Source organism: Phacochoerus africanus, chromosome 7, assembly GCF_016906955.1.
Source record: "Phacochoerus africanus isolate WHEZ1 chromosome 7, ROS_Pafr_v1, whole genome shotgun sequence".
Taxonomy (NCBI): domain Eukaryota; kingdom Metazoa; phylum Chordata; class Mammalia; order Artiodactyla; family Suidae; genus Phacochoerus; species Phacochoerus africanus.
In genome coordinates this window covers 54,922,326-55,171,961 of record NC_062550.1, presented here as the reverse complement: position 1 = coordinate 55,171,961, position 249,636 = coordinate 54,922,326, and the positions used below count along the sequence as shown (strand labels likewise).

The 249,636-nt window shown below is 39.0% G+C and overlaps 1 protein-coding gene across 2 annotated transcripts; it reads right to left on the bottom strand.

Annotated features, from left to right (window-relative positions):
• Window positions 1-33,866: 33,866 nt before the first annotated feature.
• ST8SIA1 (ST8 alpha-N-acetyl-neuraminide alpha-2,8-sialyltransferase 1) lies at window positions 33,867-196,973 on the bottom strand. 2 transcript variants are annotated; one of them, XM_047787414.1, is made up of 5 exons: window positions 196,270-196,973; window positions 146,609-146,753; window positions 115,885-115,994; window positions 107,360-107,452; window positions 33,867-34,998 (listed from the first exon to the last, which is right to left on the bottom strand). In XM_047787414.1, the coding sequence occupies exons 1-5, from the start codon at window positions 196,503-196,505 to the stop codon at window positions 34,524-34,526; spliced, it is 1,059 nt and encodes a 352-aa protein (XP_047643370.1). In that variant the 5' UTR covers window positions 196,506-196,973; the 3' UTR covers window positions 33,867-34,523. The 2 variants fall into 2 exon arrangements, with proteins under 2 accessions (XP_047643370.1, XP_047643372.1); XM_047787416.1 differs by lacking the exon at window positions 33,867-34,998 and adding an exon at window positions 97,198-98,621.
• Between the last annotated feature and the right edge of the window lie 52,663 nt (window positions 196,974-249,636).

Sequence of the window (249,636 nt, the reverse complement as noted above, 5' to 3'; positions counted from 1 at the left end):
TTCTTAAAAGTCTACTGTCTACCTACTGTGTACCCTACATGGGGCACACACGTATTTTATCCTTCTGAGGTATCAACAACAGATCTTACAGCCACATCCTTGACTTAATCTTTACCCCAAGACCATGCTTTGTTGATAGTTCTCAGGATGGGATCTTTTTTTCTGAAGTCATTTCTCATGTTGAGAACTATTTGCTAGCTAGAAACACTGTCATGGATTTACTTCATAAATTCTAGTTAAAAAAAAGAGAGAGAGAGAAAAAAGAACAGTTCCTTCTTTAATCCAACTCTCTCGTCAGTTTTTATTACAGTCAGTAGAAGAAGCCAGTTATCACTTTCAACATTCTGCCTGGAAGTTTCCTTTAGCAAAGCCGCATGGTTGCTAAGAACTCCTATTTTCCATACTGACTCAAGGGGTAGTGTTGCTAATTTTTCTGCCATACATAACTCACACCCTCTCTCATCCTGACTCCAGTGATAACTTCCCCATCATCCTTCAAAAGTTTGATAACAGTTTTCTCATGTGCTGTCAAGTTTCTTTTCACTGCCCAGTCCCCAAATCAATTTAGGCTTTCATGGCAAAACACATACAGGTATAAATTTCTGTTTCATTATATATTTGCTGAATAACAAACACCTCCCAAGATGTAGCATTCTAAAGCCACAGTGTATTATCTCTCATGGTTTCATGATTTTTCTGGGCCTAGCTGGACAGTTCTCATTTGGAGTATTTCATGGCAGCTGGAACCAGAGTCTGAGCTGGTCATGCAAAATGCCTCCCTTACATGGATTAGAACTGATGCTATTGGCTCACCTGAGGCTGTTGATCAGATAACCAGCCTTCCTTTTTCCTCTTGCCTTCCTACTCTTGCCCCTCTCTCTCTTTTTTCTCACTCTCTCTCTCTTTCTCTTCTTTCTCCTGCCTCTCTTTTCTCTTTCATTCTCCCTTCTTTCTTTCTTGCTCCTTCCTTCCTTTCCTCTCTCCATCCCTTCTTTCTTTCTTTCCTTCCTTCCTTCTTTCCTTTTTCCCCCTTCCTCTTTCCTCCTCCTTTCTTTCCCTTTGTCACTTTAAGACTTTAGTCTTTGCAGTGAGGAAACTCAGGAGGCCTCATTCCAGTGTCTTGACCAGGGTCAGCAAATTGTCAGCAGGTGTGTTTCTGGTCCACAGGAACAGAGCTGCTGCACCTCCCAGCACTGCCGGGTTTGTACCACATGGGGTCCCCAACAGCTTGGTTTGAGCCCCAAAAGTGTAAAACCATGAGTAAGTGACTGATAATTACAATCCATCAGCCAGCAGCCAGAAAGAAGAATAATAACAGAACTCCCAAACCTGGAAGAAGTTCATGAATTAGACTTGCTGAAAAAGATAAATGACAACTTAAATTTAGAAAAATGCATAATAAGAACATTTAGGAAGATTCTATCAAAACCTTTTTAAAAGACTTTAAAAATGATTTAGAATTGCAAAAGTCAACAGTGAATCAAAGCAGAGATTGGTTCTTGATAAATACCCAATATGTAGCCTTTATGAACCACTCAAAGAAAAATCATAAAACACAGAGCTGGAGTTCCCATTGTGGTGCAGTGGTTAACAAATCTGACTAGGAACCATGAGGTTGCAAGATCGATCCCTGACCTTGCTCAGTGCCTTGCTGTGAGCTGTGGTGCAGGTCGCAGACGCAGCTCGGATCCCGTGTTGCTGTGGCTCTGGTGTAGGCCGGTGGCTACAGCTCTGACTTGACCCCTAGCCTGGGAACCTCCATATGCCGCGGGAGCAGCCCTAGAAAAGGCAAAAACACCAAAAAAAAAATCATAAACACAGAGCAAACATTAAAAGAAAGTAAAAATAATATAAATGGAGGACAGATCCAAGAGGCTTAACATTTTACTGCAAAACAAAAAAGAGTAAATAGACATATATGTTTAGATAGAAAATAAATATTTAATGGGAAAAGAGATCATAGATTAAAAGATAAATTAAGGTTGTGAAAAATATGTCCAAACACTATGGCAGATAGTGTTTTTATCTATAATGAAAAAGATTTAAAATTAAATAAAGAAAAATTAAAAATATGGGACAGGAGTTCCCATTGTGGCTCAGCAGTAACGAACAAGACTAGTATTCATGAAGATGTGGGTTTGATCCCTGGCCTCACTCAGTGGGTTAAGGATCTGGTGTTGCTGTGAGCTGTGGTGTAGGTCACAGACATGGCTCAGATCCCACCTTGCTGTGGCTGTGGTGTAGACCAGCAGCTACAGCTCCAATTGGACCCCTAGCCTGGGAACCTCTATATGCCACAGGTGCAGCCGTGAAAAGCAAAAAGCAAGCAAGCAAGCAAGCAAGCAAGAAAGCAAGAAAGAAAGAAAAAGAAGAAGAAGGAAGGAAGGAAGGAAAGAAAGAAAAAAGAGAGAGACAAACTGCAGATTCGAATCAAAGTAAATATATAATAGAAGCCTTACTTCCATCAATAAAGTAATGGTTGTATAAATTTGGATACAGTCATACTGTGAAATATTATGTTACCATTAAAGGTACATTGCAGATATAGGCAGCATAAAATTTACAGAACATGATCTCATTTTTGTAAATCAAGCAGTCTCCTCAAAACCTCACCCTTCTATACATGTATGTATGTATTTCTATACACCTGTGTATTTGTCTGTATGATAATATGACCCAGAGAAAGATACAAAAATTTATGACATGGGTATTGTGACTATGTAAGAAGAAAGAAAGAAGGAGGAGTAATTTTTTAGAAAAGAACAAGAAGATTGCTTCTGAGAAAAATAGCAAACATGATAAGATATAAATTATGATAAATTATATATGCATATGATATATGTGTGCTATATGCCTAAACAGGTATATGAAAGGAAAGGCATTAAATTTTAATGGTAGTTATCTCAGACTGGAGGAATTTTCAAGTATGAGTTTCTTATATATATGTTAACCATTGCTTGAAATTTTTTTTAGAGACAACATCCTCACCTCCTCAAAAATGAGTAGGTGAATGCTAGATAAATTTTGAATGAACTCATCTTGAGACAGAAAAGGGTTGAAAGGATGCCTGGTTGACCATCAGCAAGAAATGTGTTTGGATGCAGCACTGGGTCGTCCTGCAAGAGAGCCTTGAATGTCAAGAACTGAAAGTTGGCGAAAATAGCTCTAATTGTATGGAAGGGAGAACCCCTTCCAGCATCGTTCTCAGAGGAATGCTTTCCTCTTACCTGAGAGAGGGTTGGTGACCCTTGTGGGTGTGATGACTAAGCCAACAGCAGTGTTGGAAAGGCAGAGGGAGGGAAGGGCATCAGTGCGAGTGACAGTGGGGATCGAGAAGTGACAACAACACATGTGCGAACCCTCAACGCTTCCCACACTCCCTCTCCTCTTCCCCATCATTCTTTGAGCCAAGAAGAAGCAGACTCTTTGTAAGGAGACCCTTAAAGAAGACCCTAACCTGGAGGGCCTCGTTAGGAAGGTAAAGATGCTAGGCTAAAAAAGGGGCGCGGTGGGGGGACGGAGGCTGCTGATGGAGGAGAAAATATTAAGGAAAAGTTTGTCTTCTTTTGCAGTGATAATCTGGTTCACTAGGATATGTCTTACTGCATAATTCTGTTTTCCGTGAAGAATGTGGGACACGATCTTTCATTTGCTTTCTTTTGTAAGGTTGCTAATTCACCTTTCCTACCTCTAAGAGCACTGAGGTCAAGTTTGTGTGCTTGGAAAGTCAAAAGAGGAAAGTATAGCAATTGTTTAAAACGTATGACCCCTGTCACAATGAGTACCATTTACAGTGTACGTATTATACACCAGGCATCGTGCTGTGCTCCAGTTATATATCCTTACACCAACATTCTAAAAGAAATATTATGATTCTTTTATTTTAATGAAAAGAAACAGACTCAATGGGATTAAGTAACTTACTTAAGAATATGCTTAGAATAGCACAGTAGTAAATATGATTAACTTGAAAGCACACACTCCTAATCACTGTGTGATAGTCCTACTAGACTTATTCATGCAAGTGTGTGTGTGTGTGTGTGTGTGTGTGTGTGTGTACTCATGGATGAGAGAAATGTCCTGAGTAATCTTTAGATATCTGAAATTTTTATCTGCTATTACTTTCCTAAATAAATTCTCTTCATTCTCTCCATTTCTAAAAAACAAGACTTGCATCTTTGGGGCCTTCCAGAAGCCTAGACATACTCCCCACTGGGGAACTAAAACCTAGAGCAGATCCAGGCTCCATAAGTGAGAGAGAAACACGGTGCTTTGGCACCCGAGTGGAGGGAAAGTGCAGCTGATGGACAGTCACTCTTAGAGAGGGTGGCCTTTGACCAGGGACTCAAAGATGGGAAGATTTTCACAGACAAAGTGTAGGTGGGCTCGGATTTCGGAAAGGAGGTGGGATTTAGGGGGTAGGATGGGGACACAGAGAAATCTCTCTGTAGGAGAGAGATCATGGTGAGAAGTTCAGCTGCAACAAGTTGGGTTGGAGATAGAATAGGAGCAGCAGAAGATGAGGTTAAACGTCAGACTGGGTGTCTCCCTGGTCAGCCCTGGATGCTCCAGTGAGGAGTCTATTCTCAGTCTGGGATATAACAGAATAGGCTCACAAATTCTCACGCCTGGAGAGGCCAGGTAGGTAACATTAGTGGGTGAGAGGACCGAGATAATACATATTTATATTAATTTATATTGAACACTTAGAAATTATCATCACTTCCCTAAGCAAAATAGGTTGGCATTCAATCGTAATTTAAATTTATAGCTTCCCAGGCTAGCTTTCATTTTCTTATATTTGAAAGAGAGATGAGGATAGATAAATATTTATCCACGTTAAGAAAAGCGATAGCACAAGGATAACCATGAAAATTAAACTTGGTCTCAGCATCGGGAATATAATAGGGAGAGTCAGGATCTCTGGCAAAATGGAGAGTATGTGCTTTGTCTTCAGGAGATATTTAATACTCAGCTTTTTACTGCCTCATGAGAGCCTGCGCTCAGTAGTTGCAGATCTTTTAAATTTTCATGAAAGATCAGAAATTCTGATTTTGATAAAAAAATCCTTTGGTTACTTAACAATGGCTAAAAAATTTGTTTTTAAAAACTAAGTCAAACAAACAAAACATATGTTCCATTTAATTAGAACCATGGGCTCTTCATTTGCACCCTTGCATAGGAAGTCATTAATATTTTTTGAGTAGAAGAATAACACATTTAGAATTTACTTTAGGGATATAATGTGGAGGCCATATATGAAATGAACTTAATGAAGCAAAGGGGGAGCTCAGAAGCAGATAGGTCACTTAAGGCATCTTTCAAAAAGCTTGGCTTGAACTAAGCAGGAAGCTGAGGAAAAGGAAAAATGTTTTTAAACAGAGGAGTGTGAAGAGAATAGGTCTGGGATTTGCTAGCAGGATGTGAGGAGAAAAAAAAAAATCCCAAAACTAAAACCACAAAACCAAAACACAACATGAAGTGCAGAGGTTGTTTACAATAACAATAAACTCAAGCAAAAAAGTTTTTGTTTTTGTTTTCTTTCTCCCATGAAAAGGAGAAAGAAGGTATGACCCGGGGAAGGTATGACAGTGACCTTAAGTGTCAGGATAAAAGACCCCAGATCAGGAACTGCAAAGGAAGAGGAAGAGTGACTGGCAGTAAGAAATCAAACAAGAAAGGGATTTCAGGAAATGGTCACAGGTAGTACAAGTAACAAAGTCACAAGGAGTGTGGACGGCAGTGACGGTGGACCGACCTTGTGATACTAATTATTTTTATGTTTCCTTTTACTTTAGAACACTTTGCTTGAAAGCAACAATTGCTCCAAGGCCAGCATCGGAAAATACTCTTCTGACATATTTTAGCAAGTACTTCTAATGCACCGGACATGAGTCTGGCTCCAGGAAACAGACTCTGAATATGATTGTATAGTATATGCTTCCCTAGAGAGAATTCTAATTCAGGAGACAGATAATTCCTTTAAAAACAGACAATGAGAAAATACTAAGTTATGATAAGTAAAGTGCAAGTCACAAAACCACTATGATGCAATGTAGAATAACTAGAGGCTAATTTAGATGGTCAGTAAAGGTTTCTTTACAAGAAGTTGGGGTCCTCATCTAGCGTCTAAACATGTTCTCCTGTATGAATAAGTGAAAAGAAAGTTACCTTGGGCTGAGGAATACAGAGCCTGAGGAATTTGCTGAGAGAGCCCTGACCCTGTTAAATTGTCCTCACTAGGAGGGCAAGTTCTCAGCTGATCACTGACACAGCCATTATTAAACTGCTGTATTGGCACATAAAAATTTATTTTTAATTTGTCTACTTCACTGTTTTGTTCTTATCATGGAGCGTTTTCTTGCCTTTAATATAAATTGAGGGGACTTCTGGCAAAGAGGGAGTAACCAGGATCTGGCTTACTTTCCATCTTGAAACAACTGAAAAACACCAAACTCAAAAACCAAAAGAACAAAATGTAAGAAGATCTATGTGATGGTTTTCAAGACATTGGACAGCAATGGTTTATCCTGCCCATTGTGCCATAACCTTCTTATTAAATGACTAAAATTAAATGACTAGATTTAATTGACTGAAATTAAAAGGATTACCTATACCAAGTTTTGGTGAGAATGTCAAAGAACTAGAACTCTTATAAACTTTAGTGGGAATGTAAAATGCTTACTACCACATGCAGTTTATTGTATACCAATTGTACCTCAATGAAGCTGTTAAAATTATTGAGGAAAATATTTCAATATCCAGAACCTGACAGTCAAAGATTACTGCAATGTCCATCAATAGATGGATGGATAAAGATTTCTTTATGTATATACCTATTATATAATATATATATATATATAATGTATATAATATATGGATATTATATAATGCATAATGACATATAGATAGATATAGTGGAAATATAATTTATTTATTATATATATTATATATAATGGAGTGCTATATATAATAAATAAATGGAGTATTATTCAGTCATAAAAAAGGATGAAATAAAGCCATTTGCAGCAATGGATGGCATACAGCTTATCATACTGAGCAAGGTAAGTCAGACAAAAACAAATATCACATGATATAGCTTATATGTGGAATCTAGAAAAATGATATGAATGAACTTACTTACAAAACAGAATAGACCCATAAACAAAGAAAAACTTACAGTTACCAAATGGGAAGGGGAGAAGGGATAAATTAAGAGTTTGGGATTAAGACATACAGACTACTATATATAAAATAGACAACCAGCAAAGGACTTACTGTATAGCACAGGGAAATATACTCAATATTTTGTAATAACTGCTAAGGGAAAAGAATCGGAAAAAGTGTGTATGTGTGTGTGTGTGTATATATATATATATGTAAAAAACTGAATCATGGTGCTGTACACCTGAAACACTACAAAAACATTGTTAAATCAACTATACTTTAATTTTTTTTAAAGTGAGTGAGAAAAACAAAAACCTATAAAAATTGCTGCAAATTTTTGCTGTTTAATGTGTGGGTGTGTTTGTTCAACATGAGGTGGGTCTTTTTTTTTTTTTTCGTCTTTTTTTTTTGCCATTTCTTGGGCCACTGCCTCAGCATATGGAGGTTCCCAGGCTAGAGGTCTAATCGGAGCTGTAGCCACTGGCCTATGCCAGAGCCACAGCAACTCGGGGTCCGAGCCACATCTGTGACCTACACCACAGCTCACAGCAACACTGGATCCTTAACCCACTGAGCAGGGCCAGGGATCGAAGCCGCAACCTCATGGTTCCTAGTCAGATTCATTAACCACTGAGCCACGACGGGAACTCCTGAGGTGGGTCTTGATCAATGCCACTGAAATTATCTGAAAAAAAAAATCGCTTTTCTTTATAAATTGGTTAGAAGACTTTGTTGTTTAGCAATTTGGTGAGCAGTTTCAAAATTAATAATGTCAAACTATTGGAAATACTATGTAATTACATTGGTGTCTTTCTTGCTAAAGTTATTTATTTTTTATGTTTGCCTTTTCAGTGGCTAAATATGCCCTTATTTTCTCCAACCTCTTGGTCTGTCACTCTCCCCTCCTCTTCATGTCCTTTCAGTATGTCATTTCCTATCAACCAAAAAGAAAATGTAGGGGAGTTCCCATCGTGACGCAGTGGTTAACGAATCCAACTAGGAACCATGAGGTTGCCGGTTCGGTCCCTGCCCTTGCTCAGTGGGTTGACGATCCAGCGTTGCCGTGAGCTGTGGTGTAGGTTGCAGACGTGGCTCGGATCCCAAGTTGCTGTGGCTGTGGTGTAGGCCGGCAGCTTACAGCTCCGATTTGATCCCCTTGCCTGGGAACCTCCATATGCCCATCGCGGCCCTAGAAAAGGCAAAAAGACAAAAATAAATTTAAAAAAAAAAGCCAAAAAAAATTAAAGAAAATGTACCGTATCAAAAGGCAAATGAACCATAGCATCACTGACTTTAAATATCAGGGCTTTACCTCCTCATTTAACTGTTGAATCAGAGATATTCTTTATGCAGATTAAATTCAGTTTTGGAAAGTGTTTTATATGAGAACAGTGCATATTTCTCTCTAGCACAGATTAATTGCTTTTCTTCTTTTGAATCTCTCACATGTATTGATTCATCACTACCAAGAAGCTTAGCTATGAGTACAAGCATTGTAGGCATTGATTTGTGAGGGGGTTATTAGGTGTTTCAACCAAATGGATCTTCCTTTACAGCATCAGTTCTGTTTGTACACCATGATCACATAAAGACTCTCAAAGGCTGCTAAAAGCCGCCCTACTACCTAGTGAAATTAGTGCTAAACAAAGTATCAAAGATGCAAAGTTTCTTTTTTTTCTCCTAAACCTTGGAGGAGACACCTTTGACACAGTGAAAAGTTAAGATGTTATGGGATCAGCTCTTTAATAAAATCATGGGTTCAGTGTACCCCCTGACAAATCAAGAACCCAGAAAGAAAAGACAATTTAATAAATGAGAGCATTTATCACCCCCCTTCCATATAACCTTTACAACAACTGTTCAGAATGCATTTATTTGGAAAGGTAGAATTAAACCTTCTACTCAGAGTCCTTTTCTTCTTAAAAACTAAACTTTGATCCCAATATACCTTCCCAAAGGAGAAAGAAGTTTTCTCAGAAATGATGAGTAGTTTCTTTGGAAGATACAGAATCCTTGTCATGGAAGGTTTACAAAAAGTTATTTGACAGTAAGGATAGAACTCATAAAAATGATGTCTATCAAATAATGTCTAATGAGATTCCTACCGATGCTATAATTCTGCCACTCTTTGGGACTTAGTACACTGGCATAGTAAAAAAAAAAAAAAAAAAACAGAGTTAAAAATTCAGAATAAAGAGTGTATTCTATTTAAAATTAGAGGAATTCAGTTCTATTTATAATCTACCCATATTCAGTTTACCCAGTTTGAATTGGATCATATTAAAAATGTAAAAATCTCACTTTCTTCGTCTAATCTACCGTAGGTATATCACTAGTATTTTCCTCCTTCCAGACACAAATGTATACATGCTGTGCAATTCCATTTGTGTGAAATTCTAGAGTACAAAACCTAAGTATAATGTCAGAAAGTAAATAGTGGTTTTCTGGAGCCCAGATTTACTGAAAAGGAGAATGAGAAACTTGGGTAATGGATATACTCTCTACTTTACATCCTTGGTCAAAGTTCATTACCCAATGAACTTAAAATATATTTATGTTATTGTTTTTAAAACAATAAATTTATATTTATATTTGTTATTGTTTTTAAAACAATAAATTTATATTTATATTTATGTTATTGTTTTTAAAACAATAAATTTATATTTATATTTATGTTATTGTTTTTAAAACAATAAATTTATATTTATGTTATTGTTTTTAAAACAATAATTTTTTTTTTGTCTTTTTGCCATTTCTGGGGCCGCTCCCGCGGCATATGGAGGTTCCCAGGCTAGGGGTCGAATCGGAGCTGTAGCCACCGGCCTACGCCAGAGCCACAGCAACGCGGGATCTGAGCTGCGTCTGCAACCTACACCATGGCTCACGGCAACACCGGATCCTTAACCCATTGAGCAAGGGCAGGGATCGAACCCTCAACCTCCTGGTTCCTAGTCGGATTCGTTAACCACCAAGCCACGACAGGAACTCCGAACAATAAACATTTTTTTTTTTATTTAAACAATTAAAAATGGTAAATTTCATCTACTTCTATAGAGTTTTTATAAAATACATTAAGATACCATTTTTCACCTATCACATTGGCAATAAATACACAATCTTGACAACACACTTTGTTGGTGAGCTTTGGGGTAATAAACATTATTATACAGCTTGGGGAAGAAAAAGTGTTTCAAGCCATAAGGAGGGGAATCATATGCCTCTTGACATAATAGTCTCAGAATACGTAGCATTCCTGCCAAAGAATCTAATCATGTGGCGACATCAGACATGCCCAAGTTCAGAGACATTTAATTGATCTAAATTCTTAAAAATTTTCAATGTTAAAGACCAAGGAATAGTTCCAGATTGAAAGAGGCTAAAGAGATGTGACCACTAAATGCAGTATGTGATCCTAGATTGGATCTTGGAACAGGGAAAAACAAAAATTATAAAGATCACTAATGGGACAATTGATAAAATATGGATAGAAACTTATGTTAGATAATACTATTATATCAACATTAAGTTTCTGAAATTATTTCTATACTATGGTTATGTAGGAAAATGTCCTCATTACAAGACATACACTGAAGGGTTGGGGATTAAAAGGGTACGATGTCTGCAATTTACTCTCAAGTGTTTCATCAATAATAATAGTAACAATGACTAGAGAGATAAATAAAGCAAATATGAGCAAAATCTTGATGACTGTTTCCTCTGAGTAAAGGTTATATGGGAATATGACTTTTATAACTTTAGGTTTGATGGTTCTTTTAAATTAGGATTTTAAAATAAATAACTAAAATGAATCTGCAAATATCTGTTTCACAATTAAGAAGGAAAGCCAAAATGAGAAAGCAGAGATTTTTTTTTTTTTTTGCCTTGGGATCCTAAAATTAAGTGGACCTCTTAGATTCCTGAAAAATACTTCAAAATGTCCCAAAGTCTGTACCTTTGGGTGATCTAGGCATTCAGAATGTAAGGTCAGAATATAGCCTGGGTAGGAAGTGGGCAAAAATGTATTTGCATGATGGTCAAGGAAGGTCAGTATTTCTGTAGCCCTATTTCTGCTCTTGCTTTGCCAATTTGTTTCTCTAATTCAGAGGGCTATAAACATTTCATGGCAATGTTGGCAACATTGGAAAATGCACACACGATGATATAAATAAGAAGTGTTTATGGCCACAGGAATTTCCTGGGGAGAAAAACACATTCCAGAATTTACCTTGGAACTAGGGTGGGCAACTTCTTTAGTCCACAAGGGGGCCCTCAAGATTACGACTATACATTTCCACGTCACTACAGTTTGGAATACCCCAAGAAAAAAGGCAAAGAAAGAAGGGATGTCTGTGAAGAAATGGGAAGAAGGGAAAGACAAAATAAGCATGTGCTGCCAGCACTACCTCAGCTGCCCCTTGAAAGCTCTAGCAAGAGGTGGCTGGGTCTGCTCTTAGCCCTCACACAAACCCCAGTGAGGAGAAGCCCTTTATATACAGGGCCTGGCCACTGCATTAGGGGGTTTATACTCTGGTTTTTGTTTTTGTTTTTGTTTTGGTCTTTTTGGGGCTACACCTGTGGCAAATGGAAGTTCCCAGGCTAGGGGTCAAACTGGAGCTGCAGCTGCTGGTTTGGGTCACAGCCACAGCAACACCAGATCCTTAACCCACTGAGAGAGGCCAGGGATCAAACCCTCATCCTCATGGATACCAGTCGAGTTTGTTACCCCTGAGCTACAACAAGAAGCCCCAGTTTACACCTTTTTTCCAAGTCAAAGTAACTTAAATTGGGCCAGGGTTTACTACTCCTGTGACTTTTTAATAAATCTTTGTTCTAGTGTTCCAACACTTGTCTCATGCCTCCCTTCATTTTAATTTTTAAAAAATTTTTTATTATTGCTGATTTACAATGTTCTATCAATTTCTGCCGTACAGCAAACTGACCCAGTGAGATATATTCATTTTCTAATATTATCTTCTATCATGTTCCATCACAAGTGATTGGATATAGTTCCCTGTGCTATATATACAGCAGGACATTTTAATATTTATACATGTTTTATATCCCTTGCCAAATTGTAAATCTCCTGCAAGCTGAGGATAGAACATTGAAATCTATACATTCCTCAAAAAGTTCGGTATAATGCCTAACAACTCATACTCTATAAATAGTTATTGAGAGAATGACATTTTTAAAGAAAATCTATTTTCTTGATGTGTTGTTGTGTGCTAGAGCCCCCTAGTGTGCAAAAAGAGCTGTGTGAGGAACCCAGATTAACAGGAATTTTTCAAGGGCCCCATCTCCTTTAATTCAAGGTCCTTTTCTTTTCCTGTCTCTCCGATATATTGTTCAAGGGACAAGACCAGTTTTAGGATGTTAGAACTCATTAATTCTCCACAATGGCAGCACTGAACCTGCTTCAGCCTCCTTCCAAAATGCCTTTCCTTTCATCCAATGAAGGAAGAAGCAGCATGTCATTGATGCTCAGAAACACTTTTTCACACTTTGACTTTTCTGAAGTCAAATAACATGTTATAACTGGTGCCTCTCATGACTGCTTTCAGTGAAGGAGTTACCGTGATGTAGTTGTCATTGCCTATACGGGTGCACACTAGGTTAGGGCACATCTCACATTCTCACAGCTTCACATTGGGGATGAGCATTGTTTGTACCATGCTTGTTAAATTTAACTGTTATTTGAATACTCTTAAAAAGATCCAAGTGAAGATACAGTTAAAATTGCATAGCTACATCTATCTATATATACATAGAGAGGGCTACAGCCATATTTGGGATTAAAACACGAAGCTATTGTGTGTGCAAAAAAGGCAGGGAAATTGTATAGTGGGATATAAATTGATGTTAAAGTGGATTATATTTCTGGAAGAGTTTCACATTGTGCTGCAAAACAACAATGAAGCTTTCTATAAGGCCTAGGAAGGGAAGGTACCAAGAAATCAATAGAGCCATGTACTATTATTGAGCTGCATGCAGAAAGATGGCTTGTGCCAAGTAGTACAACCAGAGGCAGGAAAATTTGCAACTCTCTCTCTGAATAGGTAAAAGAAACTTCAAAGTAATGAGCGACTGGTGTGATCTATTTGTGCATTGTGCAAGACTATCAATAAGGTGTTAATTTGTCTGCACCTTCCTGACTTTATGGAATAGAAGCTGTTCACTTGTAATGACACATGATTCATTGGAGCTTAGACTAGAAATGATAATGGCAAATTGAAAATCCTAGTGAATCTCTAAGGTAGAAACATTTCTCAATATATACTGACAATGTTAAAAATGTTAAAGAGATCAAGATAGTGGGCACAAGAAATAAAAATCAGCATATCTACCGCCACTATGGAAAATAGTATGGAGGATTCTCAAAAAATTAAAAATAGAACTACCATATGATCCAGCAATTCCACTCCTGGACATAAATCAAAAGGTAACAAAAGCACTAACGTGAAAAGATATCTGCACCCCTGTGTTCATAACAGTATTATTTACAATAGCCAAGACATGGAAACAATCTAAAAGTACATCAATGCATAAATGGATAAAGAAAGTTGTGGTATATGTATATAATGGGATGCTATTCGGACATTTTTAAAAAAAGAAAGAGAAATCCTATCATTTGCAACAGCATGGATGGACCTTGAAGGCCTTACGCTAAGTGAAATGCGTCAGACAGAGAAAAAAAAAATACTATATGATCTCACTCGTACGTGGAGTCTTAAAAAAAAAAAAAAAGACCTAAACTCATGGCAAAAGAGATCAGATTTATGGTTACCAGAGGTGGAAGCGGAATTGAAGGGAGGTGATCAAAAGGTAAAAACATCCCATTGTAAGAGAAATATGTACTAGGGATGTAACTTACAACATGATGGCTATAGCTAACACCACAGTATGCTAGATAGGAAAATTATTAAGAGAGTAAATCCTAAGTGTTCTCACCACAAGGAGAAAAATCTTTTTTCCTTTTTTCTTTTCTTCTTTCTTTTCTTTTAATTGTATCTGTATGGGAAGATGGATATTAGCTGAGCCTACTGTGGTAATTTATTATTTCACAAGGTATGTAAATCAAACCATCATACTATATGCCATACACTTACACAAATTATTTCTCAATAATAACTGGAAAAAAATCAGCATATCCCTATGATAATATGCTTAATTACTGATGACTGGACAATTATCTCCATATATTTAATTTTAAGCCATGCATTATGTACAAATGGCAAAATTATTGGAAGTGTAATGGATGACTTAATGGTGGACTGGGACTGGCTGAAAGTCACTAAGAGTTGGTGTTAAACAGCTTCAAATAACTCACACAATGTTTTGATTTTTGATGCATTTCATGCTCATGTATCTTAATGGTTGAAGGAGAAGCTCATTGAAAACTATAGTAACTTGGGGCATTTTAGCTATTCTTCATTCTTTCCTTTTACATATAAATTAAAAGTTAAACAAGAAACTCCCTGGGTCTAGATCAATTTTAGAGCAATGATATATTTAAGATATTGACTCCTCTGTTCCTAAAACAGTGCATCTCTCAATTAATGTAGATCTTCCTTACTGGCTTTTGATAAATTTTATATAATTACTCTGTAAAAGTACTATGACTATTTTGTTGTGCTTATTGTGTACTGACATTTCATTATTTTTGTTGCTATGAAGTAAAATAATTTTATTTTTCAAATTGTACTTTCTAGTTATTACAAATACTAGTGATATAAAATAAAACTGACCGACTTCCATGTGCTGATCTTACGTCTAGTAACCTTGCTAAATTTGTGTATTAATTTTACAATATTTGTCAAATATTGTAAGTGATTGGTGATGGGGGGGTGATTTCCTACTATTTTCTTAAGAGTTTTTTTCCCTTCAAACTATTTTATTTTTATTTATTTTTTATTTTACCATCTAGATTCCTAAGGACAGTGTTGAATAATATGAACTCCTATAGTTGCACTTTATTTTTATTTTATTTTATTTATTTATTTTTTATTTTCCCACTGTACAGCAAGGGGGTCAGGTTATCCTTACATGTATACATTACAATTACATTTTTCCCCCACCCTTTCTTCTGTTGCAACATGAGTATCTACACAAAGTTCTCAATGCTATTCAGCAGGATCTCCTTGTAAATCTATTCTAAGTTGTGTCTGATAAGCCCAAGCACACTTGTGGTGTTTCACTACTAACAATTATTTCTGCTGTATCTTTGTGTGTGTGTGTGATTTTTAGGGCTGCACCCACAGAATATGGAAGTTCCCAGGCCAGGGGTCTAATAGGAGCTGCAGCTGCTGGCCCACGCCACAGCCACAGCAACGCAGGATCTGAGCCATGTCTACAATCTACACTACAGCCCACGGCAATGCCAGATTCCCAACCCACTGAGCGAGGCCAGGGATCAAACCTGCATCCTCATGGATACTAATCGGATTCTTTTCTGCTGTGCCACAGCAGGAACACCTGATACAGGTTTTTTAAGGAGCCACCATTATAAAGTTAAAATTATCTTCTATTCTTTTTTTTTTTTTTTGGTCTTTTTGCCATTTCTTGGGCTGCTCCTGAGGCACATGGAGGTTTCCAGGCTAGGGGCTGAATCAGAGCTGTAGTCACCAGCCTACACCAGAGCCACAGCAATACGGAATCTGAGCCGCATCTGCAAACTACACCACAGCTCATGGCAACGCCAGATCCTTAACCCACTGAGTGACGCCAGGGATCAAACCCGCAACTCCATGGTTCCTAGTCAGATTCGTTAACCACTGAGCCATGACAGGAACTCCAAATTATCTTCTATTCTTAATGACAAGGTTGTTTTTTAAAAATCAGGAATAATTGTTCATTTTTTTCTCATGATTTTCTTAAACTTTTGGTAGAATAATGACATTTTTTTTGATCTGGTTAATTTGATTAATTATATTAATTTATTCTTTTATTTTGAAGCTTCCTTGTAATCTAAAGTAAACTCAACCTATTCAATCAGCAGGAAGATATAACAATTCTAAAACTGGACTTAATAGCATAACTTCAACATATGTTAAACGTACACAAACTCCAATCTGACAAACCCAACAAAATATGGGACATTTGTCTTCCAACTGCAGACTTTATTACATTTAAATTAACTGTTATTGCTGATGTATTTGGTCTCTCTCTATTCTACAATATGGGCTACCCATTATTTCCTATGTATTCTGCACTTGCCTGCCTTTCTTTGTGTTATTCCCTCTTCATAGAATGTCTTTCCTTATCATCCCTTTTCCCTCTTACATCTCCACACAATCACAATTTATTGCTTTTAAGATCCAGCTTTGAGTTCTACCTTTTCCTCAAAGAACTCCCTGATGCACAAATGAGAAGTAATCATTATTTAAACGTCTACAGCACGTTATCTCTCCAGGAACAAAACACATTGAAAGAAAGCAGAGGGAAAGAAAGAAGAGTCAGAGCAGAGATAAATGAAATGACATTTTTAAAAAAGGGATTTATAAAGTCAAAAGTTGCTTTTTTGCAAAGAGAAAAACAATTGCCAAGTTTTAGCTAGGCCGATCATGAAGAAAAACAGACATAAACTATACATTCATAAATAAAAATGAAGATAACACTGCAGACCTTAGAGAAATTAAAAAGATAATAACAGAATATCTTTAATAGTTTTATGCCAAGAATTAGACAAATTATACAAATTGACAAAATAGATATGAAAATTCTGAATAAATCTCTATTAAGGAAAGAAATTTGAATGAGTAGTCAAAATCCTTCCCATAAAGGCCTAAATGGTTTTCTAATGGATTCCATAAACAATTTAGTGAATAAATAATATAAACACTAGATAGTCTCTTTCAGAAAGCAAAGGAGGAGGGAGGGAGTGACTATTGTGGCTCAATGGGTTAAGAACACGATTTCTCTCTGAGGAAGGTGGTTTGATCCCTGGCCTCACAAGGTGGGTTAAGGATCAGGCATTGCTCCAATCTGTGGTGTAGATTGCAAATGTGGCTCAGATCCCATGTGGCTCTGGCTGTGGCTGTGGTGTAGACCAGCAGCCGCAGCTCCGACTCCGCCCCTAGCCTAGGAATTTCCATATGCCACAGGTGCAGCTCTAGAAAGGAAAGAAAAAAGATCCGAAGTGAGGCAAAGATGTCCATTCTCAGCATTCCTATTCAATGTTGTGCTTGTGGTTCTAGCCAGTTCAATAAGGTAAGAATAAAATTAAAGCCATACTGGGAGTACCCTTCATGGCTCAGTGGTAACGAACCTGACTAGTATCTATGAGGACATGGGTTCAACCCCTGGCCTCGCTCAGTGGTCTGGGGATCAGGCATTGCTGTGAGCTGTGGTGTAGGCTGGCAGCTACAGCTCTGATTGGAGTCCCTAGCCTGGGAACTTCCATGTGCCTTGGGTGTGGCCCTAAGAAAAAAAAAAGACAGAAAAAAATTAAAGGCCTATTTATTGAAAAAAAAAAAGAAACATATGTGTCTTTATTTGCAGATGACATCAAAAGCACTATCTTTATGGAAAAACATAAACTGAACTTCATTAAAATGAAAATGTTCTGATTTTTAAGAGACCATTTCAAGACACAATTAAGAAAATGAAACATCTCATAGGGAAATACTTGTAAATATTATATCTGAAAAAAGATGTGCATGCAACATATATATTTTTTAAATCTAAGAACTAATAAGAGGAAACACACCCCCCCTCAAAATATGCAATGCAAAAGATTTTAATAGACATTTCACCAAAGTAGATACATAAATGGCTAATAAGAACCAAAAAAATACTCAGCTAGTCATTAAGAAAATTAAAATTAAAACTCCAAAGAGATGTCATTACACACTCTCCAAGACAGATATATATATATTTTTTTTTTTTCCTGTCTTTTTGCCATTTCTTGGGCTGCTCCCGTGGCATATGGAGGTTCCCAGGCTAGGGGTTGAATTGGAGCTGTAGCCGCCGGCCTACACCAGAACCACAGCAATGACAGATCCGAGCCGCGTCTGCAACCTACACCACAGCTGACGATAATGCCAGATCCTTGACCCACTGAGCAAGGCCAGAGATCAAACCTGCAACCTCATGGTTCCTAGTTGGATTCGTTAACCACTGAGCCACCTCGGGAACTCCCAAGATGGATGTTTTTAAAAGACCAACAAGCCAATTGTTTTTGAGCATGTGAAGAAATAGTTATACATTTATGATTGATGGGTGTGTAAAGTGGCATGGCTACTTTTCAAAACAGTTTTATTAGTTTCTTAAAACGAAAATCTTACCATGTGAGCTAGCAACCTGAACACAAACATTTATAGCAGCGTTATTCAAAATAGCCAAAGTCTTAAACCAATTCATATGTTCGTCCACTGTTGAATTAATAAGCTAAATGTGTTAAATGCATGCAGTGGAATGCTATTTAGCAATAAAAAGGAGCAAACTACTGATACGGGCAATGACAATGATGTATCTCAAAAATATTTTACTAAATGAAGACAGACACAAATGATGGCAGATTTTATTATTCCGTTTATGTAAAGTTTCCAGAAAAGGCAAAGCTAAAACTATATAGACTAAAAGGAGATCCATGTTTGTCTGGGGTTAGGGCTGAGAGTTGACTACTGAAATAGGAAAATTTGGGGGATGATAGAAATATTACAACGCTAGACGGTGGTAATGGTTTCACAACTATACATTTTACCGAAAAAAAATCATCAAACTGTACATTTACAATGGATAAACTGTATGGTGCAAAAAGTACCCCTAAATAAAGTTGTTAAAATGTATTAGCAACTCAACCTAATTCTTTTTTTCAATATAGTTGATTTACAATGTTGTGCCAATTTCTGATTACAGCAAAATGACTAATAAACGTATTTTTTCCTTTTTTAAATATTATTTTCCGTCCTGGTCTATTCCAGGAGATTGGATATATTTCCCTGTTTACACAGTAGGACCTTATTGTCTATCCATTGTAAATGTAATATTTTGCATCTATTAATGGCAAATTCCCAGTTCACAGCCCACTCTCTCTCCCATCCTTCTTGACAACCACGAGTCTGTTTTCCAGGTCTGAGACTCTGTTCCTGTTTTGTAGATGAGTTCATTTGCGCCACATTTTAGATTCCATATATAAATGATATCATATGTATTTGTCCTTCTCTTTCTGACTTACTTCACTTAGGATGAGAATTTCTAGTTGAAGCAACCCAATTCTTTTTTAACTAAAATGTAGCTTGTCTGTTAAATAATAATAATAATAATAATAATGATAATAATAGCAAGCCAATATTATTGGCAATGATAATTACCAATAAGGTGCTGGCCATTGGAGCAGATGGGACTGGAGAAATCCTCAGGAGTAACAACAATTTACTTAGCTGGACATCTTCCTCCCTACTAAACCAACCACAATGATTTTAATGCAAAAAGTTTAGTTAAGCTGGGCCTGAAAAAAACACAAGAACTCACATAGTTTTGCACATTCTGGTGATACCTAGAACCGAGGATTCTGCTGCTACTAAATCCAAAGGTAACAACCTCTGTCAAAATGCTGAAACCCAAAGATAAAACAAATTCTAAAAGAAGTTAGTGAAAAAGAAGCTAACATCACATACACTATGAAAATAATTTTAGCAAAATCTTCATCCATCACAGGGCAAGCCAGAAGACAATGGAATGACATATTTAAAATGTTAAAATAAAAGCTGTCAAGCTCTATTCTACACCCAGTAAAACATGTTTCAAAAATGAAGATGAACTATAGACATTTTCAGAGAAACAAAAGCTGAAAGAATTTTACTGCCAGTCCTACTTTAAAAGCTAAAGGGATTTCAGGCTGTTGAGAAATGATATCAGTTCTATAGGAAGTATTATAAAGCATGAAATTACATGGGGGTAAATATGCAAAGTATATTTTAATATCTCAATTTCTTTGAAAGACTCTCAAGTATTCAAAGCAAAAACAACAACATTATATTGTGGAGTTTAGAAAATACATGGTAGTAATATACATTTTGTCTTCATGTCATTTTGAGCAGCTATAACAAAGTACCATAGACTGAGGGGCTTATAAAAATTTATTTTTTGGAGTTCCCATCATGGCACAACAGAAACGAATCCGACTAGTATCCGTGAGGATGCAAGTTTGATCCCTGGCCTTGCTGAGTGTGTCAGGGATCTGGTGTTGCCGAAAGCTGTGATGTAGGTCACACGTGGCTCGGATCCTGCTGTAGCTGAGGCTGTGGTGTAGGCTCGCAGCTGTAGCTCTGATTCGACCCCTAGCCTGGGAAACTCCACGTGCTGCAGGTGTGGCACTAAAAAGCAAAAAAAAAAAAAAAAAGAAAGAAAGAAAGAAAGAAAGAAAGAAAAAAGAAAAAAAGAAAAAATTATTTTTCACATTTCTGTCAGGCTAGAAGTCTGAGATCAGAGTGCCAGGCTGGTCAAGTTCTAGAGAGGCCTCTCTTGCCAGTTGCAAATATCTGATTCTGATTTCTTGTTGTGTCTTCACATGGTAGAGAGCAGGAAGAGGAAACAAGCTCTCTGGTGGCTCTTATAAGTGTACTAATCCCATTCATGAGGGCTCCACCCTCATGACTTCATCCAATCCTAATTACTCTCAAAAGCCCTACCTCCTAATACCATCACATTTTGGGGTAGTTTCAATGAATGAATTTTAGGAGGATGTAAACATTTAGTTCATAACACATGATAATAGGTAAAAAAGGACAGAAGGGAGAGAGTAAAGTGACTTAAACTTTTTATATATGAGGTGGTATAATAATAATTCAGGTTACACTGTGACTAAAGGTACATTTTATAATTTCTGGAGCAACAACTAAAATAAAAGCACAGATTAAAAGCCAATAGGGGAGACAAATAAGACACTAAGGAAATACATTATTAATCTAAAAGAAAGCAAGAAAGCAGCATGGAAGGAAAAAAGGAACAGAGCAAACCAATAGAAAACAAATAGCAAGATGGCAGGCTTAAACTCAGCCATATCAACAACTGTTTTAAGTATAAAGGGGTTAAACATTTCAATTAAAGCATAGAGATTGTCAAAATAGATACAAAGCTAAACAAGACCCACCTATACAAAAGATGCATTTTAAAAATAAATACAATAGGCTAAAGTAAAAAGATGGAAAAACATATACCATGAAAATATTAATCATAAGAAACCTTGTCTTTAGTAATGTCAAAGTAGATTTCAAAACAAGGTTTATTACCAGATGTAAAGAAAAAAATTAATATATTTATCTTGATATTTATTTATAGTATAATATTTACATAGTTATAAATATTAATATAGGTGTCTCCCACTTTTCAAAAGTTTGTTTTACACCACCTTACTTCTACAAAAGACCTGGTTACTATTTGTTTTTGCTAATGGAAAGAATTCTGAAGAAGATTTTAGCTTTTACCAAAAAAGGCAAAAAGCAAAAGTAGCATTCAGCTTTTGTTTTGCAGTGAGCTGTTATAGAGTCTGCATACATCCTAGACAGTGAGAGTGGCACCACCAAGTTCCTTCCCCAGGAACTACTCTCAGCATGTCAGCATTAAGCTCCATAGCTTTGAATGGTATCTGGGAGCATCTGAGATTTCTCTCGATTTATTTCTTGCATCTGTTTTCAAGATATCTCCTAAGGTAATTGCTTCTTCACTTTATGCCCTTTCTGATTATAGAAGCTTTCGTAGGAATGCTCTACTTTTGTATAACAGGGGAAAGCTGTGAAAAATGGTCAATTCATGAAGCAACTATAACAGTTTTAAAAAGTTTTTCAAGATCAGCTGTCGAGGTTTTCAGTTAGGACAATGAGCCAGTTTGAAAGTAACAAGCAAGCCTCTACTCACTGTGAACCTGCAAACAAGAGGCAAAACCAACAACCAGTTCCTAAGGGTTTCATTTTTCCTCATGGAATTGGCACTGAACGGGAGTCAGATGGATGCAGTGCAGATGGGGAACTCCTCTTCCTGCCCTAAACAAAAGAGTTCTGCCTCTTTACCTGTGGTCCAGGAGAAAGGAGAGAGAGAAGGGCCAGCAGTGGAAAGGTACTGAGTTAAAGTGGAGAAAAGCGCCTCAGCCTAGTCTCCTGATGAGGAGAATATGCACTGGGCTAGGAAGGCCGACAGGCCTCTGAGAACGGCTGTATTAGGAGGTCCTAAGCCCTTGACTGCAATTCACTCCAGAAAACGAACACATTGGCTCTGTACAAATCTGATATGGACAGAATAGCTTCTCCCTAGAAGGCCTGCCAAAGCCTTATAATTACCTATGGTCAGGCATAAAGGATCAGACAGTTGTTTGGCCCAGAGTCAGACTCCTCACAGTATGTGGTTTATAACAGAATTGCAAAATACATAAAGCTAAAATTTATAGAACTAAAAAAGAAATGGGCATCTACTTGGAGACTTGAACACTTCCTTTTCTGCAATTGATGGAGCAAATAGATAAAATGCCAGTAAGGATAAACTTGGCCTAATAAATATTTTTAGTATACTTTCGCCAACAACTGTGCTCATAGAAGCTTGGTCATAAAGCAAGACTCAATAAATTTCAAAAAACTTAAATCATACCTAGCATATTTTCTGAGATAACAAAAACATACTAGTAAACTCTTCACAGGTTTTGAAATTAAAATACATATTTTTAAAACTGCATGGATTAAAGAAGAATCACAAGATAATTAGAAAACATTTTGAATTAAGTAGTAATAAAAACACAACATAATCGCAATTTGTGGGGGTCTCTCCTAGTTTCATTCTTTGGTCCCCAGATCCAAATATTCTAAATATGATGCAAATGTCTAAATATGGGAGAAATTGGCCACTGTCCAAAACACACACCACATTGTGTAAGATCATACCACAATTTCCTAAGACATTGTCTCTCAAATGATCCTTCAAGTGAATCTCTATTGGCTGCCAACTTTTCTTAAGGCAATTGCTTTTTGGTCAGTGTTTCCGTTTTTGTTTTTTTTTTTTCCATTATCTCCCCACCCTCATTCCAAGGAAATTTTAAAGATTTTTTTCCCCCTTGATCATTGTAATATCTAAGATTTTTTGCACATTAGAACAATCTTGTGCCTTTTGTGGAGGCAATATCACTCCCACTAAGAATGAATATTCTCCATAATACAGTAAAAAGGAATACTCGCTAATTCCATAGGCATAAACTCCTTCCTACACTTCTTTTGCTTTTAAGTACGTCCTTTGTCAAAAGAATATCATGTGTTGTATATACCAATATGGTATGTAAGTCATTCTGTAAGATCACAGGTGGTGGTGATGGCAGAAGCATTGAGGATAGGAAAGACAAATCTAGAATAAATGTCTATTTCAGTGAGAAGAAATGGCTGCATCTCCATGACGGAAAGCACTGACAACCACATTTGACCTCTCAAGGCATTAACTGCTGTGTCTTAGTCTTAACTTTATAAGACAAAACTGTGTTTTGAATAGATAGCAGTTCATCTCTTTTCTCAATTACCACTACTTTCTTGGTCGCTTTATCCAGAGTTGTTTTTGTAGCAAGTATGGAGGCTAAGCATGGAATCAATAATCTGGCTTCCATCACTGCTGAGTGCCCAACCATTAATAGCACAGAGTAAGGCTGAACCGGACATTTCCCAAGAGATGAGCAATCCACTTGGTGGGCTGTTGATTACAGTGGACCCACCACCAAATGAATACTCATACTCCATTCTTTTTTTTTTTTTTTTTGGTCTTTTTAGGGCTGCATCTGAGGTATATGGAGGTTCCCAGCCTAGGGGGAGAATTGGAGCTGGGGCTGCTGGCCTACACCACAGCCACAGCAACGCCAAATCTGAGCTGAGTCTGCCACCTACACCACAGCTTATGGCAATGGTGGATGCTTAACCACTTAGACCAGGTATGGAAACTTCACTCTCATGGATGCTAGTCAGATTCACTTCCACTGAGCCATACTCCATTCTAAATGTCCCCTCTTTCTCCACACACAAAGGAATCTTCTTGATTGAAGTCTGTCTTGAAACCAATAAACCACTGATTGCCTTGTAATGTAACTTTGATCACATTGTTTATAATGAAAAAGTTCCCAAACTTTGAGGCTGATTTTTTTTAAATTCATGCCTGGAAATCATGACTCTTGTGGAGGAAAGAAATGTCTCATTTTATCTATGTAAAACAAGTAACAAAGGGCTTGTTTTCCCCACATTTTCAGAAACTAGATGATATGTCACAGAATTACAAATGTTAAGAATAATAAGATGTGGTCTCAATTTAATCCCATGGTTTCCTGACCCCTCACAATGAACCTCACAAGATTCAATTCAATCATCCTACATCTTTAGTCCTTCATGTCATCAAGGATCTAACTGTATATCCAAATAATAAGTTTTCAAGTAAAACTATAGTCTGGGACTTGTAATTACCCTCCTTTTAGTTTAGGAACTCTCGAGTAATTAATGCCTTTGGATTTTTAATATCTGTTTTTGAATGCTTAAATCAAAACAAAGTGGAACAGCAGGCCTTGGTAATATCTAGATTATTTTACTTAATGATAGTTGGTGAAAACAAGTGAAATCTATTTTCCTTGTGTGATCTGAGACTAGGTTAGAGCAACTCACATTTATGCTGGAGTTCCGCCCTTTTCCCCACAATGATTCAGCTAAACACCATGAAGATTTAGCATTAGGTAATAGAATGTCCTTTCCAAAAATAGCTGTAGTCCCAAAAGCGGTTATGTGAGAGCCAAGTCAGAGAATTAATAAGGAGATCTAGACAAAGCACCTTGATCAATTTCTAAGGAGAAATGCAGGGTAAAGGGTGGACCAAGGTCACTCTTCCTGACATCTCTCCCACTGAGGAAGTGGCAGAACGAGGCCACCAGATCTCAAGGGAAACGGGACTCTGAAGCAATTATCTAAGTAATTCAAACAAGAAGGCACACTCGGGCTTGTCAAAGTCATTCATAAGAGCACAGGGGAATCTAAATATTTTGAATCTTGTTAGAAATTTAGTAAAGTATCTCTAGTACATGCATATCGGTATTGACTCGTGCCGAGACCAGCTCAGCAGGTGAGGGCTGAAAAATAGGTGCTGTGAAACTTAAGATTAACATAAAACAAAATACAGAGATATTTATTTTAATCAAAGGTGAGAACCGGGAGACTCAAGGTCTCAGGGACCAAGAGCACCGCCTCAAAACCACACTGCTTTTATTGTGCTCTTTAGGATTATGTCAAATGAGGAGGGGGCTGTAGGTGCAGGATATAGTTTTTTTATTATTTCAAAAATCACACAGCTGGTAGCTACTTAAGCTTTTCCTCTGACCTTTTAGGCATGAAACAGTCATTAGCATTGAGGAAGCCTGGTGTCAGCTGTCCATGCATAGTATCTAGACAATCATCATTGTGTGCCCATCTGTGGCAACCCAGTGAGCCTAGGTTTGTACCTCATTCTCCTTGCTGATGCATATCCTGCTAACGGCCCCTCATAAACCCCCTGCAGCCTTGAGGCTCCTCTTCCTCTTATTTTAACAGGGCATATCATGCTGTGCAAATGGCATGCCTATCTGCACAGGTCCAGCATGCCTAGACCAACACATTATGTCCTCATTCAGCTGACCACATGAATAACTTATGCCTTTAGGTCTTTGTTCTTAAGTTATTTACCAGCACTGCGACTGTTTTTCAAACAGGAATATAGAGTAAAGCAGGACAAGATGGAGTTTTCAGCATAGAAAATAGAAGCAGAGAGGCTAAGAAAAGATTGTAGAAACATGTCTCCCAACAGACTTAGGACATGAAGAAAAATTTTGTCACTGGAAAAAATAGTCTCCTCCAAGTATACCACAGTAAATAAATCGTTCAATTTTCTTTCTACTTTATTTTGCCTAATAGATAGTGACTTTCACCTGCCTAATAGGTTCAAATAGTGTCGTTATATTCTATTAATATCACTTATAATTTTATATTTCTAAAATAATTTTCTCATTAAATAGCATGAAAAAAAATCAGTATAGCTGATGTGATTACAAAATAAATGAAGACTAGACAAGGAAATAGAATTACCCCATATGCTTCAGGGAAATAAAAAAGACTTCACAAGCTATTAAAAAAATCATTTTATTCACAGGGTATATTTCCAAAATTTCTCCAAGTAAGGGAGGTAGAGAAATTGAGACTTATTGAACCTTCTCAGTACCAGCCATAATTACAATGAACACAGAAAAGAAAAAGACATGTTTTTACAGCAAACCTCTTCTTATGACATTGCGTTTAGACTCTGTGGAAAGAACAGCTCAGCAGAACCAGCAGAGATACTGTTTTCTCAAGTCACTATAAAAAGTACCACTTAAAGTTTTTTCTTACCTGCTACGTTTTATACAGAACTGAAAAAAAGAAGAAATGAAGAACACTGATATTTCCCCTTACCTATTACCAGTGGAATTTGGCTTCATTAGGAAGAAATAATTCCAGGTACACTTTCAAAATGATTTCAATTTTATAGTCTAATCTAAAATCTTTTCCAGAATTATTGCATCCACAGACTCTTAGTCAGACAATAAATACTGTATGAGAAAAAAAAAAGTGAATTTCTCTACATACTTCTTAGCTCCAGTCTCTGCAAATTTGCTTTCGAAAAACAGCTTACATGCAAAAGGTGCAATAATCAAGTTAAAGCGAAATTTTCTTTTTTAAAGCTTTTCAGACTAAATATGTCGTATGGTACCTAGAGTTCTAGTAAGGCTCCAAACTTTTAAAAAATTAGACAAACTTGTCCATGGTGATCTCCCTGTCTGTTCTTGCCCCTTCCTTTTGCGTCTCTGACTGTGATGTCCCCAATGGCCATTCATCATCACAAATTGTGAATCCTATGTGTTATGAAAGAGAAGTCTCTACTCACCTACCACTAGAAAGCCCAAAGTATTTATTGGTGCTTAAGAAGAATGAGAAACAAACAAACAAAAAAATTGCATGCCTCCTATATAATTCAAGCATTTGTTGGAAAGACAAGCAATTCAAATGTTTGTAGGAAAGACAAATATTTTTAGTCTATGTGTTCTCCTGTGGCTGTCACCTAAGGCGTTCCCTACGAGAAGGTTCTATTACATCAACAAAGAATATTTACATACTATTATCAGACATCTCCAAGGCCTATATACTATTGTGCATTTATATAAAATAGTCACATTCACTACACTTATAAGAGTTCTTGCTGATGATCAAGATACAACTTGGAACAAACATGGTTACACCTCTAAAGTGACAAGGGAACATAAAGGAAATACATAAGGAAGTGGGAGTGAAGCCAGAAAAAGTTAAGGCACCCTCTGCCACCCCCACCAGGTCAGCCATCTTTCTCTTTTCGATGAGCATAAATAATGCAAAAGGTGTGTGTGTGTGTGTGTGCGCCCGCGCGGGCTCATTTACACTAGAAAGTAGGGGAGAAGACAATCGGTGTCTGCCTAATTAATAACAAATACAGAAGCCTTTTATTGAGGTAATGGCAGGAGTAGAGGACTAAAGCCAACACGATACATAGCATATAATGACCAAGTTTCAAAGGGTCAAGTTCAAGGTGATACTTCCTACTATCGCTGCCTCATCATGACAGGGGATCTAACTAATAATCTTCATGCGGGAGTATGTGTCCAAGTGGAGATGGAAGAAGGGTATGAGAATGACAGTGTTTGCATATCCAGACCAGCCCAACTTGGAGAGAGCAGGAAGTGGGGAAGCTTTTAGACAGTGAGGTTCCAAGTAGGTAAATAGGTACCACTTCTGCTTTCTTCCCCTAGGGTCTCAAACTCTGGCTCACAGGCTGCTTCCTCTAGTGTCTTTCCATCATTAGCCACAATGACTGCACAACAATATATTTCTTTTAACACGTTTTGCAAAGGTTCTATTCTTGGGACTTATGCAAGGACAGCAAACCTCTGTGGTGTCTGCTTCACTACACGCTAAGATCCCTCCCTGATTTTTATCTTTTTTGTTAAACTTCTTTTTAAAAAAACAATTTTCCATTTCTCTTACTGTGTAGAGAAAAGCAAACATGTCTATCTCCTGATTTTTCTTTGTTGGGATTAAAAAGCACACATCTTAGATATTTAATGGTATCATGGAAAAGAAAAGCTTTTAAAATGACAAATACCTGGAGAAAATCAAATTATATAGAAACAGAAAGCGACTGGATCAATACATTTAGATATTATTTTATAAAACTCCCAGATAGCTTCGCATCATTGATTATATCCCACAGCCTCAATAGGAAAGCAAATCAGAAAGGATTTTAGCACAACATAGAGATCAGTACCAACACAGGAGGTAGGTAAATGAGTGACCATGACCAAAATATAATTCCATTTTTGTGCTTTAAAAAAATTACAGTTATGGGCTATGGCCCATACAATTGCTCACAAGTATTGTAAGTCAATTTATAATAAGTTATTTACTCCTTATTGGTTAGCAATGCAAGAAATCAGAAATGCTGGCACCAGAAAATCAGAAGAAGGAAACAGAAACATATATTTTTCCTTATTGCAATGACAAGAAGAGGTTTTGTGTCATGTTTAAATGAGTCTTCCATTCATGTATTTATTCCAATCTCTCACCTCTAGGATGCAGTTAAAAAATTCAAAGACGAGCCAAGGCTGGGGGTAAAGCCAGTAGTGCCCATTTTCTTATGATGGGAAGAAAAATGGCTATAGCAATTGTAGATTCTCATCAATCTCCTTTCATTTACAAAATGGGAAATTTAGAGTGCTCAATCTAAATACTGGGGCTTTCTATCCAGGAGTTTATAAACAGTCTAGGCTTCAGCTTGCCTTTAGGATAATCTCAGGGCTTTCAAAGAGGCTATATGTGAACTGGTAGAATATTTGCTATCTTCCCAGCTTTAAGAACTTAGAAGATGCATCTGAGTGGGGAAAAAAAGCTCCATTTTTTTTTCTTTTCTTTTTTTTCTGTCTTTTTGCCTTTTCTAGGGCCGAACCCGAGGCATATGGAGGTTCCCAGGCTAGGGGTTGAATCAGAGCTGTAGCCACAGGCCGACCCCAGAGCCACAGCAACACCAGATCCAAGCTGCATCTGCGATCTACACCACAGCTCACGGCAACGCCGGATCCTCAACCCACTGAGCAAGGGCAGGGGTCGAACCCATGGTTCCCAGTCAGATTCATTAACCACTGAGCCACAACGGGAACTCCTCCATTTTTAATAAACACTGGCAGGGCCTTAATTTGGTCAGGATGACCAGAATTCTGTCACCAGATACCAATTTAGAAAGTACAAGTTTAAGCTCCCCACCATCCTACCCTCCCCCAAATGTTTAAGGCAATGTAAAATTTTAAGCTTCTCAGTGAATTTCCATATCAACTCTCTAAACACAAGGATACTAGCTCGACTGCAGAACTAGGCCAGCTTTCCTGGTAGTGGACAGAGCTTGTGCTGGAAAGCCAAGGCCAAGAGCAGAGACTTCTCTGACCCTTTGTATGCTGAAAGCTTGGGGGCTGGCTTTTTTCCCCTTCCACTTGCCTCTTCCTCGCCCCGGCACACAGTTCGCTGAAGTTGCCAAAACTGCGACTCATGTTTACGTGCAGTTACAGCTCACTTTGTAAGAGGCTTGACTTAAGGTGTAGGTGCCCTGCAACTGTCTGCTCACTTCTCCTTCTTGATGTGTCCCCACTAAAAGCAGATCACCTCAGAATCAACCTGTATACTGGGACGATGTAGAAATAAAAGAGCATAGTGTTGTTTTCAAGTCTTCTTCCACATGCTTGTCCTCAATTTCCCACCAAAGTCCTTACAGCTGTTGATCTTTGGAACTCTCCAGAGAGCAGCTATTGCCTGGTTTTGGTGGGAATGTTTTTATAAACACAATAAGCACTCTCTCAAGTTTTCAGTGGACTATGACATCTTTTGCTCTTTGGTCCCTCCTAGCAAGGATTTCTCCTTTAAAAATTTTGAGTCAGTACTTTCATTTAAAAATTTTTTTTAAATAAATGGAAAGAATATTTTTTTTTCCCTTTTTTTGGCCGCACCCAAGGAATGTGGAAGTTCCAGGGCTAGGGATCGAAACGGAGCCACAGCAGTGACAATGCCAGATCCTTAACCTGCTGAGTCATAAGAGAATTCCTCCAAGGCAGTACTTTTAAACATAAAAATTAAAACTATGGATGGCTAATTTTCCAAACAAATTAGAGGTAATATGTAATAAAATCACAACCTCACCATATTGCTACCCAGAAGAAATATTATTGATAGTTTCTATTTGAAATCATCTAGAATACCCCTGTAAAGCTTTTGACTAATGTCAGACTGTTTTTCCAAATTCAGAATCCTAGGATTTTCCCAGTTATTTTCCATGTAGATTTTTAAGCCACATTGCCCATTGTTTCAGGTACAAATCATGTTTAACCTCAGCAATGATTTTTAGCCAAGTAAAGGGCATAAGATATCACAAAGCCAAACGGAGCCCTATTTGAACATCTGTCACTTTGGATCATTTGGATCATTTTGGATCATTTGCCCTTGTTAAAACAACTAAAAGTGGACTTTGTGGAAACAAAACCCAGGAAGCTCTCCTTAACTTCTTGTGTTACTTGCAGTTGAGATGTGCAATGTTGTATAAACCTTTTGTCAAATATTCTATATAAAGCATGTATGTCCAGTGTCTTCCTTCATATTAAAATCTTTCATGTAAAGAATTACTTTTCTTTCTTATGGAATGACTTAATCCTTCAATTATCTTAATTTTACTGAAGTCTAGTTAAAATCAAACAGAAGTCATCCTTACTCACGATCCTTGGCATCCATGCAATTCATAATTGAAGTTACTAACAATTAAAATTCACATTGAGCATTCATTTTCAGTCTCTTCACCTCCTCTTTGATTCCTCTGAAGCAACCTATTTTTTGCCACTAAAAAGCAATTTAAAAATTAGACTGATGTTATTTAGAGGGTGACAACTTCTCTTGGCAGATGCCTCAAAAATGATGAAATATTTCCTTATTGAAGGTGTCTACCATAACCTGCATCTTTTCTGAGCTGAATCTTAAGGTCAGAAATAATAAAATGTCATCAACCAAATATGGCAAAGAATGAGGCTCAATACTGACAGTCTCACTTTCAAATAAGCAAAATAAAATAATGGAGTTTAGAACTCAACTTCTTACTAGTAATAGAGTACACCAGGGTACTCTGCAAAATAAATCTAGGAAGGTCTTCACTTAGAAATACAGATATTTCAATAAGGATAGATACAAATAACTTTATGCTACACCCACGCATGCACACACACAAGCACAGATACTCATACTCGTGGGTTTAGGTACATCTATCTAACCACAGAAAAGGGAAGACATATGGCATACCTATGAATTGTCACTTTAAAATAATGCCAAACTAGAATCTGCTTAAAGAAAACACTATCATTAACTTGTAGTCCTGCTTTAAATGACTTGAGCATGTACATGTACCCTTAAATGCAGACAATATGGAACAATCAAAATGTCCTTTTGGTCTAATCCAGGATTTCTCAGCCTGGGCCCTATTGGCATTTTTGAGTGGGTAATTCTTTGTAGTGAGGGGCTGACCTGTGCTTTGTGGGGTGTTTAGCAGGATTCCTGGGTTCTGGCCACTAGATGCGTGGTAGCACCCTCCAAACCAGACAGTTAAAAATGTCTCCAGACATTGCCAAGTGTCACCGGATTGTCGGGGGTGGGGGTGGGGGGATGGAAATCACCTCAGTTAAGAAGCCCTGATCTAATTACACATTATCAGTTTGGGCCATTTCTGTTTTGCCTTTCAGAAGCTCCAAATTTATAGACCAACCATTGTACAAATCTAGTGCATGAATCTATCTCAGGAATCACAAGATACCAAAATTCCAGAAGGGATCTTCAATGACACTGGGATGCTTGGGCTTTATGGAGCTTGTTAATTACATTTTATCAAAGGGCTAATTCGATATGTGTTTTATGAAGTTTTATGCGTTTTTTGTTAGCCCTTTTACATTTTGATGAAACGTAGAGGTAAAAATGAATTCTTTTTTAAGGTAATTACTAAATAATAATAGCTCAAAGGAGAAAATATATTCAGGGTTGCACATGTAGTGAATATTTAATGCAACTCACTCATAATACGTTCTCATATTTTTTTTTCTGCCAAATAGGATCAAAAGAGCAATATAATCAAAACTCTTATATTCTTAACTTTTTTTTTCTCTTTTCTTTTTGCCACAACAATGGCATGTGGAAATTCCTGGGCCAGGGATCAAACCCATACCAGAGCAGTGACCCAAACCACTGCAGTGATAATGCCGGATCCTTAACTCCCTGTGCCACAGGAGAACTCCAACTTTCTAGGTACCAATATAATCTCCCAACATTAGTTTATGAAGACAATATAATCTGTGTTATGTCAACCAGTCATATTTTAACTGTTGATCTCTAAATAACCTCAATATTCGATCTTATTTAGAAATTACTTATTCCAACAATGTAGCAACAGTTGGACTTCCCATGTGGCTCACAACATAACTACTCAGTGTTGCTACTACAGTGGCTGTGGCTTGACCCCTGGCTTGGGAACTTCCAGTGGTGTAGAATTTTTCCAAGGGCTTTGTTATCTTGATATCTTTTAAATTAACCCACTCAAAACTGCCACCTGTTTTAGTCTATAATGTATACTGAATCTCTACCATTAAAAATGGAGCAGAACTTTTGGGTACAGTTTACCTATATTTTGTGACACTTAAAAGAGTAAAGTTAGTGATTTCTACTGTCTCCTTTTGGATTAAGGCATCGCAAAGCCCAAAAAACACGTGAGGTTTCCTTTACCTTCCTCTTACATTTAAACCCATATGGCTGCTTGTAATCCAGTTGAGTTTGTTTGCAGGTATCAAAGCTTTGGTAACAAGCTTTCTGAGCAGTACTACTTGCTACTAAGGGAATAAACAGCTACTAATTCACATCCCTTCATGGATGTGAACCATGCCTTGCCAAACCCTACTCAACCACAACCATACTCAACACAGGATCCACTCATGAGATGTTGGAGAGAGTCAGAAGGAGTAAAACAATTCTGCTCATTCAGGGTGATTTGGGGGCCAGGCTTGCATCTCATGCTATTTTGAGCCTTATGAGCAGCAACCAGTAAGCTGGCTTGTCTCACATCAAGGTATAGTAGTAGTACATAATGAATTTAGAGCTCTTCAACACTGCTTACAGATTTTTGCCACTCCAGGTGATGTGAGTTCAGCTTTCATAGTTGCATGGGAATGAGCTTTGTTGTGCATGTGTGCAAGTATATGTGAGTGTACGTGAATATATGCCTCCTTTTGTGTGTGCCAGCATATGCTCTATGTTGGAGGGAACCTACCCTGGTAGATAGAAAAAGGATATGCCTTCCAATCTGTCTTCCAGAGACTAAGCTTTATCCCATTGTGCTTTACTTCATCTCCCAACATTAGTTTATGAAGACAATTATGCAAATTTAGGAATAAATAACACACTGACATTTGTAGGTTTTGCTTTGTTTTGTTTTGCACTAAAATAATACTAATAATGCAAACAGGGTTACATATGTGGACCTAAAATGGAGTTTATGCCCTAAATTCTGAGGAGGGAAAGTGGATCATCCTGATTATGAATCAATAGAGTCTGAATTCAACAATGCTTCACATTGTCTAAGTAGACTTGGCAAAAGGAGACGAAGTAATTTTTATTTAACATTTTTTAAACGGAAGGGAAAGGAACTATAGTTAACAGAGACTTGGTTCAACAAATCACAATAATCGGCCGTAGTGGTTTGTATCCATATTACTCAGTAAGGGATTTTTAAAATCTACCCCATTACCTACTCACTGCCCTTAAATAGGGCAAAAATAAATAATAATTTTTTAAAAACCTATAGTTCTAATGTTAGTCTTAATAAGATAGTTTTTTTTATTATTATTATTAAGTCAGTCTGTGTTGATAATCACTAACACTTTCACCCTGGCATTTCATTTATGCTACCTTGACTAATTCCTTCAACAAGTAAAGTTTTGTCTTGTTTGTGAACGGCACCTTCTTGATTCGAACCATATAAATGTGCTTTACCAACATCATTTCATCGGCATGTTACTAGTTGCAAATCCACCATGTGCTATAAGATACTTCCTAGGACGTTTCACTTTGGTTTTTGTCCTCCAAGCCAATAGTGAAAGCAGAGTTTCCCTTGGGTTGTTGTAGTTGTTTTTTTTTCCAAGGGGCCCATGCAAATCCATGAAACGACCTGGCCATTTCCTTTTGGAGTCATGTAGAAAACCTAACAAAAATACCCTGGCTCAGTCCTTTCTTTTTCCATGGTCTCTAGGAAGTGGGCTAGAGTGAGCTGTCCTTGCACGGGTCTAACTGCATTCTCAGTGCACCAATTTTATGAAGATACCAGAGTTGGAGAAATTCCTCCGGCATAGCATGGAAGCCAGAAAAGGGCAAGACATTATCATAGTAGTGGTGGCTTATAGGCTGTTCATGCATATTCACAGAGAAAGGCCAGAAGCCATAGATGGCCACCTCTTCACAGAGGCCCAGGGCTGCGCTCACCAGAAAGAGTCCTGTGGACAGGCGCTTGGCATGAATTCCCCTACTCTTCCAGAACTTCCCAATGCTACGCAGAAAGTTGGGGTTGGCAAAGAGCACTGTTTGATTGGCACCAACATCTGACAGTGTATAATAAACTCGGAGGGATGGCTCTGTCCCCGTCTTCATAGAAAAGGCAGGCATGTAGATGTAACTGTGGTTATAGATTTTCATGTTGTCCACAAACGTCTTTCTGGACCACAGCAGGTTCTGAAACCTATTAAAGAGAAGAGGCTTAATTAAACCGGAAGAAAAGAAACTCATCAAAACCCATTTTACCAGTCTTCTGATGGCCCTAAGAGCTAACATCATCTCAGGAAAAAACATGAAAAACACTTCTTTTGTATTTAAAATCCACTTTGAACTTACCAATTATCACTCATCAAGCAGCCTAGGTTTTTCCCATCCCAATCTTTAAACTTAGGTTAAGATTCCTTAATGAGATTCCTTCTGAACTAAAACGCATTGTATATTTTGTTCCCTTCCAGAATTTACTTGCCTGGAATGTAAAAATAATTTAATACTCATGAATTCACAAAAGTTGTTGGCTGTTGGATAGGCTTTTTAAAAAAGCTCCCTGTGTGGTAGACATAAGCACAGGATTAGTTTCCTTATCTACGAATCAAAAGAACCACTTTTAAGATACTTCTTCCATTGAAATTCTATGACTGTAAAAGTAATGCAGATTAATCAATGAATGCTCTATTAGAGCTATAATAGTCCATAGAAAAAGAAAGACTTGTTACTATTACAAAATAATGCTGAGTTGACCATATTGCCTGCTTCAAAGAACTCTACTTTCTTATATTCTTTCAGTTTAGATTGCTTAAAGAGAGTGTCCCTGATTCAAATGTATTCAACTAAAATTGATGGTACACATCCTATGTGTCAGCCATGGAGGATTTAAAATTTTAATGACCCAATTTTTGATCTCAAGAAATTCAATTCCAGTTGTGGAAACAAAAATGTAAGTGAGTACAATATAAGGTTCTAAGTGCAACTGTTTTATATCTGAATAAACTACTATGGAATACAGATGAAAAAAAAGAATTCTGCATTGAGAGAGGAAGTTGGGTCCAAGAAAGCTGCAGAGAGGGGATGACATTTAAAGACCTCTTCTTAAGGGAACAACAAGAACAACCACTAAAACTATACAGGACACTTTGGTCATAGGCAAGGGTACAAAGGATTCAGTGTCCCCAGAATGAATAAGGCAGGGGTGGTGGAGGCAGTGGTTGAAGACGAGGCATGTTCATCTTGTGTATCTCTACCCGCGTGTATCTCTAATTTGTTTGGACTTCACTACGTGGTAATGAGAAGCCTTCACAGAAGTGAAAAGAATCTGAAAAAGAATGGACGTGTATATATGTAAAATTGAATCACTCTGTTGTACAGCAGAAATGACCACAACATGGTACATCAACTACACTTCAATAAAACTTTAAAAAATGAAAAAACAAAAATAAAATGACACATCATAAAAAAGAAGTGAGTAGCACTTACTATCTGGATTACTAATGCTTCATTATTTGTTTAGTTTCAGTCTATATATATATTAAAAAAGTAATTCTAGTGATCAGGGGAAGGAAGAGGCTGGTGGTCTGGAGATCAATTAAGAGGTTGCTAATGTAGTTCAAGTAAAAAAAGACAGAAAGACATGAGCAAGAAGAGGGCCTTGCAACTTCTTTTTCTGTCACACAAGAGATTTACCTGTCTCAGATAATGCAGGTGAAGAAACAGCATCTAAGAATGGATTTGAGCCACAACCAGCAGAGGGAATTCTGGCCTGACATGTTGGCAGGGCTCATCCTAAATATGCGAAACTGAAATCCTAAATACACACATCCACAGGATTTTATGTCGCAATCAGTGTTATTAACTCTGCCTGCCAAGAAACGGGTATTTCTCAAGCCCAAAGAAAGGGAAATTGCTCAAGTTTTCTTCATGTACTTGATTTAGCAGTCTGCCTTAGCAATTTTTCCCAGGACTTGACAAATAGAGATGTGATAACAGGGTTTTTAGGTGGAATCTATCCTATATAAGAAGCCATGGAAAGCACATTGATCTGTATTCTGGAGCTGGGCCAGCCTCTCCAACACAAACTGCTCTCCCCAACTTCAACAGGCTCTGCCTAGGAATTCTTTCATTCTCTCATCCAATTCTTTCACTGCCCACCCATACCTGTTGCTCTCTTCCTTTCTGCTCACTAATGCTCTTCCTGATCATGTAGATACACCCTGAAGATAACCTACCTTTTTGTTTAAGCTATGGTTCTCAAACTTTAGTTAGAATAACCTGTATTGGAGATTCCAGGATTCTGATAAGAGTGATATGTGGGTTGAATTTTTATTCCACACTCTTTGCTGATTCTGATGCAGTTGGGCTATTCTTAGGATCAATGTCATCAATGTAAGCTGTCTAGCTTTCTGCATCTGTCCCTCAACATTTCTTCCTTTATATCTTTTAATTTTATCCTTGCTACATTTCTAAGAGGAAGAAGTGCCCCCTCTTCCCCTCTGTGTCTTAGGACATGCTATCTCACAATTTGCAAAGAACTCATGCTGTAAATTGGGTCCTTCCTTTTAAAGACATTCAACTTCTCCAATCTCTACTGAATTATTCCCTTCTTTTAAATATGATTTATGGCCTGCCAAAACTGAATCAAGAAGAAATAGATCAACTGAATAGAACAATCACTAGAAATGAAATTGAATATGTCATTAAAAACACTCCCTACAAATAAAAGTCCAGGACAAGATGGCTTCACAGGTGAATTCTACCAAACATACAAAGAGGAACTTATACCTATCCTCCTTAAACTTTTTCAAAAGGTTGAAGAAGAAGAAACACTCCCAAAGACATTCTGTGATGCCACCATCACCATAATTCCAAAACCAGACAAAGATACCACCAAAAAAGAAAACTATAGGCCAATATCTTTGATGAATATAGATGCAAAAATTCTCAACAAAATTTTAGCCAGCCAAATCCAACATATAAAATGATCATACACCATGACCAGGTGGGATTCATCCCAGGTGCAAAAGGATGGTTCGACATGTGCACATCAATCAATGTCATACACCACATTCACAAAAGAAAAGTAAAAAACCACATGATCATCTCAAATAGATGCAGAGAAAGAATTTGACAAAGTTCAACATCCATTCATGATAAAAACTCTTACCAAAGTGTATATAGAGGGAACATATCTTAACAAAATAAAACATTTATGACAAACCCACAGCCAATATAATACTCAATGGAGAAAAGCTGAAATCCTTTCCACGAAAATCTGGAACAAGACAAGGATGCCCACTCTCACCACTGTTATTCAACATAGTACTGGAAGTCCTAGCCACACCAATCAGACAAACAAAAGAAATAAAAGACAACCAAATAGGAAGAGAAGAGGTAAAATTGTCACTATGTGCAGATGACATGATACTATATATAGAAAACCCTAAGGACTCAACCCAAAAAACTACTTGAACTGATCGATGAATTCAGCAAAGTAGCAGGATATAAGATTAACATTCAGAAATCAGTCACGTTCCTGTATACTAACAATGAAATATTAGAAAAGGAATACAAAAATACCTTTTAAAATTGCACCCCAAAAAATAATACCTGGGTATACACCTGACCAAGGAGGTAAAAGACATATGCTGTGAACTATAAAACATTAATCAAGGAAATTAAAGAGGATGAAAAGAAATGGAAAGATATTCCATGCTCCTGGGTTGGAAAAATTAATATTGTAAAAATGGCCATACTACCCAAAGCAATCTACAGTTTCAATGCAATCCCTATCAAATTACCCATGACATTTTCCACAGAACTAGAACACAAAAATTTATATGGAACCACAAAAGACTCAGGATGCAAAAGCAATTCTGAGGAACAAAAACCAAGCAGGAAGCATAGCTCTCCCAGACTTCAAGCAATATTACAAAGCCACAGTCATCAAGACAGTGTGGTACTGGTACCAACACAGACAGACAGACCAATGGAACAAAATAGAGAACCCAGAAATAAACCCAGACACCTATGGTCACTTAATCTTTGACAAAGGAGGCAAGAACACAAAACAGGCAAAGGACAGTCTTTTCTGGAAGTGGTGCTGGGAAAACTGGACAGTCGCATGCAAATCAATGAAACCGGAACACATCCTCACACCATGCATGAAAATAAACTCAAAATGGCTTAAAGGCTTAAATGTTAGACAGGACACCATCAAACTCCTAGAAGAGAACATAGGCAAAACATTCTCTGACATCAACCTTACAAATGTTTACTCAGGACAGACTCCCAAGGCAACAGAAATTAAAGCAAAAATAAACCAATCGGACCTAATCACACTGACAAGCTTTTGCACAGCAAAGGAAACCAAAAAGAAAACAAAAAGACAACTTAAAGAATGGGAGAAAATAGTTTCAAATGATGTAACTGACAAGGGCTTAATCTCTAAAATATGCAAACAACTTATACAACTCAACAGCAAAAAAGCCAACAACTCAATTGAAAAATGGCAAAAGACCTGAATAGACATTTCTCCAAGGAAGATATATATATATATATATATATAGACGGCCAACAGGCATATGAAAAAATGTTCAACATCCCTGATTATTAGAGAAATGAAAATCAAAACTACCATGAGATACCACCTCACACCAGTCAGAATGGCCATCATTAGTAAGTCCACAAATAACAAATGCTGGCAAGGGTATAGAGAAAAGGGAACCCTCCTGAACTGTTGGTGGGAATAGAAGCTGGTACAACCACTATGGAGAACAGTATGGAGGTACCCTAGAAAACTATACATAGAACTACTATATGATCCAGCAACCCCACTCTTGGGCATGTATCCAGAGGAGACTTTCCTTGAAAAAGATACATGCACCCACATGTTCATTGCAGCACTATTCACAATAGCCAAGACACGGAAACAACCCAAATGTCCATGGACAGATGATTGGATTAGGAAGATGTGGTATATGTACACAATGGAATACTGCTCAGCTATAAAAAGAACAAAATAGTGTCATTTGCAGCAACATGGATGGAACTAGAGACTCTCATACTGAGTGAAGTAAGTCAGAAAGAGAAAGACAAATACCATATGATATCACTTATATCTAGAATCTAATATATGGCACAAATGAACCTTTCCATAGAGAAGAAAATCATGGAGTTGCTGAATAGACTTGTGGTTGCCAAGGGGGAGGGGAGGGAGTGATATGGATTGGGAGCTTGGGGTTAATAGATGCAAACTACTGCTTTTGGAATGGATTAGCAATGAGATCCTGCTGTGTAGCACTGAGCACCATGTCTAGTCACTTATGATGGAGCATGATCATGGGAAAAAAATGAATGCATACATGTATATGTAACTGTGTCACCATGCTGTACGGTAGTAAAAAACTGTATTGGGAAATAACAATTAAAATTTTTTCAAAAATAAAAAAATAGAAAAATAAATAAATAAATAAATGATTATAAATTAATACGGGGAAATTCATTGTATGCCCATTCTGTTCCCAGAGCTATCCTCTGGTTCTCCCATTCACCATCAGCATTACAAAGCAGTTAATAGACTTCTATTTGTTCTCTTTCTTGCTTCTGAAATTCCCTCCGTATTGCTGTGCAGAAGGGTTCCTATTCCACTGGGCCCTGCTGGCTAATGAAACTTATCCCTGTTTTGTAGTGCACTACATAAAAATGAGAATTACAGGCAGCTCCAATAAAATCAGGGCAATTGATTTTGTGTTCCCCGTCTTAAAGCTGAGTGATTATTCTTGAATAAGGGAGTCTTCCTTCCTTGAGCTTTAACTTTGAAAAGGAACACACATCTTGGATTTACAGTTCTCCTAATTTTATTGGACATGGTTTAAAACCCAGCCTATATATTATATTTTATTACTTTGTATGTACTTCATTCTTCAGAATAGCTCATAACAGTTGTATACTATATGAATGGAAAACTATTAAATAATAACTGAAAAAGAAAAAAACAAACTAATCAGACAATAAATTATCAAAATAGAAATGAGTAACATATAATGCATATGGGTATGCAATAGAAAAATATAACACAAGGCACAGAAATATGGTAAATTTGACAAATGAATTTTATATGTGATAATAGAAAACTGATACAATTTTTAAAAATTAGTTTACATTGTTAAGCTAACTAGTTAACAATTTGGAAAATTGAGAGGGAATAGATTCATACTTGAAAAGAAAATTATTTAAAAATTTCAAGATAGATAAAATAAATATTTAAAGTCTACTTTAAGGAAAACAGGAAAAACTAAAGGAAACAATTGTGAACTTACCAGACATTTACAAAATATATTCAATGAAGGAAAATATTCACAAAATTAAGATGTAAAATTCCATTACCATGAAAAGTAAGATAACTGCTCTAAAAAATATTTTCAGTCAACATGACAAAAATGTTAATACTGATAACATTATAGTCTAAATATATTGGTATATTGAAATGAAAATGGACTAAAGTATAGACAATGAAAAGGAACTACAGTAAATAAAAAAGTTAAAATGTTTAGTTTCAGGTTGCCATTCAAGTTGCAAACTAAATAGACTCAGGAAAAGTAAGGGTCCGGCTTTCCCCTCCTACAAAATATTTCTATAAATGAAAGAAAAGATGTGTTTTAAAAATATATATATTTATCCTGAAAAAAGAAAAGAAGGAAAATCTTCAGTGAATCCCCAAATCTGGAATACCTCTGAAAAAAGTTTACAGAAGGAAAGCAGAACATAAACTAAGTTGCCAAGCATTGCTCTAAAAGGTAGCTGTGCTTTTTGCCTTAGGTAGGTAATACTGGAAAAGGTGGGTGTCTTAGAACAATCAATAAGGTAATTGTTGAGATTATGGGGCAGCAAGGACATCGAGGTAGGTTGAACCCTAAAATCCTGCACAGGCCAATTATCACTGTGTGCAGGGAGGAGAGTGTCGTGCTCTATGGAGGAACAGTGGCTGTGTGCCCAGATGGCTGTCCCAGTCCACAGCAAACTGGAGATTCTTTTTAACTCACTCAATGCTGGCAGCGAGGCTTATACCAGGCTTGACACTGATGGGCCAGGAGAGAGTCCTGTGGATAATGACACGTGGGAGTCACCCAAGAAAAAGCCACCTTGCTTCCTTCTCTTAATTGAGAGTGAAGCCCACATGTTGACAAATCCAGTCTCTGCACAGAGCTTCCAGTCATCAAACAAGAACAGTCAGGACAGAAGACATTGAAGGGAAGGCTCCAACACGAGAGTCAGAGAATAAAGTGGAAGAACAAGAAGAACTTAGAAAAAACCAGACTCATTAAAAGAGGAATAAGGAAACTTTTAAATGTCTATAATTAGTTTGCTCAGAAATATTAACTGTTATTGCATCCATGAACTAAGACTGGGATGATAAAAAGAAAATGAACCAATAAGAAAGAATTATTGGTAATTAAAACATATAACAACATATAACTCTGGTAAAGGAAAGCTCCAGGAAGACAGCTACGCAGTAGGTCGAGAAAATCATCTATTAGATTCTAGTGAGAGAAAAAGACAGTTTCTAAAAGGATGTCTCAACAACAACAAAAAAGCGCTCTAATAGACTAGCTGTTGGCAATAATGAAAGAAGATTTGTAGCTCTAATGGGAGCCTGGAGATGAATTAGTGACTGTTGCATAGAAAGCCTTTATTTACTCTGGGGAAAAATTAAAAGTTGAACTGGATATTAAATACTTGTAATAGACTTTTTGTCTCAGATGTGAACAGTACTTAGGTAGAAACTGAAATAAGCATTGACTATCGATCTGACTATGATCCATCTGGTTTGAGAGGTCAGGAAAATGTGTATATGGGGGAGAGGTGCCATGAAGAGCACTTTAAAAAAGAAAAATCTTATTTTTTCCATAAAAAATCAATAGATAAATGGAAAACATTTTAATTGCAATTAAGCATGCTGCTTTAAAATGTAACAAGAGAAAAATCAACTAGAGAAGTTGAAGGTCATGGAACAATTCTTCTGGGAGTGTAAGACAGGAGATTGTTGCTGTCCATTTTAAGATCTATCATATTTTTTAAATTTTAGATCTACGTACATATATATTATTTTGGTAAAAATAGAAAGTAAAAAAATTCTAAACCATAAAAATGTACAGCAATGTATATTGATCCAATAAACACCACCACCCAAAAAATAACTGTCAAGAAACTTTTTAATATATGGCACAAATGAACCTATCTACAGAAAAGAAACAAACTCATGGACATGGAGAACAGACTTGTGGTTGCCAAGGGGGAGGAGGGAGGGAGTGGGATGGACTGGGAGTTTGGGGTTAGTAGATGCAAACTATTGCATTTGGAGTGGATAAGCAATGAGGTCCTGCTGTATAACACAGGGAACTACATCTAGTCACATGATGGAGGATAATGTGAGAAAAAGAATGTATATATATATATGTGTGTATATATATATATATATATATGTTATCATTGAGTCACTTTTCTGTACAGCAAAAATTGACAGAACATTGTAAATCAACTATAATAAAAATAATTTTTTTTTTGTCTTTTTGCCATTTCTTGGGCTACTCCCATGGCATATGGAAGTTCCCAGGCTAGGGGTCGAATCGGAGCTATAGCTGCCGGCCCATGCCAGAGCCACAGCAACATGGGATTCGAGCCATGCCTGCAACCCACACCACAGCTCACAGCAATGTCGGATCCTTAACTCACTGATCAAGGCCAGAGATCAAACTCGCAACCTCATGGTTCCTAGTCGGATTCATTAACCACTGAGCCACAATGGGAACTCCAATAATAAAAATAAATTAAAAAAAAAAACTTTATGTACCCAAAGGAATAGTTTCAAAGCATATATAGCAAAACTGATTATAATTCAGATAGACATATATTCACAAGTCCACAATCATAATTAAGTTTTCAGTTTTAAAAGGGCTGTTATTTTTAATGACCACATATTATCTCACAAAAGAATGCATAGTATGACATATACCTACATAAATATATTAAAACAATAATCATCATAAAGTCCATATCTGATAAAAAATGTAATAAAATGAAAAGTCAACAACATAAAGATACACATATTTCACTGGAAAACTTTACAAAAACATTTTATAAGGGGAAGTCTGTCAATATTTATAGAAGATATAAGCACCTATCTAAAATATATAAGAGAACCAATTGAAAAATTATTTACTGAACTCAGTAAGGGCTTAGACAAGATCAACTTTTAAAAAACCATAGTTAAACTAGGATAGAGGAGAATTTCCTCAGCTTGAAAAAGAATATCTACAAAAAACCTACACCTAACATCATAATTTGTGATGAGAAATTTGAAGCTCAGGATCAGAAACAAGCTGAGGATATTCCCAAGTCAGGGATCTCAACAACTGGAAGCCATTACTAATGCAATAAGATAAGAAAGGGAAATAAAAGGTATACAGTGTGAGAAGAAATAAATACAACTGTCTTTGCAGACGACACATGTAAAAAATCTGAAAGAATTGAAAATACTCCTGGAACTAATAAGCGATTATAACAAGGTTGCAGGATACAAGGTTAATATACAAAAATCGATTGCTTTCCCATATACCAGCAATAACAAGTGAAATTTGAATTAAAAAACACAATACAATTTACACTAGCAACTCCAAAAATGAAATGCTTAGGCATAAATCTAGCAAAATATGTACAAGATCTATGTGAGGAAACTACAAAACTCTAATGAATGAAATGAAAATCAAGGGACTAAATACTCTAATAAATAAATGGAGAAAAAAACTACCTGAACTGATCAGCAACTTCAGCAAAGTAGCAGGATATAAGATTAACATTCAAAAATAAGTCATACTCCTATATACTAACAATGAAATATTAGAAAAGAAATATAAAAATACAACACCTGGAGTTCCCGTCGTAGTGCAGTGGTTAACGAATCCGACTAGGAACCATGAGGTTGTGGGTTCGATCCCTGCCCTTGCTCAGTGGGTTAACGATCCGGCATTGCCCTGAGCTGTGGTGTAGGTTGCAGACGCGGCTCGGATCCCGCGTTGCTGTGGCTCTGGCGTAGGCCGGTGGCTACAGCTCCGATTCGACCCCTAGCCTGGGAACCTCCATGTGCCGCGGGAGCGGCCCAAGAAATAGCAACAACAACAACAACAGTAACAACAACAACAAAAAGACAAAAAAAAATACAACACCTTTTAAAATCACACCCCCAAATATTAAATACCTAGGAATAAACCTGACCAAGGAAGTCAAAGATTTATATACTGAGAACTATAAAACATTAATCAAGGAAATTAAAGAGGATGAAAAGAAATGGAAAGATATTCCATGCTCCTGGGTTGGAAAAATTAATATTGTAAAAATGGCCATACTACCCAAAGCAATCTACAGTTTCAATGCAATCCCTATCAAATTACCCATGACATTTTCCACAGAACTAGAACACAAAAATTTATATGGAACCACAAAAGATTCAGGATGCAAAAGCAATTCTGAGGAACAAAAACCAAGCAGGAAGCATAGCTCTCCCAGACTTCAAGCAATATTACAAAGCCACAGTCATCAAGACAGTGTGGTACTGGTACCAACACAGACAGGCAGACCAATGGAACAAAATAGAGAACCCAAAAATAAACCCAGACACCTATGGTCACTTAATCTTTGACAAAGGAGGCAAGAACACAAAACAGGCAAAGGACAGTCTTTTCTGGAAGTGGTGCTGGGAAAACTGGACAGTCGCATGCAAATCAATGAAACCGGAACACATCCTCACACCATGCATGAAAATAAACTCAAAATGGCTTAAAGGCTTAAATGTTAGACAGGACACCATCAAACTCCTAGAAGAGAACATAGGCAAAACATTCTCTGACATCAACCTTACAAATGTTTACTCAGGACAGACTCCCAAGGCAACAGAAATTAAAGCAAAAATAAACCAATCGGACCTAATCACACTGACAAGCTTTTGCACAGCAAAGGAAACCATAAAAAAGACAACCTACATAATGGGAGAAAATAGTTTCAAATGATGCAACTGACAAGGGCTTAATATCTAAAATAAACAAACAACTTACACAACTCAACAGCAGAAAAGCCAAAAACCCAGTGGACAAATGGGCAAAAGACCTCAATAGACATTTTCCCAAAGAAGATAACACAGATGACCAAAAGGCACATGAAAAAATTCTCAACATCCTTGATTATTAGGATCAAGTGGATTTAAATCAAATCCACTATGAGGTATCACCTCACACCAGTCAGAATGGCCATCATTAGTAAGTCCACAAATAACAAATGCTGGCAAGGGTATAGAGAAAAGGGAACCCTCCTGCACTGTTGGGAATATAAATTGGTACAACCACTATGGAAAACAGTATGGAGGTACATTAGGAAACTAAATATAGAAGTACCATATGATCCAGCAATCCCACTCTTGGGCATGTATCCAGAGGAGACTTTCCTTGAAAAAGATACATGCACCCACATGTTCATTGCAGCACTATTCACAATAGCCAAGACATGGAAACAACCCAAATGTCCATGGACAGATGATTGGATTAGGAAGATGTGGTACATATACACAATGGAATACTGCTCAGCTATAAAAAGAACAAAATAGTGTCATTTGCAGCAACATGGATGGAACTAGAGACTCTCATACTAAGTGAAGTAAATCAGAAAGAGAAAGACAAATCTATTTCGCAAAGAGAAATCTGCAAAGCTACATACTGTACGATTTCAACTACATGACATCCTGGAAAAAGCAAAAATACACTATAAGAATCACTGGTTGGAGTTCATGATGCAGCAGAAACGAATCCGACTAGGAACCACGAGTTTGCAGGTTCGATCCCTGGCCTTGCTCAGTGGGTTAAGGATCTGGTGTTGCCATGAGCTGTGGTGTAGGTTGCAGATACGGTTCGGATCCTGCGTTGCTGTGGCTGTGGCGTAGGCTGGCACGTGTAGCTCTGATTGGACCCCTAGCCTAGGAACCTCCATATGCTCCATATGCTGCGGGTTCAGCCCTAAAACGAAAAAAAAAAAAAAGAAAAAAGAGAAAGATCAGTGGTTGTCAGGTGTTGAATGGAAAGAGGGATGAACAACTGAAGCATAGAGGATTTTTAGGGTAGTGAAAATACTCTGTATGATACTATAATGATGGATACATGTCATCATACATTTGTCCAAATCTATAGAATGTACAACACGAAGAGTGAACTGTATAGTGAACTACAGACTGCGGATAATTATAACATACTGCTTTAGGTTCATCAGTTTTAATAAACATATAACTCTAGTGGGAGATATCGATAATGGAGGAGGCTATGCATGTGTGAGGATTGGGGGTATATGGGAAATCTTTTATTTTCCTCTCAATCTTGCTGCAAACCTAAAACTGCTCTGAAAAAAATAACATCTTTAAAATAACCATAGCTTTCCTATAATAGAGCAAGCACATATTAAAAATATAGAGTATTAAAGATTTTATTTGTAATAGCAACAATGGCCCCCAAAACCTTGAAATAAGCCTAAAAATAAATATACAACAGTTTTATGGAAACAATAATGACTATTGAAAGATGTCTCCTCAAATAAATGTGTAGGTTCAATGCAATCTCAACCAAAATTCCAATATGATTTAAAAACAAAATTCTATACAATGAATATAAAATTCATATGAAAGACAAATCAAGTATACACACTTAAGGCAATTTTAAATAAAAGAATAACAGAGAGGATTTAACTTACCAAATATCAAAACTGATTATAAAACTACAGTAATAAAAATACAACAGAACCTATGAAAGAACAGACAATATATAAAGAGTCTAGAAATAGAACCAGGCCTACTTAGGATTTCCTGTATGATAAAAGTGACATTTCAAACCAATTCATAAAATATTGACTATTCCCTAAATTGTACTGGGACCACTGGCAACCCAAATAATAGAAACTAAGATGAATTCCTCCCTCACAGTGTTCAGAAAATTAAGTTCCAGATGGAATAAGATACATTCCAACATTAGAAGAAAATATAAGAAAATATTTTTAAGGCCTTGGGATACACAGGGCCTTGTTAAATATGGCACTAAAAGCAATATCCATAAAGAAAAAGATTGATAAACATGAATGCTTCAAAACTAAAGACTTCTACCAGACAAAGGTTATGTAATTAAAGAGACAAGCAACAGATTGAGGAGAAAACATTTACAAAATGCGAAACCAACAATTAGTAGACGGAACAAACAATAACAATGAATAACATACAAATAATAAAAGAGACAAATGGACAATAAACCATCAAGTCTGAGATGAGGAAATTCAAAGGGCCAACACGCACATGAACATAACCTCACTAGCATTCAAATTATATGTTTATACCAATTTTTTAAACTTATAACAATTTAAAAACTATAGAAAAATAACAGTTTTCTACATATTCAATTGTTAAAAGTTAAGGAACATGATAACGAGTATTAAAAAGAGTGTGAGGGAGCTCCCTTGTGGTGCAGTGGGTAGAGGATCCAGGGCTGTCACTGCAGTGGATCGGGTCGTTGCTATGGCTCGGGCTGGATTCCTGGCCCATGAATTTCCACATGCCACGGGTGTGTCAAAAGAAAAGAGAGTGTACAATGGGTACTTTATGCTTTAAATGGAAATATGAATTGTTAGAGTTTAGAAGGCAATTCGGCATTTTCAGCATGCTCACCTACTGACCCAGCACTTCCATGTCTCAGGAGCTGCCTCTCATATTTATAGAGCAACCCCCTTTACTTCTCTTAAATATTGGCTCAATTGAAAGCACCTCAAAGCCTTTCCTGACCACCCCCATCTGTCACATTTGTTGCATTTCTTCATTATACCTACCACTACATGGCATTTTACTATATATGTATGTCTTTATTTATTGTTTGTGTCCTCTTGAAGTATACTATAGAGGGGACTTCATTTTGTTTACCGCTAAATCTACAGCACTAAGAAGGATGCTTGGCACATGGCACTAATATTCATGAATGTTTGCTAATGTATGTGGAAAATCAGAGACAACTAAGTGTCCTTCACAAAGAGGATGGCAAAACAAGTAGTGTTATGTCCATTCTTTGAATCCAAGGCAAATCTTTAATAAACATCTCTATTTGTATAGAAATGAAATACATCCAAGACAAAATGTTACATGAAAAACAGAGAAGATGCAGAATTACTAGAGCAATTTGTATAGTGGGTTATCATACAGGATGCAGATATATATTTTCTATAGTTACATATATGTATGTAAATGCATGGGGAAATATTGGAAGAATACACACTAAACTGGAAACAATGATTAACACTGGGGAGAATAGTGGGCATGGAGATGCAGGTGGAGGGTCAAGTGAAACCTTAGCCTTATTTGGAATGATTCTATTCTTCAGACAGTGAATATATTTATGTGTTATTTGTGTTATTAACTATTTCCTTTTGAAAAGACACCTTAGCAATCATATAAATGCAAAATAAAACAATTGTTGAGTTTTTAGTTTACTCTTTTCAACACACAAATAAATTAGGACTATGGTTATAATTGCATTCTTTTTAAGTTTTTTTTTAATATCATTATAATGTTGTACATACCATACAAAGCACATTTACCGAAAAAAGTCACAAATGTTCAGGTTAATTTATCTAAGCATATTTCAGTTTTAAAAGTTCACTTCTTTTATACTGAATCTTTGTTCTAATTTTCTTCTCTATAATTTTTTCCTTTTTTCTTTTTTTAGGGCCGCACCTGCAGCCTGTGGAAGTTCCTAGGCTAGGGCTCCAATCAGCTGCAGCTGCTAGTCTACACCACAGCCATGACAACACCAGATCTGAACCGTGTCTATGGCCTACACTGCAGCTCATGGCAACACCGGATCCTTAACCCACTGAGCTGGGTCAGAAATCGAACTCGCATCCTCATGCATACTAGTTGGGTTCATTTCCTCTGAGCCACAACAGGAACTCTCTCTATAACTTTTATTTGAAGTCTTGCCTTATTATTTACTTCCTGCACAAATATTTCAGCAGTTTTCCAGTAGGTTAACTCATTTCCTCATGTTTACTTGCTTTCTTAATATCTTGGACCATTTGCCATGTTCACGGTTGCTGTCATTTTTCTCTTTGTGCAGCTGTTTGCTTACCCAGCTGTTGCTTCCTTTTCCTCTTTCAATGAACACTGATTTTTGTGTTGATTTATAATACTTCTCTCCTCTGCACCTTCTTATCATTTGGGGGCATCTCTTCCACAAGAAAATGTTTTACCAAATTGCATAAAGCACATACCAAGCTCTTCCATTCATATATAGTACCTATTAAAATATGCCCTAGGAATGCAAAGTTTTAAAATATTTGCAGAGTGAAAGGTCCAAACCTAAACTGGGAATATTGCTAAGAGGAGAGAAATTTAGGACAGGCCTTTCAGAGATAGATATATCTGAACTGAATTTTGAAGACTGGGCAGAAGTTAGCTTTGTAAACAGAGTTGAAGAGAAAGAGCATGTTTGGCTAAGACAGCAAGGAGGGCAAAGGCACAAAGAGGAGAGAAGGGGGTTCTGAGAAGTGCAAAGAATTTAATAGGGTAAAACTTTAGTGCCTTGGGAGTAGCTAGGTATGAGGCTAGCCTGGTGCACAGGGTACCATAAAACACTGACCTACGGCCCATCAAGGTGGAGATTTTACCCACAAGGAGAAGTGGAAACTAATTAGCATGTGTCAGCCTGTGAGGGAGATGATGAGGATGTTACCACAGGACCTGTAGGGGAGGAAGGAGAAGCTGACTTGGGTGACTGGGAAAAACAGGGCTCATCTTCACTGGAAAGCAGCAGTGAGGTCTATGGGGCAGCGTCCATGCTGACTTAGTGTGAGTTCTGCTCCAGTTGATAGAGCTGTGTCTCTCCTAAGCATGAGGGTGAGTAAAGTTCCGGAGGCTCCTCTCCATATGACATGTAACACAATAGGAGAGGGTGGCTTGAGGAGAAAGATCATTACCTAGTTATGGACATGTTGAGTTAGGGACACAAGATGGCCCAGAAAAGCAATGGACCAACATACAAAACACTGACAAATTACCTCATCGAAATGGTGGGCAAAGGTGGTCGAGTCACACAAAAGGTAGGTGGGCAGTGAGGTGAGTGGAAACGAGGAAAGGGTTCCATAACAGAAGAGGAAAGAGTTTCAGAAGTTTGTCAACAGTGGTAGATGCCAGGGAGAGAGCAGGTAAAATGCAGACAGAAAATGCCACCTGAAGATTCAGCAACATGTCCATTTTCAGTGGCATCAGCTGTTTCAGTAAAAATCAATCTAGATCAGGGGTTGAAAACTCAAGTGTATCCAGGAGCCAAGCTGAATGGGAAAATATGTGAAGGGGCCAAGGATAGGACTAGAGGGAGTAGATCTGAAAATGGAATGCACATGTCCCAGCTAAAGGATTTCAAATTAAAAAAAAAAAAGTAATAGTTAAGTGAAACAGTCACGCAGACCAGGTCTGGCCCATTGGCAACAAGCCTAAGGTCAACCCTCAAAATTTATTCAAAATTCCAAATGCTAATGAGACTACATAACCACAAAATCTCTTTGAAGCACATGAAAAAACTAGTGTAGTATATATGATCTCTTTTTTTGGGGGAAGGATCTGGAGCATTTTCTTCTTTTTATTTTCTTTTTTATTATGGTTGATTTACAATGTTCTATCAATTTCTGCTTTACAGCAAAATGACCCAGTTATACACACACACACACACTCTTTTTCTCACATTATCCTCCATCATGTTCCATCACAAGTGATTAGATATAGTTCCTTGTGCAGGATATCATTGCTTAACCACTCCAAATGATATGATCTGTTTATGACATTACTGATAGTACGAGATAAGAACCAGAAGAACTATAATCAAATTACAGAAATAAACCACAAATTATTTTATAAGATCCTGCTTAACACCTGTTATCTTATTTAAGCCCTGTTGTCACTGGAGAGGGCATCATCCCTTTTCTGCTGTGGAAGAAATTGAGGATCAGAGCAGTTAAAAATTTTAGCAAAGTTTCATGGCTAGAATGTATGCAGTAGATTTCAGATTCCAACTCCAGCTTAATCTGACTCTTGATTCAATGCTCTTTCAATTAGACCGTGGTGCTTTTCCCCAGAGGGAAGATACATTCCTCCTGCCCTGTGTGAATTCGTTCACCTACTATCTGAGATATAGTCCTTCTGTCCTTCTCAAGGATATGGTCCCTGTTATCCTCTTTATCGCCTTCATTTTCATCTATTCCCTTTCACTGGTCCATTTTCTCCACATGAGCTCTTCTTGTCCAACACCCCTAGCTGAAAACAAACCGAGGTAGCAGAGAGCTGGGCCCCAGGTTGAGCAGCTGTGGTCAGTCTCCTGATGACATCTTAAGACCACATGCAGGAGCATCAGACCCTGGTTAGGAAAAGACAAAGTGACCACAATTTCCTCTCACCCTGCTTTAATTGAGAGGGATTTTCCAGCCTGACACATGTGCAGAGAAGGTCCTCAAGTCAAGGAAGGTAGCCTAAGGAGACAGGGGTTGCCAACCCATAATATGTGCCGCCAACCCCGCAGAAATCTTTACATTGGAATCCACTTGGCTAAAAGATGCACATGCCTACCAGGAAGGACCCTGACTCAGACAAAATGTGGGAACGAACAAGATAACTGGCTAGAGACAACTACCTCCCCAATGAACATGAGAGTGCCTATATATCTTCAAATTATAGTTTTGTTGGGATAGATGCCCAGGAGTGGGATTGCTGGATCATATGGTAGTTCTATTTTTATTTTATTTTTCTTGAGAAACCTTCATAGTATTTTCCATAGTGGTTGTGCCAATCTGCATTCCCACTAACAATGTAGGAGGGTTCCCTTTTCTCCATATCCTTTCCAGCATTTATTACTTGTAGACTTTTTGATGATGGCTACACTGACATGTGTGAGGTGACACCTCGTTGTAGTTTTGATTTGCATTTTTCTAATAATTAGCAATGCTGAGCATTTCTTCATGTATTTTTTGTCCATCTGTATGTCTTTAGGGAAATGTCTATTAGCTCTTCTGCCCATTTTTTGATTGGGTTGTTTGTTTGATCTGAGCTGCATGAGTTTGTATATTTTGCAGATTACTCCCTTGTCAGTCGGTTCATTTGCAAATATTTTCTCCCATTCTGGGGGTTGTATTTTTGTTTTATGGTTTCCTCTGTTGTGCAAAAGCCCTTAAGTTTATTTATTTATAAACCCACTGGTTTATTTTTGTTTTTATTTTCATTACTCTAGGAAGTGGATCCAAAAAGATATTGCTGCGATTTATGCCAAAGAGTGTTCTGCCTATGTTTTCTTGTAAGAGTTTTATAATATCCCATCTTAGATTTAGGTCTTTAATCCACTTTGAATTTATTTTGTGTATAGCATTAGAAAGTGTGCTAATTTTGTTATTTTATATGCAACTGTCCAGTTTTCCTGGCACCACTTATTGAACTGGTAATTTCATCTCTGTTGCATCTTCTTGCCTCCTTTGTCAGATCAGTTGCCCATAGGTGTTTATTCTTGGGCTTTCTATCCTGTTCTACTCATCTATATTTTTAATTTTGTGCAAGCACCATCCTATTTTAATGATTCTAGCTTTGTAGAATAGATAGAAGTTAGTGAGCCTGATTCCCCAGCTCCATTTTTTTCTTTCTCGGGATTGCTTTGGTTATACGGGGTCTTTAGTGTTTCCGTATAAATCTTTTGTTCTAGTTCTGTGAAAAATTCCATTTGTAATTTGATAGGGATTGGACTGAATCTGTAGACTGCCTTGGGAAGTATGGTCATTTTGAGAACATTGATTCGTCCATTTCAAGAATATGGTATATCTTTCCATCTATTTGTGCCATCTTCAATTTCTTTCATCAGCATCTTATAGTTTTCAGAGTACAGGTCTTCCGCCTCCTTAGGTAGGTTTATTCCCATATATTTTATTCTTTTTGTAGTGATGGTATATGGATTGTTTCCTAATTTCTCTTTCTGATCTTTTGTTGTTAGTGTATAGAAATGCAAGAGATTCCTGTATATTAATTTTGTATCCTGTGACTTTACTGAATTCACCGTTGAGCTTTAGTAGTTTTCTGATAGCATCTCTTTTTTGTTTTATAATGATTTTTATTTTTTCCATTATAGCTGGTTTACAGTGTTCTGTCAATTTTCTACTGCACAGCAAGGTGACCCAGTCACACAGACATATATACATTCTTTTTCTCACATTATCATGCTCCATCATAAGTGACTAGATATAGTTCCCAGTGCTATACAGAAAGATCTCACTGATTATCCATTCCAAAGACAATAGTTTGCATCTATTAAACCCAAGCTCCCAATCCATCTCACTCCCTCCCCTCCCCCTTGGCAACCACAAGTCTATTCTCCAAGTCCATGAGTTTCTTTTCTATGGAAAGGTTCATTTGTGCCATATATTAGATTCTAGATATAAGTGATATCATATGGCATTGGTCTTTCTCTTTCTGACTTACTTCACTTAGTATGAGTCTCTAGTTCCATCCATGTTGCTGCAAATGGCATTATTTCATTCTTCTTTATGGCTGAGTAGTATTCCATTGTGTATATACCATATATTCTTAATCCACTCATCTGTCCATGGACATTTGGGTTGTTTCCGTGTCTTGGCTATTGTGAACAGTGCTGCAATGAACATTTGGGTGCATGTGTCTTTTTCAAGGAAAGTTTTGTCCAGATATATGCCCAAAAGTGGGATTGCTGGGTCATATGGTAGTTCTCTATTTAGTTTTTTGACATACCTCCATACTGTTTTCTATAGTGGTTGTACCAATTTACATTCCCACCAACAGTGAAGGAGGGTTCCCTTTTCTCCACAGCTCCTCCAGTATTTATTATTTGTGGACTCATTAATGTTAGCCATTCTGACTGGTGTGAGGTGGTATGTCGTGGCAGTTTTGATTTACATTTCTCTAGTAATCAGTGACTATGAGAATTTTTTCATGTGCCTGTTGGCCATCTGTACATCTTTTTTGGAGAAATGTATATTCAGGTCTTTTGCCCATTTGTCCATTGGGTTGTTGGCTTTTCTGCTGTTGAGGTGTATAAGTTGTTTGCGTATTTTAGAGATTAAGCCCTTGTCAGTTACTTCGTTTGAAACTATTTACTCCTATTCTGTAAGCTGTCTTCTTGTTTTTGTTTTTTGTTTTTATGGTTTCCTTTGCTGTGCAAAAGCTTGTCAGTGTGATTAGGTCCCATTGGTTTATTTTTGCTTTTATTTCTGTTGCCTTGGGAGATTGTCCTGAGAAAATATTCATAAGGGTGATGTCAGAGAATGTTTTGCCTATGTTCTCTTCTAGGAGTTTGATGGTGTCTTGTCTTTTAAGTCTTTAAGCCATTTTGAGTTTATTATTGTGCATAGTGTGAGGGTGTGTTCCAGTTTCATCGATTTACATTTTGATAGGATCTTTAGGATTTTCTATGTATAGTATCAAGTCATCTGTAAATAGCAATGATTTTACTACTTCTTTTCCAATTCGGATTACATTTATTTCTTTTTCTTCTCTGATTGCAGTGGCTAGAACTTCCAAAACTATGTTGAATAAAAGTGGTGAGAGCAGACATCCTTTTCTTTTTCCTAATCTTAGTGGAAATTCTTTGTTTCTCACCATTGAGAATGATGCTACCTGTGTGCCGGTCATATATGGCCTTTACTATGTTGAGGTAGGTTTCCTCTAAGTCCTCTTTCTGTAGGTGAGCATAAATGGGTGTTGGATCTTGTCAAAAGCTTTTTTTCACAATCATTGAAGTGATCATATTTGTTGTTGTTAGTTTTTTGTCTTTTGTCTTTTTAGGGCTGCACCTGTAGTATATGGAGGTTCCCAGGCTAGGGGTCGAATCAGAGCTGTTATTGCCGGCCTATGCCACAGCCACAACAATGCCAGATGTGAGCCACATATGCCACCTACACCACAGCTGATGACACTGCCAGGTCCTTAACCCACTGAGCGAGGCCAGGGATCGAACCCACAACCTCATGGTTCCTAGTTGGATTCGTTTCCACTGCACCACAATAGGAACTCCCAAATGGTTTTTGTTTTTGTTTTTGTTGTTGTTGTTGTTGCTATTTCTTGGGCCGCTCCCGCGGCATATGGAGGTTCCCAGGCTAGGGGTTGAATCGGAGCTGTAGCCACCGGCCTACACCAGAGCCACAGCAACGCAGGATCCGAGCCGCGTCTGCAACCTACACCACAGCTCACGGCAACGCCGGATCGTCAACCCACTGAGCAAGGGCAGGGACCGAACCCGCAACCTCATGGTTCCTAGTCGGATTCGTTAACCACTGCGCCACGACGGGAACTCCCCAAATGGTTTTTTATTTCGATTTGTTAATGTGATATAATATATTACACTGATCAATTTTTGGATATTGAAGAACACTGGCATCCCTGGAATAAATCCCACTTGATCATGGAATATGATCCTTTTAATGTTTTATGTATTGTTCTATTTGGTTTGCTAGTATTTTGTTGAGGGTTTTGCATCTACGTTCATTGGCCTATAATTTTCTTTTTCACTATTTTTTTAAGGGCTCTACCTGGGGCACATGGAAGTTCCCAGACTAGGGGTTGAATCAGAGCTGCAGTTGCCAGCCTATGCTACAGCCACCAGCCTATGCTACAGCCACTGCAATGCAAGATCTGAACCACACTGGTGACCCACATCACAGCTCATGGCAATGCAGGATCCTGAACCTCTTTACCCATTGCGTGAGGCCAGAGATCAAACCCACATCCTCTTGAATACTAGTTAGGTTTATTACTGCTGAGCCACAATGGGAACTCTCTAATTTTGTTTTTTTGTTGTATCTTTGGTTTTGGTATCAGGGCCATGGTGGCCTCATAGAATGAGATTGGGAGTATTCCTTCCCCTGCAATATTTTGGAATAGTTTCAGAAGGATATGTGTTAGCTCTTCTCTAAATGTTTCATATAGTTCATCTGTGAAGTCATCTGCCCTGGACTTTTGTTTGTTGTAATTTTTTTTTGTAAGTTTTTAAATCACAGCTTCAATTTTAGTACTTGGGAGTGGTCTGTTCATATTTTCTATTTCTTCCTTGGGCAGTTTTGGAAGATTGCACCTTTCTATGAATTTGTTCATTTCTTCTAAGTTCTTCATTTTATTGGCATATTGTTGCTTGTAGCAGTCTCCTATGATCCTTTGTATTTCCATGGTGTCAGCTGTAACTTCTCCTTTTCTGTTTCTAATTTTCTTAATTTGAGCCCTCTCATATTCTTTTTTCTTAATGAGTCTGGCTAAGGGTTTATCAATTTTGTTGATCTTTTCAAAGAACCAGCTTTTAGTTTCATTGATCTTTTCAATTGTTTTCTTCAACTCTATTTCATTTATTTCTGCTCTGATCATTATGATTTCTTTCCTTCTGCTCACTTTGGAGTTTATTTGTTCTTTCTCTAGTTGTTTTAGGTATGAGATTAAGTTGTTTGATATTTTTCTTGTTTCTTGAGGTAAGCTTGTATTACTATAAACTTCCCTCTTAGAACTGCTTTTGCTGCATCCCATAGGTTTTGGATCATGGTGTTTTCATTTTCATTTGTCTCTAGGTATTTTTTGATTACCTCTTTGATTTCTTCAGTGACCCACTGGCTGTTTACTACCATATTGTTTAGCCTCCACATGTTTGTGTTTTTGCAGCCTTTTCTTTGTAACTGATTTCTAATCTTAGAGACTGTGGTCTGAAAAGATGATTTCAATTTTCTTAAATTTACTGAGGCTTGATTTGCGGCCCAGAATGTGATCTATCCTGGAGAACCTTCCATGGGGGCCTGAGAAGAATATGGATTCTTCTGCTTTCAGATGGAATGTTCTATAGACATCAGTTGAGTCCATCTAATCCTTATGGTCTGTGTTTCCTTACTGATTTTCTGCCTGGACAATCTGTCCATTGCTGAAAGTGGGGTGTTCAAGTCTCCCACCATTACTGTTATTGTCTATTTTTCATTTATATGGCGTTAGCAGTTGCCTTGTATGCCGAGGTGCTCTTATGTTGGGTGCATATATATTTAAACTATTATATTTTCTTTTTGGATTAATCCTTTGATCATTATATAGTGTCCTTCTTTTTCCCTTCTAACATTCTTTATTTTAAAGTCTGTTTTGTCTAATATGAGTATTGCTACTCCAGATTTCTTTTGATTTCTGTTTGCATGGAATATCTTCTTCCATCCTCAAATATATTATCTGGCCCCTTCTCTCCTTCTGCACCCCCCCATAATGCAAATGTTGGTGCATTTAATGTAGTCCCAGAAGTCCCTTAGATTTTTCTCATTTCCTTTCATTCTCTTTTCTTTATTCTGTTCCACATCAGTGATTTCCACCAATCTGTCTTCCATCTTATTTGTTCTTCTGCTATCTCATTAATTCCTTTTAGTGTATTTTTCATTACTGTTATTGTATTGTATTGTTCATCTCTGTTCTTTCAATCTTCTATTTTTTGGTTAAGAATTTCTTGTAATTTCTTGATCTCTGCCTCCATGTTTTTCCCAAGATCTTGGATCATCCTTATTATCATTACACTGATTTTTTTTCTTTTTTTTTTTTTAATGTAGTCTATCTCCACTTCACTTTAGTTGTTCTTCTGGGGTTTTGTCTTGTTCCTTTGTCTGGAATGTTTTTATCTACTGCTTCATTTTGTCTAGCTTCCTGTGTTTGTGGTCTCCTTCCTGCAGTCTGAAGGGTTGTAGCACCTCTTGCTTCTGGTGTCTGTACCTTGGTAGAAGAAGTTGATCCAGGGGCTTGCACAGGCTTCCTGCTGGGAGGGACTGGGGTCTGCCCAGTGATGGGTGGAGCTAGGTCTTTTCCTTCTGGTGGGCAGGACTGTATCGAGAAGTGTGATTAGAGGAGGCTGTGTGCCTAGGACAATTTTAGGCAGCCTGTCTGCCAGTGCTTGGGGCTGTGTTTCCACCTTGTTAATTGTTTAGCCTGGTGCTTCTCAGCACTGGTGCCTGTAGGCTACTGGGTGAGGTGAGATCATTCCAAAAAGGCATGCCCATGATTACTCCCTGGGGCCTCTGCCTCCAATGTCCTGTCCCCATAGTGAGCTATAGCTTATTCCTGCTTTACCAGGAGTCACTCCAAGAACCACAGTAGGTCTGCCCCGGATGCTTATGGAGTCCTTGCTTTGCCCTGGGAACCAGTGAATGTGAAACCTTGTGTACACCCTTCAATCGTGGAGTCTCTGTTTCCTCCATTCCTGTGGTGCTCCTGCTCTCAAGCCCTGATAGCATTCATTGCCAAGTGCTCTGGGGGCTCCTCTTCCCAATGCCAGATCGCCAGGCTGGGGAACCTGACGTGGGGTTCAGAACTCTTACTCCTATGGGAGATACTCTGTGATATAGTTATTTTCCATTTGTGGATCACCCACTCAGCCAGTATGGGATTGCTTACATTGTGAAAGCACCTCTCCATCTTGATGTGGCTTCTTCTTTGTATTTGGGTATAGAATATCTTTTTTTTTTTTTGGTAGTTTCCAATCTTTTTTGTTGATGGTTGTTCAGCAGTTAGTTGTGATTCTGGTGTTTTTGAGGGAGGAGGTGAGCCCAAGTCCTTCTACTCCACCATCTTATCCCTAATCCTCTCAGTTAAATCATTTTAAGAACAGAAATCTCAGGTGTTCTATTTTGATATTCTTTGCTTGATAGTTTTTCAGTGTCTCCACTCTCCTAACTTAAACTTTCTAAAAATTTTATTACATATACATAAGGCATTAGGGGATAGTTTTCTGGAATATTTAAGAAAGCTTTAATATATGTCTGCCCTGATGTAAAATAGGAAGGAAGGAAAAGACACAGGAGGTGAGATGAGGAGACAAATAAACTGAAGGTAATTAAAAGTAATGGGTAATTGGAATCAATAATGATCATGCAAATTCAAGCTTATGGAAATTCTGAAAATATTGGAGAGAGCATTGAACTCTCTGGCAGATACAGGATGAAGTTCCAAAGCAATGTGAAAAATTTTCAAGGGATAGGTTGACCTCTATTCACACCTAAATTCTTACTGATGACTTCATAATTTCTGGCTCCAGGAATTACAGGGCATAAATGCATAATTATAACAAGTATAAACATACATTTAAATCTCATTTTTAACTAACATTGTGGGCTTGGTCACTTTTCTACATATCTTAAGCTGTATGTACTTCAGTTTCTTTATCTGTAAAGTAGAGATATTAGTTGTATCTAGCTTATAGGAATGCTTTATTACATTAATTAATACTTGCAAAGTATTTAGAATAGTATCTATCCCATTGTCACATTCCACAACTATTATTATTTATTATTATAACCAACAGACTGCTGGCCATTTCCATTTTGATTCATTTAGGCACTCAACAATTATTGGGTATCAGTTATGTACCAGGCATTTTTCTATGCATTACTGGATAAAGCAGTGAACAATATAAACAAAGTCTCTTCCCCCTAGAAAAGACAACCAATAAACAAAAAATGAACTCTATGTGGGCAGGGCACAAAGAAAATCAAGTAGGATAATAGGAAAAGAGAGAGTGAGGATGTTGCTATTTTATTTAGAGTGACATTTTAGCAGATGTGTAAAGAAAAGGAGGCAGAAAGCCCTGTGGAGATCTGTGGGAAACATCTCAAACCCTGCCTCTTCCCTCTGTTATCTTTTGAAACAACCATATTCCTTATCTGAACAAATGGTAGAACCATCCACCAATGACTCAACCCAGCCATAAAACATACATTCTTCCTCCTTTCACAGCCTCTACCCAACTGGTCACTAAACCCCCCCCCCTTTTTTTTAACAACTCTTGAGATTACTTCCTTGTCTCTTCTATTACTTTCAGGTTGAGCCACATGAAATGGACATTCCACAGGTCGAAGACAGTTGGGTAGCAGCCTGTGTTCACTAAACCCATTTTGTTTTCCTCCAAAGCAATAGAGGCTACTTCTCAGAATTCCTTGTGCCTAGGTAGAGCCGTGTAATGTATTCTGGACAGAAATGCTGTGTGACACTTTAGCCTGGATCCTAAAATCTCTCCCCAATATTCAATATCTGCTCTAGTCCTTCCTCTGTCAGTAACACAGAATAAAGCAGACATAGTCAAGGATCCTATGGCCCTAGGGGAATGGCAGAAGCACTGGATAGAAGTTTAGGTTCATAAATGACAACATAGAATAGAACACTTCCCTCTCCTCACGTGTTCTCAAATTATATGTGACTAAGAAAGGATATTTTATTGTATTAAGCTGGGATGGTATGGAGCTTTTTGTTACAGCAATAAGCCCACCCTAACTAAAGCAATTTTATTTCAGATCATCATCAAGCCTCCTCTATATCATAGCAATTACATCCAAACTGATCATCCAGTCTCTAATACATACTTTTCAAGGCAACCCAAGTCATTGTACCAAGCCCCGATTTCACCACGTCACTCTCCTTTAAGGGCTTGTCCTCAATGGCTTGTCCTTAACTTGACCAAGTGATCTGGCTATTCAAAACCTTCCATGATGTAATCCCTACCTAACTCTAGCCTCTCTTTTTGCTATTACTCATCAGTACCCTTTATCCTTGCTCAGCCCAATTTCCTTATATTCCTTAAATGAGCCATGCCCATTTGTGTCTCCAAGCCAATGCACATGCTACTCCTTCCATCTGAACTGAACACACCCATTTCCCTGTTAATGTCTATTAGTCTTTTAGGACTCAACTTAGGGCATCTGCTATAGGAGTTTTCTATGACCCTAAGCTTGGATTAGAGAGCTAACTGTCCTTTTTGAGCACTTTAGCTTTATTATCAAGATACTTATCACCTTGTCATGTAATTCTCTTTTTAATTTTTATGGCTCCTTTACTGAATTCCTTCAGAAAAGAGTAATGTTCTTTATCTTTGTGTTCCCTAGGTCAAGAACAGTGCTTGACACAGTGCAGGCATTCACTGTGAATAAATGCATACAGGACCTGTAGAATGTCCCTTTCATGTGGCTCAACCTGCAAGTAATAGAGAATGAGGGAATTTCTAAGCATTGTTGCATCTTTTCACAGAATGCATTTAATTCATTCCAAAATATGCTACAGGAAAAAAATGCAAGAGGCTTTTGGGGGGGGGGTTCAGGAATACGAAGAAAATATGAGATACTTTGGATTGCCTTCACATTTGTTAAGCAACAGTTTCTTTCACTGGTTTTTATGCAAACTATTCCTTTGCCTTATACCAGAAAATAGGTAATTAGAAACCAAATAGCACCCTTAAATACAACTCTTTCATTAGAAGTTAGTTCATTTTCTTGTAAACAGAATATGGTAATTTTGACAAACAAACTCTCTAAGAATCATAAAACCATTTTTCAATCTCAGGAACCACTTACAAAAATTTCATTATTTTCCAGGACAGATGAAACTGTGCTTGCTTTTTTTTTGAGCAGAGGTGTTCTTTTGTGGTTTCTCCCTTTTGTAGTTCTCAGAATAGCAATTATATTTGTTTCCCTAAATTTCCATGTGAATTTAAAGCCACATTAAACTCTGAAAACAGATATTGATTCATTTTAAGACATATAAAATTAAATGAGGAATAGTTTAATCTGTGGGATGTCACCATTTAAGTAAAAAAATATGGTTATGTTGGCATGAAGCAATAATCTTGCATTTAAAAAAATAGATTCCATCTTAGAAGGCAACAAATTTTACCATATTTATATATTACAAAGATTTTTAGTATATATGATAATCTCAATGTGGTTTCTAATTATAGAGAGTGTACTTTGAGAAGACTGCACATTCAGCCTCTTCCACAGGCAAACTGCAATGGTAAGCAAGTTACTTCATTTCTCTCTCTTGCTCTCTTTTTGCATTGCCATACCTCCAGCATATGTAAGTTCCCTGGCTAGAGGTTGGATCGGAGCTGCAGCTGAGGCTTACACCATAGCCACAGAAACATCAGAACTGTGAGGAGCCACATCTGCAACCTATACCACAGCTTGTGGCAACACCAGATCCTTAAATCAATGAGTGAGACCAGGGATTGAACCCACATCCTCACAGAGACAATGCCCGGTATTTAACCTGCTGAGCCACAACAGGAACTCCTATTTCCTCTCTTTGAGCCTCATTTTTTTTTTCTCTTCTGAAAATAAATGGAGATTAAAAAAGCACCTAGTTATAAGGCTACTGTGAGTTCATGTGTGCAATGTACTTAGAATAGTGTGTGGTGCATAGGAATTCTTATAATTTTTGCTGTATTATCATAATAATCATCACCATCATGATAATTAGCAGCAGCAGCATCACCATTATCATCTCACCATAATCATCATTCATCCTGTCCTCTCTGCAAGAACAAGTGAAAAGAAAACAATTCTCTCTCTCTTCTTTTTTTTTTTTTTTTTTTTTGGCCATGTCCATAGCATGCGAAGTTCTCAGGCCACAGATTGAACTGGCACCACAGCAGTGATCTGAGCCACAGCAGTCATAATGCTGGATCCTTAACTGCTAGGCCACCAGAGAACTCTGAGAAATCCATTCTTAAAGAACTCTACAGAAGTAAACATTATCTCCAAGGAAACACATTACAAATTAACAGAAAAAACAGTTCCTAGGCAGGATATGGCTGGCATGTGTTTATACGGGCATTACTAGAATGTTGAGATGAGGGTAACTATACATTTATCATCGGTCATTCTTTTGTGGAAGAAAAAAGTGAAGTATGTGACTGATATTCCAAACTGTCAATGAACACTTAGAAATAAAAAGGAGGTGCTCCTGTCATGACTCAGGGGAAACGAATCTGACAAGCATCCATGAGGACACAGGTTTAATCCCTGGCCTCGCTCAGGGGGTTAAGGACCCAGTGTTGCCAGCAGCTACAGTTCCTATTCCAACTCTAGCCTGGGAACCTCCATGTGCCACAGGTGTGGCTCTAAAAAGACCCCAAAGAAAAAAGAAAAAAGAAACAAAATAAGGGCCAGTGAAAATGGAGGGACCTCCATACTCTTTTCCATAATAGCTGCACCAACTTACATTCGCACCAGTGGTGCAAAAGAACACCCATCGCATTTGGTGTGGTCATTACAGAGAGAGGTCTTTGTTTCAAAAAAGCAATCCACTACCAGACTTGATTTTCACTGAACCTTTTTCATCCATTCTTGGATATGATCCTTTGAGCACTAGGGTATCAAGCTACTTGGTAATCTCACTCTGATTCTGAAGATCAAAACAGAATGCTGGGTTGTATATAATCAAATGTGATAGGTCTGAACTTGTGAAAGAAAAGGTCTGCATGGAAATTAAGCTCTATATAAACTCTGCAAAATGATTCCTGAGACGCTTGGAATATATACTTAATGAACTTCAAAAGCATATACCCAGAAACAGAAGAATTCACTCCAAGGCCTGGTTTACAACTCACACGGTGGGACATGGATCATTCAAATACCATAATGAGGAGCTCCCATCATGGCTCAGCAGGTTAAGAATCTGACTAATATGTGTGAGGACGTGGGTTCGATCCCTGACCTCGCTCAGTGAGTTAAGGATCCAGTGTTGCTTTGGCTGTGGGGTAGGCTGGCAGCTGCAGCTCTGATTTGATCCCTAGCCTGGGAACTTCCATATGCCATAGGAGTAGCCCTAAAAAGACAAAAAACAAAAAACAAACAAACAAAAAACACACACAATGAGTGGATTGAATAGATATATTTTCTTTAAATAGCATTGAACTATGCTTTCCTCCTTACAAGAGCAAAACATAGAAATTGTATGATTGTGAAGAAATTAAGAAAGATAAGTGCAAAGAATCATGTTCGGCATAAAGTAAATATTCAGTAAATATATGTTGGATGATAAAAAGAAAAATAAAACAATTATTCCACCATTCAGAGTTGACCTCTATTAACATACTGATTTCCCCCTTTCAAAACACACACCCCTAAAAGAAGGATTGAAATTTGCACACAACTCAGAGATGCCTAGGTCCTTTTCCTCCCTATAGTTGCCTTCATCTTGTTCTGGTGTCGCATTCTTGCTAATGGCAGGAGAAAATTTTTTTTCCTTTTAACAATTTTTTATTATAGTTGATTTATATTATTCTGTCAATTTCTGCTGTACAGCAAAGTGACCCAGACACATGTATATACACTCTTTTTCTCATATTATCTTTCATCATGTTATATCAAAGGGATTGGATATAGTTCCCTGTGCTATACAGCAGGACCTTACTGCTTATCCACTGGCAGGAGAAAATCTTACATTTGTCACTTAAAAGTAATTCAGTGTTTTTTGAAATAAAAACAGTCTTTGGGAGCATGATAATGTGAGAAAAAAGAATGTATACATGCATGTGCGACTGGGTCACCTTGCTGTACAGTAGAAAGTTTGCAGAACACTGTAAACCAGCTATAATGGAAAAAAAATAAAAATCATTATTAAAAAAAAGCAAAACAGGAGTTCCCGTCGTGGCGCAGTGGTTAACGAATCCGACTAGGAACCATGAGGTTGCGGGTCGGTCCCTGTCCCTGCTCAGTGGGTTAACGATCCGGCGTTGCCGTGAGCTGTGGTGTAGGTTGCAGACTCGGCTCGGATCCAGAGTTGCTGTGGCTCTGGCGTAGGCTGGTGGCTACAGCTCCAATTGGACCCCTAGCTTGGGAACCTCCATATGCCACAGGAGCGGCCCAAGAAATAGCAAAAAGACAAAAAAAAAAAGCAAAACAAAAACAGTCATGAATTTTAAATGCAAAATTCCTTCAGAGCTATTTTTCCTCTTTCGGGAGGTCTCTCCCCCTCCTCTCCCTCCTGGATTCTTCTAGGAATGGTGGATCCTTTGGCTATCCCTAATGTGGTGTGGTTGATGTTGTCTGGTCCATGGAGTTCATCTCTGGTGTCTCCGGGTTGTGGCTAGTACCTCTGGATTTTTTTGGACACTGAGCTGGCTAGCAATACTAGAGTCTGTGGTCCTCCCTACTGTCCCAGTAATTCATGGCTGCCTTTACCCAACCTTGGACCTCTCCTTCTCCATCAGTACTTCTAATGTCTTTGTATCTTCCTATTGGAGATATGGAGATGTCAAGAGTCCCCACATATTACATGCAGGCTCTAAAGACCTGGAGATAGCTCAAGCCCACCCCTGGACACTCTCTTCAGCCAGTTCTAATTTACCTCCCAGCACCACGGTGACTCTACTTGGATGCCAGACTTTTGGACAGGCACACAGTTCTTTCAGACACACACTTTACTCATCCCCATGCTATTAATACCCTAACTCTCCAATTTATACCATAACCTGGAAAAAAGAAGAGAAGGCGTGAGGACTGATGGGGAAGAAAGATAAGAGAGACAGAGAACAAAAGAATAGGAAACCAAGAGGAAAAGAAGGGGAATAAAAAAATACTGCCAGTAGAGGACAAGATGGCGGAGGAGTAGAGGGACACGCTCGCCCTCTCCCACAAACACAACAAAAAAAAGCACATCTACAGAATAAATGACTCGCACAGAACAGCAATCAATCGCTGGCAGAAGAACCTAAACTCCAATAACGGCAAGAAGTTCGTGACATTACAGGGCAGAATGGGAGAAAAGAGGAGAGTGAGAGAAGGAGAATCCGAGCGGGACGGGCGCTCCCGAAAGGGAACTGCGGAGGAGAAAGGGATCCCGCACCCTGGAAAGTCACCCACACGGGGGAAAGATCAAACGAACCAGAGGAATCTCCAGATGCAGAGAAGAGTGTAGCAGTGAGTTGGAGTACGGAAAAGCCGATCAAGAACCGAACGGACCATCTGAACTATGGGCACAGTCACCAAAAATTGAGACGCCTGGGTGGGGGCTGGGCACCGAGTCCTCGGCTCCAGAGGTTAGTCCCAGGGAAAGGGCCGGGGGATGCCTGGGTGGGGGCTGGACACCGAGACCTCGCCTCCAAGGGTTGGTCGCCGAGAAAGGGCCAGGGGACACCTGGGTGGGGGCTGGGCACCGAGACCTAGGCTCCAGAGGATAGTCCCTGGGCTGGGGGGGCGGGGCGGATCGGAAACTGCTTGGGAGGTCTAGAAACCATTTGACGGGGCAGAGACTGCCTGGGAGACTAGAAAACAAAGCTGTCGCAGAGGAAGGGAGCAATACTCTAGGGGCGGGGAAGTGGAAAGCCGCATCAGAGGGAACCTGGGAAAAGAGCCTGGTCTGCGCCCGTGCTGGGGAGGGGAGAGAAGAAGGGGTGGGTCCCCATAGAATACCCCCCACGCCCCAGCAAGCTTACAGGTCCGCTAGCTAGCTGAAAGCTGTGCTTCCCAGTGCATCCCCTCCCCCCACCCCCGCCACCCCCTACGCTCTCACCGAACCTGGGGCTGCCTGCCATCCAGGAGGGCTGGCCTCAACAATTGCCTGAAGCCTACCACCGCAGGGGCTGTCCCTGCACAGGCCTGCTTGCCCTTTGGAGGGGCTACACTTCCGCTGAGTAGCACCAAACACCACCAGCCCCCGAGAAAAGGCCTGCAGCTCAGAAAAGCTACAACAAGCCTAGCCAGGCCGTGAATAGATCTGCCTAATTTCTGGATGGTTTTTCTGAGTCGGGCTGCCCCGGGGAGGAGCCTCTTGGGTTTCCAACGGCCCTGCTACCCGCCCAAGCCCCCAGGGGGTGCCCTAGTGGATCAGCTGCATAGGACTGCCAGCTCCAGGCAGGACCCCCTACAGCCCAGAAAAGCTGTAACAAGCCTGGCCGAGTCGGGAAAAGATCTCAGACGGTCTTTCTGAGTCGGGCTGCCCCGGGGAGGAGCCTCTTGGGTTTCCAGCGGCCCTGCTACCCGCCCAAGCCCCTAGGGGGTGCCCCACTCCCGTGGAATAGCTGCTCAGCACCACCAGCCCCCTAGAAGAGTCCCTGCAGCCCAGAAAAGCTGCAACAAGCTTGGCCAGACTGTGAAAAGATCTGCCTACATTCTCAGGCCATCCTTCTGAGTTGGGCTGCCCTAGGGAAGAGCCTCTTAGGTTCTCAGTGACCCAGATAGCTGCTCCAGCCCCCAGGGGGTGCTGCACTCCTGAGGAACAGCTGCCCAACACCGCCAACCCCCTGCAAGAACCCCACAGCCTAAAAACACCGGAGCAAGATCTGCATGACCAAGTGAAATCTGCTACCATCGTGGTGTGGACCTCCCAGTCCTGTCTGCCCTCAGGAAGTCCTCCTTTGCTTCAAAGAAACACTGTTAGCCCCATCAACACTCCAGAAAAGCCACACTGCCTCAAAAAAGATTGACCAACAATGCCAGCCCTCAGGAAATATTCCATGGCAGTGACAAGGCAAACACTGCCTGATAACGGAGAGTACAACTCCCTCAGGAGAAAGAAAACAACAAGCAAGATGAAGAAGCAGAGAAACCACCCCCAGTCAAACCAACAGGAGAACTCACCTAAAACAGTCAACAATGAAACAGATCTCGGCAGTCTGACAGACCTGGAGTTCAAAAGAGAAATAGTGAAAATACTGAAGGAATTAAGAGAAGATATGAACAGTGATGCAGATACCCTCAGAAAGGAACTAGAAAATATAAGGAGGAGCCAAGAAAAACTAGAACATTCATTTGCAGAGATGCAAACTGAACTAAGGGCAGTAAAAACCAGAATGAATAATGCAGAAGAACGAATCAGTGATATGGAAGATAGAATAATGGAAATCACTCAATCCGGTCAACAGACAGAAAACCGAATCAAAAAACTGGAAAGCAATATAAGAGACCTATGGGATAATATAAAGCAGGCCAATCTACGCATAATAGGAATTCCAGAAGGAGTAGAAAAAGATAAGGGGATGGAAAATATATTTGAAGAAATTATCGCTGGAAACCTCCCAAATCGAAAGGATACTGGGTTCAAGATACAAGAAGCACAGAGGGCCCCAAACAAACTGAACCCAAATAGACCCACAGCAAGACACATCATAATAAAAATGGAAAAAGTTAGTGATAAAGAGAGGATCCTAAAGGCAGCAAGAGAAAAACAGAATGTTACCTACAAGGGAACCCCCATAAGAATATCAGCTGACTTCTCTACAGAAACACTACAGGCCAGGAGGGAATGGCAAGAGATATTTAAAGTGCTAAAAGGAAAAAATATGCAACCTAGCATACTCTATCCAGCAAGAATATCATTTAAAATAGAAGGGGAAATAAAAATTTTTTCCAACAAACAAAAACTTAAAGAATACTGCAACACAAAACCCAGGTTAAAGGAAATATTGAAAGGGCTTCTCTAAACCAAAAAGAAAGGAAGGAAAGGGAAGAAAAAAGAAAGGGAAAAAAAAAAAGAAGAGGAAGAACTAGGACTGAGAAAACCTCAATCAGAGAGCAGTCACTCAAATAAGCCAGCATACAGATTTAATCATGAACATGCTTCAAACAAAATAAAATTAAAAAGAAAAAAATAAAAAAGAGTCATCAAAACCATAAAATGTGGGCAAGGGATGTTAGGAAGTAAATAACCCTTTTTGTTAGTTTGTATGTTTCTCTTCTTAATTTTAATGTAGTAATGAAGTGTTTGAACTTACAGGACCATCAGGCTAAAACACACAATTATGGGAAGGGGTTAGCATACTTAAAAAACAGGGAAACCACAAGCCAAAACCAAATATTGCATTTGCAAAAAATGGAAAAAAAAATACACTCAAGCAGATAATAACAGGAGACCATCCAACCAAAAAAAAAAAAAAAGAAAGGAAGAATGGAGAACCATAGAATCAACTGGAACACGAGGTTCAAATGGCAATAAATAATCATCTATCAATTATCACCTTAAATGTCAATGGACTGAATGCCCCAATCAAAAGACACAGAGTGGCTGAGTGGATAAAAAGGCAAAAACCTTCAATATGCTGCCTACAAGAAACTCACCTTAGGACAAAAGATACATATAGATTGAAAGTGAAAGGGTGGGGAAAAATATTTCACGCCAATAGACATGACAGAAAAGCAGGAGTCGCAACGCTCATATCAGACAAAATAGACTTTAAAACAAAAGACATAAAGAAAGACAAAGAAGGACACTACTTAATGATTAAGGGATCCATCCATGGAGAGGATGTTACTATCGTCAACATATATGCCCCAAATACAGGAGCACCCAGATACATACAACAAATATTAACAGACATAAAGGGAGATATTGATGAGAATACAATCATAGTAGGAGACCTTAATACCCCCCTCACGTCAATGGACAGATCCTCTAGACAGAAAACCAATAAAGCAACAGAGATCCTAAAGGAAACAATAGAAAAGTTAGACTTCATTGATATCTTCAGGACACTACATCCAAAAAAAGCAGAATACACATTCTTCTCAAATGCTCATGGAACATTCTCAAGAATCGACCACATATTGGGACACAAAGCTAATCTCAATAAATTTAGGAGCATAGAAATTATCTCAAGTATCTTCTCTGACCATAATGCCATGAAATTAGAAATCAACCATGGGAAAAGGAAAGAGAAAAAACCTACTACATGGAGACTAAACAACATGCTACTAAAAAACCAATGGGTCAATGAGGAAATCAAGAAGGAAATTAAAAACTACCTTGAAACAAATGATAATGAAGACACAACTGCTCAAAATCTCTGGGATGCTGCGAAAGCAGTGCTCAGAGGGAAATTTATAGCAATACAGGCCTTTCTCAAAAAAGAAGAAAGATCCCAAATGGAGAACTTAACCCTCCACCTAAAGGAATTAGAAAAAGAAGAACCAAAAAGTCCTAAAGTCAGCAGAAGGAAGGAAATTATAAAGATCAAAGAAGAAATCAATAAAATAGAGACTCAAAAAACAATAGAGAAAATTAATAAAACCAAGAGCTGGTTCTTTGAGAAGGTGAACAAAATTGACAAACCCCTGGCCAGACTCACTAAAAAGAGGAGAGAAAGAACCCAAATAACCAAAATTAGAAATGAAAAAGGAGAACTCTCAATGGATACAGCAGAAATACAAAAAACCATAAGAGAATACTATGAACAACTATATGGCAACAAGTTTGACAATCTGGAAGAAATGGACAATTTTCTAGAATCTTACAGCCTGCCAAAACTGAATCAAGAGGAAACAGACCAACTGAACAGACCCATCACTAGAAATGAAATTGAAGAGGTCATAAAATCACTCCCTACAAATAAAAGTCCAGGACCAGATGGCTTCACAGGTGAATTCTATCAAACATATAAAGAGGAATTGGTGCCCATCCTCCTTAAACTCTTTCAAAAGGTTGAAGAAGAAGGAATACTCCCAAAGACATTCTATGATGCCACCATCACCCTCATTCCAAAACCAGACAGAGATACCACCAAAAAAGAAAACTATCGCCCAATATCACTGATGAATATAGATGCAAAAATTCTCAACAAAATCTTAGCCAACCGAATCCAAAAACATATCAAAAAAATTATACACCATGACCAGGTTGGGTTCATCCCAGGTTCACAAGGATGGTTCAACATATGCAATTCAATCAGCATCATACACCACATTAACAAAAAAAAAAGTCAAAAATCATATGATCATCTCAATAGACGCAGAAAAAGCATTTGACAAAGTCCAACATCCATTCATGATCAAGACCCTCACCAAAGTGGGTATAGAGGGAACATTCCTGAATATAATCAAAGCCATTTATGAGAAACCCACAGCAAATATAATCCTCAATGGGGAAAAACTGAAAGCCTTCTCACTCCAATCTGGAACAAGACATGGATGCCCACTCTCACCACTGCTCTTCAACATAGTTTTGGAAGTCCTAGCCACAGCAATTCGACAAACAAAAGAAATAACAGGCATCCATATAGGAAGAGAAGAGATCAAACTGTCACTGTATGCAGATGACATGATACTATACATAGAAAACCCTAAGGACTCAACCCCAAAACTACTTGAACTGATTAATAAATTCAGCAAAGTAGCAGGATATAAGATTAACATTCAGAAGTCAGTGGCATTTCTGTATACCAGCAATGAACTATTAGAAAAGGAATACAAAAATATAATACCTTTTAAAATTGCACATCACAAAATCAAATACCTCGGAATACACCTGACCAAGGAGGTAAAGGACCTATATGCTGAGAACTATAAAACTTTAATCAAAGAAATCAAAGAAGATGTAAAGAAATGGAAAGATATTCCATGTTCCTGGATTGGGAAAATCAAAATTGTAAAAATGGCTATACTACCCAAAGCAATCTACAGATTCAATGCAATCCCTATCAAATTACCCATGACATTTTTCACAGAACTGGAACAAACAATCCAAACATTTATATGGAACCACAAAAGACCCAGAATCGCCAAAGCAATCCTGAGAAACAAAAACCAAGCAGGAGGCATAACTCTCCCAGACTTCAAGAAACACTACAAAGCCACAGTCATCGAAACAGTGTGGTACTGGTACCAAAACAGACAGACAGACCAATGGAACAGAATAGAGAATCCGGAAATGAACCCTGACACCTGTGGTCAATTAATCTTTGACAAGGGAGGCAAGAACATCAAATGGGAAAAAGAAAGTCTATTCAGCAAGCATTGCTGGGAAACCTGGACAGCTGCATGCAAAGCAATGAAACTAGAACACACCCTCACACCATGCACAAAAATAAACTCAAAAGGGCTGAAAGACTTCAATATACGACAGGACACCATCCAACTCCTAGAAGAAAACATAGGCAAAACACTCTCTGACATCGACACCATCAAACTCCTAGAAGAAAACATAGGCAAAACACTCTCTGACATCAACATCATGAATATTTTCTCAGGTCAGTCTCCCAAAGCAAGAGAAATTAGAGCAAAAATAAACCCATGGGACCTCATCAAACTGAAAAGCTTTTGCACAGCAAAGGAAACCCAAAAGAAAACAAAAAGACAACTTTCAGAATGGGAGAAAATAGTTTCAAATGATGCAACCGACAAGGGTTTAATCTCTAGAATATATAAACAACTTATACAACCCAGCAGCAAAAAAGCCAATCAATCAATGGAAAAATGGGCAAAAGACCTGAATAGACATTTCTCCAAAGAAGATATACAGATGGCCAACAAACACATGAAAAAATGCTCAACATCGCTGATTATAAGAGAAATGCAAATCAAAACTACCATGAGATATCACCTCACACTAGTCAGAATGGCCATCATTCATAAATCCACAAATAACAAGTGCTGGAGGGGCTGTGGAGAAAAGGGAACCCTCCTGCACTGTTGGTGGGAATGTCAACTGGTACAGCCACTATGGAGAACAGTTTGGAGATACCTTAGAAATCTATACATAGAACTTCCATATGACCCCGCAATCCCACTCCTGGGCATCTATCCGGACAACACTCTACTTAAAAGAGACACGTGCACCCGCATGTTCATTGCAGCACTATTCACAATAGCCAGGACATGGAAACAACCCAAATGTCCATCGACAGATGATTGGATTCGGAAGATGTGGTGTATATACACAATGGAATGCTACTCAGCCATAAAAAAGAATGACATAATGCCATTTGCAGCAACATGGATGGAACTAGAGACTCTCATACTGAGTGAAATGAGCCAGAAAGACAAAGACAAATACCATATGATATCACTTATAACTGGATTCTAATATCCAGCACAAATGAACATCTCCTCAGAAAAGAAAATCATGGACTTGGAGAAGAGACTTGTGGCTGCCTGATGGGAGGGGGAGGGAGTGGGAGGGATTGGGAGCATGGGCTTATCAGACACAACTTAGAATAGATTTACAAGGAGATCCTTCTGAATAGCATTGAGAACTTTGTCTAGATACTCCTGTTGCAACAGAAGAAAGGCTGGGGGAAAAATGTAATTGTAATGTATACATGTAAGGATAACCTGACCCCCTTGCTGTACAGTGGGAAAAAAAAATAAAAGAAAAAAAAAACTTGAAAAAAAGAAAAATAAAATAAAATAAAAAAATAAAAAAATACTGCCGAAAACAAATGGCAAGATAAAATCCTGCAATCAAAAGCTTGAGTTTTGAAACAAAGAAACAAAAGGAACAAAAATTACTTCCTGCCCTATCACTGACCCTATTTTTTATCTGGCACATTGAACAAAGATGGAGCGGGAAACAGCAAAAGGAAGAAAATAACAAAGAAGAGGAGGTGAGAAGGTGTGTCTCACTTGCTCTCTTCAACTTCAAGGACTAATTATACACTCAATTCATCTCACCTCCAATTCTCTCAAATCAAGAACTGCAAATAGCCCCAAACAAACCTCAGGACTGTGAAACAGTTGATTCCGTAGCTAGGTAAAAACAGAGACTAAGAGTTAATTATATTACAGTTGTTGAAAACTGAACATCTATTTTCATTTCATATTGTGATTCGAGTGCTGGTGGATTACATCAGCTTTTAAAGTAAACTGTCTTCCCCACTTACACCTACATCAGATGCGGAACAAACAGCAATTTATTCCATGTCTATCTGTCCTCACTCACTGCCTGCCTATGTGAGAAAGTATTTTGATAAAAAATTGTATGTTATACAGGCATAAGGGTCATTTTCCTAGCTCTCTAAAATATGTATGGTTAATACCAACATTCTTCCCTTACTGTTCAAAAATGGAAAAGAAAATAAATAACAACAACCTAAAAAGTACCCAGCAACCAACAGAACAACATATATACTGGAATCTTCTTAATGCTGTGTCCTATAATCACAGTGTGTTAGGATAACAGACCAAATATATTTATATTAAGGATGAATTTGGGAAAGGTTAATTTATTATATCTGTTATTGGGTTCATTTTATTTTTAACATGTTAATCTAGATCTTTTAGCATCATCCTGTAAGGATTTCGTGTAATGAGGTAGGGTGGTTAAGCTGCTCTTCAGAATCTCTAAGTCATATGCTAGGTCATATGTTAAGTTGGAGAAGCATGGTCCAGACAGATGTTCAGCAAGAGAAGAGAACAGGAAGAAGTCATAGGAAACAAAAACAAACAAACAAAAAAAAACCTCTGTTTTACTCTACTTGAGAAATTTTATTTCAGGAACTGATTTGATTTACATGAGAAAACCCCTAATTTTCCCTAAAGAAAACCTCTAATACCTAACGAAGATACTGAAGAATTTGCTTTTGTCACAGTTATTAAAAATTATTCATTCAAAATACCAAAGGAATTTTAGTTAAAAGTAGCCCTCTAGAGAGTGCTTTCATAGATGAAAGCAAAGCAAGTAATATTCTTCTCAATTAAGTATGAAAAGTCCATATACATAGTGTATTTCTAAGTTTTATTTTTCTTCATAAACAATTATTGCAGCTCTTTGATTTATTTATTACTGATAAATAAAATTAGCTTCTTTATATATTAATGGTAAATAAGAGTCTGCATAGTTGTGACTCTTATTAACCAAAATTAATGGTTAATTTTGTGTGTCAACATGACTGGGTCATGGAGTGCCCAGATATCTGATTAAATATTATTTCTAGGTGTTTCTAGGTGTGTCTGTCTATTTCTAATAATAGAAATATTCTTTCTAGGTGTCTCCTCTGGTGTGTCCAGAGGAGATTACCATTTGAATCCTAGACTGGGTAAAACAGATAGCTCTCCCCACCATCTGATGCACTGAGGGCCTAAATCAGACAAAAAGTCTGAGGACAGGAGAATTCATCCTCTGTTTTGACTCCCTAAGCTGGAGCCTGGCCTTCTGCTTTTAGACTCACACCATTGATTTTCAGGCCTTTAGACATGAACTAGAACTTACACCATGTACTCCTGGTTCTAATCCTTCAGACTTGAATTGGAACTAAATCACCAGCTTTCTAGTCACCAAACTTGGAAGGGAGCAGGTGAGGGGACTTCCTAGCCTCTACAGTTGTATGAATCATTTCTGTATAACAAGTATCTATCTATCTATCTATCTATCTATCTATCTATCTATCTATCTATCTATCTATCCTATTGGTTCTGTTTCTTTGGAGAATCCTAATTGACATATACTTTAACACGAATACCATATATATTTTTATATTTTACCCAAGACACACACACACCTAAGTTTATATCTAAATGGCTAAACTGTGCTACCCATACTATTATATCAAACAGACACAACTCTTGGCTGTTCTGAAAAAGTTAAGTTTAGAGGGAAATTAAAAAGCTCTGTCTTATTTCTTTAAATCTTAGAACAGGCAAAACAAAAAGAAATAGATATTTATGTTCTGTTCATTCATGTAATCCATGCCAGCATTTATTGAACAAATGTTTGTTTGCTTGTTTTGATCAGGAAAGAGGATTATAAGATTAATTTATAGTCATGGTAGAAAAAGTAAAAGATCTACTTAAGAAAAAGAAATCCCCAAAGTCTCATACAAGTGTTGAATGCATTAGCGTATTTCTGCAGAGTGTTTTGTCCCCTATATATTATTCATAGAGTTGAGATATTACATATATCTTCTGTTCCATGCTTTTAAAATACGTTAAATCAAAAGTACTTCCAAAATGGAGTTCCCGTCGTGGCGCAGTGGTTAACAAATCCAACTAGGAACCATAGGTTGTAGGTTCGGTCCCTGACCTTACTCAGTGGGTTAAGGATCTGGCGTTGCCATGAGCTGTGGTGTAGGTTGCAGACACAGCCATGAGCTGTGGTGTAGGTTGCAGACACGGCTTGGATCCCGTGTTGCTGTGGCTCTAGTGTAGGCCAGTGGCTACAGCTCCAATTCGACCCCTGGCCTGGGAATCTCCATATGCCGCGGGAGCGGCCCTAGAAAAAGGCAAAAAGACAAAAAAAAAGGTATTTCCAAAATCATTTAAAGCTACTATAGGCATTTCTTACATTTTGGATGTTTTGGATGTTTAGGGCAAACATCTAGACCGATTTACATGGTATCCACTCCAACCTCCCTCCTTCTGTGCCTTCTGCTCAGAAGCCAAAACACTTAAAAACTGCAATTTCTCAGACTTCTTTAGAGCTCAGTTTCTAGCTGTGCTGTACAGTCAGCCAATGAGATGCACCTATGTGTCCTGAATTCTGAACTGAGTTAAAGGAAATTTTTTTTGAAATTTTTGTTACAAAACATTTAATGTTAACCTACAATGCAATGTAAACTTTTACCAAAAAAAAAAAAAAATTAAGCAGACTAGATTTCTTCAGTAAATTATCACATAACTACTCAGGTGCAGGGCAAGTCATGGTACTGCATCCTTTGTGGCTGGACTTCCTGCTGCTGTGTCCCTCACAAGTCCTAAAAAAAAATCCCACTTGTAAAGTGGAGTTCCTTGCTCATGCACCAGATAATGCTCCCCTGATTTTGCATTCTGGAGGTTATCACTCCTTCTCACAGTCATTTTCTGTAACCTTTTCCTTGGACGTGGCACCATTAGCAATTTCCATAATGACTGCTCAGTTGAACATTCGGGTTTTTTTTTTAAGCCTGTTAAGTTTTGTTTTTGTTTTTGTTTTTTAAGAGATAAGTATTCTCTACGGGCCATCTTTTACGCAAATATCATAGTGGAGGCAAGCAAGGAGAAAGAAGAATTTGCTGCAGGCAATTCTGCTGAAGTGGAAGATGAGACCAGAAGGACTGCATGGAGGCTGCAGAAACTCAACTGACTCCAAGTGGGTGTCTTTGCTTGGTCATTTCCTGTGGGAATTAAGCCGAATCTACAACTTCAGCCTTGAGAATGCAGAACAAAACCAGAAACAAATGCTTTTGTTTTAAAGACAGATTCTAACTAAAGAAGCATGCCTTTGGAGCTAGCAGCTCACATGGTGGCTTCTCATTACGGCAGGTGACTTCTGGCTCTGCAGCCTACTGATTACAGCAAGCTATTTCTTTAAGTCCTAGAACAGCAGGATTGTGGTGTGTGGAGTGTGGTTTTGGAACTTTCTGCTTCCTCAATGTTTCATCAGCCTTCTAACAATGTTAAAATCCATTTAACTAAATCCTTTTATGTTTAAACCAGCTAGAACAGATTACATTCTACAATAAATCTTCAACAATAGAGTTTCTAATTGTTTAAGATAATACTTAACTCTCTGATCTTTTTGTTTTTATTTTTATTTTTTGCTTTCTACTTTATGTTTTACAGATTTCAAGATTACCACCATACGATTGACTTTCAGAAGTGTTATTACTAATTCAAAAGGTAGGAACATTTTTAAGGTTCTTGATCCATGTCAATTCTTTGGTTTTTCTAGAGGAAAAGATTGCACTAATTTATTCCCCCATTATTCTCCCATGAGAAGGTACATCATCATCGTTATCTTTTTATTTTTGCTACTTCAATGTTTAAAAATAGAGCACTTGCTGCTATTTTAATGTAATTGTACTTATTAATATTGTTGAATACTTACTCATTTCATGAGCCATCTGTATTTACCCGTTTGGGACTTTTCCACTTCTATATCCAATTATCTCCAGGGCTGTAATATTTTTCATATCTATTTCCACACTATCTTTATCTATGAAAGAAATTTACCCTTTGTCTTCTCACACATGATGCAATTTCCTCCATATTATTGCTGGATTTTCAATTTTATTCATGTTTTTGGCAAGAAGAAATAAAAAATTATAGGAGTCAAATAATTATTCTCCTGTGATTTCTTCTGGCAGAAAGTATTCCATCCTCAGAACAAAAAAATATTCGCATTGATGCTTTTTTTTTTTTTTGGCATGTGTGGTTGGTTTCTTACATTTTATGTGTTCATCCTTACTGAGTTGACTCATGTCCCTTCCATATCCACCCAGAAACTCTGAATCCAACCTTATTTGGAAATAGGGTCTTTGCGATGTCATCAGTTATCTTGAAATTAGGTCACAGAAGATTAAAATGGGCCCTAATCTGTGACTAATATCCTCATAAGAAGAGAAAACAGAGACACAGCCACAAAGAAACATACTGGGAGAATGGTGAGCGATGATGAAGGCAGAGATGAGGTTGGTGAGTCTACAAGCCAAGGAACACCAAAGGTTGCTGCCAGCACTGGAAGCTGGGATGAGGCAAGGAAGGACACTCCCCTAGAGACAGAAAGAGCGTGTACCCTCGCCCAGACCTAGACTTCAGACTGCCAGCCTCTAGAGCTGTGAAAGGGTCAATTTATGTTGATGTAAGTCACCCCAACTAATACAAGGAGTATACAATTGATTTGGGGATATGGTATGAAATAAAATGTTAAAAAATCTTTTTCTCAAATTCTGAACTAACTGGTCCAAGCTGAAGCCAGCTCCTAAAGGCGGCATGTGAGAGTCAAGTGGACTCATTTCTTCTCAACTCCACACTGATAGTCACACTGGTAGCTTGAAATCAGCCACAGGCGCTATTCTTATACCGTGAAAGTCAGCAAATTCTACCAGTCTGGTAGTTCCCCTTCATCCCCAGTGCTGGTTTTAAAACACTGACCAGTACACCCCTGTTGAGTCCCTGCATGCTTAATAGCGTTTGAATTTTCCTAATAGTATCTTATACTGCAAATTTCACATTCTTAAGTATTTGGCTTTTAACTGTAGTACATATATATGCAGAACATATTACAAATTCAAGCAATTCAAGAAGGGTTTTGAGAATTTGAGCCCATGAATTATATATGAATAGATAACTTGGTTGAAGGAAGAATTCTGCTCTTTAAATTGCTGTATATGTTGTGACATTTCTCCTGAGATTCAATAATTTGGAGAAGTCTAAAGCCAACTTGATTCTTACTCCTTTATTAAGTAAGCCACTTTTTTTGACTTGATGCTTGTAGAATTTTTCTCTTTATCCTTGAAATACAAAAAAATGTTGTCACTGTTTATCAAATGTGGGTCTTTTCCTATTAATTTGACCTGGGAATGTGATAAATGCCTTTAATCTGTGTACAAGGTCCTGTTTTAGAAAAGTTTTTTTTAGCATTTTCCAATTGGGTATGATGATTGCTTTTTAAAAATTATTTCTTGAGTCTTCTTCAGAAAACCTGTAACCCACATGGATCTCCTTTCTTTTTACTCTATTTTTTAATCTCATTTTTAAAATTTTATATTTTTTTGACATATAGTTGATTTACAATGTTGTGTTAGTTTCTGGCATACAGTAAATTGATTCAGATATATGTATGCACACACACACACACACATATATTCTTTTACGGATTCTTTTCTATTATAGTTTATCATAAGATACTGAATATATTTCCTGGGCTATACAGTAGGACCTTGATGTTTATTTTATATATAGTAGTTTGTATATGCTAATCCCAAACTCCTAATTTATCCCTCCAACCCATATCCCTTTGGGTAATCATAAGTTTGTCTTCTCTGTTTTTAAGTCTGTTTCTTTTTTGTAAATAAGTTCATTTGCATCATTTTTTAGATTCCACATATGATATTTGTCTTTCTCTGTTTGACTTACTTCACTTAGTATGATAACCTTAAGGTCCATTCATGTTGCTGCAAATGGCATTATTTTGTTCCTTTATTTGGCTGAGTAATATATATACACCACATCTTTATCTATTCATCTGTCAATGGAAATTTAGATTGCTTCCATGTCTTGGCTATTGTAAAATGTGCTGCAGCGAACGCTGGGGTGTCCTCAATTTTATATCTTGTCATGTATATTTGGATTGGGTTTTTTTGTTTGTTTGTTTTTACAGCCATACCTGCAGCATATGAAAGTTCCTAGGCTAACAGTCAAATTGGAGCTGCAGCTGCTAGCCTACACCACAGCCACAGCCACAGAAATACCAAACCTGAGCCTTTTCTGTGACCTACACCACAGCAACGCCAGGTCCTTAACCCACTGAGCAAGGTCAGGGATCAAACCTGCATCTTCATGGATGCTAGTCAGGTTCATTACCACTGAGTCACAATGGGAACTCCATCTCTGGGTTTTTTCCCTCTATATTCTTTACATTTAAATATTGTACACTATACTTTCTGCACTTGAACTCTGCTTTGTGCTGCATTCAGTGTGAAATGTGTTGCTTTCTTTGCAATTCTACATGCTCTGAGCTATCTCCATTTTCATCTCCACTTTCAGCCAATTCCCTGATCTCCTAAATATTCCTTATACCCAGTGGGCCAATTCCTATTAAGTACATAGAGCTAAGGCTTTGAGAGTTTTTTTTTTTTTTTTTCCTATCTCCCCTGGAAAAAAATTTTTGTGTTTTTCTTCTGAGCCTTTAAGTTGCTTTCCCATGCATTGCAGAATGTTTGGGGGGCTCTACACCAAATATTTTAAAATTATTTTCCATAAACAGTAAATACACACACATGCGTGCACACCCTCTCACAACCACTAACCCGATCCAGAACGATATTTGGCTACAGAATGGGTGCGTGATGTCCTCTTTTCCACACATCACTTTGGTGTTTGTACGTTGTCTTTTTTTGGATCTAGACCTAGAAAGAATGCTGAGTGCTGAGCCCTTAGCCTGGTTTCCACTGTCTTAAAAGCATTCATCTCCTGTTTTTGCTGAACTGAGGGAGGATGTTCTACTCCAACTGGCCAGGTGGCTGACTGCTAGGGAGTCATGTGCAGGCTTCAGTTCTTCTTCAGTTGGTGATAGAAGTAAAAGTTGTACTTTGAGCTGCCCTATTCTTAGGGCTCCTCCTCTCATCTTCATCTCTCTGTTTAAACATTTTCCTAAAGCTTTTACACATCTCAGCCTGCAAAGTGCTACTGCCTCTACCGGTCACTTTCTACCCATGGGGCAGCAAAAGTATTGCTAAGTATGGTTTCCAAGTGGATGAAAAAGAAAACTGATGGGGAAAAGGAAGAGCTTGACACTATCAGGCTAAAAAGAGTTCACATGGGTTTGGAATTTTTCTGTTTCTTGGCCAGTGGATATAGCAGGGATTGAGTCACAATCTTCCCCCTCTTCATCCCAATATCTGTGCTATTCTGGTTCAGCAGGCTTAGTTTAGGATTGTGAGTCTTAACTCAACTTTCTCTTTGCTACAGTTGGTGGAAATTTCCTGAAGAATCTAGTATTTGGTTTCTTCCGTTGAAAGTTCCCAGCCTAGGGGTTGAAAAGCTGCAGATGCTGCCTACACCACAGCCACAGCAACAGCAACATGGGATGCAAGCCGCATCTGTGACCTACACCACAGCTCACAGCAGTGCTGGATCCTTAACCCACTGAGCAAGGCCAGGGATCAAACCAACGTCCTCATGGATACTAGTCAGGTTCGTTACCACTGAGCCATGATGGGAACTCCTCTTGTAGACTTTTTAGTCCATTTATTTATTTATGGTGATTCGATTTAAAAATTAGAATAAAGTATTTCACCAAAATGACACAAATGACCCCATTTACTTGCTGGAGATTCACTCTATGTGTGTCAAATACACTGGAAAGAGGAAAGAGACAGAGTCCAGCCTTTCAAGAGCTAAGCCTTGTGAGGGACGAGGAGGAGGACAATTTAGGCAGAGGGCAGTGCATATGTGTACATACTGGTGAGCATAGTTTTTGGAGAGTGATGGGTGATGTCAGAGTCGGAGGCAAATGAAAGATCTGGCGAGGGATGATGAGCTGAAGCTTCCTTTAGAAGGTGATAGGGAGCCAGTCAAGATGTTTTATTTTGGATTTCAGAAGACATAGCTATACTGTAGGGGAAAATGGATTGAAGGGAGATCTTAGGACATTATTTGAATTCTGGAGGGGGATGTTATCATTTGGATAAGGGCGATGGCAGTGGAAATAATGAGACAGTACAAAGTTAATGAATACTGTGAAAGTAATATTTGGCAGGGCTTTGCAGCTAGATGATGAAGCCAGGAGGCGTAAGAGTGACTTAAAGGTTAGTCACCTGGCTGGGATGGGGCTAATAATTGTGATAGGGATACAGGGACAAGGAAGATGTGATGGGAAAGATAATTAATTCACTTCGGTGACATACTGAAGTGAGATGCCTGCAGACTTCTAAACAAAGGCAGCCAGTAGACACACAGCTGTCTAAAGCACAGAAGAGAATCAAGGTCTACACTAGCACTGGTTACGGCCGAGGGGGATGGCCATGGATATTTTTCCCAAGAGAAGGCAAGTCCAGTGAGAAAAAAAAAGAGCTGAGAAGCAATAGTGGGGAGCACCAGCATTAAGGTGGGGAGGGAGATAAATGAAAGAAAAAACAGGAAAGGAAGCTCACAAAAAAACAGGAGAAAGAGATGTGTTGGGACTCAAGGGACAAAAGAATTTTAAGGGGGGGAGGGATAAATTAGGAACTCGGGATTAACATACACACACTAGTATATATAAAATAAATAACCAACAAAGACCTACTGTCTAGCACAGGGAACTATACCCAGTATTTTGGAATAACCCATAAGGGAAAAGAATCTGAAAAAGAATATATGTAACTGAATATATATTATTATATATATTCATATATATGTATAACTGAATCACTGTGCTGTGTACCTGAAACTAACGCAATATTGTAAATCAATTATACTTCAATTAAAAAAAAGAATTTCGAGGAAGGAGAAAAACAAATGTCCAAACAGATAATAACTGAAAGCTCTTGCACAGTAACACAAATACTTCTAATCAGAAAATTTTTCCATCTAGTGAGAATTTGTGTTAGGAAGCCTCTGCCTTCTATGTTTTTAGCGATATTGGGCACAGGTTCTTATGGAGCAAATATTTGAAAAATGCAGCCTTTCTCTTCCACCAAATTTGTTGCAGGGATGAGCTGAGATGTAACCCGAGAAGGAGAGAGCCTTCCAAGAGCCTCTGGTCTTAGGAGACAGCAGTAGATTTTGAACCCTGCCCTTCCTGTGCTACAGAAAAGTAGAGTCTGTTTCCCATTAGTTCTCCAAATGCCATCATTAATCTTGCGGCAGCAGGGTCAGCTCTAGGAATGACCAGCCATATAAACGGCATGACATAAACAACACTCAAGATTCCTTTCCAATTCTCCTAAAACACTTCCCCAGCTCCCAAGCCCAAGATAGCCATTGTGGCTGCAATTCCTCTAGTTAGAGAACTAGTCTAATTTGCTAAAGCACTGAGATACCTCCAGGTGGTTCCACTGAGAGGAGGAAGTTCCTGTTGTGGCTCAGCAGAAACGAATCCGACTAGTATCCATGAGGACGCAGGTTCAATCCCTGGCCTCACTCAGTGGGTCAGGGATTTGGTGTTGCTGTGCCTGTGGCCTAGGTCAGCAGCTGTAGCTCCAATTCGACCCCTAGCCTGGGAACTTCCACATGCCATGAGTGTGGCCCTAAAAGGCAAAAAACAAACCAAAAAACTGATAGTACAACATTAACACATCATTGGACATTAATACGTCCGCAAGTGTGTTCATCAAATGATGTCATCACTTTTAGGAATAAAAGAATAGGGACTGGGTGTTAAGAAGATCTGAATCATAAGGCATTGTCTCTGGGACAGGATTCTTGTAAAGAAGAAGCATCAAGTCACTAGGAATAGGAGGCAGGATGCCAAAATAAGGGAAAGGGACAATGGAAAGGAGAATTTCTCAGACATCTTTTAACCGCATTTTTTTCTTTAATAAACATTAAGATCTCTTGTGTCTTTGTCCCTTCAGATTCTGATGTTCTTCTCAAGATAGCCATGACCTCTCCTAAGAATCACAAATCCCAAACAACTGAAAAAAAAATGTAGCTGAACTTGATTTCCTGTCATTTGAATGGGGAAAATAATGACATTTCTTACATTTCCCAAATATAAGTCGTTAAATACTATGTTTATACCGGCAAACTTATATACATATATCTTATATATATATAGCATATATATATATACTTTCCAAATATAAGTATTTAAATACTATGTTTATACTGCAAACTTATATATATATTTATAACACGCATTTTTAAACTTTTTATTGAATTCTTTAAATTCTATAATGCTTTACAAGTTTCAAAAGGTTCACACACATGATTTCATATAACCCCACAGTAACCATTTTTTCTCCTACCTGTATATTGCCCCTCCCCCTTCCCTCTCCCCCCACGGGTAATCGCTATTTGTTCTCAATATCTGTGAGTCTACTATGTTTTTCCAAAGGCCCAGGCCCTGCTAGAGATCCAGTCTTGACAAACCATCTCTCTACCATAACCACCCACTTTCGAACTCCTTCACTCCAAAAGAGGTAAGAGGCAAGCAACTGATCAAATTAACTAATATCACCCATTTTTCCTCTGAGCTGAAAAGCATCATAGAAAATAACTGTTATAGGCTATAGCAAAAATTTAAAGCAGAAGAACCAGCCCATGTGGGAAGAAAATACCTTAAAAGAGAATAAGGAAACATAAGAATTTGGGATGGCCAAATATAGACTAATTCTTCTACGTAGGTGCTAATGCAATAGGCTTTATTGCATAAATTAGGTTGATGTGGTTTTAAAATGCCAAATTACTACGGGACAAGAATAAGAGTTGCTTATCTGTGTGCTGACTGGTTTAAAAGTGTTGGGAAAAACTGCCAATTGGATTCAGCTACTGCTCTGGAAAGGAACTCTTGCTAGAGTAAGGCTGTGAGAACCATAAGGAAACAGGAAATCCAAGGATGCAGAAGGGAGACCCACATGATGCCAGCTAGGAAGGAGAACATGCCTCTCCCTCTTCCTCTAGTCTTTGTCTAGTGCCTCCTATTGGAAAGCCTCACAGGGAACCAGCTAGCAAAGGAAAAATGTTATCTGTAGAGTCCTTGTTCCAACATCACAAAACCCTGTATAGGAAAGTGTGTTTGTAGCTGAGAGACAATAACCTAAGGCACAAGTGGTAAGAGTGAAAGCAAAAAACAAAAAACAAAAAAAAACAAAAAAACACGTGTTGGGAGACTACTGCAATAATTCAGCAAAGAGATGGATTATGGCTTGGACCAGGGAGTAGCCATGGAGAAGGTGAGAAATAGTTATAAGGTTTGAGAGTAGGTTCATCATAATTGTCAGTAATTTTAATCATAGGTGAGATATGAAAGAAGGGGATAAGCCAAGAAAGACTCCAAGATCTTTGAAATAAACAGCTGAAAAAAATTGAGTTTCCATTTTTTGAGATGGGGAAGATGGCAGAAACCATGGGCTTAAAGGGGGAAAATAGAGGTTCTTTACAGATTATTTTAAATTTGATATTCATATTAGAAATTCAAATAGAGGAGTTCCCATCGTGGTGCTGGAGTTCCCGTCGTGACACAGTGGTTAATGAATCCGACTAGGAACCATGAGGTTGTGGGTTCGATCCCTGCCCTTGCTCAGTGAGTTAAGGATCCAGTGTTGCCATGAGCTGTGGTGTAGGTTGCAGATGCGGCTTGGATTCCGCGTTGCTGTGGCTCTGGTGTAGGCCAGCAGCTACAGCTCCGATTAGACCCCTATCCTGGGAATCTCCATATGCCGTGGAAGCAGCCCAAGAAATGGCAAAAAGACAAAAAAACAAACAAACAAAAAGAAATTCAAATAGATTTTAGCCAAGCTAGGAGTTGGGTATATGGTTTTGGAAATAAAGAATTAGGTCCTAGATGTAGTCCAGATTTAGGAGTATACATAGTATTTAAATCCATGAGACCAGAATAAATTCTGTAGGAGAATTAATAAACAGAGAAAAAGAAAAGTTAGAGGATAAATCCCTGAACCATTCCAATATGTATAGATTTAGGAGAAGAGAAACCAGTAAAAGCTACTAAGAAGCAGTGACTTTCGGAGTTCCTGTCGTGGCGCAGCAGAAACAAATCCAACTAGGAACCATGATGAGGTTGCGGGTTCGATCCCTGGCCTCACTCAGTGGGTTAAGGATCCGTGTTGTGAGCTGTGGTGTAGGTTGCAGACGTAGCTAGGATCTGGTGTTGCTGTGGCTGTGGTGTAGACCGGCAGCTGTAGCTTGATTTGCCCCCTAGCCTGGTAACCTCCAAATGATGCAGGTGCAGCCCTAAAAAGACAGAAAACAAAAGAAAAAGAAATAGTGACTTTTGAAAGAGCAGGAGAACCAAAAAAGTGTGAACTTGGAAGCTAAGTGAAAAAAGTGCATTAAGAGGGAGAAGTATTAAATGTGTCACAGAGTATTAATATGTCAAGTAAGATAAGAACTGACAATTAACAACATGGAGTTAAAAAATAACTCAAAATTCCCAAAGTGGGAGGACATGAGCTTGCAGATGAAAAAGGTCCACTGAATTCTAACACAATAAATGAAAGTAGGCTGATAATAAGATATATCATTGTGAAATTTCAAAATACTGGGGGTGCAGGAAAAAGAGGAGGTAAAGAATAAGACCAGTTTGGAATGCAGAGGGAAACAGAAGCTCAGGCCATATGAAAAAGATCAAGAATGAGAATGACATCAGCTTTCTTAAAAGCAACCCTGGAATCTAATAAACAGTGGAGGAATGTGTTCAAAATGCCATAAGAAAAGTATTTTCAAACAAGAAGACAAATCCTAACAAAAACATCAGTCAAGTATGAGAGTAGAATAAAGAGGTCTCAAAACCTTTAATTCCCTTGTACCTTTTCTCAGGAAGTTGGTCGAGAATGTGCACCATTAAAATGAAAAAATAATCCAAGAAAGAAGATGATAGAGGTTATGTGATTTCAGAGATCAATACACGTAAAATGTGAAGGGAATCCCTAGGATGATGGTGAGGGAAGATTCCAAGTCTCCTTTAAAACTTACATTGGATAGTGGTACATATAATGGGAATATTACTCAGCCACAAAAAAGAATGAAAAGTGCCATTTACAACAACATGGATGGACCTAGAAATTCTTATACTAAGTCAAGTTAGTCAAACAGTGAAAGCAACCATCATATGGTATCACTTATATGTAGAATCTAAAAAAGGATGCAAATGAACTTATTTGCAGAACAGAAACAGAGTCATAGAGTTTGAAAACAAACTTATGGTTACCAAAGGGTACAGGTGGCAGGGAGGACGGATGGATTGGGGGTTTGGGGTTTGGGATTGGCACATGCACACTGAGGTATATGGAATGATTGGCCAAGAGGGACCTGCTGTATAGCACAGGAAACTCTACCCAATATTCTGTGATAATCTATATGGGAAAAGAATCTGAAAGAGAATGATGTGAGCACATGTATGACTAAATCACTTTGTGGTACAGCAGAACTTATCACAACTTTGTAAGTCAACTATACTTCCATAAAACTTTTTTTTTTTCTCTTTAGGGCCACACCCACAGCATATGGAGGTTCCCAGGCTAGGGATCGAATCAGAGCTACAGCTGCCGGCCTACACCATAGCCACAGCAACCCAGGATCCAATCCACATCTACACCCTACACCACAGCCACAGCAATGAGGGATCAAAGCCATGTCTGTGACCTATACCACAGCCCATGGCAACGCCAGCTCCTTAACCCACTGAGCAAGGCCAGGGATTGAACCTACAACCTCATGGTTACTAGTCGGGTTCGTTAACCACTGAGCCACGACGGGAACTCCTTCAATAAAACTTTAAAAATGAGAAAAAAAACTTACATTGGATACGCGGCATGAAATGGAAGATTGATGATGCAGTTTGAAGGAAAGCAATTTAAAGTAATTTAAAGAAGTCTCACAGTTAAAATATCACAAGATAACCTGGCTGTGAGAACTGATTGTAAAAAAGGTGGACGGTAACAGAAGCAGAGTAAGGAGTAATTACAATTTATCCTGAAAATAGTAATCAATTACCTTTTATCCAGATGGGAAATATTTAGGCATTAGTTTAAAGCTACCACAGCAATTATTTTGGGATATGATACTCCCGTTTTAAGCAGCTCCAAAAATACGTGGAAATAGGAGGTATTGTGAATTAAATTTAATGAATGGTTTCCTATATTCACTTGCAGTGGCTTGCGTCTTTTTCCTGCTGACTCTTCATGTTTGAGTAGTAATCCTGTGGCTTCCAGTGTTGTTTTGTTTTGTTTTGTTTTTTGTTTTTTGGTTTTTTTTTTTGTCTTTTTGCTATTTCTTTGGGCCGCTCCCTCGGCATATGGAGGTTCCCAGGCTAGGGGTCGAATCGGAGCTGTAGCCACCGGCCTACGCCAGAGCCACAGCAACGCGGGATCCGAGCCGTGTCTGCAACCTACACCACAGCTCACGGCAACGCCGGATCGTTAACCCACTGAGCAAGGGCAGGGACCGAACCCGCAACCTCATGGTTCCTAGTCGGATTCGTTAACCACTGCGCCACGACGGGAACTCCCTGTTTTGTTTTCTTTAAGGCTGCATCCGTGCAAGTTCCCAGGCTAGGCACTGAAACAGCTGCAGATGCTGCCCTACACCACAACCACAGAAACTCCAGATCTGATGCCTGTTTGGGATCTACACCGCAGCTTGTGGCAACACTGGATCCTTAACCCACTGAGCCAGGCCAGGGATCAAACCTGCAGCCTCAAAGACACTATTTCAGGCTCTTAACCTGCTGAGCCATGATAGGAACTCCTGGGGCTTTTTTTGGTGGGTTTTCTGTTTGTTTCTTTTTTAAAAAAACATTTATCGAACTTGTGCTCTTTCTCTCCTCATCTCCTGTTGCTGTCAGAATCTTTCGAATACAGTACTACAAAGTCATAAGTCAATTTTTTGTCTCCTCGGGAGTTTCACCCAATTGTCTCTTAATAAAAAAATTCTCCCTTTCCCTTTTATTTATTTATTAGGGCAGCACTTGTGGCATATGGAAGTTCTCAGGCTAGGGGTATAAGTGGATTTGCAGCTGCAGCCTATGTCCCAGCCACACCAAAGCTGGATCCTTAACCCTACCGAGTGAGGCCAGGATTGAACCCACATCCTCACAGAGACAATATCAACTCCTTAACCTGCTGAATCACAACAGGACTCCTTATTTGAACTCTGGGAGTATTCTCTCCTCTCTCAGTAATACCAACTAAACATAAGCTGTGACAGCAACTCTAAGCCCCCCGGGGGTATTTCTCTAACTACCTCCCAGGAAAAGAAAGAGAGTCCAGAGTCCTAGGTTTCAAGCCAATTGTGACATTTAATAGCTGATTGAAGCAAATCACTTGACTTGTGTGTCACAAACGCTTTACTGAGAAATCGGGATAATACTCCCACCTGCGTGTGTCAGTCCTGTGTTACGCCGTGCTTACTGTTTTCTTTCCTTCATGGTTACTCTTCTTTCCAAACATTTATTCTTTTCTTCTACCTCATCATTTTTATTTCCAAATAGTTGGCAGGTATTGTTTAGTTAAAGGAAATTACATTTCATCAAATCTGTTATCCTATTATTTATCAGTAATACAGAAAAAAAAAAGAATACTGCCAATGACACAATGACTCAGTGTTTTTACAATAGTGCTATGGATAGTCCTGCACTAGCCTCTTCTTGCTTTGACATGTCTCTCATCCATTCTAAGGAACTGAGCAATTTTTTCTTACTTTCACTTGCATTGTTTGACATTAGATATAGAGACAATCATTTTGCACTTATTTGAGTAACTATTTATAACACAGCTTCATATACACGTGGGCACTTTCTTTCTTTCTTTTTATTTTGCTGTCTTACAATAAAATATAGAATTGCTTCCATCATTTCTCTGAAATAATGGTTATGCGTATAAATCAAATTGGCACCCATCGCTGTTCCCATGTCTTTCTTTATACGCAATAGACATTCCATCATTTTGGTCATATTTTGAATGTCAGGCAAACTTAACATATGCAGTACCCACAATGCACAAACCCTGCTCAGGCAGTGGCAACTACAACTCAGCTTCTAAGTCACCAGAGGCTATAAAAGGCAGCTCAGTCTCATAAATGCTGTAATATGAAACTGCACTCCCCTGATCAATAGACTATGTTATTTTATCTGATGGGTATCTCTTTCTTCTGCCTTTCCCTTCCTTAGTACTTACAATGGTATTTATCAAATATGTTATCTGTCCCACCAATTTATATTCGGCCCATGTCAATAACTTATATCATGACTCTAGTCTTTAAGATGCCTCTCCTCTTGGGTTGTTGTTTTATATGGAGGTGTGTGTCATATAGAGATCCAAATATGAGAGCTAACAGTGGAAACTCAAGTTAAAATGCATATCATGATTTGTAGATCCAATCAAACAGTAAAGCTCTTATTTAAGAAAAAAAAAATGTTCCAGTAAACAAATTAAAGGAATGTAATAATAGAAACTAAAGAGACATAGTCTCATATTTCATCATGTTGCAAGTCAATATAAATCCTATGTAAAAATTCTTAACCTCATACCCTTTCTGGGTCAACCCCTTAATGTTTTATGCCCTGGGGTGCATATTCTCAGTGGAACTGCATGAAAGTATCATGAGAATTTAAGCTATTCCAATACATTTTTTTAAAGAGGCAGAGTTTGTGAAATTTATTTATTTTTAGAATGATTTTTATTTTTTCCATTATAGTTGGTTTACAGTGTTCTGTCAATTTCCACTGTATAGCAAAGTGACCCAGTCACACACACATATATATACATTCTTTTTCTCACATTATCCTCCATCATGTTCCATCATAAGTGACTAGATATAGTTCCCTATACTATACAGCAGGCTCTCATTGCTTATCCATTCCAAATGCAATAGTTTGCATATTCCAATATTTATTTACCGATTATGTACTAATTATTCTTTTAAAGTAAGATTTGATCTGGAGTTCCTGTTGTGGCTCAGCAGAAATGAACCTAACTAGAATCTATAAGGATATAAGGTAGATCCCCGGCCTCGCTCAGTGGGTTAAGGATCTGGCATTGCTGCAAACTGCAGCATAGGTCACACATGCAGCTCAGATCTGTTGCTGTGGCTGTGGTATAGGCTGGCAGCTGAAGCTCTGATTTGACCCCTGGTCTGAGAACTTCCATATACCCAATTCATTGCCCTAAAAAAAGCAGGGGCGGGGGAGAGTAAGATTTGATTTGACCTGCTACTTAATGCTGAGGATTAGAACTTCACAAAGGGAAAGGGAAGACACTGATGTGATAATGGCTTCATGTCAGGAGTTGGGGTTTTTTTTTGTATTTCCCCAATACATTATTTTTCTTTTCTACTGTACAGCATGGTGACCCAGTTACACATACATGTATACATTCTGTTTTTTCCCATGATCATGCTCCATCATAAGTGAGTAGACATAGTTTCCAGTGCTACACAGTAGGATCTTACTGCTAATTAATTCCAAAGGCAATAATCTGAATCTATTAACCCCAAGTTCCCAATACACCCCACTCCCTCCCCCTCCCCCTTGGCAAGCACAAGTCTATTCTCCAGGTCCACAATTTTCTTTTCTGTGGAAGGGTTCATTTGTGCCATATATTAGATTCCAGATATAACTGACATCATATGGTATATGTCTTTCTCTTTTTGGCTTACTTCACTCAGGATGAGAGTCTCTAGTTCCATCCATGTTGCTGCAAATGGTATTATTTTGTTCTTTTTTATGGCTGAGTAGTATTCCATTGTATATATATACATCTTCCTAATCCATTCATCTGTCCATGGACATTTGGGTTGTTTCCATGCCTTGGCTATTGTGAATAGTGCTGCAATGAACATGTGGGTGCATGTGTCTTTTTCAAGGAAAGTTTATCCAGATATATGTCCAAGAGTGGGACTGCTGGGTCATATTGTAGTTCTATGTATAGTTTTCTAAGGTACTGCCATACTGACAGTGCAGGAGGGTTCCCTTTTCTCCACACCCCCTCCAGTATTTGTTATTTGTGGACTTATTAATAATGGCCATTCTGGCTGGTGTGAGGTGGCATCTCCTGGTAGTTTTGATTTGCATTTCTCTAATAATCAGTGATGTTGAGCATTGTTTCATGTGCTTGTTGGCCATCTATATATCTTCCTTGGAGAAATGTCTATTCAGGTATTTTGCCCATTTTTCAATTGGGTTGTCGGCTTTTTTGCTGTTGAGTTGTGTAAGTTGTTTGCATATTTTAGAGATTAAGCCCATGTCAGTTGCATCATTTGAAATTATTTTCTCCCATTCTGTAAGTTGTCTTTTTGTTTTCTTTTTAGTTTCTTTTGCTGTGCAAAAGCTTGTCAATTTGATTAGGTCCCATTGGTTTATTTTTGCTTTTATTCATATTTAGGAGTTTTACTTACATTTAGGAGTTGGCTTCTTATTGCCAGGCTCACCTCCACTGCTCCCAGAACAATGTTTCTGAAAAGATGTGCATAATGTTCTGACTTTCTGAATTCATTACCTAAAATATGGGGCCCAAGCCAATCTCACTTAGATCTGCAAAGGCAGGAACACACACACACACACAAATTAAGGCTTCATTCTAGTGTCTGCTATCCTAACTTGCAGAGCTAAAAATTAATACAATAATACAATACAATAATTTTGTATTGTCAAAATTAGCTCATATCAGGAGAAAATATAAAATAAAAAAGTTTGCCTTTTAATGATTTTTCCTAGTATAAAACTCTACAGCAAATTTGGAAAATGTTGCTTTATTTCCTTAGAGATTTTTCTATGCATACAATTTTCTATAGTTGAAGTATACACATTTATAGACTTCTTTTTTCATTTAATATGTATTTTACTATTTATTAAAATTACTCATGAACATTACTCCATAATATCACTGCATAATATTCTATCAATATGGAAATAAGTTACAAAACCATTGATATATTTTATGTCAAAAAAAGTGCAAGTGTTTTCAAATTATTCACCTGATAAGTGTATTTGTACACTATGGGGGTTTTCCTTTGTTTTTAGAATAAGTTTGTAGAAAAACTATAAAAGGTCTAGTTTAAGTAATTTTTATTTATCAACTTTTCAAAGAATCAGCTTCAACTTTATGGATCCCTTCTGTTGTACTTTTGTTTTCAGGTTATTCTTTTCCAGGTTTCTGTTGTCGTTGCTGTTCCTACTTTCAACTCTGAAGAGCTTGGAATTTTAAGTTGATGCTGCGAGGGAATAATGTCTTGGGGGTCTTCAGGGAGGGGCTAAGTTTATTTTAAATGGCCGAGGGACATGAATTATTGCAACCCGTGGCAGACAGTGGTTTATTATATTTTCCAAAGATGACCACAATAACATCTCCTCTCATACACATTCTTTTAACAATGTGACTCTGACACTTCTCCTAATAAGGATCTGTGTCAGGACTCTTCTGCCTCAAACGCAGGCCTCTATGATTGCCTCCAATTATAGAGTATGATGGAACTGACTTCTATCTCACTTCCCATGGGAGGTCCTAAATGCTATGAATTCTGCTTTGTTCTCTCTGGACACTGGCAGGCTGTGAGGGACCCCAGAGGAGCCCATAGGGAGAGACCACATGGAGATCCCTGAGGTTGTAGGTAGAAAGAGCAACCCTTCATCCCTTTTCTTTTCTTTCTTTCTTTCTTTTTTTTTTTCTTTCTTTTTTTTTTTTTTTTATTTTTAGGGCCACACCTGCAGCATATGGAGGTTCCCAGGCTAGTTGATTCAGAGCTACAGTTGCTGGCCTACACCACAGCCACAGCAATGCAGGATCCAAGCTGCATCTGCAACCTACTCCACAGCTCACAGCAATGCCAGATCCTTAACCCCACCGAGTGAGGCCAGGGATCAGACCTGCAACCTCATGGTTACTAGCTGGACTCATTTCTGCTGCAGCACAAACAAGAGCTCCCACCTTTCACCATTTCAACTCCAGCCACAGGATGAAGGGATCAGGGGCCAGATCTCCTCAGCCTGGTCCTTCCTGAATTCCTAACCCACAGAAACACTCAAAGACATTAAAGGGATGATGTTTAAGCTACAGAGAGTAATTTTCTATTGAGCAATACATAGCTGAAATAAGAGCTTTAAAACACAATTCCAGTCTCTCCCTCCAAATTAATGTAATGTTATTTCCCAGTACAGTTGACCCTTGGTATCTGCAGGGACTGGTTCCAGGACCCAGTTTACGGATGCTCCTGATTCCCTACAGTAGGCCCTCTGTATTTAAGGATCCCACAGAAGGCAGCAGTACACTACAAACCACATGTAAAGATAATGTATAAGTGTTATTTAATACTGGTGAGGTTTGTTTAGATTTATTTATAGATTTACCAATTTCTTGCATCTCAGATTTTCCTTCTGAAGTAACATTCTTTTTTCCCTAAGTTATATTCTTAAGAATTTCTTTCTGTGAAGGTCTGCTGGTGGTGAATAATGTGTTCTTCAGAAAATGGTTTTTATTATTCGGAAAACAATTTGCACACACTCCTATGTTGATAGGTTCTCCTTTCAGCACTTTCAAGATATTTTTCCCTCTAATTTCTGATTTCAATTTTTACTGTTGGAGGAAGTCTGCTTTTAGTCTAATGATCATTCTTTTGCCAGTAACATCTTTTTTCTTCCTCTGGTCACTTTTAAAAGTTTCTTATAATCATTAGTTCAGTTTTACTAAAATGGTCTAGGTTTGCATTTTTTAAATTTAATTGATGTTTGATATTTTATTTTCTGTATTTATGGATTACACTATTCTTTAGTTCTGAAGAAGTTTCAACCTATACCTCTATTTTATAATTCTACAATTCCATTTAAAGAAAGAATGGAAGGTAGTCCTTCTCATTCCATCCTCTATGTTCTTTGTCTTGTCTTTATATTTTCTATATCCTAGTATCTAGAAAAGCATTTGCTTGACCTTCCAGTTCACTGATTCTCTCTTCAGTTATGTCTAATCTGATGTCTGTCCATTTCAACAGTTATATTTTCAGTCCTAGAATTCCAATTTGGTTCTTTTTCAAAGCTATCTAGGTAATTTTGATATTTTCATACTGATGTTTGTTCATATTTTTTCTAAAAGGACTTTATACTTAGTTATACATTTTTATTTTTTAATTTTTTTGGCCAGGCCTGCTGCATGCAGAATTTCCCAGGCCAGGGATTGAACTCCTGCCATAGCAGCAACCCAAGTCACAACATTGACAGTGCCAGATCCTTAACCCACTGAGCCACCAGGGAACTCCTCATACTTATATATTGCATCTGACAATCCAATAAGTTTCAGGCATATCTGCCCACAATTTTTTGTTTACTTTTTATCTCTGAGGACTCTTAATATTATGAATTTCACTGTTTTCTTATGAGCTTATATCTGTTTGAAAGTGATAATGGGGTATTCTGAGAGCTTTCCTCTGGAAGAAATTTGTGTTTGCTTCTGTTGGAAGCCAGGCACTGCTAATTTGACCTGGGACCACATTAACTCCCTTATAAAGATTTAATATGGGTCATACATTAACATGGTCAATCCAGGGCTTAGTCTCCTGTTAGTTTTGAGATCAGAATTTTATAGTTCACAATGCTTGGTCTAGTTTTGGGTCCACGATTTTCTGTTTTCTCTTTTTGTTTGTTTGGGGGAAAAGTATGCAGATATTCTTGGAGAGTCTCTCAATTTGATGACCCAATAGTACATTTAAAAATATGTTTTAGCCAAGACTAAAGTGTGTTACAACAAGAGTCCTCCTGAGTACCTATTCTGGATATTAGTCAGAATAGCTTCTGCCAGCCACAGCAACATTATTTCATTTACATCTCTCCACAGTCCTCAAGGTAAATAATTTTATCCTTAATTGACAGATGAGAGGTTAAGTAACTAACTTTGCATAGCTAGTAAGTACGAAGCATTTACTAGCAGTGGTACTAGAATTTGAACACAAATCTACTTGAAGCCAAAACTTGTGATCTTCACCACTCTAAGTACTGCATCCAGACACAAACTCCATATAGACAGGTAACCCTTTAGAGGCATCTCCTCTATCTTCTCCTTGCTCTTTCTAGTTCCAGTTTTAGCATCTGTCTTTTAATTCCCCTATATCATGACAGATGTTAGAGAGGATGGCTATCAATAACTGCCAGCCCTTGATGCAAACACTGATAAGCTACTCTAAGTTTGGAGAGAAAAAAAAAAAAAAAAGAAGTCAGCCGGCAGAAGAGATGGGAAAGTTTTAGGAACACCATCTGAGATATGAATCATAACATTTTAAAGAGAAGTTGCTATCATCTTCTTTGGACCCAAGTCATTTTCCCCATAGCTCAAATTCTTTTTTAAAAAATAAATCCATAAAATAAACAACTGTTCTCTCAGACAATATCTCCACATTCCTCAATGGCCTTTAGTGAAATTAGAGGTGATAACCATTGGATAGTCTCTTCCACTTGTATGAAAAGAGATTACCCAAGTTCTCCTTGATGCTAGAAACCTCAAAATAAGTATTAAAGTCTCATATTGAGTCTTCCCAGTGAACTAAAAGCTATGCCATTACAAATTTTATTTTATTATTATTTTTTTATTTTTTATTTTTTAATAATTTTTATTTTCCCACTGTACAGCAAGGGGGTCAGGTTATCCTTACATGTATACATTACAATTACATTTTTTCCCCCACCCTTTCTTCTGTTGCAACATGAGTTCTCAATGCTATTCAGCAGGATCTCCTTGTAAATCTATTCTAAGTTGTGTCTGATAAGCCCAAGCTCCCGATCCGGGAGCCATTACGAATTTTAAAAGCTTAACTCCGCCATGATTTATTCTCTGTTTGTTCTCAAAGCTTTTTGGTTCCTTAATTCATGTCAACTTTTTAAAAAAAGAGGGACCAAGTTCTCCTAGCTACGCCTTCCATTAATAGTGTTTCGAAATATCTGTTACTAAAAAAATTCATCTCCTTAATTTAAGAGCATAAAAACATTTTAACTGATACCAAAAATTCATTAAATTTCCTTTTATGAGACAATTAAACCAGAAATTCACTTTGAAAGAGATTTTAAAATATATTTATTCATTTATTCATTCATTCCCTAAACATTTATTGGGCATGTCCTACATGCTGAGATCTTAAGGGCACAGATAAAAGGTTCTTGACCCCAAGCTGCTCACAGCAATACCAGGGCCTCTAATATGCCTACATGGAAACACACACTCGGCACACTGCTGCTCTTTTCAAGTGGTTGCAAATAATAATCATTTCCCAGGCCAGAGCCTTGAAACTCAAAAATGAATCCTTAATTTCATAATAGGACAATCTATTAAGTTACAGTTTTTATCTTTTAACCATGATTTGCCCAAATATGTACTGAACTCCTGTTATGGGCCAAATGACTGAGTGTTCAGTTCTTTTGAAAAACTGAGAAACAAGTTTTGAGATATCTCATCTCTACTTTTATGTCATGTTACGGTAGAATGACTCAGCCAAGGCCAGTGACTCAAATCTATTGTGAGTAATGGAAGCCTTCAGAAATCTGATACAAATACCTAATGCACATACATAAAAAGATTTCATAAGCTTCAGAAGGGGTGCAGGAAGGTTTAGCTCCTCCACAGACCCCAAGACCAAAGACTGTCTGCTGACTTGGGGCCATTTTAGAGTGTGAGTTGTGTCTCCTTCAAGTTTGTATTCCCTGGCCCAAAGAAGATTTCAAAAAGATATTTGCTGAATGAGCACCTCTGCAACTGTGTTCTGAAGCATGCAGAAGCTCCAGGGCCAGGGATTGAACCCCCGCCACAGCAGTAACCAGAGCCATACCAGTGACAACATCCAATCCTTAACCTGCTAAGCCACCTGGGAATTCTTGCAACTTATTCTTGTGAAGCTCCCATTTTAATCTGCCTCTTCCCCCCATGGACTTCCATAGCTTTAACCTCCACATATGCACTTTCCTAAAACATATGCTCCAGACAACCCAAACTATATTCCAAATATTTTCCAAACTCTACTTTCATAATTTTCCCTTTCTCACTTCATGAAAGAAAAGCATACCTCCTATTACCCCAAATATTGCAACGATGCATTGCCCCAGAGTGTAAAAACCATCAGGACCACCAATGAAACATTTGACGGTAGGTAGCTTCTGAAGGAGTGTCCCCCCTGAGAAAAAGCAAAAAAGATCTTTATAAGAAATAGAAAGAGGCTTTGCCTTATTCTATCTAAGGGACAAGCTCTTAGCAACTCCTATACCTTATTTATAGGTTGAATAATTAGAACTCAGAAGTTATTAAATGAGGTTGCATTTTAACATTTACTTGAATAAAATACAGCTTTTTTTTCTGACAGAATGTCAACTCAATTAATTTGACAAAGAGCACTGGCTTGCTCTGAGGACATGGAACATCCCCAAAGCTAAACCTGCACTTCAGAGATTTGGATAATATCTACCTAAAGTATCTGCACAATGTGGGGGTTCCTGCTGGTGCAATGGGATGGGCAGCATCTTGGGAGTGTTGGGTTGCAGGTTCGATCATCAGCCCAGCTCAGTGGGTTGGGGATACCATGTTGCTAGGGCTGTGGCTTGGGTCATGACTACATCTCGAATCTGATCCCTGGCCCAGAACTCCATATACTGTGGGGCAGCCAAAAAAAAGAAAGTACATGCACAATGTGGAACACACTAAAAGCACATACTTGGCAACAATTTAACTTTATGCCAAAAATATTAAGTAACTTAAAAAGATCAAGGAAATAATAATGGATTTAAAAAATTCCTTTAAAGGGTATTTGAACAAAAATATCTGCAGACCAATGGGGTCAGAGCTGGTATGATAATGAAGGGCAACCTTGTGAACAGGTACTTGCTGCCTCCACCTGCAAAACCCAGCAAAGGAAAGGGAGCGACAAAAGCAATGGGTTTGAAGATCCAACAGAATCTGCTGCCACATTAGAACAACTTCTCTTCTCTAGCCCATAAAACATGCAATCAGAGGGTGAATGAGACAGCAAAGCCCTTTCTAATCTGTGTCCCAGGCACCCCAAAAAGATTAGTATCTTTTGGTTCTGGGCACCGTCAGAAAGAGTTCACTTTACACCCACTCAACAACAATTTGTTAAGAGAGTCGATATCATGTGTAACAGCACACAAAGAAATTTTTGGAGGTGATGATATGTTTATTACCTTGATGATCATGACAGTATTATAGGTGTATGCATATGCCCAACTTCATCAAGTTGTATACATTAGGAATTCCCATTGTAGCCCAGTGGGTTAAGAATCCAACTAGTATCCATGAGGATGTGGATTTGATCTCTGACCTCACTCAGTGGGTTAAAGGATCCGGCAGAGCTGTGAGCTATGGTGTAGGTCACAGACACAGCTCAGATCTTGCATTGCTGTGGCTGTGGTGTAGGCCAGCAGCTGTATCTCTGATTCAACCCCTAGCGTAGGAACTTCCATATGCTGTGGTTACAGCCCTGAAAAGAGAAAAAATAAATAAAAAATAAATTGTGTACACTAAATGTGCAGTTTTCTGGCATATCAATTAAACCACAATAAAGCTGTTTGTGAAAAAATGAGAATGTACTCCTAACAAAGGCTACAGCAGAGCTCCTGCTTACTGAGAATTTCTGTTAACCTTATTTTTGCTACAAAGCAGAATGATCCTCTATAATGTATGAATCATCATCATGTGTGCCTCTCATAGATATTGGATTTTCTCAAACCTGTTTTATCTTGATACTGATCTTTTTAAAGAGAATTTTGTAGTGAACACTCATAGTGCTTGTAACTCTTGTGGAAGATTTTGAAAAGAATCGAGGCTCTGGAAGACAGCTATGAAAATCAGTGGTACTTAAGCATTTACACTGCACATCTTTGCCTGGTGAACTTAATTTATAGTCACATGAAAGTCCAAGACACTGCCAACATCTTGGGTTTGTACAGCCTTGAGAGAAGACTACAAGATCGAAATAAAAACTTCCCAAATCCAACACTCTCCTCCCCTGAGGAGGAACCACTTCTTGTTCCTCTGATTTGCTACATATGTGTCCCTAAACCATACTATTAGTTTTATTTTTAACTTTATATGGAAATCCTACTGTATTTCTTATGACTCACTTTTTCTCAATATCAGGTTTGTGGCATTCACTCACTTTATCGTGGGTCATCATAGCTCATGGCGGCAAAGCATTCCATGTCCCCATTCGTTTATTCATCCCACTGTGGATGCACAATCAACTAGTTTATTTTACTTTGTCTTTTTAGGGCTACACCTGCGGCATATGGAAGTTCCTAGGCTAGGAGTTGAATTGGAGGTGCAGTTGCTGGCCTAAGCCACAGTCACAGCAACACAGGATTCTTAACCCACTGAACGAGGCCAGGGATCGAGCCCATGTCCTCATGGATACTATTCAGCTCTGTCACCACTGTGCCATGACATGAACTCCCAAAATCAACTATTTTAATTTTTAGTTATTTTTACTATACAAATTTTATACCTTTGTCTCTTATAAATACTGCTATAAAAGTTATTACACATTTCTTTTTTATAAATACTATTTTTCTTTATTATAAAATTATTATACCATATGATTATCACTGGAATCTAATATATGGCCAGTGTTAGGATCTGGAACCTAATATACAACCCAAATGAATCTTTCCATAGAAAAGAAAATCATGGACCTGGAGAACAGACTTGTGGTTGCCAAGGGGGAGGGGGAGGGAGTGGGATGGAGTGGGAGCTTGGGATTAATAAATGCAGACTACTACCTTTGGAATGAATAAGCAATGAGATCCTGATGTGTAACACTGGGAACCATGTCTAGTCACTTGTGATGGAGCATGATAATGTGAGAAAACAGAGTGTATACATGTATGTGTAACTGGGTCACCATGCTGTGTAGTGGAGAATTGACAGAACACTGTAAACCAGTTATAATGGAAAAAAATAAAAATCATTATATAAAAATAAATAAATAAAAATAATTAAAATTTAAAAATTATTATACATTTCTTTCTTATGAATATTGTTTTCTCTAGGAGTGGGACTGCTAAGGCATGGACCATGTACACCTTCAGTGTTACCACATAATGTCAAAACACATTCCAGAGAGGCTGTAACTATACTCCCTCCCATATTCCCAATTTCTTATATAGCACAAGCATAGATGATACTTTCAATTGCTCCACATCCTCACTAACAGTTGGAATAACGTTTGCCAACCTGATGGATATGTAATGACATCTCCTGGGAATTTTTTATTCATAATTTTTCTGATTGCTAAAGAGGTAGAGCATACATTCACTTATTGGCTATTTAGGTCTATGAAGTCTGGTTCAACTCTTTGACTTATTTCCCTATTGGGTTTTCTGCTTTTCACATAAAATAAATTTCTTTCTAAATTAAATATAAAAGAGTTATTCATATATTCTGAGTTCAAGTCTTTTGCTAGCTGTCCTCCTCTGCAGTGTGGTTGTATTTGCCTTACTTTTACCAGGGCTTTTTATGAATAAAAGTTCCTAATTTTCATAAGTCAAACTTTTCTGTTTTTTCCCTTCCATTTAATGCTACTTGACTCTTCTTACATGATAAATCACAAAACCTGCGTTATTTTCTGAAAACTTTCTTGTTTTGCTCTTCAAATTTGGGCCTTAACCTTTTGGAAATGATATTTGGTATGAGGTAGAGGTACAATTTCATAGACATCTGTCTCAACACCATTTTGAAAAATTTGTCCTTTTCTCACTGATCTCCAATATTACCTCTGTTATGTATTATGGGTCTTTATATATGTGAATCGTGTAACTACAGGAGGAGAAAGTGCCAAAAATTAAATGTGAAAGAGAAAAAGTAAACCTGCTAAGACAAGTTCAACATAAAGAATAAATGCAAAGTAAGCAAGAATCATCATGATTAATATTAATCAACTTTTAGTCAATTTGTCCAAGATGTCCCTCGGTAAAATTCCACAAATTTTCTGTAGAGAGTTTGCTTTTTTGTCTAATTCTTAAGAATATCATATTATTTGATGCTATTGTAAGTGGTATATTTCTCCCTATTTCACAAAATAGAATTGCTGTATGCCTTTTGCTTTTGTATTCAAAAACCTTACAATACCGCGTATACTTGTTAAGTGAAAAAAACCTTCATTCCCTTTTCCAAAATGGCTTATCACTTGTGAAAAACACAACTGTCTCGTACAACCCATGGATCATCTGGAAAGATGGCATGTGTGCTGGTCACTGATTAAGAGCATGGGAGTTGGGTTGAGACATGCCTGGGTGAAGTCCCAGACTGAATACTAGCAGCTGTGAATATGAGCAGATGACTAAACTTAACATCATGCTTCTTTCTCTGTAAAAACACACATTAAAATATTTCCTATTAGGATTATTCTGAGGATTAAATGAGGCAATGCATATAAAGAGCACAGAATCTCTGACTAAATGGGTTGACCCAGAATTATATCATAAGGATTCTTGCTTGCCTTACATTAATTCCTTACATTAAACTTAAGTCTTCATCAACAGGTTTATTTTTCCTCTTGAACATTTAATATTTGACCTTTTGCTTTCTCTTTCTGTAGTTATAATTTTTCTCAAAATCATAGTCTCTGTATCTCTAATCTCTCACTTTAACTTTTGTTCTAATTAAATACTCTTTTCCACATGCCTTTAAAAATCTTACCACCAACACCACATATTTAGAAAAATAGATTGCTTTGCCCTTCAATGTAACATACTGAATGTTTCATTCTCCTCCACAAGAACACTTTTTAAAAGTGTTCCTTTTTAAAACTTATTTTATTCCCAACTCAAGACAACAGTTGAAGTATTATACTATGGTTATTCAAGGTGTTATCATTGGGTTAACTGGATGAAACTGGATGAGGAGCAGAAAGGACCTTCCTGTGCTTTTTTTTTTTTTTTTTTGATAACTCTTTGTGAATCTGAAATTATCTAAAAATTTTAAATTTTAAATAATCAAAGAAAACTATTTCTGTAAGTATTCTTTTGACCTTCGGCTCATTCTCGTCAATCTGAGCTATGCCTTACCCAATTTAAAAATTGCATATTCTTTTTTAAATGTGCAGGATTCTCAGAATCCCAACCCATTTAATTGAATTAAAGAGACAGCATCATCATTGGTGATTTTTTGACATCTTCCTGATTCGCTCCCACCCCCAACCTGGTCAAAACAAACAAACAAAGAAACAAACAGACAAAAAAACAGGATTGAGTAAAAGTCAATAACTAAAATAGAAAAGACCAATGTTTTCTTTTCTCATTCTTCCGAACTCCTTGCTATGCTACATTAATTATATCAATAAACAAATCACAATGAAAATGAAATATAAAGCACTAATTTGGGGTCATTCATTTAAGTTACTAACTCACAAATTTGCCTGGCATTTTTAATTTTCAGTGACATTTCTAAAACCAGTTATTTATTATGAAAGTAACATACCTATATTCACTGACAGCAAAAAGGCTTATCATACAAAAATGAATAAAAACTAAAATACAAATTTTAGAAAAAGTCAAATCATATGGGTAAGCATCAAATCCAAAAAATAAGGAATAGTCTGGAATATAGAAATAACAAAAACACAAAACTTGTAAGTCCATTTATGGTCTTCATGAAACCTAAGAGGACATTATAGCCATTAAAAAAAAAAGAATGTGGTACTATGAAAAAATAATCTGGCTCACAAAAAATAAAAATACAATTTAAAAAATGGAATTGGAAGATTACATGGCAGAATGGACACAACTAAAATGTGATTTACTGAACTGAAAGAGGTTATTCTTGGAATATAACACACGCACAAGGCTACATAGTACAAAGAAAGAGTTAAAAGTATTTAGGTAATAGATCTGTAAGTTCCAATGTCTATATAATAGGAAAACTAGAGTGAGCAAATACAATGGAAAGAAGAAATAATCAGGCATATAAAAGAGGATTCAAAACATTGAAAAAATCATTCAAAGGGTAGCTAACATTTATATATACATTATATATAACATTTCAAACATTACATATAATTAAAACATACATAGATGTATATACACACATATTCCGCACATATATACATATGTATGTCACTTTATACATTACAATATATCCATTGCATAAGCATTATTATCCCTGCTTTACAGATGAGGAAACTGAAGGAGGAAGTGTTAAGTAACTTAGTCAAGCTCACACAGCTGTGAGTGGGTGAGCTGAGAGTAAAAACCCAATCATCTTACTTTAAAGCACAGACTCATAACCACTACACCCCTACGTGGAAGATTACAAGGACCTCTCATTAAGGTGCCAAACAACATTAGAGAAAACAGACCCACTGCAATATATACCTCGGTAAACTTTCTGGATTTAAATGATAAAAAAGAAATTTTTCTATAAAGTTTTAGTAGAGGAAGTGAAGCTTTTATGAAGCTTTAGCAGAGGAAAGAAAGATTTCCCTCAAACCAAAAAAATGAATAAATTTCCATTACATTTCTGGTTAGAAACTCTAGGTGACAGAAGATAATGAAACAGTATTTTTAAAGTTCTGATGAATATAGGAAATATCTGAAAAAAAGTTTATCTCACTAATTATAGTTATTTACAAAGAGTGAGGTTTGGGCTGATTTTGTTGTTGTTGTTGTTGTTACCTTCTTCTTTGCACTTTTTTTTTTATCTTTTTCTTTTTATGGCCATACTTGTGACATATGTAAGTTCCCAGGCTAAGGGTCGAATCAGAGCTGCAGCTGAGGCCTATGCCACAGCCATAGCAACACCAGGTCCGAGATGCATCTGCAACCTACACTGCAGCTTGTGACAATGCTGGATCCTTAACCCACTGGGTGAGGCCAGGGATTGGACCTGCATCCTCAAGGACACTATGCCAGGTCCTTAACCTGCTGAGCCACAATGGGAACACCTCTTTTGATTTAATTTCTTATAATGAACACAGTTGTTCGTGGAAAAACATTAGGATCGTTGTTATAAAAATAAAGACATTCACAATGGGTTAAATTTCTTAAATATGATGAAACTATAAATGTACTGGAAAAATACAGGATATTATTTTCTCATTGGAGGGGATATGGGTGAGGAAGACTGTCCAAAAAAAGATTTAAAAAAAAAAAAAGGGAGTTCCCATGGTGGCTCAGTGGTAACAAACCCAACTAGAATCCAAGAGGACATGGATTCAATCCCTGGCCTTGCTCAGTGGGTTAAGGATCCAGCTTGCTGTGAGCTGTGGTGTATGTTGTAGACATGGCTCAGATCCTGAGTTGCTGTGGCTGTGGTGTAGGCTGACAGCTGCAGCAGCTCTGACTCAGCTCCTAGACTGGGGAATTCCAAGTGACTCCGGTGTGGCCTTAAAAAAGAAAAAAAAAAAAAAAAAGAGGAAGAAGTCATAGGTAGGAGGTCTTTCTTCCCTCCCCCACCAGCTGGGCCCCTCCCCAGACTACCCTTGGCCTCGAGGCCTGGGAGTGGCTGGGATGGGGTCCCTGGGTCTTCCTTACCTCTCTCTTTCTTTCTGTTCTTTGTCACTCAAGAAGAAGAAGAAGTCATAAAGGAAAAAACTAACAAATTTCATTGTACAAAAAATGTTGCAGTCTAAAAGGACTTAAACAATATATGACAGACTAGAAGAAAATATTTGCCATATATACAGCAAAGAATTAATATCTATAGTAGAAACAGTTCTGATAAATCAACAGGAAAATAGTTTTTAAAAAGAAAAAAAGCACAAAGTGAGCAAAAAATACAAACAGGCAATTCACAGAAGAAAAATACTAATAGTCAAGACCCATTCAGTCCTTCTTGTGTTCAGGAAAAAAAAAAACAAAAACTCATATTAGGTAAAAAAATAATGGATCATTTTTCAACAAACTGACAAAAATGTAAAAGATGAATAACACATAATGTTTTCAGTATTGGGAAACAGGCGATCTTATCCATTACCACAGAGGAAGTAAATGGTACATTTTGGAAGTGTAATTTCACAGTATCTGTCAAATTAAAAGGTGTCTGGTGGTGTGTCTGGACATCTATTTTATGGGAATACTTATGAATCAAAACAAAGCAGCATTGTTCATAAAGTGACATACCAGTGCTATTCACTTGGATAGAACTTCCTTAGGTGACAAATGCTTGATCCCAGAGTGTCTATTTTTCACTCCTAAATGCTAGTGTACACAGGAGAGCATAAAGGCAATATTTAACTCTTTTCACAGAAACTGCAGAGTCATTCTCTACAATGAACAGTCCTTGGAGAAACAGCTCACAGCTTACTGATGGGCTTCATCACCTAGAGACTGACCCCAGACGCTCCTGCAACAGCTGCCAAGATTTCTGGAACCGACACTAGAGCAAGAATTTTCAACGCACTTTCCCAAATCCGACTGAGTATCATGTAATTATAATATCATATAATCATGCATTCTTGTACATTCCCACAATATTGCTATTTTCATGCATGCACATGCAGCAAAGTGGTCATTTCTTTGTTTTTATTTTGTAGTTAAACTGATATGACTTCAGTTCACCAATCAATGCCAGTCAAAGAATTGGAACTGAAGCCAACAAATTGGAAAGTAGCAGTAATGAGTAAGCAGGATATTACGTTGCTACTTTGAGCAAAACACTGGATTCACATGTTATTTTTGCCATCTCTAAAGGCAAGAAACAGAATCCCAGGGGAAGCACGAAATAGTGTTTGGATTCCCATAATCCTGCCTAGTTTATTTACAATTCCCCCCTTCGTCCTTCCTGCCTGTCCAGATGGTTTTCTTCTTTGTTTCCCAAACTGAATTAGTGCTCACTGCCTTTAAGATTTTAAATACTTCCAAAGCCTTCCTTTTTAGTTCCTCACAAACAGAAATCATAAACTCTTACCTTTGCCGAATTATGCTGGGGTTAGCCGTCACCAAATGACTTTTGGACCCAACATCCTTAGTATATTCACTTGACAAAGGAGGCAGATTGCATCTAGAGAAACAAGAACAAGCACTTCAGAAAGATTTACATACTTTTAAATCAAGTCAATTATCATGGCAAATAGGAATTTTACTAAGTCTAGCTCAATTCACAAATTACAGTTATCACCTATCCCTTTTAATGGGCATACTATGGCTAACTATTAGCATCTTTCAAATGCTGCCATAAAAACTATTTCTGTTTTAGAAGAAAGAAAATGTCAGCTGGAGAAGTAAGGGATTTATGAAAGGAAAGAAATACAACTGGAATGAATTTATCTCACTCAAAATATATTTTCTTTATTTTTTATTTTTACAAGAAGTTCCCCTTGTGGCTCAGCGGGTTATGAACTCAACCAGTATCCATGAGGATGTGGGTTTGATCCCTGGCTTCACTCAGTGGCTTAAGTAGGATCCAGCATTGCTGTGAGCTGTGGTGTAGGCTGGCACTGCAGCTCCAATTTGACTCCTAGCCTGGGAATTTCCACATGCCGCAGGTGTGTTCCTTACTAAAAAGAAAAAAAAAAAAAAGGGAAAAAGAAAAAAAATTCCTTTTTACAGCCGTACCTGCGGCATATGAAAGTTTCTGGGTTAGGGGTCAAATCAGAGCTGCAGCTGAGGCCTAGCCACAGCCAGGGCAACAGTGAATCCAAGCCGCATCTGTGACTTATGCTGCAGCTTGCAGCAACACTGGATCCTTAACCCAGTGGGTGAGTCCAGGGATAGAACTTGCATCCTCACAGAGACTATGTCAGGTCCTTAACACTCTGAGCCACAATGGGAACTCCTCCCACTCAAAATATTTTTGAGGTGATAGGACAGAGTGTATTAGACTTGAAATTAGCACTCAGGAGGGTGTGGTCCACTAGAGGACACAGGATCTACAGTGCTCTCTGTGGGTGCCCACAAACCTCAAGAGAAAAGGAAGAATTGTCTTTGCTTGTGTTTTTATTTCTTTTCCCAAATTCTAAATTATAATAATACATTCAGGAGTTCCCATTGTGGCTCGGTGGGTTACAAACCCAACTAGTATCCATGAGGATGTGGGTTTGATCCCTGGCCTTGCTCAGTGGGTTAAGAATCTGGCTTTGCCATGAGCTGTGGTGTGGCTGCAGATGCAGCTCAGATCCTGAGTTGCTGTGGCTATGGTGTAGGCTGGCAGCTGTAGCTCCGATTTGACCCCTAGCCTGGGAACTTCCATGTGCCACAGGTGAGGCACCAAAAAGCAATAATAATAATAATAATAATAATAATAGTACATTCAGGGCAAACTCTGCCACCTAAATCAATGCATGGGCAACTTCTATGTTGTGACCAACGTGTATGGTTAACTATGGGTGAAGACACAAAATGATTTGCCATCTAAAGAAATGCAGTGATTCTCCACCATCCCAGTCTAGGCAAGGAAAAGAGTGCAGGGGACAGAAACAGCTCCCATTTTCCTTACACCCACACCAGCCAGCCTGGGTGCCGTCCTTGACCACAGTGTCCTATGACTGTTTATAATGGAAAATATTGCAGCTTCAAAGCCAAATCCCATGGCTTTTTGCCAGTGGGACATCAATGAAGTTAAGTCCTCTGCCTCAGTTTCCTTCATTATACAAAATGAGGATAAGGACTTTTCCTCTCTAGTAAGGCTGTTGTAAGGATTTAATGAAGAAATGTAAAATCTCCAAAATATCATGTATCAGAAATATTGCATAAGTATAATTAAATATATATTACTTTAGGACAACCCCAAAGGAGTCCATAGCTTCCACTAGATTTTCTTTTATTACTGGGTCCTAATTTCTCCTCTCCACCCATATCTTTAAGTTAACTCCAACGACATCAGAGCCTCTCTGACTTTTAATTACTTCAGCAAACTAAAGCTTCATTTATTCGTCAGCAGAGATCTTGCAAACATTAAAGTCTTTGCCATCCCCCAACTATTAACATTTCCTTACGAATTTCCCCCAGGACATGAAATTGTCTGAGCATTGACTCAGCTGATCATCACAGGTTCTTTGATGTTGTCTTGTGTTTACCCTGTGACTTCCACCACATCGGGGCATCCTAGGTGGAAACATGTCGCAGTCGATGTGGAGTCTTCCTTTCATCTGCTCTTTGGTAACAAGATCCTGGTTCTTCTGGCAGCTCCCCACAGATTAATTAGTCAGCCAGTTGGTGACTTTCGCTGAGTGCCCACCGAGAACAGACACAACAGGCATTGCAGGGAGCCTAGGGGAAGCCAAGCCATAGAGCCCACTTGAGGCATCTGCAGTCTAGTGGTGGCACCACATCCCATGCGGTTGCTGAGGACCCTTGCAGGGGAGGGAGCTTATGATTTAACCACCAGGCTCATCCAGCAATGGTGCAGACTGTGGTCTTAACTGATCTTTGCACGGATGATGAGGACTTCCAGGATAAAACACAGGCTGGAATTTGGGCATCTGTCCCTTAAAGAAGCTTTGATCTTGATGGCCCTTCATAACATTTGAGAATCAACCACATTATATTAAACCTGTAGACTGAATATATTGCTAAAAAGTGTGGTCAAGCTGTTCTGGTATTATTAAATGAGACAAGCTGGTTTTCATGAATAAACAGTTTCCTTTTCCAGGCACTCCTTGTCAGTTGATCTAAGGTTCAGCTGTCTGGTCCCCTCACATCTCCTATCACAAAGCAAAGCTCAAAAAAACATTTCCAGACACTAAGTGCCAAATCCTACGGCAGAGGGAAATGCTTATAACAATAAAGGCAATATACTATAAATTCATTTCTGAAAAATAATGACATTGAATTCTGGCGTAAATATCTGTTCTTCCAGGTAAACCTTCTCTTCTGCAATCCCTATCAAATTACCCATGACATTTTTCACAGAACTGGAAGAAACAATCCAAACATTTATATGGAACCACAAAAGACCCAGAATCACCAAAGCAATCCTGAGAAACAAAAACCAAGCAGGAGGCATAACTCTCCCAGACTTCAAGAAATACTACAAAGCCACAGTCCTCAAAACAGTGTGGTACTGGTATCAAAACAGACAGACAGACCAATGGAACCGAATAGAGAATCTGGAAATAAACCGGGACACCTATGGTCAATTAATCTTTGACAAGGGAGGCAAGAACATCAAATGGGAAAAAGAAAGTCTATTCAGCAAGCATTGCTGGGAAACCTGGACAGCTGCATGCAAAGCAATGAAACTAGAACACACCCTCACACCATGCACAAAAATAAACTCAAAAGGGCTGAAAGACTTCAATATACGACAGGACACCATCCAACTCCTAGAAGAAAACATAGGCAAAACACTCTCTGACATCAACATCATGAATATTTTCTCAGGTCAGTCTCCCAAAGCAAGAGAAATTAGAGCAAAAATAAACCCATGGGACCTCATCAAACTGAAAAGCTTTTGCACAGCAAAGGAAACCAAAAAGAAAACAAAAAGACAACTGACAGAATGGGAGAAAATAGTTTCAAATGATGCAACCGACAAGGGCTTAATCTCTAGAATATATAAACAACTTATACAACCCAGCAGCAAAAAAGCCAATCAATCAATGGAAAAATGGGCAAAAGACCTGAATAGACATTTCTCCAAAGAAGATATATGGATGGCCAACAAACACATGAAAAAATGCTCAACATCGCTGATTATAAGAGAAATGCAAATCAAAACTACCATGAGATATCACCTCACACCAGTCAGAATGGCCATCATTCATAAATCCACAAATAACAAGTGCTGGAGGGGCTGTGGAGAAAAGGGAACCCTCCTGCACTGTTGGTGGGAATGTAAACTGGTACAGCCACTATGGAGAACAGTTTGGAGATACCTTAGAAATCTATACATAGAACTTCCATATGACCCCGCAATCCCACTCTTGGGCATCTATCCAGACAAAACTCTACTTAAAAGAGACACGTGCACCCGCATGTTCATTGCAGCACTATTCACAATAGCCAGGACATGGAAACAACCCAAATGTCCATCGACAGATGATTGGATTCGGAGGAAGTGGTATATATACACAATGGAATACTACTCAGCCATAAAATAGAATGACATAATGCCATTTGCAGCAACATGGATGGAGCTAGAGACTCTCATACTGAGTGAAATGAGCCAGAAAGACAAAGACAAATACCATATGATATCACTTATAACTGGAATCTAATATCCAGCACAAATGAACATCTCCTCAGAAAAGAAAATCATGGACTTGGAGAAGAGACTTGTGGCTGCCTGATGGGAGGGGGAGGGAGTGGGAGGGGGAGCTTGGGCTTATCAGACACAACTTAGAATAGATTTACAAGGAGATCCTGCTGAATAGCATTGAGAACTTTGTCTAGATACTCATGTTGCAACAGAAGAAAGGCTGGGGGAAAAATGTAATTGTAATGTATACATGTAAGGATAACCTGACCCCCTTGCTGTACAGTGGGAAAATAAAAAATAAAAATTAAAATTAAAAAAAAACTTTCTCTTCAAGTACAAACATCTGTGATACTTCCCTGTAGCACTTTTCTTAGAAAAAAAAAAACACTATAATTTTAGCTCCTCAACTCCTAAATTGATAATTACAAAGATTTACATAAAAGGCGCATTTAAGACAGTCAAATTGTTTCTAATAAGGCATAATTGTGTAAAAATGTTTCAAACATTGCATTATCTTTTGTTGGCACAATTAACAGATATTAATGGCTGCAGGGTCTTAGTAACTGTGCCCCATGATCCTGGAAGATGTGGTCAGAGAACTGATGAGAAACGAACATACTTTGAAGTGGGGAGTAAAGGTGGGTGGGGAATAGGCCTGGTGAAGAGGAATCTTAAAAACAGCATAAAGTATAAAGTTCCTTTGTAAACTGTACATACACTTAAACAGATAAAACACACATAACTGAGCATAATTCACAGGCACCAAAATTATGTTGTCCTTACTCATATTCCTGAGCCACTCAATTCCTCTCCAAGACACAACCATGGCTACCTCTGTCTTGCAGAACTCTAAGGTAAATTTTATTCAACAATTCTAATTTTTAAAGGATGCCTTTTGCTTACAAAGCAAATGTTTACTTTGCAAAATGGGACACTGATTTTTGACACTAGAAGACATATTTGAAAAGGTCCACACAACGAAAATGATGATATTTTTATATTCTAATCCTGGAAAACATCTCAAACTGTAATTGGGTATACCACTGCGTGCAGGGAAAGCTATTTTTGTACCTCATCTTTTACTGTACCTGTCCATGCACCCCATAGTCTAAGACCAGACACGTTGTATATTTCTAATATTTACTTACTAAACGTTTGATTGTGAACATATGATATTACCTAAATTTTCTCAGGGTGCTTCAAAAATGTATATTAAGCAACCATGTATAAATAGACCCATAAAGGGTCAAAAAATAATAATTTATAGACAATTATCAACATTTAATTACTCTTATATCATAAACCATAAATGAGGCTTTTGAAAACTTCAAATGTGTATGACAATGGCACCATTCTTGAAATTGAATCAAAGGCACATGTATACAGAGCTCTAGTTTTGCTGCTACCTTCTCTGAATTCTTTTCAATTCTCACCTCCCTCACTATGCCTTGAACATTTGTTTAATACTGGGCTGTGCACCCTAATCACAGGTACTCATTAATTCTGAACTTAAATGCATCCATATTGATTGTATACAATGCAAACTTTGTCTTGTTTATTTGATATAAATAAATACAGACAACCCTCTAAGATGCTTAGGCCTGGTCTTCTGCATGTTAAGTTTAAAATAGCCATCTTCTTTGATGTAGTGACACACACAAGCACACTCAAGGATAATATAAAAATACATTTATGGTACTGCTTTCTTCCACATTGTACTCAGAACTCTTGAAATCACTTAACTTTCCTAAATCTGCGAATATCATATTTCTATTCTTTCTTCCTGATAACGGTTTTTGGAAAGAGCAAATCAACTTACACTCGAGAGCAATATGAAAATTTAAACTAGACTGTGAGAATGTGTCACAATTTGTGTGATAGGCCTGTAATACCAGGTAGGATCCGAATCTCTACAATGGAAAGGCTTGGGGAATTGTCGGCTGCCACATTCTCATACAGAGCTGCAGCAAAGGTACATGGCACTCTGTGGGTCACAGAACGAGTTTGTGGCGAGGGCTTGTCCTACTACCCCTCTCTTTTCTGTGCTGGCTCTTCAGTCTCCACCTAATGCCTCTGCCCTTCTCGCCCATCTCTGCTCTCTCGGTGATTGTCTCCACTTCTACAGCTGAAATGCCATCTCAGCACACTCTCCCCATGGTTCACAGCCCTGTGACAGCACCTGGTGACCTCCCCACATCAGAGTTTGGAAAAGCTGGCCTGTGCCCGGAGTGGAATGGAGAGAGGGCTCCGTCCATACACCACGTCCCTTCAGAAGGCCCGGGAGGGCCACCATCTGCCTCTCAATCACCCCTATCACAGCACTGGCACATCTCCAGATTCTAAGACTATGATGAAACTGTCCAACATACCATTTCCAGCCCCAGCTAAGACCTAATGCATGATAGGTGCTCGCTAAACAGATATTGACTTGACTTAAGAGAACGATGTTTTTATTGTCTCCCTTTTCCTATTGTGCATGTATTGCAAAAAAATAGTAATTGCAATGGAGAGGTTCGGAACACAGTCCTACACTGGAAAAACCAGGGCAGGACACCTCCATAAAGGAAAGATAGACAAGGGTCTCCCCATTCCGCCGCAGGCTTCACTGGTGAGATAAAGCCTTTGGAGGAGCCTTGTTCTCTGAGAGGAAACTTGGCCCTTTCCTGAATACACGGCTCCCTGAAACACTCTTAGACAGGCTTTCCTCTCCCCTATTCCACTGCAGCTCAAAGGCCAGAGGTGCTTCCGTGCTCTCTCAGCTACCTTTTGCCACTTTTAGACCATTATCTATTTAGCCTGAAGACTAAACACAAAACCCAACCCCATCTGCTTCCCCCTCAGCTTTCGGGTCTCTGCGTTGCTGGAGGCCTCCGCCATCCTGGCCCCTGAGCCTTTGGGCCCTGGTTCATAGTCATTCCTACGTCAGTGAGACTTCAAGACCCACCTAAAAGACCCTCCACAGCACAGCCTGCACGTTCTGACACTTCTTCAGTAACAAACGTCTTCTTTTTCTGTAACACATCTGCTCATCCCTGAGAGAAGCTGCGTTCTTTCTTTATTTATGTATTTATGTATTTGTTTACGTAGGACTGCACCCATAGCGTATGGAAGTTCCCAGACTAGGAGTCGAATGGGAGCTGCAGCTGCTGGCCTACACCACAGTCAGAGCAATGTGGGATCTGAGCTACATCTGCGACCTACACCACAGCTCACAGCAGTGCCGGATCCTTAACCTAAGGAGCAAGGCCAGGGATCGAACTGGCATCCTCATGGATACTTGTCAGGTTTGCTTCCACTGAGTCCCAACGGGAACTCCTGAGAAGCTGAGTTCTAAAGTCACATACCCCACTGAGTCATTCTCTTACACTAGCTCTCATTTTCCCCACCTTCTCTCATCTTTCTCATGCCCCTGCCAGCTCTGAATGGCCCTATCATTTGGCCCTATCACCCCCCCTTCCTTTCTTCTTCACGCCTCTCAGGGCCCACTTCCCAGCCAGCCCAGACTTCAAAGGGTGTCACTTCATGCTCTCTCCAGCCAGGACCTTCCATGCTGTTGCTTCCCACCCCTCTTCCCTCTCCTCCTCTCCCCCCCACCACCAGACAACCCCAAGCTTGTGTCAATCCAACCACTTGCTGTCTTCCCCTTTAGTCAAAATGACCCAACGGTGTAGGCTGGTGCCTTTCAGCTTCACGGTCTCTACCCTTGGCTAGATGCATTCTAGCAGTTCCTTTACACAGCCCTGCAGAAACCTCCTGTTTTCCAGTAAAAGGGAGCTCACATCACCACTCTGCTCAGTCCCTTTGCCAAGCTTCCTTCTTGCTCGAAAGGTATTCCCCCTCCTTCTTTCAGTTTTTATAGCCCTACACAGATCCACTCCCTCTTCAAATCTCCCTCCCTACTTACTCATGCTTTTGTGAAAAGCAAAGCAGCAGCATGTGGAGAGTGAACTGAATTAATGAAAACATTTATTCATGGAGTCCGTCTTAGGATCAAGTTGTTAAAGTTGGAATCACCTGACTGTAGCATTTAAAATAAAATCTGAGTGTTTTCATTTTGGGGGGGGGGTCTCCCCACGACCTCGGAGCCGTTCTCGGTTTTGGACTTTCTGGGGACCTGTTCCCTGGCTCCCCTGGCCCTCTCCTCAGCTCCCTTGTCCATGAACTTGAAGGGACCGCTGAAGAGCAGCTCCAGCTGATTAATCACAAGTGACTGGTTTCCAAAGGCCCCGGGGCTGGTGGGAGGGGTGGGGGAGAGGAGAGAAGGCAGAGGCCGCGCTGTGGGAGCTCTCTCTTACCGCATGACAAAATTTGCTTCATCTATTTGACGGCCACAGCCACTCTTCTTCAGAATCCCACCATTTCCCACCACCGCGCATTTCTTCAAGGGCAGCTGGAATGGGGTTGCCTAGCAACAGAAAACAAGGCGGGTTTTCACTGCAGAGAACACACAAGCGCTCACAAAATCATTGTTTACAGCAGACCCAGCCGGAGAATTTGATTGAAGACTGGGCAGAGTGAAAAGAGCATGTAGAAGGAAAGATGCCAGGAAGTTTGTAAGGGACAAACTAGTCTGTTCCTTTGAAATAAAAGAAGAAGAAAAAAATTTAATTCCCTAAAGCGTATTTTCACACAACAACATATTTTTGGTATCCAACTGGTTGTGTATCTAGTAAGGAGTGTCTGCTAAAGAAAACAGGAAAGTCCTCACTAAACATACGATTATTTGTAAAGGTATTAAGCTGGGAACAAACTGAAATAAATTCTACTGCTCTATATGGATGAGGATTTCATTCATTCAAACAATCAGTCATTCACTCAACAAACACTGCTGAGCGTTTTCTATGCTAACCGCTGGGGATAAATAGAGAGATCCGGAAGTCACAGGCTTCACAGTTTGGGCTACAAGGAGAGTGTGAGTACAGGAACCTCTGCAACAGATCCTATTGTAACGCTGAAAGTGCTGTGGAGAATTCAGAGGTGGGCAGGAAGGCCTGTCTGCCAAGTTGACTCAGGGGAAGATTGCTCACTCGAGATGAATCTTTAAGGATGAACAGGATTTTGCCAGGCAGAGAGAGCAGCATAAACAGAGGCACAGAAGGATGCTGAGAGTCCATGCGGTCTTTACAATCAAACGAATGCTCCGGGTGAGTCTGCCTAGAACTTAGGAGGCACTAAAGGGACTAGTGGCTCATGCCCAACCAGACAGCATGTGACTTTCTTTCTGCAGACACTGAACTGGACTGCAAAGAAAATGTTCCATGTACCTGAATGTTCCCTGAAGTGCTATTTATAGTACCCAGGAATATCAAAACCCAGCCATAGCCCCTGGAAGTGAAATGTGACATTTGGTTTCTTCCAGCTGGATCAGCAAGAACCACCAGGCACAGAATTTCCTGTCTGCTGAAGCCAGGCACAGAGGTTTGGTGTTCTCTGGGGGAAGACCTTGCAACTACACGCCTGGGACATGACATAACTGATACTGAGTCACCCATCTGCATGAATCTGAAGCACACAGTGGATGATCCCAAAAGAAAGAATGTCTGCATGAATATATATATGCATAGGCATAAAGTAATTAAACCAGAAAAAAAAAGAAATTCCAGGGGTGTGTGAGATCGCTGGTAGCGGAGATGCACTGACTATAGCACAAGAAAAGAATTTCACTTCCCTGATTTCTAGTTTGTAAAAGGAACAGCCAGAGCTGTGACAATACAGTTGATGAAGATACATTTACAGTACTGAAATCGTGAGTCTAAGCATTTGCCAGCAGATGGGAAAGACGTCCCTACATAACTAAGACGGAGACCATCCAGCAAATTCTAGGGCAGGATACAGAGAGGAGGGTCATGCAAAGGCCAGCCCTCCAACACGCCCAGTGTGCTCCCAGATGATGCATGGCATTTTTTTCGGCCACTCTGAGAGGAGGATTTGAAATCAATGCAAGAAATGCGCAGGACAGATCTGTAATTTGTTAATGCAGATGTAAGTACATATGCTCAAATTAGCTATTCCTTCATTCCACAAAGATTTATCAAGTGCCTCTGATATTCCAGGCACTGTCCTGGGTGACACGGGCATAAACAATAATCCCTCTCCCCAAGGAGCTTACATTCTAGCAGGGAAATGTATGCTAAATAAAGACAAATGAGTAAAATAAAATATCACACAGTGACATGGATGGCAGAGAGAAACAAATCAATGGCATGAGAGGATCAGGAAATACTTTTGAAGAGGACTTGCCATTTAAACTGGGTGGAGATGAGACATGTAAGCCAATCCCTGAAGCAAAGCGGGTAGTGAGCCTTACAGATCTCTGTGGGACCCGCCAGGGCAGACCTGGCAGGGGAAATGCTCCTGGGGTATGAAGGGAAGAGGAAGGAGCCCACTGTGTTTGGAGACACAGTCAGTAAGGGACAGAGAAGGAAAAGAGGAAATTAGAGAGTTACCTGGCAGGGAAGCTGGGGAACAGATTCTGTAGGGTCTTGGAGGGATTGGAAAGACTGGGTTTTGTTCTAAGATGAGAATCAAGTGAAGGTAGGGTAAGCAAATGAGTGACATTGTGCCATATCCTGGAACCAACATTCTGCTGCTGTGTGAACAGGTTGTAAGATGTTATGTGCAGAAAGAGCTCAGTTATGAGTCTCCTGTAATAACAGACTACCTAGAGCTTTTGGTGGCCTGGGCTGGAGTTGAAACTGACAGCACTAATGGCCTGAACCCAGCCAGCACACAGATTGGAACTTGAACCCACCTGCCAAGACTTGAATCCAACCAAAGCCCAGACCGGGACTTGAACCCACATGCAGGGACTCGAACCCAGTCTCAACCCAGATTGGAACTTGAACCCAAAGTTTTAAATTAGAATCCCTCACCCGCTGTCTGGACTTGCTGAGGTCCAGCTTCTTTATGCCTCCGCGCAGAAGGGATTTAGCGAGAGGCAAAGTGATGGACAAGAACTAGATTTATGAAGATAGGACATTTGTGAGAGATGCGAGCTGGCAGGCAAGAAGGCTCTGCCGCCAGGATCCAGTGGGCTACAGTTTTATCATCCAAGGGGAATGGGGGTCAACAAAGACCGCCTCCTCCTCTGTTTGAGTAGCAGCACCTCCTTAGTATTCCGTAAGGTGTGTATTCAAATCAGCAGAAGAGCTGGTCCTCAAACTCCTGCCCTTAATCTGAATCTGAATGCAGGCCTCATCCCATCTCCCACCCAACATCTCCCACCTCTACCAGTCAAGCAAGCCTGCCTTGTTCGGAAGGCTTTCTTGAGCAATTATTAACTTACAGTGATCGCCCAACGTCCCTTAGGTTTCCCTCTCTATGATCCTTTATTGGGACTTCTACAGCTACCTGCGCCTACGCCATCCCTATCAGAGTGACAGCAGGGTGGGCGGTGGGGGGAGGGGGGGTGGGGGTGGGTGAGAAGTAAGCAGATTCTAGAGATGTTTTGGGGAAAGAGCTGACCGGATTTGCTGATGCAATGGAAATAGGATGAGAAAATCCAGAACAATGCCAAGGTTCGGGGCTTGAACAACTGTAAAGATAAGACTTGCCATTTACTGAGACATGGAAGACAATAAAGAAGCAGGTTTTAGGGGGATGATTTGGAGTTATTTTTTTTTCTTTTTTTCTTTTCTTTTTTTTTTTTTTTGGCCATGCCCTCGGCATGCAGAAGTCCTAGGCTTTGGGATCAAACCCAAGCTACAGCAGTGACCATGAGCCACAGCAGTGACAATGCTGGGTCCTTAACTGCTAGGCCACTAGGGAACTCCTGGAGTTCAGTTTTAAATATGTCAGGTGTGAGAGCCCCATTTGACGTTTAAGTGGTGATGCCAAGTAGGCAACTGAATATATGAGATATATGAGATTACAGTCAGGGAACTGATTTTTCATGGAGATAGAAAGGTGAGGCTGATCGGCATACAGCAGGCACTTAAAGTTAGGGGACTGGCTGGTGAGTGCAGACAGGAAAGAGAAGAGGTCTAAGACCTAAATTCTGGGACACTCCAACAAGAAGTCAGGACACTGAGGAGAAATCCATAAAGGAGACTAAGAAGGAGTGGCCAATGGCACAGGAAACAAAATGGGAAAATAAGGTGTCCTGGAAGCCAAGGATTAAAAAAAAAAAAAAAAAAAACTCAAGATACTCAAGAAGGAAGGTGGGAAAAATGCAGCAAATGCTATTGATAGATTAGGTATGATAACAGCTGAAATCTGCCACTGATTTTGCAACATGGAAATCTGATTCAGGAGTGAGGGTGGAAGCTGGATCTGAGTTCAGGGAGCTATACATGGATATCTGCATATCTATTTGTAAACACTCATATTAAAATTGTGGGCTCACTCATGCTCGACTAATATTTAGTTTGCTTTGTAAAAGCCAACATAACCTCTCCCTTGTTGTTAAAGAAAAGTTCCTGGGCCAGATCAATGGGTGATCCCATTTTTCTAAGCAAGAATCTGGGCATGGAACAAGCAGAGCCAGTGAGTGGCAGCAGTGACAGCAGCATGTACTCACAGACCAATTACAACCTCCTAACTTCCAGATGTGAGACTCCTCGGCGTCCACTTCTGGTCTCTAAAGAGGGACCATGCTGTGCAGGATTATATGAGATTACATGAGAAGATGTATGTAAAACATCTCACCAAGCCACTAGCAGGTTGGTCCACCCACCTTCCTTCCCTTCTTTCATCTCTCTCCTCCTTCTACCAGAGTCCACTGACTTGCTCAAGTCACACAATACTCAGGTTCCTTGAGTTTGGGGGAAAACGGTAAAATAGGGATTTATCAAACTCCATCCTAATTGGAATAATTGTATTAGCAAGACATTTATCTACTATATCCGTGTATCAATACACTTTTTAAAGTGTTTAAGCCCGCAAACAAAAGCCCATTTGAGGGAAAGCCATTTATGAGTTTTTGCTGCTCATGCTCGCTTGCTTTGTCTTCATTTGGTCAATGGCTGGCTCTCAAACATGCAATTTCATCTTAATAACTATTTCTCCAGTGCCTGAGTACACTCTTCCAGGCATTGGTAAAATGTCAGTGAGCAAAAGAACTCATCAAAGTTTTACAGAGGAAAAACTTGAGCAAATACTGTGGATTTTTTAACTAATTAAGATAATACTATCATTGTTCTTTTTTATTTATTTTTTTTAATGGCCACATGCATGGCTTATGGAGTTCCATGGGGTTAAATCCAAGCTGCAGCTGCAACCTACACCACAGCTGTGACAATGCCCAATTCTTTAACCCACTGTGTCAGGCCAGGGATTGAACCCGAACCTCCACAGAGACCCAAGCAACTCCAGTCAAATTCTTAACCCACTGTGCCACAGAGGAAACGCCTCATTACTTTAGTTTGGACACAGAATATCTCAACTTGGCGATAGTTGATGCTTACCAGAATGATGTCAAGGAGTATTTTCATTAAGGCACTACCTGTATCCCTTCTTTTCGAATGTATTTCCTTGCATCCATGTAAGAAAATATCTACTGGGTCTGAGACTATATAGTAATATATGAAAACAATCCTCCTGCCTAAAAATACAATGCTCAATGAAAGGATGGATTAAGCAGATTAGGCTATAGTGATGAGCTCAAAGTATTGCTTCACCACCAATTCACCTTCCAAATTTTTGTCCAAATGCTTTTCCACCTATCCCTGTTCCATCTGATAATGGCCATCATCTTAATGACTATGATGTATCAACCATCTGGATTCAGATTCGGTTTGCTAGGTCCCTCAAATGTTCAGGGTCTCACTGGATGTCAGGCAGGATAATAACCATCCTGTCGGCCTCCCAGTATGTTTAGAGAATTCAGATGAACTGAGATGTTGAACATCATCAGGAAACTCTAAAGTCCCATATAAATATATTAGTACATTATTCAATAGTTAAAAAAAAAACCTAAATTCTCTGGGGAAAAATGATCATTATATTGCTAGACCACTGTTATATGTAGTTTATCTTTGTGTGAGATTCTTTTCATTTCAAAGGCTTATATATAGATTTTGAACAAAATATTTTAGTCATTGGACCTCTGAGGGTATATCTACTACTTCTATCAATCAATGAGTTTTTAAGAGCATGTTTACATATGAATCATTACAAATATCCTATCTTTTTTGCATGGCACTCTACAGGCAAACTAAGCACAAGTCAGATGATCAACAGTTTGTTCAATAAGTTAATTATTTGATTGGCAGATTTCTGCTGAGCATCCAATGTGTTTTAAGCAGTGTCTGACCTAAAGTGGCATTTTCTTAATGTCATAATAAATACATAATTTATTTTTTAAATTTATTTTATTGATGTTTAGTTGGTTTACCATGTCGTCTTAATTTCTGCTATATAGCAAAGTGATTCATGTTCTTTTCCATTATGGTTTATCACCGGATACCTGTGCCATACAGTAGGACCTTGTGGCTTATTCAGTCTATCTATAATAGCTTGTATCTGCTAATCCCAAACTCCATCCCTCCTCCACACCCCTCCTTTGGAAACAAGTCTGTTCTCTATGTCTGTGAGTCTATTTCTGTTTCATAGATAAGTTCATTTGTGTCATATTTTAGATTTTGTATATAAATGATATCATACGATACTTGTCTTTCTCTAACTTACTTCACTTAGTATGATAATTTCTATGTCCATCTATGTTGCTGCAAATGGCATTATTTCGTTCTTCTTTAAGACTGGGTAGTATTCCACTTTATACATGTACCACATCTTCTCTATCTATTCATCAACTGATGGATATTTAGGTTGTTTTCATGTCTTGGCTACTGTGAATAGTGCTGCTATGAATATAGGGTACATGTATCTTTTTGAATTATAGTTTTGTGCAGATTTATGCCCAGGAATGGGACTGCTCAAGCACATCATAGTTCTATTTTTTAGTTTTTTGAGGGACCTCCATACTGTTTTCCATAGTGGCTGCACGAATTTACATGCCCACAATAGTGTAGGAGGGTTCCCTTTTCTCCATACCCTCTCCAGGATTTGTCATTTGTAGACTTTTTAATAATGGCCATTCTAACCAGTTTGAGGTGATCACTCATCGTAGTTTTAACTTCCATTTCTCTAGTAATTGGCATGTTGAGGATCTTTTCATGTGCCTGCTGGCCATCTGTATGTCTTCCTTGGAAAAATGTCTATTTAGGTCTTTTGCCATAATGGATATATAATTTAAGCTCCAAACTTCAAGCATAAACATAACCCTCACCACTCTCAAAATATGAGCAATTAATGAAGCCATTCAGAATCTTTCTTCTGAGACACACTTATCCTTTTCATAGTCCACAGCCTACACTGCTTGCGCCTCTTCTTAAATGGCCCTGAGGCCTGATGTCCCTTTTCATTCAACAGCTGTTTGTTGAGCCCTGTTAGGGACCAGGAGCTGTGAGGGGTGCTGGACATGTACTGGTGAACAAAAGAGACACACACCCTACTCAGGAAGCTTATATTCTAATGGGAAAAACTGTTTAACAAATATGATAGGAAAGTACAGAGTGCTACAAGATTAGGAAGAATCTCTCTGAGCAACTGACAATGAGACCTGAGATCTCAAGTTTTTAGGCATAAGGAAAGTTGTTGCGGAAGTTCTCTTGTAGCACAGTGGGTTAAGGATCTGGCACTGCCACCACAGCTGTGGTGTGGATTTGATCTCTTCCATAAGCTGTGAGTATGACCAAAAAAGGAAAAGAAAAAAGAAAAGTAGTTGAGATTCTGGTGTACTATATAATCTTAAGGTTGAAAAAGATAAAAAACAAAAATTAGAGTCTTTGATTGTTTCATGGCATGAATGAAAATAGTTGTTACAGGCTAGAAGATGTTTTCAGAAACTAATTAACAAATGCCAGGAGTTCCCATTGTGGCCTAGCAGGTTACAAACCCCACTAGTATCCATGAGGATGGGGGTTTGATCCCTGGCCTGGCTCAGTGGGTTAAGGATCCAGGCATTGCTGTGAGCTGTGGTGTAGGTTGCAGATAAAGCTCAGATCCTGCATTGCTGTGGCTGTGCATAGGCCGGCAGCTGCAACTCTGATTCAGCTCCTAGCCTGGCAACTTCCAAATGCCATAGGTACAGTCCTAAAAAAAAAAAACAAAAAAAAACAAAAAAAAAAAAAACAACAAAACTATAAATGCCAACTGTGAAAATAAAATATTCCTGGCTAAGTATGACTTTTGAAGAAGGCTTTTCAAAACCAAAGAACTTAAACCCTGTTTTTTGTGCCTTGTGTCAACAGTTCCAGAGCATCCCAGAATGGATTTTATAATTCAGTGAATGAAGCTTTATTTACTAAGTCACTTCCAAAGCCAGATGCCTCATTTCTTCCTGCTCTTCACTGGCAATCCAACTAAGTCAGCAAAGTATAAGAGCCCGTGACCTCAGTCACCTACTCATCTTCCATCTCACAGACATGACTGAATGTCTTGAATGACAATTACACAACCTGTAGAAGCAACTGAATTAACCGCCATCAATCTCCAACTCTTAGAGTTTGAGCTGGCCTTGAAGGGAGGGGAAGAAGTAGGAAGTGCATGGGGGAAAAGAAACATGTAAATGATTTAGTAGAAAAAGAACTGGATTGCATAATGCAGTTATAACTATTTCCTCAGGAATATACAACATTTTAGTAAGAGCACCTTTGATTGCAAATTAAGTTACAACAATCTTGGAGAAAAAGAGTATTTATTGTTTTTTGGGTTGTTGTTTTTTTTTGCTTTTTGTCTTTTTGCTTTTTTAGGACCGCTCCCACGGCATATGGAGTTTCCCAGGCTAGGGGTCTAATTGGAGCTGTAGCTGCCGGCCTACACCAGAGCCACAGCAACACAGGATCTGAGCTGCGTCTGCAACCTACACCATAGCTCACGGCAACGCTGGATCCCCAACCCACTGGGTGAGGCCAGGGATCAAACCCGCAACCTCATGGTTCCTAGTCGGATTCGTTAACCACTGAGCCATGACGGGAACTCCCAAGAGTATTGTTTAGGCATGGCTACAAAGTAAAAATTTAGCATCATGCATTGACATAAAATCAGAATCAAAGAATAAAAATGCTCTACGGGAAATTCCCCTTGTGGCTCAGCAGGTTAAGAACCCAACATAGTGTCTGTGAGGATGTGGGTTCCACCCCTGGCCTTGCTCAGTGGGTTAAGGAGCCAGCATTGCTACAAGCTGTGGCGTGATTCCGGTGTTGCAGTGGCTGTGGCATTGGCTGGAAGCTGCAGCTCTGATTCAACCCCTAGACCAGGAACTTCAGTACACTGCAGGTGCAGCCATAAAAAGAAAAAAAAAAAAGTCTACTACTACTACTAGAGATTAGGCTTAATGTCCCTACATCCAAGTTATAAAAATAACTAAACTTATTAGTAACTGCAAACTATTACATTTAGAATGGATAAGCAATGAGGTCTTACTGTAGAGCACAGGGAACTATATCCAATCTCTTGGGATAGAACATGATGAAAGATAATATGAGAAAAAAAAATACTCACACACGTCTACAAAGTAAAACTTTAGCATCATGCCTTGACATAAAATAAGAAGCAAAGAATAAAAATGTTCCACAAATAGTTCCCTGTAGTTCTATATATGTATGACTTGGTCACTTTGTTGTATAGTAGAAATTGGCACAACTCTGTAAATCAACAATAATTTTTTAAAAAAAGTAAAAAACAAAAAACAAAAAACAAAACAAAACAAAACAAAAAAAGCAACCTAACCTTACATCTAGGCTTCATGGGAGCACCAGGAAGCCAAAAAGCTTGAAATCCCAGAAATGACTCCTTGGATTCTATCCACAGTGGAGCTCTACTAGAAACAACTAAACTATATGAGAGGATGTTCTGAAGTATCCAGAATTAGGAGAACTGAGTACCAGAGGGAATCGGATTAAGCAGACTAGTGGCCAATTAAACAACTTTAATATCAAGAATTTAAGCAACAAACTCATATTTTTAAAAGCTCTTTTTTTTTTTTTTTTTGCAGATGGCAACAAAAGACTCCACTGTTTTAAGTTTAACACAGGGTATATCAGATTATTATAACTCTCAGTATACTTCACTGATTCAATATAAGCTTCTCAGAAACACAGCATGATTTTTGCACCTACCTTGCTCTATATTCTCCTTCCTCTAGCTTTTTCTACCACTCTGATCTTCCTCTAACTGTAACCTACTTTCCTTGCCTCATTGTTTTTATACTTGAGGGGCAGGGGGAAAATGCCATAAATATTTTTGAATAAACAATTGTTTCCTAAACTAAAAAAAAAAAAAATGAGGTCGTCAAGCTAAGCTTTGCTGATTTTGTTACACATGTAACTTTACGCTGACACTTTTATGTTAATACTTTTAGCTAGAAGAGTTGGCACTTCTATTTTCACCCTTCACAATTCAAAGGAAAACTCTTTGTTTTGCTCTGTTACTCCCTCCCAATTCCTCTTTGATAGGAAGGAGGAGTAAGTCTTCCTTCTCATGCAGTTGTGTTTTCAAGCTAGAAGAACGTCCAAGCCCTTCAGTATTTCGAACACTGTCAAGTGCCATGATTAAGAAGAGGAATCAATGTCGGTGTTAGATGTGGGTCTCAAGTCCTAATAGAAAAGCAGGGACTTTGATCTGCAGCCCTTCAGAGAGGCCTGAAAGGCTGTCACTGCCGCTGCTATTAGTCACCATGTCAAAACATATGCTTGCCCTTATTGAGGAAAATATCAAGTTTTTGTCCATAAGAACATGAACTCATACATCTAATTGCAGTCCAAACCTTCATGTCTGTGTACCCTTACCCACGTATTCACATGGACTCCCACACATAATTATGCTTCACCCACACAGATAATTTAATTTCTCACCCATATGTTAATTATATCCTCAACCTAGGCACCTAAATACACCCCCTGCCTCACATCTAATTACAACCCCCCTCTTATGAATGTAATTATACCACTCAGCTGCCCATCTAATTATGCCCTCCTTGACGTACTTAATTGCTCTGCCCTGCTCAAGGACCTAATTACATTCTAACCAATGCATCAATTAAGCCCCCAACCCTCCAACCATATTCTTCAGAGGCACATCTCTTTATCTCTGCACCCTACTTTATCACTTCAACTAGGGATTGGCATCTTCCCACAAGCAAATTCCTAGTAAGCATGGCACCCAGCTAAACAGGCAAAATAATGACAAAATGCAGCTGAATCAAAAACAGCGTTGCTCTTCCAGTAAATGAGCCTTTTCCAGCATTTGCTTTTGCAGTTATTTAACTAGCCCCTTGGAAGTCCAAATGAAAATTTCAGCTGTTTTCTTACTTTGCATGTGTAAGCATTTTTATGATGAAAAGATCTAGTAATTAGTTAATTTATTTCAGAGACAAGTGCTTCTCATTACAGATATTTAATTATTGAACGCTTTAAAAATCATTACCCAAAATTTTGCCTGGGGATATATATTTATAAATACTAATTATAGAATATTTGCACATCCCTACCATTCAAAGAAGGTTAACTGTTCTTCAATTATACAAAAAAAAAAAATTGCCAGAAAGCTGTTGCTAAGATTTGTATTCCCCATTCCACTAATAAAATTGTCGTTGCAAAATGATAAGTTCAATATTAATAGTCTTTTTACACAGGATGCATCTCTGGAAAATGAAAGATATGATTACTTATATATTGTTTCCCTATCCAACTTTTTGACTCAATCCATTATCAAAAAAAAAAAAAAAAAGGAATACTTAAGCCTTCCAAGGACTAGAATGTATTTTTCACAAATCTGCTATTCTGGATATAACTTCTGGAAGCCAGCTATAAAACATCAGATCAGATGACCATTCGGTAGATTTACTGGACATTTCATACTCAACTCCTGGTTAACTGAAGTCCGTTACTGATGTTTCTGACCCATGGATGCTAAAGCCGTAAGGAAGGCTATTGCATGTACTTTAGGTCAGAGGTTGGCCGTATTTCTGAAGTTCTCAAAAACTGGGGGGATTTTTTCACAGTGGAATGGAAAGGAAATATGAAGGGAATGTACATGACAGCAGGAAGGAGGCCTCATGCCCTGGCAAGACTTTGTCTTCTCCAGTTCCAAGGTGGAAATACCACTGAAAGCCTTTTTTCTTTTCTTTCTTTTTTTTTTTTTCTGCAGAAACGGGAAGTGCCTCTTCCTGTTGATGAGCACTGCCCTAGAGCCTGCCTGCATCCCAGTCCTGGCTTAAGTTTTTTTGCTGATCACTGGCAAGTTATTTAACCTTACTGCCTCATAGGTAATGCTGGTACCCATCTTGTACAGTTGTTTTGAGGATTCAATGAGTTCAATGAGTTCTGTCTGGCCCAAGTTAAGTGATCAATAACTGTTACTTTTATTTTTGATGGACCCAGATTTTTCTCAGCAACTCAGCCTAGAAATCTTGGAGTCATGTTTACTCACCTCACAATATCACCTTAACATCTACCTTTTCAGAGACTCATCTATGCTTTTTCTCTTTCCATCCTCACTGTAAATATTTTTACAATGGCTGATTACTTCTCATCAGCTTCTAGTTCCTGTCCATCATCCAGCCTTCATGCTCATATACTAGGTACTCCTCTAAGACAATGGTGATGGCATCACAGCTATTTGCAATATGTTCAAGCACATAAAATAATGCTCGTTAACTATCAATTATCAATTGATGTTACCATTTGAAAGATCAATTATCAATAAATATCAACTATCCTTCAATAAACCTTTAAACAAACAAAGGCCAGTGCCAATCACTCCCCTACAAAAAAAGAGTACAAAATGTACCCCTCTTTGCTCCTTGTCTACAAAAAATTGAGATCTTCATTGAGACACTCAGGACCCATCAACAACCCAAACTCCCTGCACATCCTTTTCTCAAACCACATCCTCTGTATGCACACACCCAGTATTCTCTCCACACCATTTTATTTACCACTGTCTCTTCCAAAACAGCCCAAATTTCTTGTCTCCCTGCACTGTTGTTGAGCTGCTACAGTGTCCCTTTCCTTCCTCCACCCCTCCCCTACTCTATTATCCACAAAACAAATTATTTTTCACCCTTAAGATTTATAAAGTTCCTGCAGGTATTGTGTCCCATAAGATCCCCTACAAGTTCAAGGCAACGCTCAAAAATTGAAGCAGATCAGAGTAACATTAGAATTCATTTATGTTCAATGAGTCATGAGAATTAGCTATTAAAGCTGTGCACAGTGGCTTGTAAATATATGTGGAATTGAATCAAATCATTTCTTCAACACTTCAGAGACTTTTAAACTTATTACTGTTGATGTCATTATTTTGCTTGTTTAGAAATGGAAGTCTCTTGTTTTTCAAACAGGATTGTATACAGAAAAGCCCCATAAAAAGAAACAAAAACAGGAGTTCCTGTTGTGGCACAGTGGTTAGCGAATCCGACCAGGAACCATGAGGTTGTGGGTTCGATCCCTGCCCTTGCTCAGTGGGTTAGAGACCCGGCATTGCCGTGAGCTGTGGTGTAGGTTGTAGATGCGGCTCGGATCTGGCATTGCTGTGGCTCTGGCGTAGGCCAGCAGCTACAGCTCCGATTAGACCCCTAGCCTGGGAACCTCTATATGCCTCAGGTACGGCTCTAGAAAAAAAAAAAAAAAAGGCAAAAAGACCAAAAAAAAACAAAAACAGAAAAGTAAAAGAGGCTGTTTGAGACCAAGGTGAGTGCCCTCCCCACCCAACCTCTTGGTCGCTATTGTTTCTGAAAGTGACACTAAGACAGCCGAAGGAATTCCATGGTACACTAAATGACTAATCTAATCATACTTCTTTTTTTTTCCCCCAGAAATGAATAACAATAAATATCAAACACATTTCACCTAAGGACACCTGGCAAGTGTTTACTGAGTGCCGAACAACCATATACCAGTCGCTACACAGTGTGCTGGAGCAAATACCCTGAACTCCAGCTCAATGCTTATTCCACTAACATGGACTAGGAATTAAGAAATCTCTTTTGTTTTCAACCATAATAGTGTGCAATTACTCAGTAATGCAGCAGACTGTTAAACTGTTAATCCAATTTAACTGATTAAACACCTGAACTAGCACGACTAGATCAATTGCCTGCTAATTAACTATTAACCTAATAATTAAGTTTTTAAAAAAGCAAACCCAGTATTGTCCCATATATAATGATTCCATTAAAATATAAAGAAATTAGGCAGAGAATATTCTCTTTGAGAATAACTGGCTCCTGCTCCTTCCCACCCCCACAACTTTATTAACAAGTACCTATCTTCCTTTCTTGTGATAAAAAGTAAAAGAAGTTGTTTCCAGAACATCCTTTTCTTCCCAGCATTGCTCCTTTGATCATTTCCCAGGATACCCTCATGTAAACCTCTAACCTGCTGAAATTTATAGCCATTAAATTCCCCACTCACACCCCTACCTCTGCTTATTTCGCCCTACCTGCTAGGACCATCTTTTCCCCTTTTTGCATAGTGTGACCCACATTTATCAAAATCACCCTGACATGCCTATTAAAGATGCATATTCTTGGTCCCACTTCAGCCCTCTTGAATGACAGTCTCTGGGTAGAGCATGAAAAGCCGAAGTTATCCTACACAACTCATGTGCATAATAAAGTTTGTGACTCAGCAGAGCCTACCAACTCTCAAATACAACCGAAGATCTTCCTTCCTTAGTACTTTCCCCAGAAGCCAATCACATCTTCGGGGTCGTCATCCACAATCCTGCCCACTACCACCAAAAAACCTTCCAAAACTGACTGTCATTCCCTCCAACCAGACACTCTAGACACTTAGCATCTGGTACCGATTGGTAGCCTCCATTTTGTCTGGACACCCACCCTCCACAACAGGAGAATAAGCCACCCAAAAGTATAAAGCATGTCTTATATAACTCTTCGTGTCCTCAGACATTATATAGTGACCACGATAAGTATGTAAATGTCTTCACTGATTGATTGATTTACCCAGGAATATAAGCAAATACATCTGCTAACTTTTTCAGACCACTGGTATAAAGTTAAGGATATAGACGTGAGCTAAAGAAAGGTCCAGCACACAGGAGATGTAAAATCAAATGCTACAGAATCCAGGCTGGGAACCCAAGCAGAGTGGAAGGGAGACAATGGAGAGCACGAAGGACTGTGGTGAATGGAAGACAATTGCCATTGCCCTGTGGTTGGGCATTGAGACCCAATGCTGCCAGATGTATTGATTTTTTTTCTAAGTGATGCTAAAAATCCAGATTTTTATATGAAGTCTAGTTTTTAATGTTAGCAATAGAGTTCAAAGGACTTTTTTAAAAATGCTCAAATGCCTAGTAAAAGCCAAACAAAATATCCTCAAATATATCTAGGTCTTCTCCTCTAGAACTGAGGCAGGAGCCTAGCAGACTTATAGTTATTAAAAGAGTAGGAGGCTAGAGATGAGTATAAATCTTAAGTTATTCAGAATACAGGAAAATGCATGTCGAGGAAATTTTAGCCAATATACTTAATCCACTCTTTAGTAGATTTTATTTAATGTATTTCATTTTCATGAATATTTTAGACATTTTACTTAAAATGTAAAAGTTTTAGAAATTGAACTTATTTAAATAAATGTATTTATTATTTCCAATTTAAAATCGGAACATAGAATTTAAACAAAAATGTTATGTGTTCAATATAATTTTTTTTTCTAAATAGAAGTATTTCAATTAAAAAAACTGCAGGGGAGTTCCTGTCATGGTGCAGCAGAAATAAATCTGACTAGGAACCATGAGGTTGTGGGTTCGATCCCTAGCCTTGCTCAGTGGATTAAGGATCTGGCGTTGCCATGAGCTATGGTGTAGGTTGCAGACAAGGCTCGGATCCTGCGTTGCTGTGGCTCTGGCGTAGGCCGGCAGTTGTGGCTCCGATTAGACCCCTAGCCTGGGAACCTCCATGCGCTGAGAGTGCAGCCCTAAAAAGGCAAAAGACAAAAAAGAAAAGAAACCTGCAGGAGTTGTAAGCAGTTCATACTCTTTGCTTTATTTGTATATGAGCTCATTGGAGAGTAATAATTAGTAAATTGAAACATACTTGGAATGCCATCAAAATATGTCTTTTTCCTTTGTATTCAGCCATCTTCACTTGCTTCTCCCCTTCACTGCTACCTTGTCTCTCTTGCAATTACAGCAGCCTTTCATGTGCTGTATAGTAGTTCCACGATGCCTTCATTTCCCGTAGATACATAGGTTTCCATTTTCTTGTTTGCGCTTACCAATAAGATTCTCAAGTAAATGAAGTTTTGTTGTTTTGTCATCAGTGGCTCTGATGGATGATTTGGCTCACATAACCCTTAATTTACTCAGTGAGAAAAAAAAAATGTGCGTTGACAGGGTGATTTTCAAGGCTAGGATGATTTCAAGTGTACTCAACATAATGCCAACCCCAAAGCAGCACTGGCAACAGAGCATTGGCCAATTTAACCCTCAGCATATCTCAAGTACATCTTAATTGAAGAAAATTTTTCAGACAGAGAGAACAATAACATACACAGGCTCCACATTTATACACGTGACATGATATATCTAAATTACTTATCAGTCATCTTTTAAGTGTCAAGGTCATGGAAATGACTCAAAAGTCATGGAGGATATAATAGCTAAGCACACAAATGGCAGAGTTAGACATTCTGTCATTTACTAACTGTGTGACCTTGCAGATGGTTACTGAGCCTGTCTAAGGCTCAGTTTTCTCTTCTATAAAATGGGAGGGTTGTAAAAGAAACCACCTTCCCAGAGGTATAAACCTCTAACCTGCTGAAATTTATAGCCATTAAATTCCCCACTCACACCCCTACCTCTGCTTATTTTGCCTTATTTAATGAGGTGATTATAAGAAGTGCCACTTAGAAATCCCTCAATAAATATCAGTAATTACTAACCTTAATGAACCACTAAGTTAAATAACCAATAACTTAGTTATTGGTTTGAGCTCTGCCCTGTTTTCTATCATTTTCCCATACTCACTTCCCCACACCTGCCCTCCTGTTTCCAAATGCTAGGCATCCCTCCACTATTGAGCTTACAACTTCCCTCAACCATCTGGTAATGTGATTTATCAAAATTCCCATGGCTTTCACAAACTAAAACATAAAATTCATGTTTCCTTCAGGCATTCTCTTTTTAAAGACATGACATTATAACATTTTATTGCCACTATATTTATTAACATGATAACAGTCTGCCTGTCCTCCCCAAGGTTTCCCAGCCCTCACTTCACCCACCTCACACCTTAGAAATCCGTACCACCATTTATTTCCCTAAACTTAAGTGTTCATGTTCTAAATCCTTCCTTGCCTGTTTGTTCCTTATGGAAAAAGTCAGCAATGAAATGATAAAACACCTTAAGAACTCAGTGTCTGTCATTCACTTTTAATTTTTGACCTGTTCCACGTTCTTCCCTCTGAATATTACAGAGCATTATGCTATGTGTTACAAGGCCTATTCCATGAAATGTGATTACAATCTGAAAAATAAATCTTGGAGAATTATTTAATTTATGGCCTTTACTAATTTCCAGAAAAGTCACAAAATTTTCAAGTGGAAGGATGATTGTCCTAAATGCTCACCCTACACACTATACCAGTGTCTATAATCTGGCTGAAATCTTTTTCCTTGTTAGAGTTCCAAAGGGTTAAAAAATTATTGCTGTCTCTGGCAAGAGGTCGTTCAGGAGCTATATTGATTGGTTTGTTTCTTAAATATATTGGTTCCGCAGGGCTACAAAGACTAAAAAATGCTTCCCTCTAGCAGCTGAGCCAAGATAACTTGAAAACAAGCAGAGAAGCAGTATGTTAATTTAAAAGAGAGTGGTATTAGAATAGCCATCATTTCAAAATACAAATCCCACACATTCATTTTGTAGGAAAATTGAAGCGGGAGCATCGGATGGCTAGAGGATTGAAGAAAAGAGAGTATGATGGCCTCCACATGGAGCCAAGAGCTTGGGGGTGGCAGCTCAGGGCAGGAAGGGGACCCAGGAGTCAGCCCTCTTCTAGCTCCATCACTCTTCTGCCACTTAGTTCCACATGGACAAGAGGCAGAGACTGGCTGAGCTGGCATCTCTGACGGTGATTTTAAATCTTCAGAAAGAGCAGCAATTTGTCCACTGTGGTGTCTCAAAAGATTGATTTCACTGTAATACCTGAGACCCTGTATTGATAAAAAACCACATTAGGGGAAAAATAGCTGCAGTAACACAAGGAGTTCACTGTCACCCTGTTTGACTGTCACCACAGGCTTCCTTTTCAGCCTTCAATCTGAGATGGTCATTCTGGGGTTTCCCCAACCACTGCTTCCAATGTGGGACTTTTCCCCTCTACTCTCTGATAATGAACTCCACGTTTCTTCATGTATAAACCAAACCGAGGTGGTAGTGGTCTACCAGGATTACAGTTGATTTGATACAGCAAAACCAAGTGGCTTCATTCATTCATTCATTCCACCAAAATTTACTGAACCTCTATCATGTCCCATCATTAGGCTATAACTAACTGTAAGTGAGAAGAACAACCTGAAACATACATGATAGCCTTTTCTCAAGGCTCTGTTCCCCTGGTTTGACTTCTGAAAGTGAAACACTTTTCATCCCTACAAAGATAAAAAGTTGCAGAATGGAGAATAACAATTGTCTTGGAGGTTTATAGGCACATCATAAACCCATGGGGACAGCTGCAAGAATAGGGGATTCCAGCACCAAGAAGTTTGCAACAACAACAACTCACACTCCTCCCCCTTTTAGTATAAAAGAAGCCTGGATGCTACTTTGGGTAAAGTGGTTCTTTGGGAGACTAGTTGGCCGTCTTCTGGGTCTGCTGGCTTTCCAAATAAAGTCACTCTTCCTTGCCCCACCATCTCGTCTCTTGATTGATTGGCCTGTCGTGTGGCGTGCAATATGAGCTTGGACTCAACAACAATCCTACAGCTCCCTATGCCCCCAAATTAACACTCCCGTTGGGAGCTTCTGGCTCAAGAGAGAACCTTGAATCAAATACTTTAACAGTTGAATCTTAAGTGACAAACGAGAGGTACCTGGAAGAAGGCCCTCTGGGAAATCATACTCAAACAGGATCCAAGGCATTATCATAAGTGAACTGGATAAGAGTCTTCCAGGAAAAGGGACAGTGTCAGAAAACTCTATAGAAAGAGAAAATATAATGTTTATGAGGAGCTGAAAGGCTAGGAAGGTGAAGTGTAAAAGGTGAGAGGTAAGGCTGTCGAAACTTGTGCTGGAGCCTCACGCAGAGACCAGACCAAGTAGAGCCTTGTGGGCTCTAAAAAGTCTGTCTTATCCTGAAATCAATGGGAAGTTAATCAAGGATTTTAAGCAATGTGATGACACATCCAATATCTATTTTAAAACAATAACTCAGGCTGCAATGTGAAAATGGATTGGAGAGGAGGCCAAATTAAATATAAGAAGGCCTATAAGAGGCTATTGTAGAAACCTAGGCAAGGGGCCACTGCATCTGGAATAGGATGGCACAGGCAATGGTGGAAAATAAGGAATAGAAATGAGAAAGAAGAAGGATATTCATGAACATCACAATGTCCTTCAGCTTTATCCAAGAGCAAATTCCGAGAGTAATGTGTTTTAAAAGTGATTAATTACAGCAAAACAAACAAAAACAAAATAACAATTACAGGTCCAGCACCAATACTGTGGCTCAACTTTAAACCTGTATGATTGAGTTCATCTCAAGACTAGGATGACATTCTGAGCACAGAGGGTAATCATGGACATACCATCCCCCACTTGGTGAGTCATCACTGACACACATACCCTTTCCTTCTCCCAGGGCTGTTGACTGCATGGGACTGATCCGAGGTCCTTCCAGCCCAGGCAGCACCTCCTTCCAAAAGAATGTGGCTGCTGCCATGCAGTTTCAAAGGCTTTGGAAGAATAGTTATCCATTCTATCATTCATTCATCCATCTTGTTTTCATGTACCACCTGCTATGCTATGTGCCAGGGCCTATCTAGATGCTGTCCTCAAGGAGATCACAGTCTGGTGAGCAGAAAGCATGTGAACTAATCACTGCTATTTAAGAGAATAGTAACAGAGATCTGTACAAACTGGGGTGGCAAAGATAAAAAGTTTGTTTGTTTTTTGAAATAATGTTGATTTACAATGTTGTATTAATTTCTGCTATATGGCAAAGTGATTCAGTTATACATATATATACATTCTTTTTTCATATTATTGTCCATTATGGTTCATCAGAGGATACTGAATATAGTTCCCTGTGCTATACAGTAGAACCTTATGTATCCATCTATACAATAATGGTATGTATCTGCTAACTCCAAACTCCCACTCCATCCCTCTCCCACCCCCTTGGCATGTCCCTCTTAGGGACAAGAGGGACAAGATCACCCTCTTAGTGCTCAGCACTTCATCCTAGTCTTGAGATGAAAAATAGAGTCTTACTTTGTAAATAAGTTCATTTGTTTTTTTTTAGACTCTCCATATAAGTGATATAATATTTGTCTTTCTCTCTCTGACTTACTCCACTTAGTAAAAGAATCTCTGTTTCCATCCATGTTGCTGCAAATGGTATTATTTCGTTCTTTTTTATTGCTGAGTAATATTTCATTGTATATATGTACCACATCTTCTTTATTCCTCTGTTGACGTACATTTAGGTTGTTTCCATGTCTTGGTTATTGCGAATAGTGCTGCTATAAACATAGGGGTGCATATATCTTTTTGAATTCAATTTTTCCAGACATATGCCCAGGAATGGGACTGTAGACCATGTGATAACTCTCTTTCTAGATTTTTTTGAGGAATCTCCATACTGTCTCCCATAGTGGCTCCACCAACTTACAGTGCCACCAACAGTGTAGGAGGATAAGAGAACAGATTTTTTTCTTTCTTTTTTTATTTGTCTTTTTAGGTCCAGACCCATAGCATATGGAAGTTCCCAGGCTAGGGGTGGAAACAGAGCTATAGCCACCAGCCTACACCACAGCCACAGCAACGCAGGATCCGAGCCACGTCTGTGGCTTACACCACAGTTCATGGCAATGCCAGATCCATTGACCCACCAAGTGAGGTCAGGGATCGAACCCACATCTTCATGGATACTAGTCAGGTTTGTTACCTCTGAGCCACAACAGGAACTCCAAGAGAACAGATTTTTAATTGACATGGAAGGCAACGGAGATCTGGGAGAGAGAACTGGGAAGTTTACACAGACACGAGGATGCTTTAGCTGGATCTTGAAAGATAAACAAGAACACATCAGATACGGAAAGGAAGAATGTTCTGAGCAGAGGGAATAGCGTGTGAAAACGTGAAGAGGAAATGGGTGGAAAAGTACAACTTTTGGGGGGAAATGCAAGTCCTATGTTAGTTAGAGTGCAGATGACCCTTGAACACTGGCAGGGGCAGTTAGGAGCCCTACCCCTCTGAGCTGTCAAAAACTCTCACATTACTTAAATCAGCCCTTCTTATACACAATTCCACTATATTCATAGTTCTACACCCACAAGTCAACCGAAGGCAGATAGCGTCATACTTTAGTATTTACTATTGTAAAAAAATCTGCATATAAGTGGACCCATGCAGTTCAAACCATGTTGTTTAAGGATCAACTGCACAAAGTAATGAGAGCAGGGAAAAGAAGGTGGACAGCTATTCCTAAGCTTTTCTTAAGTTATATTCTCTGAGAGTGCAGACCTTGAAGACCTGTGTACCACCCTATGAAGTTTGAACTTTATCCTATAGGTGTAATCAGGCAGTATTAACTCATCTAAGACTGATGCTCTGCAGTCCAGAAGAAGACGTGGCCTCTGGTAAAGTTCTCGGAAGTGGCTAGCTCTAGCTTGATCATGAGCTGATTGATAAGTCCTTCCCTAGCAAGCTATTGTCACTCACCTGCATCTGCAGGGCTTGTCCTCTATCTGCCAATCATGACTACAGAGGGCTTTTCATCACGCACGAACACTGAGCTGATAAGCCAGGCTCTGCTGTATCTTAGCACTATAATATCACAATTTTTTTTTTGTCTTTTGACCTTTTGTTTTAGGGTCACACCCACGGCATATGGAGGTTCCCAGGCTAGGGGTCTAATCAGAGCTTTTGCTGCCGGCCTACACGAGAGCCACAGCAACGCCAGATCTGAGCCATGTCTGCGACCTACAGCACAGCTCACGGCAACGCCGGATCCTCAACTCCCTGAGCAAGGCTAAGGATTTAACCCAAAACCTCATGGTTCCCAGTCAGATTCGTTTCTGCTGCATCAGAACAGGAACTCCATAATATCACAATTTTGAATCACACCAGGGGAGGGGTTAGTGCACCCCTAATTAGATGACTAAAATGCCAGCCCAGTTTCAGAGTCCCTCTTCTGGAGTCTAGAAAATATAGAATTGCATGATTTCTAATCAAAAAGGCAGCAGAGTACCTGCCCGCTACTACTTGTCCTTCTCTGTGAGTTTCCTCCAGTGAAGCTGCTCCAGCAAGCTTGGTGAGTGGGCCATTCGGCCACTTGCTCTTGTTTGCATGGCAGGCATCGAAGAGTGGCTTAAGAGAAGTTCCACAAACAGATTTACACTTTAAGACGATATCGTTGGCAGAAGAGTGGAGGACACTGCGGGGAGACGTGTTCATAAGAGTGAAACATGTCAGAAAACTTTTGAATGAGTCTATCTTATGGATGATTAAATCCTGAATGACCACAGTGGCAGCCGAGGTCAGAAAAGAGGGGAATAGATTCAAGAGATAATTACAAAGTAAAATTGAACTGGGAAAGTGGTTCATACAGAGTATGGATTCAAACATAGGACCACAGTGCCAGTGATTGAATGGGTGATAGTTATCATTATCTGAAGCAGGGAATAGAGAAGAGAAGCCAGATGAGGAGGGAGGAAGTTTAATTTTGAACACGTGGACAGTGAGGAACCTATGCAACACTGAAGACAGTACCCAGTGAGGGAAGGGACTCAGTTTCTTTTCACTCATCACTACTTCTCCAAGACCTAGCACACTCCCTAGCACGCAGCAGTAGTTGCTCAATAAATGCTAGATGAATGAATAATTGAACTCTTGGTGATAGAGAATCACCAAAACTTTAGGAAAGCATAGTTTTGCTGGCTGTAGGGTATATTCATTTTGATGGCAAGTCCAACAAATCTGAAAGGGAATTTCTGGTGCATCAAAGTCTCATTTTATTTTATTATTATTATTATTTTTAGGGCCATACCTGTGGCATATGGAGGTTCCCAGACTAAGGGTTGAATTGGAGCTGTAGCTGCTGGCCTAAGCCACAGACACAGCAACATGGGATCTGAGCCGAGTCTACGACCTATACCACAGCTCACAGCAACCCCAGATCCTTAACCCACTGAGTGAGGCCAGGGATCAAACCTGCGTCTTCATGGATACTAGTCAGATTCGTTGCTGCTGAGCCACAACACAAACTCCAAAGCCTTGTTTTAAATTTTATCTTAACTCTGATTATATTTTGTTGATTCTTGATTTGTTCTAAACAGTATGGATCATATAGAAATACTGTATTTTTTCCTGAGTCCATCCATATCACTGGCCTTCAGGTTTGAAAAAGTCCTCCCCAAATCCCCATCTCATCTGGAAGAACCTGCAAACTGTAGTTACTTCAGTTCTTAATGACCCTGTGTGTTACTGTCAAAGTCTATGCTAGACTTTAACAAACAAAAATTAAGAAATGTATACATTTTATGGCTCCAGAATTCAAATTACTTTGTGAATGTGCTATCATCTGAATAGGAGATAAGACTCAAAATGTATATAAAAGCAGAGTAGACCTAATCTTATGAAGAGGAAAGAAATTTAATAAATGTGTGTTATTTTATTTCATTTATTTTGGCCATGCCTGCAGTATGCAGAAGTTCCCAGGCCAGGGATTAAACCCACACCGCAGTAGTGACCAGAGCCACAGCGATGACAACACCAGATGCTCAACCTGCTGAACCACAAGAAAACTCCAAGGAAGAGAAATTTTTATGCAAAATAACTATAAATTTACCAAGGAGCTGTTAGCCAATGCTTTATTAACAACAGACCACCTCAGGTAAAGAGATTATTGAATGCATTTAATTTGCTATTGCCTTTTTCTCAGCAACTTTTTTTTTTCTTAGCAAACACTAAAAACTCTTGAGTCTGGGTTAGACAAGAAAAATAAACTTAGCACGAAAAATTTTATGCATGATCATTTTCAGAGTATAAATCATTTTCAAAAAGCACTTCCGTTTCCACTGCAGGCAACAGATAGTGACCCACAACTTATCTCTCCTAAATTTCTCCACTACACTTATCCCCTCACCTATTTTTCTGACAAGCTGCTGATACATGGCCTTAATTAACAATTTACCCAGATTCTCTCCATCACTAGGCTCCAGCTCCCTCTGTACTGTCAGCCTCTACAGAAGCAGACACAGGAGAGGGTAAGATTCTAATGTTTTTGCCTAAAACAATTCTGGTTTATTCAGACCTAATTCAGTCTCTCTCTACAACCCACACTGGGGCCACTGCAGATTCAGCCTGAGCCCTGGGAGATGTGGGTCAGTCCTGGCTTCAGGGGAATGATCTAGGGAGTGGCCACCCAAGGCTGTGGGAACTACTATCAAGTTATACCTGGTATGGCTCCAGTAATTTGGCTTCTGTCTTATTTTCAAAGCACAGCGCCAGGTTGCTCCTCCTAATTCCTGTTTGCCCACTTACGTGATTCCGGAAATGTACTTCTGCCTCATTCTCAAAAACAGTCCCTAATTTTGAACCCCATGCTGGAAACCCTGCCTTGTTCCCTTGAGTCCCAGCCTGGATTAAATGATTAGCTCCCCAGCCTTTAGAAGGATGGGACCCTGCTTTCCTCTGGCCGGTACTTCTCTGAACTACCAGTTGCCAAAACCTCCAAGCCAGTGGCTTGGAACTTGACAGTGATGGTTTAATCTGGCTTTCTGGGTAGAGCACCACCCTCCCCTATTTTTCATCTCTGAGTTCTGCATACCATTGGAACCATCATTTTACTCCTTATGATCTCCTGGTTACTGCCAACAGTTACCTAGGGTGAGACTCTTAGAAACCCTTTCTGGCTACTGTCTGGACTTCTTTTGTGGTCCCCACAGCTAAATTCACTTCTCTATCCCATCCCCAACCCACCCCTTCTCCATTCTGCTGGGCAAGTCTACCCAGAATTTCTGACTCTACTGATAAGAGGGTATGTCAGGCCATGAGGGATAACAATAATGTGCCAAAAATATTGCATCATCGCCCTTGGATCTAAAGATTACAGGCCTTGGAGTTCCCGTCGAGGCTCAGCGGTTAATGAACCCGACTAGAAACATGAGGTTGCAGGTTCGACCCCTGGCCTCGCTCATTGGGTTAAGGATCCTGTGTTGCCATGAGCTGTGGTGTAGGCTGCAGACAAGGCTTGGATCTGGCGTTGCTGTGGCTCTGGTATAGGCTGGTAGCTTAGCTCCGATTCGACGCCTAGCCTGGGAGCCTCCATATGCTGCAGGTGCGGCCCTAGAAAAAGACAAAAATAATAATAATAATAATAACGATTACAGGCCAGTTCACAAAAGAAAGAGAGGTAAGTTGATTTGAACAGATACAAACATTAAGAAAACGTTCTCTGTACTCATTTGCATCTTTGTATGCTCTGACCAAATTAATTAAGCCAAGAAAATTTAGTGTTGATAAGATCTCTCTCTAAGTTAAATGTATCTTTATGAAGTTAAGAGATCTCTAAAAGAATTAAGAAGTGAAAATGAACATATCTATCAAGAGCAGAAACAGAGACCTCCTAGTATGAAAACAAACATTCAGAGGTAAATCAAAATAGGATAGACATTTGCCAGAAAGAAAGAAGGACCAAGATGAGGAATCCAACTGAAGAAAAAGAAAGACATACCAGCTTTTTGTGCAGGAAAACCCCCGGTCACGTCAATCAACATTAACGTTAACACCTCCTGAAAAAAGTTATCCCTCTTATCAGACCTGAGGGATGAGATGTGACTCAGCTGTAATTGGTGTCATGCATCCTTTTCAATTGTTTCCAGGAAAACTACAAGTCTGGACCATAATCTTTGTCCTAAATTTTACACACTGTCAAATATTTTAGAAAGGTGCACACCGTGGTGAAATAAATCAGTCCTTACATCTCATTCTCATTTTGTTCTCGGCTACAGACAACCTGTGAATCTTCATTAGAGAAAGGACTTGATTTGTAATTATCTCTAAGTTTAAATGACAAACGTGTCTTCCAGTTTACCTTCAACTACTCTGTGAGGCCACTCACTTCTAATCACATGCTTTCCTTTGGAAACATATTTGGAAGTCCTGTGATGACCCACGCTTCTCATTCTCTCGGTTACAGGACAAGGTGAGGAAGAGTGGCTGTCAATCCATTGTTCAGATACACAAACCTAATTCACTAGAAATTAATAATTTATGGAGTTCCTGTTGTGGCTCGGCAGTAACAAACCCAACTAGTGTCCATGAGGATGCAGTTTCGACCCCTGGCTCCAATCAGTGGGTTAAGGACCCTGCATTGCCATGAACTTTGGTGTAGGTCACAGAAGTGGCTCGGATCCCATGTTGCTGTGGCTGTGGTGTAGGCCAACAGCTGCAGCTCTGATTTGACCCCTAGCCTGGGAACTTCCATATGCCGCAGGTGTGGCCATAAAAAAAGAAAAAAAAAATTACCTCACATTGCACTTGAAGCTGACCATAATTATTATCCAACTTTAACGATACAAATGTACAGCTGGCACAGTTGGAGGCATTCTCCATTACTACTTTATATTTCCCTAAGTCCCAGACTCAATGGATTTCTCTCTTCTCACCACTCCCCAGTCTAAAAAATTGATTTGATCCCTTTTCTAGTGTTTCCCCTCACACACTGGTTCCTTGTATTACCAGGATGCCTAAGAAATGCTTAAATGCATTAATGCTTAGGCAAATTAAAAAAACAACTTTATTATATGCTTGTATAGTGAATTCGTTACAAAGCACTTTTACATCCATCATCTCATTTTAACTTTGTTTCTTATAATGACACTGAAATATGAACACCAGGCATTACTAGTCCTGAACTGAAAATTATAAAACTCAGGCTGAAAACAATTACATGACTTCTCTGAGATCCATGAACATGTCAGGGAGCTTATGGCAACCAGAGGAGCTGGAAATGAGTGTCTGAGGTGCATCAACGATGTTTTGTGATTCTTTACATATGGCCTCGGGTGGCTATTTTGAGGAAAAAGGACTTGTCTGGTTTGTGCTGTATATCATGTGACTATCCAGCACCATGTAAGAGAATGGTGGGCCAACCATGTTTTTTATTACACCAAAGGAAATATTTCCCAGATTATATCAGCGCAGTTGTGGTTTCTAACATTCCTGCTCCTCCCTCACTCATTCAAGAGAAATTTACACTCTTTCTGGGCAAAAATATTCTTAGGCCAAATAGGATTTATTTGGTATTATCTACAAATGTGGGACCATATGGGCTTAAAAAGGAAGGCAGAGCAGGAAGGAGTTGATCCCACCGCAGGGCATGGAGACATCCTCAAATATTCTAAAGTGGGAACATCTACCATCACACTGTCCCTTCTGAACACACACACACATACACACACACACACACACTTCATAGTCCAAAAAACCTACATAAGGATTAAAATTCAGTTTTTCATGCCTAATAATAGTCAACAAATATTTCACCAAAATACATTATTGAGCCAGTTGGAAACAGCTGCATCAAACTGTCCTGCTTGGTTTCCTATAGTTCAAGCCAGGGCACGGCAGTGGTCCAGCCCAGGTTGGACACAGAACAGTGAGGCCTCGGCAAACATGAGCATCTGGAGATGAACTTCTCTATTAAGTGGGAAGCACCGCACAAAGCACAGAAATGAGTTTCCTCAAAAGCTCACAAGATGGCATTGAGATCAGTGGATAAAGACTTGTAGAAAGCTGTGTTATGTTGTTATGGGTTATGCAAATAACCACATGTAAGGCAGAAGTGAACTAATCTGTCAATTGAGCTACAGGAAGTCATAAGAGGTCCAAATACTAAGGAGATTTCTTGTGGCATTCAAAGTACACAGCCTCTCAGTAGTGCCCTTCCTGGACCCTCCAGCCCTGATTCAAGACCTGGTAACTTTCTACATGACAGAGAAAATCTTGGATTGTATCTTGGCAACAATAACAACAAAAGCAGTGGCTAAAAATAGGCAAAGAAGTCATCACAGTAATGGCAGCTGACAAAATACCAAGCATTTAGGGGAGAAGTGTGATATGTAATTAAATATATTAAAATCCATAATTAAAGGTATAATATAAAATTATATACCTGAGTTAGAGAAGGAGTGATCTGGCATGATTTTGCTGAATGCAGGGAAGGGAAGGATGCTTTGTTCGACTGACAACATGGAGCCCAACCCACCCACCTGCATTTCTGCCTAATCAGCACACAGAACTTTCTTCACAAGGGGAATGTGAATGAAGCATGACAATTAACCGACAATTTCACTTCCTGATGCAAAACCAGAACTATTTCACAAATAAATGAGAGGGGCACTGGGATATACACGTTTGTGTTGATGCAAAATGATTTTCCAGGGTTTCTAGAAATTAATCATTTCAGAACCTCAGCAGAAAAATACACACATAACTTTTTTTTTTTTTTTGGCTGTGCCTCTGGCATGTGGAAGTTTCCAGGTCAGGGATCAGACCCATGCCACAGCAGTGACCTCAGCCACAGCAGTGCCAAGGCTGTATCCTTACCCTGCTAAACCACCAGGAACTGCCACATGCAGTTTTTTTAAGTCTACTCATCAAACTGGTTCAGGCTTTTGTAATACTATGCACACACACAATGATGCAGTCACTTTTGCTTTCTAAGAAAAAAAGCATTTGTCTGTTATTATTTAGGGCTGGTTCCTTGGTCTTGCAGCTGGCACAAAGAGCCAGGGTTCATGCACATACACTTTAAAAAGAAACTTGTTTCCTGCTATCTTACTACTGCAACTTACAGATAAGATGGGAGGTTAGTTTGTATTTCTTTCATGATCTCTCTTCTTCAAATCTATTTTCTAGCACAAAGTTAAAAGTCAGTTAGTATGACTAAGAGCCCTCATCTATAAAAATCCTATTTTGGATTTCTTTAAAAATTTTTCTTTTTGATGAGCTGTTCAAAGAGATTGCTTCCTTATCTCTTCTTCATTTCATAGCGAGTTGATACAGTTTTTGTACAGAGAAGGCACTGTGAATTGGCTTACTCAACCTTAATTCCATCCTGTTTGGAGCTTCCTGCTAAAGCTTGATTGCTTTTAAATGCTGCCCCTCCTGGACTTCTTTGCAACTAGTGTTCTGGATACAAATTCATCTTACTCATTAGATGCTCTTGAGGGAGATTTGGGAAGAGGACCTGAGTTGAAACCAATCCTGCTGGCCCTGTTTCTTTTTCTGCTGGAGGCAGTTGTGGTCATGCTAATGGCAGTGGCAGCTGGGCCCGCCAATTCCTGAACCACAGTTCGGGTGGTGGGGTCTCAGAGTTAGTAATTTCAGGAGCCATCTCCTGATTCCCATTTCTTCATTTTCCTAAAGATTTCTTAAGTGCCTAATGCCCAATATGAAACATCCAATTATATGCTTCACTCCTCAGCCTGAAGACGCAATATATGAACTGAGACAACATCAATACACAACACTTACAAAATTTTTTGTAGTTTACATAGTACCTGGACTTTTATTATATAAAGTGATCCCCAGCTCTGTGAGGTGGTTGCACACATACTGCTCTCTCCAGGGTATGGATGAGAAAGCTGAGTCTCAGAAGAGCTGGGTGACTTAGCAAGGCACTGAGGTAGTAAGAGATGGAGACGAAATTTCACTCCTACATATTCTGACTCTTAGTCATTCCCTTCGACACAAGGAAGCCTCCCAAGGGCAAATGAAGGAGAGAGAAAAAGGATGCTGGCCAGAAATTAAACCTTCTATTTCCCATTTTAAAATAAAAATGTTCAACCTTATTGTTATACACTAAAACCACAAAATTTGATTAAAACACCAAAGAATGAACTAGAAAATAGGGGCTATGTCCTAGAGGGTGTGACTTTGGATCTGGTAGTACCTGTGCCTCATACTTACAGGATCCCTTCTCCGAGGCATCTTTGCTATTAATATAGAGAAGTGAAAGGTCCTGTCCTGGTTGCCAGCTCTGACTGGGAATTCCCTTTTTGCACAATCATCTGACCCAACCAAGAGTGGCTTGAAGACGAGGAGGCCGAGATTCATTTTTCTTTTTCTCCCTAGTGGCAATTTCACCTAAAATCCACCCTCCTCCCCAACTGGGGCTCCCTAGAAATAAAGATTCTCCACCCCCGCTTGCTACATAGATATATTTTAGTAAAAACATTTGATTCCAATGCTCAGGAAACCACAAAGAAAAACAGTAAGGAAGCAAAGCTTGATTTAGACCACTTTAAAAGTGGTCCAATACTTTCTCTCCATATCCACCACTCTTGTACTTCATAGCAGTGGTTTAACAACAGGGTTAAGATTCATGAGCTCTATGAAATGACTTCTGACCATATGGTCCCCACTCCCTAAGAGCAACATCAGCCTTGAGAAAACATTCCAGTATTGCAAATCTTCAAGATCATTCCACTGCCAACTTCAAAACATCAGAATTCCACAATTCCCTGTCCTTGCTTCCTTCTCTCTGCTTGCTTCTTTCAGTCTCATATGACTCAAAGCAGAAGGGCTAAGAAGGCTGCTCTTACTCTATAATGTCCCACTTTTGCCCCTGTATCTAAACATTATGTGATTTCTCCACACATAGACAAATGACAGCTAAAAAGGGAAGACATTGATAATTAAGAAGAGAAGAAAGAAGATAAAAAGTAGATCTGATTAGTTAGGCAAACTCAATTATCCTTTTCCGATGATATCAAGACATATACAAAATTGTATTGAAAGGCAGCAAACTCTATACTAACCTGGGGAAAGAGGGAATAAGTTGAATTGTCAATGGTGAATGAGTATAAAAACTCCCCATCGTACCACATGCTCTTCCCCATGGGGGAATTCATTTTAGTCATAGCAAAGAGATGGGCGGGGTCGCAGCAGTCTTCCATCTGTTTCCTAGGAGAGAAAATAGAGAGAAGAACAGCAGGTTAAGTGAGCAACAGACTCATTCACTTGTCCTGCCCACAGTGATGTGCAGCTGTGCCTCAGCACCAGCTCACAAAAGCATCTGAGTGATTAGACTACTGTTAATTTACTAATCCACAGTGATTAGACTACTGTTAATTTACTCTCCCAGTCATCGGAAGGCATGATTGGAATATTCCATAATTTTTTAAAATTTTAAGAAAAAATACATCAGCTGGTAGCTGCAGCTGGTAGCATCCCATTGCTGCAGCCACTAGGGAAAACTGTATGGAGAGTCCTCAAAAAAATTAAGAATATAGCTATCATGTGACCCAACTATTCCACTTCTGGGTATTTATCAGAAGAACACAAAAACTCTAATTTGAAAAGATATATGCATCCCTGTGTTCACTGCAGCATTACAGTTGTCCCTTGGTGTCTGCAGGGAATTGGTTCCAGCACCTGCCTGGGGACCAAAGTCCACGGATGCTCAAGTCCCATAGTCAACCTTCTATATCTGCGGTTCTGCATCAGTGGATTCAGTCACCTCAGTTTGTGTGGTCCTACATGTATTTATTGAAAAAATCCATGTATAATTGAACCTGTGCAGTACAAACCCATTTTGTTCAAAGGTCAACTATATGTACAACAGCCAAGATATAAAAATTTTTTCATTTTATTTTTTTGTCTTTTTTTTTGCTATTTCTTTGAGCCGCTCCCGTGGCATATGGAGGTTCCCAGGCTAGGGGTCAAATCGGAGCTGTAGCCACTGGCCTACGCCAGAGCCACAGCAACGCAGGATCCGAGCCACATCTGCGACCTACACCACAGCTCACAGCAACGCCGGATGGTCAACCCATTGAGCAAGGGCAGGGACCGAACCCGCAACCTTATGGTTCCTAGTCGGATTCATTAACCACTGCGCCACGACCGGAACTCCCAAGATATAAAATTAAGCTGTGTCCATCAATGGATAAATGATAAAGAAGATACGGAATGTATACACAATGATATTTTACTCCACCATCAAAAAGAATGAAATCCTGCCATTTACGACAACCTGGATGAACCTTGAAGGTATTTTGCTAAGTGAAATAAATCAGATAGCGAAAGACTGTCTGATTTCACTTATATGGAGAATATAAAACAAAACAAAACAACAAAAAACCAAAACAAACTCATACGTTCAGAGATCAGATTAGAGGTTACCAGAAGGGAAGGAGGTGGGGGCGGGTGGGTGAAATGGGTGCAAGGGCTCATCTGTATGGTAATAGAGAGTAATCAGACTTGTGGTGCTGGCCAATTTGTAGTGTACACAGATAATGCTGTACACCTGTAACTTATATTATTTTTTAAAAGAAGGAAAAACATCAGCTCTCACATGCAGCTGAAATATGTCTGAAAATAATCATTGTACTTGTAGACTGATTTATTTAAACATCCAGCTACAGAAAAGTCTTGGACACCTAACTCTGGAGACAGTTGAACTATTAGGCTGCAGCAGAACTGCATCTTCATGGTGATCTGACAATCAGGTGGTTGAGCTCGGGGACCAGGGAATTTACATGACCAGTATGGAGTTGAGAATACACAGAGCAGCGAAAAAGAGGGTCCTTCCCCAAAACTAAGGACATGATCAAAGAACCACCCTGGCAAAATCCTTTTTGACAGAAATGGAATGAGATAAGAGATATGATTTCAGGCACCGGCGAAGCAACCTGCCTTCCAACTGGTAAATCTTGAGACCTTTTCAGTTCCCAGTTTGTCTACCTCTCGGTACTGTGGGACAGAGCAGCGCACCATGGCGTGGTGAAGGTCCTTACTCCCTTAGTGTCTGAAACAGCAGCATCTCTGTGGTCTCCTTCCCATCCTGAGCTGGCTAGCAGCTGCTCCTCTGCTTGCCTTTTACATGGAGGCCCTGTTACTATTCTATAGGTGAGTCATAACTTTCTCCTTGGATTCAGAGCCTGTTACAAACCAACTCCATTTCTTCCCTGAGCTTTCAGGAATAGAAGAGCTTATTCCGCAGTCCCACTTCTAGAAGGACCAATAAAACAAATCCCAGTGACAAAAACCACTTCTGAATGGTGCCCCCAAACAGACCTGCTTGCTCTGACATCTTTAGCTATCAGGGGTACCCAAGCTTAGAGTTGAAAGGGGAAGGGATACTGGAAACCAGTCAATCCTCAGTCTCTGGGGCCCCCTCCCCAGATACCAAACCCCATGGATGCTCAAGTCCCTTGTATAAAATGACACAGTGTTTGCAAATAACCTACACACTTCCTCCCACGTTCCTTAAATCATCTCTAGATACTAACGTATCTAATACAATATAAGTATAATGTAAATTTTATAAATACAATGCAAATGCCATGTAAATAGTCACTAGTGTGCTGCGAGTTCAAGGTTTGCTTCTTGGAACTTTCTAGAATTTTTAACTTTTCTAAACACTTTCCATCTACCATTGGTTGAATTCTTGGATGTAGAACCTGAGGGTGAGGATTTGGGGGCAACCGTACTTGGGTTCAAATCCTGGCTCTGCCACTTACTGACTCCATAATCTGGGAACGCTACTGGGCTTCAGGAAGAACCTCAGAGAGCATTCTTGAGAGTTCACAGGGAACATGCAGATGGAGCATATAGTACAAGTTCAACCTCAACACAGAGATGAATAAAGTGAGTCAGTGTCTGGTGCTCTTCCCAATACTTGGCACTTTCTCTGGAGTTTTTAGGTTGGCTTCCCCTTTACAAAGGTTTCAATGGAGAAGCGAGGGAAGGGCTTGGGATGAAGATCTTCCTCTTCCCAGGTTTCTAGGATATGGGTCACTTCTGCTTCTACACCATTGCTCCCCTCCTCCCCAGCTGTAGTTCTTTCCTTACCTCCTCCATCTTCTGTAATTCTGTTTCATTACCCCAAAGGCAGCCTAAACTGAGGCAGGAAAGTTTCATTGTGAATTACCTACACTTTTGTGAAAACATCATCCCAAGCACTAGAAAGAGTCAGTCAGCATCAAACAGAACTAGATGTGGCTTCAGACCCTCATGAATGAGGAGAATTATCCTAAACATGACTCTAAATTTTGTGGGGTGAATACATATTCGAGCCCCTATTCCTTTTCTGGTGCTATCTGACCACTTTAGTCCTTACAGTAACCCTAAGAGATAGTCAAGGGAATTATCGTTATTTCTCGCAATTCACCTCTGAGGAAACGGCCCTGGGGCCGTGACAGGACCTGCTTTTTCCTCTCTGCATGCTGCCTGCTTAGGACTATTTTGATTCACCCCCACCTTTCTCTTCCCTGAAGAAAGGCTTTCTAAACACCAGCCAAGCACCTGCAACACACCAGGTGTCTTCCTAGATCTTTTCCCACTTAATTCTCACAGCGAGTAAGTAACCTTGGAGCTAGAGAGCATTAGGATTCTTTTTAAGTAAATTTTTTTTCATTTTTTAAAGTTTTATTGAAGTCTAGTTGACTTGCAATATTGTGATAATTTCTGCTCTACAACAAAGTGATTCAGTTATTCATGTACACACACTCATTCTTTTTCAGATTCTTTCCCATATAGACCATCACAGAATATCAGGTAGAGATCTCTGTGTTATTCAGAAAGTCCCCATTGGCCAACCAATCCGTGTATCACTATTTCAGTAATTTAACTTGGATCACATAATTAGCAAAGTGATGGGGGCATGATTTTGCTCCCAGATGTTTTTACTTCCAGCCAGACCATAGCTCTCAGCTCTGAACCAAGCTAAACTTTCCATCCAGCACAAAGTGCTATGGGAAATTCAGAAGAAAAATTTATAATAGTCACATAATAATATAATACCTAGCAGCTTACATATCACCTTTACACTGGCTTCCTCTTTTAATTCTCAAAAAAAAAAAAAAAAAAACCAAGAAGCTAGACTGATTATATTATCCTAAACTTACAATGAAAATCAAACTCAGGCCAAGAGACGCTCAAGTTCAAGAGGTTTATAAATTGCTTAATTATTAACTAAATGTGTGTTAGATGGACTCAAATTCACATCTTTTCCTACAGCACCATCATGCTCAGAAGCAGTCATACCTTTAGCAAGAAAAACTAAATACTTGACAGAAGCAGAAAGTGTCTAATGTGTACCAATCCTTTTAAAAATCCAAGAGTTAACAGCAAATTCATAATACTCATAGTTCCATTTGCAATATGGGAGTGCTTTTCTTATCATAAACTTTTGAATGCTTCTCTCCAACCAAAGGGCCTTCCCACCTTCCTTCTGCCACATCCATGTCTGGAGGGTGGCCAAAGAGGGACCACAATACAGAAGTATGTTCACTCCCCACGCCTGAGAAGGACCGCCACTCACTCCTCAGCTGTACAGCTGTAGCAGCAGCAACAAAAGCACTACTGAAAATAGCACTCCCAGCAGTAAGAGCAGTGGTCACGCTAGAAAGAGTAGTCATGATTTTTACTGAGTTCTTCCCTGCCTCTTTGCTAAAGTTTGGGGATATAAAATCAAATTTCACCTCCACCCAACCTGCAGTTGGTCCTACTGAGAAGGTATACGTCAGCTTTTAGAATTTTAACAAATTTGGTTCCCACCCCCTTTCTCGTGCTTCACTCTGATGTTGCTGATTATTTGCTTCTCCTTTGTGGCAAGACAATAAAATCAGGGGGGTAAAAAAGCAAAAGTAAATCCATTTTAAAATTCTAGTTTAAATCTGCAGATGATTAAGTTTCAGTTGAGTGTGAGTTGAGTATTGGAGTTAAAATGTAGATGCTTTTTATGATTCGAATTCATATCAAGTGATGCTGCAGTTGCATCATGAACTTAAGTACTTAGGAAGCCTGGGAGCCACTTGCTAAAAACACGCTCAGGTTCTCACCTCCCTCCCTCTCACCCCACAGTGAAAGCCATGCATATAACAGCCAAGCCAAGAAGACCCCACTGGCTTACTATGCCAGCAAGACTGAGGTTTTGGGGGGAACTAAATAGACAAATAAGGGTGAAAACCCAACCACTCAATTGATAGTGGCCAGTATCAGTGTGACCGTTGCTGAGACTCTCGCGGATGCCATGTTCATCCCTTTGGCCATCAGACAGGAGCGAAGTTGGGAGGCTACCACTCCAATGCCTGACACGACTGTGCCCCTTCTGAGGAATGACTGAATTTGGGAAAGTAGAGGTGAAGGAGAATTCTACTTCGGTCTCAGTATTTGGCCAAATTCTATCGTTACACTTCAGCTTTAGACTCAGCTAAACATCCAGTTCAAAGCCATTTCCAGCCTCCCTGAATGGGCATATGACATATGCTTGTGTGAACACGCTCATCACCATCATGTGTAAACAGGGTGTTGATGGAAGCAACTCAAACAGGAAATGTCATTAATGTTTGCTGTTTATAACTGAATATGCAGTTTAAAATTCTGACAAGCAACCTAGAAGTAAACGGAGTACAAATCTCTTTATGTGCTTTTCATGTCGAAATTTTGTCAGTTGAAGTATACATGTATCATTAATACTGCAAAAGGAAAATGCTGCAATAATAAATTTATTGTGAAAGCTGTTAACTTTATGCACACAATTATAAAGAATTATTGATGACAGAGGAGAATAAATTGTTGGCTAAAGGAAATATTAAGAGTGTGCTTGAGAGATAACCTTAGAAAAAATCATTTCTGCCAATAAATACTTATAAAATTTTAAATAATAATATAAGGCAAAATAAGAGTTGAGATTACATGAAAACTTAAATCTTTGTAGAACTGTTTGATGTGTCAGCAATCAAAATATTAAACAAAATAACCTTTAAGAACTACATTTAATTTTTAGTTATTTAATTCCATATAGATGAGTCGTTCATAGGAAAAAATTATAGCTGGGAACTGTTCATATCTTAACAAATTCCATGAGAGGAGTTCCCTGGTGGCTCAGTGGGATAAGGATCCAGCATTGACACTGTTGTAGCTCTGGTTGCTGCTGTGGCATGGGTTCGATCCCTGGCCCAAGAACCTCCACATGCCACTGCTGCAGCTGAAAAAAATTTTAAATAAAATAAAAATTTTAAATTCCATGAGAAAGAAAAACTCTATAAACAACATCATCAACATCATAAGAAATCATCATGACCATGTCATAACAAAGAATTCCTTGCATCCTTAACTGCTCTATTCTTCTCTATAGTACTTAAGACTATTTGTATGCTATATGTTTTATTTATAGTTTTGCTTATCATCTGTCTCCCCAAGCCCCAGATATAAACTCCACAAGGAGAGAGATTTTTGTCCTCTGTTCATGCTGTATCCCTTCCTGAAACTATGGCTGATACATTGAACAGGTGCTTGACAAATGTTGATCGACTGAATGAATAAATTACAAGTGGGAAAAGAAGAAAATGTTAGAGAAACAAGAGAAGCTCAGTGCACACTTCATTCTCGCTAATCAAAATTCAAACTGAAGAAGTGAATTCCTTATAGTTTTAGTCTATGGAGACCAAAAAAAAACACAAAACCTTGTCAAAATAATTGCTATAGACTGGGAAATATTTTCAATAGCTGCAGATCCGGGATTTCTGAGATTCACTGAGTGATGAATTGCATGTTTCTCATACTGTGCACTGAACATTACTCTGAATAAAGCGAGCATCTCTTTCAGATTGCAGGCCTGCCACACAGGGACCACAGAAACTGTCCATCAGCTGACGGTGCTAATAAATTCTGTCTCCTTCGCCAGAGTGTCAAACTTTGAAAACTTGACTTCTAAAATATTTGGTAAGTTTTAAGATTTAATCTTGCCTTAAAAAGTTCTTTCTATTCTTGTGATATCGGACTTCAGTCAAGTATTGATTTTAACATTTGGCTTTTGGCCAAAACCTGTATCTACTGCATTTCCTCCAGACAGTTCAATCAATAGTTCTTATTGTAAACTGTCCTGAATCGAGTTCCTAAAATTCTAATCCTAAGTTAACTCCTTGGGTTAATGTCACAGAGCAAATTCATTGCTAAAAATGTGCCCACATTCCACATCAGCGATGGCTTTGAAAGTGGGATAATATAAATAAAGCACTTAGCACATTACATGGTTTCAATTAAGTTATCATTTCATTTTCCTTAATAATCAGGGACTATATGATCTTACTTGCCTCACATAATCCTAGGTTACGATTGTTTTCCACGTATAATTATTAATAGTGACCTCCTTTGCAATCCCAAACATGTCCCTATTTGGATGATAAATTATATATTCACTCCATTAAGAATAGAAGAGAAACAGCGGCATCCAGTAAAAGATGATTATTCTTTCAGTGAAGAATCTAGTGGCCTACAGATAAATTTCTTATTCTTAATAAATAAATGTCAGATTTCACAGAGATTTGGACTAGGATGAAGTTGTTTTTCCCCTAATGAAAGGAATCTTTGTCTTAAATTGCCCCATTTTGAAGCAAGTGTAGAAGTCAGAAGTCACTGTGGACTTAGGGCCCAGGATCTGGAAAAAGGACTGGCAGAAGTTGCTCTGAAGTGAGGAGGGGCCTTGCCCATAGCAGAGGGAGGAGCAAGTGGTGACAATACCACCTCTGTGGTAAAGGCCATACCTCTGTCTATAACATGGTCCCCTCGAAGGTGTACATCACTGACATAAGAGATCCAAAATTCACACTCAATGTAGGGTAGAGATTCATATTTATCTTATTTTTCTATAAGATTCTCTTGAATGATGCATGGAGAATTACTTTCATGAGAGTATTGCTTGAAATAATGTTTTCTACAGATATAATAAAAGGCTTTTCAAAGATTAATCTTCTGGATAATTTGCCAGGACTACAAAAACAGAAAAAACAACCCTTGTGTACTACTTAAGACAGCAAGTAATCTTTTATTTAGCAGCATTTTATTCTTCACATTTGGAATGATGGCATAATAAGGAAAAAGTATTCCAAAGAAAGGTCAATTTGTGCCATGCGTAATTTGCATTTCTCTACAACAGACAGAGCAGACTTAAAGGAGAAATTTTGAAAAACAGATATTTCAAAGATGATCTGTTATTTCCCTAACACATATTTACTTTATAATGTACTTAACAAGTACACATGATTATTGAATTGAAAGAACATAAATTTTTCCAGGAAGAATTTCAACGAGTGCTTACCTGCAATCTTCCTACTTATGCTTGCTTGTCTATATAGCTAGAAAGACTCTAATGTTATCCTTTGAGAATTGCCGTTTTGTTTTGTTTTGTTTTTTGTAACTGAAACTGACTAGCCTCCTTTGAACAGCACTCATTATTCAATTCATTTGACAAATATTTATTGAACATTTTCTCTGTGCCCAGTGCTGTTCCAGGCACCAGGGATAGAATGGGGTGGGGGCCAGGGAGGAGGAGAGCAGGGAATATCTTGCCCTCAAATTCTACTGGAGATACTAAGCAAACAAGACAAAGTGTGTGAGTAAGGGTTGGGGGTGAATTTCCAACAGGTGGCTAAGTAAGTTCTCAGTGATTAGGTGACATTTGAGTTTACTGAGAAGGATGTGATGAAGTATATAAATATCTAGGATATTAGGAGAAGAGCATTCAGGGAGAACAAACAAATGCAAAAGCCCTAAGGCAGAAACATCACTGGTATGTTAAAAAAAAATGTGAAGGAAACCAGTGAAACTGAGTAAAGAGAGCATGGGATGGGGGCCTTGGGGGAGAAAATCATGTAGGATTGTGTATGTGTGGCTTTTAAACAACCTAATCTTACATGTAAGAGAAGTAGACAAAGAAGAACAAACAAAACCCAAAGTTAGTATAATCTCCCAAGACTAAATCTGGGAGAAATAGAAAATATGAACAGACCAATTACCAATATGAAAATGAATCAGTAATTTAAAAATACCCAACAAACAAAAGTCTAGGGCCAGATGACTTCATGGGTGAATTCTACCAACATTTAGAGAAGAATACCTATTAACATCTATTCGCAAATTATCCCAAAAAATTATAGAAGGAACACATTTGAACTCATTCTATGAGGCCAGTATCACCTCAATACCAAAAGCAAACAAAGATATCACACACAAAAAAAAGAAATTACAGACCAATATCACTGATGAATACAGATGCAAAAATTCTCAATGAAATATTAATAAGCCAAATCCAGCAATACATTAAAAGGCTCATACACCATGATCAAGTGGGGTTTATCCCAGGGATGCAAGGATATTCAATATCTACAAGTCAATCAATGTGAAAAACCACATTAATAAATTGAAGAATAAAAATCAGATGATTATCTCAATAAATACAGGAAAAGCTTTTGACAAAATTCAATATCCATTAATGATTTAAAAAAAAGAAAGAAAAAAAACCTCTCCACAAAGTGGTTATGAAGAGAAAGAAATCTCAGTGTGACAAAGGCCGTATGTGACAAACCCATAGGTAACATCATACTCAATGGTGAAAAGCTGAAATCATTTCCTCTAAGATCAGGAACAAACAAGACAAGGATGCCCTTTCTTTCCATTTCCATCTTTATTCAACATAGTATTGGAAATATTAGCCACAGAAAAGAAAAGAAATAAAAATAAAAGGAACCCAAATTGAAAAAGAAGTAAAACTGCCACCATTTGTAGATGACAAGATACCATACATAGAAAATCCTAAAGACATTATCAAAAATCTAAGACTTCAACAATGAATTTAGCAAAGTTGCAAGATTCAAAATTAATACGCAGAAATGTTATGTTTGTATATACTAAGGATAAATTATCAGAGAAATTAAGAAAAATATTCCATTTACAATCACATGCAAAAGAAAAAAATACCTGGGAATAAATCAAACTAAGGTGATAAAAGATCTATACTCAGAAAACTATAACACACTGATGAAAGAAGTTGAAGATAGCACCAAAAAATGAAAAGATATACCAAATTCATGGATTGGAAAAATTAATATTGTTAAAATGACCATACACCTCAAGACAATTTATAGACTTGATGTAATCCATATCAAAATACCAATGGTGTTTCTGACAGAACTAGAACAGGTAGTTCTAAAATTTGTACGGAAGTAAAAAAGACTGAATAGCCAAAGCCATCCTGAGAAAAGAATGAAACTGGAGGTATTATGCTCCCTGGTTTCAAACCATACTACAAAGTTATAGTAATCAAAGTTGTATGGCACAAAAACAGACACAGATCTATGGAACAGACTAGAGAGCCCAGAAATAAACTCACACTTTTATGGTCAATCAGTCTATGACAAAGGAGGCAGAAATACACAATAGAGGAGTTCCCTGTGGTGCAGCAGATTAAGGATCAAGCATTGTCACTACAGCGGCCTGGGTCGCCACTGTGGCGTGGGTTTTATTCCTGGCCTGGGAACTTACACATGCCACAGGCACAGCCAAAACAAAAAAGAATATACAATGGGGGAAAGACAGCCACTTTAATAAATGGTATTGGGGAAACTGGACAGCTGCACAAAAAAGAATCAAACTGGACTACTTCCTCACCCCATATACAAAAATAAACTCAAAATGGACTAAAGGCCTAAATGTAAGACCTAAAACAAACAAACCAAAAAAAAAAAAAGACTAGAAGAAAATATATGTAGTAAATTATTTGACATCAGTCTTAAGCAACATATTTTTGGATATGTTTCCTCAGGAAAGGGAAACGAAAGCAAAAATAAGCAAACAGGACTATATCACACACACAAAAAGCTTCGCACAGCAAAGGAAACTATCAGTAAACAAAAAGGCAGCCAACTTAATGGGAGAGGATATTTGCAAAAATATAACTAAGAAGGGGTTATAGCCAGAACACACAAAGAACACACACAACTCAACATCAAAAAAAAAAAAAAGATTCAAAACTAGGCAGAGGACCTAAACCAACATTTTCCCAGAAAAGACAGATAGCCAACAGGCACATGAAAAGATGCTGAACATCACTAATCATCAATGAAATGCAAATGAAAACCACAATGAGATATCACCTCGCACCTGTCAGAATGGCCACAATCAAAAAATCAACAAATAACAAAAGTGTTGGTGAGGATGTGGAGAAAATGGAACTCTCAAACATTGCTGGTAGGAATGTAAATTGGTGCAGCCACTATGGAAAACCACATGGAGATTCCCTAAAATTAAAAATTGAACTGCCATATGACTCAGCAATTCCATTCCTGGGCATTTATCTGAAGAAAACATAAAAACTAATTTGCAAAGTTATATACACCCCTGTTGTTCACATTATTTACAACAGCCAAAACATGGAAGCAACCTCAATGCCCATTGATGGATAAATGGATGAAGATGTGGGGGGGGGGTGTAATATATAATAGAATATTACTCAGCCATAAAAAAGAATGAAACATTGCCTTTTGCAACAATACGGATGGACCTAAAGGGACAAAGACAAATATTGTATTATTTCAATTATATGTGCAATATAAAAAATAAAACAAATGAGCAAATACAACTAAGAAGAAATAGAGTTACAGAGAACAAATAAGTAGTTGCCAGGGAAGAAAGGAGATCTAGGGAAGAGAGAAATATGTGAGGAAAATTAAGAGGTACAAACTTTCAGTTATAAAATGAATAAGTCACAGGTATGAAATGCACACTGTGGGGAATATAGCCAATAATTATGTAATATCTTTGTATAGTAACAGATGGTAACTAGACTTACCATGGTGATCATTTTGAAATGTACAGAAATATCATATCACTATGTTATGTAACAGGAACTAACATAGTGTTGTAGTTCAATTATACCTCAAAAACAAACAGACAAACTCATAGAATAAAATCAGATTTATAGTTGCCAGAGGCAAGGAAGAATTGGATGAAAGTTGAAAAAAATGTACAAAATTCTAGTTATAAAATAAATACTAGGAATGTAATGTACAACAAGATGAATATAATCAACACTGGTATACATTACATACGAAAGTTGTGAAGAGAGAAAATCCTAAGGGTTCTCATCACAAGGAAAAATTTTTTTCTATTTCTTTAATGATGTAGCTATATAAGATGGTGGATGCTCACTAAACTTACTGAAGTAAGCATTCCATGACGTATACATTATCATTATGCTGAAAAAAATAAAAAGATCTCTCTTCCAAAACATTTTTTCTTTTCTTGTTCTAACGACACTTCGTTCTGAGATTATCTTTGCGAAGGACAAGCAGAAGTTAGTGGAAGGCAAGACAAACAAAAAGGAGACAAGTGTGGTAGAAACCACATTATAGGTTTTCCAAATTATACAGATGTTTCTAAACTAGGAAACTCAGTCAACAAACACAAGATGACCTGGGGAGTGGTAAATTTTAGAGGCTGGAGACCAGGAGTCAAGTTTGTTGGATTCACCTCAGCTTTATTACGTACTAGATGCAGGATGGAAGTATTTGTCCTGAAGTCTTTTTCAGACCATAATTGTCTTTCACGATTTATGGCACACACTTCTAATATTTCTGGGAGTAATCATCCAGTATTAGGACATTTTCAAAACTATTTTCTGAGCAAAATTTTGGCTTTGTGTTATGACGCATTTCCACAGGATGGAATTTTGTGCAACAAGACAAACTAGGGATTCTCAGTTTTCTAACCAGTATATAAACTGTACCACCTGTTTGTCTTAAACATATGGGTCTCTCTACTCACACAGAATATCAGTGCTTCAGGTTGTCAACAACCTTTAATTGACTGTCATCTAGTTCTCATTAAATGTGTGGTGAAAGGAATGAGTATTTGAGTGAAACAAAAGGATATATTAGCTGATTTTCTCCTAGGAGCTAGAGCCTTTATAGTCTTTTTCTATATCAAGTCAAATTAGGAGCAAGTCAGCTATTTGCATTACATAAAGTAGCTATTTTTAAATGCCCACCCTATGAGCATTTTTCTCCAGGTCAAATGTGTCAATTCATCTTACCACCAACATATTGTGAAAACAATCAAGCAGGCATTTTCATCTCATCCACCCATCATCCCTCACCTTGTTGCTATGGTCTCTATGTTTGCACTTAATTTTGAATTGTTTTGTGAATATCATTGACCCCATCGAAAGAGAAAAGTACAGAGGTATTAAGAGAGTTGACAGCAACAGTTAAGTAAAAGCGTAGGCTTAAAAATGGAAACAAAAGTAGAGATGATTTTTTTTAAAACTGAAAGCATTAAGAAAATAAAGGACATTACAAGTACAGATGGAATGAGTCATTTGACAAGGAGTGAATAAAGAAATAATTTTCAAAAGAGAAGGAAAATAATTTTCAAAAGAGAAGGAGTGAATAAAGAAATAATTTTCAAAAGAGAAGGATTTTTTTTAAGTTTGTCAATAAAGAATAAACAAAAGCTGAAACCTAGAGACCAGATAAGCCTACTATGATGTTTTTCAGTGCTTAGCGATTAACAAGACTGCATTCAACTGGGGGAAGCACAAAAATGTTTGCGTTTACTGTTAATGAAAAGGCATAGATGTCAAATGCCTATCAATTTGATGATGATTCAGGGTAATGGTAGGATATTACGAAAAAATTTAAGGGAGATGGTACAAGCATTAAGTATTAATTATTAAGTATTAAGGGAGATGGTGCAAGTATTACTGATGGATATTTCCTTATGTTCAAGGCCACTCTGAATTTGCCTGTTAAAGGGGACAGAGTTGTGTTTATGGGTTACCTGCTAAGGAATCCCTCACAATATCTGAAGAGATCAAAGAAAAGGCTTAGTTAGCTCAAAATCCTTCAATGCAGTTAAAACCTAACCATTTGGGGAAATTGTGCTTAACTGTGCTTAAAAGGCACAAGAACGTGCTTTCAAAAGGACAGACTCACTCTCCACCTGTATTGGGGAATGCACGAGCGAAAATTGTTCTAGTTCTTTTGGACTTAAAAACAACTTTTGGAACAGTAACCTGGTAAAAGTAGAGACGTGTCTAAATAAACTAACCATCCAGTAGAAGGGCCTTCACCAAGTTCTATTACAAAGCCACACTTTTATTGAGGGTCAGTATAAGAAATAGCTACACTAAGAACAGCACTCAATTTTCTATAAAATTGTAGTTAATAATGCCCATTATGTATCCATGGTCTTTTTTATCTATAACTCCCTCCTTGAAAAAGTGTCAGGAAAATTTTTTCTAATTACATAAAATGTATGCTTCTACTTACCAAACAATAAGAATTATTTTGACCCATTAAATAGTTCCATGGTCTGAGTTATCAGGAAGTTCAGAAGTAAATATAGTGTGGTTATTAAAAAAAAACTATTTCGGCCTCAATCCTATGGACTGCTCTCTTCATTGATGTTTTTTTTTTTAAATTAATGTGTTATGTTTTTAAATTATAGAAATTTAGGAGTTTCCTGGTGGCTCAGCAGGTTAACGTTCTGGTGCAGTCACTGCGGTGGCTTGGGTTGCTGCTGTCACACATTCGAGTCCTGTCCTGGGGAACTTCTGCATGCCTTGGGCTCAGCCAAAAAAAAAAAATTATAGAAATTTATAATTTTAAAATGTTAACTTCAAAAACTTTCAAAAATACAAACTAGAAAAATAGGCAAAAATAAATATCACAGACAATCCCTCCACACTGAGATAACCACTATTAATAGATTTTTCTGTGCACATTTTTCCTATGCATGAATTCAATGATTCCCTTAGAAAATATTCAACAAATTTTTATTGAGTACCAAATATGTGTCAGAGATTGAAGACACAGCAGTAAATAAAATGGACTCAGTGCTTGATCTCTCTTGAAATGAAAATTTAGTCTGTTTACAGTTTATGGATACCACAAAAAATACTGTGGTAAACATTCTTATGCTTAGATTTGTGAACTTATCCATAATTGTTTTCCTGGAATAAATTTTTAGAAGTATTTGCTAAATTAAAGTGTATATGCTAACGAGGTTCCCCTGGCTTCAAAATGTTTTACCATCTTTGTTTTTTTTATTTTAATTTTTAGCAAAACAAAACACATACAGAGGTTTAAAATATTATAAGGCAGGTTTCATATTCCCCACACACGTATCTTGACCAAAAGGCAGTCGTTTTCCAATTTCTAATTATCACCCAAATAGTGTTATTTTTATTTTCCAATTTGTACTATCAATTACTTGATACTATGGAGGCTGAAGACATCATTCTCCAATCATACCCTAAACAGACATTCAGGGACTTTTTTTCTTCATTCCACATTCCCTAGAGAATTACAGAAAAGTTTTTAGTTAAACCAAAATTATTATTATATTATGATTTTATAAGTACTACAGTACTATCACTGTATTTCCTTTCTTGTAAGCTTTCTAAAATTTGCTCTTCCTAGAGTTAATTATTGCCAAACTTTTTTCATTTGCTTCACTTATCATGTAACTTTCAATAGTTCCCCTTTTAATTTTTCAAAGAAATGTAAATTTTTCTCAGTATGGTCAAACACATCAAGAAATCAATCAGTTTGGGAGTTCCTGTTGTGGTTCAGTGGTTAACGAATCCGAGTAGAAACCATGAGGTTGTAGGTTCGATCCCTGGCCTTGCTCAGTCAGTTAAGGATCTGGTGTTGCCCTGAGCTGTGGTGTAGGTGGCAAACACTGCTTGGGTCCTGCGTTGCTGTGGCTTTGGCATGGGCTGGAAGCTACAGCTCCGACTGGACCCCTAGCTTGGGAAACTCCATATGCCACGGGTTCAGCCCTAGAAAAGACAAAAAAAAAAAAATCAATCAGTTTGATTTTTTTCCTGGAAACATCTCTTCTGGAACCTTTTGTCCTCTGGCTTTAATCTGGACTACTTTCTCTCTAGCCTTCAGAAACACCTGTCATTCTGTGAACTGTTTTCCCCTCTTTTCTGTACTGTGTTACTCAAGTTTCCTTTATCCATATTTTCTCTGGCTTAGTACTTTCTCATTTGGGTGTCTCATATACTCTTTCTAAGAAAGAGTGCAAAGAAGGTACATTTATTTGAGTCTTTGAATGGTGAAAACACTTCTTACTTGTTTGGTTGGGTATAAAATTCTAATTTAGAAATAAGTTGCAGAAGTCCCTGTCATGGCTCAGGGGAAATCAATATGACTAGTATCCATAAGGATGCAGGTTCAATCCCTGGCCTCAATCAGTGTGTCAGGGATCCGTCATTACCATGGGCTGTGATGTAGGTCAAAGACACAGCTCAGATTCCACATTGCAGTGGCTGTGGCTTAGGCTGGCAGCTACAGCTCCAATTTAACCCCTAGCTGGGAACCTCCATATACCACAGGTGTGTGGCCCTGAAAAGAAAAAAAAAAAAAAAAGAAGAAGAAAAAGAAGAAGAAAGAAAAAAGTTTGAAAGTATACATTGTTTTCCAGCTTCCAGCACTTTGTTGAAAAGTCTAGCATCATTCTATTTCTATTCCTTTTATTTTAATCACTTTTCATCTTTAAAGATTTTTAAGATCTTAAATTAGGGGTTCTGAAATTTCACACTGATATGGCTTGAATAGGTCTCTTGCATTCATTGTGTTGGACACTTGGTGGTCCCTTGCAACCAGGAAACAGGTTCTTCAGTTCTGGAAACAACCTTCTATTATGCCTTTAATAACTTTTATCCTTCTTTTCTTATGTATTTTTCTTCCCTAAGTTCCTATTATCCAAACGTCTCACCTTTTGATCCATTTTTTTCACTGTTTTATTTTTCTTTTCTATTTTGGGGGAAATGATTCCTTAAACATTACTTTACATATTCTCCTGTTGAATTTTTAATTTCCACTTCTACATTTTTAATATTAAAAGTTCAGTCTTATCTTCAAAAAGTTTTATGTTCATAGCTTCCTAATCTTTGTGAATACAATATATTTTCTTTGTGAGAATCATAGCTATATCATTTACTATATATTCTTCTGCTTCCTTATCATCTGTTTCATGTGTGTTTTTCCTATTGGTTTAGTTTGGTCTGTCTTTCATGTTAGAGGCTTTCTAAAAAGATTTACAAATCTATGGTTGTCTGTTTATATTTAAGAATGAGGTCCTAAATAGATGAATGACAGCTCTATGCTTAGGTAGTGATTACCAACTGCTGGGTCTCATCATAGTGTAATCCAATAGGGACCCAGCCATTTCATGGGAGGATGCCCAAATGTCAGTATCCACATCTTTTTCTTTTGCACTAGCCAGTTTTCCCATTGAAGAATCATCCAAGTTCTTGATAAGGTATAAGCCCAGTTGATAACATTCTGGAGCTAAATGAAAAGAGTGGGCTGAGGTCTCACCCTTCAGAATACAACCTCTCTAATTCCCCTGTTTTCAGCTGATGTCCCAAGTCCATAGTATCTCTAGTCTTCTAACAGATGGACAAGGACAACTCTCTGTCTATGGGTAAGGGGAGATCTGGAACATGTCCAATCAGTCTTCCTGTTTCTAGTGTCATCCGCACTCACTTCTAATTGCTGAGTCTTTTGGGAATTCTGAAACATAAACCAGCTTCCTTCTTGCTGGCTTACCCTGTTGCAAACACAAGTTTTCAATTTCTATACTTTACATGTTGTCAGACATAACAGGGCCATCTGCTTTTCATCTCCTAAAATTTTGTTGATGTCTTTTGTCTGCTGTTGTCTCCTCTTCCATTTTCTTTATTCTTATAAATTTATTCCTATTTATATTCTTCTCCTATCATGTATTAGTCTTTCAAAATGGGTCAGAAAACCAGAACCCCGGTGGTATTATAAGTCTTCAGTTTAAATTCTTTACTGGTGATCTTTGATAATGTTTTCTGATTTGAAAACATAGATGTGTAAAACTAAAAGGCTACCAGGAAAAACCATTTTGATGATGGTTGCTTTAAAGAAATGAAAATGGCATATGTAGGGAATTTTAATATTCATCTTATATATTTCTACACCTTTTTGGTGCTATGAACATCATCATTTTTATTATTTTATCAATTTATCATTCATTTGTCATATTTATTTTTTATTCATTCATTCATATTATGTATTTCTATTTGTTAATTTGTTACTTTCTCATTTTAAATTTGTTTAATTTTTAAAGCCATTAAAAATTTAAAGTAAAGATGCTTGTTACAGAAAATCTGGAAAATATTTAAAAGGACAAGTAAGAAATTAAAAGTTAAAAAAATACAACCAATACAAATGATTAATATTTTTTCTCCCTGTGATCCTGATCCCATATTCTCAGGCTTTAAACTTGACTTAAATTTACTAATCAATTATCCCTTTTTCTCCAGCATCCTGAGAGTCTCCTTCTTACCTAAAGCCTTAATTTTTGCTCATAAAAACACATACATTTGTCCTAAGCTAAAGAAAAATTCCCTCAAAAAATGCCACCTCTTTAAGATATGCTAAATTCTCTCTAAGAACTTTTTCAAACCAAACGTCTCAAGGCACTTACTGCTTCTATTTTTTCATTCACCTTTTCACTTGCCTCCAGTCTATCACCTTTACTGAAAATACACTCAGTCTCCAAGGTCTTCAGATACATCCAGATGACCAAATGGAATTAAATGGCCTTGCCTCACTTCTTAGTCATCCCGTCCAGTCTGGCATTTGGCACTGTTGACCAACTCCTTCCTTCTTACAATCTTCTTTGCCCTGGATATCCATAGCAGTGTATCAACCCACATAACCACCTCCTCTCTATTTGCTTTTTCTCTCTTCTTCCTTCCATCACCTAAATGTGGTTCTGTCCCAAAGCTCAAACTTTGGTCCCCTGTACTTTTTATTCTAATAATAATGAAAGATTGAGTCACAGCCACATTCCATATATTCAATTTAAGAAAACTAATATTATCTTATAGAGAGATACAAAAAAGAAGAGACCTAGAATGCACCATTAGGAGATGTCTAAAATTGAGGGGCAGGGTTGGGTTAACAGAGAAAGGAAGTCACAAAGAGAAAAAAGGAGTTAGGAAAACCATTCAGTTCATAAGACACTACTTGAAGGTCCTTTCATTTATATACTACCCTATTTAGTTCTTGACACAATCCCATGGCTCAGGTACTTTATTTCTCTTTGCAAGAGCTAAGCACAGTGAAAACTCTTGTGTCTGCCACCTCTGCTAGCTTTAGCCCCTGGGGTGGAAGTGTGAAGGGTGCCCTCTGATGCAGAGCCCTGATCCATCCCATCTTGGAGGCTACACCTTTCCAACTGAGCAGGAAGGACTCTCCACTGTCTCTCTTGGTGACCCCTGCACAAAAACCACATAGCTATGGTCCAGGTCACCTGATGAGGAAGACAGCACAGTGTAATGGAAAGAGCAGAGGCTCTTGAGTCACATAGCTTTCTACCACTTACTGCTATGTGGCTTTGGCCAAACCACTTAACACTCTGATTTTCAGCTTCCCTATTGATAAAATGGAGAAAAACTTATTTGAAAACAAATGAAAGGACTGTAAATAAAGTACTTAGTATGCAGGAAGTGCTCATAAACAGTGGTGTTTATTATTATTCTAACTTTATAAAGGAAGATGGGATACTTTCATAACAAAAGAGAAGGTGATGGGAAGCCAAGGAAGAGAATTTCAAGAAAAGGGGCTTATGTTTCTTCCAAAGCATAGACGTAAGCCTGGACTGAAACCTGGGCTTCTCTGCACAACTTTAGAGAAGGACTCTCAGCAATTCACTATCTATAGAGAGCATCTCTGTGAGAAGGGCCAAGAATCTGGTCCCCCTGTGACTGAGCAAGAGTCAGGGAAAGTCACAGTCATTGACCTAGGACCTCCTACTGCCTAGAGACCACATGTCCCCAAATAAGAGGGCTCACCTCACAACTGAATCCTACAACAAGTTGTATCTATATTTTCTGGATATATTGTTTTGACAAAATATTTTAAAGGCCAAAAAAGTATATATTTTTTAAAGAACAATGACAAAATGGAAAAGTTTCATAAGCCCCTGTGGATTTAGAAAGATCAGATTACAAAATATGCTGAATATTCTCTGTAGATCTATTAACATTCCTTTTGCCATAAAAATAAAGTATGATCATCAATATGGTAAACCAAAAGTGAACAGACTCCCAAAAAAAAAGACAAACTGATCAGAAAAGCTGAGAGAAGTCTTATGGCCCATGGAAGTATTTCAGACAGCAGCTGCAGACTGTTCACAGACACTCTGATAATGGAGAACATAATTAGTTTTCCTTGACAAAGAAAAATAGAAGAACCAATGAGGTCAAAATCCATAAATTAATTCAATTCAATGAGTGCTGTGTTTGTTTGAATAAATCCTCTGTGCTTGAAATAGCAGGTCACAGAAGATGTAAAAGCCACAAGCCAAGGGAGTGAAGGGTGCCCAGATATTTATTCACTCATCCATTCACTCATTCATCTATTGAATGGTTGTTATGCACCGAATGGATGCAAAAGACTATCTGCTAAACCTTAGGAATGAGGGTGAACAAGATGGTCTCTCTCTTCTAAAATCTCATGGTCTTCTGGCAAGAGGGAGCAACAAATAAACCACGTGGGCACAGTTGATCAGTGCATGGGGGTGAATGCATAGAACCCCACCAAGGGGAGATAACTGGAGGGCTGGATAGCATGGAAGGGAACAGGTGGAGTGAGATGGGAAAAGATCTTCTAAGATCAACTTGTAAACTGAGAATTGAAGGACTAAGAGGATTTAGTCAGACAGGCCAAAGGCTAGAAGCATGAGAAAAACAGAGAATTCCTGACCAAGAAAACAGCATGTACAAAAGTACCCAGTTCCCAATCCCACAGGCCAGGGCCAGTCCAGAACAATTTTTTCAACCATCTCTGACAAAATGAGGAAAATGCAGGCAATGAGTAAGGTTTCCATATTTTATTTTAATTAGCAACCCTTCTTTTTCCCTGAGATTATGTCCTTTCTAGATGTTGATGTTAACATGTAAAGTTTTTAATGAAATGGTGGTATTTTATTATTTCCTTATTTGCCACAATACAAAATTACCCATTTATTAATGTCCATTTATTAATTTGCTAATTTTCTAGCCCATTAAATCCTAAATTTAGGAAACTTTGAGCACAATGAACAGAGCTACAAGCACTTGGCGTGATGAGAAGGCAAAATGCACGTGGCGGATAAGCATGCATTAGTTTACACAGGAGACTGAATTCAAAGAGTAGGTAAGGATCAGATCATGAGGGGCTTTATACGGCTGGTTAATAAGTTTAGACTTTATCCCACAGGCAAAAAGGATGGGAAGGATATTCAAAACAGAGAGGAATTAGCAAGTGTGATGCTGGACAAGTCACTTACTCTTTTTCTCTGTTGCTTATTTGGAAAATTCTGATGCTGGTAACCATACCACAACTACCACACATAGGGGTGCTTAAAACAAAAGCAAGACAAGTTGATGAAATACTCCACAAATTCTAGTGTACACTCCAATGTACAGGGTTACTATTAATAAGAGCCTCCCTCTTCTTAAATAAATATTTGCACTAGCCAGCTTTAAAATCCTTCTCATCACTTTTGGCCAAGATACTGGACCAACAGGTCCTACTGAAAGAACACTAAGTGATAAAAACAGGACGACACTTCTTGAGTTCTGCTCAATGAATGACCCATCTCTGCACAGACTCTGATTTATATGTGTGACAAAGGATCCCCTCCTAACAATCTACCACGTGAATTTTTAAGAGTTACTAAAAATTTAGTATTCATGTTAGAATGCTAGATTTGCAGATTCTACCAAGACTTTTCCTTCAACAGTCTACAAAGAAGCCTGGCTGCTGTGCCACACTTGGCCATGTAACAATGCTTCCTTTGTGCCTGATGCATGGTTTTGAAATTTCCACAATTGTTAGAAAAGACATGTTGTATCAGTGCATTATCAGCGTTATGGGGAAGTGGCGGTGATTTTCAACTGCCAGGGCTTTTGTTTGTAAATACAAATTACTTTCCTCACTGCTGGATTAACCTAAAGGCAGACTAAGTTTGTATAGGGCGTGCCAACCAAGTAAGGGCATCACAGAAATGGGAAAAAAATAAAATTGTTTAAATAACTTAATGCTTGAATTCCTAAAAAGTGCTGAAGGAATCATCATGGGCCAATTCAAAAAACTTGGCTAAACCAAGCATCCCATATTGTTTTCAATGGGTGGGGCCTCTAAAATTTTAAGCAGAACTTTTGGTTAATTTAGCAAACAACTTTAGGTTTTTGTGCATCCTGAGACTAACTCTTGGACAAGTAGGGATGAGTCTTTAGAATAACAGTAATTTATGCTATAATTTTTAATAACTTTGAGACATATCTGTCTCAAATATCTGTGCTGTTTACAGTTCAGATACGAACCATCCATACATGTGCTAATTTAGTCATAACTCATGCTTAGTGAGCTTTTGGACGCAAGATAACCTGAATTTGAATTCTTGTCCTATCTCTTAATACCTATGAGAACTTGAATATGTTCCATAAACTCCTTAAGCCTCAGTTTTTCTCAATCAGAAATAGGAGTAAAACAGTATCCATCTCTTAGATCAGTAGAGAAAACAAGACCAAGCATAGAAATTATTTTACATAGAACTTGTCACACTGCTCAAAGTTAGCCATTATTAGTATTTCTATTTTAACTCATTTTTCCACATAAAGTAAAACGAGGTTATATAGAAGGACAAGAAGACTCCATGCTTTAATTAAAGCCACCAAATAGACACACTTGTGTTTTGCCAACAAATAGGAAAAACACGGAACAAATGATGGAGGAGTTATTCCCACACAGAAACCACCAGAAACAGAAAATGGAATAATATCCAAAGAAGCAGAAAATGAGAAGCAAGAGAATTCTAGCCTGTGCCAAAGGGCTTGGGTGACCACTTGTCCACAAATGTCATCCTATTTCAGTGAATCTGGACAACAAAGCCAGATCCCCAGCGATGATCAACAACAAAATAGAATCATTGGAATGTACACTTAACTGTACCCAAATTGATGAATATATGCATAAGCTTAATTTCCCAAATTTTGTGGTAAGTACTTTGAACTTCTTACACAGGTGCTTTTATATCCGAAATATGCTAAGAATGTCCATGAGTGAAGGACGTGTGTTGCCAGCAGGAAGGTCCTAGGCCATATGGCACCAGCAGACATGCTCTATTTATGCCTTTGGTATTTGCTCATGTGCAATTTAGATACTGTCATTGTTTTAAATGTTTGTCTAGTGAAAAAAATATTTTACTCGTATTTGCTCTGTGAGTGTGTGTGTGTGTGTGTGTGTGCGCACACGTGCATGCCTATGTCTGGGTATTTCAAGGTAAGGGGTCCATGGAATAAGCGCTTTGCAGTCCTTAAAGCATGGAGTTGGTTTACCTGAGGAGGGATAAAGCAAGGGAATAAGTATGTCAGGGAGTCTGCCTCTGCCATCCATCCATACCCTTACTAGCTCAATCCCACCTGCTGCCCAAACATCCATTGCACATAGGCCAGGACAGAGGAACTGACAAAGTGACCAAGGTGGAACTGGTCCAGCCTCACACTCTCCCCTCCCCAACTCCATGCTCACCAGCACCAGTATTCCTTGTAGACCCTTAGTCATCAGAGAGCTCTCAAACACGGTTATCTCCCCACAGCCAGTGTGCCCCTCCACAGAGGTTTCTAACTCCCCCTCTATTTATGCCATCATGGTGAGGGCTTTGACTGTTCACTCCTTGCAACATCTGCTAGAAGAGCCCTTGAAGAGAAATCAACATGTAACTGATGAAAGAGCTGTGGGAAGGCATCAAGAATCCCATTCAACAATAGGGCAAAGATTTAAAGGAGAAAAATGAGAGAGTTACCTGGTGGTCTAGGGGTTAGGACTCAGCTCTTTCACCACTGTAGCCCAGGTTCAATTCCTGGTCTGGTAACTGAGATCCCACATCAAGCCACCACATCCCATGGCCTAAAAAAGAATTTTCTTTTTTTTTAAAGAAAAGAAGGTAGTTTCCATTGTGGTTCAGTGAGTTAAGAATCCAACTAGTCTCCATGAGGATGCAGGTTCGATCCTTGGCCTCGCTCAGTGGGTTAAAGGATCCAGTGTTGCCATGAGCTGTGGTGTAGGTCTCAGATGTGGCTCGGATCTGGTGTTGCTGTGGCTGTGGTGAAGGCTGACAGCAGGAGCTCCAATTTGACTCCTAGCCTGGGAACTTCTATACGCCACAGGTGTGGCCATAAAAAGCAAGCAAGAAAGAAAGAGAGGAAGAAGGAAGGGAGGGATGGAGGAAGAAAGAAGGAAGAAAAATGAAATGAAAACTGGCTCAACTGGCAGAAGAAAACTCAATTCCTGCAGAGACTCCCTGACTCAGGACAAGAATAGGTAGAGCATGTTAAATCTTCGTAAACAGGAGCACTTGAGGCTCAAACCTGATTTATTGTTTCTCCCGTCTCTTCTATTAACTCTACTAAATCATTTTTTAATCTGGAGAGTTTTCTGCTGAGTCTCTTAAATCTGCCCATTCTGTACCAGTCCCATTGTCCACACTCAACATCAGGCTTTTGGCATGACAGGCCCTTAACTCACACACCCACCTCTGACAATCTGCCCCATGCCACTACCATGTGTGCTTCTAATCACAGTTACCAAGTTACAGAAGCCCTCAAACTCCAGTTGAACCTCATCCTAACTGCTCAAGAAATTTTTTCCATCTTACACTCACATAACCCTGCTGAAACCAACCATTCAGCACTAGCTCATAACCAAAAGCCCCTTCTCAGCTTCAGAATGTGCCATTACCATTTCTCTGTCAATTCAAATCCCACCCATCCTTCAGGAGTACATCCAAGACTCTTCTCTACCCCAAGTACCATTACTTAGGTGACTGATCCACTGCCAACCAGCACCTGGATGTCTGGGGCTTTGTTTTATCCTTTCCCTGTATCCTCCCTCAAAGCTATTATCATAGTGAGAGTTCAACAATGATTTGTTGAATAAAAGAAGATGTACCAACCAGAGTTGAAATTCAATTGCTTGCAAGCAAGACATTTCTCTTTTTCTCATTTTTCCTACTCCTCATTCCATTCCCATCCCAACCACCCATGACAGATCTGTGCTTCATTAACAAGAAACTTAGTTTAGAACACCCAGTCTTTCTCTGAAGTCTGATACATGCAGAGAAAATGGAGCAAAATTAACACACACCAACTTTTAAAACCAATCACCAATTTGCTCTCTTGTGAACAGAGCTTCAATTTTGCCTCTTGCTTTCCATTTCCCTTAAAAAATCTCAACTATTTTCCTGCCCTCCCTCCTGCATTCCCTCCTTAAAATAATGACATTTCCAGAAACCAGATTTATTTAAGCTTCTCATAGTGAGCTGTGTTTGCCTCTCAAACTTAGGGCTTTATGACAGAAAAGGCTAAGAGGAGGATATGCAGCAAGAAGCCATGAAGGAGTAGAAAAATAGATACTTTGAATAATCTGGAAGAGATGAAAGTGGTTAGGGCAAATGAACCAACTCAGGAAACCCCCAACCTCCCAAAATCGACCTTCACAGGGAGGCAATGCTCTAGGATGAAATGAGTTGCTCGTTCAAGTCGGAGGTCCACTTTAGCTTGCTTCCAGTCAGCATAATGGTTTATCTGGATGTTTATTATATCGACTGCAGATCTCCACCACAAGTATTCAAACAGGATGCAGTCTGGGATGGGGTCTGGTGAGTATGTTTAAAGGATCTATGAGCAGTAAGTAGGGGGTAGGGAAGGAGAAAGGAAGGTAGTGAGTGGGAGAGGGATGGAGGGAGGGAGAGAGAATGAGAGGAGGAGAGAGGAGGAGGAGAAGAGGAAGAAGAAGGAGAAAGAGAAAAAGGAGGAGGAGGGGGAGGAGAGGAAAAGGAGAAGGAGAAGAAGAGGGGGAGGGAAGGAGAAGAAGAAAGAGAAGAAAAAAGAAGGAAGAAGGAGGGCGATGGAGGGGAGGGGAGGGGAGGAGAAAGGAGAGACTGGGGAGGGAGGGAGGAAGGAAAGAAGGAAGGAAGGAAGTGAGGGGGGAAGAAGGAAAGAAGGAAAAAAGGAATGAAGGGAGGAAAAGAAAGAATCTGGAAGAAAGCAAGCTTCCAAAATAATTTTTGAAGACAAATATGGAGTTGATGCTTAGTGAGAGAAAGCCCTGGCGTCAGAGTTTCCTGAGTTCGCATCCTGGCTCAGCCATTCACTACCTCTCTGAATTCTACTTTCTTCACAGCTCTGTAACTTGCCCAAGGCCACAGAGTTCAAAACTGATGAGGGGTAAGACTCAACTGAAGAGAGACAAGGCGAAGGGGAAATAAATCCATCATTGAACTCATTGAAGCAACACTAAAAACAGGCCCATTGAAGAATACCAATCACAAGAAGTAGAGACTATAAAAGAGAACAAAGTATCATTATTTATAAAACATATGAATGTACAAGTTCATATATGGAACCCCAAGAGGATAAGCTGGAGAAAAAACACACTAAGAAAGTTAAATAAGGTGGATTATTATAAATAAAAATTAATAACTTTCCTATATATAAATAATAACCACCTAAATAATTATGAAAACAAGAGACTACTGGGTATTTAAAAAGCATCAAAAACTGAAGAACTAGGAGTAATCGCAATAAGAAATGTATACAATCTAAGAGAAAAAAACTAGTATTTCTGGTTTGGAAATAAGGATTGAATATGTAAGTAAATATATCTTATTCTTGGATAGAAAGTTTCAGTTTTGTTACAAAATACCAGTTACTGAAATTCAAATGAAAATATCAACAGGAATCACTTAAACTTGAGAAGCAACCTCAATTGTACCTCAAAGAAAAATATGAAAGAACCACAAAATTCTGACAAACAGTGAGAATTTAGAACTATCTACCCTTTTGAGATATTAAAATTTACTATAAAGCTACTGTAATTGAGACAGGATGGTTGCAGAACAAAACTAATGAGACAAAGTTATGCAAGGAGAGTGGGACTTTCAAAACAGACTCATACATACAGGATTATCTAGCATGGATAAACTTCACATTTCAAATCAGTGCAGGGAGGCAAGTTTTTTGTTCTGTTTTTAAGTAATGATGCTAGAACATATGGGGAAAATACTGAATCTTTACCTCTTTATACTAAAATAAATCACAGATCTAAAATTTTAAAAAAAAGAAGTTAATTGTAAAATACCCAATGAAGGAGTGTCCGCTGTGGTGGCATCGTAGGAGTGCTGGGACACAGATTCAATCCCTGGCCCAGCATAGTGTGTTAAGGATCCAGCATTGCCACAGCTATAGCTTAGGTCGCAACTGCAGCTTGAATCTGATCCCTAGCCTGGGAATGCCACATGCCACAGTGCCCCCCCCCCCAAAAAAAAAAGAAAGAAAGAAAAAAACAAAACCAAAACAATGAAAATAACTTGGGCTACAGGAATCATGACACAAAGGTTCAAAAACCACAAAAGAAAAAGCTGACAAAGTTGATTGCCTGATCTTTAAGACTTTAGAGAAAAAAAAAATTTTTAAACATTAAGCAAAGTCATATTGGGAAAAATACTTGCCACAGATATGACAATATTTGCCACAAGATATGTCCCTTAATAAAGGACACTAGGTATCAAAAAAGACAAAGTGACCCCTCAAGAAGAAAACAGGCAAAACACATGAAGTAACTTTCACAGGAGAAGAAATCCTCAGGAATAATAATAAAAAAAAGTAAAATGAAGCACAATCTCACTAGTCATTAAAATCATAATTTTTCACCTATATATTTGCAAAACTTTTTAAAATGAATAAAACCAACAGACTTCTCTTAATCACAAAACAGATGACTTCACTTGGAAGATAATTTGTAAATATATCAATCTATCTAAAATTAAATGTGTTGCTTCATGACCCTGAATTTTCCGTTAAAGAAGCTATCCTGTGGAGATAATTGCAGAAGCAGAAACACCTATTTCTAGGATGCTCATTAAGCCATTTTTGGTTTTTAAAAAAAGGGGGGGGAATACACACTATGATCAATTCTAAAATGCAATTTTCTCTCTCCATCTTTTTTGTTTAATGAGATAGCACCGCTGGGGTCTCTACATGCTAAATGAGGTATATAGTGACAGAAATGTTATGGGTGAGAAAACATGGCTATTGTTAAAAATATTTTTTATGAGATTTGATTATTATTACTTAATAAGTATGTTAGTTATTTACTACTACAAAACAAATTACCCCCAAACGCAGCAGATTCAGAAACAAAGGTGTATATTCTCTTATGGTTTCTGAGGGTCAGGAGCGTCTGGGCTGAATGGGTCTGGCTCAGTGTCACTCATGAACTTGTAGTCAAGCAGTCAGCTGCAGGCTGCAGTCACCTAAACCTGGAGGAAGCACTTCTGTGGTTGCTGGGAGCCTTGGTTCCTCACTGGCTATTGCCCAGAAACCTCAGTTTCTTACCTCAGCTCCATAAACTGCCTGAGTGTCCTCACAACAGAGCAGCTGGCTTCTCCCAGAAGCCACTGACCCAATGGAGAGAGAGAGAGAGAGAAGCCCAGAGTGGTCTTTATAACTTAATCTCTGAAGTGACATACCATCACTTCTGCAGTAATCTATTCTATTCTAGAAATGAGCCACTAAACTCAGCCTACACTCAGACGGAAGGATGATACATAAATACAAGGAGGTGGGGCTTCCTGGGAGCCATCTTAGAAGCCATCACTATATCTATATCTATATCTATATCTATATCTATATCTATATCTATATCTATATCTATATCTATATCTATATCTATACCTATACCTATACCTATGGATTATATCTAGATGTTTAGATATATCTATATCTATACCCATACCTATACCTGTATGTATATCTATACATATGGAGTATATCTAGATGTTTATATGGATATAGATATTAACATTTATATAAAGTAGGGGGATTATACATTCAATTTTATTTGAAATAGTCCTACTTTATTGCTGTTGTCCTGGAATAATGACAGTATTTTACCTCATGCATCCCAATTTGGATGCTAAATTATACGCTGAGTAGAAAAACATCTGAAAGGATACCCTTCAAAACATTCACACTATCAACCTCAAGGGAACAATACTGAGAAGACTTTTATGTTTGCTTCATACACAGTTGTAAATTTTAGCTTTTACGATAAAAAGGCATTACCTTAATAAAGTAATTTTCAAAAAATGGAAATTATCTGTTATCTTTTGGAATAACTCAAACTATTACATGACTTCCATTTCAGACACAGAGACTGATATGGAAAGAAAAGCCCCTGAGGATTTCAGCAATGAAGAGAAGAAAGAGAATAACTTTCTTTTTTTGAGGTATTACAGAAAAGATCCCCACTGACCACGGCACAGTGGGGGTGGCATTTCTTGGCATCCATCTCACAGATATAAATGAGAATTAAGAAAGTGGGCTATGAAAGCTAAATAGAGAAAAACACCAACCCTAAAACTAAGCCACTGGGATGAATAAGAGATGTTAGGCAGAGAGAGAGAAAGGAAGGTGATATCTTCCCATTGACTTGGACCTTAAGATCTTTGCTTGATTTGCAGGATCCTTGAGGAGTGGGTGGTAAAAATAGCCTTGGATACAAATAATAGTAAAATATAGCAAATGTTAATTTGCCTTCATAAGACTGAAATCTTATCATTTCAGATTCTTCCCTTTGTGTCAAAACACTGCAATATAAGGAGGTGGCAGGCTTTAACTCGAAGCCCTGAATGTCAGTGCTGGTCCTACAGCAAAGGAGGCAGTCCAACCTAGGAAGGAGCCCTAAAGCCCAAGATCCCATGAACCCTAGAGCCAGACAAACTTTTTCCTAACTGCCCTAGCGAGGTCCTTGAGCTCTCTTTGTTTCAGTTTCTCCATCAATAGAATAGGACTATCTTAGACTTCAACAAATGGTGCTGAAACAAGTGGACATCCATATGCAAAAAAATAATAATAATCTAGATACAAACCTTACACTCCTCACAAAAAATAACTCAAAATAGATCAAAGACCTGAGTATAAAATGCACAACTATAAAACTCTTGGAAGATAACACAAGAGAAAACCTAGATGACCCTGGATACAGCAATGATGTTTGCCACTTAACACCAAAGGCACAGTCCATGAAAGAAATAATTGGTCATTATTTTCAACTAATTGACTGGAATTCATTAAAATTACTTCTGCTCTATTAAAGACAATGTCAAGAGAATGGAAAGGTAAATCACAGACTGGGAGAAAATATTTGCAAAAAGACAGCTGATAAAGGACTGTTATTCCAAATATACAAAGAACTCATAAAACTCAACAATAAGAAGACAGGAGGGAGTTCCCGTCGTGGTGCAGTGGTTAACAAATCCGACTAGGAACCATGAGGTTGCGGGTTCTATCCCTGCCCTTGCTCAGTGGGTTGAGGATCTGGCGTTGCCGTGAGCTGTGGTGTAGGTCGCAGATGCAGCTCGGATCCCACGTTGCTATGGCTCTGGTGTAGGCTGGCGGCTACAGCTCCGATTCGACCCCTAGCCTGGGAACCTCCATATGCCGCAGGAGCGGCCCAAGAAATGGCAAAAAGAAAAAAAAAAAAAGAAGAAGAAGACAGGAGTTCCTGTCATGGCACAGCAGAAACGAATCCAACTAGGAACCATGAAGTTGTCGGTTGGATCCCTGGCCTAGCTCAGTGGGTTAGGGATCCAGCTTTGCCATGAGCTGTGGTATAGGTCACAGAGGCGGCTCGGATCTGGCTTCCATATGCCCAGGGTACAGCCCAAAAAACAAAAAGAAAAAAAATTAAAAATTAAAAAAAAAAACAGTAAGAAAACAATCCAATTTTTTTTTATTTTTTACTTTTTTGGTCTTTTTGTCTTTTTAGGGCCTCATCCACAGCATATGGAGGTTCCCAGGCTGGGGATCTAATCAGAGCTGTAGCCACCGGCCTACACCAGAGTCACAGCAATGCCAGATCTGAGCCGCGTCTGCAACCTACACCACAGCTCACGGCAATGCCAGATTCTTAACCCACTGAGCAAGGCCAGGGATTGAACCTGCAACCTCATGGTTCCTAGTCAGATTTGTTTCCGCTGTGCCATGACGGGAACTCCATCAATCCAATTTATAAAAGAAAACAAAACCAAAAACCAATTCACAGATACAGAGAACAGACTGGTGTTTGCCAAAGGCAGGGGGGTGGAGATACATGAAATGAGTGAAGACGGTCAAAAGGTACAAACTTCTAGTTTTAAAATAAGTTAAGTCCTGGGGATGTAATATACAGCATGGTGACTATAGTTAGCAGTGTTATACATTTGGTAATTGTGTATCCGAAAGTTGCTAAGAGAGTAGAGTTTAAGTTCTCATCACAAGGACAAAAACTTTGTAACTATGTATGGTGGTGGGTGTTAACTAGACTTACTTTGATGATCATTTCACAACATACACAAATACTGAGTCATTATTTTATACACTGGAAACTAATATGTTGTTGTCATAAGTCGATTAGATCTCATGTTAAAAAATGGGCCAAAGACCTTAACAGACACCTCACCAAATGGCAGTAAAACATATGAAAAGATGCTCCACATTCTACGTCAGAGGGGATATGCAAATTAAAACAACAGTGAGATATCATTACACACCTATTAGAATGGCCAAAGACTGGAACATTGACAACACCAATTGCTGGTGAGACCATGAAACAACAGGAACTCTCATTCATTGTTGGCGGGCAGACAAAACAGTACTGCCACTTTGGAAGACATGTGCAGTTTCTTACAAAACTAAACACACTCTTATCATACAATCCAGCCATTACACTCCTTGGTAGTTCCCCCTAAAAGTTTAAAAGCTTATGTCCACATAAAAACCTGCACACATGTTCACAGCAGCTCTACTCACAACTGCCAAAACCTGGAAGCAATCACAATGTCCTTGAGGAGGTGAATGGATATAGGAAATGCTGCAGATCCATACAATGGAATATTACTCAGCACTAAAAAGAAATGAGCTCTCAAGCTGTGAAAAGATTGGAAGAAACTGAAATGCCTATTACTAAGGGAAACCAATCTGCAAACGCTATACACTGTATGATTCCAACAATATGACATTCTGGAAAAGGCAAAACTATGGACTCAATGAACGATCAGTGGTTGTCAGGGGTTGGGGTGGGGGGAAGCAGAGATGAACAGGTAGAGGAATTTTAGAGCAGTGAAAATACATTGTCTGATACTATAATGGTGGATACACGTCATTACACATGTATTCAAACCCACAGCATGTACAACACCAAGAGTGAACCCTACAGAAAACCGTGGACTTTGGGTGATTATGTCAATGTAGGTTTATCAATTGCAACAAGTGGACCCCTCCGGTGGGGGATGCTGATGATGAGGGTGACTATTCATAAGTGGGGGCAGAGGTCATATAGGAAATCTCTAACTTCCTCTCATCTTTGCTGCAAACCTAAAACTGCTCTAAAAATGTTTAAAAGCCTTTAAAAAGGTGCAAGAGGTGCCTGCCCTTGGGAAGGAGGAAGAAGGGAAACACGAGCCAAGGAAAGGGGGAGGGGAGGACTCTAGAAACAGAGGCGGCCTTCAGTTGGCAGCCAGCAGAGACATGGTGACCTCCATGCTTCAACCATAAGAGAGCAGATGCTGCCAGTAACCCGGATGAGGAAAGAAATGGATCCTCCTCCACAGCCTCCAGAAAGGAAGGCAGTCCGCTGACACTGATTTCAGCCCTCCGAGATGAGGCCCACATTAGACTTCTAGTCCACCGAACTATGAAATAATTAATTTGTGTCCTTTGGAGTGGGGAGAGGGAGGGACTATCTTCCAAAGCTCCTATGATGATGATGGCAACATTCATAAAGTACTTCCAAGAGGTTCTGATACATAGTAAGCGTTCATCAAATGCTAGCTCTCGGCACCACCTACAAGCTAAACGGCCTTAGGCAAATAATTACTCACAGCCTGTTTCTTTGTAAAATAAGGATAATAATATCTCCCTCATGGAGCAGTTGTGAATGTTAAATGATAACACTGCGTAAAGTACTTAAAACGGGGCCTGGCATATGGCAGACACAAAATAAATAACAACCATGCTACTAAAAATATCATCATTAGTGTTTGAAAATGGAGCTGATTTAAAATCTAGGGTTAGATGGATATATTGTGCATGAGACCATCTAGCACAGGGCTTGCACGGAGCTGGTGCTCGATAAATGCTAGTTAAATAATAAACTTGATTTTCTATGTTATATCTCTGTTTTGAAAGTCCAAAGAGAATCTTTTGGACGGCTTCGAAGTTAAAAATCTTGACATCTGATACATCAGGACCAATCTTCTGGCTTTTCTACAAGTTCTTTCCTTTTGTAACAGGATTTTCAGCGGCATTTTATGCTGGAATTATGGGTGAAGTTCAAAACTAGAGACACAGCTGCTAATAAGTATCCCCACATTCTCAGTTGACAGCGACATTGGATAAGTGGCCCGTCCCTCAGGAGGGCTTGAGGGAACTCATTAACAATTAAGTCCCCTCCACCACTACCATCCCCCAACCATGGTCCAAAAAAAGAGAAAACGGGGAACCAGCAAAAGCTGCTGAGAAACGGGAATTCTTCCATTCCCTGAAGAAGAGGGGGCACACAGGAGAATCAAGACCCAAGGCACTTGGGAGTCCCCACTGTGGCTCAGCGAGCTAAGAAACCAGCTGAGCTCAGAGAGGATGGGGGTTCAATTTCTGGCCTCGCTCAGTGGGTTGCAGTGTAAGTCACAGATGCTGCTGTTATCTGGCATTGCCATGGCTGAGGCATAGGCCTGCAGCTGCAGCTCAGATTCAAACCCTAGCCTGGGAACTTCCATTTGCCATAGGTGAGGTTGTGAAAAGAAAAAAAAGAAAAACACTGGAGGGACCTGGCCATGGGGACAGACTTCCCTAGAGTCGGCTTAAGGCGGCATGCTTGTTATTCTGCCTCCCAAGCTTCCCAAATGGGAAGAAAAGGAAATGAGGATGAACTGGTAGTAGAAAGTGACCCTAAATGATGAGGCAACAGTTGAAGACGATCATGGTAAACCCCCAAAATGGGGTGGGGGGGGGCACAGACGCCTTTTTGGAATGAGCAGCCTTGATCACCCGCTTAAGATGAAAGTGAGCTGATTCAGTTGGATATGTCACTCTTCCTGGGGCCCATGGGGATCCTTTAAGAAACGGTGCACACTGCCTGAGTTTTAGAAGGATGGACAAACGTATCCAGGGAATAAGTATAACAAAATATGAGGGGTTTTCATCTATCTGGGAGTTATGGTCATAGCCCTGAACTTAGACCAACATGTGCTCGGTACCCCACATTTTAAGTTCAGAAAGCTGCTGAAATGTGGAGCCGGCCACCTCCCTACAAGTCTTGTATGCAGTGGTTCCCCATCAGGTGCAGTCCTGCTACCACGCAGTTGATCTGCGCTGGGAAGGCCTGGGAGGAATGAGCAGCCTCGGGGTGCCCTGTATTTGATGTTATGCTATTGCCCCTCTGCTCTGGGGAGAGGAGAGACTATGTCCTCCTTCTCTGCCAACTAGGGGAGAAGAGGGGGTGGAGAAAGTGCCCAAAGAACCCCCTTATAAAGACCCTGAGAATCTGCCTTAAAGAGAAACCGTCATTTCACTCTCCCATGCTTTGCTGTGTCCTGTTCTGTGCTGTCTGAAAAGGAGAAAACAGACATGGCAAGAGATGCTGAGGCTGAGGCTGATGGGTGGTGAAAATCCCTTTAGTGTGGCAAGGATGCCCAGCAGGCGGAGGAATCAAGACAAATCGTGGGAAAAGACGTGGGCAGCCTATCAGGGTTCACCTGAGGAGCAGGGGTAACCCAGATAAAGCTGTGGAGAGTCCTCCCTGACCAGCGGGGAAGGAGCAGCCCCCAGGACAGGATGGATCAGGGCTCTGCATCAGAGGGCGCCCTTCGGAGGTCCACCCCAGGGGCTGGAGGTTCACGGGGGCGGGGGCTCGTCAAAGGCAGTCGAGGCGGTAGACACAAGATAGACACAAGAGCTTTTGCTGTGCTTTAAAATAAACAAAACTGAGTGAAATACCAAAATAAAACTATCCCAATAATCAAGGTAGGGGCAAATTGATGGAATCGGCCCAAGAGGGTCAGAGATGCACTGGAGTCAGGGAAGTGGGGGGAGGTCAGGAAATAGATTTAACAAGGCAAAGTGGCAGCAGGTACCAGGAAAAAAGAAAACGTTTTTACCTCACGTTTCAACTCCCCACCCCTGGTGGAGCGTACTATTTCCGGACCCTCCTCTCCCCTTCCTATTGAGCTACCTCCTGCAATGGTGCAGGGCTGGTGGGGTGCAGATCAGCCACTCACAGAGTGATGCCTGTCCAAGCCGGCTGGCCTCTCTATCTCTTCTATTCCATTGGTAAGTGAGTTTGTGGCTTCCCCCATGGAGTCGTGTATCTTTTAGCAATGCTTTAAAGGGTTTTACCTTTCTGCCATCATATATGCTGCATAAGATACCACTGAACTGCGTGGAGGCCTCTGAGCTCCCTATGCAAGCCAAAACTAACATGGACTGGAGGAGGGACATGGGCCCTCTCTGGACTCTGCCAAATCCAGACATACACAGCTCAGTTCTGAGAGTGAAGGTCAACTTGTGCTTGGTTTTCCTCCATAAAAAGGAGTTGAGAGGCTGCTCCTATAAATACTATGTCTTGTGTGCTTCTATGTTCTCTGCTGGAAAGCCCATATTCTCCTGGCTGCCTGCTTTATTCTCAGAGCCTAGCCACACTGCCTGGCACATAGAAGGCACCAAAGAGATATTTGCTGAACAAAGGAATGTAGGTGGAAATGAATGAGTTGGGAGTGAGTATTTATGGCACAGTCTTAATATTTGGCAACAAAAGAAACTATCCCTGAAAGGCATTCAGACAGCTGTGGACAGGACTTTCAGACAGTCTAATGTCTTTGTTCAGACAACTAACACTTATTAGACACTTACTAATAAGACCGTGTTGAGGGATCTAAAACAGACTCAATCTTTGACCCTAAAGCACCAAAGCAACAGTGTGTATAAGCTGCTTCAAACAGGTGCAAGGCGACAAGGACACGGATAGAGGTGACATAGGCCAATAACACAGTCTACCTCTAAAAACCTGACCCAACAAAATATCATCATGAGATGTTTGTGCCTTTTTACTGCATTTTCACCCTCCACTCAGGTGGTTATGATTTGCTCCAGATTCAAGTTCGAGTTTTAATTTCAGTAAACAGGGAAAAAACTCTTAACAGTCAGAAAATACAGTTGGTTTATTTAAGATAGTTGTATTTTTCCTTGAAATCTTTACCTTATAGTGAAGCAAAAATGTCATTTTCCTTTTTTTTTTTTTTTTTGTCTTTTTGCCATTTCTTGGGCTGTTCCCGTGGTATATGGAGGTTCCCAGGCTAGGGGTCTAATCAGAGCTGTAGCTGTCGGCCTACACCACAGCCACAGCAACGTGGGATCCGAGCCATGTCTGTGACCTACACCATAGCTCACGGCAACGCTGGATCCTTAACCTACTGAGCAAGGCCAGGGATGGAACCCGCAACCTCATGGTTCCTAGTCAGATTCGTTATCCACTGAGCCACAACGGGAACTCCTTATTTTCCCTTTTAAATTACATTTTTATTTAATTTCTCAAGTCCTGGGAAAATGATGCAAATAGTCCCATAAAGGTACTGCCTTTTTCAAAAAATTGAAGTATAGCTGATTTATAATACTGTGTTAGTTTCAGGTGTTCGACAAAGTTTTTATATACATACTTTTTCAGATTCTTTTCCATTACAGGCTATTACAAGATACTGAATATGGTTTCACATGCTATACAGTAAGTCTTTGTTGTTTATTTAATATATATATAAATAATAATCATTATGATATATACCTCTATATTAGTGTGTGTGTTAATCCCAAACTCCTAATTTACCTCTCCTCCCCCTTTTCCCTTTGGTAACCGTAAGTTTGTTTTCTATGTCTGTGAGTCTGTTTGCTGGAAAAAATAAAAACTCTAATTCAAAAAGATACATGCCCCCTAATGTTCACTGCAGTGCTATTCACAATAGCCAGGACACTGAAGCAACCTAAATACCCATTAACAAAGGAATGGAGAAAGAAGATGTGGTACATACACACAATAGAATATTTCTCATCCACAAAAATGAATGAAATAATGCCATCTGCAGCAACACGGATGGGCCCAGAGATTATCACACTAAGTGAAGCCAGTCAGTCAAAGACAACTATCACATGACATCACTTATATGGATCATCAAAAAATAATACAAATGAACCTATTTACAAAATAAGGCTCTGCTTTTTAAATGCAGGTGAAAGATCATAGTAATGAGAAGGATAACAGTGACAGGAAAGTTCTACGGCACTAAATAAATTCCTCATATCTAGGTCTCCACAATGCTCAGTGAATAGCCGACTGCCACTGTTTATACCAGTTTTATGGGAATCTTACAGAGTTGCTTTGACTTCCTGAAAATTTCCTAATGGTAATTTCATCATTTGATGCTAATAACCATTGTATGTCTGGCTATTTATGCAATCACTATCCACGCTGGAAAGGAGGAAACCTCAAATCTACCCTTAGTCAAAAATCAAAAATTTTCTATGAACAACCCAAAAAAAAAAAAAAAGTTATAAGAACTGATGGTAGGGGGAAAAAAACTGTCAAGAAACTACTTTATAAATTTATATTTTCAACAACAGTGAGGGAGGGTAACCCTTTTGTCCACACCCTCTCCAGCATTTGGCATTTGTTGACTTGTTAATGATGGCCATTCTGACCAGTGTGAGGTAGTACCTCACTGTAGTTTTGATTTGCATTTTTCTCTAATAATTAGTGATGTTGACTATTGTTTCGTGTACCTGTTAGACATCTGTATATTTTCTTTAGAGAAATGTCTATTCACTCAGAAAACTATATATAGAACTACATATGACCCAGCAATCCCACTCCTAGGCATATATCTGTGGACAAAACTTTCACTGAAAAAGATACGTGCACCTTTATGTTCATTGCAGCACTATTCACAATACCCAAGACATGAAAACAACTTAAATGTCCATCAACAGATGAATGGATTAAGAAGATGTGGTATATATACACAATGGAATACTACTCAATCATAAAAAAGAACAAAATAATGCCATTTGCAGCCAAATGGATGGAACTAGAGACTCTCACACTAAGTGAAGTGAATCAGAAAGTGATAGACAAACATCATATGATATCACTTATATCTGGAATCTCATATATGGCACAAATTAACCTATCTACAGAAAAGAAACAAAACTCATGGACTTGGAGAACAGACTTGTGTTTGCCAAGGGGGAAGGGGAGGGAGAGGGATGGACTGGGTGTTTGGGGTTAGTAGATACAAACTATTGCATTTGGAGTGGATAAGCAATGAGATCCTCCTCTATAGCACAGGGAACTATAGTCACTCGTGATGAAACATGATGTAGAATAATGTGAGAAAAAAAATATACATATGTACAACTGTACAGAATATGTATTTCTGTACAGCATAAATTGACAGAACATTGTAAATCAGCTATAATAGAAAAAATTAAAATCTTACAAATAAAAATAAATAAATAAATAAGTGTAATGGGGCCAATAATAGTCTCTTTAAGAATTGTCATCAAAATTGAACGAGTTTATATATAAAAAAGAAACTACTTTTAGAAAATGTATTCTAAGAAAAACAAACAGATGTAAATATACATCCATGTATACACAAGGATGTTAATAAAAGCACTATTTATAAAGGGGAGACATTGAAACATGAATATCCAGTAACAGTGGATTATTTAAATAAATTATTAACTACTCTAACAAAGGAAAATCTCACAGCCATTTAAAAGGGAGGATGTAGATCTACATATATTATTACCACAAAAACATTCACAACATACTATCAAATTCATTATATAGGCACACACAGAGGCACTGAATGGTCTGGAAGAATATATACCAAAATATTAGCAATGTTTCTCTTTGGGTGAATAGATGTCTGCCACTTTTACAAATGAAAGCAGTACTGCTCTTACCATTAAATGCCTACTTTGGGAAAGAAGAACTCTTTAAAGAGACATGTCCATTCCCTCTGTTCAGTATTTCCCACATATATATGAAGAAATTTTTAAAGACACAAATCTAACATGCAAATTTTAATATCCTTTCTAACCATCCTTTAGAAGAAAGTAATTTGTTCCACGTAGTAACATTTAAAAAAAAAAAAAAAAAACCCATGGTAAATAACTGTTTTTCTAAAATGAAAATCATAAAGCTAGTTTTTCCCAAGCTTGCAAGCTAAAAATTAACTACATAAGAAACTGTTAAAGATATAACACTGAATGATTAAAAGAGGACATAAAACTAAATACACAAAAATATACACAATTTAGTAATACATATATATGCAAACAAATATCCACAAAAGAAACAGTGTTGACAAGGAGTACTTCTGAGGCACAGAATTAGGAGTGATTTTTTTTTCTTTTTTCCTACATTTTAAATGTCCCTATAGCTGGAATCTATTACTTCCAATCAGACAAATAAAAAACACTATAAATTTTTTAAATAAGCATGAGACAAAAAATCATGTATATATTTGTTTTATCAATAATTGAAACAAGCACTTTGTTCAAAAAAAAAAAGCCCTTCCTCATTACACTCCCTTGGAAATAAATCTCTAGTGGTATACTACTCTGTTACTTAAGCCCTGAATAATGGAGAACCGCAGCTCTGAATTCATTTCAGCTTCCTCCTGGCACCTAATTAAAGGAGTGACACAGCTCTTACGGTCTTGGCTGCCTCCCTCCTGTGCAATGCCATAGCTAGAAGATAGTCCAGCAGAAAGGGGGGAAATCAATTGCTCCAAATTCAACATAATTACCTAAAACAGACAAACTCTCACCCTTGGAACACACTACTTGATTTCTTACTGACTTAACTCAGGATGCTAGATTAGACTGTAAATTCTATAAAATCATGAACCATGTCTAACTTTCATCACTGTATCCCAGCACCTAACTGGCACACAATAGGCATTGATTAAATGTGAATGAAAGAATGAAAGAAAGGGTGATTTATGGCTGGGGTCTGCCCTCTGCCTTAAAATTCTGCCGGCCATTTCATAGCAGCCTGAGTAGAACACAATGGAAGAAGAAGTTGTGTCATAAGGTCATATTTCACTGTCATACATTCCATTACTAAAAGTGCAAGTAACAGGCAAAGGATGTGTCCCAGGAAACAGCCTCATCATTATGGCTTAATAATTAGCAATCATTTGGCACCTAATCCTCTCGTAAGAACTGCTACCCACAGCTAAGGTTCAGAAAAGCCAGGTAAAATTTTCAAGGTCACAAAGTTAATAAATGACAGAACCAGGATCACAACCTGATTCACTGGGGCCCTGAAGTCCAGACTCTTCTTAAGTAGGAGCAAGCATCCTGTCATCTCACAGAGCTGGGTGAGGATGGCTAAGGACTGTACGCTAATTATCTCCCTCCATTACCCTCATACACCTAGGAAGTGGGTTAGCATATTACACCATTTTTCAGATGACAAAACAAAGGAAAAGAGAGGTGATGCAGCTTTCCCAAGGTCACACAGATCCCAATAGAGCCAAAATGGAAAGAAACACTAACAAGTATTTTACTAGAAATCTATCACAACCACTATGGAAAACAGTATGGAGGTATCTCAGAATACTAAATATAGAACTACCATATGACCCAGCCATCCCACTCCTGGGCATATATCTGGACAAAACTTCCACTGAAAAAGATATATGCACCCCTATGTTCAGTGCACTATTCACAATACCCAAGACATGGAAACAACCTAAATGTCCATCAACAGATGAATGGATTAAGAAGATATGGTATATATACACAATGGAATACTACTCAGCCATAAAAAATCCAACTTAATGCCATTTGAGGCAACAAGGATGGAACTAGAGACTCTTACACTAAGTGAAGTAAGTCGGAACATGATAGATAAATATCATATGATATCACATATCTGGAATCTGATATATGGCACAAATTAACCTATCTACAGAAAAGAAAGAAACTCATGGACTTGGAGAACAGACTTGTGGTTGCCAAAGGGGAGAGGGAGGGAATGAGATGGACTGGGAGTTTGGGGGTTTAGATGTAAACGATTGCGTTTAGAGTGGATAATCAGCGAGATCCTGCTGAATAGCACAAGGAACTAACCATTGGTGATGGACCATGATGGAGGATAATGTGTGAAAAACAATGTGTATGTATACGTGTATATATATGACTGGGTCACTTTGCTGTACAGTAGAAACTGACAGAACAATGCAAATCAAATATAATAGAAAAAATAAAAACCTAGAAAAAAGAGAACTCTATCAACTTCATCCTAAGGGGCTGTGCTAATGATGCAGTCAGCATCACTTCCAAGATGATTCACAACGGTGATGAGAAAAACAACCTTTGAGAGAAAAACGGTATGTTTCACTGAGTACAGTACGGTCTTGCTCAGAGTCTGCACACTTTGTCAAGGACTTGAGTTTAGGAGCCCCGCCATAAGCTCCCTCTTCGCTTTTCCCCCCAGGGCACCTTTTTAAATAACCATTTAAGAGTTAAAAAATTACCGAATTCGGGACCTCAGCCTGCACCACCTTGTAAGTGATAGGTGCTTGCCCCCCCTGCTCTCTGCTGTCTCCTGCCCCAGCTTCTGGCCTGGAAAGGAGGTTTGCCCCTCTCCTAGCTCAATGGGCCCCCACGCTTCTCGGAACTGTAAGTAATAAATTTTGTGACTCTACTTCCTTTGCGTGGGTGGATTGAAACTGTGTTCTCAATCAAAGTAGTAGGTTTCACCTCCGGCACAGTGAGGGCTGGATGCTAGGGGGCTACCTGCCATCCCCAAGGGAGGAGCTTGCATCTCCTGATTCAGCAGGTTACAATCTGCATGTTCTTAATTCGATACAACAGCTCTGGCTTCTTAATAGAACTTTGTTAAAAAGACAAACTGGCCATACTCTATATTAACATATGTAATTATTGATCCAACTTACTTCTGAAACACTCCTCTGCAAAATGAAGAGGGATAGGCTCCCAGAATGAAAAACAAAAACAAACAAATAAAAAAACACCCCCATTTGCAAGGCAGAGAGCAAAAGTACAAATATTTTAAAGTTATAATCAGGAGTTTCCCTGTGGCTCAGTGGGTTAAGGATCCAGCATTGCTACTGCTGTGGCTCTGGTTACTGTGGTGGTTGGAGTTCAATTATCTGCCCAGGAACTTCCAAATACTGCGGGCACTGCCCCCAAAAAAGTTATAATCAAATTAACAAACAGATAAAAAATATGTTCTCTCCTCCTATCCTTTTTCTTGGACAAATATACCTGCATAATAACCTAGAGTGACAGATTCAAATTTAGGCTACGAAAACTCCAGGAAATTTGGTACTGGAATGTGGCAACCCAAGGAGAGCCCCTTCTCAGGTATACACATGAAACCCCCAGTCCCATATACAAGTTCCTTTCACAGCCTCTCATTCCTGCAAAGAGCTGTTCCTTGGCCAACCCTTGGACTCAGGAGTGCACAGAGCAGTGAAGAAACCCTCTGTGAGGACGAGTGGGCTATGGAGTGAGCTTGAGTCATTGGGGCTGGGAATCCCAGGCTCTACAAAGGTCACATTGAGCCTTGCCCAGTTGAGAAGCAGTAAGACCAGAGGAGAAGCAGAATGAGCCCCTCCCAGCCAAAAAACAAACACGGGATACAAAACATGGGCTCCTCTTGCCGGGGTCTAATAGGGACACCAATGAGAACCCTCTCCAGCTCTCACACAAGCTTTCAACAGAAACGGCTGCTTCTCATAAATTTCCCCCAATGCATCCCCTCTCCCTACCCCTCCCTAACTGAGACCAGGCCATTTATCCAAGTACGGCTTCGCTCCTCTTCCAGTAGGCAAAGCACTTATAGTATGTAGTTTCCAAATTTAGCTCTTAATTGAATGATGTTTGGGGGGGGGGGGTTAAATTAAAAAATCCTGTCAACTGGATTGGTTCTGTTTCTCTAAAGCAGTGATTCTCAACCCCTCCAGGAGACAGTTACGAAGTCTGGAGACAGAGCTGACTGTTTCATTTAATGGACAGAGGCCATGGATGTTGCTGAATATTCTACAATGTACAGGACAACCCTCCACAGCAAAGAATTATCCAGCCTGGAATGTCAGTCAGTAGTGCTGAGACCAGGAAACTCTTGCTTGAGAGTAAGAACTCTGTGAGATTAGACAGGCTGCCGTTTACTCCTTTGATCCCCACGCAGCTCAGCAGAGTGTTGGACCTCAATAAATATTTGTTAGCTGACTGACTCTCTGGTCCCTCACCTTTCCAAAATGTTCATTCACATAGTAATGCAACAAAAATGACTCTGCCAGGAACCACATTCAGCTCTGGGGATGCCAATATGAATGAGTCGGCAGAAAAGGTAGACAAGTAAACTGGTACTTTTCATACAGCTTGAGAAATGCACCTGTCATCACCAGATATTTGTATTTTTATCTGTTTATCAATTCCCCCCCATTATCCTATAAATTTCTAGATAGGACTGTATTCATTGTTATAGTTCTAGCATCTTCTGTGGTGATAGTGGTAGACACAGTAGTAGATATTTTGGATAAATGGGAAGAAATGCAATAATCTGCACAAGGTATTTTTTATTTATTTTATTTATTTATTTATTTATTTATTTATTTTTGCTTTTCAGGGCCACACCCACAGCACATGGGGTTTCCCAGGGTAGGGGTCGAATCAGAGCTGTAGCTGCTGGCCTACACCACAGCCCCAGCAATGCAGGATCCCAGCTGCATCTGCAACCTACACCATAGCTCACAGCAATGCCAGATCCTTAACCCACTGAGCGAGGCCAGGGAGTGAACCTGCATCCTCATGGATGCTAATCAGATTGTTAACCACTGAGCCACGATGGGAACGCCCACAAGGTATTTTTTTTAAAAGGAGAGTCTAACACAGCCTGGAGAGGAGGGAAGGAGGAAGGGGGGCTGTCTTGAGGAGAGCTAACATGGATTGAGCACTAATTATACTCATCTTTCTGCATCCACAGAGAGGGTAGGGGACAGTTCCAAGACCCCATCCCACTTCCTCACCTTCCCACCCTGCACCAAAATCTCCAGATGCTTAAGTCCCATATATACAATGCCTCCAGTCTTCCCTCCATATCCAAGGGTTCTGCACCTAAGGATTCAAACCACTGCAGATCTCGACCTTCCATCTGTGCATAGTCGGATCCGAGGATGCGGAACCCATGGATATGGAGGGCTGACAGCATGTGCCAGAAACAGTTCTCAGCATTTTCAATGCATTGTCTACTCTAATACAACAACCCTGCAAGAAGCCACATCTTACGGATGAGGAAATGGACAATGAAGGCTGACTTGCTCCAGAACACAACAAATGGTGGAAGCACGATTTGATTTGACAACTAATTTCAGAACCTTTGCTCTTAACCACTATCATGCAACATGGAGAAAAGAGTAAGAACTGGTCCTGTGAAGGGTAGGGGTTGTGGCCTTGAAGGAAAGGCATTCCGGGCAGAGGGAATGGCACAGGCAAAGCCAATAAGCCTGGCTTATTCCAGGAGCCATAACCCTTACCAATATGACTATACGTAAAGAGGGGACACTGATGAAAGATGATGGTAGAAAAGTAATCATGGCCAGATCATTAAGAGATCAGCAATGCCTCATTTACCCAAGATTGTCAGGAATGAGCATAAGGCTCAGAGTCTAATGGCTCTGGGTGGATATCCCAACCCCATCATTTTGTTAATGATTCTCTCTGACCCTCCATTTCCTCATCTAAAACAAAGAACATACAAATATCTACTTTATAAAATAGCTATGGGAACAAGAGCTATCTAATACAAGCACTAAGAACCGCGCTTTGGCCTGGTACATCACATGTGTTCAATCAATGTTAATGATTTATTTTTGCTCTTGCGGTTATTGCTGATGAGGTTTTTTCACATGTGTATATCTGAAACATAAGGGCAGCTTATTTTCATCAGCACCAGATTTATTAAGCCCTCTTTTTCTTAAACTACTTTTAAAGGGAATTCCACAAATTCCACTCCCCCTTTAACAAATATAAAACTTCCATGTCATTTATACAGATGGCTGCACCTACCCCCTATCCCCTCACCCCCAGGGCCCTTCTTCAGCCACTAAAGCAGCTGTGGAAACACTCAAAGCTTCTGGTAACCACAGATTAAAAACAGGGATGGAAAGGAAGCTACATACAGCTCAAACTGCTTAGAGGAGTGTTTCTTTCAGAATTTAGGAAGGGAAAGAGGAACAGGACTGCTTAAACTAATGGTCCCCAGCCAGGGAACAGACAGGATTTTCACAGCCCGTTGGTGTTACCCCCAACCCTCCAGTCTACCAGGAACAGGGATATGCTGTCTCTGCTGATTCTGGCACACGGCCAGTGCCCTTGGATACTTGGGGTTTGTTCCTTTCTTATATGCCACACCTTAAGCCCATTCAGAGCTTGCGACCTGGTTCCCACCTGCCTCCCAATCTGCCTTACTACTGTGCTTTCTGGGGCCACTCAAGAACTTTCCATATGGGAAGAACAGCGGGCACTTCCCCACTGCCCTGCTTTGGCCTTTGCTGTGTTCTCTACCTGGAAGACCTCTGCTGCACCCCCCCCCCTCCCCGCTGCCACTACTCCATCTTACCATCCTTCAAGGCTAAGTGCAAATATCACCTCCTTTCTGATTTCCCTCCTTCCCCAGAATCAACTGACATGTTCTGTGAATTTCCTCAGCTCTTTGTGTTTCAACTGCTGTGAAGGACCACATATTACAGAGAAGTACCAAGCAAGCATTACTTTAGGTGCTTTCCCTATGCTATCATGTCATTTTCACCATAAACTTGTGAGAAATGATGACAGACCCCATTTTACAAGTGGAGAGAGTGAAGCTCTGAGAGTTGAACTTGCCAATGGTTATACAACCAGAAACCATGTGCTGACAGACCCCCCCAGTCCCTAAGCTTTTCACTCTGCTATGCCGCCTCTCTTTGATGGCCCTATTGTCAGTTGGTTAGTTAATTATATGCATATACGCCTATCCCGTGAAATGGTATCAAGTCACTTGATGGCAGGGACCAGGGCATGTTCATCTTTGTAAAAGTAAATAATAATGTGCCCATTTACACAACGTTGTTAGGAGAATTAAATCAGACAGTGCATTTAAAACACTTAGCCTAGTGCCATGCACATGACAGGAGCCTAATCGTTTGTTGGTTTTGTTGTCATTACCATCTCAGGTGTCAAGAATAAAGCCTTGCACATAAATTCTGAGCTCAAGTTCATTTTTGAGAAACAAACAAAATGGATAAGAAAAGACAAATGCCACTGTGGTTTGGCATTTCCTATTACCATTTGACTACCTAATCATACCATTTGACTACCCAAACAAGAGTTGCCTAGAAACTTTCTTAAGTGTCTCAAAGATAGGGTAAATTGATTCCTTTACCTTTCTATTGCTACCTGGATGATAGGAGAACTTCCTATTTAGCAAAATTCTTGCACTGCTGTTACTTTCTTGCCATTCTCCACTGAGCCATTGTCAATGTCCACCCCTGAGAAGTCAGCACTTATGTTCTGAGCTTGGAGAAGAATAAAATTACAAAAGGAAATGGAAGCACCAAGGGCAAAATGGAATGTGAAATGTGGATGCTTATAAACATACTGAAACACTTTTTTTTTTTAATCCTCATAGCATCTTACAATACTAAACCATCACATTTCCTTATTCATTTGTTTTTGTCAGTCACTCCCTAGGAGGAGGTAAGTTGTCGCAGAGGAAGCAATCTGTCCATCCTGTTTACTGCCATCCCCCAGGCCTTCACTCATCCCTGGTGCATTGTAGTCACTCGTTAAGTATTAGTCAACTGACTGATGGCAATTATTTGTAGGTGTGCATATATGTGAATATACATATATTTGTACATATACATACATCGTTCCATGGTTTTATGAATAAATGTGCCCATATCCCCACACATAAGTGCATATTGTACATTTATGTATATGTGTTTGAAGTTGTGTACAGGATATTCTGGGCTGGAAAACACAGACATCTGTTTGTCAAGGCTGTGTCTCCATAACACAATAAAGGCTTCTGGCTGACCCATCTCATATTTAACAAATGTACACTACTACCCCATATATTAATGATCTAGATGTGAAAAACAATTAAATGTGCAGAGTGAAAGAAAAAAAAAACTTGACTTAACAAACCACGATGCTTTGACTATCTTTTGATTTCCTCATCCTTGTGCATTAGCTTAAGTGGAGGGGGCGGGGGGGGGGGGGGGGGCCGCATGAGGGGAAGCCAATGATGATTCTCTGTGAATCTGGCAAGTGAATATTCCAAATTCTTAACATATACAACTTACGGTTTATAACAATTAGAAGGACACCACTGACTGGTTATAAGCACCAGACACTTGGCATCAGTTTTTTAATTTAAACTTTACACTAACCCTGCAAGATAGATGTTATTATCTCCATCTGTACATAAGGAAATGAAAACTCAGAGTAACGTCCCAAAGACACTCTGCTGTTTACCTAGCCATGGCACGGTCAGTCTGAAATGTCAGGATTCTACTCCGAAGCCCAAACTCTTTTCCATGCCCAAGGGAGCCTCTTATCCAGGCTTACACACACTCACTTTGAGGGGTATGTGTTTAGGCAGTTTTTCTAGTGTATGGATTTTCATAAGTAATTTTCTGCACAGAGATGAGACCAAATGCCAGCCAAGCACACTGACGATTAACCCTGGACTACTGATAGCAAGGGGCAAGTGTATCTCGGAAACAACCAGCCTGGGCTTCTCAGATATGAACCATTTTCCACTTGATTCTGTGCTCCAAAAGAAATCTCTTCTCTAACAGAGCTTCATTATTCCTCCTTCTATACAAAAAAAAAAAAAAAAAAAGCAGGGGGCTCTTCCATTGCAAACCAATGGGAAGTTCTTAACTCATTTCCTTGTATTACTGGAAATGAAAGTGCTCTCTGTCTTCAGAATTGCTGGATACTCTGCCTTTTGGGTGCTTTTGAGTCCAACCATCAATACCATGAAGGTGAGGGAAAATGAGCCCTTATGTACCTTTAAGGGGAGTTGGGGTTATTTTTAAACTTGATAGCAGAATTCTAAAAAGAGAGAGAAGGAAAGTCTCCCCTCCCAGTTTAAAGGAGCATTCAGCTGCCTTCCGCCTGCAAGGATGGACTATTATCTCTTCGCCCTTCTTTCCAGCAGCAGGCCTGAGAAAGAAAGGGAAATCATATGTTTGAAAAGTTTGTGTTTTTAATTTATAGATGTTCTGAACATGGGTAACTAACAGTAGGGAAAATGTTTAAGCTGGCTCTCAGCTGCCCATAGACCACTTGGAAAGAGCCAATGCAGAGCAAAGGAAAGCACACCATATCCCACCCCCACCCCAGGCAACGGACAATCACAGGAAGAGCCAACAGCAGCATCTTCAGCTGAAGGTGAAAGGGGCACGTGACAGAGGGAGGAGCACCAGGGTGTCCCCTCAACGTGACCAGGAAGGCAAAGAGGAAGGGGAAGCAGCCCTGCCTCACCTCCAATCTCACCAGCCAGACCCCTGCTGCCAAGAACTTATTTTTAGACACTTCAGCTGAAATTCCAAAAGGGAAGGGAAACTCCTTCCTGAATCTGAGTGATCTCCAGAGTTCTGATTTCCAACCTGGTTTTCGTTTTTGTGTTTGTTTTCTGATTTCAAGTCCTGGCCTAAACCACATCTCCCAGCTTCCAGAAGGCATCCACAGTCTAAGTCCAGAAAAAGAGCTGGGAGTTTCAGAGCCTTCTGTGACAAAAATTCGAGATCCCATCCTTCAGAGGTGCATGACCTTGGAGAAGTAACTCCTCCTTGTGAAGACTCAGTTTGTGGCTGGTGAGAGGGGGATATACTATCTGTTATTAGAAAGTTGTCAGAGGCTCCAATAAAAATCACCCAGTGCCTGGCTTTTAGTCAGTAAGTGCCCTGTGTTTGTTATGAGCGCACGGACAAAGCAACGGGAGCCGGGCTGGGTGTCCATGTTTTCCCTGCCCAAGACTTGCCCATTGACTCCCTCATTACTGATTGATGTTCCCAATCATTCACCAAACCCTAGGAAGACGCCCGGCACCTGCTCCTAGTTCTCCATAGCTTCAGACCTCAGCAGAGCTCAAGAGATACATTCTCATTAAGTTCAAGGGACAAAGTTAGCCTGGATTCTTCTTCCCATGGGTTACTGGCAAATCGCTGAATACAACTCGGGCTTGGGAAGAAATGCGTACAGACTTTACGTGGCCCAAGCAGGTGTCTGCCAGCTCCTGGGGTAAGGGCTGGGGAAGGGCCCTTGACTAATGTCTTCAGGCTGGGAATGACAAAGAAAGGGAGTGGGACAAGAAGGGCTGGATGAAAGGGCCTCTGCGAGACGGTCCTCGCCCGTGACCCTGGCCTCGGCGCCCCGGGAGGAAAGGACACCAGCGCGGTGGAGCCGCGAGGGCAGGAGTACCTGAAGACTCTGGCCGCCGTCTCATTCCTCCTCCACGCCGTGCCCTGTTGCAGCACCCCCTGCACGATCTCCTTCTCGTTAGGCAGCCGGTAGACGGGAAAGATGTAGAGCCAACAGAGGACCACGACGCAGAGAGCACTGGCTCCCACAGGCAGCCGGGTCCGCGGGAACTTCCACGCCAGGACGGCCATGGCCCCTCGGGACGTGTGTCGCCGGGCCCGCCCGCAGGGGCTCATCTCAGCCCCGGGTCCCGGCGGGCGAGAAGGGGAGCCTCAGCACAACGCTAGGCGCAGGGGCAGCGGAGGGTCCCCCCACCGCCGGCCCCCCATGCACACACCTTTCGCTTTCTTGCTGGCACTCGCACGCACGCTCCCTCGGCGCCCACGGCCCCAAAGGTCAGCGCAAAGATTTTTTTTCCAATGCAACTTTTTCAAGGATTTCTTTCTTGGGGGAAGTGACCTGGGAGCAAGTCACGAGCTACAGCTGCGGTCGCTTCCCCTGCAGAAGGCGGGCGCGGAGGTCTCCTAGAGCGCGGCGAGCAGCGGCGCTGAGTCGCTCCCGCGGGTTCTGCAGCATCACCGTCGCCCTCGGCAAGGGTCCGGGAGAAGGTTCGGCTCCCTCTCAGACATTTGGCCCGAGGCGTGCCTTCCTGAACGATGCTCCTGCGCCCTTCGCTGTCTCTCCCCGCCTCCCGCGCTGCTGCGCCGCCAGGCACCCCCCACCCCCCCCCCCCCAAGACGCGCTCCCCGCGCCGCGCCAAGTCCTTGGAAATTTCCACGGCGGTCCGGGACCGCTAGCCCGCCCCGAGCTTCTCAGTCTTGTCCGCCAGGACCCCCACTCCGCACGCCTCCCAGAGAAGAAAAGAACTCGTTCTCATCAGTTAATTCAGCGGCGCGCCGCAGCCTTCCGCTGCGCCCGGGACTTCGCAGACAAACGCCCGGGGATTGGTGGAAATCAAGGTCTCCCCTCCCTCCCCCACCCGCGAAATTGCCTCCTTCGACCCGTTCAGATCCGCGACACTCGGCTGGCGCGCGCGCCTCTCTCCCGCCCTTGTCTCCCGGAGATAGGGGCAAACAATAAAACAAATAACAGCACCCCCCTCCCCCACCCAAATGTATATACACAAATTCTTGAGTATAGCCGAGACTGGCTGATAACCTGACCCTCCGACACGCAGCCGGCCGGCATGCCAGGGCTGTCACCCTGCCGCCGTCACCCTTCGCTCTCTCTAACTGGTTGGTTATTAACCCCGCAGTGAGGCACGAGAAGGCCCTCGGAGATTTATCCCTTCCTGGGCCCCAGCCCCCATTCTCCGGTCCCGAGCCGCGGCTCCAGCGCCACCCGTGCTCGCGCGCGCGTGCACACACTCCGACACACGCTCCTGGGCCTGCACGCGCGCTCACGGGGAGGTGCTTGCACACTGGGGTCCTCCGTCTCGCCTCCGCCCTGCGGGGAAAGGCGCTGCTGCATCCAGATGTGCAGGCAGCTGGTGCCCAAACGAGCAGACCTCGGGACATGGCAATGCCTTGGAGGAGCGGTCGCCTCCTCTGCCCTTTAGATGTAAAGACCGTTTGTTCTTCGACGTCTTTCTTGCTCCACCCACAAGCTCATCGCTGAGCCGACCTTGGAAAAGAGCCGCCCGCCTGGACCGGCGGTGCCCAGGGACTCACAGTTAGCCATTTCTGCTCGCCGACGAATAGCTCGGCTACCTCCTAGCGGTCGCTCATTCTATTTGCTTAAGCATCTCGTCAAACGTAAAGTGTGCAGGAACAAAGAAACCAAGCAGCCTACTAACCAGGTCTCCTTCGTTGTCACAAAACCAAAATCTAAGGACACAGCTCCACTTGCTCAAACGACCAGCCTGCACTGTCCCTCGAACCTACCCTGACTGCTCCGTGGCCTGGTACCTCTTTCTCCAGCATCTTTCTCCATTGAGAGATGGAACTTGAGAAGTTGATGGAAAGTTATTTACTAAAAACAGCCCAACGACCACAATAGTCTCATTCCTCACTCTTGGAAGAATTACCCACTGCTTTCCACCGGCAAACATGCCCCAGAGGTCTCTCCTTCTTGGGTAAATCAGGAGAGAAGAGAAAGCGTAAAATCCCAAAGTCACATTTTACCACAGTGGACCCTGATAGAGATTCTTTGAAATGAAGATTACCTGAAGTTCTGCAAAGTGAACATCGCACTCTCTTCTGTTCTTGGAAGGGGGTTGTGGGGGCACCAAGGAAAACTTTGCCATAGTGGCCAGGCTTTGGATAAACCATGTGCCTCCTTTGTTCCTGTAATTTAAATAGAACACAAACTATCCCAATGTCTCTTCCCTTCCCCTGATCCAAGGGATACTTGTGGAGGAAATAACAAATACATAAGACGACAACCAACATGTTGCAGTTATGAAAGGGCTATGTAAATACTTCCCCATTTAACGTCATAAACAATGCAGTAAAATTGTGCTTTAAATAGAGGGACTTTCATGATGCGATGTGCTGTTTTTCCCTCATTTGAAAACTGATTCTCTTAGTTTGTCGATTCTTGTTCCACCCTACTATCCAACCTCATTCCCCGATTCTCTGTACCATGAACACTCAATCCAGGCAGACCATTGCTTTTCCCCTTCCAAGTCACACAGGCATCGCTTTTGTCACTGTGTTTTGTGGTCCACGTTCTTCTTGGATGGGATCTCTTTTTGTTCCCTCCGTACAAATCCAAACAACATCATTCAAGGTAGCCAAGTGGCTAGGAATTTCTCCTTCCTTGCATTCCTAGACCATCTAAAACACAGACTTTGTAGGTAAAAACTCAATAACTATTTCTGGTTCCTGCTCCTGTTTCCTGCTCTGAATGTCTATAGTATTTGCTGGCTCTATATCAGATGATTCAGCCCTGAGATGTGTTGTGTTGTGTTGTGTTGCTAGCATTTTTCATATGTAACTTTGTCTCAGCAATGGGGTCTCATATATCAAATGACAAAACTGTGCTTATGAGCCAAAGGAGGAGGCCATGCCTGTCTGGGAAGAGCAGGAATAACTGCATTTTACATTTTCTTCATATTCCTCTAGGTACCATCTCAGTCTTGAGCACATACATACTCAGCAAGTAATTATTGCTTAATTGTTTGCTTGATAAATTTGAGGGCCTCAAATTTATTGGGGCTGTTGTTAAGCCAGCACTGTTTAAGGAAAGGTATAACCCCCCATATTTAATGTTTTAAATAAAATATTTTATCTGCTATTTCACTCTCTGGTTTATATGACTTTTAGTAGGTAGTTTAGATATCATTTTACAGTTCTGTATCTAAGTACACAAGCAGGGTTTTCTCTGTAAATGTCCTTTACTAAACCAGTAAACACAATTTACAAAGCTACTTTATACCATAAATAAACTTGATGGGCAAAGCTTTTGTGACATCAGAGTTGTGGTGAAAGCTGGTCTGAGAGACTGGAATTGAAACTGCAGAGAAAAGAAGAAAAAGAGCCCTTCTCATTGGATAGTTAAGAGAAATCAAGATGCAGAAAGATGATCAGAGTGAATGGGACACAGGCCATTTACAAGCTAACTTGGATGCTAATGATGTGAAGACATATTAATCATCACAGTAGAAGTTTCTCATTAGAAGATTAAATAGAATTGTCAGTGATTTGAGATGTAAAAATTCATAAATATCATCCTTCCTTCAGTCTTCTCTCAAGTTCTTTTTGCAAGAATGATCTTGAATGGAAAGACAAAAACAAAAACATGCCCTTTTCACAACCAGTTACAAGACTGAAGCAAATAGTGTTATAGAGTGAGAAAGACTACGAATACAGCTGATCTGAATAAATGCATTTGCTAATCTCCACTTCCTCTTGTGACCCCACTAAAAGGACAGTAAAGGAGTAAAAGAGGCATAAACTCAAGAGAACAAGAGAATAGAAAAGGATACATAAGCAGAGAAATTATGTCAAAAGTTCACAAGCAGGTAAGCAATTGAACAGTGATAACTAATTTATCATAACGGAGAAAGCTCTGGGCCTTCAAGAGACAAAGTGTGTGTGTGTGCACGTGTGTGTGTGTGTGTGCACACAAATTAGTGAGTATAGACTGAGGCCAACAAAAATCAAGCTAATTTGTACCATGGAGCTATTGAAAGGCTCAGAAATTAGAAGCACCTGGTACCTCTGGAGATGGATGTGATGGATGAAACAAAATAAGAGGTTTGCTTGAAAGTCTTCCTCTAATGTGGGTTAACATAAAAAGTTACCTGTCTAGAGAGACTGATCAGCACAAAGGAGAAGACCTACCAATTATGACATATGCAAAGGTCTCCATCCATACAGCTGTATCCCTCACACCCTATAGTGAAGCCCATCAGTAGATAAGCTCAACTCACACAGACCCACTGACCTCTTTGTTAGGCCTCATTCTTAAATAAAATCAGAGAGTCAAGCATCCAGACGTTTGAAGAGTCTTCAACATGAAAACAGAGACAAAAACGAGCCACCAAAAAACATGCAAAATAACCCAGAGCAGAAAAGAGTAATGAAGAAAACATAAGGGATATTCAATTAAAAACTATAATAAATGCATAAATAATAAAACACTAAAAAGTGTAAAATAATTAAACCTATAATTATAATAAAATAATAAAAGCCATAATTGTAATAAAGCAAGAGAAAAAAGAATACTCAGAAGACCAGATTAAAAACATGGTAAACACACATACACAATTCACAGAAGAGTTGAATACAAAGTTGAAGAAGTACTTCAGAAAGTAGATCAAAAAGATAAAAGAGTAAAAAATGTAGACTCAAATAGAAAAATAAACATTTAAATAATAGGAATGGAAGAGGGGGAAAAAAGGAAAGAGAAAACTATCAAAGACATACAAAAAATTTCCTAAAATTAGAGTCCATTAAGGATGAAGTATAAGGAATATAAAAGATCACAACAAGGGATATATAGCAGTGAAATTTTAGAAAACGAGGAAAAGAAAATTGTGAGAGATTTTTTTTTAAAAAAACAAAGGATTGGAAATAATAATGACATTAAACTTATCAAGAGCAGCAGGGTAAACTAGACGAAAATTTTGTAAGGCCAACAAAATTCTTAGAGAAAATTCTAAGCATTTTCTAAGCATCCAAAATTCAGGGGCACCTGAAATTCTGTGCCCCACCAAAGTACGACTCAAACATGAAGGTAGAATAGAATTTTCAAATGCAAGATTTAAAAATTTTTACTCCCATGCACTCTTTCCTGGAAAGATACTGGAAAGACTTCACTAAAATAAGAAGTTTACCAAGAAAGAATGAACTAAGGATTCAGAAATTCAAGACTGACATGCAGGAAAGGGACAAAGGGAATTCCCAGAAAAACAGCTGTGCCTCAGATCAAAAGAGCAATCAATAACTTTCAGTTCAGGTCAGAAATAGCTTGGGAGTTGTAACTCCCATTCTTCCAAGAAAGATGAACAAGCCATAAATCAACAATTTTTCTTGCACCTTCACAGTACTGAGGTCATAAGGCAAATTACCACCCCCGATCAGGAGAAATAGGAGGATCCAGAGCTCAGATCTGTTTATTTGGAGCAGAGGATGCAAAGCTATAAACTGGTAGGAATAGTTCAATAGTAACTTGGAATTGGTAAATTCCTGGAAGTTGAGTTTGGGCTAGCAACAGAATGAAACTCCTAGGAGTAATAGTGAGGTGGGTCACCACACTTTTGTATGTTTTACCTCCAGGAATCTCACCAGGCTCTCAGGGTGAAAAACTGAAAAATATCCTTAGGGCTCCTGGTGGGGTAGAGGAAGAGTAATCTCTGTGAAATATGCCCAGAGGGTTCTCTATAATAAAATCATACTATCTAGAGAAAAGAAAAAGAGCTTATCATAACCCATCTGGAGTAAGGGCATTTCTCCATTTTAACCCACAGCAGCCTTCCTATCTCACTTAAGCTGGGAAAATAAAACTATGGAAGTTTGTGAAGTTCACAGCCCCAGGGACACAGGCCTGCTAAAAGAATGAAACTTACTTATAATATCATGGAATGCTTTCCCTCTTCCACACCTCACCACCAGACTAATAAGGCTCCAATGTAATAACAGAGGATTATAGCTGAAAAGTTACAAGATGTAGATTCTCTCTGAGTAAGGCACTTTAGGGAAGCCCAAAGTCAATACATGAGATAAAACAAATAATATTAGAGAAATTTGAAACCTCTGGTATTTTAACTACTACAAACATCAAACACAGGCAAACACTCAGCCAAATAAATATAAAATTTTACATTAAAGGCCTAAATACCTCTATTCCTATTTCTAAGTACATTATGTTTTGTTGTTCAACAGCAACAACAAAAAATTGCAAGGCATACTACAAGACAAGAAAAAGCATTATGAAAAGACAAAGCAAGGACCAGAACCAAACACAGCATAGAACATATGAGCCAAGTGCTGGAATTAACAGTCAGAGAATTTAAAATAGCTATGATTAAGGTGTTAAAGGCTTTAATGAAAAAGGTAGAGAGCATGCAAGAACAGATGGCTAATGTAAGAAGAGAAATAAAAGCTCTAAGAAAGAATTGAATGGGAATGCTGGAAAACAAAAACACTATAATGGAAATAAAGAATGTATTTGAAGAACTCATCAATCACCACATATGGCTGAGGGAAAATTAGCAAGCTGAAAGAGAGATCAATAAAAAATTCCCAAACTAAAATGTGGGAAAAGCCATAATTAATTCAAAATGTGTTAAATAGGAGCATCCTGAAGGATGGCCAAGCTTGAGAAATAGGAAAACTCTGAGCTTAACTCCTCCCATAGAGATACCAAAATTACAACTATATACAGATCAACTATTGATGAGGACACCAGAAGACTTGCATAAAATACCATCTAGAACTAATGATATAAAGAAGGAACCACAATGAGATAGATGGGTAGAAGGGATGGAGACAAGTAAAGACCCATACTCCCCAGATGGATGAATTAAGAAAAATCTCAAATAAAAATTGAATCATATACCTAAAGGAACTAGAAAAAGCAGAACAAACAAAGCCAAATTAGTAAAAGGAAAGAAATCATAAAGATCAGAGAAGAAATAAGTGAAATAGAGATTTTAAAAGAACAGAAAAGTCAATGAAACTGAGCTAGATCTTTGAAAAGATAAACAAAATTAATAAACTTTTAGCCAGACTTATTTAGAAAAAGAGAGGGAAGGCCCAAATTAATATAAACAGAAACAAAAGAAGTTACAAACAACCCCACAGAAATACAAACGATCCTGTAAAAGATTATTACAAGCAATTATATACCAACAAAATGGACAACCTAAAATAAATGGACAAATACCTAGAAATGTACAATCTCCTGAGACTAAACCAGGAAGAAATAGAAAATATGAACAGGACAACTACCAATAATGAAATTGAATCTGTAAAAAAAAATAATAATAAAAATTCCCAACAAACAAAAGTCCAGGACCAGATAGCTTCACAAGTTAATTCTACTAAACATTTATAGAAGAATTAACACCTATGCTTCTCAAACTATTCCAAAAAATTACAGAAAAAGGAATACTTACAAACTCATTCTATAAGGCCAGCATCACCCTAGTACTAAAACCATACAAAGATATCACACAAAACAGAAAATTACAAGCCAATGTCACTGATGACCATAGGTGCAAAAATAAAAATACTAGCAAACTGACTGCAACAATACATTAAAAGGAACATACATCATGATCAAGTAGGATTTATCCCATGGATATAAGAATTTTTCAGTATCCACAAATCAGTCAGTATGATGCACCACACAAACAAAATGAAGAATAAGAACTACATATGATCCTTAAAAAAAATGATCTCAATAGAGGTAAAAAAGCTTCTGAAAAATCCAACATCCATTATGACAAAAAGTCTCCACAAAGTGGTTATGGAGGGAATGTGTCTCAACATACTAAAAGCCATTTATGACAAGCCCAGAGCTAGCATCATACTCAATGGTGAAAAGCTGAATATAGGAATAAGACAAGGATGTCCTCTTTTGCCATCATCATTCAACATAGTATTGGAAATCCCAGCCACGGCAATCAGAAAAGATTTTTTAAAAGATCAAAGGAATCCAAGTCAAAAAGGAAGAAGTAAAGCTGCTGCTATTTGCAGATGACATGATACTATATAGAGAAAATCTTAAAGATGCCATTAAAAAAACCTAGAGCTCATCAATGAATTCAGTAAAGTTGCAGAATACAAAATTAATACACAGAAATCTCTTACATTTCTATGCATTAACAGCTGAAGATCAGAAAAAGAAATCAAGGAAACAATCCAATTTACCATTGCATCAAAATGAATAAAAAACCTAGGAATAAATCTACATAAGGAGGCAATACTCTTGTACTCTGAAAACTATAAGACACTAAGAGATTGAAGATGATACAAACACATGGAAAGATATACCACATTCTAGGGTTGGAAGAATTAATACTGTTAAAATGACCATACTCCCCAGGGTGACCTATAGATTCAATGCAATCCCTATCAAATTATCAATGGCATTTTTACAGAACAAATAATTTTAAAATTTGTATGTAAACACAAAAGACCCCAAATAGTCAAAACACTCTTGAGAAAGAAGAACAAAGCTGGAGGTACCATGCTTCTTGACTTCAAATTATACAACAAATCTATAGTAACCAAAACAGTATGCTACCAGCTCAAAAGTAGAAACATAGATCAGTGCAACAGAATAGAGAGCCCAGAAATGAACCTACACCTATATGGGCAATTAATCTACAACAAAAGAGGCAAGAGTATACAATGGAGAAAAGACAGTTTCTCCAAAAACTGTTGGGAAAACTGGACAACTACATGGAAAAGAAACTTGACTACTTTCTCACACCATACACAAAAATAAACTCAAAATGGATTAAACACTAACCCTAAACCATACAACTTCTAGAAGAAAACATAGGCAGTACACTCTTTGACAACAATCTTAAGCAATATATATTTACATGTTTCTTTAGGCAAGATAAAAATAAGCAAATGGGACTACATCTAACTAAAAAGCTGTTCACAGCAAAGGAAACTATCAACAAAATGAAAAGGCAATCTATTGAATGGGAGAAGATATTTGCAACCAATACATCTGACAACAGGTTTATATCCAAAATATACAAAGGACTCATACACCTCAACACCAAAAAAACAAACAACCCAGTTAAAAAATGTGCAGAGGATATGAATAGACTTTTTTTCCAAAGAAGACATTCAAATGGGCCACAGGGTATATGAAAAGATACTCAGCATCACTCATCATCAGGGAAATGCAAGTCAAAACCACAGTGAGATATCACCTCACACCTGTCAGAAAGGCTATTATCAAAAAGTGTACAAATAACAAGTGTTGGCAAGGATATGCAGAAAAAGGAACCCTCATGAACTATTGGTAGAAATGTAAATTTATGCACTCACTATAGAAAACAGTATGGAGATTCCTCGAAAAATTAAAAATAAAACTACCATATGATCCAGAAATTCCACTTCTGGTTATTTATCTGAAGAAAACCAAAATGAATTAGATAAGATATATGCACTCCTATGTTCATTGCAGCATTATTCACAATAACCAAGATATTGAAGCAAGCTAAATGTCCAGTGATAGATGAATGGATAAAGAAGATGTGCATACATATATATCCACAATGGAATACTACTTAGCCATAAAAAAGAAGGAAATTTTGCCATTTGCAACATGATGACCTCGAGGAATCAGTCAGACAAAGAAAGATAAAACTGTATTATTTTACTTACATGTGTGATCTAAAAAATAAATCAAATGAACAAGTATAACAAAACAGAAACTGTTATAGAGAACAAACAGGAGGTTGCCAGACAGAGGAGGGTGGGAGGAGGAAAGAAATAGGTGAGAGAAATTAAGAGGTACAAGCTTCGAGTTGCAAAATATTTGAGTTGTGAGTTTGAAATGTACAATGTGGGGATTACAGTCAATAATTATGTAATATCTTTGTATGGTGACATATTATACCTAGACTTATAAAGGTTTTCATTTTGAAATGTAGAGAAATATCAAGTCACTATGTTGCATAACAGGAACTAACAGTGCTGTAGGTCAATTATATCTCAAAAACAAAAAAACTCAGAGAAAAAGAGATCAGATTTCTGGTTATCAGATTCAAGGATGGGGAGAGGAGGGCAGGGAATTGGATGAAGACAGTCAAAATATAAAAACTTCTGGTTATAAGATGAATAACTACCAGGGATATAATGTAAAACATGATAAATATAATTAACACAGCTCTGTGATATATGAAATGTGTTAAGAGTAAATCCTAAAAATTCTTATCACAAGGAAAACACTTTTTTCTATATTTTTTTCATATTTTCTATATATGAGATGATGGATGTTCACTAAGTTTATTATCACTTCAAGATATACATAAGTCAAATCATTATACTGAGTGTCAACTTAGTGCTATGTGTCAATTATACCTCAATAAAACTGGATGAAAAAACAAACAAAAACAATATTCAAAAAGGTTTAAATACATTTAATTGGAGTGCCAGAAAGAAAATTGAGAGAAAGGAACAGAAGAAATATTTGAAGTAATAATAGCTTAGAATTTTCCAAAAGTAATAACACCAAACAGACAGCAAACCACAGATCCAGGAAGCTCAGAAATACCAAATAAGATAAATGCCAAAAAAAGGAAAAAAAATCAAGCTAGTAATCAAAGACATCTTCTCAGAAATTCTTGAAAGATGCCAGCGAAGGGGAAAATGCCTTATCCACAGAGGACAAAGTATAAGAATTATAACATACTCTTCATCAGAAACGAGGCAAACAAGGAAACACTTTGTTATAAGGTAGCCGCACTACACATAAGCACTATAGCATTAATTACAGGTGGACTTAGACTAACTTAAAATGTATATTGCAACCTCTGGGGTAACCACTAAAGGATTTTTAGAAAGAAATATAATTGATATTCTAAGAGAGAAAATGGAGTTATATAAAAAGCTCAATTAAAACCAGAGAGGGCTAGAAATGAAAAGGAAGGCAAGCAGCCAATCTATCCTGGAACAGGAAGACAGAAGATCCCTGAGAAAGAAAGGGGTTCCCCCCCAGTAAATGAACTGAGAGACCCCCTGTTATGTTTGAATGTGTTGAGAATGTACAATTGTGTTAACAATTGTATTTGCTGAAATACAAATATCAAAAACAAAATCAATGTGAAAATGAGGCAATAAGTGCTCCCTGATAACAAAAAATGTGCATGAAAAGAAACATTTGATACACTCAATTCATAATATTGATAACATAAATAACAATTACTAATTTAACAAAAAAGTAATACAATGATATTGAGTGAGGGTGAGATAAAAAGTGGACTGTATGATGTCATATTTCTTAGAGAGAATATAATAGGTAACATTTTATTAAGATGAATAAAAGGCAACATAAGCATATTATTTAGACATATGGAAGAGTTCCTGCTGTGGCACAGGGGGAATATGACTGCAGGGGCCCAGGTGGCTAGCAGAGAAGCCAGTTCTATCCCCAGCCCAGTGCAGGGGATTGAAGGATCTGGCATTGCTGCAGCTACAGCTCGGATTCAAACCCTGGGCCAGGAATGTCCATATGCTGTGGGTGTGGCCATTAAAAAAAGGGGGTGAGGGATAAAGAGCTATGGAGCTATTTACCTAAAGAAACAACAAAAAAAGCTGAAAGTGATTTACTCTGCAGAGTAAGGAATAACAGATGGAGTGGGAGCAATATTTATTTATTTGTGTGTTTGCTTTTTACATTTACTTACTGTTTTAAGCTACGGCCTGAATTTTTTAATGTTTTTATTCATTTTATAAAATGAAAAATAAATTTTTAAAAGAAAATAAATAGGAGAGAAGCCAAAGGATATTCAGGGAGATGATTGTGTCTGGGATAGCTTGCAAGTAGAGATTTCAGAAAAGAGGGTTGATTAAAGCAACATTTAGGAGATAAAATTGATGGCAGTTGGAGATGAGTTTGAAAACAGACATGAAGAAGATGGAAGTCTTAAGGGTAACCCATAGGTTTTTGGCTAAATAATCAAAGGTGATATTCTTGAAGTTGGCAAATATGAGAAGAGGAACAAGTTGGGTCTGAGTTAGGTCATTTTGTTCTAGACATGTGGATTTGTGATGCCTTTGAGAAATCCAAGGAGAAATATTAACTGGGCAAGGATCTATTTGTACCTAGAATGCAGAGGAGCGATTTGGGCATGATGTATATTTGGAGATCGTGGATCTGTAGATGCTGACATAGATGAACGTGTTTAGTGGAGGAAAGCACAGGAAGGAGAGGATAGTGTCCAGGATTGAGTTATAAATATGCAGCATTCAGGTGGCCACATAGAAGAGAATGAGTCTGTAAAAAAGTTAGAAAAGGGTTGGCCCGAGAGGTGGAATGAAACCCTAGAGAATCTGGTGCCACAGAATATGAGAATAAATTATGAAAATATAGGAAAACATGATCAATGGTATATTTAAAAAGAACACATTTTCCTTCATGCAGTGTGTACTTTTGAGGTGGTCCAGGAAATCTGGTCATGGTTTGGTTGGAATATCAAAATTTCGTGTATTGATAGTTAATCATTTTGAAACTATACAATTTTAGCCCACAGTGTTGGGGAGAAAATGGCCACTTTGGTATATAGCAACAGTTTCATGATTTCAAAAGGCTGTTTCAGATGCATGAAACCTAAGAAGGAGGAAGAGTGGGTGTTCCCATTGTGGCACAGTCAGTTAAGAACCCGACTAGTATCCATGAGGATTCAGGTTCAATCCCTGGCCTTGCTCAGGGGGTTAAGGATCCAGCACTGCCGTGAGCTTATGGCATAGATCACAGATGCATCTCATAATATTCAGCATTTGCTGTAGCTGTGGCACGGGCCAGCAGTCACAGCTCTGATTTGACCACTAGCCTTACTGGGACACTCTGGGTGACCCTAGCGAGGCACTCACATGTTGTTACCCTTATTTTCCAAAGGAGCAATTTGAGGCATGTAGAGGTTAAACAATTTACATCATTTTATTCTTTTTTAAGGTCTGCCTAGAAATATCCTGAGAAAAACTTTTTAAAAATGGGAATATATATATATATATATATATATATATATATATATGTGTGTGTGTGTCTGTGTGTATATATATATATATATATATATATTTTTTTTTTAAAGGAGTTCCTGTTGTGGCTCAGTGGGTTAAGAAACCAACTAGAAACCATGACAATGTGGGTTTGATCCCTGGCCTCACTCAATGTGTTAAGGATTCAAGTTGCTATGGCTGTGGTGTATGTAGACCAGCAGCTGCAGCTCCGATTCAACCCCAGCCTGGGAAGTTCCATATGCTGCAGGTGTGGCCCTAAAATTCAAAAAAAAAAAAAACAAAAAACAAAAAACAAAAAAAATTGAGAAAAAGATGGAAAGTTCCCTGGAGTTCCCTTGTGGCACAGTGGGTCAAGGATCCTGTGTTTTCACTAAGCATCTCAGGTTGCTGCAGTGCCACAGGTTGGATCCCTGGCCCAGGAGCTTCCACATGCCAAGAGAACAGCAAAAAAAAAAAAAAAAAAAAAAGGTTATTTCCCTCATGGAGTAGCCCTAAAACTGACAAGGCTTGAGCTAGTTATTATTCTTCCCACATATACTCAGAGATTACTTAATAAAAGTGTGTTAATATGTTCACACAGAAAAGAATATATTATTGATTAACTTAACATACAGTAAATATTCATCTTTTTTTCCCTTTTTTAGGGCCGCACTTGGGGCATATGGAAGTTCCCAGGCTAGGGATCCAATTGGGCCATAGCTGCCGGCCTATACCACAGCCATGATGACATGGCATCCAAGCCACATCTGTGACCTACACCACAGCTCGTGGCAACGCTGGATCTTTAACCCACTGAGCAAGGCCAGGGATCCAACTCACACCTCACAGAGACATCAGGTCATTAACCCACTGAGCCACAACAGGAACTCCTTCATTTTTACTTTAAGAAAATCCTAGAGTTCCTGTGGTGGCTCAGGGGAACGAATCTGACTGGTATCCATGAGGACACAGGTTCAATCCCTGGCCTCACTCAGTGGGTTAAGGATCTGGCGTTGCTGTGGCTGTGGGGTAGGCCAGCAGCTACAGCTCCGATTCAACTCCTAGCCTGGGAACCTCCCTATGCCATGGGTGAGGCCCTAAAAAGACAAAAAAAAACAAAAAAAACAAAAACAAAAACAAAAAACCTACATCCCTAGGTTATGGGGAGAAAGAATGAAGCATTAGTGAAGGTATCCCATCTAATGAATACTAAGTTCTGCCAATTTTTTATGTTTCTTTAGAATCCAGTCTTCCCAAGTTGCTACCATTCAAGACTGCTTCTGATTTTCTTTTATCTCCTAACATACTCTTTACCTGCAATCCTTTTGCTCATTCATCTTGTGGACCAATGACCTATTTATCTTTCCAAGAAATTCTTTTAACTGCATCATCCTGCAGTTAAACAAGGACACCCGGTTTCCTGCACACCTGTGTCTAGATCCGTACCCTAGCAGGCAGGATGCACCACATGTCACCCATCCTTAGTCTTATGTCCCCACACAAGCCAGTGCCTCCAACCAACTCATTCTACCTCACGTCCCCACCCTTCCTGTGCTTGCTTCATTTACATAAGGCTTCATTTGAAATTCTGCCTATGCAGATCTCATCCATCTTCATACCCCATCCTTTTCATGAATGTTTATTTTTCCCCACAACATTCCGGGCCATGGTCATATATCCCTTGGGTGACTTTATGTCAATATCTATAAACCTCTTTAGCAGTACTTCTAGAATGATTGCAACATGGTTGGAATTTTCACTTTGTTTTCCTTTTTGCATGTTAAATTTACACCATTTGCCTTTTCGGTTGAATTTTAAACTCCTTAGAGCAGGCACCAATCAAATACAAATAAAAGGCCATCTTTTAAATCCAAACCATTACATGGGTATAAAAACACAACTATGAATAAACACAGTCCGCGTTCACACCTTGCTTAAAGTCCATCCATTTTAGCACGAATCTGTCGTTTGTGTATTAATGGAGAGAAAACTGCATTCAGTGACTAGGCCTACCCCATAATTCCTCCTAGCACCTCATAAAATAGACTTTTATGTTGTACAAAGAGCCCATGGAACATGAGGAAAAAAAAGGGGGGGGAAGTATCAAGACAAGTCTGTATTCTCAAGTTCACAGCCTAAAGCAAAGAAATTTCCTCTTTTTCAGAAAAATACTTTTGCTCCTGTCAGTAAAAATATCTAGAACTAGCTTGTATTGAATCCTGTTTCAGTGGCCTAGGGTGGTTTTATCACAGGACCATGTTCAAATAAATTCTTTGCGTATTTTGTAAGGTAATCTATTTTATGAGACCCAGTGGAGACTAAACACCCATTCCATCTGTCATAATGTATTTATTTTTCCTAAATGTCAATGTGTATCACTATACGAAACTCTGCCCACGATAGATTACAAAGTCACTTAATTTTTCTGAGCCACGTATTTCTTACTTATAAAATTAGAGAATTATGCTTGATAATCTTGAAAGGCCTTCCAGTTCTAAAATTCTACAATTATTCTTACATATATACTACCTAGAGTTAGAATCAGAGTGATAAACGAGAAAGGATGGGAGACAAAAAATTTGTTTTCTGTGGTTGTGTGATGGTTAATTTTATTTGTCAACCTGGGGACTATGCCCACAGGGTGCCCAGATTAAACGTTATTTCTGAGTGCGGCTGTGAGGGTGTTTCTGCATGAGATTCACATTTGAATCAGGAGATAGGGAATGTTGTAAAACATATGCATCGCCCTCCCCAATATGGGTAAGCACCATGCAATCCATTGAGGGCCTGAATACAGCAAAAAGGAGAGAAAGGAGGAATTTGTCCCTTTTTTTCTTCCTGCCTACTTGTTCCAACTGGAATATTTGCCTTCTCCTGCCCTTGCACTGGAATTTATACGATCGGTTTGGCTGGTTCTCAAGCCTGTGGATTGGAACTGAAATCACACCACCAGCTTTCCTGGGTTCCCAGCTTGCAGATGGCAGATCGTGGAAATTCTCAGCCTCCAGAATCCCGTGAGTTAATTCCTCATTTTATATGGAATATATATGCGTGTGTGTTTTTTATATATATATGTATATGTATTTTCTATTCGTTCAGTGTCTCTGGAGAACTCTAATACAAGCTGTAAAATGAAAGTTCGATGGAGGAAGATGAAGTCAAAGGGGCCAGGATAGGGATCTAGATGTAGCTCCTGTCATCCTTACTAGAGCTACCCCCAGCCACCTACCTAGAGAAATATTTGGGTGCAAGTAGAGCAACAAAAACTTAACCTGGTGGTTCTGGATAAACGTTCGGCACTTGAAAAATCTCTTTTATGCAAGATAATATATTTGTAAATAAACCAGGTAAAGTCCCTAGTTATGCTTTCATATCTGCTGACAGAAATAGAGGCAATCCTGCAACATGAGGATAGAAAAAGCCTATTCCTGTGTTTCCCCAACTTTAATGTACATGCCATTCACCTAGTTGTTTTGTGAAAATGCAGAGTCTGATTCAGAAGATTTGGGGTTGGGGGCCTGCTATTCTGCATAGCAAGCAATGACCTTTAACTTCGCAAAAGCTAACCAATGTGTGCCATAAGGAATAGAAATGCCTGTTTATTTATTTATTTATTCATTTTTGTCTTTTGCCTTTTCTTCAGCTGCTTTCATGGCATATGGAGGTTTCCAGGCTAGGGGTCTGATCAGAGCTGTAGCTGCCAGCCTACACCACAGCCACAGCAACGCAGGATCCGAGCCGCGTCTGTAACCTACACCACAGCTCACGGCAACACCAGATCCTTAACCCACTGTGCAAGGCCAGGGATCAAACCCGCAACCTCATGGTTCCTAGTTGGATTCGTTAACCACTGCGCCACGACAGAATCTCCAGAAATGCCTTTTTAATCTATGGGCATAATGGAACCAAAAAATGAACCCACTTACCAGTGACATCTTGCCATATTCAGGCTGGCTATAGTTTTCCTGCAAGGGTAATTGCCTAGCCTGCGCCTCCATCATACCAAAGCACTGCCCTTTTAAGTATATCAGATTCATTGCAAGCATCATGTCAAGGTTCATGCCTTCCCCTAGAAATGTTAACAAGCCTGATCCTCCATTAGTTTAGTAATAGGCAAATTCCGTTCTCCTGTTGTTTCATCTTTTCAGACCAGCCGCCAAGACTGCAGCTACAGCTCACTAGTTGTTCTTTTCTGGGGCTTAACAGGTCTTTCCCATCCAGATGGTGAGGCTCCAAAAGTGCTATCTATACTTCTCTTGACACACCAAGTCCAGCTCCCCAAACCTGCAAGTCCCTCTTAGTATATTGTGGCCAATATTCATTAAGGCCCGAGAGATGTCCCCACTGTGTATTTGTGGTTGGAGTGAAATTCAGAAGTTGTGTTAGTGGAGCCTGTGCAACCAAGATGTGATTAGTTTTGAGTGAGCCATAAAACTTCCCATAATTATTCTTTTTCAAGTTCCAGGCATGAAAGACCAATGGTCTAGGATAGCCGTACCCAGCAAGTATTCTCCCTCCAGGGCACCATCCTGATTCCATCAAGACGGGCTTGTAAAGTACTCTATCTGCATTCACATCTGGTATTGTCAAAAGAGCAAAAGTAGATCTCGAAAGCCAAGGCGGGCAGCACTGCAGCATATCATTTCCCATCATCCCCAGCTGCCTAAGCAGGCTGTCATCTTGGTTCACAGCATCCGCTACAGATGCCAAATCTGCAATGTCTCAAAGAAAGATTTCTTTTAGAAACTGCAAAAGAATCAATGCGATAAACACAACCAACCTAACATTACCCAGATGGCAACTGCAACCTGCTTTTACTCAAGTGAGTCATTGTGAGATGCTGCTGATTAATTTTTGTTTTCTCTCTAAATTTCCCAGGTTGCTCTTCAGACGAATCTTATGGTATGGCTTCAATCTAGTTCTCTTTCTCAGGGGAAAACAAATCTGGGGGCTTTGCCTGGCATTGGCCATGACTCAACATCACATCTGAAACAGCTAAAGTAGGATTCTCTTGCTCGGAGATGTTCTCTCAAGAAAATGTGATGGTGCCCTTTTCTAGCATCAATTCCCGGGTACATCTTCCCTTCCCATCTCCCACAGTTTCCACTTGTTTCCATTTATCACCTTGTTTCAGCTTGCTTGGCTGGGAGTCTCCGCCTCACCACAGAGCAGGTTTCAGGCACAGCTTTGCCAGAGCTTCCTCTGCCATCCTTGCCCAGGAAACAGAGCTAGGGTTAGAAAGGTTAAGGAACAGAAGACTATTTCCACCACTAGGCAGTGGAACGGTACCGACAGTCAAGCCTAATTTAGGCACATGACATGCCGTTCAACTCACTGTTCCCTTAAGAACACCCTGAGTCAAATTCAGAGGAATTAAAATCATGTTCTGAATACTGTTTTCCTCTTCCAGACACACAAGGGCAGTCCTGGAGCCAGCACTTCTGAAGATGGGAAAACAAAGAAAAATGTGTGAGATAGGAAGAAAGCAGAATTGCTATGATTGCATCAAACCCCACTCCTTTCTTCCCAATCCCTGTCCCAGAAACCTGTCTAAAGGGGTTTCCCCCTTACTACTTATGTGATCAGATGAATCAAGCTTTTTCCCGATTGAGTCTGCCACCTTCTCCTGCTTTATCATCCTCCAGGTTTATTAATAGATGCTTTAATTGCTCATTCTAGTGGTCAGGGATAGCTGTCCATGTGTTATTACTCTCTTTAGTCCAATTTTGTACATTGCCAACAGCTAAATGCATACCTTGGTCCAATGAAATCTGATCTGGGGGACCAATTAATGCACGACCTTGTGCCCTGTACCTTAAATGATATTCTCAGCCATTGCTGAGGTCACCTGGGAAGCATAGACCAAAGTAAATCACATGTCTACTCCAGGCAGGACCCATTGGAAGCCAGCTGGGGCCACTCATGAGAGTCCTGTTATCCACTTGCTGGCTAAACATGGGCTCTTAAACTTGGAGGCACTTATCCAAAGCCATCTTAAGGTGATTCTTTGCTTCTTGACATTTTCTACAGTCTTTTACCTCATTAGCAGCTTCAGCAGGAGGCAAAGGAATCTGTCATTTTTTCCACCAACATTTCATAACTTGAGCATCTTCATGCAGCTCAGTTTCTGTGCCTGGGTAGCTATTTCCAGGGCTAGGACAAAGCCTCTATATTCTAGTCTCCTTTTGAGCCACCCACTAGGCTTCTCTGGTTGGCATCCACATAGCCCACTTTGATTCATCTTTGGAATTCCTATAGGATTTTCCATAATTGCATTCTCCGCAAAGCGTTGCCTGACTATGCATCAAGATCTTAGTAAGGTCAAGTTCTTGCTGTACTACAGATACACTGCCCTCAAGTTCGACCATTGTTCAAACTCACCTTGCTTCCTCAACCAAGGTTTAATGACTCACTGAACAAATGGGGCCGACTTCTAGACTGCACAGCATTCTCAGTCAGGGAACTTATATCAGTAAATCAGGAAACTCACTTGGCTTCACCAAGGAGAGAAACCTATAATTCAAACCATTCAGTACTAAAAGCTGCTAGTTTGGGCTCCTGTTGGCCCAAAGGGCAGGGTGGTGATATAGTTATAGATACAATATATATCCACAAGGCCACAGCCTATGGGCCCTTCTATATATGTCATTTCCTCTTTAAACACATCTGAGCTGCTCTTTTCTTATGGGAATGAATCTGACATTACCCAAGACATCAAAGGATTTGGGATCTCAGAATTTTTTTTTTTTTTTTTTTACTTTTTGGGGCCGCACCCATGGCATATGGATGTTCCCAGGCTAGGGGTAGAATTGGAGATGTAGCAGCCGGCCACAGCCACAGCAACAGCAACGCAGGATCTGAGAAGCATCTGCAACCTTCACCATAGCTCGTAGCAATGCCGGATCCTTAATCCACTGAGCGAGGCCAGGGATTGTACTCACGTCCTGATGGACACTAGTCAGGTTCGTTACTGCTGAGCCACAACGGGAATTCCTCAGAATTATTTTAAATCCCTGAGTGGTGGAAGCAATAGTCACTAAAGCCCAGCAAAAGGCCAATTATTGTCTTTCAAAGTGGCCATAGCTCTTCTCAGCACTAGATAACTTTGACTCCAATATTCCAGCAGCCACTTCTTGGGGAGGGAAAAGTAATGTGAAAGACTTCTGCAAGAGCTTCCAGTCTGTGTGTGTGTGTGTGTGTGTGTGTGTGTGTAGATATTATTATCTCTTTTACAAGCCTCCAAAATAATCTTTGCATTAGGATAACCCAAATGGTATTATTTGGGGCTACATCCCTCTGCATGTCTCTCAAAGCCTGTTTTAGTTTTGGATCTCATTCGAATTCAGTTTTTTTCTGGTCACTCAATATATTAGGGCTTCCAAGGAACAGTGTAAGTATCCCACCAAACCCAAACGCCACACTACTTGTGTCTCTTTCTAATTAGCAGGGCCTGGCAAATATAGCAGTTTATTCCCTGCCTTGGATGGTTTGCCTCCCCTGGCCTCCAACCCAAGTAATTCCCTAGTATTTAGTGGATTGAACTCAGCTCTGTATTTTAGCCATACATAATGCATCTTCAGCTGGTAATATGTACCAGTGCTGTTTTCAAATCTTAGGGGCTTTCTCCTCTGAGAGGGAAATTTTCAGACAATCGTCAATGCATATGTTAACTTGGGCTTGACTGTAATTGGGTCTAAATTTCACTAGATTGTCAAAATACAATGGAGAATTCATTTGACTTCCCTTAGGAGGTGATGATGAAGGTATATCAGTCATTCCTATAAAAAGGGAAAGTTTTGTCTGATTTGCTTCTAAGATTGGGACAGAAATTACTAACCAAGACTATCATGGCATTGGAGTTCTGTTGCGGCTCAGCCATAATGAGCTCAACTAGTAGCCATGAGGACACACGGGTTCAATCCCTGGCCCCTCTCAGTGTGTTAAGGATCCAGGCATTGCCATGAGCTGCTGTGTGTGTCACATATGTGGCTGGGATCCTGCATTGCTGTGACTGTGGTGTAGGTGGGCAGCTGCAGCTCCAATTTGACCCCTAGCCTAAAAAACACTATCACAGCATCACATTCAGCTTACTGGATTTTCTGAACAGCTTTTTCCCCATGTGTGATACAGTAGATCAGTGGAACTACCTGATTCAAGCACAACAAACAGCGATTAGTTTCCATGAATCACCCACCCACCCGCTAGAGAGGACGGCTGTGGAGCAAGCTAAATTTTACAGTACTTAAAAATGAAAACTGAAATTTCTCATTATTTTCTTGAGATTTGGTATTGTTTTAGGATTCAGTAGGGAGGAAATTGCAGGCAATTCTAAAAATTTCTAATTAACATAGCCAGTTATAATCAAGCAAAAGGTATTTCCCATAATGGCAAAGCCCTACCTTCCTAAGCACATTTATTCCAACTATGCACTCAGGTTTAGTTAATGCCACTGCAAGTTTTTGCATTTGGGGTGTCTTATTGGGGGTTTTTGATATTGTTCTTTACTTCCTCAATTTCCAAACAATGGTTTTGCCATAATGGTTTTGCTAGTATTTAACATCATAATATCACCATATGCCTAGAAGTTTGCTCTTGGTCTCCTGATTTTTCCTACCACTATATGGTAAGTATTGAAGCACATTGTTCACAAGTATACTACCATTCCATCACCCCAAAGCTATTCAGTTTAGACATAACTTACAGCCTTGGATCCCACCCCCCACCCCCAGCCATGGGATTCAAGTCAATCATCTTTTCTTTCACCACCTTAACAGGTGGAGTAAACTCAGCACCCCCACTCTAACACATTCTTCTTCTCCTCCTCATCGGTATTACTGGATTTAAATTTATCCAAGCTAGCATAAATAGAGTGACTTTGATAAGATCCTTTAGGCAAGGTAGTTGCCTGTACTGAGTTGAAGGAGCTTTTCTTCCTCCCAGCTAGCAATAAGGTGCAACCTGGTAATGTGCAAAGTTAACACATTTTTCTTTCATTTCCAAATATCTGCTTTAACTTCATGTGGTCTGACATTATTTTTCCCTAACCCCGTCAGTGATTTAATCTTCACTAAAGCAGTTTGCTGTAACCAGAGGACTGGATTTCTGGCCATTTATTCCTCATGTTTGCCTCTCCTGCTTATTTTGCCAATTCCTCCAAAGTCAAAGTTTTAACATCCAGATTCCATTGATAGGATTTGTCCCTGGTCGCTTATCACAGATCTTTTATAGTTTCAAATCCAAGGGGGTTAACTAGACCTGGGCTTCAAAATGTTGTTAGATTTCTACTCTGGCCAAGGTGGAGTAAGTCTATCTAGCCTAATTACAACACTGGACAAGAATTTAAAAAGTAGCAGCCTGAGAGCTCTGAAAATTAAAAAGTAGTAGGGACACTGGGAAGAAATCAAATAACCAGTTTGGCAGTGAGTTTTCTGATTTTTTCCCCCCATTTTATACCCTAATTTGACCCAAGGATGACCCATCTCACAGTAGGTAAGATAACAAAAACTCAAAGAGAAATCCTCTTTCTCTTGCCAGAGGACCAGAAGAACAGACCTTTATTCATATCATTGATTTCTTTGTGAGACTTTCTATTTTTTTCATTTGTTTCAAACATGTTTGTAATGGTTGGTGGAAGACTTTGTATAATGGCCCATTTAAATTCCTTATCAGATAATCCCAACATCAGTATTACCTCAGAAAAAAATTGGTTTTTTCTCATTCAAGTTAAGATTTTCCTGATTCTTAGGATTATGAGTGATTTTGAGAGTATCCTGGACTCTTGGAAGAGTGTCATGAGACTCCGATTTAAGTCTTCTGATTTAGCAGAGCTTTTCTGACACCATGTCAGCTGGGGAGAAGGGAACTTTCCAGTTACTCTCAGGTGGGCACTGATGTCCACGTTCTGCCTGTGTCTCTGCTGACACCACGGTGGAGGGGGAGGAGGGTGTCATTCCATCTGGATGAGGGTGATGTCTACCCTCCTCAGTCTTTGAGGAAGGAGATAGGGCCACTATTTATTCTGGATTGAAATGGTTGGATGAGTGTGGTTAGTGTTTAAAAGATGGCTTTCATGCTCGTCTGCCCCTTTCCTGGTCCTTTAGGTAGAGAGAGCCAGTTTTCCTTCTGACATTTTATGGCCATGCCCATTGGTGTTTCCACATTGCCTTCCTCAGCACCTAGTCCAGGGTGTAAAAATCAACCACAATAACAACAACCAAAGGGAGCTCTGCCAGGGACCTTCTATCTTTCAAGGTCTTCTATGCCTGCTTTAAATATGCTGTCTAGATTTTTTAGCTGTACTTATTAGGAAGACTAGGGGAAAGTTTGTCTGCTCCATCTTGTCTACCAAGAAAGGAAACTGAGTTGTCTTTTAAAACAAAACAGTCAACATTCTTCAGAGAATTTTCATAGGATTCAGTACTCCATAACATAGTTTTCAAAATGTCCAGCATACAATCTAAAATTACTCAAAAATACCAAAATCCAGGAAAATGTGCCTAATTACAGAGGGGAGAGACAAGCAGAGATGACAACCCTGAGATAACTTAAATATTAGAGTTACCGGGAAAATTCATTAATGTAACTGTTATGTTCTTTGAAGTAAAGATAAAAACTCTTGGAATGAATGGAAAGATAGTCTTAAATAGAGAAATAAAAACTATAAGAACAAACCAAAAAAATTTGTAACCAAAAAACACAATATTGAGAATAAAAATACCAGTGGATGTGTGCAGTAGCAGGATGGAAGAGGGAAGAAAGAATTACAAGATAGAGTTACAGAAATTATCCAGTCTAAAGAATAGAGGGGAAAAGAGATAGAAAATAAATTATCAGAGCATTGGAATCTCATGAGATAATATTAAATGCTCTAATATCCATATCATTGGTGTCACAGATGGAGACAAGAAACAATTAGTTAAAGGAAAAAATATCTAAAGAATACACTAAAAACTTCACAAATTTGAAGGCCTGAGTCCATAAAATTAAGTACCTTAGCAAACAACACATAGGCAAACTCAAAGGAAATTAAGTTCAAAGGCATCATAATAACTCACTGAAAACTAAAAATTAAGAAAGATTTTAAAAGAAGCCATTCAAAAATGGCATGTTGTATATAAGGAAACAATTTGAATGACTGTGAATTTCTCATCAGGAACTAGAGAGGCCAGAAAATAATGGAATAACATCTTTAGAAATGCCAACCCATAATTCAATGTCCAGTGAAAATATCCTTTAGGAACGATGGCAAAATAAACATTTTTTCAAAGGAAGAAAAAAATAAGGAGAATTTGTTGCTGGCAGGCCTGCCTAAGATAAATGGTAAAACATGTTCTTATGGATGAAGGAAAATGATACCAGAGAAATATTTGAAACTTCAGGAATAAAGGAAGAGCAACATAAATGGTTATATGTCCAGATGAATATTTTTTAAAATACATTCTTCTCCTAAGCTCTTTAAATATATATAGTCATTGAAAACAAACAAAAAAATTGTAACAGTTCCTAGTGGTGGGCTTTCAGTTTTTTAAATGTAAAACATAACTAACATAAAAAGAACAGAGCTTCTTTACTTTGTTTAAAATAGGAAAATATTAACTCCAAGGAGACTGTTAAAGGTTAAGTAGGTATATTGTAACCCCTAGAGTGTGCACACACACACACACACACACGCAACACACACACACAAACACAAATATTTATCCAATAATGATATGGCATCCAAGATACATATCAAATAACAATATAAAATGAATAGCTTCAAAATATATGATCACTGATAAACCTTAAAGGAGAAATAAACAAATCCATGAATATATTTGGAGACTTTAAAAGTACTCTTTTAGTAATAGAATAAGGAGACAGTCAAACAACAAGGATATAGAAGATTTAAACAACACTCCAACCAACTTGACCTAATTGACATTTATAGACATTTATAAAATATAGAATATTCTTCCCAACAAAAGACTATGGAGTATTCTACACAGTACATTCAAGTTTACATGAACAATCACCAAGAAAAACTATATATTTGGCCATTAAAAACAAATCTTAACATACTTGAAAAAAGTTATTTATACAAAATATATTCTCTGACTCTAACAGAATAAATTGTAAGTCAGTTTATAGGAAAGATATAGGAAAAATTCTTCTACGTAATTGGAAATTAAACAACTTGCTTCTAAATGCCATATGGGTCAAACAGGAAGTTGCGGAAAAGTATGTGATTTAAGCTAATAAAAATGAAAATACAACATATCAAAATCTGTAGCAGGCTGTTAAATTAGTGATTGGGAAAAATATATATATATATATATATTTATACGTTTGTGTTAGAAAAGAAGAAACGGCTCAGATCAGTCAATTAAAATCCCACTTTAAGAAACAAATAGTTCCCGTCGTAGCTCAGTGGTTAACAAATCCAACTAGGAACCATGAGGTTGCAGGTTCGATCCCTGGTCTCTCTCAGTGGGTCAAGGATCCAGTGTTGCTGTGAGCTGTGGTGTAGGTCGCAGATGAGGCTCACACAGGCGTTGCTGTGGCTCTGGCATAGACCGGCAGCTACAGCTCCGATTAGACCCCTAGCCTGGGAAACTCCATATGCAGCAGGTGAGGCCCTGAAAAGACAAAAAACAAACAAACAAACAAACAAACAAAAAAAACAAGAAGAGTAAACTGAATCCAAAGCCAAGTAAATAACAAAGAGAAGACCAGAAATCAATGACAAAGAAAAGAAAAAAGAGAAGAGACACACATTGCTAATATCAGGAAATAAAGAAAGGCTATCACTATAGAACATATAAAGATTTAAAAGATAAGAGAACACTGCCAATAATATGAAAATGTGGATAAACCGAATAATCATTTAAATGAATTTAAACACTTCTTTGAAGGACTGCTAAAATTCACTTAAAAAGAAACAGTTAAAATGAAAACTCCATGCCCAGAGTGTCTGACTAGCAAATTCTACCAAACTCCAAAGAAATGATATCAATTTTACATAATCTCTTCAAGAAATAGAAAAGGAGGAAACACTTCTTAACCTGTTTTATGATATCAGCATTACCCCAAATCAAAACTGAATATAGACATTTCAAGAAATAAAAACTAGATAAAACTACCCCACATGAATATGAGCACAAAACTCTTGAATAAAATATTAGCAAATAAAATCCTACAACATGTAAAATTATAATACATCATGACAAAGTGGATGTTTTCTAGGAATTCAAGGCTATTTCAATATTAGGATAACAATCAATGTATTTCACAATTTTAACACAAGAGAAACCACATAGTTATCTCAATAGATGCAAAAAACAAGCAAATTACAAAATTCAACATCCCATTCATGACATAAACCTTTAGCAAACTAGAAATACAAACTTCATTAGTTGAACAAAGCACATTTACAAAAAATCTATTTCTTACATCACGCTTAAATGATAAAAGATTGAATGAACCAGGAGTTTCTGTTGTGGCACAGCAGAAACGAATCCGACTAGGAACCATGAGGTTGCAGGTTCCATCCCCAGCCTCGCTCAGTGGGTTAAGGATCTGGTGTTGCTGTGAGCTGTGGTGTAGGTTGCAGTTGCAACTTGGATCTGAAGTTGCTATGGTGTGGTGTACACTGGCAGCTATAGCTCCAATTTAACCCCTAGCCTGGGAACCTCCATATGCCACCGGGTGCGGCCCTAAAAAGCAAAATAAATAAATTTTTCTAAAAGGCACTTAAAACCAATAAATGATTAGCAAGACTGCAAGATTCAAGGTCAATATACAAAAAGTAATTTCTATATATTAGCAATAAACAATTAGAAATCAAAATTAAGGAGTTCCCGTCATGGCTCAATGGTTAAGGAACCCAACTAGTATCCATGAGGACATGGGTTTGATACCTGGCCTTGCTCAGTGGGTTAAGGATCTGGCATTGCCATGAGCTGTGGTGTAAGTTGCAGATTCTACTTGGATGCCGCATTGCTGTGACTGTGGCATAGGCCAGCCGCTGTAACTCCAATTCGATCCCTAGCCTGGGAACCTCCATATACTACGGGTTCAGCCCCAAAAGCTGGGAAAAAAAAAGAAAGAAAGAAATCAAAACTAAGAGGAAAACATACCATTGAAAATAGCACCAAAAATAAATAAATAAATGAAATACATATAAATCTAACAGGATATGTATAGGATCAGCATGCTGAAAAAATATTAAACACTAATGAAAGAAGTTCTAGAAGACCCAAATAAATGGAGAGATATACTTTGTCCAAAGGTAGTTAAAGACCAATATTGTCAGATGCTAATCCTCTCAAAATTTATCTATAGTTTTAAAATTTATCTAAGATTTAACCCCTGAAGGATTTTGTATAAATATATACAAACAGATTCTAAAATTTATATGAAAAGGCAAAGGGACTAGAATAATCAAAAGAATTTTGAAAAAGAACGAAGTTAGAGATTCCTGCTACCTGATTTCAAGACCTAATTTAAGCTGCATAATCAAAAACCATGTAGTATTGGTGAAAGGATAGATACATTTATTAATGGAAGAAATACGAGCCTATAAATAGACCCACAAAAGTATAGGAGATGATTTCTTACTAAGATGCAATGGAAATATAGTGGAGCAAAAAGAGCTGTTCTAGCAAATAGTACTGGAAAAACTGAATAACCACATGCAAAAAAAAGAGCCTCAGCACATATTTTATGCCTGAGATAAAAATTAGCTCAAATTAGGTTTAAATATAAAAAGTATAAAACTTTTTAAATAAATCATAAGAGAAAATCTTTGTTATCTTGAGTTAGACAAAGATTTCTTAGATGTGACACCAAAACCATAGTCATTTTTTTTAAAAAGTTGATGAAGTGGATTTCATAGAGTATAAAATATTTTTGGTTTCTGAAAGACGCTGTTAAGGGAATGAAATGAAAATCCACAAATTTGGAGAAAATATTTACAATTCACATTAGAGACAAAGAACTTGTACCTTAAATAGTTAAAGAACTCTCAAAACTCAGCAACAAGAAAATTAACATCTCAGTAAAAAGAAAACAAAAAAAAAGACAAAAATTTCAATGGACACTTTTTAACAAAATAGATATACAAATGAAAAATAAGCACCTGAATAGTTGTTCATCATCATTATCCATTATGAATAATGACTAATTATTTAAAACTAGAGTAAATATCACTATACATCTATTAAAATAACTTAAATGATTAATTAACAAATTAAATTTAATTAAAGGCCACTAACAATGCTAAATGCAAAGCAATTAAAAAAGTTTCACACATGACTGATGGGAATGCAAAAATGGTCCTGTCACTTGGGAAAACAGTTTGCACTTACTAAATATATACTTACTGGATGATTCAACAATCTCATTCTTAGTATTTATCCAAGAAAAATAAAAACTTAGGTTCCCTCAAAATCTATACATGGATGTTTATAGCAATTTAGTTTATAATTGCCAAAAGCTGGAAACTATCCAGATGTCCTTTAACTGGTGAATGATAAACTCTGTTGCATCTATAAAAAGGAATATTAGACAGGATGTAAAAAAAAAAAAAAAGAGCTATTGATACACAAAAACAGGAATGAATCTCAAATGCATCATGTTAAGTTTAAAAAGCCATACTCAAAAGACTCCACACACTGTATGATTCCAAACATATGATATGGTGGGAAAGGCAGCACCATAGGGGTAGAGAAAAGATGAGTGGTTGCAGGTGCTAGGATTAGGGAGTGCTTGATGACAAAGTGTGGCAAGAGAAACATTTTTCTAGGTGATGAAACTGTTGTGTTTCTTGATTGTGATAATGGTGATTATATGACTTTCTGCAGGTTTCACAGCACATGGAGCTGTATACTAAAAAGTTAAAATTTTCCTGTGTAGAAAATTAAAATATTACAATAAAAATAAATTTTAAAATAAAACCTTGTTAGATCCCATCGCCAGGTACTTGTTATTACACCTGGGTGCTTGGTTCTAGCAATAATAGTGACCATGGGAGAATAGATTTCTGGGGACAGTCAGAAGTCTCCACCATAGAAAATTCAGTTCTACATGGGATTATTGACTAGTGAAAAACCTCTTAACAGATGCATAAAGAGAAATGATGAGAGAATTAAAAACTTGCAAGTAGTAGAATTTTCAAAAATGGTAGCAATTCTCCCATGTAAAAACCTAGTAAAGCAATTGTAGGCTGTTCAATAAACTATTAAGAAAAGAAGAATCATAGACTTGGACAATAGACTTGTGCCCCCCCCCCGGGGGGGGGGAGTGGGAGGGATCGGGAGCTTGGGGTTATGGGATACAACTTGGAATGGATTTACAAGGAGATCCTGCAGAGTAGCGTTGAGAACTATGTCTAGATACGTATATTGCAACAGAACAAAGGGTGGGGGAAAAAAATGTATACATGTAAGTGTAACTCTTTTTCTACTAAAATTGAACTGATAGAGTGAATATCTTAAACTATGGGTGTCCATCTAACAATTCCATGGACAGAGTGGAGAGAGGAGCCAACACAGAGAAAGCAGAGCTTGTAGATAAGATGTGTGTAGAAACTAAGTCCCTGATAATATCATGTATGCCTCTGAATCTATTTCCGTAGATTGACCTTTGAACTTTTCAGTTGTAGAGAGGCTAAATTTAGTATGTTTACTAGACCATTTGAGTTAAGAGTCTGCCAAATCTAATGGAAAGCATCCAGGCTCATAAAATTTATAAACTAGTTTTTCTCTACACTTACCATTCAAGTTCCTGAAACCGCAAACAAAAGAAAAACAAAAGAGAAAAACCAGTAGTAAAAGTGAAGGGTCAGTAGCTATGGCAGCTAAATGCAAAAGGGGGTGGGGAAAGAGACAAGAAGAGTTGGGAGATGCTCGGCTCCTCACGTCCAATCAGCAATATCAAGTTGAGAGACAATTTTCATTTACTTATTTTCGGACCTCACCTATGGCATGCAGAAGTTCCAGGGCCAGGGATCAAACCTTTGCCTCAGCAGTGACAATGACAGATCCTTAACCTGCTGAGCCACTAGGTAACTCTGATAAATGATTTAAAAAAAAAAAAAAGCTTCTACTTGGATCTGATTCTCCATTCAGCAACATACATTTGGACTATGTGTGTGTATCAGTAGTCTTCAACCAAGGAGATTTTGTTCTCCAAGTACCACTGGGAAATATCTGGAGGGAGACATTTGTGGCTATGATAACCGGTGGAAGGGTGCTTTTAGCATCAGGTGGTAAAGGTTAGGGACAGGGGGTGCAGCTAAATACTCTATAACACACAAGACCACCTTCCACAACAAAAAAACATCCAGTCCAAAATACCAGGAGTACCAAGGCTAGAAAACTCTCATCTACATCCCATATGGCCTTATCTCTATCTATTTTTATATCAATTGTTTGGGTTTCTAGTGGCTTTTATAGTTTTGGATGTTTGGGGTTTTCCGATAAGCATCACTGGTTCTGAATAAGAGACTATAGGATCCCTTAGCAGATATTTCAGAAGCCTTAAAAAGATGTCTTCAGTAATATTGACCATTTGTAGTCCGTTTCTGACTCCGATGGCAAAGCTCTGATTTATGTAACGACATAAACTCTGAAGAGGAACAGATCATGTGGCTGGGAATGGAAACTTCCATAGTTCAAAGGTTGCACAGCTGGCCTCCACTAGGGAAGGAATAATATTCCTGTGGCACTTCTTAAAAAATAATAGCAAAAAGGAAGAAAAAAATGGAAGCTAGCTTTAGTGTGAAATACCAGCATAATTATATTTTCAAATATTTGGAAAATTGGTACTTCTTTACTTGGAATGATAGCCAGTTAGTAAATTCAATTTACTATTGAATGGATCTTTAGGCTCAGGTAAACTGTTCAGTTCTAAGAAGCACCAAAAGTACAGAACTTAGGTTCAAAAGGGACAGTTGATTCATATATGAAATAAATCAGAGATAAAAGCTTTAGTCTTCTAAACTGAAAAATCTAAATAAATAAAACTTTAACAAAAGAGTGTGTAGGGGAGGGAGAGTAAAGCTGAAAAATTCTCTAATTTGCATGTAGCAACTCTTCTTTGTAAGAGCAAAAAATAAAGCTAAACTTTGAGCCACAATATTAATATTCAAAAACAAGTTTGGGTATAAGAACAAAGAAAAAAGCTTTGTAATCATTGTGTTGTTTTGTGAGCATTTTTTAAGGACTTTAAAACATTTAAGAAAATTTGCTGTGTTAGACTTATGAAAACATTACAATCTATGTTTAAGTATTTGGAAAATTGACTGCATAAATAAATTTCTGTTTATAGTTGTAAAAGGAGTTCATAAATATTTGAAATTTTTGTGTTCATGGTTAAACAATCATCAATTGACATACAAAAGTGACAATTCCTCTACCCATATAAAAAGCCCTCTAGAAAACTGCTAATTTTATAAAACATCACTTAGTGTCATCTGCTCCTACTTTAAGTCTCTGATTAAATTGTCATAAGAAAAAACCCACAGAGAGAAAGCACTTGTCAGAGAAAATTAATTCACCCCATTATAAAATCCTTCCTCCAAATGACAGCATTATGGGTAAGAGTCCTTGTTTGAGAAACAGACTTCCTGCATTCAGCTTCTGTGGCTCAGCCATTTACAGTCCATGTCACCTTGGACAAATTATTTAACTTATTTAATCATTCTCTGACTCAGTTTATTCTCTGCCGTATAGGGTTGCTATGAGGATTTAAAGAGATGATAACATTTTTAGGGACTTAGTATAATACATGAAAGAAGAAGAGCATTATTGCATTACTCTAAACACTGAAACCTTTCTCTCTATCCTCTGGAATCAGCAATGGTTTGCTGTTGCTGTTGTTTGATATTTTTCCTTTACTCTTCAGAGACACAATCCTGAAAATCAAAAGGGAAACTGTCCAGAGCTTTTCAAAATTTATCTTTGACTTCACCAAGTTATAAAAGAAACATACTGTTACTTGGTAAAATGTTCTGTTATATGAGTGCATTTCACGAATACGAAAAATTTCAGGGTTGAAAATGAAACATAAGATATATCGCTGAGTTCCTGTTAATACTTGCCTAGATGAGAGTGAGATAGAACTTAGAATGAAAGGAGACATGGGGACACCCACAAAGATGTAGGGTTGGTTTTCCTTTGTTGGGTGCTTACTATACACCACACGTTCTTCTGGCTATTTGACATGTTGGTCCTCAGAACATCCTTATAATATGTCCATTTTTGTGAATGAAGAAGCTACACACTGAGAAGCTGAGACACTTACCCAGGTTGTGAAGGGGTGGTCAGTGACAGAGAAATCCCACCCATAAGGCTGAGACCTGTGGCTCTGAGAATACAACATTTTAAAAATTACTTTTATTACAGTAGTAATAACTTGCTAATATAAAACAATAAGGTTAATAACGTGCTTTTTATGTTAATAATCAGCAGGTAATGCTTAATGCTCACTATGCACTGAGCTGTTCCAAATGCTTTATGGATATAGATGGATATTATCTAACCCATTTTGTAGATAAAGAAAGCATAGGCGCAAGGAAAGCTAAGTGACTTCCCGAGGGGTATAGGTGTGGAGGAGGAAAGGAGTCAGGTCACACCAGAAATCTGCATCCAAGAGGAACGTTGCCCCTTACTATGAAAAAAATAGGGAGTTCCCTTCGTGGCTCAGTGGTTAACGAACCCAACTAGTATCCATGAAGATGCAGATCCAATCCCTAGCCTTGCTCAGTGGGTTAAGGATCTGGTGTTGTCGTGAGTTGTGGTGTAGGTGGCACATGCAACTCAAATCCAAAGTTGCTGTGTCTGTGGCTTAGGCTGGCAGCTGTAGCTTCAATTTGACCCCTATCCAGGGAACTTCCATATGCCCCATGCCATGGGTGTGGCCTTAAAAAAAAAGGAAAAAAAAAAAACACAGAGTCTTTTCACTTTAAAGTAGTAAATGATACATACATACCACGTATCTGAAATAATGGAAAAAGGCTAATTATGGGGAAAATAGTTTCAATGCTGGTTCATAAATTGATATTTTCAACTAACTCTTTTCAAATGTATACTAAAATTGTTCTCCTTGGTGACAATCCTGGTCTGAGTCACTAAGACTTATACAAATTAGATTCAAACAAAAATCTATTGCTTACAGGGGGTTTGGGATGGAAATGCTATAATTTGGTTGTGATGATCGTTGTACAACTATAAATGTAATAAAATTCATTGAGTAATAAAAAAAAATCCATTGCTTACAGACAGAGCCTTAGAAATGTTCCTCTCTTTAACTAGCTATTAAATAGATACCTGAAACTTCCATTGCCAACATGTATAGAATATCTTTTCCTTTTAAATCTTTGTTTATACATTATCTGGGCCAAGCAGAATAGAATATTATCTGGATTAAATGTCTCTGAGACATTTATAAGCTTCACCATTTGCAGGAAAATCTGTCTTACTAAATTAAATAATGGCACCGAGACAAAGCAACTAAAGTGTTAAATTTTTCTATTATTTTACTCTTTCGTTATGTCAATAGTTCTATTTTCTTACTTTCCTATTTCAGGTATACATCTAGTTAGGTAAGGATGGTCTTCAGAAACTAAAATCGAAACAATCCGACATCATACCCAGACCTCAATGATATTTCAAGCAATGAGGAAGAAGTAATATGGTTTAGGTACTTTGGCTGGAGGCCACAGCTTCTGTAGCTTCTGAATGGTTTAGCAAAGAAGTCAAAGTTTGGATTCTCTTTTCTTTCTTTTTTTTTGTTTTTTTTTTTGTTTTTTTTTTTTTTGCTATTTCTTTGGGCCGCTCCCGCGGCACATGGAGATTCCCAGGCTAGGGGTCGAATCGGAGCTGTAGCCACTGGCCTACACCAGAGCCACAGCAATACGGAATCTGAGCCGCATCTGCAACCTACACCACAGCTCATGGCAACGCCGGATCATTAACCCACTGAGCAAGGGCAGGGACCGAACCCACAACCTCATGGTTCCTAGTCGGATTCGTTAACCACTGCGCCACGACGGCAACTCCTGGATTCTCTTTTCTTACATTCTTTCATAAAAAGAGAGAGGGATGTTAAATGAGTGATAGTCATCAAAGAAAAAAATATATTCCCAGGGTTAGTCAACATGCATCAGAAGTTCAGATACCAGGAGTCTGGAAAAAGAAGGAAGAGGTGAGAGAGTGGTCCTCAAACTGACAGCTTACACGTGGTATCCAAACTCCAGCAGAACTGTGGGGCTCCCACATCCCACAGAGGCAGAGCCTGGACACAGCCAAGCTGGCAGAACTAATTTAAAAAAAAAACCAAACCGCAATTCAAAAAGATACATGCATCTGCATATTCATAACAGGACTATTCACAACCGCCAAGACATAGAAACAACCTAAAGGTCCATTGACAGGTGAATGGATAAGAAGATGTGGTACAATATTATTCAGAAGATGTGGTACAATATTACTCAGCCATAAAAAAGAATGAAATAATGCCATTCCCAGCAACATGGATGAATGTAGAAATTCTCATACTAAGTGAAGTAAGTCAGAAAGAGAAAGACAAATACCATATGATATCACTTATATGTGGAATCTAAAACATGGCACAAATGAACCTATCTACAGAACAGAAACAGACTTACAGGTTCTCTAGGTTTAGCAAATACAGACTTACAGACTTGTAGTTGCCAAGGTGGATGGGGAGGGAGTGGGATGGATTGATAGTTCGGGGTTAGTAGGTGCAAACTATTACATTTAGAAAGGATAAGCAATGAGGTCCTACTGTACAGCACAGGGAAATATAATCAGTCTATTGTGGTAGAACATGATGGAAGACAATATGAGAAAAAATGCATGTATGTATGACTGGATCACTTTGCTGTACAGCAGAAACTGACACCATGTTGTAAATCAACTGTAATTTAATAAAACAATAAAAAACAAAACAAAAAATATAATCAAAGAAGAACTAGAGAACAAAGAAGGGCCCAAGCGTGAGAGAGATAGATGCAGGCTCAAATGATTAGTCATGATGAGCTTCATGGAAAAGCAGTTCATCTCTATTGTAGGTAGATGGACAATAAGGCCAAGGATCTTCTGCATTCACCTAGAAAGACAAGTGACCCTTCCTGAAATTGATGGTATGAGGCTTACAGGTGAGATCACTTGAATTATGTAATGTTACTTACTCCATATGCAGACATGTGCTATTTAGACTTGCAAAACAAGAAAGTAATAATTACAAGCTTGAAACAATTTAGGGTGGTTAAAGCTTCTGGGAATCACAGGCTTAAGGGTAGCCCTAAAAAACAGGAAGTAGAAAACATTTTTTATGATTTCCATTTCTGGATCTCAGGCTGGCTGGGTTTCTAGATCATCACTCTAGCTGAAAATAACTACAAATACTGAATACAATTTTTATGTTTTTATCTTGTCTTAAAGTCAGTAAAGAAGAAGAGACAGCAAGCAATCCCAAGTCTAGCTCTAAATGAAGGCAGGAACCCACAGAGTGAAACCAACCTCTGAAGTGAATTTTGCCCTGAGAGTATTTGCTAAACCTAGAGAACCTGTGCTTTCGTTTTCACCACCTCCAGGGGTGTACAGTTGGAAAGGTAAAGCAGAGACAGTCTATGGGCTCACACATCCTCTTTCTTCATCCTGGACCCAGAGGGTGACTGCATTCCCTATTCCTACTTACAGTAATGTTGGAGGTACATGTCTAGCTTGAACAATGGGACAGGTACAGAAGTTATGTACAAAACTTCCAGACCTGGCCCTTAAGGTAATCTACAAGGGCCTTAGCTTCCTTAGCTAAAAGTGAAAGATTTCTGGAGAGAGACTCTGGAGGAAATATACCCAAAAGAGCCATCTGATCTACCTTTATTGTGACATGAGCAAAGTAATTTTTTAAATTTATTTTTATTTATTTATTTATTTATTTATTTATTTATTTATTTATTTATTATTTTTTGGCTGTCCCATGGCCTATGGAGTTCCTGGGCCAGGGATCAGATCTGAGGCACAGTTTCAACCTATGTCACAGCTGCAGCAATGCTGGGTCCTTAACCCACTGTGCTGGGCCAGGGATCAAACCTGCATCCCATAGCTCCAGAGAAGCAGGAACTCCTAAATTTTTATTTTTTTAAACAACCAAGATTTTGGCTGAAGCCGTTTATGGGAATTATGCTGACCAATTCAGGAGTCTAAGAGCCCCCATAAATGTAAAAAATACTGTCAACCCACTCTACTAGCCTAAACTTAGGAAACATAAGGAACATCATCTCAGTTGAATGAAAAAAGGACAACAGTGAGGATGAGCTTAAAAAGCTGGAGACATTTACGAGTGCACACATGGCTTATTAGATCTTATTCTTATTTCCTGGTTAATGAAAAACACCTCAAAATGAGAAGTTGGATTAAAATTATCTCAGATTATAGGAGTTCCTGTCGTGGCTCGGTGGTTAACGAATCCGACTAGGAACCATGGGGTTGCAGGGTCGATCCCTGGCCTTGCTCAGTGGGTTAAGGATCCGGCATTGCCATGAGCTGTGGTGTAGGTTGCAGATGAGGCTTGGATCCCGCGTTGCTGTGGCTCTGGTGTAGGCCGGCGGCTACAGCTCCGATTCGACCCCTAGCCTGGAAAGCTCCACGTGCTGCGGGAGCGGCCCAAGAAATGGCAAAAAGACAAAAAAAAATTTTTTTAATAAAAAAATAAAATAAAATTATCTCAGATTGTAGTATTGTCCAGAAAATGTCAAATGGAAACACAAATCCTTTCTGTAGGAATTCATCTTCATCTCAGGCATCGAAGAACTTCTGTAAATAATTTTACAGGGAAAACTCATGGATCACCCCCCAAATCACTAGAAACAGGAAGAAACAAGGCAGCAAAGCAGCAGAAATAACAGCAGACATGAAGAGAGATGAGATACTAGAATCATGAGAAATATAATTCTATAATTACTGTTTAAAACATAAACGTCTAGTTTGAAAATATCTGCAGGAATCAGAAAACTATAACGAGTGGCCAGGAGATTTGAAAAAGGTGAAAATAGAACTTCTAGAATTGAAAATAAGGACTCTGTAGAGTCCTTATTTATAATTTTGAACACATCTTCCTTGGCACCTAATTAGAACACAGACAAAAATAAAGCTACAAAATATTTGAATAGCACACCCTACAAATCTGACCTAATGGACAGATGTGGAACACTACATAAATATGCAAGTCACATTCTTTCAAGTTCATAGGAATAATTTGCAAAAAGACTTGGAGTCATATAAATGATATACTATGATCATAATTCAATTAGCCTAGAAGTCAGTAACAAAAATATAATGGAAAAAACTCCCATGTTTGGAAATAAAGAAATGTGCTTTTTGATTAAATGTCCAATTAATAAATGATGCTGGCAATAGATTATGAAGAAAATAAAACTGTCTACTGAAAGTGGAAAAGAAGGAGTGTATAATAATATAATAAAAGAGGAAGAAAGGAAGGGAACAATGGCTTGAAAATACAAAAAGGCGTTAGAAAAAGTAGCTACTACAGGGGGAAATTTGAGTATCTTTAGAAATAACAGAAGCAAGCAAAAATAGTGGGAACTGACAATTTTCAGAAAGCAAGGCAGAGTGGACAAAATTTACTATCTGATTTTGATTTGTAAAACTCAATAAAAAAAAGAACATATGGATATGTCCTTTACACAGTCACCACACACAGAATTCCACCACCTCATATACTGACTATCTGGACAGAAACAGCGCAGTAATGAAAACAAAAGAAAGGAAAACAAGATGATTACACTGAAATAAGAAAGGTATTTTCTTAGGAAGTGAATAGAGGGCAACCTAGAGAGGCATGAAAGGGGAAGTAAGATTTTAGAGACAAGAATAGATACATATAAGATGGGGGAAAAAAGATCTACCAGGTATTGGAAAATAGAGATGTGCAAGATGTAGAGTAGAAAGGGTGGTTGGAGCCCAAATAAACCTGACAAAGGAAAAGAGGTGAGGTCTCAGACAATCTTTTGGAGTGACCTTCTTGTCCACCACAGGAGACAGGAGCAAAGGTGCAGAGTGGCCATAGTGGGACTAACTGGGAGGTATTACCTGTGAAAATTGGGAAAGGTATGCAAAACTGATAAATAAAATTTGAACAGATTTGATGAGGGGAAACCAAGAATAGAGTAAATCAAAGAATTATTGGATGGGTTTCAAAGTCACATCAAGTTTATTGTAAGTGGACAATGCAAGCATTAGCCAGGCCCTGTAGGGACATGTTAAGAAATGTATGGAATTTGAGACTCTTAAGGAAAGACCCAGTCAAGATGAGACAAGATAAAAGGGAGCCAGGCAAGACAACAATAGATCAAGTATAAGCCTGCAGTAAATGTTTGCTGAACACAAAAATACCTCCTGTGTCAGATTAGCCAATTCATAAAGGTGAGGATGGATGAGGTTTGTTTCAACAGTTGATGCTTTTAGTAGGTCCATAGCTTAAATGACTGGAGACCCCACAAAAGAAACTCTAAAAGAGTGAGAAAATAAACATGTGCACTGGGAAGAAAGAAGAATTAAAAACAAACAAAGAGGAGTTCCTGTCGTGGCGCAGTGGTTAATGAATCCGACTAGGAACCAGAAGGTTGCAGGTTCGATCCCTGCCCTTGCTCAGTGGGTTAAAGATCCGGCGTTGCCATGAGCTGTGGTGTAGGTTGCAGACGAGGCTCGGATCCCACATTGCTGTGGCTCTGGCATAGGCCGGTGGCTACGGCTCCGATTCAACCCCTAGCCTGGGAACCTCCATATGCCGTGGGAGCGGCCCAAGAAATAGTAAAAAGACAAAAACAAAACAAAAAACAAAACAAAAAAACGCCTTCAATTTTGGATTTTTTTTATGGTAGAGAAGTAAAGGATATGATTTGAAAAGCAGTTTAAATGCGAGAATCTCAGCTGAGCCTTTCTGAAAGGAGTAGAGAAAGAGCAGACAGGAAAAAATACTCAAGATATATTCTGCAATTGAGAACATAAAGCCATGGGAGTTAAAAATGCCACTTAAAGCTTGAAACAAGCCGAGAGAAACATGTCTCTAGGAGCCCATGGAGACATCGATCCATCGGACATTCTCAGAGGCATACCCTTGAGATCCAACAAGAACCTTAGCTTAGAGATCTTCTAAGGATGATTCTTCAGTTGGAATATAAATAGAGACCACATGAAAATCTTCCAAAGAAAGCAGGTTTCATAGGCACATCCTTAGTGATTTGTGTGGCATGAACTGAACTTGTTGGTTTTCAAAAGTATGGTAGCCACTGCCAGACAGTGTCCACACTCAAAGCGTAAACAGAAGTGAAGAAGTTTTGAATATTCTCATTGAGGTAAAAATAGAAATCCGCCAAAGACCTGGTGACTGGGACAGCAACCATTGAAATTGCCCACCTTCTTTAGAGAGATGATAGTATACAAAGGTGGATTTTCCCCCTTGGGTGCTAATGCACTATAGCATCATTACTTCTGGTGAATTGACATTGACAAGCTATAGAATCCAAACAACTTGCTAGGATGTACCAGCATCCTGATGAGCCTGAAATCAAGGTTTTGTTCTCTCTATCCATCTTCTTCATTCACTTACCACAGAGTTTTCATCTTAGGAGTTTACCAAGTACTAGGTTCTGGAAACATCATTTGCTTGGGATATTTCTTCTCTTGGAGCTTGTAAATTTTTTAAATTTTGTGTAAGGGTAGATGTTGGGGATGCTGAAACTGGGATTATATTGTGTAGCATGTGATTTAAAGATGACGCATGTTTAAATTAACTTTCTGAGGTCTTGAAAGAAACATACCCTTATTCAGTGTTTGCCAAAGCTTTTCAAACAGTGGTTCTCAGCCTTGGCTGGCATTAAAATAAACTCATAACTTTTACAATCTGCCAGTTCCATAGCCCAGTGATTATGGGAATATGGTTCCCAAGACCATTTCCAGAACCATGCCCATCACCTGGGAACTTGTTAGAAATGCAAACCGGAGTGAGGGGGAGTCCACCAATCTGTGTTTTATACTAAGCCTTCCAGAGGATGCTACAGCATACTAGAGTTTGAAAACCATTGCTTGAGTCTAAGAGAGAAAAACACACCTGACTCCATATTGGGTCTATTCCTTTAGCTCTAACCATCCTGCTTTGTTTATTTTATTTTATTTGCCTAGTCATGCTTGCTTTGCACATTTGTAAAGGAATATTGCCTACAGCCTGAAATATACATGATAGCCCTTCCTCAAGGCTCTGCCTTTCATGCTTGACCTTCAAAAGTATAATACTTTCCTATTCATATAGAGATAAAAATTTGCAAAACAGAAAATAATAATTGTTTTGTTGGAGGTTTACAGGAACATTGTGACCAGACCTATGTGGACAGATGCAAGAACAAAGGATTCCAACACCAAGAAATTTGCAACAACCAGACACATCCTTCTTCTTTTAGTATAAAAGAAGCCTAAATTCTAACTCAGATAAGATGACTCTCTGGGGACACTAGTTTGCCATCTTCTTGGTCTGCTGGCTTTCTGAATAAAAAGTCACTCTTCCTTGCCCCAACATTTGATCTCTCAGTCTACTGGCCTGTTATGAGGCAAACAGTATGGGCTTGGACTGAGTAACACTAGCTCATCTCAGGCAAATGAAGCCAGAAATTCTGGAGGAGAAGACAGATTAAGAATGCTTGTGTTACTTAGAATAGATTTACAAGGAGATCCTGCTGAGTAGCATTGAGAACTATGTCTAGATACGTATGTTGCAACACAACAAAGGGTGGGGGAAAAAATGTATACATGTAAGGATAACTTGATCCCCTTGCTGTAGGTGGGAAAAAAATAAATTAAAAAAAAAAAAAGAATACTTGTGTTAAAGAAACATTGAATCTACCCAGGCAATTGCAGTGAGATTCACCCAGAAAAGAGGATTGAGAAATTTGGATTATAATTTCTTTCAAATATAAAGAAAGTCAATTTGCCTTTCAAAAGTCAAGAAAAGGTGATTAGGACTTTAAGTTTTTGGATTTATAACTCACTAAAGCAAAATAATTTGGTTTCAGATTTTAAATCCTTGGACTTTAGCATATTTTTGCAATAATTAAAAAAAACGTTGTCAAGCAGACATAAAATTACAGATAACAGTATAACTAGGCTGCATATTCTTTAGATTAAATATTATCAACATTTAGAAAATATTTGTTTCAACTAATTTGCTACAAAGAATCTTATTAGAATATGGGAGCAAGTTTACTCAATGCAAGAGCAACAAATAAAAACAACAACATTCCTCTGAAACAGCAATAATCAACTAGAAAATGTACTAGGAAATATAATGCCCTAAACAGTAACAATCAAAGCTTTAAGATGTCTAGCAAAGAATAAATCTAACAAAGAACATGTGGAATTTCATGAAGAATAATTTTAAACTCTATTAAGGACTTAGAAAATGAGCTTAATAAAGAGATAATCACGGTTAGTGGTTGAAAACTTAAGATTGCAAAGATGGTTTTCCTTACACATAAACACACACACGAAAAATAATCCAGAAGTTCCTCGTGCTCTGAATCAAAATCCAGGGGACTTTGAGAAAACATGGCAAACAGATTCTCAAATTTTAATGAAGGAATAAATGTATAAGGATAATTGCCACAGTTTTGAAAAAAAGAAGAATCAAGGAATTGCCATTGTGGCTCAGCAGTAATGAACCTAACTAATATCCATGAGGGTGTGAGTTCAATCCCTGGTCTTGCTCAGTGGGTTAAGAAACCAGTGTTGCTGTATAAGTTGCAGACATGGCTCACATCTGGTGTTGTGTGGCTGCAGCATAGACTGGCAGCTGCAGCTCTGATTCTATCCCTAGCTTGGGAAGTTCCATATGCCACAGTTGCAGACCTAAAAAGCAAAAAAAAAAAGGAAAAGGAAAAGAAAAGGAAAAAAAGGAAAGAAGGAAAGAGGAAAGAAAGAGAGAGAGAGAGAAGGAAGGAAGGAAGGAAGGAAGGAAGGAAGGAAGGAAGGAAGGAAGGAAGGGAAGGAAGGAAGGAAGGAAGAAGAAAGAAAGGAAGAAAGGAAGAAAGAAAGGAAGAAAGGGAGTTCCAAAGCCGACTAGGAACCATAAGGTTGCGGGTTCAATCCCTGGCCTTACTCAGTGGGTTAAGGATCCAGTGTTGCCATGAGCTGTGGTGTAGGTTGCAGATGCAGCTCGGATCCCTAGTTGCTGTGGCTGTGGTGTAGGCTGGCGGCTACAGCTCCAATTCAACCCCTAGCCTGGGAACCTCCATATGCCACAGGTGTGGCCCTAGAAAAGGCAAAAAGACAAAAAAAAAAAAGAAAGAAAGAAAGGCAGGAAGGTGTTGACTGAAGGAATGCGACATGTCCATGTCCCTCCTCGGGCACACTGTAATTGGTCTTAGACAATCTCTGTGGTCCCACTCTCCTTGCTTAGATGTGGGCATTTGGTGTGACCTGGCCAATGATGGGTGAGGGGGAGCTGACAAGAGGCCTTGGGGGAAATGTTTCTTTACTCTTTTTTTTTTTTAATTGAAGTATAGTTAATTTCTTCAGTTTTAAAGAGACAGGAAAAGACAGTCCCTCTTCTAATACTGTGCTTTATTTAGCATATCAGAATACACTTCCTGCAACTACTATTGCCATTGCGTGACCAGGATGAGAAAGCCAGCCTGACAAGACTAGCCGAGTAAAACCTTGAAGATTTTCTTATCTCAGGACTTTGGTCTATATATCATAATTTTTTTTACGGCCACACCTATGGCATATGGAAGTTCCCAGGCTAGGGGTGGAATTGAAGCTGCAGCTGCTGTCTACCCCACAGCTACAGCAACTCGGGATCCAAACCACATCTGTGACTTACACTGCAGCTTTTGGCAATACCAGAGCCTTAGCCACTGAGTGAGGACAGGGATTGAACCAGCATCCTCATGGATACTAGTCAGGTTCTTAACCCACTGAGCCACAGGGGAACTCCTATATATCATAATAAATGTCCATAATCGTATAAAAATGGGATGATATTATGTGTACTAACGCAAAAAAGTTGATTAAACATATTTTAAGCAGAAAAAATCCAAAATAGTATGTATAGTATGGTTCCACTTGTGTGAAAAAAATATATATGTACAACTTACACATAGAAAATTTATCCAAGGAAACAAAAGAACCTATTAACAATGTTTCCTTCTTTTGCATACTATCATACTTCTGCTTTATGATACTTTTCTAATGTTCAATCTTTTTGTCATGACCATGTATTATTTCTGAAAAAGAAATTGAGGAGGCAAGGAGCAAAAGGTTATTTATCAGGTCAAGGAAGAGATAAAGGGGATAACAGAGCACAGAGTAATGGAAGGAGGTGTGAATAAAGGACAAGAAAACAAAGGTCCTACAAAATAGCAGTCAAGTCCAGTGTCAACATGTGGATGATGACATAGGTTGGGCCAGGCTGGTACAGCTGCAAACTGAAGCTTCTCTTTCAGTCACAGCCAAATTCTAGCTGCTGCCCCATGTTCCAGGACAAAAATGGGGAAGGAGAATAAATTCTAGTTGGCTAAGGCTCTTCATATACCTGTTCCTAGTTGGCTGGGGGAGCCTTTATGTTCAAAACTTTGGTTCATCTCATGGAATGTCCACCTGCATTGTCTGCCAAGCAATGGATTTTGTGCCACAAGACGCAAGTTTCACAAGTCATTAATGATACCAGATGGTGGGGGGAAGACTTAATAGACAACATAAATCTGCTGGGGAAATAAACATCAACCCATCACTTCAGGAAATAACATCCATCCATCCATCAGTACAGAGGAGTCACAAGTTTTGCCACAGCAGGTATCCGTCATGGAAGCCGGTTAAACAGTCACAATTGTCATCCCAAAATATAGATAGAAAATCCCTATCTTTATAAAACATAAAAATCACAGACGGATCAGTTCTAAAATATATTTATGCCTCTATATTTGAACAGAAATGTAACTTAGTGTGATAGTCATAGTGCAGCCTGCATGGAACCCTGTGAAAACAGAAAATTGATTAAAAACATAGTTGTTATGGTGGCAGAGACCTTGAATCTGCGACAGGTTTGCTCTTTAGAGCAGAAATGGTGCTAATGTACCAGCACTGAGGTCAAAGTTGTGTGTTGAGTCCCCGGTGACCAATTTTCCTTGTTTTCAGACTACATTGTGCAATTTGCCCTTAAATAGGACAAAAAAAAAAAAAAAAAAAGCAGGACACTGGGAAGGTATGAATCTATCTCTATCATTGGAAAGCTATTTAAATGGATTTTTCTCCAGGTGGCAGTTCGGTAGATTCATCTTTAAAACAAGAGCCAGCCAATCATTATGAACACAGTACACACATGTAACTCTTATCAGTGGTGGAAAATGTTAAATATTATGTCAAGAAATATAACTTACTGTAATATGAGATAAAGTATTTTATATCATGTGGGAACTGGTAACACCTTATCTCACATAGAAAAATGTGTCATCTTTTAACACCTTATCTCACATAGAAAAATGTGTCATCTTTTAAATTTGCCTATTAAACATTAAAAGAACTCACCATACAAGTTCATGGGGAAGAAACATCGCAATGATCTTGCCCTGGGTACGGCAAAACAGGTTCGCTCTTTTCCGTAACATTTTTCATTACAATACTTTTAATACTTGACCTTTCTCCTGTGAGTTAAAGAAGTAACTATTAAAATGTTGGTAATAATAATACAGTGTAAATACTATTACCACACTAGTTTATAAAAACTAGTATAATAAAGTAACAGTATTTTTGTATCATGTTTAGCAATGGGACACCTTGAAAATCTTTGCCAATTTGTCCGAATTGCTACCAATGAAAATTTTCAATGTAGATGTTTAGATAAAAAAATTAATAAAATTGAAACCATGAATTATAGTCATAATTTTTTTAGAAAAATTTACCTTAGAAAAAAAGGACATATTCTTAAATCTAAAAATCTAGCGCCTGGCTGCTAGAAAGAAGTAGAAGAAGAGGAATTACTTTTAAATTTCTGGAATGAGTAAGGAAGGTTCTTTCCAAGTGAATTCATATATCAGGTAGAATAGGCTAACTCCTATCACAAACCAAGACCTCAGTGGCTTAACCCAGTAGAACTTTGTTTTCTGCGCAGTCCTGCCTGGACTCTGAGCATCACTGCAAGTTTTAGCAAGTCACAACAAGATCCTGACCACTCTTTACCAGAGCCACTCCCTGGGTTATTGCTACTGTGATCAGCCTTCAAAGATGAGATAAATCTTCCCCATGGGCAAGGGCAGCCTTGCTTCTATAAAAGTGGTGAATTCTATAAAGTTCAGTTGTCCCCCTCTTGCAGTGTAGCCCACTGCATGTGGAGACTTCTCTCCTGCATCCTATGCTGCCTGAATGGAACTTGGGAGACAAGAAGAATAGCTGCAAGCCAATAGGAAACTCTGGCTTTTTCCAAGAATAATAAAGTCTTTTCTTTCTGACTCAGGAGTTTTGTGTCTCCTCCAGGATCCACGTGACAAGCACACTTGTTATCTTGTGAGTAGAGTAAAAGCCCAGAGCCTTCACAACTCTTGACAGATGGAAGTTGGGGCTCTGTCCCACACAATCACTCAGGGGTCCAGACATATGCTACCTGTTGACTCTTCCAGCCAGAGTCCTTACCTAGATCTTCAGCATCTAACCGACAGGTGAGGGAAGGACCAATAGGGACTGGAAATGAGGTTCTAGGGGCCAGGCCTGAAAGCAGCATTTATCACTTCCATCCCCATTTCATTGACTAGAATGTACCCGTGTGACCCCCACATTACTACTGGGAGGGCTAAGATGTAATTTAAATGCAAGGTAACTATGCACCCAGGGGTAAAAGGTAACAGGCCTTGAAAAGGATAGGGATGTCCTTGTCACAGACCACCAGGCTGATGTGATTATGGAAAATAGAAAATCATTTTTGAAATTTTAGAATGTATTCAATACGAATTAGTGCTCAGACTGAAAAAAATTAGCAAGTACATCCAGAGTTTTGTTTTTTTGTGGAGGAATCAGCATTTCTACAAAACCATCAGATGAGGAAAAAAATTAAAAAGGTGGGGGATTCCCATTGTGGCTCAGTGGAAACAACCCAACTAGTATCCATGAGGATGTGGGTTCAATCCCTGGCCTCGCTCATTGGGCTAAAGGATCCAGCATTGCTTTGAGTCGTGGTGTAGGTCACAGAGGCTGGAATCCCTTGTTGCTACAGCTGTGGTGTAGGCCAGCAGCTGCAGCGCAGATTCAACCCCTAGCCTGGGAATTTCCATATGCTGCATGTATGCCCCCCCCCCAAAAAAAAGGAAAGAAAGAAGGAAGGAAGAGAGGAAGAAATAAAGGCATAGCATTCTCTATTTTTCTAGAGAATGAAGGCCTTTCCATCTTGACCTGAAAAGGCTTGAAGCAAGATGGCGATTAAACTTGTGCTCCCTTATATTTTCAGAGGCTATTTGAGTTTAAATCCTTTTTTTTTTTTTTTTTTTTTCAGATACCTGCTCAGTCACTAGAGTATCTCCCCTATCAGAGGCCATCTGTGCGTGGAGGTGAGGACAAAGGGATCCTGGGGTCTGAGGCTCTGGGGTGGGTCCTGCTCTGTGCTCCTGAGTCTCCCTGACTTCTCTGAGGCTGTTTCTCGTCCTGCCTGGACACTGAGCTTTTGTCTCTGGTATCTGCTGCTAAAAACCACAGGAAAGAAAACTTTTAGCCTTTTCTCTTTCCTGACCAGATCTTCGTGCTGGTCCCTCCATGATGACTGAACTTGGCCATAGTTGGAGAGAAGAGGAGCTGACGCTTCTTTTTTCCTGCGACAGTGCCCCCCACCCCCCCAATCCACTGTTCTAACCTGTCATCTTGTACATACCCTATTGGTTGCTCCCTTTATCTGAGGGGACTTGAAATTACAGCCTGTGCCCAAGAAAGTGAAAGGACAGTCCCCCTCTTCCCTATAACCAAAACTTATCTGGTGGTTTTTAACGCCTCGCCCCCAGGGCTTGACCGGAAGTGGGGAGGAAGCAGTCCCTTGGTCTGACCCCTTCATCTTTCTTCCCTTTCCTCCTATCTCCCCTGGAGAGCTCGCCTTCTTTCCGGTGCAAACAGCAGCCTTCCTACATCACAGCCTGTCCGCTTCTTATGCCTGCAATGCCTACTAAAAGTTGAGGTCCATCCAGCTCTCCAGTCTTTAAGGAGTTTGAAAAGGTAAAAAGCCTTTTCTCTCTCAACAAACCTTGCCTCTCAGGAGCCTGCTTTTACAAGAGTCCTAAATGCATCAGAGCAATAAATAGCCTGTTCTCTCCTTCCTGCAAAGCACTGAAACCCACTGGCTCATTAAGTGAAAAGTCCCAAGACACCACAATTTAAAGGGAAGGAAAATACATCTCTTCACTGTTTCAAGTGCACTACCTGTTACACGCTCACTCCTGAAAGAAAACTACTAAACGTATTGATAATGGTTTCTTCCCACACATATTCTGCCAGCATTGCTTATAACAAATATCTACCTTGTGGCATCTGGGGCTATCATTACTGCCCTTTCCAGGACAATGCTCACATCTTGGATGATTTTCAAATCCAATATTACACAAGCAACTTCCAGTAATTACTGCTTCTGCCCTTCTGCCCCTCTTCCCAGATGAGTGTCGAGTAGTATCTGTTGACTTAGAGCCACACTGGGAGCTGCAAGGAGGCTATTTTAACTCTTAAATAGAGAATCGTTGTGTCATTGAAGTCTTAACTTGTTTACGGCATGATTACAACGAAACCTGTTTACCAGTACAGTTTTTCAATATGATTTCCAAACAAGCTTGCTCTTTAGGCTAGAGGTTTGGCTCTTAACGTCACAAAAAATAAAAACTGTCTCAGGTATAAAATTAGAGAATATTATCAGAGGTTCACAGCTCTAAACATGTTCCTGAAAGAGTCGCTCTACATCAGAACTCAATAGAGCAGTGTCACCCAGTCCATAACCACTGGGAAGCATGTTCTTGAGATGCAGATTCTAGTTTGGGGTGAGCATGAAGAATGAATACCAGCATTTGGGCAACCATGTGGTCAAACAGAGGTAGGGGGAGAGGAAGGGGTTGCGGAGTCCTTTAACCTGGTAGTTAAAGACATCCCCCCTGGAGCTCCCACTGTTGTGCACTAGGATCCCCAACTTCTGTATAGCGCCAGGACACAGGCTGGATCCCTGCCCAGGCACAGTGGATTAAAGTGTCCAGCGTGCGCTGCCATAGCTGCAAGCTCGTAACTGGGCTCCCTTGGCCCTGGAACTCTATGTGCGTTGGAGGTGTCCAAAAAAGAAAAATAAATAAATGAAGCCCCCCACCCCAATATCCTGACTACACCTCTGTCAGGTGTAGACTGATGCTTGCTCAGTTGCAAACCGTGAGGAATATTTTGTACTTAACATACCATGAAAACGTTTTCTGACAATCACCCATTGTCAATATCAATGTTCTCCTCCTATGAGTTTTATGTTTGAAAATAGAAGCCGTCTTGTGACTAATACATTTCTTGTCACAGAAAGTATTCAAAGAGAGGCTGTTGAGGTGTATTATTGAAATGGAAAATAGATTCGCATTTTACAAGACCTCCAATCCAAAGAGCAGAAGACAAAATAAGTCCTCTTTTAGACTTGCAGAAGAAAAATCATGTCATTCACAAAAAAAAAAAAAAAAGTTTGTGGGTAAGAATGGAAGTGCTCTTGTTGATTCATTTCCACAATTTTTCCACCTCTTTATTTTTATAACCTCAGCAACACAAATATCAAAGCACCTCAGCCTTCACAAGGGGTATCAGCAAGACATGACTTTACATGTAGCCCTTAAAAGGCCCTCAAAAGATTCTTTTCTCATATTGCTGAGCATTCACAGTAATTTCTATTTTTGCAGCTTCCAATGATCAAAGTGGAATAGAAGTTGATGTGCATTTTCCTGTTCTAGGAATTATAGATATCCGAAATACCACAGATTCAGGAGACCTGCAAGATGCCCTCAGATGTGCCCCTACCCCTCTCAACAGTCCCTTTCCCAGCTCCCAGGCCAGCCACCCGCCCCAGGCCTCCCTCACCTCCTTAATGTCCCTGGAGCAGCAGCAGGAATTTCTTGCTCTTATTGTCTTTGGGGACCATAAGATATATCCTAAGGGAGAAGCACATGTTTGTTCTAGGGTGTCACTTGCCCCTTTTGTTCTCCTCTGTGGTTAAGAGGAAATAATATAAAAGGAGACTAAATTAAAAACAGAAATAGCTGTGGTCACTCATGTTGAGGGAAATGGATTCAGAGAGTTTGTTGTCTGTTCAACAGACAGTTGTCTGTTCTTTATTGCAATGATGAGCTCAGACAGCTTAAGTTGAAATGCCAGTTTTGCTGCTGCTGGCTGGGGGACTTTGGGAAAAATAATTCATTTCTCTGTGTTTCATGAAGCACACCAAATGAAACATGAGGATAGTTCATTGCCTCCTTCATAGGATTGTTGCGTGAGGATTAAAAATAGATGCAAACTTTCGGAGTAGTATTTGTATGTACAAAGCATGATATAAAAATATTTTTGCTATGGTTTTTTCAGGTGGAAACAAAGATGGAGCTAGTGGCCAACCTTTTTTTAGGACTTCAGTGTATTTCTTCCCGTTTGGTCTTCAGGAGAACGACTGGCTCACCCTGTTCCCCTTGAGACATTCACACCCCCTTTTGCTGATTGCATTTTCTCTACAGCTCACCATCAACCCTTTCAGGCAATGATACAGCCCCTTAGCTTTCTCTACTCTACACTTGATAGTTGACGTCCCTAAAACCCATCTCCATAGCAGATGGTAGATTATGAAATGTATCCTCTAGGATTACAGCCCCAAATTTAACACCCGTAACACTATGAGCCAGGAACTGCCCAAATCACTGTCAATAAATGACAACCAAAGGAGTTAATGCTTATAGAATTAGTTTGACCTCCTCTCAAAAGGTATAAAATAATACCCACATGAAGTGATAGTATTCTGAGAAATATTTATACCGTCATGTAATTGAGAAGTAACTTCTGGAGTTCCTGACGTGGTGCAGCAGAAATGAATCCAACTAGTAACCATGAGGTTGCAGGTTCAATCCCTGGCCTCTCTCAATGGATTAAGGATCCCGCACTGCTGTGAGCTGTGGTGTAGGTCACAGACATGGCTCGGATCCTGCGTTGCTGTTGCTGTGGCATAGGTTGGCAGCTGTAGCTCTGATTCGACCCCTAGCCGGGGAAATTCCACATGCCGCTAGTTGTGGCCCTAAAAAAGCAAAAAAAAAAAAAAAGAGAGAGAGAGAGAGAGAAGTAATTTCTATGTGATATGTGATGATACCCAGGTAGGTAGGATTTTTTTAAATTGACCATGGAAAGTACCAACTTCCTCTCTCTAGGAATCCACCTTTTCAACTTGGTCAGTATTTTCTTTGGGGGAGAGGCTTTAAGGCTCTATGTCTCACAGGTTCTCCACAGTAACACTGAGAGGCAGGGACAGAGGTAATAGTAGCTGAGAGACAGCCTCCACTGATCCATCAGAGCCTCCTGACCCCCACCCTTCATGGGACCAGCCCTTTCAGATAAGCCACTGATTATTTCATGTGTTGCCTGGCAGCAAATAAACACATTTCCCCATCTATTTTTGTACTAATTTATCTTTTCAGTGGCACAAACATGACACATTGATTGACCCACTTATTTTATCAATGACTTCTACTGACCACTAATACTGTAAATAATCCAATATCAAGAATATGCGAGCTTTTAGAAAACTGAAAGAAAGTTTCAGGAAACAAGATAGAAACCAAAGGAAAAAAAGTAAAGGTAGGAATTTTCGATATGGTGCAATGGATTATGAATTTGACTGTGGAGGCCAGGGTCACTGCAGAGGCATATGTTCAATCCCTGGCCTGGCACAGTTGCTTAAAGAAGGACCTAGGAACTTCCATAAGCCTCGGGTGGAGCCATAAAAATAAATAAATAAGTAAATAAGTAAGTAAGTAAGTAAGTAAATAAATAAATAAATAGAGTTCCTGTCGTGGCTCAGTGGTTAACGAATCCAACTAGGAACCATGAGGTTGCGGGTCCGATCCCTGGCCTTGGTCAGTGGGTTAAGGATCCAGCATTGCTGTGAGCTGTGGTGTAGGCCGGTGGCTATAGCTCCAATTCGACCCCTAGCCTGGGAACCTCCTTATGCCGCAGGTGTGGCCCTAGAAAAAGACAATAAATAAATAAATAAATAAATAAATAAATAAATAAATAAATGCTATATTTCTTTATAAAAAGGTATTTTGAAAACTAGAAAGCACTGCTATTTAAATAAGTACATATATGTGCACCCAAAAATATATCATATGTATGTATACATCTGTGTGTATGTGTGTGTGTGTGTGTATAAAACACTTTACCGTTCTTTATAGACCTGTGTAAATATGTGTGAAAGACCTACTATGGAGGAGTGCAGTGATGACCAAAAGACATTGTAGCCATCTTCCCATAGTTAAAGCAGAAGAAGCCAGGGTCATGGGAAGAAAGTGGCAGGAGCTGCTGTCAGAGAGTGTAGCAGGGAGCAGTTCCTGTAAAATCTTGCAGGGATTTGAATTATAGTCTAAATGAATGAGACACCTGTGCAGAGTGATGGGGTTCCTGGAGAGAACTTGACTTGAAACAAGCTCTGTGTTCTAGGTGTCGCTAATACGGTTGTACATTTGCTGTTATTTAACTTTTCTCTATATTGGCTCTGTAACATGGTAATATTTCAGGCCTTCCCAGGGCTTTCGAACACTTAAACTTGAGATGAGTTTTGAATACCCTTCCCTAAAAACTATAGCAAAGAATAAACCTAATGGACAGAAGACTGGTCTGGGTAAACCCCAATTTATCAGGCATATAATGCCATGTACTATCCTTAGGGAAACTTCCATGTACAGGGGGCAGGGCACCTAGAAAAAGCATCCTATCTAATCATGTCAAAGTTGTTGGCTGCAAACTGATAAGTGGTGTCTTTCACATCCTCTACTGGGAGACACATCTTTTATCATTTCCAATTCAGGCCTTAAATAGGACAGATTTAAACAGTCAGCCCAGGATATAAATCTCTTATCTATCTTCCATTTTACTTGTTTATCGTGCATCTAATAATGAATTCTGTCAAATTCTTTGCTATTCAAATTTCCTGTTTTTTTTTTCTTTTGTTATTTTTACAGCTGCACCTGTAACATATGGAAGTTCCCAGGCTAGGGGTCGAATCAGAGCTACAGCTGGCAGCCTACGCCACAGCCATTGCAACTCCGGATCCAAGCCAGGTCCATGACCTACACCACAGCTCATGGCAACATGGGATCCTTAACCCACTGAGTGAGGCCAGGGATTGAACCCTCATCCTCATGAATACTAGTTGGGTTCTTAACCCACTGAGCCACAACAGGAATTTCAATTTTTCTTATTTTATAAGCTTTACCAAAAAATGTTCAATGCCTTTATTATTAAAAAATAAATAAAAATAGTTGACCAGGAGTGAAAGATTGTTGAAAATGCTCACAATATAAATTAGCATACATGTGGTTTAAAATGTGGCAGGTAATTAGTTTTCCATAATGTAGGATTCTTGAAAGCTAGTATATAATGAATAATGTATCTGAAAGAGCATGGCCATTAGTCTGAACCTCTGGGGCTTTGCAGTTTCAAAGAAGAAAATATATTCTGTGTATAATTACTTGGCATTTTCAGTGGCTGCAGAAATATCCGTCACTAAATACTTTTGATTATAATATTAACAAAAATTTTGGCAAGGTAATTAGCAATTTTTAATAAATTTAATGAATTCGTAACTGGCAGGATATTATAAGTATCCCTGAAATGGTCTTTAAATATTGAAATGCACTTCTTTTTTATCCTCCTTTGATTCTGACCTGGAAGTAGAATTTCAAATTATTCTGGGAGGGAAAGATTCCCACAGCTGGGGGAGGCGTTAGCATTCTGCCAAGTGTACAAAGGGGTCTGTGTGGCAAAGACAGCCTCTCTCTGTGTCATATAACCAAAATGGAATATTTCCTGAGGCATCGAACTATGATAAATTATCTGTTCCAGGATTTTTTTTTTTTAAGGAATGTGACCATTTTAGTTAATAATGTACTCCATTGTTCTTCCTCAATTCTCTGGAAATATCT

Excerpts from the sequence above, each read along its gene's own strand:
- ST8SIA1 (XM_047787414.1), bottom strand. The coding sequence starts at position 196,505 with ATGAGCCCCTGCGGGCGGGCCCGGCGACACACGTCCCGAGGGGCCATG. Across the intron at positions 146,754-196,269 it reads ACGGCGGCCAGAGTCTTCAG|GAAACAGATGGAAGACTGCT; the intron begins GTACTCCTGCCC and ends TTTCTCTCCTAG. Across the intron at positions 115,995-146,608 it reads CTTATTCCCTCTTTCCCCAG|GCAACCCCATTCCAGCTGCC; the intron begins GTTAGTATAGAG and ends TTCTGTTGCTAG.